Raw genomic sequence first — 248,627 nt, 5'->3', positions numbered from 1 at the left:
GTATGGTATTGTCAAAGACTATGTTCACATTCAAAGCCAAAGCAGCTATAATTTATAACTGCAAGTTGCATCTATAACTTTTTTATTGGGGCAATAATACCCTTGACTTATTTCATGGAGTAAAGAAGTCTACTAATCAAAATAATTACCAGGCTACGTTTTAATTCATTCTAAGCCATCAAATGGCATTGTTACCACTGGTCTCACATAAATAATGGCCCTACATTTAAACTGTCTTCTGGAAATCCAAATATTTAGTTTATGCTGAGGTTGCTTTCCTTCCCGTATTCCTGTCTAGTCTTCTCATCATGGTAGCCCTATTTCAGCAGTAATCTGAGATATGCATTCAGCCGAAATTCACACAGAATTATATGGTCCCAATGCATAAAGTAGTTCAGTTTTCATGGAAGCCTTCCCTATAGATCCTTCTCGAAGGACTTCTAGTAATTTTTTGTGCATACATTCATTCCCCTTTGCTTTTTACAGAATGAAGGGATTTTGCTGATTAATGAAATGTGAAGAATCTAAGAAGGTAAGTATTTAACAATGATAGTACTATTGTTTTAATTTTATCATTACTGTATGATTATCAGATCTTAATATATAAGATAAATAAGAGTATGAGCATCTGCTGATGTAATTAAAGAAAACCACAGAAATACGAATCAATGACCAATTTACACAGCATTTTAAACAGAAAAATATGGAAGAGCTAAATGTTTTTAGACATACCTTCTAATGTAGATTCTCATCTAGAATTATATCTTTCAGTGTCCCAGGGATTTTTCCAGTGTACTTGTTTGGGGGTAAAGCAAACCAAATTAGATAACTTCCCACATTTGCTTCCCTAAACAAGCAGTTACTAAATCTTCCAGATATTTATGGGTATAATACTACAAATATTATTAAGGTTAATAAAAATATCCGTAGTGATATGAAGCTTAAGGATGGGGTGATATTTACCTTGTAGGAAGGATTATTTCTTTTAAAAATCCAGAAAAAGCATGGAAGAGCTTTAAGACAAAGTTTGGTATGTAAGCCTAAAAGCTGACATATTAAAAGTCTTCCAACTCTGATTTGGGAGGGTGGACAACTGGACAAGTCTCAATAACCCTTTAAGGTTCTTGTTCTTACACCTGATGCAAACTTCAGAGGCAAAATTTTACACAGACCACAGGAACTGCCACAAACTGAAATATTATAGTAGTATAAGCTGCTAAGCACAACCAACATTGGAAACACTGCATAGTTTAACCCAAAACTATTAGTCATATTGCACATCAAATCTTTTCATAGGCAATCCCTAATTAAAAAATAAAAATATGGTGAGTTCCTAGCTAAAATAAAACAAAGCAAAAATATGAGGGGTAGTAGTATCAGCTCAGCTAGCTACCCCAAAGCATTCAATTTTATTCAAAAATGTCCTTGAATTGTGCCTGTTCCTTCTCATGTACTCTGTAATCCTTGCCAATGAAATTAGTGTCCATTGATTTCCTAATTCCCTGACAAAAGTGTCAAAATGGAAGAGATAAATGAAAACACTGTTGACCTCTGTTCTGTACATTTTCTGCACCTGTCTACATATGAGATAGCTTTATTTAATGTTTTTGAAAGTCAGAAGTACCAATCCACAAGAACTAAACTGGACAGGTCACACAATCTCTTGAGGTTTACTGGGTGACCTGCCCTGACATTTAATTTTATATTTAAAAAAATGAATTAGAAGTCAGCATGCTACAAAACGAACCAGTAGCTTCTAGCATTATCTTTGTCTACAAACATTCAAACAGGTATTTATTTCTTAGATAATAAGAATGGAAGTCTGTTTGGAAGTCTGTCCACCTCCACAGAAAAAAATACAAATGTAAACCAGGATAATGGACAAAGTTAGAGAAAATGATAGGGACAATTTCAACTCCTTGTATATGAGTGTTTTGTGACTGGCTGTGTCTACAGTGGCACCTGAAGGTGCTCATAACAGGTTCTTGAACCTCCAAAAACCCACTCATCCCCCTCTCCTCAAAAAGCATGCCTGTGGGCTAAAGCACATGATGTAAACAACCATGATTAAAAATAACCTGTGTTTGGTCAATACTGAATGGAAGAGATTAGGATCAGGGACTTTAGATATATACCGCCTGCAAGAAACTATCTGTCTGTCTGTCCACACACACACACTGCACTATCTTGAAGGTGTAACCCTAAAAACTCAGTTATACGTATGAATGTTTGGGATCTCAGATTGAAAACACTGATACTTGTCTATGAATTCTTGATTAAGCCTTTGAGGAACTCAATACATCAGGAATATATGGATTGACGTGATATATTTGCCTTTCTAAACTACAGGTAATCTTTACAGCAATCATAAACACAATCAAGGCAATGCACGTTCCAGTTTGCAACTCACCTAGAGTCTTTGCTTAAAAGACAGGATCTGATCAACGTGCGTGGTCTGTGCAAAGCTTCGAAGCAGTCTTTTGCTCTGACCTTGCATTTGTGTGTCAATCCAACCTCCTAAAAAGGAAGAAAAGTAGCAGTGTGGCTTCACTTTGCCTCCTTCTGATTCCTCTTCTGGCAGTTCCAATAGTAGGAAGTGGCTCCTTAACAAGCACTCCAGATCAACATCTTCCAGCTAGAGAAACTTGAGAAGTCTTCAAGGCAATGCAAAGTACTTTGACAAGGCAAACTGTATTGCTTCTCCCTCTCAAGAAGGTGAATGACATCACCTGCACAGTTCAAAGTGTATAATTCAACACAAATTGTATCCGATTTATACACTACTCCTAATATATCTATACTTGTTCCATTATATTTTCAGGAACAAAGGAGAGGCTAATGTGCAAGCCAATACTCTGACTCCAAGTAGATTTCGTAGCAAACAGGGTTACACAATTTAACCTTGCATACAGCCGCTCTTATTTTTCAAGAAGATACAGGTTCCTTGCAGTACTCAGAAGAGAAGCTCCTGGTTGCATATTGGACAGTAAAGAGATGCAAAATGTTCTGGTTATGAACCATTCGGTGCGCAGAGCAGCTAATTTTGGGCGACACATACAAAAGCTGAAAGATGTGCCTTTTGGATGTTTTGATCTGTGTATGGAATGAAACGGGAATGTTTTGTTCTGGATATGGACCAAAATGTAGTTGTTTTAGGCAGAAGCGTTTGAGAGAGGAGGTAAGAGCAGGGGAAGCTAAAGGTGATGGGATTCCTTGATGGATTCCTTCCCTTTTAGTGGCTGAGGGTGATGATGGGGGGAAAACAGGGGGAAGGTGCTATAAAGATTGGGGGCAGGCAAGACAGTGGTATGTCTTCAGCTGTGAGCTGCTGAGACCATCCCTTCAAGGATCAAGTACACAGGCCAGTAAGTTGGTAGGGGTTGAAGAGAGAGAAGGAGGCCAAGGTGCGGGAAGGTGCTTCCCAGTGGAGCATGACATACTGGGAGTCGCTGAGACTAGGTGCAGAGAAACAGGTGCACAAGCCATGCAGAGAAAGAGAAGAAGGGAGGTGTCCCGCACTAGCCTTGCCCCATTTACCCTGTAAAATCATTCCAGGATGCTCCTAGGTTTTGCTTTGGCAGAAACTATCCAAACCATTCCAGGTTTGGCTTCTGTCCAACTGTGGATGATCTGAAACAGTTGAGCAAAACTTCCAGAATATGATGGTTCTTTTGTGTTTCAAGGAAAACATATTTTCCATTTCATGCACACCCCTATGAGGCAGCTTTGTCTGTTATTGGTGAGAGCCTACAGTTGTACAGACACTTATCTATACTTTGCTGAATGGGGAGTTACGTACAGAGAAGTCCAGTACCATTAAAACCTTCTAAGGCATCAAGGAAATAGATGTCCCCCACTCCTACCCTCAGTTCCAAGGTATCATTCCTATACTTTGAACTATATAGCTACGGAGATGTAAATCAAACCTCTCTCCTTAGTTTTTTCAACAAATTTCTTTCATCATGAGAAGAGCTATTTTATAAGGACTTGATAGAATGAAATTCCAATTGCCTTTTGCACTGCCTTCATTTTTACTTAGGGCACTTTAAAACATCATATATTTCCCCTCTTATATCCGCAAAAGGAATTGGTTGAAGAACTATGAACCATCCTTCCATATAAGCTTCCTGATTTTATTTTAATTAAAACAGTTCTGCATTAATGAGGCAACCCATTAAAATGACTTTGGATTTCAATTGCAGGTCATATTAATTATTAAAAATGTTTTAAAGTGTTCTCTTAAACTAGTTTAAATGACTTTATCATTTTTTAGCATTATTAGTTTGTAGTGCCGTGTTTAAAACTTCCTGTAATAAAAGGATGAAAAATGATACTGTAACACATTTCCTCCTTGAAAATTGATTCCTTTTTTCTTTTCTGGTGTCTATGTAATTATAAAAGAGGAAAAAGGATTAAATACACAAAAAGAAAGGAAAGCTTTTTTTAAGGTAGAAGATGAACATTACTCTGTTCGCAATTGCATCCTGTGTTATCAGTATACCGTATGTACTTTGTGGTTGGTGGGTTAACTGTATTTTAGCTTGCAAGGAAGTCTCCAGAGATCCTGGGTTGCATAGAAGTAGCATGAGCATGCTTGGGCTAAAACCAAACTTAGGTTGAGATTGTAGCGTACTGTCCAAACTGTGCCCTAATTGACTAGTATTGTCTTTTCCATTAGTGGGGAATACCGCATATATCGCTGGCATGACTAAGGCTGATAACCTAGTCTACTGTCAGGCCTAGCCCAAGGAACTCCAAGATACAATGCAAAATCAGTTCAGCTATGTTTATTAGCTACAACCTCTAGCAAGAATCTTCCCAGACTGAAACCCCAGGTCCCAAATCAGTCAGCCACAACAGTGTGAATTCCTCAGGGAGGTGCCAGTCTCATCTTCTTGTAGTTCCCACGCTCCTGCGGCGAGCTAAGAAAATGCTTATCTCCCTGACCCTGGCCTTCATAATTCCATTCCATCACATCTACACCTTCCCTATCTTATTAAAAAGCATTATGTGAAAGTCCTAAATGACCAATGACATGATAGGCATCAGAGGTCAATATCAATGTGCCCATCTGGTGACAACCAAAGCATATGGAAGATTGCAGCTGTTAGACCTCTGTGGCAACAAACAGGACTGGAAATGAATAACCAAGGAAACAAGTCTTTCTGAACTATGATTAGTAAAAGTTACTTAAAAAAGGGTTAAGATGACAGCACAGGAATTCTGACCAATACTGTTGCTTTCAGACAAATATCAAAATCTGTATGTGTCATTCAGAGCATGAATTAATGAATGAAATTATAGTAAAGACAGAAAAAGTTGTGTTTCTGTAAAACTAAGAAAAAGGGGAAAGATGTATTAGAGCTGAATGAAGATCTTATGAAGTAGAGGAATCCATACAGGGAACTGAATGTTTAGGTTTAATTTTTAATGAAAGGGTTGAAATCTATGATGAAAAGTATTAATTGATTTCATTTAGCTGTTGTTGATGCATACGGCAGCCACTCTCTCTCAGCCCAACCCACCTCACAGGATTGTTGTGGGGAAAATAGGTGGTGGGAGCATTATGTAGGCCATTTTAAGTTATACAAAAATAAAAGTGGGGCATCACCATCATGATATAGGAATCCATGCAAGTTGGTTACAGTTACACATAATGCTCCAGTGCATGGTGATCATGCAAGAACCAGAAATAAAGTTGGGAAAAATTTTTGGAACACCCTGAATATGATTTGGGGGGAAAAGTATTTTAGGTGACATGGATGGATGGGAAGAATGAGACAGGTACAGAAAAAAGTGACTGGGCTGTTTGAAATCCCCCAAATTAATGAGAATGGTTACTGTTTGGTGAGTATCTGCTTAGAAAAAGATGTGGTTTTTCTGAATGCATGGCTTAAGACTTGGTGTATTCATATTTGCAATGGCTAAAGAATGAATATAATGTAAAACATAGCCTAAAAGCATGATTCCTTGATTGTTTATGATGAAATATCGGGAGATTATTGAAGGTGCGAGATTTCTCCCAAGTCTATTCCACTTTCTTGGCCCCAGATGGGAATCAACAGGCATATAAGGTTACACAAAGAATTTCTGATTTATAATAGAAAAGATAGCCTCTCAGACTATGAACTCAGTCCTATGCAGAGGTGTGTGATAAAGAGGTATGTACTGGGTGGAGACTCAGTATGGCAGACTTATTGGCCTCACTCTCTGAGAGCAGACACTTTGAATAACTTTTCAAGCCTGAGCTCTGTCACATTTACCTTGCTTTGAACTCTGGATTTCACCTCATCATGTCTCTTTTCTTGGCCCTTAAATTTGTCGCTTGTTAATTGGGATCCCTGTTCTCAACCTAAGCCAAGCCTTTGCATTACGTTTGCCATCTTTAGGACTCTTTTCTTCTAAAAGTTCTGCCTTAGCTTGCATATCACTGGACTGTGGCAGGCATCCAACTCCCTATCATGTTGGCTGGTAGCCAGTAGTGCTGGCCCAGAAAACTAGCTCTTTATTCAGCAGAAATCTCACAGACACAACAGGTCTACATTAGTTCCTTTATGGTATACCAGGATAAAACCGTATACATACAGAAAATCTGCCTAACACAGTACACAGGAGTCAAAGCCTATATATAAGTTAATGCTTCTGTGTTTAAATTCTAGGCCTCTTCCTCCTGCTTCTACAGCTATTTAGCTGTATTTGCTGGCCTTGAGAGGTCCTTGATCTATATTGGCATAGTGTTCTGCTGGTTAATGCTTCACCAGCATCATTTCTTACAACAGGGGTTCTCAAACTGTGGGTCAGATACAAAGACAGCAATCCCACTAGTCCAGCTTGGTATATAGGTGTTGAAGAAGCCTTTGGGGGGACATGCTGCCAGTCTGACCCAAAATTGGAGAGAGAGAGAAAAGAGAAAAAGACTATGCAAAACAGAGTGGCTGGAGAGAGGGTATATAGAGCAGTTGTTGGTTCCTGGTCAGAGAGGGAGAAGAAAGGTCCACGGGTGGCTTCCCTGGAGGAAGGGAAGTGAAGTCCTAGAGTGACATACAAGACCCAAGATGGGAAGGAGGGACTTGGCAGTTGTTGGCAAAGCCCCGGTCTCTGCAGAAGGACTGGGCAGAAGACCCTGAGAGAGGTTCTTCCCCCAAATGGAGAATCAGAGGAAGTTAAGCCACGCTGAGCACACTGCAATAAATCCAGCTCATTCCTTTCTGTTCACTCTGTCTTGATAAGCCCAGAAAAGGGGGAGGGAGAAAATGATGGTGTGAAAGGGGAAGAAAGCAAAGCAGTTAGTAGGAGAGCTAGAGTGGAATAGTCTCTGGGAGACTTAGGTAGAAACCTAACACTGGGATTGTGTTGTATATACAGTATCTGTTGTAAATAGCTTTACTGTATAGAGTAAAAGTATAAAAGCTTCCACTGTCTTGTTTCACTGTGTTAATTGCCACCCTTTCAAACCATAATATACCTCCAGTTCTAAAAGAACCCAGTCACACTGTGACAGGGCAGCACCTTCCTTCTATTCTCTTATTCAGGGACCTTCCCAAGTTACTGGTGATACTTTCAAAATGAAATGGAAGTTCTATTCTTTCTTAGGTTCACATATAAAAGTCTAAATACGTTTCTGAGAAAGAAATTATTTACTCATTAGCATTCATTTACATGAAAGAATAGAAACTTCTAATTATGATAAGCTTTAAAAACCCAATTTTCACCTACTGGGAATTGGTTCATGACCTTATGTTTTGGACGATGGACACCTTGTACTGGCAGTATCAGTACTGTAAAAGGATAAGATCCTATTATCTGAGAAATTGAAGATTCACACTCAGTTCAAGGTAAGAATTTCATTCTGGAAGTCTCGGCTAATGGAAGGGATAAAGAATCTTGTAGTACTTAAGTAACAAATTCATTATGATATAACATTTCATCTGATCGGCAAGCATCCATTAATTTTATTCTGTGGCTAAGATGTTCTGGCTCTCCTTTGTTTAAAGGTGAAAAGGCAGTCTAGGAGTTGCATCTAAACTTGAAATAAACAAAACATGCAGCTTTCAGTTTTGGATACTGCCTGATTTTTACATTACAGTACACTAAACCTATAATGTGGTGCAGTTGCTTTTGTTTTCGCATAGTGTATGAAATCATGCCCAACCATTGTTCTACAGTTAACACAGGAAGAGGCACTCTGTAGCCTTCTAGATGTTGGCTAACTAATCTCAGTAATCCTAGGAAGCTTGCTAATGGCGAAGGTTGCTGGGAGTTTTAATTCAGCAATACTGACAGTGTTATTAGTTGCCTTCTCTTGGTCTAGTATTTTGTGTAAACCCAGCCAATTGTGGTTTATTTAGTAGGCAAACATTGGCTGAGTGTAACAGTCAAACTCAGCCACTGTTTCTGCACATTAAAGGTGATGATCAAAGTATGTATCTTTTCAATAAATAATCAAGAGCACAAATAACATATTTTCAATAAAAAGCTGAAAAGCAGAAAGTGCACATCTTCCATTAAAACCATCTGTAATTCATCTTGTCCTGATTGAGCAAACTCTTCTTTCTCATTTTTACATCCTTCGGTAGAATCTAGGAAAGTAACCCAGGAAAACCTCAAAGACAAAAGTCACATTTATCCAGCCACAAGTAGAAGACATTTGCTTTTCCTATAACCTTTCAGCCCTATTAAAAGATCACTGGCATGCATAACAGAAAGTACTCTTATAGCTCCAGTCTAGACATGATCTTATCTAAAAGCCTCTTAGGTCATTATATATTCAGAGGCATTATCCAAATTTTTGTTGGCTCTTCAGATATATTAGTCTGATTATTTTATTACAGCATCTCATTGATCACAGAACAAAAATGCAAGAATTATCTAATGGGTTCAAGCTGTAGTGATGTAACCAAGTGTTCCATCTGTGATCAGTGTAAAGCAAACTAGTCATATTTGCTGGGGACACAAAACATTCATTCAGACTAATACCAGGATCTTAATTTAGGAATGTTTATCCTGCATACATACATATATCCATTGTGTTCCACCTTTTCAGGCTAAAAACATGATGCAAAATGCAGAGAAAAAGTAAGAATAAGCAACAGAAAGTTAAAGCAGGAGATAAAGAAAATGTAATAAATCAAGTATACATGAACAACATTCATTACATTCCTCTACAGTATAACCATGAAAGAATCATAAAATGTAAGAGTTGAAACAGATCTTGGAGATCACCTAGTTCACTTCCCTGCCCAGTGTAGGAAGCCACAACTACAGCATCCCAACAGATGGCCATCCAGCCTTTGTTTAAATATTTCTAGCAACTGAGAGACACCAGAGGTGTTGGAAAGAAATTAGGTAGTAGCTCCTTGCCTAACAACAGTAATTGGGACCAGAATTTCTGTTGCTAAGCAACATGGTTGTAAAGTGCAACATCACGTGACTGCGCTGCATAGCGATGGCAGTTCTGGCAGTCCCTGGTTACCATTGTTAAGCAAATCACTGCAGGTCATCAAGCAAAGACCTCACATGACCATGACTTCCAACTTCCTGCCGGCTTTCCCATTGGCTTTGCTTGCGGAAAGCCAGCAGGGAAGGTTGCAAATCGCAAACATGTGACCGTGGGACTCTGCAATAATTGGAAATGAGGGCCAGTTGCTGAGCACCCAGATCGTGATCATGTGACTGCGAGGATGCTGTGATGGTCAGAATTTTGAGGACCAGTCATAAGTTCCACTCATTTAAGTACCATCATAAGTTCAGTCGCCGAACAAGTAGTTGTTAACCAAGGACCACCTTGGTAAAAGGGGGTTGAAAGTCTCTGAAAATTGGACAGAAGAGAGAATGGTGCACAGGCATGTGGGGAAAAGATGGCAAAAAAAAAAAAAAAAGACTTTGAAAGTGGGCCAGATCCAGCCAGGGCAGTGGAGGAAAAAAAAAAAATCTGAAACATTTTCCCTGTTCATCTTACAGGAAAGGTACTTGTGCAGTGGGCTGTACTGCTGCTGACTCCTCTACACAGATACCTTTCTTCTTGATCACATGATTTAAAGTGATTATTAAGGGTTTGGAAAGACTTCCTGAAGCCATGCTCTCTTTGCTTTCCTTCTCTTGTTAATAAAGGAAAATATGCCATAGAAACTGCAGATTCTTAAAAATCTTTAACTTCTTTAAATTCATAATCTTAAATTCTTCAGATTCTTGAATTGTTTAAAAATCAACAATTTGAGGGTCAACTTTGTATATTAATTTCTATTCAGGAGTAAAAATAAACTTCCATAGTCTATGTTATTTTCTACTGGAAATGCAGAAGAATCCTCTGTGCAGAGAGGGAAAAGCAAAGTGTAGACCATCAGACTGCAGGTACATTGATGCTGAACCATGCGCAGTACTTTGGTACCCTGCATATACAGCTAAACTAGAGATTCTGCAAGTACACACACGTGTCTGACAAAGCCTCCCTCAAGTGAAACTCAACTTCTAGCTTTCTTGGAAGAAGCCCCATAGTTGTTTGCCACTCCCTTCTTAAGTACACACACAGACATATACCCTCTTCCTTGGAGAGAGCTGAGGGAAAGAAGGGCAGAACAGCTCATCTTCAAGAAACTAAGGTGTTTCTAAATTCAAGAAGCATCTAACAATAAGGAAAAATAGATGCTCAATAAGATACATCAAAGAGCTTTAAAGGGCAGATCTTAGGCCATAAATTACGTTTTCACATGGTACATAAGTTTGTATTAATGCACACACTTGAAATTCCTATCACTCCAAGTTGGATCTTACTTGGGCAAATTACAAGTACAAAGAGGACACGCATACACAAGAAGCAACATATAAGCATGTGTTTAGAAGACATACAAATTTATAAGATTAACATATAATTTTAAAATGTGGGTTTGGACAGGAAAAGGTGAGTGGTCTGCAGCCAGGAGTGACAGAAAAATCAGCAGTTTCCTTGAGCTTTTAAAGGAATAAAGAACAGACACCCCTCCTTTCCTCTGCTGATGTAATCTATGTGAAAACGAATAACCCCCTTTTTTCCTCTGAGAAAATGACAGACTTGAAATACAGTGTGAGAATGAGGGATTCTGATGGAGCTACAAACTGAAAGCATACAAAAGTGTTAAGCACCTCTGGCAGTCTGAAAGAGGACACAAAAGAGCTTCTTTTTAGGTGCACTGTGTTAATCATTTCTGCTTTTGCCTACCTATTACATTGTAAATGAACCAAAACATGAAGTGACTTGCTTCCAGTGATCTTGCCAATATCAATAGCGTTACAGAACTGGACATTTCAGTGTGAGGTACGCATCACAACCCTTTGTTGAGAAACAGACATTCCAATTCACTGTTAATACAACACCACTGGGCAACCCTTTGCAATCACAGCTTTATGTGCAAACTGGGATTCTTGACTCCTAACAGGCCAAAGTCATAAACCATACTTTGCTCTTGGCTTATGGTTATCACTGATGGGATTCCCCAACTGACTAGATTAGAGCCTTAGAATATGTCTATCGATGAAGCCAGACTCTTTCTGCACTGGAGAGGACCGGCAGCAGTAGAGAAGACTGTTTCCTATGACATAAAAGCCGCCGTTCATTCCTGGCTTGGCAACTTTCACAATATTTCAGAAGGTTCAGCTCCTGCAGGATGTAAGAGACCATTTCTGTATTACAGCATTCTTTATGGAAGGAGAGATAGGTACAGAACTCCATATGCAGTCCAGCGCGTCACCTTCAACAGGATGGCTGAAGCAGTAGGTAGGATTAAAAGCTGTCTGTCATCCTATCACATGAACTCTCAGACAAGTCACCCATCACATCGAGATGAATCCAGTGAGGGCAGGGGCCCCTCCCCTCTTCTCATTGTACTTCTCCATCTACTTTACTACAATGGGACAGAGAACCATTTGACAATGCCATCATTTAACAGTATGGTTCTATTAAAAAAAAAGAAGCTGCCGTTCTCAAAAAGCTAGAAGACTTTTCCAATCTTTCCAGGGCAAAGGTTGCTGTTTGGCTAAGAAATGGATTGGAGCATTCTAATGCACTCACTCACTTCCAAGGACTTTCGAAGACTGTAATGAAACATATTCGGCTTTATTGATTAAAACAGTTTAACTGAAATTCCCCAATCTCTCTTTTTATTTCATGGATAGCAAAAAAAAAAAAATCACTTCCTATTATTATTCTTTAGTCCCCAAAATGAACTGTTTTAGAATCATCACAAGCAAACATTTTCTTACAAATGTTGTCCTACCCTACATCATCAAGCAGTTCTGATCTCTTAGTCGTGTCCTTGTATAGCAAATTTCAATGACACAAAGAGCCAACTTATAGACTGGTACACAGTACACTATTTTAAAACAATTTATTATGGTTTAAATGTTTTGAATATGCTGAACAGTCTGAAAAATTGGATGTCACCAATATGTGGTCAAAAGGATTTGTTATCTTAACTGCAGCAAGATTATTGTATGCCAAAGATGGAAAGAATTGACACTGGAGGAATGGATGGTGAAGATGATGGAACTTGCTGAGATGGCTAAATTGACTTCTTTGTTCAGAGAAAAGATAATATTTATGTTTACTGCTGACTGCTGACTGGAAACCCCTTATAGACTTTTTGCATGAAACAGAAAAAAATGAATTTATGATTTATGGTTTTGATGATTAGACAGAATAGATTATATAAAAAAGTTATGCTGTGACTATTCAGTAAGAGGTAAATGTATAAATGTACTTATGACTACTATAAAGAAGCTCAGAAGCTACTTCTTTGTATCTTTTTTCTTTTTCTATTTTTCTTTTCCTTTTCCTTTCTTGCACTTTTAGCTTTCTCTGTTTTGTTTCTTTTCCTTTTCCTTTTCTTGCTTTATATTGGTTTGTATTAGTTTTTATCTTTTTTAAAAAAAAGATCTGGCTTTTTTGATTTTGAAGTCATCAGGTTTTGTGAATTTTAAATGAACTTCACATGTACTTGGCCTTTAGAAATCTAAGCTACAATTAACACTTGTGTTGTCTATAAGGAAAACATAACAGAAATTAAAACATTAAAGATCTAGGAAAATATAGGTAAATAAATATGTATTTACAATGCAGCTTCTCAGTATTTTTAATAACTGATTATATTGATTTAACTTGTAAAGTAAAACATTTATTTAGGTAAAAGAGCTGGGATTAAAAAAAAAAAAACTCAGAGCAAATCCGCAGCATTGTGGTGCTACCCAATGCTTCTATTCTCTTGTGATCTCCTCAATGACTGGCTTCACACTTTGCACTAAGCCACAGTGTGGTTTGCATATCTGGGACTTAGGGTGTTGTATAAACCTAGTCATTGCAGTTTGTCACCATGATGTATATGATTTTGCATGTTAGGTGAACCAAAGGAATTATACTTCAAATAAAACACAGTGAAACAAGCCATAGTTTAGCACTGCAGTATTCAAACTGTGTTCCAGAGAATCCAGGGATTCAACATGACAGTACCCATTTATGTTGTACAAAATGTATTATTGCAACATTAATAAATATTTGAACAAAATGTTACAAAGGGTTCTGCACTGATTTTTCACATTGAGAAGGGTTCCTCAGGTATCTCAAGTTTGAAGTCCACTGGTTAAGCATAATCTTGGCATTCAGCAATTACATATTTTATATGGTAAACTATGGGAACAGGAACTTGACCAACTTTCTCCTATTGTTTCTGCTCACTCCCCCTCCCCCAGATCTAGCAGTGAGGGTATACTCTGGGTCTCTTCTAACAAAAATGACATCTTGTTGGAACCTGGAGCCATGCCCTCTCAGTGGCAGCATGTACCCTATGGAACATCATCCCCAAGAGATTTGGATGGCCTCAACTCTATTAGCCTTTCATAGGGTACAGGTAGTCCTCAACTTATGACCACAATTGGGACTGGAATATCCATCGCTAAGCAATGTGGTTGTTAAGTGAGTCATGCCTGATTTCACAATCTTTTTGTAATGGTCATTAAGCAAATCACCGCAGTCATTAAGTGAATCATAAAGTCGTTAAATGAATCTGGCTTCCCCCATTGACTTTGCTCGTTGGAAGTCCCCTGGAAAGGTCACAAATGGAGATCAGATGACCCCAGGACGCTGCAACCATCGTAAATACATGCTGGTTGCCAGGCGCCCAAATTTTGATCATATGACTATCGGGACACTGAGATGGTCGTGTGAGGACCAGTTGTAAGTCGCTTTTCTCAGTGTTGTCATAACTTTGAATGGTCATTAAATGAATGGTCGTAAGCTGAGGATTACCTGTACTGAAGACCTGGCTGTTTCCCCAGGCATTTGGGTCAGGAGGTTAGATTATCTCTGCTGTTGTACATACTTTTTTGGGGTGAATTGGGTTATTGTTTATCCTTGGGTGCCAGGGATTGTATGTTGTGGTTTTTTTGTGTTTTTTAATTCTTGTATACCACCCAGAGTCATTTGTGTGAGATCAGTAGTTGTATAAATCAAATCAAATCAGTTAATCAGGCTCATACATCTCCACAACACTGTATACATTGAAGGTGCAGTTGCATTTGCTTGTTTTTATTTATTTAAAAGTTTCCTATACTGCCTCCCATGTAATATATTTCTAGGCATGGTAGAGAAATAATAATACAAATAAGATATATATAATGAAACATACAGTAGAGTACTGGTCATAATTAACTAGACAGCACAATGAGCTTATGAATGCTTAGCTGAATAAAAATGTTTTTGGAATGAATCTAAACTGCAGCAAGGTTAGTACATCCTTTATTTTGAAGGAGAGAATGCTCAAACAGGAAAACAATAACCACCTCATCTGATAGAGGAAGTTCCTCAGAGTTAAGCTCATCTATTGGCAATTTCATAGACAGGCCCAGGCACTTTTCTTGGCAACGGTATAGAAGTGTTATGACTTTGCTTTCTTCTGAAATGTGCACTGGGGATCTCACATGCAAAATCCACATATTTACAGGTATATATGGCCTCTTATTCCTCAATATAGGGACAGAAATCCAAGTATACAATTTCACTACTATTTTCACTAAGATCAGGATGAACTAATAACATGATATCACAGGATCTCACTTCTGGATATGCATCACTGAAAAGTTTCATAAAGATGAAATATTTCTTTCAAATTAATAGCAATAGAAAGAAACACTAGTAATTTCCCAGGGCTTTCTAAAAGCAATCCCCAAGGCCAAACCCATTCTTCAGAAAAGAAAATGATAAAAAAAAAAAAAAAGCCATAATGCAAAGCAGTAACACCTCAAGAAAACAAAGATATATGTATTATTATTTTTTTAAAAGCCAAGGATGTCTACATAAAGCAAAGCTATTACAGATATTAAAATATAACTAGTGCACCTGTAGCAATTGAGGAAGGAGCACACCGTAGCTTCTTTCAAGGCTGCATGCATCCCCTGTTCCCGCACAGAGGCATTGCCAACTTCTGAGATCCAGCCAGTCATGCTACCCCCATCCTCCAGGAGAAGCATGGGTCCAAATCACATGTGGCAAAGGACAAATTATAGAGCACTCTATCCACTTCATCAGAGTAGCAGAGTGATACAGCTAGATTTTGTTTCAGTGTAGAAATATGGGTTCACTTCTATACAACTCTACTTGGGAATAAGTTTTTGAATTAATTCAGGTGTACTTCCTAATCAGTTTGCACTGGATTGAACTGGATCAACAATTCATTTGACTATTCAACTAAATTTAAAAATAGTACTTTAATTCCCATTTGGAAGTATTTAAATATTATTGAAGAGAAAGTCAGACCAGTTAGGATTTAAATCAAATACCATCATGAAGCAGGAGGGCAACAGATTGGAAATAATGATAATGATGACAGATAACAGCAAAATTTATTTATTGTTGGCCAAATTCCCTGTTCTGATATTTCTATGAAGTCACCATGGAAAACCCAGCACTGGGCAAGGGACTGAAAAAGATCAATTTATATTCCAGTAATAAAAAAGAGCAGAGTTAAAGAATACTCAAATAACTGAACAGTTGAAGTTACCTCATATGCTTGTAAGATAATTCTCAAGATTGTGCAATCCAGATTTCAACAATACATAGACAGCTACCAGATGAACAAACTGGATTTAGGAAAAGCAGAGGCACCCTATTTGACTTTTATCCCACCTTTTTGGCCAATTAGGTAGGTCTACCTACCTAATGTTCCTTCGTCCTATTTTCACCCACAACTGCCTTCTGAGGTGGGTTGGGCTAAGAGAGAACAACTGGCCTAAAGCCAGCTTTCATGCCTGGCAGGGACTAGAACTCACAGTCTCATGATTTCTAGTGCAGCACCTTAGCTACTATACCAGTCTGGCTCTCACTGCTAGCATCCAATAGAAAATGGAAAAGGGAATTCCAAAAAGATAGGTTTTTGCTTCATTGATTTTCCAAAGTGTTTTAACTATGTAGGGCACAACAAATTGTCAACAGTTGTTATAAACCAGGCCACCTCATTTGCTGATTCGAGAATTTGGACAATGGCCAGGAACCAACAGAAGACAGAACAATTAAATGGTTCAAAACTGGGAAAGGAATGTGTTGAGATTGTATGGGTAACCTATGTATCATGAGAAAAGTTGGACTAAAAAAATAGAAATTGGAATTAAAATTGCTGGGAGAAGCATCAATAATCTCATATATGCAGATGATATCACTTTGATAGCTAGAAGTTAGATTTAAGGAATCTCTTGTTGGAAGTGAAACATGAGAACACAAAAGCCAGTAAAAACAATATTAAATTTCTTTGCACTGTATCCTGTTTCAGGTCTCAAACTCACACACACATAGTTGCTAGGTGAGGAAAGCAATTTACTCAAGACTGAGCAGATAACAACAGACAAGGGAAGAAATGTAAATCAACAAAGTTTCTCAGAAGTAAGCTTGCCTGGGTGGTTTCACTTTCAACAGGAGCATGCAGAATAGTAGTCAAAATCCAGTCCAAAGTTCAGAGAGCCAAGTCAGGTTTGTCAGCCAGTCCAAGGTCAGAGTTTCAGGAGCAGGATTCACAAGAATGACACACCAGAGCAGGAAATCAGACAGTTGTTCCCAACAGAGAAACATGGGTCAAGGCTGCCTCTTAAATCAGGCTGCTGCCAGCTGTCTTTAATTAAGACAATTACACCTTTGCTTGGCAAGAAGCCTCATTGAGTGTCTTTGCTCTGCTCTCCTCTTGAAGACCTTATGTCATCATCTGACTACTCCAGCTATTCTGATGGTGCCTGTGTTTGATCAGCCTCAGGTGATTCCTGGCTTGGTGTCTCCTGAGGCTAACATTCCACTGGTTCAGCTGGAGCAGTTTTGTCAGAGTCTGAATCATGGGCCATGACACATTGCGCGCACACACCCCCTTATAGTCCTAGAAAACCAGTTTGGTCTAGTGCATTGGTTCTCAACAGGGGCGGTACCGCCCCCCGGGGGACGGTGGGAAGATGCTGAGGGGCGGTGAACTTGTTTTGGGCAGTAGGGGGGCGGTGGGCATGTTTTGGGCGGTAGAGGGGCGATGAGCATGTTTTGGCATTCGAACTTAATTTTAAAACTCCCAAAAAAATTTATTAAATCGATTATCCGGTTTACACCATTTGTACCAGCAATAAAACAAACTTACACGACGGCTGCCCTCACGCACTTCTAAGAATGGTGAGATGAATTTGTATTCTAGGTAGGCTGACCTTGATGAACTCGACACTACGATTCTTCTCCGATCCCAACCAGCACAGCACATGCGTCAGCTGTTTTCCCGCGCGATTAATCGCAGCGCGTGCGTCAGCTGTCTTCCCGCGTGATTAATCGCAGTGTGTGCGTTGAGCGTCCTTTCAATAAAATTTTTGCCTTTTATAATTCAGTAACTCCCTCATCTCCCCATACCCTAAATTACAGGATTTTCCCAAAGGGTGGCGTTGAAAAATTTTCCGTTCCTTAGGGGGGCGGCAGCTTCAAAAAGGTTGAGAATCACTGGCCTAGTGGTTAAGGCACGAGGCTAGAAACTGGGAGACCGTGAGTTGATTTACATTTCTTCCCTTGTCTGTTGTTATCTGCTCAGCCTTGAGTAAAGTCCTGCATTGGGTACAAAGCCAGCTGGGTGACCTTGGGCCAGTCATTCTCTCTCAGCCCTAGAAAGGAGGCAATGGCAAACCACTTCCGAAAAACCTTGCCAAGAAATCTGCAGGGACTTATCCAGGCAGTCATCAAGAGTCAACACTGACTTGAAAGCACCAAAAAAAAAAAAAAAAAGTCTTGGTTCTATATGAGTGTTTCAAATTATGTCATTTGTCTTTCAAATCCTCCTTTCTTAAGGCCATTTTTTATTCTTCCAGCAATCTGTAAATACATCAGTCAAGGTAAATTTTAGCCTTCACCAAATAATTCTTGCTGTGTTTTTAATCTTTCTAGAATCTGGATACACTATATCTGCATACTTAATTACACTTTTCTTACAATAATTGTGTCCAGAATAAAAGGCATTTGAAGGTGAGGCTAAAGGTGAGATGACTGGGCTTATGTTTTTTGTGGAATTCTGTTTTTATCAAGTTCTGTCTTATAATATGCACTTTTAAGTTTTTGTCTTCTTTTGTATTCTTATACCCTAAATATCAGTGAAATCCATTAGCTAAGCCGGGAACTTCTTATATTGACATTATGCTATTTGAGGATTTCATCCATTTGATTATCCATGACAAACAGCTTGCGCAATAATATAATTTAAAAATTTAAAATTTGGGAGAACAAGTCCACCTCTATTTTTTTAATCTTGTAAAAATTTTTATTTTACTCTAGATTTTCTTTCCAAATACATTTGTTAACTATTCTTTGATAATATTGTATTTTTTTTTCTGGGACTGAAATTGGCACTATTTGAAATAAAACATTTATCTTAGGTAATATATACATATAACAGTTGCAGTCAATTCTAACTAAGAGAGTTTTAAATTTTTTCACCTTTCAAAATATTTTTTTAAATTTTTCTCCATAATTTGGTGTAATTATTTTGAAATTATTTTGAAATTTAACTTTGTTATTGCCTGTCAAATACAGTTCCAAGTGTTTCACTGGTTTTTTTCTTGATTGGCAACCCAAAATATTGTAATGTTGTTTTTTCTTATTTTTCTCCTTTTTTAATCTTTTCTTTCCCCCTTTTACATGATTATGTCCATTTATTTTTGGAACAATGACAAATACTGGTGATATCAATATTAATATTTAGAGTTTTATAGAGATTTTTAATTATTTCTTCAGATGATATAATGAACATACTTCTATACGTTCAATTAATGAAATAATGAATTTTAAATTTTATTATACTTGTAAATCCTGTTTATTGATTTTTTTCTTCATTCACCATGTCTTTTCACACTTTTTTTCCTTTTATGTAGTTATTTATTCTATCCTTTAAACATTTTAAACAAATAAATTATTAACTTAAAAAGAGGACACAGAAACCCATTAGTGCTCAACAGTTAACCCCCCTCCCAGACTTCCTGTTTGGGATGTCACAGGGAGTGCACGTCTCTCGTGTCTCTCCCAATTAAAAGACTTTCAAACTTCTGTACTACTGGACTGTATGGATAAGGACTTTCATCATTCAGTAAATAAAACCTTCCATTACATATTATTTTGTTTGTAACAAGTTATTGGGATGGCAACTAGACCTAAGCGTTCAACAGCTGGCTCAATTTCAACTACTCCAGTATGTGCCGAGCCAGGAAAGATGGCGGAGGAGGATTCTTCTGCTACTTTACTAAAAGAGATCCTGGCTCAGGTACAACTCTTGAAGTCAATCCAACAAGATCTGGCAGAGCTTAAATGTGATTTAAAATGGATGCAAGAAAAAAATAGCTCACTATGAGGATCGTTTAAATGCCCATGAGACTATAACACAAGCCAGTCATAATAATAGACTCTATCACCTCCTTGATCTATTTTACTTGTCTTACCCCCTCCCAGACCATGTTTAGATTTTACAGGGAAAGCTAATTCTAGAAACTGAACTGTCAGAAGAAACAAGAAATTGGAAGTGGTATCTGACCACTACAGAGATAAATGCAAGCAGAGATATATCTGCATAGATAGGATGGAGTTTTGCCAAATGACAAAAGATCATTCCATATATGGAAAAGTGGGGTAGAGAATGAATAGCAGGAATGGATTTGAAGTGGACTGTTAGTCATCTACATTAAAAAGAGGTAGACACATTCAAAGGGGAGGAGGAAGACAACTGGCATTCCAGGAAAGATCAACTCTGTTGGTTCCTGTTTTCCCTAGCACCCTTCCTCCACCTGACCCTACCTTGGAAAGATCTGTGAAAAACAGTGACTGATGAGAATATAATCAGAATACAGAAATGTCCCAGCACAAGAGTGAGAGACAGATATGGCAGTGGAAAGTGTGTGCATCCACCCCAGCTGGGCACAACATTGTACCATATGACTGTGAAAGCTGGATTATAAGAAAGGACAACAGCTGGAAACAAGACATTTGATACCTTTGAACTGTCATGCTGGAGAAAATTGTTTAGAGCATCTTAGACCACAAGAATAACACATCATTCAGTACTAGATGAAGTAAAACCACATGCTCACTGCAAGGACTAACAATGAAGTTAAAACCTACGTATTTTTGGACATATAATGATAAAGCAAGAGTCATAGGAGAAGACCTTGATGCTTACAAAATTTGAAAATGAGGCTGATAGAAGATATAATGGCTTGACACTCTTAGTAATGACATAAGCTTACAATAACTCAAAGAAGCAGTCACATGACAGACAATCCTAATGAAATGATATAAGGTCATTAAGAATCAGAGTGACTTAATAACATGAAGTTACCAAAAGCTGAGCTTCACTCAAAGGAGATTTACCCTTTACCTTATTTTAATGGTTATTCTGCTACTTTAGTAGTGCCTTACAGCCTCAATCTGAAGAATGTGAGATTAATTCACAATTTTTTTTAGGATAACAATGGAGAGACTATTCCTGAATTTCTACTACTATTAACATTGTTCACCACAGGTCAGGAAGGATGAAAATGTTAGGAACTGTAGTTCAGCAAGTTTTGGACAATCAGTTTATTTGTGTTTATTTCCAAAACCACCATTTGAAATTTAAGGCAGTTTCAGAACTGATCTTGAATGGCCCACCAACGAGAAGACAGTTGAAGAAATTCTGCAAAATTCATCCAGGCTAATTCTATGTTTGAGAGAGCTCTGGACAAAGTGCTCTTTGTGGGCTTCCTTCTCTATCAGTGGGGGATCATTGCAGTTTCCTGAAATGCGATGAAAAAATACTAGACATGTTTATAGTTTTTCCTTCCCCACAAGGAGACCTATGACATGAAGATGGCACTGAAATGACACTGGGACTGTTGCAACTGACCAATGATGCCAAGTCTGAGTGGCCTTGGGGTTCATTCTTCACCTAAGTTAAATATCTACTTGAACTTCAGACACAGCTGTAATTTTTTTTCTTAATACTGATTGCAAGGCTTTGCAAAAATTACTATTGGCCTCTTGCAAGGTCCAAAAAAATACAATTCACAAAACAGATGCAGCCATCTACTTCGTAATCAAAAACAAGAAAGAAAGTCAGAGGCAACTTTCTGTGTTACTGTTGCCCAAGAATGTGAGGTCTATTCCATTCTTTTTGCTTCAGATTTTGTAACATTTTACCAGGTATCTGCGCAAAAAAAAAAAATCATTTTTTTCCTTTGCTTTTGTTAGTTTGTGTTACCTATCACTAGTATTTTTCAGTATTAGAACTTTAATCTGTGAATATCCAAGTCCTGCCTTGTGGAAAACTAATTACTGAACCACTGAGAGCTTCATAATGTCCTGCATTAAAGTCCTGAGCATCATACATAATGCATAGGAAGCCTTCTCTGCACTCTGATTACAGCACACTGTCATTAAGTGAGCAAATTAAAGATGTGAATAATTCACTGGCTGGGCTTATTGTCAGTGCTGCATTGTGAAATTAGAATTTCTAATAAGTACTGCAATTTTTAACCCAATTAACACAGAGAACATCTTGAGCCTGATTAGTGCAATAAAATTTATTACCTTATTCGTTGGCTTCAAAACAGCTAGGCTAAATACTGTTTTTAATTATCCAGCATTTGCAGCTTCTATTCTAAAGTCATAGTTAAAAAACACTGATTTTAACACAATTTCTAATATTTGAACTACAATCAAAACATACCTTCTGTAATATATCCAAATGCACATTATCTATAGCGTATCCAACCATTTCAGAAAAGGGTGTTTTGGTATAAACAAGGCTTGGCATCCAATTTTTGCACTAAACATGATGTCACAAAAACTGCTAACTTGACTGCTTCATTTTGTTTGAAAAGCAGAGAAGAATCCCTGACAAAGTATTGTTTACAAACCAGGCATTTATAATGCAAATTAAGTTCTGGGATTCATGAAGGAGATCTAAGGCATCCTTGATGCCTCTTCCTCTTAGCTCTAAGGCTGAAAAGAACCCCATTTTCAAAACCCAACAAGAACACTGAAACAGCCTGCTTACCTCTGATTTCTGCCTTCTACGAAGATCCCCCCCTTTCTTTCCTAGTAAATCCAACTCCACACACCGCATGTTGCTCCTTGGCAGACGCACTGGATCTGCTGTCTTGAACAGAACACATCAGCGGATTGCAGCTTTTCTGTCAATATATTCTTCCTGCTGGTGATTTTTTTTTAATGTCAAAGAGCAACAAAAGTTCAACACATCCATTCCACCACTGGCCGTTGCTAATCCACTATGGATTCCGTTGTCCAGATCCATCATCCAGAGGAACTTTAAAAGCAGAGCTGGAGAAGGGGGTAAAAGGAACCAGCAGCTACACAGTTAGGATCTTTAACAGGGCAATTCCTTCCCCACTCCCCCATTATGCTTCACCTGGAATCTTTGCTTGGAAGATGTTTTAGCTTCGTCATGCAGAAAAGAGAGAGAGAGAGAGAAGAAAGGTGGAATAAAAATCAGACAGACACGGGGGGGGGGGAGAGAAAGGAGCTGTCAGTGCAGAAAAATCTGCATATGGTAATCAGAGTTACCCTGAGTACAGATTTATTTAACCATGGCAACTTAAAAAATGAAAAAGAAGAAATGGTGAAGAGAGACAGTTTACCTTATACTCTTAGAGCAAAAGCATCTATACTTAACTGTTAAAAAAGATTTTCTGAGTGAAAAACTTATTTCTACTTTCTGTTGTGGCAAGAGGAAAGTTAACTTCATTATTAAGATAAAAGTTTTCTTCAGTGTTCCTTATAATCAGTACACACAGTAGACAGAATTAGTATTTTGAAAACTTTCTAAATAGAAGGAATCATTATCAAATAATCACACTCTGCTCACTGGAAACTGGAAACTTTTCCATTTTAATTCACAGCACTATCTTAAATGAAAGGTAAGGAAGGAGTGCAAGTGGCAAAAGTCTGCTACTTCTCACGTTAGATAAAGTGGGGGTATTGTTTTCTTCTAGCTATTTTTGAACAGCTTCTTAAAACTTTTATCATTTTCCTCCCACTGAAAGCAGTGGAAAATAAATAATCAAGAGAATATAAAGAATCCAGGGAATTCATTGGTATAGCAGTGGGACTTTAGATTTTCAACAACTTTGGGAAGCACATCATTCTACTCTTCATTTCTGGAAGTTGTGCTCTAGAACATCTAGGCCACTCCAGCATCAACACTTCCATCAAATTCAGCAGCGCTCGGGAAGTTTTATTGTGCTGGCTGGCTTTGCACATTGTACTAAAAGCATGATTTAGTACCTAAACATGGTCTTATTAAATAAAATCAGTTGGCTTGCACAATATAGTATGCTAGAGGTCTTCCAACTTTTTAGGCTGTGGAACCCATTATTTAAAAAAAAAAAAATCCCTAGAACTCCTAATGAAGAGGCAAAGCTCTAGTGATAGCAAATTGGCTAACTTTGAGTGAACTTTTTTTTAGTCTTAGTCTGTCAAAGAGCCCCATAAAGTTCTCAGGGCACAATTTGAAAAGCCATGTACTATGCTATGAACCATGTCAGTGTTCACAAACCACAATAAACTAAAATCTAATAAACCCCATTATGGCTTAGCAAAGTACATACACACAATCTCTTACTCCTTTCAACTTTCCAGAGATGTTATCTGGCCAGGATAATTGCAGCTTGAAAGCTCACATAATTTTTTACCAGTTTTTCATGAGAGCTAGCTGCTTCCATCTATTGATGAGCTTATACTGACAAACTGCTCACTTGGAAAAAAAAAAAGTTACTCATCTAGATGAAATATGAGGTTGTATACTCACAAGATTGGCAGAACAATCTCTATGCATGTACTTGCTCAAAAGACAACTGCATGGAAGTTCCTACCAGTTAAGTGTGCATGATATCACTTAAGAGCTGAGGAACCTCTGGCTCTCCAGATTTTGATGAATGACTACTCCCAGCCTCAACAGGGATTGTATTGTGTTGGCTAAGGCTGCTGCAGGTTATAGTTTGGCAACATCCGGAGCGCTACCTGTTCCTCACCCCTGGACACAATGCCCATCTATAACATGTCATTTTAAAAAGTGGCCACAACAGCTACTTGCTGGTTTCACACAATACTCTAAAACATTGTTTGGTTTCATTTTAGAACCAAGCTAAATATTTGGAGGACTTGCAGGCCATCATGGGCTTTTGGGTGTTGCTCCAGGGTGGCCCTTAAGTAGGTGGGACTAGGATAAAACCTAACTTTTATATTTTTTTCAATAAGACATTGTTTTAATCACATTTGGTATGGTAAAAAGGAAGTAGACAAAACTGAGACAAAGGTTTCAGGAAAAATAGGGTTGGGCATAAGGAAAGAAAACATAAAGTAGGGAAAGGCAAAAGGTTCAGGGCACATATTTGGAGAGCAGAAAGCATGTTGGGGGTACTCTCACAAATTGCTGCCGTGGAAGGAGGGTTTCCCTATTCACAAAACAGCTGCAATTAACCCAGTTTGAATGTTTTTAATAGACTATTGTGCAGGGCTTACAGGCAGTATTTCCCTCATACTGAGTCACAAACAAGCCAAACAAATTTTAGCCTATGCTTTAATGTCGGGTGCAGATCTGGAAAACTGGATAGAATAAACACTGATCAAGTTAACTTTGCACATTGTACAAACAGACCCACTGAAACACAACAGCTGAAGCATGGAGACAGAGCAGCAGGTGCTATATGGAACTAAGTGGTGGGAAAAGATTTAGTTGCTGTGTTCTGCAGGACAGGCTGCTTTTTAAAGAAATGAGCAAGAGACAATAAATTACATGACAGCACTATAAAGACTAGGGGCTTCATGTATCATGCCAAGCATCAAGTTCTAACAATGGTTTGCTGCATAAACCACAACTGTCTGCATTCAGATATTACACCAAGCTATAAACTGCAGTGAACACTTTGAAGCCCCAGGCCCCCAAATATATCATCCCAAAAGCCCTTTCAAACCTGTCACTGAATTTTAATTTATTTAAGGGATATGCCTATTAAATAATCATCTGGATTGTATATTATTACATTTAATTACATTCAACCAAATCAGAATTAAATTTTTGTGCTGGCTTGTTTTAAAATTCATACACAATATCAGATTCACATAAACTAGGCCACAGATTGCTTCAAACTTACTTGAATAAATCCAACTTGCTATATTCACCCATAAGCCATGGTTAACAGAACCATGATTTACTTAGCTAACTAAACTGAATGGGTTTGCACAACCTAACTATTTAACTCTGCTGGCTGGCTTCACACCATCCACAGACTAGTTTATGTCTCAATCACATTTTAGCCTAGCATATTGTACAAACACAGGCATTCAGCACAGAAAGCTACAAATCATGGTACAGAAATCCTATTCATACAAAAACCAAGCTGAAAGCAAACACACCTCATTATCTGCTGTCATGCTATGTGAACTCAGTCATCGTGTCTGGAATTAAATTACATCATCTCCATCAGTGAATGCATAGACTTACGTTGTACAACTGCATGGTGTATCCCAAAGCCAGCTATGCAACTTATGTCACAATTTTCTACCGGAGAACATGAACCTACATCGGGGTCAGCCCAGCATGCATACTCTGAAGCACCAATCCTACCTATGGTTTCCTCCTTGAGGAAACAGTGTAAAGTTGGATAAACCTAGTCCCGTGTTCGTATAACAGAAACAGGGGGAACTGAATTAACCCAACTGCACATTCGTACATCCCGCTAACTAAGCAAATTGGCTGGGATCGCACCAAACACTAGCCGACCGCAATTCTATCTAGCGTGAAACCGAGGAGTGCCTTCTTGACGGAAACCACAGGCAACTCCCGGAATTTATTGTTCAGAGGAGGGGAGGTGCATCTCAAGAAGCTGCTGAGTTTCAAAAGTACAGTATGGAGTAAACGCCAGCAGTTTAGGCAGCTGTCCATCTACAACCGCCTCCACTCGGAACTCCCACAGGCGGAAGACACCCCGAAGAAAGAAAAGGGCAGAGCTTCCTCTGTCCAGTTAGAACGAGCTACGTCATAATCCCTCTTCCTCTGAGCACGCGCAGTAGCGTGGTGCTGGTTCTGCGCGGGAGTTACGGAGCGGCAGCGGATACGCTGCAGTAGTTTATTCCGCGGAAGAAAGAGTGGTTGTGTGAAAGGGTATGCGATATGGAGCACGCGCCCCTGTCAAATTAGCTTGTGAGAAGGTTAGTGCGCACGCTTCGTCCCGGATGCTTTTGTTTTGCGTATCCGCCTTCTAAAGCGAGTTTCGGGTTTTGTTCTCTGCAGCGGTGTGGCGAGTACTGCAGCCCCGCTTCTTGTTTGTCGCTTTATTGAGCGGGCAAATGTTTGCCCTTCAGTTGTCTTGGACTACAAATTCTGTGACTCCCTATTCACATGAGGAAATGGTGACTAGTAATGACGGGAGTGGGAATCCTGTGCATCAGTATGCATTGGGTTGGGCAAAAGCGTAATAAATTATCTCCACCTTTTAGGAAGTCTGGCCTTTTGGCTGTTTCCTTTTTTTAAAAAAGACCTCAGATTAACAACCATCTTTGGCTATTAGTGGTTAAGGTGTAACGAAATACGTTTCCTGGGAATCACTGTATTGAGTGAGGTGTATTCCTTTATAGGTGTATGTGGAATAAAATCATAGCTCAAAATGTAGGGTCTCTTATTTGAAACTCAGATTAAGTCTCCTCTCTGAACATAAACAAGGAGAAGCAGTTACCCTGTTCTGGACTTTATTTACTACATTTCCTTGCAACAACTATGCTGACTGGGAATTTAGAGGGCATTACATTAATATTGAAAGTAACTCAGAAAATTATATTAAAGTGTCTTAAATGCATTTTCATTTTTACTTAACCATCCATTTTCTTATATAAGTAATAAAGTGCCTTATAAGTATCCACTATTAGCAGGGTTGAATTGTGAAGTAATTCTTTTTCGATCTACCCTATTTGAGACACATGCTAATTTGAGGGGATAGTTTTAATAAAATATCTAGAGCTAATTTTTTGTTATTGTTTTTGACATTGAGCAAGAAAAAATTGCAAAGATATGAATATACTTTTCTGATCAAATAATCATTTTGTTCTGTGTTACACATTCTAGAATAAATCAGTGTGACCTGTCAAATGTAACTGTTAGTAAATATAGTAGTAGTCAGGCTGTTAGGCTCTGGACTGTCAGCTGAGCTGAACCCTCTGTCAATGGAGGGAAGCAGCTATATCTGTGAATTCCTACTTGTTATATGGCCCCAAACAGCTTTTCAGTATCATACAGTCATGGGGTACAACATGCCTGGAAAGATTCCAGAATGAGAATTAGTTATATCAGCGTGAAGCCTGTGTAGATATTTTTATTGTGATTACAATTAATTGGAGAAGGAAATATAAACAGACATTTGGGACAAAAGCAAAGGTAACCCTCTGTCCCTTCTCCCTTGCACACTCGCATTTCATTCACACTGATGGTGGAAAATCAGTGCAAGATGGGAATTGGTGGAAAAATTGTCTTTTAATTCCATTTGCAACTTCATCCCTGTCAATCAAGGGACATACAAGAAAGAATAAAAAGTAGGTTGTAAATTTTTAAAAATTCATAAGAAATTAAAAGGTAATAATCCCAAGAATAAAGGGAAATGTAACACCAAGCTTAAAGTTGTAATGAACAAACTTGAGAAGAATGAAAGGGTCTCTCGACTGAGGAAGCCTACTTTTTTTGTAGGCGCTACCATAATCTCTGTTAGTGGGGACATTCCAGAAGGTCCTTCCCAGAATGTCAATTCTACCTCAGTAACATAATGTAAATGAATACCGAATTATGGCACTATGAAGGACAAATCTTGCATCTCTTGGACTCACTGATCTGGTAAATACATAACATTAAGTGTTGGTTTGTTGAATCATAGTTGATTTAAGGTAAAATTGGCTGGGCTCGTGCATCTACAATGATTAGATTTATACATTATGACAGAAAAGCAGGATATAAACTGAATAAATAATTGAATAAATAATCACATCCCAAGGAAAAATGAACCTGCACTATGGCATAACAGAGTATGTAAACTCTGTGAATTGATGCTCTACAGGTTAATTAAAAAGGAAATAAATGCTTCCAGTCTCATGACTATGTAAAAAGAAAAGAAGGAAGCACATAAGACCTTAGCATCTATCTTATAATTATTATAACTACAGTTTATTTGGACTTCTCCAACTTAATGCCATCAAGATTTGTTGGACTGTAACTTCTTTATCCAGCCAACTTGATAATTGGTCGTGAAGAAGATTTTTAGTCCAATACATCTGGGAAACAACTGGAAAATATTAAACTACATCTAGTTTAATGCTATGTTTGAGATGACACAATGAATTTAGTTGATAGTTTTAGGATTCGTACATACTCAGATGCTGAGCTGATTTGAAAACTTATTGGGCCTTGACACATTTCTGAGTCCTTGTGGAAAATCTATCACATTCTGCTTTAATAGGTAAGATTTAGTTCTGATAATTCAGAAAAACAAACGTGGAAAAATATATGCTGTGTATTTGTATTTTTCCAGGGAGAAGTGTGAATGAACAATGGATTATGATTCTAGCACTCACTCCATGCCTTCATCATTTACAGACAGCTTAGAGGCCACCATGGAAATAGAGGGACATTACCCCAGAGTTCTTGCTTTCTCCTGTGTCTCTGACCTTAGAAGTGAAGGAAAAAGCTTTTCTCCTGATTCTTATTTAGCAGGTGGTTCTCTTAAGAGGTATGTAAAACTTAAAATGCTGCTCTTGGGACTTTTATTTTGAACATACTATTAGACAAGCTGGATTTTACTAAGAATGTTCCACTACCATAATTACTTGGAATAGTATTAAAATCCCTGGTGTGTGAGTATGTTCAGAACTGAGAATTTGGAATGTTTAATTAGCTTCTTCTAACAGCTGCTGTGTGCCACTATGATCCCATTAGTGTTTTCGGCTTTTGTTTGAATAGATCTTGGGGATAATTCTTATATTACTGTTATGGTATGAATATCTCTAAAAGATTTCTTCTGCTTAGGTTGGGCTATATGATGTATTAGTAGCGTATTTATAATGTTGATTCTGTGGCTAGCACTAGTGATTCAAAGAATTATAAAATATAGGCCATGAATCATTTGTTACTGTGGGTGATCTATGTGTTGGTGCATATATATATATGCAATATATATATATATATATATTGCTATTGGAATCTAATCATAAGGAGGACAAAGTTCTGTAGCAACTATACTGTGAATATGGAAATGTAGAATATAGATATCATGCCCTAGAGGAGACTTCCCCAGCCTGGTTCCTTTACATCAGTGATTTTTAAGCAGGCCTGTGGTGGTCCATGAGGCGGTCTACAGCCTCCCCATGTTCACTGCCAATCAGCTGGCTGGCGCTCACTCACTACTTTAGCTCTTGCTTCTTCACATTAACTGCCAATCAGCTCCTTCAATGTCATATACCCCTCCAAGGTAATGTCATACAACTTATGTCTCAATTAAGAGATCCCTCTTTGTAGGGCTAACAAAATGGTGGCACTTGATCAGATATTTTTCATACCACTATCTGGAACCCATGAGACAATATTGCTAACAGGGAAAAGGAGGAGAGTGCAGTATTACCCCCACTCCCAACTCATCTGTTCTCTTCAAAGTGGTAGGCCAGTTGCTGTTTGTGCTTTTCTGGATTACAGGAGTATTTTTGTTTATATTTGCTGTCACTTACGTTGGGTCGTTGTGACTGATTTATGAAATTGGATCACTAGATGAAAGCCAATTTATTGAAGTGTAGAAGTGATAATACAATAGCAAGAAATGAGAAGAAAATAACCAACATGAACATGTCTTAAATACAGTTATCAACTGTGTGGTCACATGTGCTATGATCTCCCATAAGCAACCCAGAAAGAATAGAATATATGATACTATCTAAAAATGAGATTTCTTTGAGCTGGAGATCCACTTTCCCAGACCCCTATGCGTTTTATGTTAAGAAACTTTGTTAGTGCTACAAAGCTAAATGTTATTATAAGGCACAGGGCACCTGAAGTAATTCAAGTAGCAAATAAATAGTTACATTTGGATTAGATTTTTGATACTGTACACAATTTAGTTTTAAAAGACCTTCTAAAATGGAGTGGATGGGAACACATACACCAATGGAAGTATAACAGTTATCTTGTTCACCAGTGAATAAGACTATGATATATTAATAAAATACAGACTGAATGCATGCGTGACAACCTTCCAGTTGGGTGGATGCTGGGATCAGTTGGAAGTTGCAGCCCCCAGTTTATCTGGAGGGTACCCAATTGAAGAATGCCTATCGATATTGCTCAAGGATCTATAAGCAATGTTAACTTTGTTTTTTAGGATTTTGCTGGGGCTGGATCCCTTTCCAACTGATTATGAAGAGGACATTGTGGAATTATTTGATTTTCAATGGGTTACTGAAATTGCTTTAGTTGAATCTTGTACACTTCTCTTTGGATTATTTAGGTATGATTTTTACCATTATCATCCCTAGAACATATTGTGGTTATTATATTGCTCCATGTTTCTCAAAACATACACCCTTCTATTTTGGGCCATTTACTCTGAGGACTTTCACTCACTATATTATTGCAATGTATTGTTACTGAACTTTAATGGGAGTTCAGAAGCTGTTTATAAAGTAAACTCTTAGTAAAGATTGAAGAGTCCATCCTCCTCTGAAGAGTCACTTTACCTAGGCTGGCAAGCTTGTTGGCATGGGTGACTGGCAAAGATGGACTCTTTGGAATGATATTTTTAAAAAGAAAGACTAAGTATATCACTATTATACACATAATGCACTATGATATAAAGAAACAGTCCACATAAAATCTGAATAGCATGTGTGCTGTGGGACTATCTCAGAGCCTTGATGCACTGAATAAATCTTAGCTCATCTTCTCAGCTTTCTGGGTGGGGTGGGGTGGGGTGGGTAAGTAAATAAATAAATAAATAAATAAATAAATGGCACAAGTATAGGATAGAGGAGACCTAAATTAGAAATACTACATCTGAAAAGGAGTCCTTGTTGACCACAAGTTAAGCCTAGTCAGCAGTGTGATCAGCTGCTGAAAAGGCAAATGCTATCTTGGGGTGTATCAGCAGGAGTCCAGAGTCCAGATAATAGGAAATAATTGTTCTGCTCCACTCTGCCCTGGTCCAGTTTTGGACTTCATGCCTCAAAAAGTAGTGACAAGTTGGAGCAAGTTCAGATGAGGGCTACTAAGATGAAGGAAACCAAACCCTGTGAGAAATAGTTAAAAGATCTGGTATCTTCAGCCTACAAAAAAGATGACTAAAGAGAGAGGTGATAGCAGTCTTCAGGTATCTGAAGGACTGTCACACAGAAGAGGGAATGGACTTACTTTATGTTGGCCCAGAGGCAGGAGTAGAACTAGTGGATTAAAAGTAAAGGAAGGAGGTACAGCCTAGACATCAGGAAGAACTTACTGACTGTATGAGTGATCAGCCAGTGGAAGAGGCTGCCACGTGACATGCTGAGTTTTCCTTCACTAAAGGTTTTCAGATGTAATCTGGATGGGCATCTGTCAGAAATGCTCGAGGGGATCCTGCGTTGAGGAAGAGGTTAGACTAGATGACCCATCTGGTAACTTTCAATGTTATGATTTTTATGCTTCTCTGTGGTGAGGCTCTTGTGAAACACACTGCTGCTGGAGTTCAAACAGATCTTCTTATTACAGTCTGCAAGGAAGCATCAGAGCTTTTAGAATTTTTGTGCTTTATATATCTTATGAGTATGATTTTATAATATTTTGGTAAATCACCTTGAGCCTTTGTATCTACCCACTGGATTGTGTTTATTCTTACAAACACATACACACACATACATATACACATAAATAGAGGACAGCACTTGGCCAACCCTGTCTGGGCTCAGAAGCTGTTTAGTACAGATAGTCCTTGGTTGACAGCAGTAATTGGGACTGGAATTTCTGTTCTTAAGCGATGCGATTGTACAGTGGGACATTGCATGTCCATATCGCTTAGCGGCAAGTCCCCATGCTATTGTTAAGTGAGGTTCGTGGATCATGAACCAAGGGCCTCCTTGCAACTTGCTGCTGGCTTCCAACAACCAAAGTCAGTGGGGAAGGCGGCAGAAAGTTGCAAGTCCCAGGTAGCTTGCAAGCAGGCTGGCAGGCAGATAAATGGCTGCTGCCACGTGGGAAGAGTGCACAGGGGTGTGTGGGTAGCCAGCGAGGTGTGAGTGCGGTAGGGTTGGGGTGGCTGCCACAGGGTGAAGGTGCATGAGGGGCAGGCATGGTACGAGCATGGCGGGACTTAGGCTGGCTACTGCAGGGTGTGGAAAGGTATGAGGGTACATGAGGAATGGGTACATTGTGGTGCAAGCATAGCAGGGCTTTGGGCGGCTGCTGCAAGGTGGGGGAGAGTGTGCAAGGGGCTGGTGTGCAATGCAGGGTGTGGAAAGGTATGAGGGTACACGAGGAATGGGTACACTGTGCTGCAAGCATGGCAGGGCTTTGGGCGGCTGCTGCAAGGTGGGGGAGAGTGCAAGGGGCTGGTGTGCAATGCAGGGTGTGGAAAGGTATGAAGGTACACGAGGAATGGTGCAAGCATGGCAGGGTTGGGGTGACTGCTGCCAGGTGTAGGAGACTTACCATTGATTTGCTTGTGGGAAGCTGGCAGGAAAGATCACAAATGGCTATCACATTACTGGAGCACTGCAACCATCATAAGTGCTAGCCAGTTGCCAAGTGCCCAGATCACAATCATGTGACCGTGGGAGTGCTGGGACAACTAGAACTTTGAGGACCAGTCGTAAGTACCACTCATTCAGCACCATCGTAACTTTGAATGGTCGCTGAACGAGTGGTCATTAACCAAGAACTACCTGTATTTGAATGGAAGAGCTCCTGGGAATTCCAGGGTTATAAGCTAAACTGAGAAATGGGGGGGGGGGGGGATGGGGACAAATTCTGCAAGTTCTGAAAGAAGGCAGGGGCAAATCACTCCCATTTTATGCCAATAAAACTTCATGGACATGTCCATGAAATTGTCAAGAGCTGAACTTGATTTGAAGGAGACTACCATAATTACACACACATGCATCCACATGTACACATAAACAAATACTCTGTTATTTTCATGTTGCGTAGTTTGTTTCATTGATATTTTTCTGCTTAAGGTGGTAGTTGGGTGAAATTGAGCTCTTAGCCTATGTTGCAGCATGCTCACAAAAAGTTTCTTAACCCTTTTAGTGAATATGCCATTTCCTTCTGTAATAAATCATTTTGATAGTCCTTAGAGATTCTGCCTGTCAAAGCCAAAACCTCAACTACTTGCTCTGATATTTCTGAGAAATCATTATCATTCCATAAAGTTGTTCTTTGGGGGAAAATAGGATTAAATTCTATCATTCAGTGAGTTAAAAAGGCTTTAGAGGAAAGTGCAAAATTGTAGCTTCCATGGCATTGCTTCAGACAGTTAATGCAGAGAGTAGTGATTTGCAGAGGAAAAGAGACAGTGGGTTGGTTGCACTTAACTCTTCCTCCATTTATTGAATCTGCTTTTCGACACTTTCCTCCACCACTAATTTTTGCAGGTTCTCTATAGCCATACTCTAGAAATAAGACTCTTTGGAAGGGGAGGGAAGGAAAAAGATCACTGAAACTTATTTTATAGGCTAATTTGTGATCACCATAGTGCCTGTCTAAGGAGTCTCTCCTCTTACTGACACATCTTTGTTTTTATCCCATCCTTGCATTTAGATTATGTTGGTAAATATGAGTTTTGGAACATGGATCTGTAGGTTACATATGCTAAAGTTTACAGTGGCTTATTTCCCACAATATTAGTACTAGGCCATAAACTATAATATATAAGTAGCAGTTGCAGAGATCACTCCACTAGCTAATCTGAAACCTAACCAAACCAACAGCTATATTTTTAGCAGTGTTATAATTACACTGTAATTGTAGTTAGGGTGGCTATACTACATTGGTGCTTAAAAGTTTGTGAACCCTTTTGAATTTTCAATATTTCTGCATAAATATAACCTAAAACATGATCCGTTCTCCACACAAGTCATAAAACTAGATAAAGAGAATCCAAATAAACAAATGAGTCAAAAACATTATATTTGTTTATTTATTTTTCAAATTTGTATGCCGCCCATCTCCCCCAATGGATGACTCTGGGCGGCTCACAATAATAATAAAAAAAACACAGGACTCTCCAGACATAGACATAATCTATAAATAGTTAAAAACATATATAAAAATGGCCTAGAAACCTCCTATAATTTGGCCCTAAAAAACCGGTAAGATGCTGGGGGGGGGACAACCCCTCACCCCACCAGCCATCTCCATAGGTGTGGGCCCCCCTCTGGCCCCCAAGCCTTCTGGCAGAGCCAGGATTTGATCTCTTTCCTGAAGGCCATGAGGGAGGGGGCACACCACACCTCAGGGGGCAAGATGTTCCATAGGGCGGGCGCTACAGCAGAAAAGGCTCTCTGCCTAGACCCCACCAATCGAAATTCCTTGACGGGTGGGGTCTGCAATCTGCCCCTTCTGCTGGACCAAGTGGGGTGGGATGAGATGAGATGATGTTATTTATTTATTGAGGAAAATGATCCAAAGCTATATATTTGTGTGTGGCAAAAGGATGTGAGCAACTTACCAGAGCAACTTGTGACCTTCCCTGCTGGCTTCCCCATTGACTTTGCTTGTGGGGAGCCAGCAGGGAAGGTTGCAAATGGCAATCACGTGACCACTGGATGCTGCAACCATTGTATGAACAAGCCGGTTGCCAAGCGCCCAAATTGCGATCTTGTGACCGCAGGGGCACTGCAACAGACAGAACTTTGAGGACTGGTAGTAAGTACCACCCATTCACCACCATTGCAACTTTGAACAGTTACTGAACGAGTGGTCAGTAAGCAAGGACTACCTGTAGTTCCTTAGATGTTCTCTGAGACCTCCCAGAGTTTTACACACCTTGCTCTTGGTGTGATCTTGGTTGATCAACCACTCCTGGGAAAGGTAACAGTGGTGTTGAATTGCTTCCATTTGTACATGATCTGTCTGACAGTGGACTGGTGGAGTCCAACTCTTTGGAAATAGTTTTGTAAACTTTTCCAGCCTCCTGAGCATCAACAACTGTTTTTTGGAGGTCCTCATAAATCTCCTTTGTTTGAATCGGGAGCACACTTCCACATACCTGTTTTGTGAAAATCAGACTTCGATAGTGAATACCCAGAATTCTTTTCTTTAAATAAGGCAGGACCTCCCACACTAACCACTGATTATTATCCTGTTGATTGAAACACCTGACTCTAATTTCCCCTTCAAATGAACTGATAATCCTAGAGGTTCACATACTTTTGACACACAAATATATAGCTTTGGATCATTTTCCTCAGTATGAACAGGTATAACTTTTTGACTCATTTGTTAAACTGGGTTCTTTTTATCTAGTTTTAGGACTTGCATGGAGAATAGATCACATTTTAGGTCATATTTATGCAGAAATATTGAAAGTTCAAAAGAGTTCACAAACTTTTAAGTACCACTGTAAATCACTCACCACATCAGTGAGTGAAATGAAGTAATGAGGTTTACTGTACATCGAATTCCTCCAGTTTTTAAAATATTTTATCTTCTCTTTAGGCAGTAATATGGTCTGTACTTCATATAATACTTAAATACAGGATTCATTTCATAAATTTATTTGCCCAGAAATAGAATGTAATCTTTTTGTTTAGTTGGTAGTTGATCATATCTGTATAGCTAGTACCTAATAATTATTAGGTAAGATTATGCTTCAAAATGGATTGACATTTAAAAATTCTATCAAATGCATATTTATTTATTAAATTTCTATACCTTTCAGAGATAAACAGTAATCTAACATTATAAAACATCTGTGTTCTGGACCAGCAATTACAAGTGCAGGAGATCAGGCCTAGATCAGAGTTCTTTATGGCAGTTATAAATCTCTCCATGGTGTAGAAATTGAAGAGCTCAAGAAAACAAACAGGCTTACTTCAGAGCTGAAGTTCCATACAGACAAATCCAAGATCCAGGAATAAGAACTGATTGTACCAGTCCAAAGGTCAGTCAGAGAATCAGAGGAAACACACATTCAGGTCAGATCCAAGGTTGAAAAGTTTCTTTCCAGCAGAGGTCTGACTCCCAGGCCCTTATTTTATACATCAACTTAGGCATGCCTGACCTCTTGAGTCATGCCTCTTTCTGTGAAAAGCCTTATTGAACATCTTAGTTTGACTTGCTTGCTCTTCCTGTACGTGGAAGAGCTGAGAATCTTTTCCTGTTTAGGTGCTAGGTCAGGTGGCTCACACTGCTGATGTGCTTTTATAACAAGTGGCTGATTACCTGACTGCCCCAGACCTGCAAGCTCATCCTCCAACAGGTCCTGCTTTTTCTATGTCCCATCTATAGATATTTGAGAGCCCACTGGCTCCTGAATTGCAAGATCAGAACCTGTCAAACCCTCCTCCTCTGTCTCATCATAACAGAACCAAACCATTCCCAGATGCCATTTGGGGAATTATGTTAGCACATGCCAGACTCATCTAGGAAGAATGTTCCTTCCCATAATAGACACAACCAATCCCACCTCTTGGGCACCAAACAGGTGAGACAAGGAGAGCAATCAGTTATATTCCCAGTCTGTTCCCATGGCACTGAAAAAATCCCCATCAAAACTTACCCCTTGTCAGGCAAACATATACTGTACCTGGAGGAGGTAAGCAACTTGGAGGGAGATAAAGCTAAAGAACAGAGGGCACTGGTACAGGGGACATTGAATGAAGGACCCTAGTCTGTCCTACCCAGAAGCCCCTCTGGAGACCTGATGTCAAGGACCTGCTTCCTCAGGGCAGTGCTTCCCCTTCCAGACTCCAGCAGCTGCCAAACATAGTGCAAGACTTCAGCAGTATCACCAGCACAACCAGGGATGACAATGTACAATTGGGTATCATCATCAAATTAGTGATACTGCACCACAGTGATGGATGACTCCCTCCTCCCATCCAGCCAGTGGCTTCCTGTAGATATTTCAAGGGTATGGGGAGAGGGCTGAACCCTCAGTATTCCACAAGGCAGCAGCTATCAGATTGATATCTTCTCCTCCATAATTGCAGACTGGAATCATTTGCTGAAGGATGGAACCACTGTAAAACAATGACCCCTGCAAGTGATCTAGAAGGATACCAAGGTCAATGGTACTGAAAATTGCTGAGAGGTTGAATATGACTAGAAGGCCCACACTTCCTTCATCTAGGTCCTGATAGAGGTCACCTACTAGTATGTCCAATCCCCAGGTCTAAACCAGAAAACAAGAACACCTTTAGTAGTTTTCTGCGTCAAGTGGGTTATTTCTACAAGTTGGGGGTAACTTGTAGACCCCAAGTTGTCTATCCTTTTTACAGAAATGTGCTATCCTTGATACTTTTCAGTGCAACATTCAAAATGAAGTTGATTCTTTCAATCTTTATCCACCTTGAATTTCAATAAATGGCTATTTTTTTTTCATGTTTGCTTCTATAAAGACAGTTATGGTTTGAATACAATATTTGTGTATGTACATTTGTTTCCAATAACATATTTTTGCTTTAATTCTGACAGGCAATTTATATACAAATTAGAAAACCTTGTTCAGTCAAGTTCATCTGACTTTGGTAAATTTTAAAATATTTTTAATTTATATGTGCCTTACAGTAGTTTGTACAATAAAATTATCTGTGTGTGTGTGTGTGTGTGTGTGTGTGTGTATGCATGTATTTATTTATATACACACAAACAGATATTTGGAACCTATCGAAGCTTGCCCTATATGTACACATCTATATGGACACACATATTTAATATGCTAGATGATCACTTGCCCAGTAAATGTGCCTGAACTTCTTGGACCATTATAATAAAAAGCGGGCAAATTCCATCCTATACAAGAAAGTAATCAGATACAGAGAATCCCTGGGTTAAGAATGCCTGGGTTACAGATGACCCATAATTAAGGACAGAACTTATTGTAGCAACGTTTGAGTTAAATACACAATGGTTCAAGTTAATTAGACAATACTACTTATACAGTATTATACAATAATACTGTTCCAGCTTACATAGAAATTCAACTTAAGGACAGACCTTGGGAATGGAACTAGGGGACTACCTGTACATATGTGTTTTCCACTGTCTGCCCTTATAAATTTAAGAGACACATTTTGGCCCAGGAATTTTGAATTGTTTTAAGGAATTATTTATTTTTCTGGGTATATTTTTAGTTATGCTGTTTTAGCTTATTATTTGCTCTACATGTGTGTATGGCATAATGCCTTAATGATTCTTCTGGGACAGAAAGGCAGGAGGGAAAGCAAATGAAATATTATCATCCTGATGTTCTGTGATATACAGTGCTTAAGAAATTTCACATCCCTATTTTTCTAAAAAGCAAATCTTAAAAACAGTTGTTGTTGTTCAGTCATTAAGTCGTGTCCAACTCTTCATGACCCCATGAACCATATTGCGCCAGGCCTTCCTGTCCTTCACTGCCTCCCTGAGTTTGCTCAGTTTCATGCTCATTGCTTCAGTGATGCTATCTAACCGTCTCATCCTCTGCCGTCCTCTTCTCCTTTTGCCTTCAATCTTTCCCAGCATCAGGGTCTTTTCCAAAGAGTCCTCTCTTTGCATTAGGTGACCAAAGTATCTGAGCTTGAGCTTCATTATCAATCCTTCCAACGAGAAATCAGGGTTTGACCTCCTAGCAGTCCAAGGGACTCTTAAGAGTCTTCTCCAGCACCACAGTTCAAAGGCATCAATTCTTCGGTGCTCAGCCTTCTTTATGGTCCAGCTCTCACAGCCGTACATTACTCCTGGAAAAACCATAGCTTTGACTCTGCGGATCTTTGTCAGCAAGGTGATATTTCTGCTTTTTAATATGCTATCTAGGTTTGCCATAGTTTTCCTCCCAAGGAGCAAGCGTCTTTTAATTTCATGGCTGCAGTCTCCGTCTGCGGTGATCTTGGAGCCCAAATAAATGAAGTCTGTTACTGCTTCCATTTCTACCCCTTCTATTTGCCTGGATAAAAACAGTGCAGTAATCCAAATAATCTAATAGAAAAATTGGCAGCTGGTTTGGTACTTCATGTTTTCAGTATCAGGCAATGCGAATAAAATGTTAGTAATTTAAATATAATTATACTTTTTGCTTGATAGATAAGGATGTTGCCAGTTTCTTAAAATGTATAGTGTATTCTGAGTGGGCAGCCATCAAGCAGAAGTTCCATAAATGCCTTTAAAGTTACATACAACATTGATAGATTCTGGAATGAATATGAGGTTAAGAAGCTGTAATATTCCAGATGTTGCTGAACTAAAATTCCCATTAGTCTCCCACTAACATGGCCAATAGTGAAAGATAAAGGAAGATGGGCAATGGGCTCCCCAATCCTGACATGGAAATATGTTTTGAAACAGCTCCATCAGTTTATATTGAAGATGTTCTCAGTTACCATGTCCTGTACACATACAGAAATTACCTTGATGAAATATTAATGATGTAGCCCTTAACATATGCTTTATAGTACACCATCTTGAAAGACTGATAATTCAACAACCAACAGAAAAATCTACTTTGTGGATATATGTGTGTTACAAAGCAGCTCTTCCTTTCCCTGCCATCTGGTTGGACAGTAATACTCTCATGCATGCCAACTTTCCCCTGGCCCACTGGTGAGGAATTCTGGGCACAGAGTGACTGATCTGCAGCATAGTCCAACACAGCTGGAAACTGCCAGGTTGGGGAAGGCTGCTAAAGGCTAAGTTCTTTAATTTTTCATAATTAGCACTAAAACAAATAAGAAATAAATGCCCTTTTTGTTTTGTTTCCCAAAGCCTGGGAGGAGAAACCTGGCCCCAGTCTCTTCTTTTCTCTGACTGTTGCCTGCTTTGATCCAGTGTGTGTGAATGTGAAAGTGAATCAATGTGCAAAGGAGCTGACTTCTCTCTGCAGGCCTCTCTTTTTCAGCTGCTGGTTTATAAAGCTTCTCCAGGAGCCACACAATGTATAATGTAGGCTCTGACTGCCTTGCCTCGGGAAGGAGGACTACCTGGGTTCAGGGTCCCTGCTTGGCCAAGTGGGGAATGTTGGGGAAAGGAGAAGTGGTCTCAGGCAAGAACAGGGGAGGCCAACTTGAACTCTTTGCACAGAGTGTAAAGGGAGCCTAGGGGTGAGAGGCGAAAGGTGCCAGCGGCAGGAGCCAGAGCTAGGGACTATTGCCTTGACTGACCTTTTCTCCTCCCCTCCATGTGCCTATTTTTTCCCTTCTCGCTCTGTTTTCCATTCTCCCTATATCTGCCAAAGTGGTTCACCCATTGTGCTTTACTCCAGCAAGTACCCCCAGCACTTAAGGGAGGGATTCCTTCCCCCCGCCCCTTGTGCTCTTGTTTAGGTAAAGCTGGATCCTGGTGGACCACAGCCCAGACTTTTTTTTTTTGCTTGGAAAAGCCAACAACCAGTATGTCTAGGCAGAGTGGGAAGACATTCACTTTTTAAGAAGTTCAGGACAAGTTTTTAGCTTTGGGGCATGGGCCCCTCAAAATATGCAGTTTTGCTCATAATATTCCAGGAGGTCCCAATCCACAGTTTAAACCCCTGGTTTAGGTATTGGCTTATTCTTATTAAACTGGTATGGATAACTCAGGTCTGGGGTGGGGTGGGGGTTCCCCTTAATACACTTAATTATGAGAATATTGTACTGTTTACCTTTAATGTGAAGGTTGAATAAAGTTGTGTAGTGCATCAACTCCTTAAGAGCACATCCTTAATTTCTGCCTTGTTTCAGGTCAGGCTGCAAACCTTCACTTAGAAGCCCATAAGATGAGACAAAAATGTGTTGAGTTCCTGCAATATGTGAAAGTTTTCATCTTCAGGTGAGATGTCAAGCATTGTTGTTATTGTTGTTCAGTCGTTAAGTCGTGTCCGACTCTTCGTGACCCCATGAACCATATTGCGCCAGGCCTTCCTGTCCTTCACTGCCTCCCTGAGTTTGCTCAGTTTCATACTCATTGCTTCAGTGATGCTATCTAACCATCTCATCCTCTGCCATCCTCTTCTCCTTTTGCCTTCAATCTTTCCCAGCATCAGGGTCTTTTCCAAAGAGTCCTCTCTTCGCATTAGGTGACCAAAGTATTTGAGCTTGAGCTTCATTATCAATCCTTCCATGAGCAATCAGGGTTGATTTCCTTTAAGATTGACTGGTTTGACCTCCTAGCAGTCCAGGGGACTCTTAAGAGTCTACTCTTCAAAGGCATCAATTCTTTGGCGCTCGGCCTTCTTTATGGTCCAGCTCTCACAGCCATACATTACTCCTGGAAAAACCATAGCTTTGACTGTGCGGATCTTTGTCGGCAAGGTGATGTCTCTGCTTTTTAATATGCTATCTAGGTTTGCCATAGCTTTCCTCCCAAGCGTCTTTTAATTTCATGGCTGCAGTCTCCGTCTGTGGTGATCTTGGAGCCCAAATAAATAAAGTCTGTTACTGCTTCCATTTCTACCCCTTCTATTTGCCAGGAATTGATGGGTCCAGATGCCATGATCTTAGTTTTTTTAATGTTGAGTTTCAAGCCAGCTTTTGCACTCTCCTCTTTCACCCTCATCAAGAGGCTCTTTAGTTCTTCACTTTCTGCCATTAGGGTGGTAACATCTGCATATCAAGCGTAAGTCCTGTTTAATCTGTTTTATATATTTTATGTTGTGTGATACTATATATTTATGAATTTCTTCAGGTATCTGGAGCCACATGAAACAGAAGATGAGTTGTTCCATCCATATGAGAAACAAGAAGCACAACTCCCTTCCTTGCTTGTTGAAGAACTCTATTCTTTGACACTGCATATTGGCCACCTATATGATCTCCCTACTTGCATTTTAGAAGGAATTATTCCGCCTAAAGCAAAGGTTGTCTGTTGACTTTTTTTTTCATATATATATGAACACATATACATTCACACACACACACACACATGCAATATTATCAGACATGAGTAACATGCAGTAATACACACCAATTGTTTGTAAGTTCTGGGGCATTGGTGAGAAGCAACAATAGGATATGGCATAAAGTCAGTACTGCCACCAAGTGATCTAAGAGGTGATATAACTAGGCTGTTCCCTTTTCATAGATATGGGATATTTCTAGCATGCAGGCTGACCCCCAGGAGGTTCCTTATCTAGCCTGTTGACTTTCATACACAGGTCCTAGCCCTTTCTTCTCCTTTAAATCTGAATTTGGAGAAGATTTTATCTCTAGTACGCACGTGTGTGAGATACATTAGGATGCCTGCCTTCTAGAATACATGTGTCTTTAGGAATTTGGGGTGGGGGGCAGTGCCTCTGCTCACTATTTTCATTCAGTTCCCAAAGTCCCAGCCCAAGGCCAGTTTGACTGTCAGACCAAAATTTGTTTTCTTCCTCTCCATTATTTTAGGAAAATTTTTAAGAAGTTTCTCTGTGGCTGGTAAGATGGAAGATCCTACTTCCCTAGGACAGGATACATGACCTGTATAAAAGTACTATCAGTTGTTTGTATCCCCATACTTACCATGAACTCAGAAGAGTTGAGTTGCCTATTACTGGTTCCAAAAGGAAGTTGTTTTTGTAGCATATTAAATAATTCCCACAGCATATATGGGAGATGCACTGTATTTTAGTTTATATGTATGCTGAGGTAAAAATGAAAAATATTCTTGGAGGTAAAAATAATCAGGGAAAATTATAATGCATATTCAGGTAGTTCTCATTTAGTGACTGCCTCGTTTAGTGACCACAGTTACAACGGTGATGAAAAAATAACTTTACGACCAGTCCTTGCATTTATGACCTTCACAGGTCTATAAAGTAAAGGAAAACTGAAGTAAGATCATAAGCACAGTCGCGGTTTCACTTTGTGACTGTTTCACTTAAATACCAAGTTGCCGGTTCCAATTGGGGTCGCTAAACGAGGACTACCTGAAATGGTACTATAATTTTTAAATCATTGGTTATGTATTTGCAGTAGTAGTAGCATGGCCTTACAGTTTTTGTTACTAAAGAATTGTATTTTTTCTGTTGAGTTATGATATGTACAAACCTTTTAAAAATGACAATATTTGGCAACGTTTAATAGTAATACATCTTACCTGCTACACTAATTACCAATCTATTTCCAGCACATGGAAGGCCAGTTCATTTTAAATCTTTATATGTCACAGTTTATTCTGCATATATAAATTTTAAAATATAATTTACAGTATTCTTCTTGGACATCTTTAATATAGTTATTTCCTCCATCATGGCATTTGCTGCATCTCTACATAGACATTCACTGGTCAGTGTTGGAAATCCTCCATCTTCTTGGTGAAAAGATGCAAAGTAGGTCTCCTTTTGCATTATTTGTATGTTGGGATTTGGAAGGATAAATAAAATGCATGCAGATAATTGCTAAAACAATAGTTTGGAGGGCAATTAAGCTTCTATACTTTTCAGAAACAAGTGTTTTTAATACTATGAAACAACATGTGCAGATTCTCAATTTGCTATTGCCAAGGGTTGTATCGATAGTGTATACCTAGTAATGAAACAGCTCTAGGTACTTTGCAAACCTGCCTGGGTTGGAGCATGTGGGCGGAGACTAATCAAAATGCTACAGTGTAAGGAACTTTTTGTCAGTCTGGAATAGCTGTTAGTTCAGACTTACAGGTATTCCTCAAGTTACGAGGGCAGTTAGGACCAGATTTTCCATTGCTAAGTGATGTGGTCATAAAGCGTGACATCACGTGACTACATTGCTTAGTGATGTCACGCTTGGTGCATTGCTTAGCAATCCCGGCAGTCCCAGTTGCCGTCATAAACTGAATCCTACCTGTCGTTAGCCAAGGACTCATCCTAATCCAAGCCCCTCCCAGCTTGGTTCCTCCCAGCTCTGAGCCTTGTTAAGGTAAGGGACTACCTCCTCTTCAACTCCCCCTACCCACCTAAGTTGTCCTCATCTCTGCCCTTTTCTACGCTTTGCACTCTGCCGCCACCCTGTACTTGCTGGCCCTGCTGCCCCTGCCAGCCTTGCCACCCTGTGTTCCCTGGCCCTGCCGCCCCTGCGGGCTTTGCTGCCCCCAGCTGATCTTCACCATCTTCTTCTTGCCTCTGCTGATGAGGCACGCCTGGCATGGCCCTTTGCAAGGCAGCTGCTGGCCATGCCAGGCTTTCTTCCCGAACCCATGCTCGCCCCTTATCCAAATGTGTGCGGCCTTCTTGCGAGGTTTTGGAAGACAGGTGCATGAAAGAAGGCCCTAGCTGCACCAGCACAAAAGAAGGACCCTTGTAACCGGGTTCTTCTTTCACATTGGAGCAGCTAGGTCCTTCTTTCACACTCCTGCCTTCTAAAACCTCACAAGAAGGCCACACACAATTTGAACAAGTCCACGCTCAGGGCAGTGGACTAGTGGCCGGTATGGCTGGCAGGGCCAATGGAGTGCAGTGTGGCCAAAAGGACAGAGATGTGGGGGGAGATAGGCAGATGAGGGGAGTTGAAGCACCCATGTGGTTATAATCGTGGTCGGGCTGCCAGGCGCCCAAATTTTGATCATGTGACTGCTGGAGTGCTGCAGTGGCTGTAACTTTGGGGAAGAGGCATAATACCATTCATTCAGCCCCACCATAACTTCGAAGAGTCACTGAACGAATGGTCGTACCTCGAGGATTACCTGTACTAATTATCAGTGACAATAAATTAGGCTTATTTTTAACAAGGTCTGACTCTAACTCAGAGGTTGCAGTATTTGCTTGTGGGTTTTGCTTGCTGCCTCCTTTTATGACAGAGTGGACAAACACAAGAAAAATGAAACAATCTACAAAAAGAGGGGGGAAAGCTGTGGGTTACATTAGTTTTTATTAGTATCAGGCATGCTTCATCCCTTACTCATTCTCCAAATTGGCTTTGTTATATCAGTCCTCCTATTTTTAAATCAAAGTTCCCTGCTATCTATGGAATGTGAGCAACTGTGGTTTGTAGCTGGTGGATCTGCTAAGATTCTGAAACCAGGACTTCATGGTTCTGGTTTTAGCAAGTTAACATTAAATTAAAAGTTTAAAATTTCAGATATAATGAGAGACACTAATTTAAATATACTAGGATTAAAACAGATTGTTTGATCGGTCTACTTATTTTTGCTTGCTAAATTGAGGTTTAAGATGCTTACATTTATTTATTTGCAATTTCAATTTTTATAGCTTCCCGCTTGGCCACAACTCTGTTAAGACCCAAGTTACACTATGGTTGTTAAGACTATTTAGTAACAAATGAATTTAAGATACTTGGAGGTACATTAAAAAATATTTCCAAGCAATTCACCAAAGAAATAAAAAAAAAGTGTAATATAGAAAAACATTGTTTCCTGTTGCTTTTTGCTTAGATAGGGTGAGGGTCCAAACATGTTTCTAAATTATGGAAGCCAAGTTAAACAGAAGATTGGATTACTGTCTTATGTGGAATCTACTGATTGGAGAAGATCAGTCTTCCCCATCCTGGTGCCCACCAGAATATGTTAGACTTAAATTTCTGTTATCCAAAATTAGCAAAATGGCAGTGGATTATGGAGACTGAAGTCCAGTATCATGTTGAAGTCCAGACAGTATCCTGAAGGAATCTTCTTAGGGAATCCTAAAATAGGTTATTTTTGACTTCATTTCTTTTATCTATAATCCTTCCAGTCCTCAAATTATAAACAGTTTTAATGAGATTGATTCATCTATATCTATCCAGCACCATTTTTTAAAATCAATATATAACTCAATTGATTTATATATTTTTACAGCAAAACTTCACTTGTAAATTAATTAAAAGATCAATACATCTATCCATTATTATTTGTCCTATTGATTTCGTTGGAATTTCTAACTTAACAAATGCATTTTGATTTCATTGTATTTTGAGAGGGTGAAAGGTCCTTACACAAACTGCATATTCAACAGTCTGTTAATATTATAGCACAATTCTAAATTTAACTTATCTTTATCTTTATTAATGAAGTTATAAAAATGTTTTGAAGGTACACAATGTAATATGCACTCACATTTGATTATGCTGTTTTAAATTATTCATGCCTATTCTCTTACTAGAATATCCAGAAAAATACAATGTTTAGAATTGCTTAAGTTCTAAATATGTTGTAGTGTCAAAAATGGCTATTCTGAGAGGTTCTGGTGACTATGGCCAATGAAGCATAAGGATATTCTCAGATTTTTAAAAAATAATTCTTTGATTGACAACTCCATTTTAAAGTGATCAGTGGTAACCAGACATCATTCAGCACTCATGTAGAGTACTGTCAATCTTAGCTGCTGAATGATAGATGAATGCCACTGTTATTCCTTATCTCCCTATACCTCCCTCGTACTTCCATAATTTATTTAATAATTGATAAAAAGTAAGAATTAAGTTCTAATAAGGCAGTCCTACTCATGTTTACTCAATATATGTTCAGTATATTCAGATGACTTTACCACTAAATATTTGTGCTTGGAGTTGCAACATGCAGGGAGAAAACAGGGAGAATAGTATTTTAGAAGAGGGTGATATTTTGAATCAGGCAAACACTGAAGGTCACATATTGCATTAGGAAAAGTTTGTTCAGATTCACTGTGGGATCTAACTTAACATATTGTTAAAGCAGAAAACAGATGTTTTCAACATTATGTCTGTCTGTATTATGTTTCACAATGCTTAAGCCTAGATTGCGTCCCTTGTACATTATTTAACAATAAGAGCTTGGGGTCTGCAATAAAAGTTAATGTGGGATGCTTTTTTCTGAGGACCTGTTCATTCAGCCATGCCTTCTTCCCAAATACTGCTTTCATTCTCCCTTCTAAATTTTAGAATTTCCTTTCAGTAGTCAGAGAGAAAAGTGGACAAGGAGTATCCTAGGAACCAGAGCAATGCTGGGGAAAGTGGTGCAGAGCTCAGACCATCTTCAGTTATGATACTCATATCTCCCAAGCTCCCTACCCATGAAATATAGTACCATTTTCCCTCTCTTCAGTCCTAGCTGAACATTATATCCATGCCTGTTCCTTTTCCTATTCCTGGTCAATCTCCAAATGTAAAGACTCGACAAATTCTTGTAGAGGCCATTTGGGGCATGCAATGATGGTGGGGGAAAGTAGAGTAAGGGGAACTCCTGTTTTGTGATAGTAATTTGGGACCAAAGTTAATCATGCTTAGAGGAAACTAATGAAGCTAATGAAATCAGCATTAATTTAGTCATGACCAATTTAGTCTATAAAGCTTCCTGTATAGATGAATATGATATGTAATTGTATGATTTTTTTTACCTATATGGGGAAAAAGTGGTTTGCAACTAAATGTTTTGCATGCCCCTTCAAGAAACCCCATCCTTTAAGTCAGGATATAAGATTGTATTACTGAACCAGCACTGAAAATATTCATCCTGCTGCAAAAATACAATCCTATCAAATGATTACAAATTTGAGATAAGAGTTTGTCATTATGTTAAATTTTGAAAATGGATGACATTAGGTTTGGTTTGCAGTTGTTTGCTTTTACAGTGAAAACATATATTTCTGTTTCTGAATTCATAAAATCAGTTTTCTCATTGTATTTGTGTTTCCTAGGGCAAACCATATATGCACACAGGTTTACAAATTTAACTGGAGAAAATCTAACCAATATCAGTTTGTTTGAAGATCACTGTGGAAACCTGTTACGTGATCTGATAAGTTTGTCACTTAAGAGATATCCAAAGGTATTACAATTTTATTTAATGTTATGGTAATATTGCCTAAATTTTTGAGACAGTGGAAGTGTCTCTGTTAACATATATTAGATGATATTTTCCAGATGAATTCATCTTATCATTGAGTCCTTTTGATTAGATCCCACTTCTGTTAATTCAGCTCTGTGGGGTAGTTAAATGAAAAGACAGTTTGAGAAGTACTTTTGTCCAGAAATGAAACCTGCGAAAAGTGAGAGGTGTCTTTGGCAAGCAGAAATCTCCAGATTTTCCTGTTTTCCTAAGGCCCTAACGCCCTAGAGAGATCAACAGTCTTTAGAAGTGGACTGGGACAGGAAGAAAGAGAGCTGATTACAAGAGTCATTACATCCATTTATCTCCTAGTTTTAGTTGTATGTGTGTAAATATGTGTGTGTGCATGTGTGCACACACACACATATATTCAAGTACATTATTTTTAGTAGTCTACTTTTTCACAAAAAAAATGAAAAGGTTTGTCTGGTACATCTTTCTTATACATTGCTTCCTTTACCTTCCCAAGTTTCCAAGTGCAAAATAAATTATTCAGCTAATTAATTCTAAATTATCAAATAGGTTAGTCTTGAATTGGATAAAGGGCAAATCTACGTGACATGTAAAAAGTAAGTATTTATTTGCTAAACATAATGCAAAATAGAGTGAAACTTTGTTAAATCTTAAAATGGGAGTGGTATTCAGTTGCTATATGTGACTACATTACCACCTGCTGGTATATCAAGGTATAACTCATTTGATTAAAGATGGCAGACTAACAATTCATGAAATACCACATTGCTTCTGAAGAATGTAATGATTTTATTCCATCATGTATGGCATTTAACTCATGCATACAGAGGTTCTATCATCAAAATTAGTGTTGGGTAATTTGGATTTATTTATTTATTTAGTAGTAACATGGTTTGTGTCATAGTTTCAGAAGGAGAGAGTATACAAAGCCAGTGCTGTAGAAATGTTTTCCTAAGATACCAAATATACAGAGTCTGTGACTAATTTTGTCATACTGATACTGTGGGGGTAGAAAACGAAAAGAAGTTCGTTGTTGTATGTTCTTTTTATTTATCTTACTTTTTATTTATCTTACCCTAAGATCCATGTGGGTTTTCTGCATGATAGAGTATAAAATACAAGTAATGTGTGGTTATCACTAAGGTTTTAACTATAACTTTACCCCACCCTGAATTTTAGTCATTAATATCTGACAGGACAACCTTAAGTATCTACTTAAGAACAAGTTCTGCTGAATTCAGCAAACTGGCTTCTGAGGAAACGTAGAGAGGATTGTGTTATTAATCTGTAAAGCATAGGATCAAGTATAAAAAGTCAGTGTGCTAGTTTTGAAAGCATTTTTTCCAAAATGTTATATGGATGTTAAACAGATTTCCTTATAAATTGTTTAATAACGGTTAACGTGGAACTTAAAATATCAAATATAATCCTACCTGTTATTTAAATATGATTTTTGAATAGGTGGTTCTTCCAAAAATTGCTTTCAAGAGTCATGAGAGTCTCTAGAATGGAAAGTGAAGCAGGAACTCACCAAAATTACCTTCTCTAATTCTTATTAGTAGGACAGTTTCAATAATTTCTCACCAATAAAGGAGTGATCAATGTGTATGAATTTTATTGAGGTGAACACTCCTTAAAACATTTTCTCAATATTAGACACATAAATAATGCCCTGTGGTTTTGACAGATCTAGATAAGTCTCTTTCTTTCTCTAGACATGCACACACAAACTCACACCTATCCATTCTCCTCCTTAAAGGGAGTCACTTCTGAAAAATGACAGTAGAAAAAGAAATCATAACACTACAAGGATAATGCACAATCTTTAAATTAGGATTTCCAGGACGTGCATACAAAGACTTAGCAGCTTCCTTTTTCAAAAAAGAAAGAAATTTTATACTACTTGCTGGATGATTTAATCTTTTCATATTTGAAGTTAAGCATTTCATTGATATTTTTCAACTATTTCCTCCATCTCTGAAGTTTGTGCATATATTAATATTTTCTGCCTTCTCTGAGTTAAAATGTTATTTGTTGCAGGTTAGGCTCTCTGAAGCTCTTATTACTCACCACTATGGTTGTATCTGTATAAAAGAGCTGTGGGTTCTGCTTATTCATCTGCTTGACCACAGAAATAAAGGATCTCTTACAGAGGTAGGAATTGTTACATTCCCAGCATGAATACATTTCATGAAACAGATTGCATTTGAAACCTGCAGAAATTCATAGTTTGACAAATATATCAAACTATTTTATCTACCCCATAGACAAACTTATATCAAAGGTGTTGCTTTTTTTTCTTATAAACTTTAAAGAAGTTTGTGTTAGTTGACCAGCACATAACATAATCTTCAGCATGGTATTTCTGGATATTATCAGAACAGGAGCAAGGCAACTGTCCATTGAGACTTAGTTGTGGAATCCATTAGGAATGTAGTAGTTTAAACAGTTGATAGCACAATAAGCTATCCTTTCCAACTCTAGGAATTTACAGTTAAAACTTCTGGTATTAGGCCTGGGGAGGTCAGTCATGAATTAATACTACATGTCCACACAATAGTAATTTCCCCAATCTATTCTTAGCCTCTATCTTCTTCTGATGTATTTTGTTGGCTCCACTAATCTAGACTGATTTACATCTGTAGCATATAGAACTTGTGCATTGCTAACAGTAAATATATTTGGAATTGGTTATTGATTATATTAAGTCGGGTAGCAAGGTGTTGTATTGTTCTATTGTTTTACTGTCATTTATTGTATTTTATTTATGTCTGGTGGGCTCATGACTTTATTACAATAAAGAACAAAAGTTGAAATTGGGTATATTAATCTAGAATTCTACTAGAATTGAATTAAAAAAAAAAAAACCTGAGCAATTGACCTGAGTATAAGTAATCACAAAACCCAATCTTGGAGAATCCTAAAACCTGTCTATTCTTCTACTATATAATTTCAAATCATCATCCTAGTTTGTCATTCCCTTGATTATATTGAAAATATTCCCTGTTCCTTATATAATCTAAAGGTAGGCCATAAACTATATAGATAATACATTGAAGTTTTTATCAGCTTACTTCAGTTAGATTTCCAAATTAAATGTGCAGTATTCAGCCAAGGAGACAGAAGTGCTGATTGTATATGATAGATATTCCCAAACCAATTTAGGGGAGGGGAAAAAAAGTAAGTTACCTAAGTTTAGGAATAAGCAATCTGATTCCTTGTGATATTGTGGACCTTTATTCCCATCACCCCCAATTAGCATGATCAGTGGCAAACAATTTTGGGGATATTAGTCTAAAATAGCTGGAAAGCACCAGGCTGCCTATCCCTTAGCTGCATAATTCAGGTTTTAAATATAGAGGTTTGCTCACAAATTGTTGATTGGGGTGAGGCTGAACTTGATTTGATTCTTATTTATTTATTTATTCAGGCTTTTTGCCTGTTATAATCAAGAGGCTTGATTTTACTCTTTTACTTTATTACAGTCCTATGTCAAATGCCCCTTTCTCCACAGATTGTCCCCAAAATGGTATCCACTTGTATTAGTGGCATCTTTTTGGAATGCAGGTTGCATTCATGGGAACTCTTAAGTTATATTAGGACTACAGTGAAGGTCAAAGGATTAATATACCCTTGCCCAATTCAGAACCTGAGTTCTTATTTCATCAAGAGAAATGTGCAATCAAAACTAGAATTACACAGAAAAAACTATTATTTAGTTTGGCTATCAGTGGATTCTTACCTGTTCTGGTAATATTTCTCTCTATATGAGTGTTCATTTGTATACATATTAACTCACAAACATAACTACATATGAATGAAAGTGCATCCAAAGTTATATTTAAAAAGTTACCTGGAAAAAGACTCAGAAGTGTTCTCTGTTTCCACCTCAGAATCTGTCCTGTGCAATCTGCTATCTGGTAAAGTGAAAAAGTAATAGGAAAAGTTCTTCAGAAGCTAAGTAGCTGGCTGAAATCTGCAGGTTTCCATTTAAAAAGTGTTGGTTTTCTTTGCAGACTTTTTGGAACTGGCTAAATAAAATTCTAAAAAAAGTATTCGAAAAAAACAGTGGTACTGATGCAGTATCTGTCTTTGAATCAATTCCATGCAAGGATCCATTGAGTTTTAGTTGGTGGATTATAACCCACTTGGCATCACTTTATCACATTGACCGGAATGGATATATAGATGAAAAGGTAGGTTTGTCTTTTTTCCACAAAGAATACTTGTAAGGAGTTTTTAACATTTTATTAATCTCCTACAGGGTTTTAATACCTGTGAACAAAATGTCTGGAAGTTGTTAGCCTCAGTATGGCTGTGGTTAATGCATCACTTTAAGCCATAGTTTGCTTTTAACATAGTTTGTTAAATAAACTGCATTTATTCTTCAGCCATAAATTAATGGCTCAAGTCATAAACCATGGTTTATAAACCATAATGGCTAAGTCATGCATTTTCTAAGCTATAATATGGTTATGCTATGTAAACCTGCTCATTCTAGTTTGTAAATCATGGTTTATGGCTTAGTGGAATGTGTAAATGTAGCTGTGGTTCTCACATTTTTTATCCATCGTTAAGCAGGTTTGCACAGTATGCTGAGCCATGAATCAAATGTGGCTTAATGTTGACATAAACCAGACAATAAGGGAGAAATGGGTGATACAGTAGCTTACATATGATGAAATGAAATTACAGACTTGTAGTTGACATCAATTCTCAACGTTTAGCTTTAATTAATTACTAATTATGAAATATAGGACCTCCTGTCATCAGGTAAAAAGAGCGAGTGTGTAAACTTCTTAAATGTGAGATGCAGGAGTCTTAATCTTTTCCTATCTCTGAGTTATACAAATGCCTGCTATATTTATCTTTAAAAAGTGAAATGAGAGGCACCATTTTAGTAACCAGACAGTGTAAAGATCAAAGATTACTGTTTTTAACTGTTAGATTCCTATTGTAAATATCATATTTACTCTTTAAGCTCACTGAGAAGTGTATCAGTGCGAGAAAGAAAGTTAATTGTATGCTTGTTGATTTAGAAGGAATGTATTATAAAGTGAATAGTCTTGAACTATGGAGTGTTTTGCCTGATTATGGAGCTGAAGGTTGTTGGCTGAATATGCTAAGAGTTGTAGATAATGGAAGTAAAGGATGTTACAGAACTAATAGAAGGCTTAGCAAATGCTTTAGCATTAAGCAGGGAGAAAGAGAAGGATGTGCAATGTCCCCTTGCTTATTCAATGTATTTGTGGAGAAATTTGCAGAGAATGCTTGTGGTGAAGTTGGAGTGTGTGTGATGGGAAGGTGAATATATGTTTACCTTTGTATATAAATACCATACTGTTGGCAGAGAAGCCAAGTGGTACGCTGTGCGTGTTAGACTGTATGATGCAGCAAGGAGAATGGATCTGAAAATTAACATATCAAAGCCCAAGATTGTGGTGTTTGACAGAGAGAGGAGAGTGAACATTTACAAGTCATATACAAGTAGTGAAAAACTAGAGCAAGTAGATGAACTCATATATCTTGAAAGGAAGTTTCTTAAAGATGAGAAAAATTGAGAATTTTTAAGATGGACCAGTGCTAATGGTACATGGTCTGTAACAAGAAATGATTACCAAAAGAAGCAAAATGGATCTGTTTAACAGGATGCTTCTGCCCTCTTTGTTATATGGAAGTGAGAGGTATGTCAGGAGAAATATAAAAGTAAGTTGCATGCAGAAGGACTTAAGTGGTAAAATAAGAGATAAGGTCAAGAATGTATGAGTGCTGAATAAGTGTGATTTGAATGCAAAACTCATTGGTAGATCAGTACAGTTGATGAGATCTTGAAAAAGGATACCAGTGTATGAGGCAAAGTATGGATGTGATGGAAGAAAGAATGGTTTAATGGATAAAAATGTATGAAGAAATATAGTGAATTGAATGGGTGTAAACTAATTTTAGCTGTGTTAACTTGAAAAAAAACCCTCAACCATTTAATTTCTTGGGTTTATTATTTCTTTTCTGTGCTCTGCATGACATTGCTTACCCCAAAAGGGAACAGCATGATGATTATAGAGGGCTTGACTTTGTCCTATTGACTTGTAGTTTTTATGGGTAATATATTCTAGTTGTGAAATTTTACATCTGTTATCATTCCTTAAGCATTGTTTTCATTATATTCTGATTTTCAGTGGTCTGAGAAACTGATCAAACTATACTACAATTTGCTTGGCCTGGTTTAGAATGGTGTGTAATCCCAGCCAGTTGTGGTTTGTTTAATGAGCTACATTTAACAAAAGCATCATTTTTTCTGTATGAACCCAGTCTATGAAACCCTAATGTCTAGTAAATTACTGCTATAAATTTACACTGACCTTGAGCACCATAATGAAATCAATTTTCAGAAGTTATTAATACAAAATGGAAACCAGAATTACTAAATCAGCCTTACCAGGAATATGTATGCTATGTTTTGTGGTCTGGTTGCTTCTGCTTGACTTCTGCAAGCAGTAAAGACTGAAGTAACCACTAATTTATCAGAAGTGAAAAGCTCAGCATTATGTCCAAACCCAACTCCTAGCTTATTTCTTTTCAGAAAGCTATTTTTGTTGTTAGTTTCCAAACCTTGAATCGTTCCAAGCAGGCTAGGACTCTGATTCAGCTCTAAGTAGGGTTATGCACAGGATCACAGGCTTCTGTGAAAACAAGGAAAGCTTTGCCCCTTTCATCCCCAAGTGTCATATCATAAGCCATGTACAAAAGGGGTGGACCTCATAGGGCAATGTTGATTTGGTTATGTCCCTCCTCCCCCCATAGATGTCCCTGGATCATATTCTAAGCTTTCTATTGCTGACAAGTCTGTAGCTTTCTGCTCACCCTTTCAGGAAGAGCTAAGATGTTATCAGGCAAGCACAATCCAAAAGGCTTGCTTTGGACCAATAATCTTGAAGTTTCAACAACTCTAACTTAACCTTTTGTGTGACTGGGACAATATTAGTAAATCAGAGCCATACATTTTTCTTCTTTGTTGATAAGAATTTCATATTTCTTGGAGATTATCACTTAGGCAAGCATTTTTGAGCTTTGGTAATTTCTTTTCACTGAAAGGTCTGATTGACTTGATCTATTTGTTTCCCTCTTAATAAATGACAATGGAAACACATGGGATTAATTGAAATTAAACCAAACTTCTTACTAATGCTAAATATTTTGAAGTGTACACATAGCTATATTGTTTTGTCATGACCAGTCTTAAGATATATATTTTGGTTAAATAGAAAATATCTATGTTTAACTATAGATTAAAATGATCAGTACAGAAAAAACATATACTACCTAGCCTAAATTGCCTTACCTTTAGTTAACTGAATTGGTGGTAGATCTGCAATTTGAAATCTGTGTCCTATTTTAAAATAACTACTTTATATCTACTGATTGTCTATTTTGGAAACCTATAGTTCTGCTGTGAAGAGTCAAACTGTTAAAAAGGGCACAGATACTTTGACACCATAACAGACTGGATTTCATATGGTTTCAATTTAAAATGACATTTAAATATATTTGGCTTATATAAATATACATATATTAAAAAAAACTTAGGAGAGATCTGTGTAGCATCAAAAGTATATCACCTGGTTTGCACACTGCAGTATGTCATTATATAATTTATTTGGTTGGCTTAGTGTAAGATATAAACATGTTTGTTGTCATTTATTTAGTAAATCTTGATATATGAATCAATTTTGGTGTAGTAATTTAGTGGTAATAATTTGTGTTGAATTAAAATTGGAAAGTGTCAGATTTCTCTAAGAAAATATCTAACTTTTTAAAAATTTGTAAAACACATATCGATCTTAAGTGTCTTTGCTTAACACCCAAAGAATCTGCATTATCGTATTCTTAAAGGCTATATTCATAAATTTAAAAAACCAAATAGAATTAGAAATATTACAATATTTGAACATCGCAGGGGTCAATTTTAATGCTGCTCAGGGCTTTCAAATATAGTTAGAATGACTTCAAGCTAAATATTCTTACTTTTGAATAGTTTAAAATGACTACTTTCTAAGATAAGCGAAGACTGCTTTCCAGCTGAGCAGCTTAGCAACTCAACAAGTGAACCAGAAGAAACTAGTTCTTTTTTGCATAGAGTTAAAAAGAAATGTTGCCTATATACTTAAAGTTGCAACTCAAGTTGTATTTTTAAGTAATATGACAAATGAATGCAAAATCATATTTCATGCTATTAGTTCAGAACTACATGTGTGTTTGTTTAGCAAATAGTATCAGAAATGTTTTCCTTAGGCAGAAATGCTAGATATACTAAGGGAATGAATATTTTGCAATTCTTTATGAAAACCTGTATTTCAAAGGCTTTTTGTTAAAGATAGAAAATGGTTGTCAGTTCTCATTGTTGGGGATTTTTAGTTCAATTCTTGAAGACCTTTTGAACTGTGTTCCTAAACTTGATTTATGTAAACAGAAGTATTTATTTCTTTACTCTTCATTGGCATTGACCAAATTAGAGGGGGCATAATCATTTCTAGATCCTCTTGTACATTTCATTAACATGACTTGTGATTAAGGATTGCAGGACTAATTTATATGCTGGCTATGATCTTTAGAAAGACAGCCAAATAGATGAATTGCTAGTTGTGATATTAAATCCACTGGGATTAGCTACATTCTTGATCCTTAAGATACAGTATAGACTTACATTGTTGATTGACTTACATTGTTGATTTTAGAACATGAAGGGTAAGTTTAAATTATCTATATTTATGCGTTCTGAACATCTTTTTCTTCTAGGTAAAAGGCAACATTAAATATTTTATTCTGTTATATCTAACAAAAACAAAATGAATCTGTTCTCTGTGAGGATCAAAAATGCTTTTTGTACTAATTTAACAACATCAGGGGAGGAGGAAGATTTTTATGTACTAATTTTAAAAACAGTGAAAAAGAGGAGAATATATCACAGTTTCACTTACTTGTCATACATACAGTCATGAGAAGAAACATGTTGGATTAGTCCCAGGCTTTAGTTGGTCTATCCATCTGTGCCCACAGTAGCTAACCAGATGCATATGGAAAGCCCACAAGTATTAGGATATATTTTTCAGTAACAGGTATTGCCAGTGATACAGGAGAGGCAGTATGACTAATAACATTAAACAGACCCTCATGAATTTGTCTAATCCTTTTTCAAATCATTGAATCATTGATTGGTGGTTATCACTGTATTTTGTTATAGTAAATGTTATACTTTAATTATACACGTTATGAAATAATACTTATTTCAGGGTGTCCTGAAACTTCCACCATTCAGCTTCACTGAGTGAGCTAGGTACTACTTTTATGAGAGAGAGAAATCTCCCTATTTTCTTTCTGTATGACCTGCATATCTTTATACAGCTCCATCCTCAAAAGTGAGTGCTTTTACTCACTTCTTTCTAGGCTAAAAATTTTGTAACTGCTACATAGTTTATTAAGGCTACAAGAATTCTATTCTTGGTTAGCTGAGAGAAAGACCATTGTTTTCAAAATAAGTTACTTATGGATAGGCTTCTATAGAATAATTGTTATTATTTATAAATTAACTCTTTCCAAATATTTTCCATTCAGAAACCAATAGAATCTAACTGGCCTTATGTTGAAGATCTGCTGAAACAGTCAATCAATAATCAAGTAAGCATTTTAATAATAACTTGAAAGTTTGATTATGGTTACTTCAGAAATATGGAGGCAAAGGATTGATTGCCTTTTATTCATTCAATTGCTTTCTGAAATTAATTTTGAGTATGACCAGCCTTGTTGATCTTCTGAGCTAGGATGCTACATAGTTTCTTTCTTGTTAGAAGATATACTCTTAAGTGGTTGTGTTTTGAAGATAAATTGTCAGATAAGGTGCAGGGTGGAGATAATTATCCTGGACGTGTTACTTGGCTCCTTTGACAAGATATATTCCGAATAAGAACAGGATGCTTAGAAAATGTAAGCTCTATACTGCATCTGAGGGTATCAAGTTGAGAGACGTGATAAGGGAGATAGTCTATTGCATTGAAAATTCAGCTATATCCTCATCACAGCAGGAAGGTGACTTGACTTGCTGAGCAATTTGTCTTACAGGCTTGAATCAAACTCTTACTGATAAGGTTGTAGCTTTTGAGCACTCATTTCATACCTTATCATTTTTCTTTCTGCAGAGCTGTTAATGCAATACTTTGTGGCCCAGAGGTCAGAAGTGACCTCCTTTTAAAAGTACTTTTAAGTATGCTGTATATATTAATGTTTTTTTGTGTGTGTGAATTTGTTCTTAGGTTGCATGGTATAAATTGTAAATTAATATCAACCATTACATAAATAATTTGCTCAAGTAAAGGTAGCTGGCTATATAGTCAAGCAAGTAGATTAATCTCAATTATGGGTTTCCTTTTGACTTTGACTAATCCATAAAATGGATTTAAACTTGATCCAAGATTCCATTTACTCAAACATTATGAAGCTTCCTGTTTAAGGAAGACAATGGTACTGTGTGGTTGTTTCAGCTGTCCCCTTTCCCGCTAATTGTCCAGCATCATCTCCTATGATCATTCAAAAGGTCTATCAGTCCTCTAAAACAAAGAGAAAGAGACATTCTAAAAACAAAGAGGAATTTGTGAGAATTTTAGCACCAATTCACATTCTCCTAGTACCAGCAAAATGTTTCTAACTGCAACCTTGAATTCAGCCCAATATGTCTGCACATTAATGCTTTGCTCCCCATCATAATTAATGTGATACGGTGCAGTTTTATGTATATTTACAGTAATTTCTTTAAATTCAGAGGAACTTGCTTCTGGGGCAATGAACATAGGATCACTTTATATGTATTATTAGGGTTGGATACTGATTTATAAGTAAGTAAAGCTAAAAAAAAAGAAAAATGAAAATCTAGGTGTGGTTAAGGAAGAATAACAGTTTTAACTGAACATTGGTTATGTGATGAACGAAACTGATTTTCAAACTCAAATTGCTTCAAAAATATTTTGTAATTTTTAGGTACTCCTTGGAAAAATATAATTATAGAAATGCTAAGTAAACTCCCCCCCCCAATATTTTATTGTAAAATATAGTTTCATAGTATATAGTATTTTACCTAAAATGTATTTTAAGAAACTTAGCTAGTCTTTCTTGGTTAAAATGATGATGGAGTAGGTTTAGTTAGGTTGCCGTGACTGTGATATTTTAAGAATAAAAAATGTAGCTGCTTGTTGGAGTTGGGTAGAAAGTTTTCTTGGAATTGGACTCTTTACAAGCAAGCATTTATTTTTAAATGCTGTTCTAGTTTTGGCCTATTCATGTAAACAGATAATTAGTATATGATTGAACATAAAGAAGGAAGAACAGTTTTTATTTAAGACAAGCAATCATTTGTGTCAAAAAAAGGCTGTGCTTACCATATAATACATTAAGCCAAACTTTTTTAAAAAAGGGTTTTGCTTAGCATTTTTCTTTGAACCTACTGTTATATTGTGTAATCATGATTTCTAACTTAGCATGATCAGTGAACTTAGTCAAGGTATGAAATAAAGTTCCTATATCAACATGCAATTTTGCCCTTAAAAAAATTGATTTCAGTTGGCCAGTTCCAGTACAATTGACTAAAAATTATATTTTATTTTTGTTCTTTAAAATGTAACTCTCTGACAAATGTGTAAGTGATATATGTCATAGAATGTTGGTATTTAGAGTTACAACAAAGAATCTTTACAAGTGAGCCAAATCTATCATGTGGTAGCTAGAAAGTTATTTTAAAGACTTTTTCCATTGCTTTTGATGGGACTTAGGCATTAAGAAGTATTTTTGGCCCAAAACAGTATATAAACTTTTTCTGGGTTATGCTTAGAGATAGCCTAGCCATGAATTAAACTCCAAATTATCTTTTAAGGATACCCTGATTGTAACTATATGATTGAAACACCATACACACACACACACGTGTGCGCGCATGGAGATTAGTAGTAGATAACAGTACCATTGTTTCTCAGATTGTTCTAACGGAACTCCCTTTTAAGCCAGAAATGACTGTTATAAAAGAAAATACTTAGAATCTGAACCTTTTTGATTTGACTTGTGGTCAAGGTTGTTATTAAATTAGAAACCTTGTTAAATAAAAAACTAACAGCATCTTAATATTTTGTCTGCTAGGCTGGAATTTTAGAAGAACAGTTACGAATGCATCTTCAGTGTTGCTTGATGTTAAGCCGTATCTGGGATGTAAATCTCACTATCGTCACCATACTTTGGGAACATAACAGCAAAAATCTGGTTAGTAAAGTTTCAGAAATTTAAGTTGGTATAAGCTTAAGAAAAATCTGATACTGAGAATTTTTTTAAAAAAATAACCCAATCCTTTTTGTTAAGTATAGAATTGTACATTATTAATTTTTATATTGTTTTATTTTACTCCAACAACAATACAAGTTCACAACATGTGGAATATTTTAACACAATATTGTTGCATCTTATTACTATATAGCAGTGTTTCTCAACCTTGGCCACTTTAAGGTAGGTGGACGTGCTGGCTGGGGAATTCTGGGAGTTGAAGTCCACCCATCTTAAAGTGGCCAAGGCTGAGAAACACTGCTATATAGTATATAATCATTCCAGATTCAATAAAACAAATGGTCAGTTTTGTGTATGTATTCAGGGTGTATTGCACTGTACCACAGAAATTATTTCAAATATAATATGTTTAAAAAAATTGAACATGGTATATTTTCTAATCAATAAATATATTGAGTAAATGAATACACTTCAGAAGGGAAGGGTGAATCAAAGTCCCCAAAGATATGAAATTTCTTTTTCTGCTATTGTGGGGATGAAAGGAAGAGAGCAGCAGGTCTCCAGCTAGCACTCATTAGCTGATTGTGACCTAAAGCTAGAGAGCACTTCACTTGTGCAGTTATTGGATATCTAGTTGGTTATGGTAAAATAGTTTGTGAAAGAAAGGAGAAAGCAACTGCTATATTATGAATTTTTTTTTTTTTTTTTGCAGAACAATCCCTTTACCATTCCTTGGCTTGGTCTCAAAGGTCTTGCAAATATTAGCAAGACACCCTTGTCTATGTATGAGTTGATAAAGAGCTGTTGCGGTGACATACATACACCTGACATGTATATGTCCTGCAACAGTTTCCAATTTTTTCTTCACATTTTGGCACAAATAATGAAGAAAGCAGGCAAGATCAATGGTGTTCATCCATGGAAGCAGATCAAAGGAAGGTATGGTGGCTTTAACGGTTTTCCACCTAGGATTTTTCATCAGTGTGCTTTTTTTTTTTTGTGGACTCTTTTTGTTTTATCTTAGTAAGATGTATTAATGAATTCTGAAATATTCATAAAATGAGGGATTGTAGAAGAATCAGATTTTATTTTAATATTAAAAATATTTGTAATTTATAGGAATGCATGGCTTTTCTATTTTTTTTTAAATTTTCAAACGATGTGCAATTCATACTAACAATTATATTTTGTGAAGTAGATTTTTTGAGTTAGAAGAGTGAGCCAGTAGTAAAATGATTCTTTCATATACAATAGCTTTCAGAACCCATCCAAAGTTGCATAAACAGTCTTTTCTATCCTGCTTGTTCCCCCATGTTTTTCCCCCAAAAGGATCACTTGAACAGAGGTTGTATAGCAAAAATCAATGAGAACCATTTGTGTGCTAAGAATTCTAGTCACACAAGGTATCTCTGCCTAATTTTTGGTCGTTTCTTCTTATTACCTTCCACATGCTATGTCTGCTCTTTATGTTGGCCTTCTGATGACCCAGAGGCTTTTCAGAAGTTTAAGAGCTGCAGTATGGAAAAGGGTCAGATAGAAACCACCATTTTTTTTGTTTTTTGTTTGTTTCTCATGACCTATTTAGTCTTTTTTTTTCTTTACTTTACTTTACTTCTCAGGTCCAAGTAAAAGGGTAGATCAGAGTTTTCCAAATTGCTGCTATAAAGATATGTTGTGATTATTCCTTCATCTTTAGCCACAACAGATGATGCGGAGTTTTAGTCTTACTGATCTCAACAATACTGGATTGTAGAAGACTGCCATAAACTTTACCAGTGTATAAAATTTTAGTGTACATCAGGAAAAAATTCAATTGATAGTAAAGTTCTACTAGATTTGTTCAAATCTATTTTCACTTTTCCCCCAAAGGACATCACACATATTATTTGTGCTTCATGTATTAGCAGCTTCTGTTTGATGAAAAGTAGACAGAAGTAAAACTTTTTTTCCCAAACCCCAACATTGGCTCTTTCTCATGTGACATTTATGATTTACATTAGCTCAGTCACTTGTCAGGCACATCTCTGCAGACTCCTACTCTGTGAAGTTTTTTGTTCCTTATTCTGAATGCATTGGTATAAACAAAGCTGAATGTTGAAGAAATACACATACAGTAACTCATTTTTAGCAGAAAGGCATTCAGGGGATAGTTTTCCATAAAAGAGTTCTTTGGAAGTAAGACTAACAGAGATCATTGATGCAAAGGACAAATACGAAACAAGTTTTAAGGAAAGTATTTTGGTTTTTTTTTTTTTTTTTATAATGCAGAATTTATTCCAAATTCCACCAGAAAAGAATGTGTGAACTGACGGAAGTTGGGCTTCAAAATTTCTTATACCTTTTCCTGGTGCTGGCAGTCCTAGCAGAGACCGAAGATGTTGCCAGCCGCATGATGGAACTTCTGCGTTTCCTCAGTCCCATTTCAACTAGTGTTCCTCAGAAGGCTCTGATCTGGAAAGGTTACTTTGCCTGCATCTTAACATACATTGACAAGAGCATGGACATCAGTATGCTTGCTGAGCAACTCTCAGTGGCTTTCTGTGAAAAGGCAAAGGAATTCTTAGTCGCAAGAAATGACCTCTTGCAGAAACAAAACCTTTGGATGCTGCTTTCCACGTATGTTGATGGTGTCCAAGAAGTTTTTGAAAGCAGCTTATACCTGAACCTTTCTGAAGAAAAGCTGCTGAGTGATGGTTTTAGCATGTTGTTGCCAGGTTGCCGAGGAGCTGAACTGGCAGCAGTGTTAAACTTCCTGCAAGTTGTTTTGTTCAGGCTGAGGTGAGAATTTATTTATGGCAGTTTTCTGAAGTTTCTTATTTTTTCATTGATTTTGACATAGCTTCAGGATAATGTATGTGGGTTACTATTTATGTATTTATTAAATTGTACTGAACCACCCTTTTTTCTTACAAATATCTGAGCAGTGTACAAATATGATTAAAATAATAGAATAATAGAGTGGTATCATAAGAGAAACAGCAAGAGAAAGTAGCAAATGCAGTAGAACAGGAAATATCAGGACAGACAAATACGGTTTTGAGTTAGCACCCAGCTGAAGAGCAGCGTTCACACGCATGAAACGTAAGATTGTGAAGTGGCAAACAAACATTGATTTATATAGCTAAGATGCAGTTGATATGATTAAGATTTTGTCAGCTGCAGAGACCCATTTGGACGTCATATCCAGCAAGGAGCTGAATTAAGCTTGGCAGCTTTCAGGGTTTTGAATATAGAAATAGATGAGATGTGTAAGAGCTGTTAGATATGTGCAAGTTCATTACTTGCTGATAGCAATGATAAGTGAGGATGTGCATGTATAATTAGTGATCAAATTATGAAAAAATATATAATACTTTTAACATACTCATTTTCAATATGGGTCTTACATTACAAATCATGAAATAAATGAAGTATAAGAGTATGAAATTAATAGTATCACTGTTTTTGATCATTAATTTTTCCAGCCATTATCTACTTATTTCAGGTTCTTTCCACATTTGCTATATGTGGCAAACATTTAACAAAAGACAGGAAAAAGCCTACTGAGAAGTTAAACTCTGATGTTCTCCATGAATAGCAGCAGTTGTTCTTAGTGTTTAAACTTGATCCTTCATCTCCTAAAGGGCTTCCAGGCCACGTTACATAATAATTAAAACCAGACAGACCTTCTTTACAGGAGAATAAGATAACAGAAGTAGCTTCCATTCTTCTGCTCTCCAAATGTGGCAGAAGGCGTCTCAGATGATGTAATGAGTTCCACAAGAGATGGACCTGATGTTCCTCTTCATAGGGAATTGGTTTGGGTGGTCCCACCACAGCAAGGACAGACTGCTGAGGGCCACTGTAAGGAAGATATTTCTGCTACAATCAAACTGCTTGATTTCTGAGCTTGCATGCTTTTGTGGGTCTTAATACAGCTTAGAAGTGTCAGGTGCAATTTTTTTGTAGCCTCACAGCTGCTGCTACTAACTTATATTAGTTGAGTTAGGTATTTTTTAAAAAAGAAATACAATAGAATGGAAGGAAGAAATAGTGACTAGTTAAAAAAATGGGAGGCTTGTGATTAAATACAAATGTTTTTGCTTGATTTGTATGATGATTAGCAACCTCCAGACTTTTCTTTTTCTGATAAACATGTTTTTGTCTATAATTTGCATTGGAGGCAGTTCTTCTAGCTAAAGTCACAAACTTTTTTAGGAAAGTTGGAAGTCATCTTCTGCCATCATTCTGCTGTACACCATAATGAGGCAGTTATTGATTGGTCACTGTGAGGGAAGGACTGCAGAAAATATGCATTCTGAACATTGGGAAGAAACTCACCTACATGTTTACCTTAAGTACTTTGTTACTGTCTGAATAGTTTGACTTCTGCTGTCAGTAGCTTATAAATCCAAGGACGGTTGATTTTTTTCCCCCCAGGCTGTGTTTAAACAAAGATAAAGTGTTTGACAAAGTGCAAGTGATTTATTAGGAGAGTCTTTATAAATTGGTTTAAGTTGGTATTTTAAAAACAAAAACCATCTAGAAGCTGGACCCATTCATTCTTCGTTTGTTCTAACTGTGCCATGCATATTACCTTAGAAGGTCCTTTGGTCTTGAATGGTCTGTATAAACACAGAATAGTTGTATTTAAAATAAAATAAATGAACCTCCTGATTTAAGGGAGAACAATGAACAGCAGTTATTTTAAAAATAATGCAGATATTAACTAAGGTTTGATTAATCATACTAAATGTTATTTGGGTAGATCCTGACCTGCTGCCCCGCCTGAGCTCCTTGACTCTGTGGCCAAGTTGACGGTGGAATTCCCTAGGCCACATGGCCGATTGGGGAATTCTGAGAGTTGAAGTCCCCACATCTTCAAGTTGCCAAAGTTGAGAAACACTGCCCTAGGCTGATGATTCTGGAGGACTTCAACTTGCTGTGTGTGGGCCCAGAATCAGAAGCACCTCAGGAGTCTATGGCTGCCACAGCTACCATGGACCTGATCCAGCTTGTTGGACCCAACTCACAACAGTCATCACATGGTAGATCTGGTTTTTGTCTTGGTCAGTGATCTAGCAATGTGATCTAGAGTTGAGGAATGTTAACATCAATCCCTTGTCATGATCAGATCACTCCCTCCTGGCTCTAGAGTTGAACAACTTTTTAAATATATATATATATATATATATATATATATATATAGATATATATTGTGTGAAGAACTGCATTTTACTTTGTGTGGATATATGCACATGTACATGAAGGGAACTGGATTATGGAGCAATACCTTTGGCCAGATTAATCATTTGCATTCTTGGTTGCCTTTCTGATTTGGCAAAGGGGAAAATGTCTCACTGTAGCAATCCCTTCTACTTTAAGATCCAGATGGGAATAAGATATCAACTCCTTGCATAAATGTAATATTTCTGCCAACTGTACGGAGTGTAATAGTTCTATAGCTGTCAGAATTTGCAAGTAGATAGGAAGTGAGATCATTGATTAAAGACAGAAGCAGCTCCCTGTAGGCAGTTAGTTAATAATAACTTCATATGCCACTTTTCTGCTAACCCAAGATGATGGCTCACAGGAGCATTCCTTTATTGCTGATTAAGTAGCATTATGAAAATACTGACTTCGCTGTGTTAACTAAATGCCTTGGTATTTAAAGCTTAGAATGTCAAATAGTTGTACCAATCCCCTTTAACATATCATATAGACTTTTGGTAATCACATTCTACTTGAAATGATTGTAGAAATTGCAAGCTTTTCTTCCTTTTTTCATTTTACAAAGTGATAGGTAGCCAAAATTGTGGTTTAATTATTGCCGTCCAAGTTGTAGTTAAAGTACCGTCAACCTTTCTATTATAGCCCATTTTATTTTTTAGGATTTATAATATACTTTTGAAAAGTTTTTCTTGGGCTAAAGTATGAGTAGAAAGGTCTTGTAAGTATTCAATTTTTTCTCCAAAGCAAGTATTTCAAAGCTCCTTTTTCTACACACTTAACCTTTATATTTAAAAGAAACAGAGGGGAGAGGAATGAGATAAGTTTTAGACTTTTTTTCCCCCATTACATTTGTGTAAAAGAACTCAAGATAGCATACATTGCTTCCAATTTATCCTCGCAACAAACCCATGAAATAGGCTGAGATATACTAAATGGACCTCAGTCAGTAAGTTTCATAACTCTGCAAATTTGAATGTAGGTTTTCCCAGTTCTTAATCCATGACTTTGAAATGGGTGGGTTGCATGCAATCTCTGGCACTTATTTTTGCAGCTTTTTGAGATTTCAGCTGCAGTTTTTAATGGGAAAGAAAATTAAACTGCCAAGATGTTTAATATATTCAAAAAACAGGAGGTGGGGAAATTTATTCAAGAAGAAAAGAGGCTGAAATTAAGGCTGTGCAAAGCCTTCAAAAGAGATATTTTGCAATCCACAGCTCAGCAAAGCATCTGTGTATGCACGCATAAATAGAGACAGCCAGAAGTAGCTTTTAAAGAAGCCTATGAGCCTGGCAAATGACATGGCTGCTTTAATGACTCCAGAGGAGGTGCTTTGTACATGCTGTTGTATATTGAGAAGCACCTCTTTTGAAAGCTTTACACAGCCCAGTTAAAATTTTGCCTTCTCTCCTTTGGTGATATCATTTGGAAACATAACCTGATTCTCTGTTGTCTCCAGCTGCTTATTTGTTTTTTAATATAATCCAAAAAAGCTGCCCATTCCTGCTGTATAAGATCTAAAATATTCCGATTATTGAGTCTGTGCTGTGGTCAGAATGGTATGTTGATCTGGCCTGACTTCACTCATACTCCATGATTTGATCATTTGGTTATTCTGAAGGAAGACCTATAACAAAGCACTTCGTTGTTATTCCAAAAAGTAGCATCTTTGAAGTCATACTTCTTACTGTTACATCCCAAAATTTTAATTTTAATGTAAAATATATTTGCTCTAGTTTAGCTTAGAATAAAGTGTGTTTCAGCTAAAGGAGAAAAGCTTAAATTAGATGAATTAAGTAGGCAGTAATTCATTTATTTGTCATTCATGCATATGTCAAAGAAAAGCAGCATAATTAATTATTAACTCATTAATACTAGAAAGAAATGTCCATTAATTCTTAATATTGCCTAATGATGGAAGGGCACATGGTCTGTATGCAAAGGATACTCAGATCAGTTTGCACATCTTTATGTATAAGGCTGAGACTAATCTCTTTGTTAGGGTGTATGAATTGACTCCCATCTAAATCATTAATTTAAATCAGAAAATCAAGTTGATTCGGTTAGATGTTTCAAATCGTATTGCAGCAATTGAGTTTGAAAAGTCAGTTTGACTCAGATTTGAATCAAAGTTTTGCACAGGTCTACTTTCTGAAACTCTAGTAATATATTTCCCAGATTAGGTAGATTCCAGTAAAGATAAGGCAGCTTCTTATGTTTGTGTAATTTACTAGAATAAAAGCTGTAGAACTATAATGGTTTGTGGGAATGACCTTGGGAGACAGGAGGAAGAGCTGCAGACTGAACAACCATCATGTAAAAGATGGGAGTGGGAAGTGTTTCAGAAAGGAACCTCCCTAGTTTTCTGGTTAGTAAAAGGAAAGGAGGGGAGAAATATTTTCAGTCTTGCGAGATTCTGTTAATATAACCATACAGTAAGAGTTAGTATTCATTCCTGTGCTTCTCTGGACTACCTTGAAGGACTAACAAGACATTAAACCTTTAAATATGATTACTCTTCTTTACTTGTTCTTAACCTAGTCCTGTGATGTCAGTATAGTTTCGACTCTTTCTAATCTTACTGCATACGCCCAGAGTTATTGAGAGTCAGGTGGCATACAAGTTTAATAAATTATTATTATTGCTATTACTATTATACCATTCACCTGCTTGTATGTATCTGTCTTCCTGTTTATGAAATACAATTCTGAACATTTGAAACAACCAGACCGCCCTGCCCGCCGCCATCACCCCATCTTTCCTGGTTCCTTCTGATTTGAAGTGTCTGGGCCTTGTTAATTGTTGCCACCACCTCTTTTAATATGGAACAGAAACCTATCTTCCCTAAAATGGCCTATTAAAATTCATGGTGGAAGAATAAAAAGCAACTTCTTTACCCTTCGGCCTTCTTAATTCTTTACTTGGAGTCTAGCATCAAGGCTGTAGAGGTATGACTAGAAGATTTTAAAGCAAGTTAAACTAGGTTATTAAAAAAAGAAATAAGAAAAAGGCTTATCAGGTTCCCCAGCTCAAACTCAGCAGTAGATATCTAGAAAAGACTCCTCATTGCATAGTAGAAAGAGGTATCAAAACAACTGGATTCAGTTTATACATCTTTTCAGGTCACTAAGGTCTTGGTTCCTAAATATATTTCACCAGTGGAATGGCTAAGCCCAAGTCATTCAAAAGTCCTTCAGTTGTTCAGGTGTGCTTATTTTTTTCTAGACCTAATATAAGAAAATATGGGTAATACCAAAAAGGCTCTGTGGGTGAAATCTATTTTGTGTGTGTGTGTGTGGGGGGGTAGCATAAGAGTCTTACTCGTCCATTTTCTTAAACCTTTCCATGCTTTCAGAGCAAATTTTAGATATCCGATAAGAATGGTAGGAAGGAAAAGAAAATCACCTGCTTGATCCTGGATTTTATTTTGTGAAAAAGAATATGTTGAGTAGATATCATGGCTATTAAAGCCTGTAGCATACTGAATACAGGAAAGAAAACTATAAATTCTATATAATGTTTGTACTGATAAGTTTTGGAAACATGGAGTAACTTCAGATATTTGAGTCTTGTAGATAGAAAGGGAGTTATATATTTTAAACCTTTAGATAAGATGAATCAGTGGCGAAATGTAATGATCAGGCTGCTGATCCTCTTTGGGGTTTTATGAATGAGAACTTCACACATGATAAAATTGTGGGCTTCTATTTCTTTATGTAGGCTCAAAGTCTCATTTTCTAAAATTGGTCATCATCCCCCAGCCCATTCCACCACCCAACCCTTCATTTTTTAGAGCTAGGTCATAGCTAAAGCAACAATAAAAGAGAGAGAGAATAATTTCATTAATGTTGCAGTACACCCTGTAGTTCTTCAGGCAGTTGTGGAATTTATACTATAGTTTTATTATGGGAATACATAGTTGTTGGGGGGTGGGGAGGAACAGCATCCTTATATTTTTGTCATCAAAAATGCCCTGTAGGAAGTCCTCTGAACCCATCAGGAGGTTCTCCATCTCTCTTTATATCAGATGAATATATTTTAGGAGTTCAGTATTAGTTTATGAAAAATATTTTTCTAATATATTAAATCCTTTGGAATACTCCTGTCAGAGGAAACTATACATTCTGAGATCAGATTTACTATTGTCACAATCCAAGCCTTTTACAATGTTCTTTTTTCCTATCTTAATTAACTGGCTCTAATTTAGGTAATTATTTTCTGCTGTGATCCTTAGATACAAAGGCTACTGGTTTTCATTAAGCATATCTAGCAGTAATAATACAAAATCTTTGCAAAGCTCTTCTTTCAAATGCCTTGCATAGCCTTAATATGTACACATGTACTGCCATTTGAGTGTACCCTAAAAATATTTGAGTACACTTGGTTTTGTTGCCAGTGTTCTAGAATTTTGAAGATTTTTTGCCTTCTGACATCTTTGGAAGGTTCTAAGCTTTAGTTTTATTTAGCTTTTTTCAGGATTTAGTTTTATCTTCTTTGAATAAATCTATATTGTCATTGGAATGTTCAGTTACTAAATCTCTTCTCCTAGCCCTCCGTCCTCTTAAAGATGTGTTGTACTAAAATAGCTTGCTAAAAGATTAAGAAATACTGCTATCCAATATGGTAACTCTGAAATTATATACTTTTCTCAGACTTCTACAGTTTCAGAAGTTTCTTATATTCTTTTCCTTCACTGCTATAACCATTTTATTGGCTCTTATACTTGTTCGGCAACCTACCTGTCAGCTATACATGATTTACTGTTGTGAAAGAGTAAATCCACCAAATATGCTTTAAGAAAAATAAGTACTTTCCATTTGAAAGTATACTGAGCACCTGCTGCTCATGGCTCACAGTTGTTTAGAAAAATATGTGATCCCTGAAGAACATCAATGTACATCTATTTTCTGGTTGAAGCACTCCACTTTCAAAGCTACAGTGTTTTTTCCCTTGAATGAACTTCCTTCTTCATACTTCTTTCTTTGCAGCTGTTGAGGGGGAAAAATAGCTCTTTATTGAAATGTGCAAGTTTTTTTTCTCTCATTGAACCAAGGCAATTAAAAAAAAAAAACAGTTGGTGTTGAACTCTACATCTGAATCAACTGATTCAACTGATTAACTGGGAGGATCTATGAAATATATCTATTTCATACACACCACAAATATGTATACACATAACCACAGACACACATATTTACATGCACACATTTGTGTCTGTATTCTGTATATGGGTGTTTTGTGTATATGTATCTTGTCTTTAGGATAACTTGTCAGATTTAAGGCTTATTTAAAATGAAAGAAAGCCAAAGCAATTTTCTTTATTCCATTTCAGTCTCCTAAGGCCTCCCCCCCCCCGCCCCAGTGAGCTCATAGCAACAGGGGGGTTTAGGGGAATTCAGCTTTCTGCAAATTAATGTCTCGCATCATGAAAATTCAGTACTCCCCTCCTCCCTCACCTTGAAAAGTAATACAGTGAGCGTGAGTATTATTTCTTGCCAGCGGGTGGAAGATGAATGATTTTGTCACAGTTTTACTGCTTGATGAGCAGTGTCCTGAGGGTCAGGCTTAAGTCTGTGTCACTATGCTACTCATTACTCTTGAGCTAAATAAGGGCTGATTGGATCTAAATTGCCTAGCACATGGGCCGCAGATGAGCTCAGTGAGTAGGGGATGAACTGCTATTCAGGCTGGGAGTAACCCCGGTGTGCAAATGCTGCATTAGAACACCGTGGGAGAACGGGAGGCTACTCAGTGCTGCCAGCAAAAGAAATCGAAATGTAAAAAACCCTTTGATGCTGCAATGTTAGAATTTGAGATGTAGGAAGTGACAGGTTGATGGTACTTATTAGCTTTGGCTGGATTAGAGAACAGTGTCATCTGGCTTATATAATGATAGAAGTATGAAACAAACTCTAACTAGTCTGGCTGCAGCTGCTTACAGGGTTGATGCTGCATCCTCCCCTTCACTTTAATGGTGCGAATGGGAGTGGTGTGGGCAAGCTGGTCATGATGGCAGTATTACTCACATTTTCAATATTCCAGAACTAGGGGTGGGAGAGAGAAATATGAACACACCTTTCTTCAGTAACAACAGATTGGGAAATGCGTGAAATAACCATTCACTAGTAGGATGGAGTAATGTTTTTGTTAAAATGTGGAATATATGATTGAGAGATGTGTTGAGATACTTTCCTTCATTCTTTTATTCAAAAGTTGAGCTTATTCTTTTTTGGGGGGGGGAGGTTCTTATTCCATCCCCTCAAGTATGCATTTGGTAGTTCTGAAACTACAATCTCAGAGGATTCATTGGCATGAAATTCCTCAGAATAAATATTTTGAGGACCTCAAAACTGGAATTTAGCAATCAGAAAAATGTTATTTCTCTTCTTCCCCATTATTTCATGAGTTATTTGGCAGCAGTCTTCCACATTTTAGATCCTTATCCTGAAATCTCATCTGGATTTTTTTTTCCCCAAAAAACCCTGCTTCTCATGCTGATTGGGTCCTTTAAGGAAATCTGCGCATCTGTGAAAGCAGAGTTTGTTTTTTCTATAAATCCTGTTTTTTCCTGCATTATTTTCATAGATGCAGTTGTAGCACAAAACAACCTCCCTTATGCTTTCCAGCTGGATTGAGCTTCAACTCCTGTAATTCCCAACCAGGATGGCCTTTGGGAATTGAGGTTCACCTCCTCTGGAGAGTATCAAGTTGGGTAAGCATGGGATCAGAGGCATGTGAGCAAACAAGAAAAGTTGGTAACTATATGGAAATGAATTCATAAGTGGCCCTGGAGGAAGACAGATTCTTTTTCTCCCAAACAGTTGGGAATTGGGAAAGTATGCTGTGATAAGAAAAGAAGAAATATGAAAACTAAGGAATAAGCAAGAAGTACAAATAGTTACAGGTAGTACTGTTCCTGCAACATGTGAGTCCATTTGAAGCTTAGCCTAAAGCTTTAGCTTGGAATGAGCTATTTGCCTCATAACTTTAACCTTTCTTTTGCAACACCCCAGCAGATCTGCACATGTTCTCTCTCTTTCTTCCTTTTCTAGTTACTGCTTTCCCATGCCTTATGTTTCAATTGTCTTCCCTTTCTTTTCTCTTCTCTGTACAGGTTCCTCTTTCTCTTAACCATTCTCTATCCTGGTTTCCCCCCCCCACTTTTTTGCTACTACTTCTGGAAAGAGGGAGAAAAATGTTTGTGTGTGAGGGGGGTCTATTTGTACATTTTTGTGTGTGAGAATGGCATATGCAAGAAATTGATTGGTATATGCAGATGGGCATCAATTAACTTTATAAATAGAATACTTTATAGACAATTAACTTTAGTCAGTAATTTAATTAGTATAATTTTATTTTTCCCTAAACTTTTATTTATTTATTTTTTTTGAAGTATGGCTTCTGGCATGGGTTTATTGTGCTGGTGGGTTGGATTTTTAGAATTGAGTTCAGCTAGCAACCCTAATTTAACAAGATGAGGAAAATGGGTATTGCAGAGCATTTGTGTGTACACCTGCATGTGTATAAAATATTTTTGTCTAGTCTTCCTTAGAGGGGGTGGTCATCTTGAATTTGATATCATCTTCCTTTCAGGTAAGTATGGTCATGCTTCTTGCTTCTTCTCTGCTTTACCTCCCCATCCCCCCAGGGAATAATTTTATATTTCAAGCAATAGGGAGCACATATTCAACTAACCATAGGACCCCCAGTGCAGTTCTTATGTTGTATGCATAATGAAAACTGTGGAGTCCTTGGAGTTCTCTAAGTTTGGTTGTTTTCTTGCAGACATTTCGTTATCCAGCTAGGCAACATCTTCAGGGCTAGAAGGGAGTGGGGTTTGCTCTCTGTTTATATAGAGTGGCATGCCCTGTCAGTGTTGGAGTGGGAATTGTTTTTTCCTTGGTAGTTCCTAGATTAGGCTGTTGTTTACTGCTTGATTGTTTGTCTGGTGTTAATCCCTGCTTCTGGGTGTTGATTGCTGGCAAGGAGGTGTTCTGGTCTTTTTGTTTCCTTTTTATTGTCTCTTTTGAATAGTGTGTAGATGTTGTTTATGTGCCTGTTGATGGCTGCCTTGTCTGAATACCAAGCTTCCAGGAATTCCCTCACATTTTTGGATTTAGCTAAGCCTAAGATGCTGACAGTTTCCCAGTTGAAACTATGGTTAAGTCTGTCCATGTGTTGTGAGATTAAGTTTTCATCATGTCTTCTGGCTGCTAGTTGGTGTTCAATAAAAATAAGAGAAGGAAAACAATGAGGAAAAAACAACTTCCCACCAACACTGACAGGCAAGCTATTGTATATAAACAGAGAGCAAACCCCACTCCCTTCTAGTACTGAAGATGTGATCTAGGTGGGTAATGAACATCTGCAAGAAAACAACCAAGCTCAGAGAACCCCAAAAACTCCACAGTTCAACCCTGAGCTATATATATTCTCTTCTGTTGGTATTGAAAACTTTATGAGTTAATAGAACTTTCCTTTGTATCAGTGCTTGTTTACAGTGCATGTAATATAAAATTAACCTACAGTACCTTTTTTGACATTGGATGAAGGAAGCATTGAATTCTAGAACTTGGGGCCCTAATTGTACTTGATTGTGTCAAGCAGAGTTCAAGTAATCCTTGTGTTGAATTCCAAGAATGTGCAAACATTCAGATGTTTGGATCAAAACAAGTATCCTCCGAAGTAAATCAGGTCACATTTGAAATTTATGACCATTTCATTAATGAGTCAGAGGAATACAGAAATGGAGCCAAAGTTACTGCAAAAATAAATTCTGGGATTCAGATTGATGCTGAGGGGATCAGTTATCAGTTACTAAAGCAATTTTAGTATAAAAGCATAAGGATATATTCCTTCACTTAATAAAAATATATCCTGTTTTTGACCCTTAAAAAGGCCACCAAAGCAAGTTTATAATCCAAACACAACCAGATATGTAAGTAAAAAAAAATCCAGTAAAAATACAAATAAACACTCAAAAGAGTAAAAAACACAACTGACCAGCAGGAGGAAGAAAAATCCAATAACTCCTTCCATTTTTCCTCTGTAGAGAAGAAGGGTTTTCATTGCCTGGAAGTGGAGGATAGATAAGCAAAGGCCCACATTGTTTTTCAGTATTGCTCACAAGATTGTTTAATTAACAAAACTGGATATTATTTTCTTTTGCATTAAAAGAAATCAAATCTTTGTAAATATGTTGTTTTGCTTTAAAAAAAACCTTTTGATCAGTTTTCATAAGCAAATTTTTCATATCTGTGGTTCAGGAACATGGCAGAAAAATGCGGTTGACAGAATGTTCATTGTTATCTTTTCAATTTCAAATGGGGGGTGGAAGGGGGGAAGGCTGCATTTCATTTAATTAGAGTTCATTACAAAAGAGTGCCTTTTTCCTGTTGTATTGTTGTTGCGTGCTGAACCTCTGGAATTTTTAATGATTCCAGCCACCTTTTAGAAGGTCAGAACATTGAGGCATGATTGTTACTGCTTTAGTAAAACTTTTTTTTCCTAAACAGGAGCTGTTCTGAAAAGTCCTTAGTAGCTCCATCTCCATGTAAATGAACACTGTAAATTGTGCAGTGAGAATGGGGGTGGAAAGGAATTAAAATAATTCCAATAAATGGTTTAATTTATGCCTCAGCAGTTAAGCATGCTCCTGGTTAACAGAAATACCCTTCGGCTACAGAGGATTTTGGAGGGTTGTAGGGCACTCATTTGCACATAAATAGCCATTAACTGATAAATTCCCAAAGGTCTCCTGTTGCATGCTAGTGGTTTTGACCTACTTAGCTAGCTTAAATTTGTTTTACAGAATTATTATAATTCTATCCTTGGCACTTAAACTTTGTGATTAATGCATGCCTCACAATACAATTAAACTATAATTACACAGATTTACAGTTTGCTATCATGGTGTTATTGTTATTACAAAAGAGCTGGGTTTGGCAAATATTAGAAGAATTAGGGTTCTGATACCTATCGCTTTGCAGTTATTAAGTGATTATGTTAAATGGGACTCCTTTACTTCTGAAGGAGAAGTGGGCAAGAGGTGAAACATTAACATATCAGACAGCTTTAAAGTGATAGTGCAGAAGCTATAAAGTAATTTCTGTCATATACCTAAATTGAATAGGATGTTACTATTGCTCTTCAAACCAGAGACAGAAAGAGACACTGTTGAATTTCATGGCTTTGGATCATTCTGTAAAGGAGTTTAAATTTAGACATTATGTTATCAGGAATGGTTATTTTGAGCCATATGTATTGAAGATTTTAGAATAGCAGTAGGAAGCACCTACCAACCAAGTTGAATCCCGTGGTGGGCCTATTCAAAAAAGAACCCTGTTCTGCTCACTGCTAGATCAGCTTGAAGGACAGTCTGAATTTTTCTGGCTGCATTTAGCCCAGATATACCAGAGAGATAGATAAAGATTAATGAGAAGGGCATGTTTGCTGTAACTGTCTACAATAGGTCGGTGGCAATTTGCAGCATCTGTAATACACATTGGACCTGACCTCTGTGCCCTGTAGTACATGTCTGACCTGCATGGTTGCTCTGTGACAGCACATGGAAATTGATATAGACATGGAGTAGCATTTGTCTCTTACTGTTCTGAGTATTGTGCCACTGATTTGGATTCTTCAGCATAACTATGAGTATAATTCTACAAGCAAGATTCTTCACTTTGATTTGTACAGTTTACTGCTGTGTTATGATTGAAATGATCTTGTGCTTATCTGGGATTGTCAGATTATGATCTACAGATCTCTTTTACTAAGTATGAAAGCACATATAATGGTGGCATCACCCACCCACCCATCTATCATGCAAACGATGGTAGAAGCCACAACTGTGGGAATACTGATAACCATTCAGCCACATGGGAAATGTGGGGAACTTTCAGTCCTGGCTTTAAAAAAAAAAGTCTGAGTCAAGCTTGGCAATGTGAACCCAGCTGTTTGGTTTTCTTGGCAACAGTACAGATGTGATTTCTCATTACTTTTTTTTCAACTTTCCAGTACAGCTTACAGCCTTGGGATTTTCTGGTGATCTCCTACCAATGTTCTAACTAAGTCTGACACATCTTGGCTTATTAAAAATAAGCCAAAGTCAACTAGATGCAGCCACCTGCTGTGGTGTAGAGAGTAAAGAAGATGATTTTGACAGAGAGAAAAGATCTGTTACCAGCAACAAGTAGATAAACATTGCTTAAGCCCCAACAGGAGCCAGTTTGGCATAGTGGTTAAGTCATCAGGCTAGAAGCTAGGAGACCATGAGTTCTAGTCCCACCTTGGGCACGAAGCTAGCTGGATGACTTTGGGCCAGTCACTCTCTCTTAGCCCTAGGAAGGAGGCAATGGCAAACCACTTCCAAAAACCTTGCCAAGAAAACTGCAGGGATTAGTCCACGCAGTCGCCAGGAGCCAACACTGACTCGAAGACACACACACACAAGCTGAAACAAGGAGGAAAGGTTCTCAGACAGGCACCTTCCTTATTCACATTAATATAAAAGAGGGAGGGGGGGAAGCACATTCAGACTTGTGAGATTCTGTTACTATAGCCAATCTTAATAAAAGTAGTTTTAGGCCTACATGGAGTCTGTTTCTTGGCTTGGTCTACTCCATAGGGCTGACACATAAAAGGCAGCAGAAAGCAAGAATGCAGGGGATTTGGAACATACAGATGACCAAGCAACCACATGATAGAAATATTTACAGGGCTATAATCTGGCTGCATTTCCTTTTATTACTGTTTTTATCAAAGGTGCCATTTATTCTTCTCTTTTTAGTAGAAGATCTATATTTTAATGAGGCAGACCATTGGATTATGTGGCTCAAGGTTCTCTACACTGATCAGTGGGAGATGTCCAAAAATTTTAGTTTTTCCTAGGCATACATGAAGATGTATTTTTCATACAAAACCTGTTTATGATTGAACTGTGGCAGTTTTCCCTAGCTGAAATTACTCCTGAGGAAATATGTAAGGATTATACTAGAAAGCTTGCATTAACTGTTGTGATAATATTTTAAATCACCAGTATTTTTAATTCTTTCAGAATAAAAAAATTAGTTAATTAAGTAGTTTGGATTTCTGAAATGCATAGCTGTGAAAAATATTAAGATATTGTTTGTAGAAGGAATTTCAGTTGTTTTCTGTATAAAAATGTTTTGTGAGTTACAGTACAAAATTAGGTCCATTTGCTTGGGACTATATCTTGTTGATGAGAATCAGTTTGGTGTAATGGTTAAGGACCAGGCTAGCAACTGGGAGATAATATGTTCTAGTCCCACCTTAGGCATGAAACCAGCTGGCTGACCTTGGCCCAGTCACACTCTCTCAGTCCTAGGAGGAAGGCAATGACAAACCACTTCAGAAAAATCTTGCCGAAAAAACCTGCAGGAACTAGTCCAGCAGTCACCAGGAGTCTAGACTGACTTGAAGGCACAAGATAGATAGATAGATAGATAGATAGATAGATAGATAGATAGATAGATAGATAGATAGATAGATAGATAGATAGATATCTTGTTGAGTTCCATGGGTCTTCCTTTCTTCCTGTTAATTAGTTTATACAGGTAGTCCTTGGGTTACGACAGCAATTGGGACCAGGATTGCCGTCACTAAGTGATGTCATAAAGCACGACATCACATGACCATATCACTTAGCGACAGCAATCCAGGCAATCCCAGTTGTCACTGTAACTCCAAGATGTGCAGGTCGTTAAGTGGGAAGCGGTGGGAGTCCTAGGTAAGGAGCATGGGGGTGCTACAAGGGATTGAGGGAGGCCCTGGGAGGCTCAGTGCAGGCCATGTGCAAGTTGGGGGAACAGGTGTTGCAGTGTGGTGGCCAAAGGAAGGAGGGCACAGGTGCATACAAGCGCAGGGAGGTCAAGGGAAGAAGGGCATGTTGTGTGTAAAGGAAGGCCGAGGGAAGGAGGCGGTGGGTGAGTGCAAGCACAGGAAGGCCAAGGGAAGAAGGGTGTGTTGGTGCATGTGAAGGAAGGAGAGCATGGTGTGGTGTGCAGGAAGGCTGGGTGGGGCAACTTGCAGAACTGCAAGTTGCCCCAGAGCAACTTGCAACCTTCCTTGCCGGCTTCCCCATTGACATTGCTTGTGGGAAGCCAGCTGGGAAGGTCGCAAATGGTGATCACGTGGCCGCAGGATGCTGCAATTGTCATAAGAAGTGACCTGGTTGCCAAGCAACTGAATCACAATCATGTGACCATGGGGGCACTGCGACGGCTGGAACTTCGAAGACTGGTCGTAAGTACCACTTGTTCAGCGCCGTCACACTTCGAACTGTCACTTAACATACTTCGAACTGTCACTTAACAAGCAGTTGGTAAGCGACGACTACCTGTAAATTAATGGTTAATCCTGAATGACAACCAAGAATGAAAAGCATTAACAGAAAGAGGAAATGGTCACCATGTAAGATCAAGTTTCCAGAACTACTTGGTAATAGCTGCCCTTCCATAAATAGAAAATAGCCTGCAATAATAAGAGTACTAATGAATTCTGCAATCCATTGATTTCTCTGGCTCTGTGCAAGTTATATGCAAACTTGTCACCAAGAGAGGAATTTATGATACATTTGCCACATTCAGCCAGCAGCGCTGCTGTTAATACATCTGCTTGCTTGGTGGTTTTCCTTGATCCTGTGGAGTGAAAGGACAGGAGGATCAGCTCAGGTCTAAATGAGATTACAGCTAGTTCGACAGCTTATCTGGTCTAATGCCAACCAGTGTGGCTTTGCACATCCTAAGGGGTTTACAACAGAAACTGTTTATTGAGTATCATCAGTTTACTCAACACAAGCAGGCTAATCCTTCCCAGTCTCAGCATGTTGCAGAATTGTGTGTGAGGCCAAGCCAAAAGCAAGTATAGCCAGAGGCTTGAGAGCCCATTGTCTTGTTTCATATTGATTTCCCCATCCTTTCTTTTAGATTCATTCAAAGTCAGTAAAAATAAAGCCAATAAACAACCTTATTGTGAGCAAAAGGTTAATCTGACCTAAAATCCTACAAAAGCATCCGTTAACCCTAGAAAAGATGGTAGCTTTTCTTAGCAATTCCACTTCAAGTTTTCCTTGCAATTGCTCTTACCCCAATTTCCCGGAAGATTAATATTTTTTAAAAGCTTAAAACACACAATAATGGAAAGGCTTGTGGTTTCTTGTCCAACAGCAGCTACCATTTTCAATGCTCAGCAGAGTCTGTATTAGTAGAATAGCTACTATGTTGATTGCCCTCACCTTAAAAACATAGATTATCAGTGGCAGTAGGATTAAGAATCAGATGTCTCAGCTAATTTTCCTCCTGCTCCATTTATATGTCATACTTGTTTATGTATCTGGGTTTTTTATGTTGCTTAAACTTGAAAATTAAATGACAATATAATGCAGTATTGTATAGAAATTGTGGTTCTCTCATATTTTCTGTCTGACATGCAGTTGCTATAAGCTCCCTCTGTGATTTTTGTAGAGTAATGTAACTGTTGTTATTTCCCTCATGGTCAGAGACTGGTTCTCTAAGATGAAAGGCTCCTAAGACGAGTCTCAACTTTGCAGCACAAAGCCCATTCATAAAACCAGAAGTTGAGCTGGTCTTGTTAGACAAAGAGAACCAACCATTTTTGCCTCAGCATTACTAAGGTCAGATCTGTATAGCAGGTGGAACCCATCCTGCATTCCTTCAGGTAGCCCATTTCTTTCCAGCATGGTGGGAGTGCTTTCATGTCACTAATGTTGAAACAACCCAGTTGTGCGATAGATAGATAGATAGATAGATAGATAGATAGATAGATAGATAGATAGATAGATAGATAGATAGATAGATAGATAGGAAATCTGGAGAAGGTCTTCTCCTTCACCTTCAACAGCAACATTTAGACTAGTCTTGATCAGTACAATCAAGTGTTAAAGCTTTTCTTGGATTTTACTGCTTTAATCTATGAGTAGATGTATCAAATATTTGAATGCTTCTCTCAGTAAACTCCGTGAAAAACTCTTGCATATGTAGAAAACAAACTTTAAAGAAAGCAGCTGAGTTTGACGTGCACTTTTTAATGCAAGGTCTTAGTGATTTATTTGCATTAAAAGTACATTAATCAAAATATGCAATGCTACTTTGTTACTTACAGGTTGAAATTACATAGTTTAGGATAAAAGGTCCATAACTTGAGATCCCAGGTGCACATGCAGCCCACTGCCAAATCTTTGATTTTTTTCTAGATATGCTCCAAAAATCATCACTAAATGTAATTTTTAATGCAGCAGAATAAATATTTCAGATTAACCATTGGCAAAGGAGGTTATTTATTGTACCCCTATGTATAAACATCCCATGTGTAAGTTTTACAAGTATGAGAAAGCAGAATAATATGGAGTCTGTTAATGATCTTCCTCCCTAGACACAAAGCAGGATTATAATTAAAACATAATGGATAATCTTTTTTCACAATGAAAATGTAATATTTGCCTAATGTCCTCTGCTTTAGTCTTCTAAAGAAGTATTCTTTATTTGTAAAATAATAAATGCTTTTAGAGCATTTGGTAATAAAAGTCTATTGGTGGAGATTGCTGAATTTCTTTGTTCAGTGATATGAATAGTGCAAATCAAAATGTTTTTGTCACTGTGAGACATTTCACCTACAAATTGCTTCCCCCCAAACAGAAGTTACTAAATGAATTACACTCATAATTTTACTGCTTAGCTGGTGTTGAAGCTTGTTAAACTTATGTTCAGCAGTAGAACTTACAAAACATTTTCCTGTTAATGTAACCAAGCAGAATTCAGATGATCTCATAAACCATTAGTTTGAGGAGGGGAGATGTTTTAAGGGAGCCTCAGAGAAGTTGTCCCTGAATGATAGAAAATTAGCTCTTCCTTTATTGCTGATGATTGAGAACAGTTTGTGTGGGGAATGGTAGATGTCTCCTAAAACATTGCTTAGTTAAAGAGATGAACGAACATTAGATTGTTGGTTTCCTACATGAGACAACACTGTTCCAAGGTGAGGCAGAAAAGTAAGAAAAATACAGTAATTGCAATATTAGGGGCATAGGAAGAAGATATGCATAATGATAGGTGAGTGCGGAAAGGAAAAGAATGGAAGACATGAGGGATAGTTGACCACCTATACAAAAAGCCTAGTCTTCATCCCAGACATGCATAATACATACTCAAGCATGCAGAGAACATGGAGGCCAACCCAGAGACAATAGGGGCCCTTTTTCCCCCCATACTTCCATCTCCAGACAAATAGACTTCTCCTTTCTATGAACATAGTTACAGCTAGTCCATAGATCAAAACTGGATCTAGTAGAATTTAAAAATAAACCCAATTTTAAAATACTCAACACTTTCCACAGCCACCACAGTATTACAAAAGGGTCTAAGTCATAGATACATGAGCCCTTGCTGTATTTAAAGTATACTTCCTAACAAAACCATAATCCAATCCTAGGTCACTGCTGTGTCTACAGATACTGTGATTTGATGAAAAATTTGTATAAATATCATGCAAATTATTTCTTATATATTAAAACCAACACTTTGGCATTTGTAAGCAAGCACACCCTACGTCATCTAGTTTGTTGTGATGCAGAACACTTATTCTTTATTCTACGTAAGTTCATAAATTGAGGATCTAAATTCTGGAAAGCTGTTTCGAACTTAAGACTTTTGTTTTTATGATTTCAGTTGATGATACCTGATTTCCAAAGATTATATCTATTTTTCAAAGTATTACTGTGAGATTTGAACCTTCAGCTATATTGTAAGTCAAAGGAGATTTCATGTATAAAATCTGTGGAGTCCTTGGTGTTCTCTGAGCTTGGTTGTTTGCTTGCAGACATTTCATTACCCAACTAGGTAACATCAGTGCTAGTGAGTGTGACTCAACAATTCAGGCCTGAGCTACGTATATTCTCTTCTACTGGAATGTATAAAATCTGTTTATTTTATAAGAGAAGCTACATTAGCTTCAAATATCTAGAATGCAACAAAAAGGAAATTAATAAATTCCAGTCGTATTGGTGGCAAAGAATTTCTCCTGTTTATGTGATTTAAAAAACCAGAAAGCTCTGAGGGTACAGTTACCTTTCTTACCATTGAGCTTATGTTCTGTAGATAATTTGGGTTATTGGGATACCTTGGAGGGGGAATCCAGAAAATGTGGAGGGTTTCAAAAGTAATGATAGTGTGGAAATATATTATTTTTATATAATTTTTAAAAATTTATGTTAGTGTAACATTTCAGATTCTACAAATATTATCCCATTTAAAATGTATTTCCAGAGTGAATTATATGTTGTTTAAACCTGTAATGTGCCTTTCATTTATCTCTACTGAGTATGGGTCCTCCAGCTATATGGTGAATGTGTTGTGATGAGCTGATAAGATTTCTTACGTGGTATTTTAAGTTTTTATATGCCAAGAGTTTGTAAGAGGTAATGCAGTTGGTTGGCATGACATGTGGTATCACGATAATGCCTCTTTAATTTTCTGATCTCTGTTAGCTGAAGAGCAGTATACAAATGTAAATAGCAGCAATAATAATAAAGTTTCATCTTTTTCATTATGAAAAACAGATGAATGACAAAAATAACCATTTATCTGTTTGTGAATAATATCCAAAGGGTTGCATGCATGCTTGATGCGTGCACTAATGTGTGTGTATATTTGGGTGTTTTAAGGAGCACCCCCCTTGAGACTTCTCATCAGAGAAAAGGTAAAATCTTATTTGCGTTGAATTTGATTCCTGATGATACCACAGATGCAGTTATTTAGCAACACTATGGAGATGATTTGTTCATGCCCTCTTTTGACTTCCCATTCAAGCCTATAGTCTTGGGGATTCCTTCCATTCAGGTACTACCTAGATCTGATTGTGCAGTATGGCTTGGCTCTGCCACTGAAGATGTTTTTGCAGCTTCTCATACCCCTTGAAAAACCACTCCTGAAGATTGGCCAATAATTCAAAAAAGCATTCTGTGTAATGCTGTTATTGCAAAAAATGCTTGTGCAAATATTTATACACATGCAGCTTCCTAGTGTTTAATTCTTTGCAAATTTTCCCATAGGGAAATGCATTTTTAAAAATATTTCTAATATATGTAATTTCTGCCTATTTTGCAATCCATATTACAACATTCTGAAAAGTATAGCATAAAATTCAACATATAGGTTCATTCTGAGTTTTCTTATATATTTGCTAGGGTCTAAATAGATTACTTTTTTCCTACAAATTCTCTTAAACTGAATTTTCCATCCATCTTTAGCTGTAGGGGTGATTTTCAATTAGGAAAGAAAGGAAAGATCCTAAACAGCTATATAGGCACAAGAGAGAGAGAAAAACAACCCAGAAAACAGATGTTATATTGGTTGTCTATATTTATTCTCTTATATGTTTCAGATGGTTTCTTTATCAAGGAGGAGTCCATAATGTAAAACTCCAACTATAAGTCTTGTTTCCTCGACTGATGCAGACATGCAATACAACATCTGTTTCTGTGTTTTTCCTTGTGATTTTCATCACGTTTTTCTTCCTTGCAGCTGCAATTTATAATTTTATTACTAAGTCTTCTGTTTCAGGCAGATTAATGCAGTTGCTACAGATGGGCAGGGCAAGAAACATATACACTGAACAATCCAAGGTGAGAGAGGAGAATAAAGATAGAATGGAGTTTCCACAGACTCTTTGCCTCAGTACTTTCAGATTATTATGGATTGTGTAGACCTAAATGTTGCTAGATAACTCTGAGCAAATTTAGCATAATAATAGTGGAAAGAAAATAAGTTCTTGAGTAGCTGGGATGAAGTTCACAAATATGCAAGTCCTTTTCTGCTTTCAATCTGGTTGTCAGCTACTAGCAAGTTTGGAGACATTTGCCTGTCCTTGTCGTTTGCCACTGACTTATACCTTGTCTCTGATTTTACACTGCTGTTTATAGAATTTAATAAAGCAAATGTAATAATGCTGCTAGTACCTTAATCTACAATCTCAATTTAGCTGACCATGAGATTAATAGGAGCAGGAATGATAGTGCATTCTACAGATTGTTTTTAATAAGCATGTTATTTAGTTGATCGTCCAAGAGCACCAATGCCTCAATTTCTAGTCTGCCACACAAATTTATTAATGCTTTCTGCTCCTCCTCCAACTGATTCCCTGCAGAAACATCTCTATTGAACCTTTAAAAAGTCACAACTTCCAAATTAGATTAAGTAGTAGGAATTGTATTAGCAGAATCAAAGAAAATTGAATGTGTTATTGAATTCATGCCACATTGTCTCTGTAAAAGACTGACATTAGGTATAGTAGTAACTTTAGTCCTTCGTTTACTATGAGCATTGCTGCCAAATCAATTGCCACACACTTGAAAAGGGTTAATCTTTGTTTGTTTTTTCATTTGTCTCTACTGAAGCTGCAAAAAGAAAACTTCAATGATAAATGCTTTTGAGGAAAAAAAATATTCATAGATTTCTGTGTCTGACCCAGTTTCTGTACATTGTGCATAGAAAATTAACAAATCATGAAACATTTGGCACTGGAGTGTAAGCATACTTACTTGTCATTTGATAAATACGCACATTCATTTTAGAACTGCCTGTTTCCCATTTGGGCCTAACAGATTAAGAGGTGCATAATTAATGGATGACATTAATAATTAACATTAACTTTATGGTGCTTAATAGGCCATCATTTATCCATCAAATAGCTTGTATGCTTAAATGTCCTTCCATCAAATTTTGAATTACAAAAGGTGATTTCTAAATTCTTAGTTTGTGTGTTGCACAGTATCCATCCCAATGCATCTAAAAAATTCAATTACCCTTCCTCCCAGGACAATAGACTTTATTGTCATATTTTATTTCTTCCTAGAACAGCACACAAACAGTTAAACCAGGAACTTCTGTTAGGGAATCCAGGCCCCAATGCACAGCCTTCATCAGTGGCGAAAGAGCACCACCTTGCTGCTGCCAAAGCTCTCTGGAGAAATTTCTTTCCATATTTGAAGGGCCAGAGGATGATGAAGACTCCCCCTCCTCAGCTTGCAGATACAGCTGCAGGTTTGTACTCCAACTTGTTCTCATCTTCCCTGTGGCCATGATACATTCTTCCTGTTTTTGAAGAAGCTGCTATTAAATATAGTAGACTTTACCTGCAAACGGTAGGATTCTTATAGGCACATTCAACCTTTTGATGCACGCATATACCTAGAGGGGAAGAGAGGTTCATACATTCATCTTAGTAGAGTGCTCACTTTATTTATATGGTACCTCTAGATCCATAAAATGAGTGGCACTTTTTGTTAGATATTCATTATATTTGAAATGTGTACTGTAATCTTAAATAATGTTAATGGTTGATGCTTCATCATATTCAGTACAATGCATATTTTCTGTGCTTAAATGAGTTTGTTCAGAGTGCTTCTGCTGCTACAAATTTACTTCCCCTGGAGTTTCTCTAGGATTATAATAATCTTCACTGTTCTGTAAATATATCAAGTAAGATTTCAAATACATTGTGTGACTTTAAAAAAAAATAGCACCCTGTATTCTGGAGTCTTATAATGTAAGAATGCCACTCAAAATTCTAGCAGATGGAACGACATCTTGCAACTAAACTATAAAAGTGGTGATCCTTGACTTCACTGGAGCTGTGCCCATCTGATCCGGTCCCTTTGTATTTTAATACAGTACTGTTTCTTCCATGAAATTCCTGTATACTAACTCTGTATATTTTAACTCAATACAAGAAGGCTTGCATTTAGTTATAATAGCTCACTGAATCCATTTCAATATTATTTGGAAAAGACAGATTTGAATTTAAATGTATTTTCCTCAATATGAATTAAGAACTGAACATATGCGCTCTGAAAATTCTAGTCGATAATGGAAATGAAGAAAAACCTTGAACTTCAGCAGCTTTGCAATAGTTAATATATAATAGTGAGGGAATAAAATGCAGGAGCAAGGAAATATCTTCCCACTTTCTAGATGTATAATAGCATACAGATGCAACACCAAAGCAGTGGCCCTGGTACCCTCTTTAAAATGTCAATTCTAGTTTTCCTTGCATATTTGTTAAAAAAAAGTAAAAAAAAATAGAAACTATATAATTGATTATCAATAACATTGACAGTACAGCAATGTTTGCATTAAAATGCTAAAGAACAGTGAAGTATAAGCTGCTTATAAATCAATGCATATTCAGTGAATAAATAAATAATATAGCACAGTTAAGTTTTTAACTCATTTTGGCTGAGGAATAACTGCCAATATAATCTTCCTGTCTCCCCAAATACCCACAAAGATAAAAATAAACTCTGTTCATAAATAGAGAGGATTGACCTATGCAAGAGGGGAGAGGCTGACTGATGAAGCCTGGTTTCACAACAAATAGCATGATCCATGTCATTTTATGATTCCTGTTTCCAGTTTCTTTCCTTTTTAACTATAGAATTCCCTGGAAGTAGGAAACAGCTGGTGGAGACAGATTCTAAGAGACAAACAGCTAGCAGGAAAAGCTGAAGCATGCGTCTCGAAGCTCTGCTCAGGATTTCAAATTCCTTATTTTTACTGGGGAGAGGGAAGGAATCTTACCATTAAAAAAATTCACCGTTAGGTAGGCTTGCTCTACTTCTCTGTTTTCCTAACTCATACCCACTTTGTTTTTAAAATCAGGTTTGACTTTGTTGGCTTTGGATTTGCCCGGTGCATGCACATCAGATCTTCAGCCTCAGCCAATTATATCTATGATGCAGTTGTTTGGATGGGATGATATAGTTTCCCCTCAGCTGGTCTCAAGGTATCTAACTCATCTGATACAAAATAGGTGAGTCAGACAACTTCTTGGCTAAATGAAAGTAAATATTTGCATGACTCTGGTTTAGTTCTTCCATTGCAGTAACATTTAGATTTTTATTACACATTGCTGTGAAAGCGAGATTGGAAATCTATTTTCATTAAAAAAAATTATTAAAACCCTGCAAATTTTGGATGAGGCAACATTGTTTTTTTTAATTCTTTAAAGTGTCTTAGACTAATCTAGGAATAGGGCATAGGTATTAATTTTTTTGAACACCAAGGGCATATGACTAACTTCCCTTAGTTTGCTCTTTAATATGGACAGGTTATTCTTCAGAGACCATCTCCAAAGCTCCTTTCGTGTAGTATATCAAGATTCTCTGTTCTTTGAAGGTGTTTTTTCAATCACAGGAACATTTTAAGTCCCTGCATTGTATTTACACAATAGCTGTTTCCCATTTATCCATTTCTTTAAAATAGTTTAATGTCAAATGGAACCTCACTGCTTTTGACATTGAGCAAACTATTTGTGAAAAATACATAAGAAGTAAGTCTTCTGGCATGGTTGTTTAATTAGAGGCAGTTTGTCTGATGCCACAAATTCTGCACAACTGTAGAATCACAGCTGTAGAATCTTGCAGAACTGTAGAATCACAATGCATCTCTGAGGGATTTCATAATACATTTTTAAATTGTATAAATTAGGAATAAGCCAGATGTACATTAGCCAGACACATGTTAAAATATGTTGCTTGGACATTGGTGCTTAAGCTGTATGATCTATGCAATCTTCCTATTTTTAATGTGTGTAAACAACAATGTGGGAGAGGGCACGAGAATGCCCATGTAAACATGCTCAAGTTGTAATGTCAATGGTTTTTGCCTTTCTCCTCAGTGACAGTGACAGCAATCATACTTTACAATTTAATAGGAAAATTGTAGCTCACTGGCAAAGTGCAAGCTTTGGGTACAAAATCTTGATGTTTAATCCTAGACATCTGCAGATAGAACTGAGAAAGTCTCCTGGTCCAGAACCTTGTCCCAGTGGACAATCTTCACTGGGATAGAATGGTATATGTAATCAAGCTTTTTCTCCCATAACTGTTCATATCTTTACAGTCAGGATTCTCACCTAGGCTTGTAGGCTGCTTCAGTTGTAACCACCGCTAAGCAGCAAACACTCTACCTCCGTAACAAAGAACGAAACAATATAAGAAATAACATTAGCAAAGAGTATACTGATGCACTGTGAAAACATCCTCCAAAATAAAATAAACACCTCCATATTTCACTCCCTGGAGGCTTCCTGAAACCACCAGGTCTCAATGGTTTTTCTGAATTCAGTAAAGGTTGAGGTCATTCTAGTGGCAAAGGAGAAGACCTGATTCTGAGCTCCCTGATTATTATATTATCTTAAAGACTCAAAGAAAACCCTCTCTCCTTGAGTAGGTGGTCCCAAAGATAACCAGACCCTAAGTAATATAGGGTTTAAAGGTGAAAAACAGCACCTGGAATCACACCCAGAGAATACAGAATCTCTCCAATTACTCCAATTTACTGAGTTTTAGATCTTTTCAGTTATATAAATAATATTGCCTATATTATCCTTCCAATACACTAAATAATCCAATTTCAAAAGCCATTTTGTCAAGCCTTTGGCAAGTCTGCCTTAATTCTTCTTAGATAGTCTGCTAGGAAACAAATGTGTATTGGGGAAAGGAATTTCAGAAAAAGAGGTGGGTCAGAGGATAGAGAAATGCACTGAAGAGAGGGAATGGATGTATGTTAGAGATTAAGGACACTAAATTGCATTTCCAAACAGAGGTTATCATTTTTCTCCTCTCTTAATAGCTCAGGAGGAACAACTCCAATAAATTATAATATTAATTTTTCTGAAAACATTTATGTTGCATTGAATTTTCATTGATTTCCCTAACTCCCTTGCATATATACAAGTTGCATGGAATTTTCCAGCTGTTCTGCTGACTGTACATAAAAGCACTATTGGAGAACTGGGAATAACTGACATCCTAGATCTTGCTACAGTTGCATTGGGCAAACCAGCTTAGGGGTCAGTTCTGCCCAGTTTAGGGAAAAGGCGTGGTATTCTGTGCCATAGCATGTACAGGACATTTCTTAGAGGCAGGAGTTGCAGGAATTATATACAGATAAAAAAAGGAAATGATATAAATCAAGGAGAAAGAATGGCTTTTCTATCTACCTAATTTGTTTTTCTTTATTGGCTTTCTTTTCTCTGCAGCGCACTGACTGAAGCTCTTACTGGCATAGGTCATTCATCTTACCAATCCTTGTTTGTTCAGTCTTGGTTTCGATGCATTTTACAAATGTTTATCAGTCAGCCTCCTGAGACTTTGATCAGAACAGATGCTGACCAAACAACCCGTATGTACATTGGTTTATATATGATCAGCAGCAATGAGGAACTCAGCCTTTTCAATTATGTGCAGAATGTTAGTTACCCACCCCAACCTTTTTTTGCCTAGTTATTCTTCCAGTTTATGTTTAACTACTGGGGTAATTGATCAGTTGCTTAGTTTTTAATTTAATTTAAGATTGTTCATTTAAAAACAAAAACAAAACATCCCAAACTTTATGAATAATGTAGAGTAATCAATTGGAAATCATAGCCTAAATTTGATAAATTATTTCAAAACATTTTTAACCCATGTGAGAGGATATTTTGCTGTTATAGCAATTGAAAGTGTATATTTCTAGATATTAATGCTAGTGATTCTTTTCATTATATTTGCAAGAAAAGGGCAAGATACCCCTGAAAACATCCTTCTGGGGTAGAAGGCAACAGTTAAATTAGTGGCCCTTTTATGTATTTATATTTTGACCTTTGATGATTTCATCTGGATTGGAGTTAACCTTATTAAACTTGGTTGACTTGAATAGCAGATAAAAAGTTGCAGAAACATAGTCTGGGCTTGAGTTTGCCTGCTGTAATGTTTACTGAAGTATACAGATGTTTGCAATTGGGAATAACAAAGAGAGAAGTTGATAACCTTCAGAAAGCAAAGGATTAGAGGGAAAATACTAACAGCCATGGCATCTTATAATTTCTAAGAAATGTCTATGCTTTTGAAAACCGTATGCTTTGTTACAGTTTTCCAAATCTGAAGTGTGGTATAGTGGTTAAGGTATTGGTCTAGGATCAGTGTGATTCAGATTCAAATTTACCCTCAGTCATTGAAGCTCATTAAGTGACTTGGCCATATATGCTCTCAACTCAACTTATAGGGTTTCAACTCTTATAGGGTTTTTGTTGTGCAGAAAAATGGAGAAGGAAGTGCTATGTATGCTGCCTTGAGCTCCTTGAGGAAACACAGGATATAAATCCAACAGACAAATGCTGGTGTTAGAGTACAGTTCATATCTTCCCTTGGTGGAAGTTGTAGTTCACCATACCTGAGGGACTATCTAGGGATGGGTGCTTGATGGAAAAAAACTCAATGCTAAGTCACTTCAATTTCTTCCATGTTCTGTTGATAAATAGATAAGGCTTATATGGAGCAACTGACTGAACTCACAAGATTGATATTCAAACTACCAGAAGTAGTAACTCTCTTCTCAAAGGCTCGCATTGATGAGTCAGTCTACAAACAAGATCCTAAGGATGCTATTTTCCAGTTCATTGAGGTATGGTGTTTAAATAGCAATTTTGGAGGAATAGGATTAGGAAACAACCTATCCTATCTCAGTAGGGTAGATGTATCCCAATATTAGTCAAGAATTACTCTCCTTTTTTTTCCCTATACTTTCTTAGGCTATTGGAAAAAATTACAGTGGTCTTCAGCATCTGCCTGAAAAATCAGTCATGGTGACAAAAGCGCTCGTATATCTTGGTGATATATTAAAATATGTAAAACCCTACTTAATAAAGAAAGGGCCTGCAGAAGGACTACATCTCACCTACAAGATAATAGGTAATTATCATGCTTAGTGCTCCCCTTGTTAACTATATAAAGCAAATTCATTAGTAAGAATGCTTCCAGGCAACTTTTCCAGCAATGCAGAAGCCAGGTTGCCCTTTGGTTCCCTTGCAAGCTTCTGTCAATAAAACCAGCCAGGAGACATAGTGCAAATGGGGCTACATTCATTAGGAGGTTGTTGGGATGGGCATTTGTTGAAATTCTCAGAAACTCCTGCTGCAACATACTGAGGCAATTTGAGAATAAAATTGCCTGTTTTCATGTTAACTTCAGTGCCTCTTTTGATACAATATCTGCTCCCCGTTGTGGGGAGATGGGCGGGGACAAGTCTATTAAATAAAATAAAAAATAAATAAAATAAGTGTCCATTGTCTGGTCCGGTTGCATGGGATCACTTTCAATTTTTTGAGGTTTGAAACACAGACATTATGCTTGTAACTGCCAAATCTGCCTCATGTCTTCTGATCCCCTATACCTTTTGTTTTTTTAATTCTAGCTGTGTGTGTATGTATGTGCATGTACGTGCATGCATTCAAGGGAGTCTAGTTGGATTGGTCCAAGGAGTGGTGAATGGATCTCTTTGTGATTCAGCTGTGCCTGCAGTCTTTAGGGGGGCAGTAGTAGATTAACTACTGAAAAAGCTCTCTCTGCATCCAGCATTTTATCCAGCTAACATTCAGCTGATTATGAGCCATTACGTTGGTATGGATAAAGTGGCTAAGGAGAAGCTATTTTCCCCTTCCCAAAATACTAGAACCAAAGGTCATCAATGCAATTGAATCTTAGAAGAATTAGAACAGACAAAAGGATTTTTCTTTTTTACACAATGCATAATCAGACTTTGGAATTTGCTACCACATGTGGAGCTGGCTACTAGCTTGGCTGGCTTCAAAAAGGGGTTCATGGAAGTCACGGGGATCAATGGCTATTAGCCTTGATAGCAGTATGACTGCCACTGAAGGCCATCTTCAGGGGAGTGGACTTCCTTGTGCAGTTGGTTGGCCACTATGAGAATAGACTGCTGGACTAGATGGGCCAGGGGTCCAATCCAGCAGAGCACTGCTTATTTTCTTAAGTTGCTGTGGAATCTTAGCAACAGCATAAATAGACTTTCTCTGGGAAGATCTGCCCCAGCCTGACCCTTCAGGTCTCCCAGTGTTGCATTCATCCCTGTTGTGATTGAGTCCATCCATCTTGCTGCTGGCTGTCCTCTTCTTCTCTTTCGTTCCACTTTTCCTAGTATTATTGTCTTCTGAAGAGAACTGAGTCTTCACATACTGTCCAAAATACGATAATTTCAGCCTGGTCACTTGTGCCTTGATTGATTTCTGGATTTCTTCTATGATCCTTTTTTTTTTTTTACTATCCATGGTCTTCTCCATCACTAAAGTTCAAAAATGTCAATGCCCTTTCTATCCTGCTTCTTCAAAGCCCAAATTTTACTTCCTTAAAGTATAGGAAAAGGTCTGAGGCCTTGGACAAGATCGCTCCCATGCCACATCTCCTGACCCATCGAGCCCAATACTTCCCGTGGTTTATGGAGGAGTTGAGGGTCTTGAAAAGGATTAAGAGATATCTAGAATGCCACTGGAAGAAAACAAGGATCAAACCCAATCAAACACAGGCTAGAGCTGCTATTAAGACCTACCTTGTGGCGATAACAGCAGCGAAACACCAATATTTCTTAGCTTTTATTGCATCCGCAGCATGCCCCCCATTGGCCCTGTTAAAGATCACCCGATCCCTTTTGGGAAAGGAGGGCCCAGTTGCCCACCTACAGGGCCATCCAGAAGAGTTTTCTGGGCATCTGGGGAATAAAATCGCTTGGATTCATTCCCAGTTGGATACCCAGGGGACAGACTTACCCTGTTATTTGGGAACAGTTTGATCCTGTTGAACCTGAGGAAGTGAACAGGGTCCTCTGGACTGTCAATGCCACCACTTGTCTACTAGATCCATGCCCCTCCTGGCTGGTTAAGGCTGCTCAGGAGGTGACGTGTGGGTGGGTCCAGGTGATGGTGAATTCATCCTTGAGGGAGGGTGTGTTTCCAGATGTCTTTAAAGAGGCCCTGGTGCATCCCCTCCTCAAGAAACCATCTCTGGATCCCTTCTCTTCCTTTTTAGGGAAGGTGGTTGAGAAGGTGGTGGTGTTGCAGCTGCAGAGGACCCTGGATGAAGCAGATTATCTGGATCCTTTTCAGTTAAGTTTCAGGCTTGGATATGAGACAGAAACAGCATCGGTGGCACTCATGGATGATCTCTGGTAGGAGCAGGATGGGGGTAATGCATCCATCCTTGTTCTTCTTGATCTCTCAGCAGCTTTAGATACCATCAACCATGTTATCCTTTTGGGTCGACTTGGGGAGTTGGGAGTGGATGGCACAATTTACACTGGTTCACCTCCTTCCTCCAAGGTGGTCCCAATCGGTGTTGATTGGGAGCAAGAGGTCCAGCCCTCGGTCCCTCCATTATAGGGTGCCACTGGGTTCAGTACTCTCTCCACTCCTTTTTAACATCTACATGAAACCACTAGATGAGATCATCCATCACCATGGGATGAGGTATCATCAATATGCAGATGATACCCAATTATACATCTCCATCCCAGGTGACTTGAGTGATGCTGTGACCACCCTTTCCTGGTGCCTGGAGGCTGTGTGAGTCTGGATGGGGTGCAACAGGCTTTAGCTGAACCCTGGTAAGATGGAGTGGCTGTGGATTGGAGGTCCCTCTATATCCGGGGGTGTACCATCTTTGGTTCTGAATAGGGTTGGACTACCCTAGATAAGACCGGTGCATAATCTGGGGGTCCTTCTGGACTCACAGCTCATGCCCGAAGAACAGGTAGTAATCATAGCCAGGAGGGCCTTTGCTCAACTTTGTGTTGTGCACCTGTTACACCCTTCCTGGATCAGAAGGCCCTCCAGTCAGTCACTCACACCCTGGTCATTTCTTGTTTACACTATTGCAATGTGCTGAAATGGGGCTACCCTTGAAGAGTATTTGGAAGCTACAGCTGGTTCAAAATGCGACCGCACAAGCAATCTTGAGTGCCCCAAGGGTGGCACATGTAACACCTTTGCTGCAGGAGCTGCATTGGGTGCCAGTTTGCTTCTGAGTCCAATTCAAGTTGTTGGTTATCACCTTTAAAGCCCTACATGGCATGTGTCCAGGTTACCTGAGGGACTGTCGCACCCCCATCACATCGACCCGTCCCACCTGGTCAGGCAAAGAGGGTATGTTGCAGACCCCATCAGAGAGAAATGTTGACTGGCGGGGCCCAGGAGAAGACCCTTCTCTGCCATTGCCCCTGCCCTATGGAATATTCTCCCCCCAGAGATGATGTGGGCCCCCACCCTCCTGGCTTTCTGGAAAGAACTGAAACCTGGCTCGGCCTCTGTTGACTTGTGTGGGGCAAGGAGAGATATAACCAACCCTGGGGGTGACTGGTGCCTTGAAGATGCTCCCCAATTCTAGTAATTTTTAGTTCTCCGTCAATATTTTGGAAGATATTTATTATTTGTAGGGATATTGTTATATTGAATTTTAATTAATATTTATTCTTTTACTGTAATTCACCCAGAGTTGCTTTCAGTGAGATGGGCAGTGACAAATGTAAAAAATAAATAATTTTTTAAAAAAATGATAGGGAAAGCCATTGCCTTAAGTATTCTGATCTTTGTAGATATCGACCCATAATATCTTTTCCCAGAATGAAGATAGTTTGGCCATACATATACTGGTAATTCCTTTAGGTTACTGGATGTGGGTGTTACAGTATGTTGCAGCTGTTTTTGCAACATAGTCAAGCAAAGTGAGAAATCCTCCTCCTTCCTTTTATAGCTTGTATAGTTTGTATTCATGATCAAGTCTTTTAGTGTAGCTAAGTAAACTATAATGCAGCCCCTTCTTGGAAAGTAAAAATTCTGCTTCTAGCCAGTAAGTGTGTAGTAATTCCTATGTCCTCTTTCTCTTTTAGAGTTAAGGAAAGGCATTAATTAGGCTTAGCTGGCAATTCTTCAGGTTGGCAACATGGGGTTTTTCCTCTGGAATATGGTCCCATGTTGGATTATCTCTTTCCCTTCTGGTTAATATCCTGCAACATAATGCTCTTTCCTATCCATCTTCCTTTCTTCTCCAGATCACATTCACTTAGGGAGTCTTGACCTGGGTTCCCCAGGAACAAGTTAAAAACTTCAGCAGCTCCAAAGCTGCCTAGTCCAACATAGTTCATTAGTCATCATCTCACCTTCTCTCTTCTGCCCACCTAGCCCATACTAACTTCCTGTCTCTTCCTTTTAAAAATCTGTGAGAAACTATAGAGTCTCTTATCTCTTTCCTAGCTAGTTTATCACTGTTCAAGAACATCTTGCTTGTCTGGAAAGATCACATTATGGCATGATAGGCAGCACTTAGCTGCAACATAGTGTCAATTTTTACTTTCCATGTAGGGCAGTAGTTTACTTAGGTACACTGAAAGAGTTGGTTGTGAATCCAAGTGATACTCTCTTGCTATAAAGGGAAGCAGGACGGAGGATTTCTCATTCTGCTTGGCTCTGTTGCAAAATGGTGTGCCAGTGCAGTAACAGCTGCATTGACTGCTTGTTAGCTACCAAACCATATTCAAGATAGTAACAGCTAGGGACCAGGACACTATGAAGAATGCCTTTTCCCCTGTAGGCTCTAGCAATCCCAATAATTACTGAAGGTGGTTCTGCTCTTTCCTGCAGACTATTATCTTGAGGTATTTGCAGTCTTCCTCCTTCCCTCCCTCCCTCCCTCTTTTTTTGGAATGCTCTCCTCAACTTGTGGGAGCTGCATACTATTACATCTCTTATTAAAAGTTCTTCACCCAGGCCTTCTCTGTGTAAACATTATATAGATTTAAAAAGCAGGAGAGAGAAAATATTAATCTGTTGCTTTTACATTACTTGGTTTTATGTTATTTGTTTCTTTCTTTTAATAACTAACATTCTTTTTTATGGCTGGTGTGGGTCTTCCGGGCTGTATGGCCGTGGTCTTGAAGTCTTGTTTCCTAACGTTTCGCCAGCACCTGTGACTGGCATCTTCAGAGTGCATGAGCACAGACAGGAGCAGTTCTCTCTGTGCCCAGGGTGAAGTGACCCTTCTGTGGGTATTTATAGAGATCTGGGGGTTGGGTTACTGAGTGGCTGCTTGTTTTGGAGTCAGCATCTGTGTGTATTTTCCTGGGGATTAGGCAGGGTTTTTTCTTCTACTGAATTGTTAACGAGGGGCTGCTGGGGGTGATTAGCAAGTTGATTGTGTGAACTGTTCACATGTCCTGGTGGTTGAGCTGAGTTCGTTGACCTTTTGCAGGCTGTATTTTTCAGGATTGGTAGCCAGGTTTTGTTGATTTTTAGACTCTCCTCTTTTTTATTGAAACTGTGCTGGTGTTTGTGAATCTCAATGGCTTCCCGGTATAGCCTGGTATAGTGGCTGTTGGTGTTGTCCAGTATCTCTGTGTTTTCAAATAGGATTTTGTGTCCAGTGTGCTTGAGAGCATGTTCAGCTACTGCAGATTTTTCTGGTTGCTGTAGTCTGCAGTGTCTTTCGTGTTCTTTTATCCTGGTATGGATGCTGCGTTTTGTGGTCCCGATGTATACTTGTCCGCAACTACATGGTATGCGGTATACTCCTGCAGCGGTGAGGGGATCCCTTTTGTCTTTTGCTGATTTTAGCACTTCTTGTACTTTTCTGGTGGGTCTGAAGATTGTTTGGAAATTGTGTTTTTCCATCAGTTTTCCCATGCGGTCTGTGACCGCTTTGATATAGGGCAGAAATACTTTATTGGTGAGTGGCTGTTTTTCTTCTTCAGTCGCATGTTGCTTTCTTGGTTTGATGGCTCTTTTTATTTCATTTTTGGAGTAGCCATTCGCTTGTAGGACCCAATTAAGGTGGTTAAGTTCAGAGTTTAGGAATTGGGTTTCGCAGATCCGATTGGCACGATCCATGAGGGTTTTGATAATGCCTCTTTTCTGACGTGGGTGGTGGTTGGAGTTTTTGTGTAGGTACCGGTCTGTGTGGGTGGGTTTTCTGTAGACTTTGTGTTCTAATTTGAGGTCTGGTTTGCGTATGACCAACGTGTCTAGAAATGGAATTTGGCCATCCACTTCTTTTTGCTACGACTGGGCACCCTGAAACTCAACCCCACAGACAAACTGGTCAGCTTTGACGTGGTCTCCCTGTTCACTAAGGTACCAGTGAGGGACACCCTGGCACTCATCAAACAGATCTTTCCAGAAGACATCACAGCCTTATTTCAGCACTGCCTAACAACCAGTTACTTCCTATGGGACAATGAGTACTATGAACAGATGGACGGTGTCGCCATGGGAAGCCCCCTGAGCCCAGTCGTAGCAAATTTCTACATGGAACATTTTGAAAAGCGGGCTTTAGAAACCGCACCCATTACCCCAACAGTCTGGTTCCGATTTGTGGATGACACCTTCGCAATTTGGAGTCAGGATGAAGAAGACCTACAGAAGTTCCTGAACCACCTAAACAGCATCCAGCCCAATATACAATTCACCATGGAAAAAGAAGTGGACGGCCAACTTCCATTTCTAGACACGTTGGTCATACGCAAACCAGACCTCAAATTAGGACACAAAGTCTACAGAAAACCCACCCACACAGACCGGTACCTACACAAAAACTCCAACCACCACCCACGTCAGAAAAGAGGCATTATCAAAACCCTCATGGATCGTGCCAATCGGATCTGCGAAACCCAATTCCTAAACTCTGAACTTAACCACCTTAATTGGGTCCTACAAGCGAATGGCTACTCCAAAAATGAAATAAAAAGAGCCATCAAACCAAGAAAGCAACATGCGACTGAAGAAGAAAAACAGCCACTCACCAATAAAGTATTTCTGCCCTATATCAAAGCGGTCACAGACCGCATGGGAAAACTGATGGAAAAACACAATTTCCAAACAATCTTCAGACCCACCAGAAAAGTACAAGAAGTGCTAAAATCAGCAAAAGACAAAAGGGATCCCCTCACCGCTGCAGGAGTATACCGCATACCATGTAGTTGCGGACAAGTATACATCGGGACCACAAAACGCAGCATCCATACCAGGATAAAAGAACACGAAAGACACTGCAGACTACAGCAACCAGAAAAATCTGCAGTAGCTGAACATGCTCTCAAGCACACTGGACACAAAATCCTATTTGAAAACACAGAGATACTGGACAACACCAACAGCCACTATACCAGGCTATACCGGGAAGCCATTGAGATTCACAAACACCAGCACAGTTTCAATAAAAAAGAGGAGAGTCTAAAAATCAACAAAACCTGGCTACCAATCCTGAAAAATACAGCCTGCAAAAGGTCAACGAACTCAGCTCAACCACCAGGACATGTGAACAGTTCACACAATCAACTTGCTAATCACCCCCAGCAGCCCCTCGTTAACAATTCAGTAGAAGAAAAAACCCTGCCTAATCCCCAGGAAAATACACACAGATGCTGACTCCAAAACAAGCAGCCACTCAGTAACCCAACCCCCCCCAGATCTCTATAAATACCCACAGAAGGGTCACTTCACCCTGGGCACAGAGAGAACTGCTCCTGTCTGTGCTCCTGCACTCTGAAGATGCCGGTCACAGGTGCTGGCGAAACGTTAGGAAACAAGACTTCAAGACCACGGCCATACAGCCCGGAAGACCCACACCAGCCATCGTATGCCAGCCGTGAAAGCCTTCGACAATACATTCTTTTTTATCTCTACTCTGCTTTAAGACCCTTACTTAGGAAATAGTATAAAATTTATTAAATAAAAATATTTTAACTTATACCTGTCATTCCTTCAGTTATAATTATTTGGAAGAGCAGCATGAAGAAACCCAGAAAAGAGATCTCCCTTAGAAGGAATTTCAGGATATTAAGTCTGTTGTAACACAGTCGTCCACAAAATAGCCAATCCTATTTTGGTCTTCTTGTGGTATGCAAAGTCAATTCATTGTGTTAATTTTGGTTCATTGTCTTGTGCAGACCTAAAAAAATTGGCCTAAGAAGCAAAATTGGGACAAGCATTTCATACTAATGCAGTCTGCATCTTTCTGTGAGGTGTTCTGTTGATGTATTTGAAGCAAGACTCTTCTTTTCCTGGTGATATTTGCTACTTAGGGAATGTGTCGCTGAATGTTATGTGCATGTATGCTTTGCTTCATATTTATTTGTTCTTTTATTAACCAATTATGTTACTGCTTTTTATTAAAAACAAAAAGCAAAACAATTCACATTAAAAATGATCATGCCAAATAGTAAATATGATAAAATACAAAAGTAGCATATATTAGCATTATTTGTTTGAGTATACTGTTCCCCAGCATATCTGGTTTCAGTCCAAAGTTCACAACTCTCATTTTTAGTTTACTATATAAATGGACTTTCACTATCCCCAGGATTATTAAGTGGGATATATGGAAATGTGACTGGTTGCTATAGTTACCAGTAGAAATGAAACCCAGCAGAAAATTTGTTCATGCTTCCCCTCTCTTTTTGCAATTTTGACTTTTGGTTTTCTTGGTTTTTATTTCAACAGGATGCCTTGTGAAGTCCTGGGCAGCCATACTGGCTACTTCCAAAGCACAGCCCCTCTTGTTCCGTATAATAGATTGCTTGCTTTTGCCCCATGCTGTGCTTCAGCAAGAAAAAGAACTACCTGCAGTGATGTTGGCTGCCATTCGTGAGCATCTTCCTTTTTTCCTTCAGGTGTGCTTGTTTCTCTGTATCTCTTTGTACTCTGTTCATGCATATGTGTATGAAAACACACACACAGAGGGACACACACAGACACATATGCATATGTATGTGTGGTGTATATATATATTCACACACCTATAAGTAATAATGGACACATACATATGTAGGTATACTCATGAATACTGCAAGCTTTGGGATGGTTATGTGTTGCTTAGTACTTGGTTTTAATCAACTCAGAAGTTTATGGTACTTGTTCAAATACCTGACATAGACGCATTTCTCTCCCGTATGTATTTTAAAATTGAAGACTGCACTTGTGAGGCAACTTACTGCTTGTTTATCATTCAGCGATTGCAGGTAGTCCTTGCTTAATGACCATTTGTTCGGCGACCATTCAAAGTTATGGGGGCACTGAACAAATAGTACCTTTGCTCAGTCTCCAAAGTTAAGGCCGTTGCAGTGCCCCTGCAGTCACATGACCAAAATTTGGGTGCTTGACAGCCTGCCTACACTTACAACTGCAGGGGCACTTCAACTCCACCTGTCTATCCCCCCCGCCATCTCTGCCCTTTTGGCCACCCTGCACAGCAGCACTCCTTGGCAGCGGCAGTGGCACTGGGGCTGAAGTAAGGGCCTGGGACCTTCAGCAGTCTCAGCTGGCCGCCGAGGAGTGCCGCTGTGCAGGGCAGCCAAAAGGACAGAGATGGGAGGAAAATAGGTTGGTGGGGGAATTCAAGAGAAGACAGTCCCTTACCTCACTGAGGCTCGGGGCTGGGAGGGACCAAGCTGGGGGTGGCTTGGATCAGAGTGGATCCTTGCCTAAAGACCGGTGGCATTCAGTTAACGATGGCAATGGGATCTGCTGGGATTGCCATCACTAAGCGGTGTGGTCACATGACATCGCACTTTATGACTGCATCATTTAGCACCAGAAATTCCGGTCCCAATTACCATCGTAACCCAGGGACTACCAGTATATAAAAATGCTCTTAGTTTGGAACTTTCTTAGAGGTCAAAACTATACTTTAAGAGAAAATAAGGGAATAACAACAATAATGTACTTCAGCAGGAGGCAACATCTGAAGCATTGGGAAGCTAAGCAGGGGCAGGCTTGGTAAGAACTTGGATGTGAGACTTACACTGAATATAAGGGCTGTAGGTTAGCTTGGGAAGTTGAAAAGCATTGTTTCCATCCTATTGCAAAGAAAACCACATGGACAGGTCCATGAATTCAGCAAGAGCAGAAGTTGCCACAGAGAAGACTGTACCTTTATTTAATAGCAATATAAATTAGTAACATAAGTATTAAGTAGTTGCACCAACCAGAGATTTGAAATATTGTAAATTGAGAAAAGAGAACTTTAATAAATATTTTAAGCTTTATATTTTGATATGTTGGCAATTATTGTGTGATAAAAAACAAACTGACAATTCTTCCAAGAAGGTATATTAGAGTATATTCTTTTGCTCCATTCTTTTGCTACAGATTAAGTTTATGAACAGATAGGTTTAGTTTGTAACCAATAATTAATACATAATCATTATGCAGGAACTATATGGGGAACAGATGTAACTAAAGCTTCAAACTACCAACTTGAATAGACAGAACTACCAGCTATAATTTGGAGCTACATAGGAACTGAGGGTATTTACTGCTCTAAAATTTCATTCTCTTCAATCTAGCAGGTTTCATTAACTCTGTGAAGTGTTCACACCCCTAGAGATATCCCTATTTTTAGTTTTACTAAAGAGTAATCAAGTTGGGCTCTAGGGAACAGTTGGAATTGTTGCTGGTGTACTGCTTCCCTTCTGTTGCCCAGCATCATTCCTGCCTGTGCTGTTAAACTCTACTGCTGGGCTGGTCCCCAAAGCTCTTGATCCTTGGGAATATCAAACTGCCACCTGGTGGCATAGAGTCTGGGGCAGTGCAGGAGTTTATGGCCTCAGTGGCAACCATGGATCTGACCCAAGTCATCCCTTTTCGGAGAAGGTTGTTGAGAAGTGGCCGGACTGCAGCTACAGAGGACCCTAGATGAAGTGGATTATTTAGAACCATTTCAAGTTTTAGGCTGAGATTTAGTATGGAGGTAGTCTTGGTTATGCTTGTAAATGACCTGTGACAGAGCCAGGATGGAGATGGTGCATTCATCCATGTGCTCCTTGATCTCTCAGTGGCTTTTGATACCGTTGACCATGGTATCCTTCTGGACCAGCTTCAGGGATTGGGAATGGGGGGCATTGTGTGGTATATACCTTCTGGATATTTGTGAAGGTTGGGGGTTACAGGCATCATTTTTTTACGGTTCTACTCCTAGCTGTCCTATGTGGAATGCATATCAGTAATCTGTGTGAAAAGTCCAAGGCATGGATAATTCTTTCTTTATTGGATTAATTCAGGAACAGCATAAACTGGCATAATAGATTGCTTGTGAAAACTCATTGCTTGCCAGTACATCATCTAAAGGGCCAGGGACAAGGCAGGTTCAAGGAATGATCCCAAGTTGCAACCTGATTTTCAGTATGAACCTGACCCTTACCAGGAAAAGTTAATCCTCATCCCCACCTCAGATTTTTCATAAGAACATGTACAGTTTGTCTGGATTCCACCAACTTTTGTCTTACATTCCCTTAAACCATTTTCAAAGCTCAGAGAATTATACACTACAACATTTGGAGAGGCACAGAAAAGGATACGAAAATTTAATGGGAATTAAGACTAGAATTACAAATACTGTTGTAAAGTCTTATTTCTGGGTTGGGGTGGGATGGCATTTCAGACAATGCATAGCATGAGACGCTCTGTATGTTTATTCCAAGACAAATATAATTTCTTAGGTAAGTAAGGCTAGTGTACCATAAGGAGACTATCCTGATCAGTTTATAGTTTTCAAGGAATACCCAGAAAGTAAATTCGCAAAGGTAATTAGCTTATTTGGCCCCAGCATAACATTAGTATTAGTAAATTTGTAATGGTATGTTTACGGTATAATTGCCTGGAAACTCTTGTTACTTAGTTCAGATTAACTATAAATCTCTATTTACAAGTCTGTCCTACCATATACCATTAAAAAACTTAGCTAATTAATTCTTATAGTTCATATCTGTGCTTCTATAAAGTATAATTTATGAACAGATTCTTCTATGCACACGTCTGGTAGACTGTTATCAGTGATTGATAACAAATTTGTTCTGAAATTTTTCCAAACAATTGTAGTTGACTTTTCATTCCTTCTGCAGTGGGCACTGGTGTTAATACCAATGGTTTATTTACTCTTCTCTAATCCCACAATATTATCTGCACTCTTAAACAAACTATTTTTTTTATTTCAATATCTGAACATACCAGCAACTTTTATATAGATTATTAAAATTATATTTCATTAAAGATAATATTTCACATATTTTAAGAGGTTTCTTCTACTAATACATGGTAGTTCTCACTTGGTCATTTTGCTAGTGTGAATTCAGTGTAAGAATCTTCATGAATTCTCCAGTAATAACTCCATATAGTAAGCGGCTCATGATTTACTTCTGTTCCTGTCAATCTTAGAAAACATTTTCAACAAAATCTGTTTAGACAGGAGGAAAAAATGCATAGAACAAACAAGTCATAAACAGAAAATTCTTTAGCTCTAGCTAAAACAAACTAGAATTCCACATAAAATAAGAAAAAGGATCTAAAATGAATATTCCAAAGCATTCATAGTTCTTAAAATAAGCTATACAATATTGGGGTACTTCACAAAAGGCTTCCTGTCATTGCCTTTTATTTTTAATTTGAGAAGTTTAAATATAAATTCCAAATACTAAAACTTAAACATTTAATTATTGGACAGCAGCAAGATAAGAAAAGCTTTCTTATTTTAACCATGATAGGCTATCCTCAACAACTAGTATCCCAGCAGAAGACTTTATTTTGTTTTACATTCGGTTTAGTTCTTTTATGAATTATGCATGCACAGTTTATACCAGTTATTCCTGCATGATTGAATTACATGATTGAATTCTTTGTCAAGTATGCAAAAATGTAATCCCCATTGTTCATTTAAGCTAGGCATTTTATATTATGACCAGACATTATATGTTAAAAATTGTTTGGAACATTTCTATGATTGTATGATAAACTGTATAATTTATTTGTATATTGTCCCATGGCTATTTAATTTATACATTAATTCTATTGTCCATCATTTAACCAAAATAAGATTTCATCACCCAAATATTGCAGATGGGCACATGATAGTGCTACCGTACCCAGATTATGCAGTGATCCAATCAATATCACCACAGGGTTAAAGAGGGCATATTGATCCTTATCCCTGTTGTAGGGAATACACCTCAATAAAAGTAAGATCACAGTGTTTCCAAAAAAACTTGGAAGCCTGACCTGGATCATTAATGGGTAGAAGTTCAAGCAGGTGGTATCTAGGGATGATTTTCTACTCATCTGGTAATTAAAAAATAGACTTTTATATGGAGCCAGAAGACTCAAGGAGCATTAAAGAACACAAGGGGATTTCAATTTATTCCAGCTGCTATCAGGCATTTTGTGGCTAACCCCCTGGAGAAACTTCTATATAGAGTAGAGTTTGGTTTGGGAAAAAAGACACGTCTACTTAAGATCATTCAGACCAAGTTTCTGAAGAAAGTGTTTCAAGTGCTGTGTTGTATTTCAAATGTGGTATTATGTTACAGGTGAGCCTAGGGCCTGGATGAAGATATTTAACATTTTGATTAATGCTGATTTTTTTTATGTAACAAGGCCTGGCCCCTTTAACACTAGTAGATTCTTTGTATGCATCTTGAAAAATGATAAATGTTGCAGAAAGAGCTTTCTCCCAGAGGCTGATGGAGGTGAGCTACAATTAAGCCAGAGGCACTGAAATAGACTTACCAGTATATACATGCAGGAAGATCGAGGTAGAAGGCCTCAAGTATAGTAGCTAAAACTTAGCTTCATAGTTTCCAGGTGGCATGATGTGTCAAACATCTTATTCTTCCAAGTAATACAGTGTTCTTCCTTGAAGATTTTAACATCCTCCCTTAAGCAATTCTCATGGATATTCATGAGGATTCATAAGAACACTCAGTAAGACTCTGCCCATAAGGGGCAAGTGTGATTAAAACTTTGCTCCACATTTTTCCATACTGCTCTTCTATAACGATATCTTAACACCATGATAACCCCCTTAGTACACACATTTCCAGGTGCCCTACTTGATATTTTTGTAAGCTATTTACTTGCAGACAGAGACTGCAAGATCATGTGGCAAGTAGCAAAGGTTCTTTTTGGCAGTCTGTTCATGAGGGAGCAAAAGTGTGGGAAGATAAAAATCAATGTTCTTCCCTTTTATTATTGAATATATTCTTTTGTATTTTACACTGAGGTGTAATTTTATATATTTGAATATTTTTTGTTAAAATTTTGAAGTCATGTAATGCATCCTTGAAATAATCTGAGATCATATCATTCACGGAATTTATTTGTATTGTATAAATTTCCAAAAAATAGATTATAGTACAGTATATTACAGTATAGTGAACATTTCATTAGCTCATTTACCATTTATTTAAAATATATCAAAAATATGATATAACATTATATTAAGAATAGTGAATACCAATATTCACTATTCTATCAATAGTAATATTCTATCAGTAATATAATATTAACATTTTGTTTACATTAAAAGTTTTGTTCGATAATTCTCATTAAGAGGCCTAACAATAAGATTCTTTATGCACCTATATGCAATCAAGAATAGAAAGGAACAAAGCAGAATACAGTGGTACCTCTAGTTACAAACTTAATCCGTTCCGTGACTCTGGTCGCAACTCAAGTTGGTCGCAACTCGAGGTAAATTTTCCCATAAGGTTCAATGTAAATACGGCTAATCCGCCCTCTGAATTTGGTCGCACCACAAGGCAAATTTCCCCCATAAGGTTCAATGTAAATACATACGGTGAAACAGTTCTGAAACATATGCATTTTATTTTTAAACCACAAAAACATGAAAAAAAAGTACAGTACAGCACAGTATAAAGAGGGAGAATGGGGTGGGGAGGCGGTTATTGTTTGGAGGGAGAGTCCCCCTCCAAAGGGACATCGGGGAGATCTCCTTCAGGGGTTTCCTCTCTTCTTTGCCTCTTAGCTGCAGGCTCAGTTCTGGGGAAAAACCTGTCTAAAGTCAGTTGTTTTTTCCTGCGCTGCATAACCCTCCGGAAATGAGAGAACATGTCGTTAATCATGTTCAACGCTCTGGTTGTCAAAGTTCTGTTGGGGTGGTGCTTCTCAAGGAAATCCTGGCACTCATTCCATTTCGCCATGATGGATTGTATCACTTCACTGCTCACCTCCTCCCCGTCCTCCTCTTCCTCAGTGGAATGCTCCTCGCCAAGCGCTTTCTGTTGCTCACTCTGGAGCTCAGCAAGATCTTCCGTGGTCAGCTCCTCCTTATGGTCCTCAACAAGCTCCTCTCTGTCTGCATCATCAACAACCAGACCCATGCTCTTGCCCATGGACACAATCTCCTCCACTACCTCTGCATCAGACCCTTCAAAGTCACATTCAGTGACACATTCTGGCCACAGTTTCCTCCAGGCTGAGTTTAAGGTCCGGCAGCTGACATCTTGCCAGGCTTTGTCAATGAGGCTGATGCAGTGGAGGACATTGAAATGTTTCTTCCAAAACTCTTTCAGAGTCAAGGATGTTTCCTCAGTGACATTGAAACACCTGGTGAAGAGCGCCTTTGTGTAGAGCTTCTTAAAGTTGCAGATCACTTGCTGGTCCATGGGCTGCAGAAGAGGTGTCGTGTTGGGGGGAGGAACTTGACCTTTATGAAGTCGTATTTGGCGTCCATATCATCCACCAAGGCTGGAGGGTGTGCCAGGGCATTGTCCATCAGAAGAAGGCACCTTTCAGGCAGCTGGTTGTCAGAAAGATATTTTTTAACGCGGGGTGCGAACACCTCGTGCAGCCATTCCATGAACAACTGCCTTGTGACCCACGCTCTCGCATTGGCCCTCCACATGACAGGCAGTCTGGCCTTGTTCACATTGTGTTCCCTGAACGCATGAGAGGTCTGGGAATGGTACACCAGTAGCAGCTTAATCTTCAGGTCGCCGCTTGCGTTCGCACACAGCAAAAGGGTCAATCTGTCCTTCATGGGCTTGTGCCCTGGCAGTGCCTTTTCCTCCTGCGTGATGTAGGTTCTGTTTGGCATCTTCTTCCAGAAGAGCCCTGTCTCGTCGCAGTTGAACACTTGCTGAGCGACGTATCCTTCCGTCTTCATGTAGTCCTCAAATTCTTTCTTGTAGGCTTCTGCAGCAGCCTTGTCAGAACTGGAAGCCTCACCATGTCTTGCCACACTGTGGATGCCACTTCTCTTGCAGAATTTCTCAAACCAGCCTCTGCTGGCTTTAAATTCCTCACTTGCTGTGCTGGTAGAGGGGTTTGTCCGCAGTAAATCACTGTGCAGTTTCCTGGCTTTTTCACAGATGATAGCTTCACTCACGCTATCACCTGCCAGCTGTTTCTCATTCAGCCACACTAACAACAGCTTTTCCACCTCTTCCAGCACTTGTGTCCTCTTCCTCGTTAAGATCGTTACTCCTTTTGCCACATCAGCTCCTCTGATGGCATGTTTATTCTTCAAAATAGTTGAGATGGTCGACTTTGCCATCTTGTACTCCGAGGCCAGATCAGTCACACGAATACCACGATCGTGCTTTTCTATAATGTCCTTCTTCAGTTCGATTGTCACTTTTTTCTTCAAAGCCTTATTCTTGCCAAGCCTGCTCTGCATTTTCTTTGGAGCCATGCTGACAAGCACACCAAAAACCTTCCAAATGCCACAAAACACACCACAAGCTTCACCGAACGTCTCCTTGCTACCGCGATCTCGCCCACAGGAAGCCGCGACCGCGTGGCAGCAGGGCAAATGGCCGCGGATCTGGTTCGTAGCTCGAGGTAGAGTTCGCATGTCGAGGTAAATTTTTGGGGCCGGAGCTGGTTGGATCTTGAAAAATTCGTAAGGAGGGGCGTTCGTAACTCGAGGTACCACTGTAATCAGAAGAGACGTTGAACATCTCACCCTCAGGCACAAGAGAGAGCTTCACCTGGGTCATATGACCTAAGTCAACAGGTCATTGTTATCCTCATGGCAACCCTCCTGGCTGTCTCTAGGCAATGGGGCACCAGGGGAGGTGAGGTGGAGAAAGACTCTCTTAGTCCTAGATGTGGGGCAAGGCAAATGGAAACTGCCAACCTCTGATAGCAAACATAGAGACAGTAAATATGTTCTTTATGTTGACTAACTTTTTTTTTAAAAATAAAAAATCCTACTCCTCTCATACATTTTAAGAAATAAACACCACTTGAAGTGTTTGGAAATTAATGACTCTAAGTGGGGTAGTGATGCTATAAAGAATTCACCATGGCATATACAGCAGATTTTAGTTTCAGAAGACTAATTTGATGACATGAGGATGATGGTGATGATGATGATTTGCATTCAGAATTTGACTGTGGCAAATTCTTTATTTGTTTTTCACTAGACTTTTTTTCCCCCTCCTTCTGTAGGGCTTGTCCTTTATATGTTGCCATTGCCAGTCTCAAACTCAAAGTGCCTATCTGAACCAATTACTACGGAACGTTATTCACCAGTATTTGGGGCGTTTTCTTCTTTTGTCATCTGACACTTCTCGAACTGGACAGCATCCCATCCTGCTGGCATTGCACAGTTCTGCCACCACTCCAGAAGCCATTCATCTACATAAGACTTCTGTGCAAGTCATCAGGTAGCGGCCAGAAAAGAAGAAAATTAACTGTTGGCATTTAAGTTTTTAATAGCTGAAGAGGTGGAGAAAGAGCTTTGGTACCGTTACTTTGAAAGCAATACAAGCATCACTTAATGCAATCCTTCAGTTAGACATTGAAAAAATGGTCAGAACATTTCAACAGAAAAACATCTGGATGGATTTAATCCCATCAGAACACATTGTGTTTATGTAAAATTATTTGGGTGGGAACTAAAATGGGACACATACCTGTATTATAGCTGAAAAATATACAAATATATATTTGTCATTACTTATCCTAAAGAATATTAGAGAGACTGACTCCTTTTTATTTTCTTCCAGTGAAAATTATCTACAGTTCAGAGGTAATGCCCCTCCTCCTCGCCTAGGATCAGTTTTAGCTTTCACTCTTGAAGCATTGCAAAGGACCAAGAGCATTGAAATATGTGATGTTGAGACATTGCTGCCTTCTGTGTTAAAGTGCCTTATATTGGTTAATGAACCACAAGGTAAGTTTACAAGCTTCCATTGTTGTCTGTATATGGTGCATTAGAATATCAGAAAGTATAAGAAATAGATCACAGACTTCACTGTGCAAAGATATACTGATGGTTGTGAATATAAACAAGATTCTCCAATCTGGCAATACACTTGGGAGCTTGCATACAAGCCAAGGATCTTACATCTATAGTAGATTATGTCTTGAATAAGCCACTAGCATCATTTGATCTTCAATGTAATCAGACCTAAATTGATAAAGATTCTGGCATTCATTTCTTGAACTCCAAATGTTTAATTTATAACCCTATACACAATTAACTTGAGATGGAACAGATTCTGTATTGACATACAGCAAAAAGCCTTCTAGCTATGTAAGAGATTCAGGGAAAAATAGGACAAAGACCTATTGGGTTGTTCTGTTGAATAGTGACAACTAGCTGGTGCTCAAGGAGGTAAAGGTAGTCCTCGCTTAGTGACCATTCAAAGTTATGATGGCATTGAATGAATGGTAGTTATGACTGGTCCTCAAAGTTATGGCTGTTCCAGTGCCCCTGCACTCTTGTGATCAAAATTCAGGCACTTGGCAACTGGCCTGCATTTACAACTGCAGTGTGTGCTTCAATTACCCCATCCACCTATCTCCCCCCCCCATCTTTGCCACCCTGCACTCCACCACTGCCGCCTCCCACTGCCACCTCTAGCTGACCTTCACTGTCTTTTTCCTCCTGCTGCTGGCCTGGGATCCTAAGAGAGGCCACTGGGTCTGGCTGGGGAGGAGGCAGCAGGATGGAGCAGGCAGTTCAGGCAAGGCAGGAGAAGCATGAGGTCCTCGCCTAACAGAGGCACAGTTCTTGCCTAATGACCACAACCAGGACTGCTGGAACTTCCATCACTAAGCGGCATGGTCACATGACGTTTTGCCTAGCAACCGCTTCACTTAGCGATGGAAATTCTGATCCCAATTATGGTCATTAAACAAGGACTACCTGTAGTGCTGCTTTTTTTCCCATAACAAGTTTCACATCTATGAAATCTCTTGAGCTAAGGCAAGTAAATTGAAGTGGATGACATGCAGAGCCTCCCCCTCCAAACTTTCAGTTCATGTTGTGCTTGCTGTTTTGCCTGGAATTACTTCCTATGCAGAAAAGAAAATGATCTCATTGAATGAAATTCTGTTCAAGAACAACCTTAACAGAATAGAGAAGGCCATAAAATTGGGGTGAAATCCTGGCATTGGCACTTTAGACCCTGGATTAAATTGCTGACTAACCAAGATCCTCTCTAGAAAGAAAATTGCTTGGTCTCTTTCTATGGTTGCAATGATTTAATGATTAGTTAGTCAGGTTTCTGGAATATTTATTTTTTATTAGTGCTAGCAACTCTGAGTAATTAGAGAGTAATTTTAAAGTTCAAAATGTTCCAGTTTATCATTTCAATTGTTCAGATTACTGGGTAGAACAGAGGTGAGAGATAATGGCTGATCTAAGGTTAATGTGCACATGTGAGAGAAATGAGGCTTGAACAGAACTTTCTAAACTCACACTTTGAGCATGTGCCACTTCAGGATTCTGTAGAGCAAAAATTAAGAGAAATATATCTAGAAGGAGGGCTTAAAGGATTATAAACTTGGTCTTCAACTGTTTAGTGGTCATTTATTCCATTACTTTATCAGGCACCTTCCCTTTAAACCATTTACATTGATTAGATTTGAGTTACTTAGAATCATAACACCAAAAACAGTCACTTCTCCAATCCTAACCATTTCATAAACTTCCTAGAGCTCTTTTTGATGTAGCTATTCAAAGGCTCAATGCAATTTGTCTCTTGCAGTTAAAAAACTCTGTACGGAGATACTGCAGTACTTAGTAGAAGGCTGCCAAGCAAGGTCAGGAGGCGAGCTTGCCACCCAGCTGATTTCTGTGTTTAGGTAAGTAGAATACCAGCCAACTGGCACTGAAATGATTGCAAGCATTTGACAGAAAGCATGTTCTTTTAAGCAACTAATTATCCCTAACATAATTTGATGTGGATTGTTTATATACTTCCATTATTGGCAAGATGGTTTATTGTGTGGATTGGCCAACAAATCAGGTAGTACACGAACATCCCACCCCCTGTAGATGTTTAATACTATGGGGGTGCATATCACAGTTGCAGCCATGAACACAAAGGAGTTTTAGTGTATGTTGAGGCTTCATCTTTAAGCAGAATTATATACTGCCCTGTGAAATCCTGCTGTGTTCCTCCGTCCCTACCCTGTCACTGACAAATAGTTCTTGGTCATCTGCAGATTTATTATAGTAAGTGTTTAAAGACTTCTCAGGGTGGGAGATTCGTAAGTGGTGAATAGAATTTCTATCAGCCATGGTTGAAGGAACTTAAGACCTATTTTGCTTCACAGTTAATAGCTTGAGGTCTTCACAGCTTTTCCAAACCCCAAGGGTAATGGAGGAGGATGAAATTCATGAGATCAAATTTTATGTAGCATAGGAATGAATGTTACTGTTTGCTAGTATTGAATGCTATCCTTATCCAATTTGGTCCTTTCCAGGTATTTTGGACTTTACTTAAACAAAAGTGAAACAGTCATAAAGTAGAGGGGTCTAAAATACTTTGGTTCTGAAACATTTCAAGCTCAGAAGGGGTTGTTCAGACCTCACCAGACATGTTTCAATATTGTCTGTCCATTTTGGAAGTGTTCCAAGCTTAAAACTTTCAAGATCAGAAGACTTTTGATATGGTTGGAACAGTGTTGGAATGCTTTCAACAAAGTTGGATCACCTGTTTCAAATTTAAAATTTGAAATTAAAATTGAAAGCTAGTTTGACATAGTGGTTAAGGTGTGGATTGGAAACTAAGAGACCATAGGTTCTAGACACAGAAGCCATCTGGTGACTTTGGGCCACTTACCCCTTTCTCTACCCAACTTTCACACTGTCCCCTATGTGGGAGAATGGGAGGAGAGAGTATAATGTTTGAGTTATACAAAATAAAGATGAGACCTAAAATGGATGGATGGATGGATGGATGGATGGATGGATGGATGGATGGATGGATGGATGGGATGTTTGGGGCTTAAATGTTTTAAATTCCATACGTCTTGCATGTCACTCCCATAGTGTGGTTGATTTCTCTCTATACCCTAGGATGGTCTTCTGAAGAATCCTTCCATTCATATACTGCCATCTTCAGGCAAAGCCATTACTACATCTCAGCCAGGGTTGTCCTCAGGGGATGGTCCAAAAAGTCAAAATGGATTGATTGCACCATTGTGGCCAGCATCTTGACTTTTTGGACCATCCCCTGCGGATACTCCTGATCTCAGCCATTTTAATGCTTTTCCTTCATTGTGTGATAAAAGTTGGTCTCAGATTCCTTTAAATTCACCTTCTTGCCACTGCAAGAGAACTTTTACTGAGATACTAAATTTAAAAACTTCATGGGCTTGCCACATTTGTGTCATAGTAAATTAGTTTCCTACATTTGGACACCACACTCCATTACTCCAGGACCAGATTACTGGAATGCTGCATCTTTAACAGTTTTGCTCAGCTGCATGTATGTATGCTTTTATTGCAAAAATGTGTATGCCACCTGACTTTCCAGAGTTTTTATTGCTGTATATACTTAACCTAATGATGTTAACAACTGATGGCCATGAACAAATTCCCTAAACCTGTTTCAGAAACCATTCCATATTAAAAAAAAAAAAAAAATCAGGCTGCTTCTAAAACACTGAGTACTCTGAGAAATATTTAGATTTCTAAGAAGTATTGTTCTGTCAGAAACAGGTGTATTCAATTATAACTGTTAGAGAAGAAATTAATAGCAAGTGCAAATTGCTTGTAAAGCCACACTTCCATTCTGAATGAAAGTGCAGATCTGATAAAGTTTAACTTGGATTACTGACTTTTGTACTGCTGAATAGAAGATGCATTTGTTCTTCTAAGAATCCTGTCTGTACTTCTTACATATACTTCTTTATCCAGTGTTTTCTGTTTGTACAGTGATTTTTCCTTTGTGGTTCTTGGCTGTACATCCCCACATCTGCTCCAGGAGAGATCCCCAGCTATCCAGGGCTATAGGTGGGAAACACAAACTCTTACTTCAGACTGATACACAGCAGGTTTGGAATAACAGGCACCTCCATTGGCTCTCAGTGAGTCAGAAATACAGTGGCAGGAATCTCGAAAAAAGGGATGCCGGCAAAGAGCAGGTTTTGCTTCTGAGGTTCTGTGTAGGGTTTACCTTCCCAAAGATCTCTGACTAATTTCAGAAATGAATTCAGATTAGCCCAAACTAGAAAGGTTTCATGTGGTTTGTGCTGGGAAAACTGAGTTCTGGTCCTACCTTAGGCATGGAAGCTGACAGAGTGATTTTGGGCCAGAGTGATCTTTCTGTCCGCCCTAGGAAGAAGGCCGTGGCAAAGCACTTCCAAAAAAGAAAACTGCCTAGACTTATCCATCTCGTTGCTTGGGATCAATGCTGACTCAAGGGTAAAAAAAAAAAAAAAAAGCACATACAGTCAGGTGAACAGTTAAAAATGCTTCTGCTTCTATTCATATAGAATGCACTTAAGGAATACAGAGAGCTCTAATTTAGGTTTGTTAAATAATTAAAGGTAAGCTGATAAAATGGCTATTAAAATAAGAAAAAATGTTTTGGCGAGGGAATTCCATTTTAAACTTAACACATAGCTTTAATAACAATTGGCATCAAGACCAAAAGAAGTGCTTAGCATAACTTTCGGAAAAGCTATTCCTAAGGATTAGAAGGGCATGTTTACATAATTCTGAACAGGATTTAGTCCTTTGTCATGATGGCTCCTGAGGATGTGAGTTGGATTTTTGATCATGGCCTCAGAATTGGATGACAAAGGAACTTTTCCATCCTGTTCTAAATCGTGATTAGTGCAAATTATGGTTTTGTGTATTGCTGAATTTCTGGAAATGCTTTGAAATGTGTGTGTATATATACATGCAGGCACACACGTGTGTGCACACACTCAGCTGTGTGTATTTGTTACTTTCTTTCTGCCTCCAGATCTGATCCGTTTAGATGCTCCCTGGATTGTTTTTCAAATAAAAGCAAGCATTTCTTGGCAAAGCTTGTTTTCAGAGAACAAAAAAATGTATCTTGCAATAAATGCCCCTGTTTCCTCCTTCAGGCAGTTTATTCAAGATTACACTACTGTGTATGATAATCAGGTTTACAGCATCTTGGAAACAGTGACAGTCCTGGACCAGTCTCTGGTGATCTGCCTGATTCCGGCTATGACTGAGGCCCTGAAGAATTCAGAATACAAACAAGGTCTTGGCAGAAACACCTTGCAAAGGTAAGTTTGGGGATTACTGTTGCTTTGGGGCAATGAAGAGATGTTCACTCGTTCTTTACAAAAGCCATGTTTGGACTACAATGCATATTTCTTTCAGGCTAGAGTTATCCACAGTTCTTTCTACATAGTTCTTTCATATATAGGGATTACCATTTGGATTCCCCCCCCCCACACACACACACCATTTGATTTCCTGTTTCCAGTTACCCCACACATGCAGCTGTAAATGGATGTCAGAATCATTATGATTCCTTTTGTAGTGTGAACTCCATAATACGAGTTCTGCAATAAATATGCATTGCTGCTTTGAAACTCTTGCTATAAGGAATATGCTAGCCTTAAACCAGATACTCTTAGTACTAGGCTATTGTTGGTACGTACTATATATGAAAAAAATAAGCTCTCTGAATTGAAAGAAAATAAGGCTGTGTGGTTTTAATAAAGCCATGTGATTTTAATCCCAAAACAGTTGTCATTTTATTGAATCCTAAACGACCTGTCCTCTAAACTGCTGCAGTTTTAATGTACTTGAGTTTTTGAAACTATGCTGATGCTATCTTGGGAATGTAAGTGGAAAACAAAACCACTTTAGTCTTCTATTAACTTCCCTTCCTTATTTCTTAAGTCCAGAGAAGTTGAGACTGACATAATATAAATATACAATTCCTGACGCTAGATGAGGGCTGTCTGCTGTTCTGGTATATTTTTCTTTCTGGTTGTAAAATAATAACCTTCCCCTACAAACTTTGAATGATCCTGCCCAGAAGAAAAGGTCATTCAGCAGGTTCATATTTGTATCTCTGCTTATTTAGGCCCCATTCTACTTGATGACCACATCCTATGTGGTTGGAAATGCATATTCCATCCTAGATGCCTTGATTAGGTGACCATGTTGTGTAACTAAAATTGGATTGAGAGTATAGTATATGGTGCTCAAAACAAGTAGTGCTCCCTCTCAAGCAGCCCAAGAGGACCCAAAGACACTTGGCTGAGATTGTGATTCTACATTCTGCAAGTCCTGTATTCTTATTTGGCAGATTCTTCCAGGCTTTCCAGATGTGCTGTGATGCTGATGTCTGTGTCTCAGCTTAGATTACACCCTGCAGTCTTCATATTTACACATAGCTGTCTTGAGTGCTCTTTTAAGGAGAAAAATGGGGAAGGAATATTTTAAGTAAATGAAATAAATATTTCATATGTTGGATTGCTGTCGCTTTATAAAGGCAAAAGATTTCTTCTGTGTTGGAGACGACTCTTCCCAAATGATTAAAGAATATAAATCTAGAACAAGAGACTTGTACTCTGAAAGTAATCTTGTAAAATTGTTTTAAATGGAAATTCTCCCATGGTTGATCACAATACTGAGTCTACTTCTGTAGTAGACCTTTTTCCAAGCTACTGTCGCACTACAGATCCTATAACTCTAGGTCAATATGCCTGAGAATTATAGAGGTGTAAACTAGAACATCTGTTAATGTAGTGACATTAACTGTAAGGGAGGAGGTTGATTGAAATAATACTTGAAGTTATCATGCTCTCAAGCTGTTGCTTCAATAACTAAAAAAACCTTAAGAAGTAATAATCTTGTTGTGATTTGCACTAAACAGTACAAAATCATAGAAAAAATACTATCAAGTTGCTTGGAATGGCAAAGGAATGACATGACTGATTCTTAAGCTCCATGACACTGGTTTTAATTACAATGTTATATCTTTTTGTTTCTTTGTTTTTTTCCCCTCTTAACAGAGAAGCCTATAAAAGACTCTTATCTCAGCTCACAGAGGCTGGGCGAATGGAGATACTGAAACTGGAAAAGGAGTTCTATTAGTAGTATGTTGATTCTTTTTTTTTTAATTTTCATAGTTTCATAGAATGCTGGTTCTTTATGCAGATGATAGATTTCCTGTCTACGGGTGCATAATGTTTCTGCGCATTTTTAAAATATATAAGCAGGTTTTGATTTAACATTTTAATACTTCAAGCAACATAGAAAAAGTACTCTGAATGTTTTTTGTTTCACATGAAAATCGTGAGCCATTACAATCTATCAGAACTCTTAGAAGGCTATACCAAGAACAAAATCTTGTTATATTGTTTGGGATTCTCTTTTTTTAAAAGGATACTAAAAAAAAAAGCTGGAACTGTAATCTCCAACAGTAACTTTTTTCCTGCTCCAGTAAATCAGTACCCTTTTGCTGTCACACCTTTCAGTTTGACATCTTGAATGTTTTGCACACCAACCCTTCATATGAGCAAGGCCAGGATGAGGTGAAGATGCTTGAGCACCTTATGTTAACAGAAGATCTTGTGTATGCATTGCATGGAATTGTGACAGCTGTCCTAGCATTGTCCTGTTTTAAAATGTGTAAATGCATATTGCAGAATTCAACCTCTAACCTGTTCTGTGTTATCCTTATACTGGTTTGAGCTGTGTTCCTATTCTTGAATAGCAAGAACTGATTCAGTAATAAAAACTGCTCACTAGGTCACTGTATTACTGTTATTGCTGTTTTTTAAGCTTCCTCCATCACTGTCTGGTAGTAATGTAAATATCAGATTTTACATCAGGACAAAAGAATGCAGCTGTAGATACCTTAATTCAAATCAGTGCAATTTGTATTTGATATTAGATATTTCAAGCTGTTTATCACACATTCTTCCAGTTGTGAGCCATACCAGTTCCTCCTGTAATGTCCAAAATCTATTTGCTATATGGATTCTCATTCCCATTAAATTATACAACTGCCATTACTGGCAAGTAGCCCCTTCATTTGTAGTAGTATGCTATATTGACTCATTGGGAAAACTAGTGAAACTATTGACTTTTCAGAGTTAATAACCAGAGACTCTTTTTTGAGTCCATCAATTACTGTCATGGAAACTTCCTCATAATCTCGTTCAGAGCATTTTTGTATGGTTATGGTATTCTTATGTAAAGATAGCAGATTATCTCTTTCCCAACTCTATTATTACATAAGGAAATACAGTAACTAAAAGTTTCTATTAGGCTACTTAATAATGTGGAGCCAAGATGTTCCTTTCATTTATGAAGGTGACTTACTGAACCCACATTGTAGCTTCTTGTAAGCTCCTATACCTGGGAGGAGTTTAATTCATCTCAAAAGACCTTCATTTCTAAAAGGCTTTCTTAAAAAGCCTCTTCAGGTGAGATGCTTTCAAAATCTGGGTCTTTACCATTCACTAGAAACCAGAAACAGAAATATGCCTTTTGCATTAAGTTTTTGAATGTGAAGCCTTTGATTTGTAAGAAAATAGAAGTTGCATTGTAACAGCTAGTCTAACCAAACAGTCTTTTATTTGAAATATAATTAATACTTAGCTGGGATTTTTAAAGGGTTTTATGATTCTCAGTTCATAAAAAATTACTCATGAAGGATTGCAGTTAAGCAGTCAGTTGAAAGGTTTATTAACACATCTTTTTAACGTTGTATCAGATGATCACTGGAAGTGATTATTTGCCTGTGGATGCAGGGAACAGATATGCCTGTTGCAGAGGAGCTTTATAAATCTTCATTGGCTGACTATCTTGAAAAGTAATGGAGAAAATCTGAACAATTGCGTAGTGCACATGACACGGTAAAATATATATGGCAATAATCAATGTAGGGGAATGTATAAAATGTTAAAATTTAATTGAGCACATAAAAAGTCCCAAGTGTTTTATGTTTATTTTATGATTTTGTTTTAAATAACTGCTTTTATAACAAATTCCTTTATAAAGTTTAGAGCCACAACAGTCATTCACTTATTTCTAAGGAGATGAGTTTAGTTTAGGTAGGAGTGTTTAATTCTGATTTAAATTCTATTTATTTAATGAAGGTTTAATTACTGGATTCAATGTGACCATTCAAAGGCTTATTAAATTGTAAATTATAGTCAGTCTTTTTATCATAATGTTTTGTCGTTGTTTGTGTATGGTAAGGCATACCATAGCTGTAAATCATGGCCAAGAAGGTCTGAGCACTGGTACATAGAGGACTTCTTAAACTTAATGTGCAGGTTAGAATGGAAGTCCTCTAAAGACTAAAGAAGTGAAGGAAGTGAAGGTTGCATTTTCTTTACCTTGCTTCCTTTTCAACAATGAAGTCTTTTCCCAAGAACTAGGTTATACAGAAAGACTGTCCTTGCTCTTTTTTTGTATACTTGGGTAGAATGTGAAAACATGGATCTTTGAAACAACTGTAGGAGGCTGAGGCTGGCTTTAGAGGAAGAACTTAAGATCAAGTTATTCTAGGTGCTTCTAAAATGAATCTTGGACTCAGACATATTATGCAATAAAAGCAAGTCTGCCCTTAGTCCTATTCAATTTATGCATATATAAGTCCTTTAAAATGTGCTTATCAGTAATGAAATGTGTACTTTCTAAACTTTGGAGTAGGTTCAAGACTGTATGTGGTAGGTCTCAGATTTTTCTGCAAAGGCAAATACTTGGTAGAAAGCTCCCCATTTGCACTTTCAACAGTCAGAATGCAGATTCAGGTAAAAAGCAAGTTTTAGAATTTCTGCTGTGAAAGTTTTAAGGATTCAGTGCATTAAAACTTTTCATTTCTCATTTGTATTTTATGCATTATCATTGTAGTGTCTCATTTGTATTTTATGTATTACTATTACAGCATGCATACAAATGATAGAACTTGTCTTTTTCTCTCCTTATATTTTGTACGATTTTTTTTAACGCCATGTATTTCAATGTACTTCTGATCCCCTGCAAATTGAAAGAATCTGGCCACCAATCTGATCCACTTTCATTTTAGCGGTGGAGAAGAAAACATCCAGTACGCACATAAATTGCTGAGTTTCTTAACCATCAAACGATTTACTATGATATTGCAAGAAAAGACATCATTGTTGAAAATTCATACTAATTGCCATCATTTACAATTATATGCAAGTCCATTTTGTCAAATTCTGTATTTTTTTATTGTTGGAAAGATGAAGATGTGTCTTAAATTACTTGAGAGTTTTATTTCACATAAGTGATGAGGCATTTTGCCTTATTACAAAAGCTTCTGAGACCCAGGGGGTGAAAGATGTACCTTTATCATGGAATGAAACATTAAAAAAAAAAAAGATCTAAATGGTATTTATGAAATTTTTCTTTCCTAGCAAGTTACTCTAGATACAACATGCCCATCTAAATGGAACAGTTCAGCAAGAAAACAGATGTGTATGCTGTACTCATATTTTTATTAATAATTTCTTAGCTGAATATACTTGGGTGTCTAAAGAAAGATAGACATGCCAAAATTAACTGTGACAGGCATGAAAATGGTTAGGAAGCAAACAGCTTCAGGCATTCTATGTGCTCATCAGATCTCTGTACCAAGGGCATTTGACAACGTTTGATAATGAAAGTCTTACTTTCCTTGTGTGCTTTGCACTGAATCATAGGTACAATTCGACAGAATGTGAGATTGCAGATTTCAGAAAAAATGTATTACTTCTTTGTTTTGTTTTGGTAAGCTGCACTAGGAAACTATCAGCTTTCTCCCACGCCATTCTTTTTTCATAGCTAATTGATGTATATAGTTGGTTTATTGAAATTAGTTTAGATAAAAACTGTCATTAATGTTGGATTTCCTTTGGAATTCATAAAATGGATAAAGATATATGAGTCGGCCACATTTAAAGTAAAGGTTAATGGCATGTTCTCTGCTACTTTCCCACTATTTAGAGGAACTAGACAAGGATGTCCACTTTCAGCTTTGCTTTTTAATATTTGCGTGGAACCCTTGGTTTGTGCTATTAGACAACGCAGGGAGATCTATGGTGTATTACGTAATTCAGTATAATTATATAACCAATATAAATTGGTTTTATTTGCAATGATAATCTTTTATTTCTAAACCTCATGCCACTGTTCAGTATTGATGCAAATGATAGATGCCTTTAGTAAAACAGCAGGATATTCTATTAACTGGTCCAAATCAGAATTGATGCCATTAGGTGAAAATTTGGTTACCCATTTAAGGAATATCAGTTCTGTATTTGTACCAAATCTATTAAATAACTAAGTATGTACATACCAACATATCATGTTGCTAACTCAGCAACATGTAATATAAATAAAATATAGAGACAGGTTTCTTCAGATACTGATAGATGGGAGTCATTAAACCTTATCCTTTGGGGAAAGGTGAATGCTCTCAAAATGAACACTATTCCTGGATTAATTTATATTCTGAGAGGAATCCCAGTTCATATATCTGGAAAAAATTTTCAGAAAATAAATTCTTTGTTTAGAAATTTTCTATGGGGTTCTTCAATTCTGAGAATATTTTTACAGAAAATGCAATTGCCATTTAATGAGGGAGGATTCAGTTTTCCAGATCTGGAACTATATCATCATGCTTACCTATTATCAAGTATTAAATACTGGAAACCAACAATTGGTGTTAATTTTCTGGCTTGGGAAACTTTGGAATATACATATATAGCACCTTTGGTTGGATAGATAATATTAGGATCAAAATATACTAGAACTCTATTATCTCTAGAAACAACTGGGTCAGTTAGAAAGTTCGGGAATGTGATGTCCAATAAGAGATGTGACCCCTTTTCTCATGCTAAATTGACTTTATGTTTAAACCCAGGTCTACAAATTGGGGGAAAGATGGTGATATGGAAAAATTGGATGGAGGTGGGGATATTGACATTGGACCAACTGATAGATGATGACACTGATAAGTGTTTAACATATGCTGTGTTAAGAGATAAATATCAACTATCAGCTGTAGCCTAATGGTAATATTTAGAACTATAACATTTGTTAACAGTTTTGTTTGGACCAGTAGTATTTTCCACTTCGGAGACACCTGAGATATTAGAATAACTTGTTAAATCCTTTAAAACTAAAAAAAACAAAACAAAAAAACCCTATTAGTTTTTATAGATATTTTGTATCCATAAATCAATTTGATATGCAGATGCTAAGAAATGAGTGTAATAAAGAACTACAGGTTCCTATATTGCCTAGACAATGGGAAAGTGTTTTAACTTGCATACCAAGTGTGGTAATGGACCTTAAACTAAGACTTATCCAACAAAAAATAGTATTTAAGATTTATTGGACACCAGTACATTTGAATAGAAAAGGTCTAAGACAACATTTTGTTGGAGATGTAATAAGGATAATGCTTCTTTAAAACACATATTTTTACAATGTCCTATACTTACTAAATTCTGGGAAAAAGTACTGGATTACATAAATATGACTGTGCAGCAAAAGTTAAAATTTTCAGAAGATAATATTCTTTTGAATTACATACCTATTACATAGAAATTGACAACTGGACAATGTAATTCTCCATGCCCTTACTATGACCAAAAGACTGATAATGTGGCATTGGAAAGATAAAGGTATGGCCCCCTTCACTCAATGGATTGAAGACCCGATCGCACTTGCCACCTATAAGCAGATTGCCTGTAGACGTAGACTTTGGATGGACAGGTATAATGAAATAGGGGACTCATTTATACAAAATAGAGTAGGTTAAAGACCGATAGTTATATATATGTATTAGAAATAAAGATGTATTTGAATTATATTTACACTAGATATGTATATATAGAATTTCAACAGTTGTAATACTTTTTTTCCTTTTCTCACCCTATAAAGCATTCTTTGTGTGTTCTTTTTTTGAGAATGTATTTGCATTATTATCATTATCATTATCATTTTGGTTTTCCTTGTTATTTTAAAATTTTAAAAAAATCAATTAAAAAAAACTATCATTAATGTAGATTCTTCCAGGTCAGCCACATTAGTTAAGTTACACCACACTTTACTTTTGCGGGGCAGTAGCACTGCACACAGTTTTCTTTCCTGTTCCATAGCAAAAGCAGATCTTAGCAGAGGACAGATGCTTTGTTAAAGAGCCAGAAGTAAATATAGAAATACTTTCTCAAGGATTTTCAAGTCAATCTTTGACAGAAATTGTGTCATATGTAGACTTTGTTTAGAGCTGAATATTACTACTAGAATATTACTAGTACTAGTAATGCCACCAAAGATGTCACTTTATAACCCCCATTTTCAATTTGCTGTTACTTGATATGGTTTTGAAGTTTTAACCATCAATGTAATATATTTGACCAGGCCTTGACATCATTAAGAGCTGTAATTGTAAAAGACTAAGGATTATCTTAGAGGTGGATTACAGTTGCCCTGTACAGAAAAATTGATTCTAATATCTGCAAGCTGCATGGAGGCCACTTGATTCTGTATATTGTATGTATTCACCACTGATTAAACTGCTAGATTCTTGATACCAAATTTCTTAAGTGCTACAAAGCAGAAGTTGGTAACCTGCTATCCTTCAGATATTTCAGGTTCTTAGCAAGACCAATGCTCAGGTAGTCTGTAGAACTGTGGTCTAAAACATCTGGAAAGCACTGTTATCCCAACATCTGGGACATTTTCACCTTTGGTCTTGGATGGGGTTGCATTTTCCCATTCAAGGCTGTAATTTGGTGGTCCTCCTGGACTCCTAGCTACTGCTCAAAGATTAGGTGGTAGCTATGATCAGGAAGACCTTTGCACGGATCCATCTTCCTCAACCAGCTGTGGCCAGAAAGCCCTCATGCTTTGACTATTGCAACATGCTGCACATGACCCTTAAAGACCATTTGGAAGCTATAAATGCAACAATATGGGCAGCAATAGGTGTTTCACATTACCTCCACCTGTCATCACTGCTTCACTAGCTGCTAATTGGTTACCAGTCAGGTTCTGGGTGCAGTTCAAGGTTCTGGTCATCCTTCATAGCATAGGTCCTGGTTAGATGAGGAAGTGACTATCTCCAATAGTTTCTGTTCAGTACAATTGGCAAAGGGGTTGTACTCTGGGTTTCTCTGGTTAAAAACTCATCTTGCGGACTGAGGAAGTGTGCCTTTTCTCTGGTGGCACCCACTTTCTGGAACAGCACACATATGGCTCCCACCCTTCAAGCATTCCATAAGTCTCTGAAGACCTGACTCTGTTTCCATACCTGGGCTTATGGTGTCTGTGGGGCCCCCTGGCAATGTTTTGGTTGTTATTAATGTAGTTCTGAGTGTTCACACTTTCTTTCTTTACATTTTGTATTCTTTTAAATTTGTAAGCTGTTCAGAATCTTTTTGGAGTCAGGGAGCCTTGAAATCTAGAACAATAAGTAAAATAAACTTTGGTTGTTAATGTCAATAAAGATGCTTGAAAACTACATATAAGTGCAAATATTTGTGATGTTCCTTGCTTGGTTAACTGCATAAATCAACAGCACCACCATGGGCCCTACTGCTCTGTTATGTGAAAATGCATGTAAACAGAAGAAATACAGTTCATAGTCAAAAATGTTATTTTTTATTGTAGACTATGCACGTATGTCAGTGATGTTGAATGGAGGCACATTGTTTGAAATTCTTCATATATTGATTGTTTTATACCTGTTAGTGTATTCAAGCATGCAGGTTATGAATCTATAGTGGGTAACACAGTTAATTGCCAATGTGGTGTCTCTTTGTAGCTTAGAATTTCAAAATGTGAAGGAAATTGGACATGAAGTTATTAATGATAAAAAAATATTATAGTAGATACTGCATATGTTAAACAGAAAGTGAGAAGTGTAAAATGGCAGTTTCCTTTTTTTTTTTCAAGATTCAGGCATTCATAACACAGTAATACGGAAATCATAATGCCTACATAACTTAGAAAAAACATGAGTCATGAATTAATAAATAATTGTATTAATTATTTTTCAGACACTGAAACCCTCTCACAGACCTCAAGCTCATACTAACACTTGTTGGTAGTATTTTTTTTAAAAGGAAAAAAAAATTAGGATATTACAGCCACATTCTATCCTCTACTTTTCTTTTATAGTCATCATTGCTCCTTGAAGAGGAGGATGTGTGTCTCAGTGGTTTGAATGTAGAAGGATCTAGGTTCATTCCCTGGTATCTTAAAGACTCAAGTAGCGAAAGGCTTTTTTCCATCTGACATCCTGGGGAGCTGCCGTCAGTCAAAAAGCAGATACCAGTGGATTAGATGTTTCTGTGCTTCAAGATGGTGGAAGACAAATTATGCTGTCATAGAAACTGGGGAGGGGGGGTGTATGAGTATTCTACACGCCAAAAGTCTGGCCACACATAATGGTCCTGACTACTTAATAGAGAAATGTGAGGAAATAATATAGATTGTAATGTGGGCATTTCCACAAATTTACTAGGTTTGATTTAGGTTTCAAGAAGGCTTCTTAGTTTTCTGTGTTTCAATTATGCAAAACCTGTTAACTGCTAATTGTGACATCTGGTTTTCTCAAGACATGGACAGCACCTGTGGGCATCGGGGGGTTCACATACCCTTGCATTTTATCCAAATAATTGTTTTAAAAAATGAAATACTCAAAACCATACAACTGCCAAATCTTGTGAGATTCTGCATGAGAATTCTACATTTTCAGGATCAGGTTACCAAAAATTGCATAAGATTTTGCAACTCAGAAGGTTGCTGACTGCTGTTGTAAATTAAGTTGGGATTCTTTTGTAGCCAGAAAGCACTGGGGCATTTTGTTTCATTGCTTGTGAAGTAAACCCCCAGCCAGTCTTGCACTTACTGCATTTCTTGGTACACTTGTTTGGCTGTAGCTTGTCTGTCTGCCTTAGTACGCTTGTTTGCTGTAATGGTACCTCAAACAACAGAAACCCAAAATATATGTAAATGAGTGATGAAAATATTGCCTTCAGTATTTTCAGTTATGAAAACATGAAGAATTGGTTCATAAACATCTAGTAACTATACAAGATAGCATCAAAAGCTGGAAAATATAAATTCAAAATTGTCCAGCACAGATGTTCAAACTATCTCTTTGGAGAAAACTTGGAACAGGCAGCAATCAGCTTTACAGTGGTGTGCAAAATACTTCAAATGCAAGACTTCTGAAACTGAAATTCCCTGTTTTGAGTTCAATTTTTCCCCCCAAATTTGAAATAAGTTGTTTTTATCACCCTAGAAGCCACCTCTGCTCAAATCACTTCCAGTGGTGGTTGATATAGCTCATTTCGAACTTGAAGCAAATTTACATCAATTTAAATTCAACATTTTTTGCACATCCCCTACAGTTTTACTCCTTTAAAGCAATAGTCTTGCTCTGACAAGTTTGGTAGTACTTTTTTTAAAAAAAATTTAATTTTAAAATTTCAGGGTGTTATTTAGGTATTAGCGTTTACAAGTGAAAATGGTAAAATTAAAATCTTTTTTCTCCAACATGTTAACAAATTATGGTTTCCAAATACCACTTAGGAGACAACAATGCGAGGTAACGTACTGGGTCCAAGTAGCAAGTCATGTTCTCACTCCTCCCTGCTTTATGAGACTTCCTTTAGGTTATAGTGCCACATGTCTGCCTTTTCTACAGATGAAACAATATCTACATGACTGTCCCGTTTTTTAGCCCCTCTCTGATTGTGAGGCAAGTATGAGAAATAGCCAGTAGAAGGTTACAAGCACCTTTGCAAGTAAGAGTTGTTGACCCAACAGTATATATTTTCAGTGTTTCTAATTCCAAAGACAAGCACCCCAAAAAAAGCCGCCTTCAAGACTTCAGCAGCCCAAGCTCTTGTTAGCCCACATTTTGAAAAGTAGAATTCTTTGAATTTTCTTCATATATTTTTTTGCAAGGCAGCAAAAATGACAGAAACAGGAGCAAGGGATTAGATAAAAGTGCAAAAAAAAAAAAGTTTTCAGGATACTTGGAGAAAGATTCGTAATAGGCAAACATGGTCAAAGCCACTTGAAGACCAGAGATTGGTGTAATTCTGGTGCCTTTTGTTGCTTTTTGGCTTCTGCACTTAATACAAGGTTGGATTCCACAACCATTCAATTTCGTTGATGTAAAGATAAACTCAGGATGAATGAGGAAGCTTGTAGCCAGGTTCCTTTTCTCACACGCTGCCCATCTTGTGATGAGGTACTTGCAAAGGTTGCAGGTTTGGGCATGTGGCATAAGGAGCTGGAAGAAAACAGGCTGCAATTCCGTTTGAAGCAAAAGGCAGGGTAGGCCCATAGAAAACTTCTTCTTTTCCTTCCTTACTAACATCCAGCACCTGTGAGAGGAAAAACGAAAGAGATTAAGTCCGTGCTATTTTATTAGAAGCAAACTTCAACAGCTCATATAAGAAATACCAATAGCGAGGTCAAATTTTATGCATTCGGGTTTTGTTTTTTGTTGTGGTGCCTTTGAGTCAGTGTTGACTCCTGGCAACTGCCTGGACAAGCCCCTGCAGTTTTCTTGGTAAGTTTTTTTGGAAATGGTTTGCCCTGGCCTCCTTCCTAGGGCTGAGAGAAAGTGACTGGCCCAAGGTCACCCAGCTGGCTTGGTGCCTAGGTGGGACTAGAACTCACAGTCTCCTAGTCTCTAGCCTGGTGCCTTCACCACTACACCAAACTAAGTAATTATACTATACAATTAAAACGAATATTGGACACTATCTAAAGAACCAATATTGAATGTAAAAAAAGCACCTAAAGCAAAGTCACATTCTAACAATTCAAACATGCACTGAAGCAAAAACCCAAGCTGTAATATTCCTGCCATTTCTCTTAGCAGGAATTCACCAAGAAGCTGCTGCCTAAGCACACTTAATAGAAAACTCTACAAAGCCACATCATTGTACAGCCCACTTAATTAAACATTTCCATAAACATAATGCGTGATAGCTAACTTTGGAGTCCAATAGTTTACTTAAATGTTTTGCTTTCTTACATCACTCTTCAGAACAATTTGGAAAGAGATCAAGAGGACATCTAAAAGTTACCTGGATACATGCTGAGGGTTCATTTGTCCAAATCGAGTAGCCACCAACTAAATATATTCTACCATTGTGCACAGCCACTCCAGATTCATTCTGGCCTGATGTGGAAAAATAAATAAACCATGAATTTCTGTTAACTTATTGAAAGTCAGAATGCCCTTCCTGCACAATGCCACACGCTGTTGCTGTGCCGGTACGTTTCCAAGTCAGTCAGTTAATTTTAACTTACATGCATAAGAGGATTATAGATTTCTCTACAAATGCTATATATATTTGTCCCAACAGTTAATTTTTTTAAAATTTCTTGTGACTGGAATGTTGCATGTTACTGCACCTGTAATGCACATAAAGTGCAAGGCACTGTACTGATTGTGAAGACAGAGCTCACTTTTAGAGGAGGAGGAGGAACAAAGTTCCAAGCCAAGTTCAACTGGTGGCTTCACGGACACAGACTGTAAATTTCATAGGAGCAATCTGGAAACGCTTTGCCATTGCCACCTTATTGGATGTCTTCAGCTTCACAGTCTAGCCAACAGCCCTGATATCTCCTGCTGATCTTTCGTCCAAACAGTAGCCAGGTCTAGCCTTGCTTAACTTTTTGACATCAGCCAAAGATGTGGGGTTTTTTGGTTTGTTTTCTTTTTAATATACTTCTCCAGTTAAAAATAGGAATTCTCTTGCAGCTTTGACACATTCTGTGAAGAACACTTGCCTGTCAACATGCTAAAACTACACCGCGTCCACTGATCGGCATCTATGCTGTAGGAGTCTATGTGGCGGACAAGAATTCTGTCATTGTTGTAATCGAGATCATTGCCACCTAAAACATATAGTTTCCTTTGAACAGCAGCCATGGAATGGTAGACTCTCCTCTGTAGCATGGGGCTACGACTAAGCCATTTATTCTACAAAAGCAGACAAAAGAAAACTTTAATTTCTACACACAATTAACATTTTAGGATTTGATTTCTCATTCACCAGGGCTGAAACACACTTGCAACACCTGCTATCCAAATGCATACTCCATAGAACTGCATCTTTTTTTAAAAGAAAAGAAAAAATACCTTTTTGTTTGTAGCATAATCACTGAAAAATGCAAATTTAATGAAATTCCGTCCTAGGCAAAAAGACCAATTTTCTATTATTTCATAACATATTTTACCATTTTGATGAGTAGCAATATTTAAAGCCAGTGTGGAAACTATTTTGAGCTGTTTGAAAAACTCTGAATGGCGAGTGTCAAAGAGTAGAAGTCAGAAAACAATTGTTCTATGTAGCCCCCCCACCACCCCCAATGTATAGCTATCCATTATACTGTGTAGTATTTGATTGGGAGAAATTAATATTTGCATTTACAGTCCATTCCCTTGACACAGGACTATAGACACCATCTGCTTTGCAAAGCCTGCCTGCATCCCCTGATTATATCTTAGCTTCCTCCACAGCAGTGACTGCCAGGTAAGCCGCCAAGCACTGCAAAGGCAAAGAAGCAGGGGGGCCTGGTGGGGTCATTCCTAATAAGTCAGTGTGTGAATACTAATCAGCAGTGGAGAAGCAGAGGTCACCCCAGCCTGCCTGTTGGCAGGTAGCGATGTGCTCAGTGGCAGATGGTAGACATTATCAGCACTCCACAAAGGCCTTGCGCAGAAACAGGCACAAGCACCCAATGATAGAGTTATTGAGATTCTGTGCAAGACGCACGCAGATGTGAGGGGCTTCCAGTGCCCACCATGCAATATGCCAGCAGAATTTTTAAAAAGTACGTATGTGTGTAAAACCATGAAGCATCCCTCACTGTAAGAATGCTAGCCCAGGCTCGCTGCCTTTTCATTGTTCGTGCAGCGTGTGGGGCTGGGTTTGGGAGCAGTCCAAGTGTGGTACCCCATGGGAGAGCAGGGCTTTAGAACCTCAAGGGCAGGCCAAAAAAAAAAAAAAAAAGACAACACATGAAAAAGGGGACCATTTGACATTTGAAGGTTTAAACAGAGATAGCCTTTATTCAAAGCAGGGGCAACATTTGCCACGTGAGCAACCCTTTGCATACAAAGTAAGCATTCTGACTCTACCCATCCAACTGAGGCAACCGGGCTCAGTTCTGCAGGTAGAAATGCTTACTCTAGTATGACAGAGCAGAGCACGGCTTCTGCAATTCTTTCCAACACCTTCACCACTGGTCTCTCTAGGAAGGGTCTGTATTTTCTTCTAAGTACCAAAGTAACACACTGCATCCGTGTATGTCTGCTCTTCCCATGTGTCGCATTTGTGTGTGTTCTTAAGTGGATTGGGAAGCAAGGGGTGGGCTGTGTAGTCCTTGCTCTGGGTCACATGACCAAGAGAGAATGGAGGAGTCACCAACACACCAGTGTGCTGCCAAACCACCTTTTCTACTGGAGAAACCTTTTAGTATCTTTTTTTTTAATTACCTGCAGCCCAGTCAGATCTGAGTATTTTTTGTTATTGGTTTGTCCCACCACACCACATTTCGTCCCATTTTGTTCAGTTTTTAGAGAATAATCCTGATGACAGATAGTATACTAAGCTTCTTTACATAACTTCGTAGAATAAAAATGGAATCGTGCAGCTCAATGGGGTGCCAGAACTCAAGTCACTTTTAGGTATTCACAAATAACAGTCTACCAAACAGTGATAGGAATCAAGAAGGCTCCACATTTGGTGTTCTAGAATTATTATTACAGAGCAGATGTCTGCTGCTTATTTTATTTTCCACCTCTCCTTTCAATATTTGGGAGGCATTTACCTCATCATGTTGTTTTTACCCACCCATTCCAATCATGTGGAACAGAAACATGGAAGCGCACATTGCAAAGATAGGTCAATATAAATCTTTTGTCAATATATACAAAAAAAAAAATCCTGCCTGCCTATCTACCTCCTCTACTTTTCTAACTTGCCTTTCTTCCAGGGTAACATTTCTCAGCTGAGAAACATTGATCAGCCAGGCAAACCCAAATAGCTTGCAACTGACTTGGGAATATGAACCTAGATCTAAAAGGAGAGGAGGAGACTGACCTACACAACTGCCTTTACCCTACAAGGGTCAGAGTAATCTGGAAATCTTTTTACACCAGTTTCAGAAATATAACTGAACAATTAAGAAACTGACTGCTATCACTGAAATTAAAAATATATATATTTCAAAGCACAAGTTTAAGTGAACTTACCTCTTGATCGTAGCTGCTGTGCAGGGAATTAGTTTATCTTCTAAAAAATGTTTTGGCTGCTTATTATTGGGTATCTTTGAATTACAGTATGTACACATAAAATAGTGTGTCAGCTGCAATCATTAATTTGACCAGTTTCATCCTTAATTATTCACTGATTTATCTATTGCTTCTCTTCAAACAGATAGTTGTATCAATAAAGAACTTTAGCTAAGATTCAATCTCAGGAATTCCACATATAAAATCCAAAGAAGCTGAGAAGGGCAAAGCCTATAAAGGATGCTAATCTCAGCAGAAACCCTTATATTTACAACTATCAATTTAGAAAAATAAAACTCAAGAACATGATCCTTTCAGCAAACAAAGGTAGACAGCACCTGGCTACAGAGGGATTCTGCACAGTTAAATAACCTATCTTCCCCATCACCTTAAAGCACATGGAATATGGGGACAGTGCGTGGGATGGAAAAGCTGTATGTCTTTTTGCATTCAGGCTCTCACATACATTCACACAAACTATGGTGCAGAAATTATTAGAGAAGCAGAGGTTGACTAACACATTGTATATAAACTTACTTGGGTTGGATCATACACCATTAGCCTGTTCTGATACTGCGCCGTGTTTGTTACTCCTCCTGTAACAAACGTTTATAGTGTTACACAAATATTAAACCCAGTTGGGAAGGCTTCCTGGCAAATTATTTACTATCAGTAAACATGCTATTGTAGAAAAGAATATTGCTGAGTTCAGCAGTATTTCCAGCCTAATTATTCTTCTAGTTATAGGTTAATAATATACCAATCCTAATTTGATTGGATCAAATCACTGCCTGGTAAACAAGTCACACATTTTAAAACCAAAATATATGGTTACCCAATGCATTTTGTGTGGTGGGGAAGGGATGTCTGTGTTGCATATGCTAAGGAAGGACCTCTTGTACAAGCCAACTCATAAAAACTTTCAAGACTTTTTTCCTAATGCATAATGGTACAGAAATCTTCAGGATTAAAAGATTTATTACATGTACCATATACACTTGTGGATAAGCCAAGAATTTTAGGTGCCAAAATGCAGCAAAAAAACTGGGTTTGGCTTATCCACGAGTATATATGCTAGGTTTTCCCTCAGATTTTTTAAAATACCTATATATCCTCTATATATTCACAGATAAGCCTATCCATGGATAAGCCAACCCTTGAATTTCTAACCAAAATACCATGAAAAATGCGCCTCCCACAGATAAGCCAGAAAATTAAAACATATGAAAATTTCATGGATCAGCTTATCCATGGGTGACACATTTTTCATGGTATTTTGGTTAAAAATGCAAGGGTTGGCTTATACATGGATGGGCTTATCCACGAGTATATACGGTAATATTAACATATATCAACTATAAACTGATCGGTAAATCCCTATCAACAGCTTCTTTTCCACTACTGACTGTTCTCTGATGCCGCAGAATGTTAATGAGTACATTGTTAAAAGAAAAGATTCCATTCCAGACTGTTGACAAGCTAGGTTATTTTAAGAGAGCCACAGCTTTTTATGTATTATCTCCCACATCAGTCACAAATATGTATTACTATATCTGAAAACTAGTTCAATTTGGAGTTAGAAACATACCACATTTCAAACAATGGGATGCACCGGAACATGGTTAAAGTCTATGTCAAAACTCCAAGCAAGAAAATGGAAAGAGGGGGAAAAAAACTCATTAAGGCGAAGTCAACCAAGATCAGTGAAAGGCTTTGGACTTTTAATAATGGAACATGTTTAATAATGAAACAGAGATGATTCTTAGTAAACCTGAGGATGTGGGGAGGAGATTAAACTGGGTAGAACTGTTGTGCAAGTTGGGGCATTCCTGTCTGCTGTTCCAGCAGGAGCCATGAGCTCAAGAGAACTCCCAGATGGCACACTAGCTCCTTCAGGAAAGTGCCATCCCATCTAGAGCAACAGATGGAACATCTTGGTACCAGCAAGTCCACCTTGCTGGAATTCAGCTACAATCAATTTCACCTCATCCAGTCTCTCACAGACTTCAAATACTGGTCAAGACTTATACTGTATTGCCTATTTGGCTTTGGTTAGAGATCTAAAGCTAATACCATCAGCGTATTAATGATACCTGACCCCAAACTGACAGATGATCTCTCCTGGCAGTTTCATGTAAATGTTAAACAAAATGGGGGGGGGGGGGGGAGAGAGAACTAAGCTTTGGAGCATCCCACACAGAAGTGCCCAAGGATTCAAGTTTTCTTCATCCAACAATACTGTTTGGAATCACCTACTTAGGAAAGAATGCAACAGCTTCAAAACAGTGCAGGAGCACACCATCTCCTTCCAAATCTCACTGCAGGAGTGACCAATGCAGTTTCCATTTCATTGCTAGGCCTGAAACCTTCTGTAGTTGAAACTAAGCATCATCTGAATAAATTTACCAAGAAACTGTAGATCTAAAATGGCTAGATCAAGGAATCGATATCTAAAAAGTGGACACAGTACTGCCTATTTAAAAACATGTGGTAGGAATCCCTCCACCAAAAATCCCTCTACCACCTCCTGAACACATCAAATCATGCCCTTTCTGGTGGCACAAATCATCCATAAAGGGCAAGGATCTAATTTGTAAGTGGCTGAGCTCATCCCATAGATGATCCTGTTGATTTTCCTCAAGTATTAAGGGCTCAAAAGAATCTCACAAGACCTCTGTCACCTCATAATATTTGGCCAATGCAGAATCCAGTACAGAATGAATATGAGCAATTTTGTCCTCAAAGTCCTTACAAATTGCTTACAAAGGCCAGAAAGAGGATCTTCTGATGTCCCAAACACAAAAGGGAGCAAATAATCTCTCAGACTTTTTTTCAGAATTCTGTCAAACATTTTCTCAGGCAAGTTTAACAAACCAATACCTCTATAATTTATATATTTCACTCGTTACCTTTCCCCTTGTATGAGAGAGCAGTAACAGTTGTCATTCTATCATCAGTCATGAGTACAGTTTAAAAAGTTGCATAGCCAATCAGAAAATAAACCATATATGCATTTTAACATTTCTCCCTCAACGCCTGCAGTCTTACTGTTTTTTCAACATTCTCAAAGCATATGTGACTTCCTTATCATCAATCATTTTTTCCCTTGGACACTAACATTTATAGCATTATTTCACTTTCATTCCTTTACAAATCTCTAAAATCCTCTTCTGGCATTCCCTCAGTTCAATTTCATCTCAAATAATGTTATTATTTTTATTTTTAATTTAATTCACTCTGCTAGAGGCTCACTGTTTAGTCCTTTTCATCCAGTTCCAAAACATGTTTTTAAATTATTTCCATCAAAGCTGCTTTGTATACTCCCTGCCTCTTTTAATCTTTGCAGCTTTTTGTTGTTGTTGTTGTTGTTGTTCATCTTTTTCTTTTGTCCTCACTTTTGTAGCAAACATTCTCTTATAGGTATTATCCACAGTTTACTTCACTTCATCATTCCACTAAGCATCCTTTCTCATGCTTCTCATTAGCATAACTACAGATACTTCTATGGCATTCGGTAACATAATTCTCTTCACTCTGTTCAAAGCCACTTCCACATCTTCTTCTCTTACAACCATTTTTCATTCATTCTACTGAGAGATTAATCTATTTTCTAATACTTTCTCAGACAAGTCTTATACTTTGTGAGTTGTACTTTCATTGTAATTTGTTTCATTTCTCATCACCCCCTATCCATTACTGATTCTGTGTCTTACATTATGAAGAATTAATCAGTTATGCTTTTAAGATTGATATTCATTGTTTAGTTTGAACTACATATTAAAAATAAATCTTCTAAGCAAATATTCCCCAGTAACCATTCTGATTCACCTTCACCTTGGGTCTCTGAATGGCCCCATCTTGTTTTCTCTACTCTCATCTCATTAGCACCCATCAATTCATCTCACCTAATGGAATATCTTTTTCCCCAAGATCACATTCATTCAAAATGCTGTGCATTTTTTCTCAAAATTTACTCTATTTTTCATTAACATCATTCACCGAAGTATAACATGAGGCTACAATACTACCAGCCTATGAATGTCTAATTTCAAATATACAATAATCTAAACAAACCAATTCAGTTTCTGTCTGGCATACATTTATCCCTTTCATCCACAATTAAATCTACAGCTGCACTTCTATACTTGTATTTCATCAACTCTGCTCCATAACATTAGACCAATTTCATTCAGCTTTACTACATCTCTCCCATTTCTCTTAGTTTCACAAACATACAACATACCTTTTTTTTAAAAAAATCATTCATTAATTTGTGCTCTTTACTATTTACTCCTATATTCAAAGTTGCTACCTTCCGTTTGCCATTGGGGTCACCAAATGGGCCACAGAAACTCACCTTGACTGTCCATCAAGACTTTGGTCAACTGAGGCTTTCACATAACATTTTTGGTAAAAAAGAAGGAACAAATAGACTAGGTTAGTAGCCCAAGTCATACTAGCATCATATTCAATATTCCTTGACTATAGTAAAGACAGTATCACTTAATTCTGGCACATTTTGGCCACTGTGCCACAAACATAATCAAAACATAGTTTTACTTCAAGTATGATCAAGCTGTACTATGTAAGGGCATTTAGAGAGTATCTTGCAAACCAATATATTGTTGCCTTTATTTCACCAACTTCATACACGCATACAGTCATACATGTACTGTACTGGCATTCAGGATATATCAGGACTATAACCTGATAAATTCTTAGTCAGCATGGCCATTAGCCACACAGGTTGGGAATTCTAGGAATTTGTGTCCCAGCATATGCAGGGCATACTGTATATACAGGTAATCCTCACTTAATGACCACAATTGGGACTGGAATTTAGGTTGCTAAGTGATGTGGTTGTTAAGCAAATCATCACATGACTGGACCTGATTTTACCACCTTTTTTGTGGCAGTTGTTAAGCGAATCACGTGCTCCCCATTGATTTTGCTTGCCAGAAGCCAGCTGGAAAGGTTGCAAATGGCAATCATGTGACCCCAGGATGCTGCAATCGTCTTAAGTGCGAACTGGTTGCCAAGCATCCGGATTGCAATCACATGAGCACAGGGGCACTTCTATAATCGTAACTTCAAGCACCAGTCATAAGTCACTTTTTTGCACCACTGTAACTTTGAACGATTGCTAAATGAACAGTCGTTAAGCGAGGACTGCCTATATATTCAATATAAAGATGGTTAAAAGATTAGCAAGCACACTGAGGTTATAGGCAGGACAGAAATTACTGCTGTTGGTTGAAACAGAGATACTGGGGGAGAAAGTAGGCACAGGGTCAGAAAAGCTGGAAGACAAGTAATGCCATAGAACATGAGCAAGGAGTACAAAGTATTTTAAACTAAGATTAAAAATTGGGCTCTACATTTTTTTTAAACAAGCTCTTCCAAGAATGAAAATTATGCAAATCCCAGTTGTGCTTTTGCAAGAAACATAATTGTTGGACTGGGTGCAGTTAAGATATTTGCTTGAGAGTATATGGTGTACATTTATTTATAATTGGAACACTCTTCTTCTGCAGGTTTAGTTTTTCATATATACATGCCTGCCTAAAACTGATACTTATTTAGCATCCTTTTTTAAAAAATCTAGCAAAATGAGATGCTATGGATTTGCATACAGATTTGACTACAGAAAATAGGAGTGAAATGAATAGCACTCTCTATACGTTTTAATCCCCCGCCCATTAGATCAAATACCCTTGCCTGCAGCAGAATCCCTGGCTTTGAAAGTCATCAAGCTGATTTGTCTGCTCGCAGGCTAGGCTGCCACATGCTGCTACATTGCCCCCTGCAATCACTGCATTTGCAGAGAGACATTCCATGCCTTCCCTGCCAACAAGTATATTTAATAGATTGGTAGTCTTGCTCTCTGCTGCTTCTGCTCCTTCCGTCTCCCTCCACCCTCTCCCTAGGAGGATAATATGCATCTTAACAGCTTTCTATAGATTTGTCCGACATTAATGTTACAATTTCCTATCAGCATCCATTTTCAACACTTAAGTTTATCCTAAGTGCTATAGCAAAAGTTTATTTTTAAAAAAATGTCCCATTTTTTAAAAATGGAAAATTCAATTTCTCCCATTCATATTTAACAAGCCCATAATGACCTTTTGGGTGGCCACTTGCAGAATATTACAGGCAACAGAGAATAAAAATAAAATCTTTCCAGAAGGAAAGAAGGAAAGAAAATGATAACAATATCAGTAGTAAACAGAAAATGTATAAATTGAATCAGAAAAAGAGGTATCTTCCCATTGTTAGATGGGACAATAAAAAAGCAATTGGTTTAATTTCTCCATGCAACTTTCTGGAAGGAAGGAAGGGAATGATAATGCTGTGAGATTGTATCAGGATGTATTTAAAAATAAACTCTAAAATAATAATCACGTGACCTGCAAATAGTTTATTAAGTCTCCAAACACCATAACAGAAAAATGTATCAGAATATAATTGTAAACTGAATCTTCTACAGCAAGGTATGCAACTTTCTTGTAACTAAGGGTGGCATTATTATTATTATTACCTCCAAACTCGGTAGGGGATGTGGCAAATAATGCCATGACATCACCAGAATGAACAATTTCAAATTAAAGGCCCTTTCGGAAGGGCTGAAGTTTTGTACAGGCTTTGTGAAATAGGTGCCTTAAGCCATTTTAGCCCTTACATTTGTCCATAAATAGGAGATCCAGTGGTTAAGGTGTTGGACTAGAAGTGGAAAGACCTGGATTGTCCTTAGCCTTTGAGTCAGTCAGTCTCTTTAAGGTCAATCTACCTTGGTGGTCGTGGGAACAAAATGGAGATCTCTGTGTAAGCTGCCTTGAGTACTTAGAAGAAAATGGGATATAAACCTAATAATCAGCATGAATTGTGGAAGAGGGTAAGGTCATGGAATTAAATGGATGCCTTACCTCATGGTTTGATGCCCATTTCACACCTTCAAGCCTCCCAAGAAGTCAAAAAGCTTTGGTTCCACCTAACCTAAAGTGGCTCTGAGGATTACAAAAAGATGTTGGGGAACCCTGGTTTATACATCTATGTTCCAGAATATTAGCTATGGTCTAATTTTGTACCATCTCCAAAAATGATAAGCATTGCTCCTACCACTTCATCCAAATCATTAAGAAAAAAAGTTGAAGAGCACCATGTAGTACATCTGACACTTTCCTGACATTTGATGAGAAAATACTGATGAGCTCTCATTGAGTTCAGTTTTCAAGTCAGCAATAGATTCACCAAACAGGCATGCCATCCAGCCCATACTTAACTACCTTGTTTTGCTGAAATTAAGTTACAGTATATATTATATGCTTCACATGCCTATAATCTCCCATAAGGAAGCTACCCAATCAAAAAATGAACTAAAACTTGTTCTTAATAAATACATACTGACTTCAGTTAAGTACTACATTGAAAAACAATCTCTAAACATCTAGAAAACAATTACTCTGGAACCTTCCTAATTGATATCAAACTGCTCTGTAGCTCTCCAGATTCTCCTTTTTTCCGCTTTATGAAGTTCAAAGGTGGCTAGAGATTCAGTCAAACTATCAACAAGTTCCTTTAGCATCCAAGAATTTAATCTTCTTGGGAGACTGGCTATGTCTTCTCTTTCAATTTCAGAAAATTGTTTTTAATGGTAAAGAAAAAGATATAAACATATTATGAATAATTAAATACAAGGTGCATATGGGGCCCAAACTGCATATTATTTGAAACCCCCATAATCCCTTTCAGATGGTAAGGGATCCCATTTTCCCTTTTCTTTGTGAGTATTGGCAAAGTAGGAGATTCCATGTGGGAATAAGGAGGTCAGTCTTGCCCTAGAAATGAGCAATCATCTGAAGCAGAAGTGGATAGCTGCAAAGTACTATGTGTCAGTCCTATTTCTCCAGATTTCACTGAAAAAATTCTCTATGGCTCAAATGAGGTACATGATACCTTAGAACCTGCTTGGCAAACTGCTCTCTAGATGTGTCACAGTCCATAATTTTCTGCTTGCAGCCAGGATAGTGGGAAAGGATCAGGAAGTTTCAATGCTGACGCACTGTTTTTATTCTTCGCTATTCAAAAAGGGAGATAATAATATTTTGTATTGGATTTATTTATTAGCTTTATATTTCACCTGTTATTCAAGAGCTCACAATGGCATCTATAGCTGTCCCTCCTCCTCCTATATTCCCTAGGACACAATCCTTGAGGTAGGGTGGGATAAAAAAGAGTGACTGGCTCACATTCATCCAGTGAGTTTTCATGGCTAAAGCTGTGTGTCTCCCTGATTCTAGTCCCATTATATCTTAACCACTATACCAAGTAGCTTTTTAATTAAGCTGTATTAAAAAAAATTTAAAAACTAAAGAGATAAAGGTTTCTCTTCTACTTTAAGTGACCCCCAGTGAAAATAATGGAGAAAATAGTCTTATAGCACTGCCAAAACCACAGATGGTGTATTATTGAAAATAATCTCCCACAGAATGGTACAAAGGAAGAGTAACATTATACAGCAGACCATGTGATGGTTTTCCGGTTTGCTCTTGTCCAGAAGTACTGGACTAGGAGGTAACATTAAAAAACAAACAAACAAAGCCAAATACCTGTACACAGCACTGACCATGCATAGAAAACTTAAAACCAGACAATAATCACAAATTTTAAGATCTTGGAAGCATTTAACGAGTGATACACATTAAAACAAAACATAGAAATCTTTTGTGTTCTATAGTTCTCTGATGAGCAATAGATATATTTAACTATATTATATATGTGACTTAGAAAAAAAAAGCATGGGTATGTACTTCTGCTCATATCCCCAATTAGGGAAACACTGATGCTCCAAGCCAATAAAAAAAATGAGAATAACTACACATTAGCAGGGCATGGAAAGTCACACTGTTTAAAGCATACTGCTGAATGCTTATTGCAGGGAAGCAATAGCTGGAGGAAATAAAGACCACTTGTGGGCTTTCTGAAGCGTCTGGTTACCCAACATGCTTTATGACAGTTAAGCAGATTCCCACAAGCAGAAAGCAGCAGCACTTCCTCTCGCTGTTGCCTCCAACAACTGGAGGAGTAAAATATTACGTAAATGTGGGAAATAAAAGCTAAAGAAAATATGATCAGAAAGGCCTGGCCTGTATAGCTTTATAACTGTGTACTGGAGGCCATTTGTGTGCCAGGAGAATCGACATATCAATTAAGAACTTAGACTACATAGGCTTACCAGTCTTCTAGATATACCACCAAGAAATTATAGACAATTATAGATATAGGCCTCTGGTTATTGCTGTTTAGAAGAGGCCTTTGCTGTTGATATAGAATGGCATAAAGTGACTATCAGTGCTTAGGAAATTCTTCAGTTCAATTATCTCAGAATGAGCTAGCTTGACATACAGTACTTGAATATGAGCCAATTTAGCCCTCTCAAGCTCCCCCTACAAAGAATACTCTTGCTTATTGGCTTACTTTTATTATTTCATTTAATCACACCTACTCTGGTCTTGTCTGCAACCTTATTTTTTCCTTAGGTTAGTGGTAGACCCTGTAGTCTTTTTTAAAGTTTGACCAACATTAAGTGTTTCCCTCTCTATTAGTGGTCCTAGACCATATTGCATTCATCAAAACAGAAATGACTGAATATTTTTTTTAAAGGTCTGGGTGGATTTCATGGCCATTTTACTTAAATACTTCACATTTTAAGCATATTGTATGGATCTCTTTGTCAGCAATCTAGGTCAAAATTTGCAGTCACCAGGCACATAACTACTGAAAGCAATGCTCACACGCTCCTGTTGTCATACTACCCTATATAAAATAATATAGTAAAATATAATAAAATACACTATATAAAAGAAAGGGACATGTTCTGTGTTTTATGTGTGATACTCTGATGAGGAACAATCTATAAATTTAATCATCACCACCACTACACAGAAAAGCTTCAATATTCTTTGAGGCTAAGAGAACATGGTTGTTCTTCATTCTTCAAATGTCCATAAGAATTCTCATTTAAATCATTCTGATCAACTAGTTTTTATGAATTACAAGGGTATCCTGTTAGTTGGTCTCTATTAAATACTTTAAAAATGTGCAATTACAGCCATTTTCAAATACTCTGAAAATAGGACACTCATCCCTAGGTTCAATATTTTTCTTCCCCATATTAGTTTAATTCATTTTCATTATCTTATTCTCATTTTTCCATTTTTTTAAAAAAAATTGGTTTCTCCCATGGCAGTAAATTCAATCGTTCTTTTGAGTTATTTACAGTCTGGTGGCATACAAGTTTAATAAATTATTATTGTTATTTGCAAATAAGCCATGATGGCCCACTCTGTGCCTGTATATTTGTGGCAGACCACTATATTCTGCTTAAGTTTCATGTCTTAAAAATGCTACTTCATCTAAGGTAAGTGTACTAAATCCAACAATTGTGTGAAAAAGAATCAGAGTGCATTTATTGGCATCAAGAGATAAGGATACATACATCTTCCTCTTAATGGACCAATACAAATATGTTTAAAATAAATTGCTGGGGACATTTCTATTTAAATTGTAATTGCTTTGTTCAGCAGGCACTGCACCTTCATTATCCCTGTCCACAATTCTCTGGTCGTACAACTCCTCTCCTTTGTGCTGAATACCTACTGCTGAACATCTATGGCTCAGACATATAATACCACTTCCCCCCACCCCTCTTTTGGCCCTGATTTGCTTTCCTAAACCTCAATCTCCAGCAAACAAAAGGAAACCTTTCCCAGACATGTGGTCCCAAACTGATGCCACTAATAGACATGTTTTGTCATGTTTTTAGTCTTCAAAGTTGTGGGTGAAACATTTTCTACCTGATATCCAAAGAAGACCATCCACAACACATCCTGCATGACAGGACAGGGACCTGTCAAAGGACTGAACAAAAGTCCACTTGTTCTTCTTAGGGCAGTATCGTTCAACAGTTGGCAAAACTTGACGCAGCTCATTTCTGCCTCCCACAGCATAGAGAAACTCATCCACAGCCCCAAGTACAAAATGCTCCCGGCAATTCTTCATTGGAGCTATTTCTGCCCAGGAATTATTGCGGGGGTCATATCTACAAGTAGTCCGTACTGCACATGTGCGGCCAGTGGCTTGTTCAACTTCACCGCCTGCCACAAAAAGGAAATCTCCCATTACAGCCACACAATGGTGGCTTCTTCCTACTGGCATGGGAGCCAGCTCACTCCAGTTTGCAATCCCTGCTATGTGAACATTCTCCTGGTCCACAGGATTGAAGTATCGGAGCTCTTTAACTCTGCAGATTTCCCGTTTTTTTCCACCAATGATGTAAAGAGTGTCTGACTGGAAGCGGGGTTTCGTCCTTCTGGTCTGCCAAATTGGTTGTGCATAAATACTTTGATGATAGACCAAAGCCTCATTGATAAGTGCTGTTGCAGTTTCACTAGTTTGGACAAGGGGGTGTGAGAGGGCAACCGTATGCAGCGTATCCACATCCATAAGCCCAAACCGAACATACTGTAGAAGTTCATCCATGTACTGATATCGGCAGTTGTGTTCTAGCCATTTCACAGCTAGCTAAAAGGGAGGAAAAACATTTTAAAAATGAACTTATCTACATTATTCACAATTCGGTGTGAGAAATACATATTTGAATTATTCAACTTATCAACAAAAAATTATACTCCCAAATTTAATCTGCTGCATATATAAAAACATCCCTTCATCTCCCCTAAAATAATGATGACTGTGTGTAGAATTAATATATGATAACAGGGCTGTCTTGTCTTAGCAAACATTCAAATAATGGGTGCCCTGCATAAACAAGAAAGGACAATGCATGACAACGTTAGAGTTTTTCCATAATGACTAACTTACATTACATGTCCCCAAATTCCTAACTTAGGTGCCCCCTGTTGACATTCACTGAGCATTATGGGGGTTATAATCCCAACATTTGGATGCCACCAGATTGGAGAAGGCTGCTCTGGCAGTTGCATCCATTATTCATGCTCACTGGGTATTTTGAGGATTGTAGTTCCAACTTATTTGGAGAGCACAAAATGGGGAAAGCTGTAGGAAAGCAAGATTTAAAAAGTGCCAAGAGCCACATCTCTATTGGCCATACTATATATAAAACCATGCCATTCTTGAAGATTTTACATTACCTTACTTTTAGGGGGGAGTAATTGTTAATGCATGTAACATTCTAACTCCTAAATGACAGGTAACCAAAGGGAATACCACTGAAGTATACCGTAAAAAGCATTTAAAAAAATTAAAATGAACACAATTTGCAATGATGAACTAGATGCAGTAAATTATTTGAATGCTAGCAATCATAGGTAGTAGAATGAAGCACATTCAGGACTTGTTTTCTAACATATACATGCAGCACTTTGCTGGACATGTGAAAGTGCCATATAGCTGTAATAATTTTGGCTCTATAAGAACAATGTATTAGATCCAAATGGAATTATTTGAACTTGGGTCATACTGAAATCAGTGGGATAAACTCCATTGTGATTTGTTCCGCTGATTCCAATGGGAATGAAGGACTGTACCAGGGAATTTGGATCCAAGTACAGTATTATCAACAGAGCTGAAGCTCTATACAGAGTAACCAGTACTTCAAAAACCAAGTGGTGGCACTTGGAACCAGCTGAAGCCTCCAAACCATTTTATAGAGCAGCATCATTAATAGGAAAGAGTCTCTCAGTTTCCTATTTTCTATGCCTGAAGCTCTGGTGGAGACCTAGCTGATGAGGACAAAAGAACATGCTTTAACAGAGGTTTTTTTCCCCATATAGCAAACTCCTAATTTATTTATTGTTGTTTGCTTGATCCCGCCCCCGCACCCGAGTGCATATATTTGTTAATAATAATTGTTACTAGCCTCTCTGAATGGGACGTAGGTATCAGATGGGCAGAATCTCTCACTCCCCCTCCCACCCCACCCCACCCCACCCCCATTCTCACCCCTACAGGGAAAAAACCCAGTGACTCATGTGGCCGCAGGAGCAATCATGTGAAAACTTTCCATTCCTTTTTTTAATGCTGTCTCTGTTTTTGTTCTACAGATACAAGTCTACCACCTCACAAACAGCCCTGGCAACATTCTGTGAAACATATTACTATTTAAAGCAAAATAACTTCCACAATAATTTTTGACATTCTTATTCTACAACATAAAACAAAAAACAAAATAAGACTGTGCCAGACATAGATGATAAACCACCATGAAAAGGGGGGGGAATTAAGAGGAGGAGGAGGGAAGGAGGGTTCCTCTAGATCTGCTGTGCCTTTAAGCACAATCTATGGAGGCGAAGAAGGGAAGCAAGGAAATAAAAATAAAAAAAAAAAAAATTAAGAGAGCAGAGAAAGCCAGTGAAGGTCAGGGAGTGAAAGAACTTCCTCAGGGCACAGAATAAATTAAATCCCAAAGAAAAAAAAGTGATTTCCAGAGTGCAAGGCACAAACTCAAAATGACAATGATTGGCAGCCAAACTATATCCATGCAATATCGAAGGCTGCACGTTCTCATTTACCTCAGTGTAGCCAGCAAGCGCCCATTAAACATCCGTCTGATGCCCAAATTAACCTTCTTGGCAAACTGAAAGAGGCACAAACTATCATAATCAACCTTTCATTATCACAGCAGCCTCTAGTTAAAGGGTCAGAATAATTGTGCCATCAGAGCCCTGATTGTTTTCAATCAACAGACGGCTGGAGTGACAGCTCCGTGATGGAGTAGTTTGATGAAACCGCACCAGGCCTAATCAGAGCAGATGAAAGGAAGGCATGATTGGTGCAAATGAACAGTCGTGCCTCTCTTTTTCATTTACAATCTGAAATTACTCTTAAATTTACAGGTTTTCCCCCTCCCTTCCCTCCTCCTCGAGTACCTCAGAAAGAATATTTGACTTATTATGAGTTCTGACAGTGCAGAGTTATAAAAACACAGGTAGGATTCTGCCTCCTCCCCTTCCTCCAAGTGCAGCTTTAAGTGTGCGTTCAGCATAATTTCAGCAAAACCCAGTCACAAGACAACGAAAGACTTCCACTGACCTCTCCTTTCGGTTATGTTTGATTAGCTGGGCAGTATATTTCAGCCAATGTTTTTCACAATGTCAGGAAAGTTTGGAAAACGGGAGGGGAGCAATAGCAACCATAAGGAATGTACAAAGAGCTCTGCAAAACATTTTCTTCGACAATATATGTATTGCCATTCTCAGCCTTAAAGTGATACATTTATGTTTTCTTGTCTTGGGGAAAAAAAATCAAAGCGAAGAACATTTCTGAAATCCATACTCAAATACCTACACACACACACACACACACTTTTATTGGGGCTGCTGATTTCAGAACTATATTCTTACTTTATCTATTATGAATTAAAGCCAACAGATTAAGTGATAGTCTTAATTATGAGAAAACAGGATCAGAATATTCCAGGCATGGCTAACCCACCCCAGACTGTAGCTCCTCAACTCTCTCAGATAGCTTTACATAATTCTACCATATTGTTTCCTGAGATCCTAGTAACTATTAAAATAAAAGCGCCAAAGGCAACCTCAGTGTATCACTGAACAAAGTAGGTGTTTTAAGTGGAAAACTGCAAGACACCTTTATGTTCTTGAGCTGCATCACATACATCTAGCCAATCGTATATCCTCACAGTACATCAGCATTCAGGGCACTGCAGCAAAACAAGAGGCTTAGCAGAGGAGATTAATTTGTATCTGAAGAAAGGCAAAGCAGAGAGAGAAGGCTGAAGCTAATTCAAAGAGCTTCATATTTCATAAATTTACTTCCAGTTTATACCTACCCAGCAAACTGAATCTATTTCTGTGTCCTTTTATATGCACCCACCCTTGATTGTAGCTACAGCAATATTAGCATGCCCCCAGGCTTATTAACTACTGGCAGATATGTAAATGTAACAATGTTAAGTGGGCATGATCCAGTCTAATTTAAATATGCTTGAGTCCCATTAGTTTCCATGGGAAGCCATTGAGTGTGCAATTCACTCTTTCCCACTGAAATCAATGGGACTTAAAAATGCTTAGCTTTGATTGGATTGTGTCTAGTGGAGATTATTGTGTAGCATGTAAAAAAGCATTCCCATGTTCAAAGATGCTTAATATATCACTGACTTACAGCAGAAACAGCAGCAGGGATAAGCAGCTGCATATGGCTGAAGAGCAGAAGATCATCCTTCAGCAGTACTACTGGCCTGTTTTGTTTGTATTTTGTTTCTATCATTATTATTGTATTTCATGTACAAACTTTTTACAATTCTTGCAGTGATCACCAGCTATAGTGCTATGTGAAAAGCTACCCAATACAATGAAGCTTTAATACCATGAAACATTTTGTTTCAAGTCCGACTTGTGTTCTATATTTAAAAATGTTCTGTGTGCCTGTTCATGTTCTTCACCTCCCCAAGCTAAGAGTGAAGGGAAAGAAACCAATGCTGTTTGGAGAACCAGGAACTTTTTACTTTACTTTTATATCCCTTGGGTGCTTCTTATTCTTTCCGATCCAACAGAATGATGGAAAGAAATAATGTAAGGGGGCTCAGAACTGTGCCTGTCTGCCAGTCTGTCCATCTCACCATCAGGAGGGTACTTTTCAAACAAACACAAAGAGAACAGAAGGAGACAATATTTGTTGTGGTTGGAGAAATCAGCAAAAGACTGAGTTCAAAAATAGTAGATCAGTCCATTTAAAATCTACCGGGTATGCCTATTCCTCAGACAGGCTTATCTCACAAGCTTGTTGTGAGGCTAAAAAAATGGAATAGGCTCAACTTTTGCAGAAAGGAAAGGAGACAGAATACTACAAATAGGAATGATTTTCCTTCTCTAATCAGTTTCAAAAAGAACATAATCAAAGAGCTGACAGAAAATAATAGGGCACTTTATGAGCTGCCCAGTCAAGGACTAAAGCTCAGCATCATAGGAGATTATGCAGCTACAATTATTGGCTGTAATTTTCTAATCAGTAAGTTGCAATAGCCAATTTGGGATCTGTTTTCCTTAAAATTTCAGCACATTAAATGCTTACCACAACATTTTAGTAAAATGTTCCTTTTGGTAGAAATATGTTCATGTGTTCTAAGGCTCTTACAATAGACTGCATTACAGTCTAAGTCCAAGATAAAATGTTTGAATAAGACTCCACAAAGTTAAAAGCTTAACATCCTATCACCGGGCTACTCTTAAAGCTGTTGCCAGAGTATCTGAAATTCATTTATTCATTCAGATGGCACTATTCTATAGGTGAGACCTAGAGCATGCACATCCTGTCAGATCCTATCAGATGGACAGAAGTAATTTGAGACAAGTGATCCCACAAATAACCAGCACCTTGTATTGACCTTGGAAGGTCACTGGCAACCAGTACAGCATGCAAAGCAGTGGGGAACTATGGGCACATTAACTATTCAAACTGCTGCATTCTAGACCAGTGTATTGTGAGTGGTCTTAAGGGCAGCTCCATGTTGAGCACATTGCAGTAATCCAGGTGAGAGGTGACTAAAGGATGAGTGACACTGAGTAGGGCAACAATGGATGCAACTGGCACACCAGATGGATTTGTACATTAGATCCAGGTGCCACAGCTGCCACCTGTTCTTCAAGAAGTGTAGGGGACTCCCAAATTGTGCACTAGGTTTGTCTAGAGCAGCACAATCCCATTCAGAACCAAAGATGAAAATTCCCTGGATCCAGGTGCCCCCCAAACCTACAGCTACTTGGTTTTGCTAGGAATAAGCTTGAACCAATTGCCCCATCCAGATCCCCACAGCCTCCAGAAACAGTGCAGGGAAAAAAAATTGCAATGTGAGATGGGCCAAATCTTGAAAAACAGTCAGACCAATCAAGAGTTTAATTAAGCTGTTGTCCTTTTGAAGCACTTAAATTAAAAAAAATCTACCTCAAATTCTAAAACATATTCCTTCTAAAATCAGTCTACTTTTTGAATTTTTTGATGAATTTTTATTTACATGTATGTAGATTCAGAACGCCAGACCAAAGTGTAAAACCACACTTTCTTTTTTTCAGAAAGCCAAAGAAAGCATGTTTTTAGCTATATTCAGCCTTGCAATATAGAGGAAACACACCAGCACAGGGACATCTCTGGATCCTGACCACAAATCTACATTGGCCATTCAAATATGGTCATTACCTAAATGAAACAAAACAGTGCATTTCAGCAATGCTCGATTGCTCAGTGAAACAGTCAATAAAATAAAAAAATAAAAAGGAGGGGAGATCTTTAAACTATCACATAGTTATATGGGTGTATATGTATAAAAATAAATATATGAAGAATCTGGAAAGAATATCCTATCATGACAAGTTAAGTGGGAAAACACTGCTGAAATAATTTTAAAAAATCATTATAAAAGATATAAAACAGTTTCATCTATGAAGAAGATTAAAGAGGATTGCATATAAGCATGCTCCTAAATTCATGGGAGACAAAGCATTAAGTACTAACAGTTTCAAGAGGTATAAAGAAGTGGTACCTTGAGAAATTAGATGTAACTAAATCCTAATGAAATCAAAGAGTTTTAAAAATATCTTGATTTATGTTGAAGCTAAGCTACTCTATTTTTTTTTCCTTCAGTGCTGTAGAAAGAGAACAGGGTGACCTCTGGAAAAGATGTTCAAATGTAGTTGTTATACTAAATACTATTAACTACTAGTTGTATGTGTAAGATCATAAGATTATTATCTAAAATCAGCAGAAGAACATAATACATTATGTCAGAATCAACCAGAATCAAAGCACAGAGGAGGAATGTAAACAGATTAACGGTTCCTGGTGTTAACCAGTCAAAAGACACTGAACAATGTTTTTCTGTTTTAATGGTTTTTGTACATCTAAAAATAAAAGTATAAGCAGAGAATGGAGGCCTGTCAGAGAGTTACAAAAGAAAGACAAATTCTGAAAATAAGGATTGCACACTACGACATATCTGGATCTATTCTAAATTCAAAACAACCAAACATAATGTTAACATGTGAATCTAATTCAAATCTTGTTCCTTTAAGTTTCTGAACTCATCACACCTTGTACTATGACAATACTGTATCTTCCCTGGAGTACAGACCTTCAAATTAGCTGTTTAAATCAAAAGGCAAAATGTTTTATGTCAACACAATACATATACAGTCATGTGAAAAAGAAAGTACACCCTCTTTGAGTTCTATCGTTTTATGTATCAGGACATAATAAAAATCATCTGGTCCTCAGCAGTTCTCAAAAGTAGGTAAATACAACCTCAGATGAACAACAACCCATGACATATTACACCATGTCATCATTTATTTTACAAAAAGAAAGCCAAAATGGAGAAGCCATGTGTGAAAAACTAAGCACACCTTATGATTCAATAGCTTGTAGAACCATCTTTAGCAGCAATAACTTGAAGTAATCGTTTTCTGCATGACTTTATCAGTCTGTCATATCGTTGTGGAGGAATTTTGGCCCACTCTTCTTTACAGCATTGCTTCAGTTCACTGAGGTTTGCAGGCATTGGTTTATGCTGTGAGGAACTCTTGAGGTTCCGCCACAGCATTTCAATCGGTTTGAAGTCTGGACTTCGACTGGGCCATTGCAACACGATTCTTTTCTTTTTCAGCCATTCTGTTGTAGATTTCCTGCTGTGCTTGGGATCATTGTCCTGTTGCGTGACCCAATGTCGGCCAAGCTTTAGCTGTTGGACAGATGGCCTCACATTTGACTCTAGAATACTTTGGTATACAGAGTTCATGGTCGACTCAATGACTGCAAGGTGCCCAGGTCCTGTGGCTGCAAAACAAGCCCAAATCATCACCCCTCCATCACCGAGCTTGACGGTTGGTATGAGATGTTTGTGCTGATATGCTGTGTTTGGTTTTCACCAAACGTGGCACTGTGCATTATGGCCAAACATCTCCACTTTGGTCTCATCTGTCCAAAGGACAGTGTTCCAGAAGTCTTGTGATTTGTTCAGATGCAACTTTGTAAACCTAAGCCGTACTGCCATGTTCTTTTTAGTGAGAAGAGGCTTTCTCCTGGCAATCCTTCCAAACAAACCATACTTGTTCAGTCTTTTTCTAATTGTACTGTCATGAACTTTAACATCTATCATGCTGAGGCCTGCAGAGTCTGAGATGTAACTCTTGGATTTTTTGCAATTTCTCTGAGCATTGCATGGTCTGACCTTGGGGTGAATTTGCTGGGACATCCACTCCTGGGAAGATTGGTAACTGTCTTGAATGTTTTCCAGTTGTGAATAATCTTCCTCACTGTAGAATGAGGGACTTTGAATTGTTTGGAAATGGCCTTATAACCCTTCCCAGATTGATGGGCAGCAACAATTGCTTCTCTAAGATCATTGCTGATGTCTTTACTCTTTGGCATTATGTTAACACACACCTCAATGCTTGAGACTAGCAAACTCCTAAAACTTCAGCTGTTATAGAGGTGTTATACACTTGCTGATGATCAATTGATCAAGGGTGTTTGATTAGCAACACCTGGCTGCTACTGAGCCTCTTCATACCTATGGAAGCAGCAAAAGTGTACTTAGTTTTTCACACATGGCTTCTTCATTTTGGTTTTCTTTTTGTAAAATAAATGATGACATGGTATAATATGTCATGTGTTGTTGTTCATCTGAGGTTGTATTTACCTACTTTTGAGAACTACTAAGGATCAGATTATTTTTATTATGTCCTGATATGTAAAACCACAGAACTCAAAGAGGGTGTACTTTCTTTTTCACACGACTGTTTATTCAATAAAGCAAGGAATAAACTATCTAGGATCCTCCAGGTATTTTGGACTATAACTCCTATAATCCTGAAACACCCACACAGAACGGCTTCATGTTTTGCACTGCTGTCTTCCCACAAATTACTGTACTGCACTGCTTCAGTCATTCAGTCTTGTTTGCTTGTTGTGCTATTACCTCCTCCTATTAGCATTTCACTCTCTTCCTAACTGGTGATGGTATATTTTCTATTCATTTTGAAGGAAGACTGTAATATCAACAAGTCAAGAACTGTGAAGAGTACAGCATACTCCAACAAGGCATATTTCCAACAGAGAAATGGGGGTGGATGGGGAAGAACCATCTTGCGCCCAGAGCAGGCTTATCTCATCTAGGATAGTCTCTAGAGTATGGCTGTTGAATTGTGAGAATTGTTCTCTCCTTTTTAAAACCACATCATACAAGCCTCAGAGCATGAAACCATAAGAGGAACTATTTTTGCCACCTCAACTTCTGTGAATATAGTATAAAGCCATACTTCTCAGTTGAACAAAATATATATTTAAAAAAAGGCAGGATAAAAAACCTAATAACAATATTCTATTCTAGAATTACCCAGAATTCCCAAACATCTAGAGTACAGAGTTGATACTCATCAGTCCTTGTCTGTCCTGAGGCTTTTGCAGCAAACAATCCTTGTTACAGCTCCCATAAGTGTTGCAATGTTGCAATTTCTCTTAAGGTTGTTGTTTTCCTCCTAAGTTACCTTATTTCCTGAACAAGACTTTGAAAATTAATGTAGAATAAAGAGCTAACATGTGATTTTCTACATCTTGTTCTCTAACTAAATGTGATGTTAAATATTAACTTAGTGAGTCCTAACATATCTTCATAAAAAGTCACTGGGTCATAGCCTACAAGGTGATACTAGTCCCACTGTTGTCCTGTGATAGTTTTGAAAACAAGGCATTTGTGTTTTCATCAGAAACAAAACCAGTACCATATAAGAATTCTAGTATGCTAATGCAGACATCATAACGTTTTCTTACGTTCAAATTCTACCCATAGTATGTTTTAAAAATACATTATTTCAACATTTACCAAGTTTTTAAACCTTAGCACTTATTTATTGGCTATCACAGATAGGGGACATTCCCTGGCAAACAAGGAACTATGAAACTATCTTCACAAGGATCATGTGCCCACAACTCCATGTTAGTCACAAACACATCTGTCTATAGCCAGGCCTCACCGATATCCAAGATAAATATTTTTCTTCTAACTTGTTCAGCCTGTATACTGAATATGAGTAATCATTTCAGTGACACAGTGTAGGAATTATTTATGCCTAGGCAATATTGCTATCCACTCCAAGCACCCTGCCCTTGGGAAAAGGAAAGCGCAGAGACACCATTAAATTTGTGGTCGATGCTTATTGGAAGCTCAACTAGTGGATGATGCCTTGCGGGGGAATACTAAATCAGAGTTCTTCCTGTTCATGCATGTGCATACACAACATGGCTGCAGCTGGCTTTTACCAACATCTCACCGATTTAACACATGGAAGTAACCCCGAGAGTGGCATTCTTCACCAGCTTTTCTACTGCTTTTCTACCAATGCCCCCACCCAAACTTGGGGCCAATAGCCTCCTCCCTCTCCAGTGCCTCTTACCCTGTTGTTGTCCTTTAAGACACAGGATGGGGATTTGTCAAAGTCAATGAGCACTTTATTAAAGGGAGAGTGCTCAGTAATGAACAATTCAGCAATTTAATGAGATTCTGTAGCTCTGGCTCCAGCCTGTATATCAAGTTTCACTTCTCTAAAGCACCCTGACACTAATCCTCTGGCATACCCAATCTTCACCCTGGGCTGAATATTAGATTCTTCCATGGTATATTGCATTACCAGTATAACCTTAGCAAAAATGATGAACTTAACTACACTTGAGGCAACAGAGCAGCCCTGATTTGATTTTCATGTATTGGGTTGACTGTGAGGGAATTACTTATTTACTAAGATAAAGCAAAAACAGTTACTTATTGCCCATTCAAAGCTTAAATTGGCAAATATTTATGTGTGTCTTAATTCATTCTAGAGGTCCAAGAATGAGATTCTGGTTTCATTCATTTTGCCCATAGCAGTCAAATAGCTTAAAGATTCTAGGTAATGGCATTAGTAACCATTAGAGGAGCAATTATGATAACACCTAGAATGGCCAGTGCAGGGTTTCCTGTCACTCAGAAAGCAGCACTTTTGCCATAGCTGAAGGAACTATTCGTAACAGCAAGTGTGACAGCAGCAGAACAGCACAAAAGCAAAATAGCTGTGTTAACCATGCAGCATGTGGGGAAAAAAACAGTCCAGGTTCTCATAATGCTTCATCAACTGGGGAATGGGTAACCCCCAAATAAGCCTTTCTTTGCATTTTAGTACAAGAACCAAGGCATATTTTCTGACAATTCCATGCTTGCATTTCCCTCATTGGAACATGGTAAACTCATTTTTTTTCCTGGAGGTGTGAATTTTGTGCTCATGCTCTAAGGAGCAGAAGAAGGAGACATTTTGCACTGTTGAATAGCTTCAAAACTATGACATTAAACCCCAAGCCTCTGCTGCAAGCAGATCTCCAGCCAGAGTCCACTATTCATAAGAAGTCCCTCCTTCTGCTTAAGATGCTTCCAGGGCACTGTGTAGAGATACTGATAGGAATGTACTACATAACAGCACTGTATAACACTACAGATGCAAAGGTAAAACAGTGCCTCAGAGTGCATGGGTCACTTATGCATAGCACCTGCCTGCAACTTCTTAAAGAAGCTGCTCCTTTCCCCCAGGACCATGCCACTGGCCTCCCCAACTTTAGCACAATCCCAGGAAAACAATGTGTTTAGTTTGAAGAACTGCAGAGAGGTGTTATGTGCATATTCCCCTACACTCCAAAGCATCTTTTTTACTTTGAATTTGGAGCCCCGCAAAGCCCTATTACTTAAACACAACAAAGATTTCTTATTAAGAAATCCAATTTAGTCAGACAGAGCCTATTTATATTTTAGCCCAGTTCAGAAATTTGGACACTCCAGACAATCTCCACTGACAGAAAGTGTGACAGCTATGGGGTTTAAGGGATCATGTCAACGTGCCAATTTATCAGCCAATTCTTCTGATATCAACTTCATCTAATTAATTATTAGGGATGTATATCTTGTCCTTCAAGGAAACTGCTACTGATAGTTATACCCACACTAATATTACTAAATGTAAGAGAAATGAACTGAATATATATTTTTGATTTTGACAAAGCATATTTCAGCTCATCCCTGCATATTTTTCTAGCTGTAAAGAAGATTGCATTGAATACCAAGAGCCTCTTATCTTAAGAAAGTAAAGATACAAGCTATTTAGCAAAAGAGGAGAATACACTCTCCCAACCAATTAGCTGTATTTGTTAACCCCTGCTCTATGTTACAGTCCTTTCTTGGCATATGGTGGCCTTCAGTATGTTGGGCCATTATCAAACCCCTCTGCTTTCCCATTTTCTGAAACAGTACAGCTCTACCTGCATTCTCGTCAAAGGGGTGAAGCAGACTTCAGAATGCCCCTTAGGGCTTCCTCAGTGCACAGTAATATTTTTATTCTATTGTTTCTTGTCATTTACTGTAATAATTTTATTTTCTGAAATGCGTATGGATATTTAGTATATGTTCTTTGTATTGAACGTTTATGTGTTTCACTATTCTTTTACCTATTTTATCCTGGAAACAGACCCTGGGTTTTACCTTTATTTTATTTTCTTTGATATGGTTGTAAGACTAATCAATCAATAAACTAGTTCACTAGTTATGGATATACAGTACTGGTCTTTCAGCAATTTAACCACTGTTTGTACATTACCTGCCAGATTTGTTCTTCACTGAGTGATGTGAGTTGATCACTCTTCAAAACCTCTTGGATGAGACAATATGGCAGCGCCAGGACTTCGTCAGGGTGGTTATTTAGTAGTTCTGAGAGATGTTTCACTAAAAAGTCAACCACCGCTTTCTCCAGCAGATTTAGATTGAAGAGATCAGCAAGTTTATAGAGGTCCAAGTAATTAAAGCTATTTAACTCCTGGTCAAATAAAATAAAAACACACCTTGTTTAGATGGAATGAGAATTTAAACAAAAGCTTAATGAATTATAGCTGGAGATAATTTCAGATTGAACTACCTTTCTATTAAAAGTTGCCCTTCCACAAATAAACATATTTTAATATACTAAGCTTAGAATAAATTACTACTGCAAGTTTACATCATCACTATCTATATATCATAACATAGCCATAGACAGAGATTTGAAATAATTTGTTTTTACAGATTAAATGTTGGCAATATAATATTTGGGATAATCGTATAACAAGGGATGGATATGCATTTCCAAACTTTTCAAGTCAACATTGCTAAATGCTCTGATTTCTTCTACAAAATAAATATTCTCTTTTTTGTCCTCTATGAAAAAAGCAGCTTCTCATATTTGCTGTTCTTTGCTACTCAGCACTAAAATACTAGGAGAATATAAAAAAGAGCAACTACTAGCCTGAATTTGTTTGTTTGTTTTGGTGTTCTTTGATTAAAAGCTAAGACCAAGGCAATCAGTTCCAAAGAGGAGCTTTGGACTTATATCACACATAGCACATCACAGACTTCCAGAATTCAGGGGAGTTTTCAGAAGCAGATTATGATATGGCATATACTGTTGTTGATGACATTTTTATTATTATTCCAAATACAACAGCTAGAACAGCTCTTCCAATTCTGGTCCATGTGAACAGCTGCATTATTATGAGTTACTGTATTATTTGTCCTTTTTTCTAAGCACTTTCAATCATTATTACATATCATTTTTACAGCTGACCTGGAAGAACAATTAAGTGGAGAGATTGATTGTCCCAAATAAGCCTCATGGCTATGTGGGGAACTGAACTTGTGTCTCCTGAGCCCAACCTTATTCATGATAATATACAGGTGACATCACAGATTTATGGTAATATACAGGTAGCACTACTTCAGCCATATGCCAGTGCTTCTTCTGTATAAAGTCAGTCTAAGAATCCTTGAAAGTGGAGCTTTTGATAACTAAAGTTTTGCCCCACGTGATGGTGATGATGAAGATTGATGATGATTTAGAAAGTATCCTTGTCCACTGAACACTAAAAATGGTATTTCTGAATTCCAAACCCTGGAAGCTATCAGCCTGTTACAACAGAATTATTGTCACTGTAATACCAATCACTTGTTCAGCTTAAAATTATACACTGTGATACCCTGCTATCCAGCTGATGAAGCTGCATGACAAAAAATGTCATGCTGAGTTGGTAAGATGCATATAGCTGATCAGATAACCTACTTTTCAATCAGCAATAAGACTTTTGGAAACATAATGATATGATAACAGTATAGAAACTCTTTGAAAAAGATTAACTTTTTCTTTCTCTCTTTAGCATTCTCATACCCAATAATATATTAAATAAATTCCTTGAAACACGACAGTGTAATCTGCTTTTTCCCATTGTATTTTGACATATATATCTAATATATATTTGTGTTTGTTTAGGACACTACAAAGTAACTTATTTCGGCAATCATATGCTGAAATGAAGCTAAATTTCAGCAACAAAGATGACCAGGACACTAGAAACTAAGACCAATGAAAGGACATTGAGGGACTTGGGTATGTTTGGCCTTGAAAAAATATGAGTAAAGGGGGACACGATAGTCCTCTTCAAATATCTGAAAGGATATCACATTGAAGACAGTCAAGGCATGTTCTCTTTCATACCAGAGCACAGAATGCCACCCCATTCAGAACTAGAGATAGAAAGTCCCAAAAATGGAGGAGGGACCCCAAGATATATAATTGAATATCATCAGCATAGTGATGATACCTGATCCTTTGCTGGCAGATGATCTCACCCAGCAGCTTCATGTAGATGTTAAATAGAAGCAGAGAGAGTGTAAAGCCCTGAAGAACTCCACGAAGCAGGGTCTAGGCTAGATTTCCTCCTCACCAACTCCAGGGGAAAGAGAACCACTGCAACACCATGCCTCCCACTCCCAACACTCAGAGCTGGTCCAGAAGGATACCATGATTGATGATACTGAAGGCTGCTGAGAGGTCAAGAAGGGCTAGGATGGATGCACTATCACCACCTTGGTCCTAACCCAGGTCATCTACAAGTGCAATTAATACCACCCCAGTATTGTATCTCAAACTGAATTCTGACTGAAAAGGGTCCAGATAATCTGCTTCCTCTACAGCCTTCTGGAGATGCAAACTGACCAGCTCCTTAGGATTAAAATTGTCTAATACTGTTGGATGAAGGGATGGTTTCTTGAGAAGGGGCAGACCATCAGTCTTTAAGAACTGGAGGAACCACTCCATCCCTCAAGGAAATATTTACCACCACCTGGATCCAGCTATACATCATCTCCTGGGAGACCTTAATCAACCAGGAGAGATAATGAGTCTAATACATAGGTGGCCACATTTCAGTCACAAGGACCCTGTTCACTTTTTCAAGACCACCAAGTTCTAACTCTTCCAAGTAACCACGCTAGGCCATGCCTCAGTTAGCTCCAAGAATTTGCACAGCTGGAGTCTAAATCAGACTGGAACTGAGTACAGTGGAACCTTGAGTTACGAATTTAATCCATTCCGTGACTCTGGTTGCAACTCGAATTGGTCGCAACATGAGGCAAATTTTCCCATAAGGTTCAATGTAATTACCGTTAATCCATTCCGGCGTCCGCGGACCACGCGGCAGGGCGGAAAAATGGCCGCGGACCACGCGTCAGGGGCAGGAAAATGGCCGCGGACCACGCAGCAGGGCGGAAAAATGGCCGCGGACCACGCGGCAGGGCGGAAAATGGCCATGGACCACATGGAACGGGCGGAAAATGGCCACAGACCACGTGACATGGGTGGAAAAATGGCCGCGGACCACGTGGAATGGGCAGAAAATGGCTGCGGATCTGGTTCGTAAGTCGAGGCGAGTTCGCAAGTTGAGGTAAATTTTTGGGGCCGGAGCTGGTCGTATCTCGAAAAATTCATAAGGAGGGGCATTCGTAACTAGAGGTACCACTGTAATTTCATCCAAAAAATACCTAGAATAGTCTTCAAAACAGCCCTACAGGTGTTCTTCTGGCCCTTTCTTCTCCACTGAAATGTAGAGTCCTGGGGTGGCCCAATCAAATGAGTTCTTCTCTGCAACAAAGAAGGGCTACAGAGACCTCCAAGGTTACCAAAGTAATTTGATCATGACAAGAGACTGATGGTAATATTCCCCCATCTTCAGATCATGTTGCCACTGCCCCAAAACAAAAATGAGGTTTAACATGTGACCACTGCTGTGAGCCAGGCTCACAATAACCTGGGTCAGGCTCATGGTTACCATGAACTCTCGAGCCACCTCCAATCCCATGCCTAACGAAGGGATATTCAAGTCCCCAGAACCATCAGCCTCCCAAAATCCACCACAAACTCAGACACTGCATTGAGGAGCTTGGATAGGGAAGCCGCTGCACAGCAGGGAAACTAGTACAGTAGCAGCAATCCCATCTGATCCCTAGAAGCCAACCTCATCAGCAGAGTCTCACAACTGGTTATTTATGGGATTTCAAAGGCAGATCATCGCAGGTGCTGCCCTTGAAAGCCAAATGGGAACACTTCTGAGTGGAACCTCCCCCCCCACACACACACATATACACACACCAGATCAAGTCTCTCATACATTATTAGATAATTTATTGCAGGCAAACTTGGCATTCAGTAGCAGCAACCAAAAGCCTGGGACTCTGAGATCCAATGATGGGCACTGCAGCTGGTTGGAACATGGAAATGGTATAACACGCTGAGACCTTCTTCCTCGAAAGTGGGCCATCCTTATATCCCACCGTATCTCCCCCTGCCTATCACCACATTACTGCCTGTCTCTTCCCTCCAACATATTAGCTCTCCCAATCCCTATCCCCCTTCCCCTTAAACAAAGGGCTCCAACTCATGCCACAAACATCCCACTAGTTGACTAACCAGGTTTTTGGGATGCTTTTGCCCCAGCATCCCTAGTTCTGAACACCCAATCTATCCCACTCCTTGCTAGCTCCTGAACGTAGCTAGAGCACTAAACTACACTCAGAAAACCCTAACTGCTGGGAGAACTAGGGAGAACTATCATCTCTCAGTAGTGGGGAACAAACAACTACACCCCAGCAACCACCATTCCTCAACACACTCCACCAATGCTCACTTTCAATATGGATCACAGGTTCTATTCCTATCTTCAATTAAGTTTCTTTGAGACAGAAAAATGGAAAACCTTGATGCTCCTGCAAAACAGAACAGGTAACAAATGTTCCAGTCCTTCTGAGTTCTGCTGTAGCTTGTAAGAGATAAGATAGCTACTGCCAGTGTGGTGGGCCTCACAGCAGCACAAAACACAAATAAATCCTCTAGCCAGTACATCGGCCCACTCACGCTCCCACTGTTACTCAAAATTGTCACTGGGTGCCCTCACCCTCCAAAACTGCAGTTGCCATCACCACAAGTAGAAATGGAAAAGCCACTCCACCCAAACTTGCCACTACCACCCGAAGAACACAGCCAGTCCCATTGCTGTTGCCAGCACACTACTGACAAATGTTCATCAGTATACTGCAGCATACTTCGCTCACAGTTGATTTCCATATATGCCATGAACTACTGCCATGCTAACTTCTCTGAAGACCCTCTGATTCTCACTCAGAACCTCCTCACATTCACAAACCAATTCCAATTTGCTTTTTATCACAACTCCTAAGTTACAAGAACTCAGATTCTGACTGAAAATAATAATAATAATACAGTGGAACCTCGGTTTATGAACTTAATTCGTTCCGTGACTCTGGTCGCACCCCGAATTGGTCGCAACCCGAAGCAAATTTCCCCATAAGGTTCAATGTAATTACCGTTAATCTGTTCTGGCGTGGAGGACAGGAGGCAGCTATTGCTTGGAGGGAGAGTCCCCCTCCCTACGACCACGTGTCAGGGGCGGAAAATGGCCGCGGACCATGTGTCAGGGGCGGAAAAATGGCCACGGACCACGTGTCAGGGGCGGAAAAATGGCCACGGACCACGTGTCAGAGGCGGAAAAATGGCCGCGGACCACGTGTCAGAGGCGGAAAAATGGCCGCGGATGTGTCAGGGGCGGAAAAATGGCCGCGGACCACGTGCCAGGGGCGGAAAAATGGCCGTGGACCACGTGTCAGGGGTGGAAAATGGCCGTGGACCACGTGTCAGGGGCGGAAAAATGGCCACGGACCGTGTCATGGGAGGGAAAATGGCTGCGTATCCTGTTCGTACCCCGAGGGGGAGTTCGCAAACCGAGGTAAATTTTTGCGGCCGGAGCTGGTCGTAACCCGAAAAGTTCATTAACAGAGGCGTTCGTAACCCGAGGTACCACTGTAATAATAATTATAATTAAAAAAAAAAAACTTCTGAGTAGTAAAAGCAATTTGACAGTGGAACCAATTACCCAGAAAGATGATGAGCTCACTTGTATTGGATATGTTCAAGTGGAGGCTAGAAAGACATCTGTTTAGATCACTTTAATCTGGATCTTGGTATTGATAAGGGTTACATTCAATGGCTTGAATGGCTCCTTCCAACTCTATGAATTTGTTTGTTTGTGATAGTTCTTTTAAACAGCTTTGCTATTTGTTCTGTATGTTGCAATGAATGCCCAAAGTCTGATAGATATTATTATTCACAAATGAAAGTTCGGACTGTTAACCAAAATGGTTCTTATCCTTGCCCATGTTGTCCATTTCCTGGGGACCAAGGACATTCACACAAGAAGTGCAATCTCCTACAAATGTTAAATAATTGTACAATTACATTATTTAAGTGGCATGGGTTGCAATCAGGGAAAACTAGTAACAATTAGGGGTATTTGGATCAGCCAAGATCCAGTTTGAATTTGAAATCTGAAGGTCTGATTTGATTCAGATTGATTCAAGATTCAAGTTTCTATTTGATAAAAGAATGTTAAGTTGTATTGGGGAAGCATCAAAATGCCTGGAGATACTTCTTTCTCAGGCATAATTGGATGAAAATAGCAGGGATGGTAAACCTTTCAGAGGAAATTAATCCCTCCACACTTTCAGCTGGATACGTTCACAGGTACTACCGCAATACATTTTTTGGAATATTCCCCCTGCACCTCTTATAAGACAGAAATAACAAGGATGACAAAAAGACAGCACACCAGTCTCCAAATTGTCGCATTACTATCAAACAGCCCATCACACAGTCCACCCCTAAGCTTTGTTCACATTCACAACAATGTCTGAGATTCTACAAAGTCAAAATGTCATCAAATCCCCATCATTCCTGATTTTTTTTCTGAAAAGATTAAAAGGTACTTGATGTGATGTCTTGAATTGATTCAAACTGTTGATTCAAAAGGGTGATTTGATAAAACATTTTTTTTAATCAAATTTGAAACTTTGCCCAGATCTAATGATCATATATTCCAAAAACTCAGTCTGCAATCCAGTCATAGCTGTTTCTTGCAACTGCACAATTTACTGTATCCATTCAGGTAACTTGTTTTAGAGATTCCCAGGCACATTCCATTGTTCCTTTAATCTTCTACACTGAACCACCTCAACATTCTGCTGTGTCCTCTTTCTCCAACTAAATAAACAACCAGCATTCCCATCCCTATTACATTATACTGCCCTTCTGTACTTTTAGGTAGGACTGTGATGCTACAGAAAGCTTCAGGAGGCAGCAGTTTCCCCCATCTGATTCTCAAATCTTGCACCAGCCTCCCAGCTCACTCTTAAGTCTGATAAGTAAACAGGCCCACTGGTAATCATCAGTCACAGTCACTACTGAAAACAAGGCACTTTTCAACACTCACGCTAGCAGGCAGCATACAAATACTAGTATTAAACAAATAAACAAACAAACCTGTGCTATGCTTACCTAGCTCATAATCAAAACAGAGCATGCAACTAAAAGGAAGTATTTCAATACTGAAATTGCTCCCCTTATATTTTCATGACACAATCCAACTATATCTACTGTACATAACAAATTCCAAACAGGGATGTTAGACTCCCTGCTTAAATCATGTTCCATTTTTTCATTTACTTATTATAGAAATTAACATTTATTGTGTGAAGATTACATAGTAATTAAAACTGACAATGAGTATACTATAATTATTACATTATATTATTATTGATTAGACTTTGCATACTGTCAACTACCAGAATGTCTCAGCGGTTTACAGTAAAACAATAAAATCATTAATGAAAATAACAGATATACTTTTCAATGCTATTATAACAACTTTTTGGAAATATTATTGAATTCATTGAGCCTTACTTCTGAGTAAACATGCATAAGAACAGCTTACTGAGAGATTTAACAATGAAGATACATTGAGAAATAATTTCATCGTATTAGACTGGCAATATGAATTAACTACCAAGATGTTTTTCAGAGTGCTTCCCCTGCTTCATAATGCTATATGTGTTTCATACATTTATATGACCTACAGGTCCAAGTAGGTGTCCCCCTTACAATGTATATACTGTATACATACATATGGCAAAAGTGATGTAGAACACCACATAGGATAACAACAAATCAACTTTCTTTTTTGGCATTATTTCATATTTCATACTTGTTTTTCCTTTATTTGTTTAAAAAAAATCATTGCATATGCCACAGAAAAAGATGTACATCAATAACAGGCTGATAAATGAAAGTTAATCACAACCAAGCACACAACTGAACTGAATACAATATACCTCTGTTCCTGTGTGCTGTGCTATAAAAAGGAAAGAAAAACACAAGGAGAACTATGGGGAGAGACTGTACTTCTTTATGACCTTATTTGAAAGATAAACTCCTTGGGGAAATACAATTTATTCAGATTATCAAGACCCTGCTGTGCAAATCTACAATCTGGGAGCACACTACAGAGATCAAAAAATATTTACTTTATTCTGTTGGGTATAAAAGCTTCTAATGAATGCATAATTAAGACAGAAAAACTGTATACAGCTTTAGAATTCCATTGCTGAGCCAAGCCATTAATATCCAAGGCATCGTACCCAGTTGTTACTCCACCTGGTTTATTTTTGGATTAGAGAACAGTTGTAAGTCAAGGTATTACTGTGCCATTTCCAATACACGTCTATACACATGTAATTCAGTGGACAATTTACTAAAATTATGTGGAAATCATACATAAAAATACCTATAAAGGTTTTTCTTTCTCTGTCCCAAATACATATACACATACTTGAAGACAGAGAGGAATATAGCATTTTTAGATTTACTAAATGCAAAACGTAATAAAAAGAAATTTAAGAAACCTACTGTATACTGAATTCACAAAAACCATTTAAGATTGTCTTTTTTTTTTTTTTTTTTTAGATTTCACAGAAATGCTTCAGAGAATCAGTCAGTCCTCGTGAAAATAGGAATTGCAACATTATAGCTATATCAACTCTTCAAAGTCTTAAATGCCATTTTACCTCTATGAATAGGAATGCTTTACAGGGCGCAATCCAGTACAAAGCTCTGTGCAGAACCCACAGACACGAAAAGGACTTAGGCCAAATGTTAAGTGTTTTCTGGCATCTTCCTTTTACTGCTACTGGTATTTGGGAAAATGTCCTAGAAGATTTAAGTCTTAGAGACAATGGCGAATATAATGGTATTATTATCCCATAGGTGCAGTTAAGGGTTCAGATGCATTCCTTGGGTTCCCATATTCCCTCTCCCAATTTCTCTTCTTCACTTTGCCTTTGCTTCTCTTTTCTGTATTAGGCCTGCTGTCACTTCAGTGCTAACCATACTTTGTTTTAACTTAGGCATGCCTAAGTGCTTCTAACCTTAGTCCCCCTTGTTTCCCTCAATGCCTGAAGAGTGCTAGAAAAAGGAAGTTTTATCTCTTAACCAGAGTTAAGAAACTGAAAAATCTTAGACTCACTGGTTCATTTCCATCCTGCTTAAAGTATGTTTCTTCATGCCTAGATATACACCAACCACAAACAATTGACTTGCAACTAATTATTGACCCATACAGATCCCGCCTACTCCAATTTTCTGAACACTTCTTCAATGGGAGAATTGAGGAGAAGGAAGTGTGTTTGTGTCCTATGGACAGAGCTTAAAAGTTAGTTCCTTACGCTCAACCTTGACTCAAAGCTGTCCTTTCTCCTCATCAACTTAACTTTTGCTTAAGTATTTCCAAAAGAGCCAATTAAGTCCAAAGAGGGTTTTGTTTGGTTTTTTAAAATGGAGGCAACTCTTCAGATTTTTATTCTCTATTCATTCTATAAATGTCGTTATAGAATACGACATTGCCCCACCTAATAAGTTACTCTCTTTCACTAAAAACAAAACAGATTACTGTCTCTATTTTTGATTGCTGAAAAGAGTAATCAATCAAAACTCAGCAAAGATCTGGCAGACTTCCGAAGATGAACTTAATCTTTTTCTATCTTAACCTCTCTCCATAGCTTTTGAATGGGAAACAGGATTTTAAAAATGAAGGCTACTCATTCTTCAGAGGCGTCTCTTAACATGGATAAAAACCAATTTAAAAAAGAATTTGTTCATGTGGGTGGATAGGCCTAGGGAAGCTGATACAAATTTTCCTCCATTTCTTTTGAAGAGCTTAAAGAGTGACATGTATCTGGTATTCATATTCCTCTTCTCTTGCATTATAGCAGCAAGTCTCCTCTTTCAGGTCACGTCTCCCACATAAAAGTGCTAAACTAATGCCGTTTAATGACAAATTAATGTCCATGAATAAAAAATACACCTCTAATAGCATAGAGTAATTTGCCATTACAATATCATCATTGGACATGCCCCTGGTTTAATACGATGTATTTAATTCATAACTTAATGAGTGATATATAAAAAGAGAGAGATGAACCCTGCAATTACATTTATGTGAGTCTGTCACCTTATTTGTAAAACCTTAGAGTCATTTACATTCAAATTAGAACAAATGAGTGATTTCACAAAGTGCAATGATAAATGACCATTGCTGCACAAGACAGGGCTGTATTTCCTGTGAAACCGTTAACAGTTCCCCATTATTTGTTAAAAATTACAATGCATATTGCCCAGTGTTGTGTGAATAATGACTTTTTTACTGATTAGGTCACAAGACTAATATGGAGCAAAATAAATAATTTCTTTTCATTTTTCCCCTTTCCAATGCCTTAATTTACTCAGACTAATGGACTCATACTGCCATCTACTGTTCACCGGTAATAACTATGGGAATGTCTCTAAAAAGGACATTTCTCAAGTATTTATAATCCCTTTTGAATCTCTTTATAATCTGATGCTTGCCTTCAAACAAGCAACTTCTCTTAGTTGAAACATGATGACAATTATAGAATACTTCTTCTTAATTACATATATTGGCTAGTTCTCCTTGTCAAAGAAACATAAATTAAGGCACAGATTGCAGAAAATATGCTCTGTTCAATATCATTCAGTACAGATCTCATTATACCAGAAACAAGGAGTGTTCAAATGCACGTTAACTTGATGCATCAAATTGCCATCACAGATCTAATATCCATAAGTAAGTTGCATATCCAATAACTCCCCTCTCCTGTTTGACTTTTTTTTTTTAAAAAAGGAAGAGAATTGCTCACCCTGTGAAATCTGTTGGTTAAAGTAACTGCCTCAAGGCAAAGCCTACCTTTTTTTTTTTTTTTATCCGCACTCAGTCATTACCGACTCTACAGTGACTGCTTGGATGAGTCCTTGCAGTTTTCAAGGCAAGGTGTTTTCGGAAGTGGTTTGCCAGTGCCTCCTTCCGAGAGCAGAGCCCAGCTGGCGAGCGCAGGAGGTGGGGTTTCCGTTGCTTCGCACCTTTTTCGGGGGTGCGCGGCTTCCACGCTACTGGCAACTGCTCCCGACTCCTTTTGCAAGGCGCCGCCAGCATTTTTCCTCCCACCAGAGTGAGAGTACCCATTTATCTACTCACGTAAGTTTTCGATCTGTTGGGTTGACAGGAGCTCACTCTGCTGCGCGAAAGCTAGGCTCGAACCGCTGAAGTGTCGACCATTTCTGGCCAGCAACTTTCAGCGTCATTAAGCCACTGCGCCACCACGTCCCCAAAAGCCTACCTACCTACAGTCATAAATCAGGGCTTTTTATTTGGTGGAAATTCACATTATACTGTTAGAGGTTTCTTGTTGGTTGGCTAGTTTTAATTAAATTACTTTATTAAATTGAATTCAAACAGACTTATTTCTTCTTGTAAGCAACTCTGAGAACTCTGTCACAGAGAGCAATACTGAGAGTAAACAGAAAGATGAACCATATGATCCAAATTTTGTACAAAAGGCTGGCCACTCTGAGAAAGCCATTGGAATGGTTCGGCTTTGACTACATCCTGGGTGTCAGGACACTGCATGTACTATTTAGACAGTGAGATGCAGAAAACAGTACTGTTGTTTGCAAGATAGTCTCAACATTAGAGAGCCTAGCCTGCATAGAAGAGAGGGAGCTTGACTGGGGTTAACCAGGGCTTTGGTGAACCTTGTGACATATCACTCCACAGTGAAATGGGCAGTGACAAATCTGAAAAATGAATGAATGAATGAATGAATGAATGAATGAATGAATGAATGGATAAAATATGCCAAAACTAACCAGTAGATTCACTTTTAGCAGTGATTGCTACACTGCCATAGTTATAACTAAGGCTGGTAACTTTACATCTTCTTGGTCTTACTAAAAAGCATTATGTGAAAGCTACAACGGACCAAAGCCATCACGGGCAGACCACTGGAAGACCTGAAGACCAGTTTGGGGACAGATCATCCTGGAGAAAATCTACCTATGTAGTCACTGAAAATTGATACTGATTTGATTGTACATGTTTATCATCATCATGGGCAGTGAAGGCAATTAGCTATGGGCCCATCCACTAATGACTACGGCATATGGAAGATTGTGACTTGCATGTAAAAGAAAAAAAGAGTACAAATTAATGAATAAAAAGAGAACAGACAAGCAATATAGGCATGTCGTACTTTTGTGAAATTAAAAGGCAAATAATGCCATAGATATGAATGGACGTAGTTTGATTTGTGAAGTAGAATTGATAAATACATGGGAAGTAAGGTATAGATTAAATTATGAATTAAAAGGCTATGTATATATGCCAGAAAGTATGTATTGGTATTATCCAGACTATTGTTGATGAAAGTAGGAAATCTTAACATTGGTGATAGCTACTTGTTGTATTCCAGTGAATGGTGAAAATGGAAGAAAAGGGAATGAGTTTGGAGAAAAAATGTGCAATATCCTGAATAAATACGAGCTGAATACAAAAAAAAGTACCTGGGCCATTTGGAGACTAAGAATGAATGAGAATGAGGACAGATGAGTATCTGCTGAGAAAATGATATATTTCAGACACATAGTTTAAGAATACCTCTATTTTAGGCATACGTATGGAAAAGGAATAAACCAAAAAGCATGATTGATTTGTTATGATGAAAACTTAGAAATTAGTGAATGATAAAAGGTTAATGAGAAGTTCTGAATGTGGGACAGATCATTTGATAGCTTCAAGAACGAATCTTGGGGCAAAAAATAGACATGAAAGAAAAGGCAACTTTGAAAACAAACTACAGTTTAAAAATGCAGGAAGAATTAGTATGAATCCTGCATAGAAAAAATATTGCAAGACATATTAATATCCCAACAGGATTAATGGAAAGTGGATGTTATATAGTGCGCATGGAAAAAGAAAAGATAATTGTGAAGAATGCTGTCAAGGAGAGCAAGGAATGGTTAAGATTAATAGAAGCAGAGAACATGCAGAGTGATTTTGATGGAAATAATAAATTGTTTGGAACTGGGTGAAGAAGACAAAACAAGGCGCTTCCAGTAGAGTGTATGTAATTAAAAATAAAAGGGATTAAATTATTTGGGATAAAACTGAAAAGAACTAATGTTAGAAAGATGTTGAAGAGTGGAATTGAAATGAATGTTATGTATGTATGTTAGTGACCAAGAAGAAATGGATGAAAAAGTCACACATTTTTAATTTTTTTTAAGTAATAGATTTGATTTAGGCACCACCCAACTTTAGACCAACTCTAGAACGCTCACAGTATAAGAATAAGATAAAAAATGTACACTCTACATAGAAAACAGTAAGCAAGATGGCAAATCTTGCCAACAACACAAAAATTTATATCACACACCCAACAACAGCCACCTTAGCCCAAAATCAGGTCTTTTAAGATCCTCCAGAATTCCATCAGGGTGGGAGCCACATGGATCTCAGGGGGAACCTCATTCCAAAGTGGCAGGCAACATCAGAAAGAAGGTACCCTTCCTGCGTACCAACAGATGATACTGTTTGATCAAAAGAACCTGGAGCACACCAACTAGCTAGGCAGACACCACAGGAGATAAGTGGTCCTCAAATAACAAGGCCCTATGTCATGTAGGGCTTTATAGTCACAACCAGCACCTTCAATCACACCCAGAAACAAACTGGCAACAAGTACAGCTCATGAAGTAGGGGTGTCACATGGACATATTGAGGCATACCATCACTGCCTGTACTGCTGTATTCTGGACCAGTTGAAGCTTCTGGATGGCCTTCAAGGGACGCCCCACATATAGTGCATTTCAGTAATCAAGCTGTGAATGATAAGGGCACGAGTGACAGTCTGGAGGGCCCCACAATGTAGGAAAGGGTACAACTGATGCACCAGATGAAATAGTGCAAAGACCTTCCTGACCACAGCTGCCACCTGCTCATTGAGCAGGAGTTGTGAGTCCAGATTGTGCACCATTCTTGCAGCCTCGTCCAACGTTAGAGAAGGAATGTGCCCAGATCTAGGTGATCCTAACATCCATAGCCACTTCATCTTGGTAGGATTGAGTTGGATATGGTACCTCCCATCCAGACCTGCAGAGCTTCTAGGCACTGGAAGAAGACTTCAATGTTCTCACTTGGCCAGCCTGGGATCAAAAGATATGAATGACCTCACCCAGCAGTTTCATGTAAATGTTGAATAAAAGGGGAGAGAGTATTGAGCCCTGTGACACCAACTGGAACTGGCCTGAGTTAGGAAGAGAACCACAGTAAAACAGTGCCTCCTTTTCCCAACCCTCAGAGCCAGTACAGAAGAATACTATGGTTGAGAGTACTCAAAGACACCAAGAGATCAAGGAGCACAAGGATGGATGGACCACCTCAATCCTGGTCTGCCACAGGTCATCTACAATTTGACCAAGCCTGTCTCTATACTGAATCTTGGCCTGAAAACTGACTGAAATGGGTCCAGATCAGTGTTTCTCAACTTTGGCAACTTTAAGATGTGTGGACTTCAACTCCCAGAATTCCCCACCCAGCCCAGCTGGGGAATTCTGGGAGTTGAAGTCCACATATCTTAAAGTTGCCAAGGTTGAGAAACACTGGACTAGATAATCTGTTTCCTCCAGCATTCTCACCAGTCTGACCACCTTCTCAAGGGAGGATTGGAGTCAGGACAATAGTTGTCTAAAATAGTTAGGTCCAAGAACAGTCTCTTGAGGAGATACACTTCAGCTTCCTTTAAGGCTGGAGGCATTACCCCCCTCCTTTAAGGAGGCAGACACCACAGCATAGAACCAACCACAAATCACCTCCCTGGCTATTTTCATGATCCAGTCAGTGCAATCAGGCAGAGAGGGCACACTCCAGCTCCCATCGCTTAAGCAGTATCATCTTGTGGACACCAGGAAGCATATCTTGTCTGTTACAGAGCCTGCCCTCTGGAATGATATTCCCCCCACAGATCTGGATGACTCCTACCCTGATGATGTTCAGGAAGCTATTAAAGACCTGGTTATTTTCCCTGGTTCTGGAGCAGAGTGAAGATTGAGCCCCTGTTGTTGTGGGGTTTTTTTGGCTTTAGGTTATTTCTGGGAGCATCCATGATTCTTCTTTTTCTGTGTACACTTTTTTTTTTAATCTTTAATGTAAGCTACCCAGAGTCAGAAGTTCTTGGAAGCTGTTCAGTTGGGTTTTCAAAGGGATGTATTCCTGGTTCCACAATGCATCCCAAACTCAGTCCTTTCAGCTGAGACTGGAATAGCATTCATTGAAACTCAAGCACAAATAGCATGTATTAGCTATTCGCTTACATTAATTTTAATTTTATAAGAAGAGCTTTTACACTGGTCTACTGTAAGAGCTCTGCTGTCTGCTCTTTCACAGGACAGATCTTGCACATTCCTAAAGAATAGCATCTCTGCCCTTCTGGTAAAGGGAAAATCAAAACTATAGATCATGCAGTGTTGCACTGCCTCTTTTATAGAGAAATTCAGGATATGTGTATGTATGTATGTGTGCATATGTATATGCGTGTGTGTGTGTCCCATCACAACTCAATATTTAGGCAGAATTGACAATGACTCTCTCAGTCTCCTACCAGGTGATCAGAGGTAGCAATCTCAGGTAATACAGCCAGCTTCTATACACTGGCTATGTTGGAATGTAAACAACTGCTTCAAATATCTTAAGTGCAAGTATTATTTTATGTTAACATAATTTTTATATGTGTTCTGATATATTATTTTAGTCATGTTTCAATTTTGATGTGCCTATTTTATTATTTTAAGTTACTCTGATCTTAAACCATAACAAACTAAATTAAACAAGCTTATTTTTGATCACACACCAGTAGGATTATCATTGGTTTTGAAAAGTAGAATCCCAATCAGTGGTGTGTGTGTGTGTGTGTATGTGTGTGTATGTGTATGTGTATGTGTATGTGTGTGTGTGTGTGTGTATATAAATAAAAATAAATAAATAAATAAAGTGGGTTTCCCCCCCCTTTTTTCCTCAAATAAATAGAGAAGGCAGATTGGGATAAGCATACATTTATGGCAAGATTAGCCTATACCTCCTGGAGGAAAAAGATGTGTGCATTGCAGCATAGAATATTAGAACTGGAATTAAAAGAAGCACTGAAAGTGTATTCTACAAATCAAACTCGGAATGCATATTATGTTTTAGTTTCCTTAAGTTATAGCCAGATCAATTATATGCATTGAAATGGAATATTTCATAAAACCAATGAAACAAACGTATTGGAACAGGGAGTTATCAGTCTCTCACCTAAAACATCTGAAAAAAGGTAAGATAATGTCTATTAAAGGGATTCAATTGGATAATTCACAGAAATTATAATGAAACTAATTTTCAGTTTTTAAGTTTTATAAAGTTTTATATTTCTGCAAATGGAGTTATAGGCAACAAGCAGATGATGCTTTTTTTAAATGCAATAAATCTTCCACAAATCTCGACTGTATAGTCAGAGAATTTAGTTGCATCTACAACATTACAGAAAATCTATGATACTATTGACATAACAGCATCTACAAAGGCCCCTGGGCCAGATGGAGAATCTACGGAGTGGTATAAGAAAGGAGTCTCCATACTTTTGGAGATATATTAGGGGTTTTGTTTTGTTTTGTTTTGTTTTGTTTTGTTTTGTTTTGTTTTGTTTTGGAGAGGCGAAGGCCCTGTCATCTTCTTATTATGAAGCTTATATAACTGAAATTTTGAAAGCTGATAAAGACCCTATCCACTGTACATTATTGCTTGGTGTCTTTGTTAAATGTTGCTGTTAAGATTTTAACAGATGCATTGCAAGAAGTTTATTTATCTACAATAAATGATCCTGTATAATCTGGTTTTATAAATGACATCATGCCCCAGATAAAATTAAATTGATGATTTACATGCTAGTTTTGTATGTTAGAAAACATGAATCAGCACTTTTAGCTTTGTTGGATACAGAAAAAGATATAATTTGATATACTGCAAATTATGGTTTTAGTTCAAGTAATGCAGAAGTTTAGACTTCCTACATAAATTATTTCATAGATAATAGTTTATTATTCTAGTCCCTCCGCTCTAGTAATTACTAATGGGATTATCTCACTGTTACTTAAATTGCAAAGTGGCACATATCAAGGATTCTTTTATCTTCCTTAATTTCATGTTAAAAACCTGGATGTAGATAAAAAAATAAGCTTTGTCTATCATCCAGAATTTATTGAATACATGGAGATCATTATCTCTAGGAAAATACAATGTTTAGTGGACAAGAATATTTCTTTATGTATTATCCAGATAAAGAGGATATTAAGACGTGGTTGAAACTACCTCTGTAGAAAATAATTAATGTCATGTAAATGAATTTTGCATCAAGATTTATATGCCATTTTAGTTGGTTCCAGTTAAATATTTTAAACAGATTAACAATTTAATTTTAAAGAAGAAACAAATATCTAAGATTTCTCTATTAAAGTTACTACTTTCATATGATGATGATGATGATGGTTTCAATTTCCTCATTTTAAGAATATCACTGGGCATATTTGTTAACCTTAATTATATAATGGAGTGAAAGTGATATTAATTATCCACCAATGTGGGTTTAAAAACTGTTATTTTTAGTAGGTATGTAGGCTGAAAAACAAAATTATATTTAACAGAAACAAATGCAAAGATCTTCATTTAGGAAACAGAAATTAAATGCACAGATACACCATAGGGGATACCTGGCTTGGCAATTGTACTTGTGAAAAAGATCTTGGAAAAGTAATTGATTATTAGCTGATCATAGGTTAACAAGGTATTGCGGATATAAAATACACAAATGCAATTTTCAGCCGAATTTTAAAAAGTATAGTTTCCAAATCCTGCTTTATTTTTCAGTGGTCAGACTTCACGTTAAGTATTTTGTCCAGCTGTGACCACCAATCTTTATTTTATTTATTTATTTATTTTTCAACTGTATATATGCTGCCCATCTCACTATACAAGTGACTCTAGATGGTGTTACACATAAAAACTATAAAATCCTAGAAAAAATATATAAGAAATACAAAAGGTTAAAATTAAACTAAAAAGTTAAAACTACAGTGCAAACTAAAAAGGTAAAGAGAGCATCCTGAGGCTATCAGCCACACACCCAGTGCTGTGAACCCCCATTGGGTCCCCATGCAAGTTGGCAGAGCCAGGTCTTAACACTTTTTCAGAAGGCCAACAGAGTGGGGACCAATCTCACCTCAGGGGGCAAGATATTCCAGAGGGCAGAAGCCACAGCAGAAAAGGCTCTGTTCCTGGACTCCACCAGTCAAAACTCTCTAGGCACCGGGGTACGTAACATACCCTTCCTGCTGGACCAGGTGGGACAGGTTGATGTAATGGGGACAAGATGGTTCCTCAGGTAACCTGGGCTCATGCCATGAAGGGCTTTAAAGGTCATAACCAACACCTTGAATTGGACCTGGAAGCAGACCGGCACCCAATGCAGCTTGTACAGCAGAAGTGTTACATGTGCAGTCCTAGAGGCGCTCATAACTGCCCGTGCTGCCACATTCTGCACCAGCTGTAGCTTCCAAATACTTTTCAAGGATAGCTCCACATAGAGTGCTTTAAGAAGGATTTAGGCAAACTAGAACAATGTGGATGATTAGAAGACTTGAAAATAAATCTTATGGAGAGAAATTAAAAGATCTAAGAACATTTAGCCTTGAGAACAGAACTGGTGGTTGAATGAATTATGATAACCCTTCTTTAAATGCCTAAAAGGATATCACAAAGAACAATATGTTCTGTGTCGACTAAGAAGTCAAGACATAGAACAATATATTTAAGTTTTATGAAACCTATTCCAGTTGAATATTAAGGAAAAAAATCAAAACATTAAGAGCAGTTCAATAGTGGAAAAAATTCCCAGAGAGGCTATTCTTCCATTTATTGTGAATCATTTAATTTGGATCCCTGCATGGAGCAGGAAATTGTACTAAAAATACTAATAATGAAATTCTTAAAAAATGGATTAGATAAGGCTGAATGCATAACCACCATTGTAACTTAATAAAATTAATTTAATTATGAATGCTTTTCATCTCAAGTTGTAGGGCTAATGAAAGTCAGTATTTATTGTAGGCAATACTTTTATTAAGAATAACCAAATTGTTAGATTTCATGTTGTTCTTTCAGCCTACTTCTTTAACCTATCAAGATAGGTTTGAATTTTACCACTGTCTTCTAGGGTATTAGCTATTTCACCCAATTTTGCGCCATGTTCAGATCTGGTAAGTATTTCCTCCAGCCACCCATATAAGTAATTAAAAAAAAAAAAAAGGCTGAAGACCACAGGCCCAGCACTGAACCTTGTGGAACCTTATCTGAAGTTTCACTTAGTCTCATAAGGAAGCTTGGATGAGCAGTTTTTGAGTACCATTCTCAAGGCAGCTAAGTCTTAATTGTCATACTACCCAGCCCATACTCAATCAGGTTGCCAATCACAACTCTGTCAAATCTTTACTGAGGTAAAGATATATTGTGTCTACAGCATACTCATAATCTATTAAAGAAAGTTAGTCTGGCAAGGCTTGTTTTTGACAAATCCTGGTAATTACCACACTGGTCTATAAGTACTTTGAAAACCATCCCTTTATAACATTTGACCTCAGCCTGGAAAAATAAAGAAAAACATCCATTCTATTATTCTTACCTGAATAAGATAGTGTGAACATAAACTAAGCATCTCTAGCAGCTGGAGATGGCTTCCTGCAGCAAGCACATCCTGAATCACTCCTGGCTCCAGAAGAACCTTTAAGTAAATATTAGAACAAAACAAAATCAAACCTTTAAGATTTATGCCTGTAAAAGTGTTCTGGAAAACATGAAAAGTGACATTTCTTTTTGTTTAAATATAATTTTTATTAAGAATTTTGATTACAATAGTAAAAACTAATACAAACTAAACTTAGAGAAAAAGAAGAGAAAAAAATAAAAAGTGCAGGAAAAGAGAAAAAGAAAGAAAGAAGAAAAAGAAAAGAGCATAATAAAGAAAAAGAAAAGAAATATATAAAGAAATGACTTCCAACCTTCATCACAAATATAAACAAATTTAGTAACTCTTCACCCTTTATAAGGTTACAAATAAATCTCCTTTCACCCCATATCCCATCCCTTATTTATAAGCAAATTCATAAAACATCAACTTTTCAATCCTGGTGTCAGCAAAAAGTCCATAAAGGTTGCAAGAACATTGCAAACAAACAAAAAAAGTCTTATTTTAACCTTGATCAAATAAACCAACTTTCTATTCCTTCCTTTTATTTCTAACAGTCTTAATCTTTAATTCAATCAAACATTGTCATAGGATTTGATTTCTCTTCAATTCTTTATCCCATTGCACAGATTTCTTCAAGACTTTAACAAGCCTGTTTTGTAGATCCAATAAGAAAACATTTTCCAGGTCATTCTCTCGGTTTATCATTATTTCCCTTTTAATTTTTAAAACTTCAACCAGTTTCTTCTGTACATCCAGGAAAGTGTCCTTTTCCAAATCATTCTCTTGGCCTGTCATCTGTAGTTCCACATTCTGTACTTTGTCTTGTCAGATAAAATTTGTTCCACATCTGTCATTCCTTCATTAACATATTTTGGATATAGTCTATCCATAGAAGCAGGTATCATTACTGACAGTGTTGATATTGTAGTTATTAATTTCTGGCTCCATTCTTCAAAGATTTCCTTTAATGCTTCCGATATAACATTTTGTGTCATTTTGTAAGTCCCAGTATTAACTGACATCAAGAACAGGCATGTATTTTTTTTCCCCTTCTTTTGGAATCTTTAGCTCCCTCTAGTGTTCAGTTTCTAAAAACATAAAGTAACTTACCTTTGTTATACCTTACAATAGCCAGGATAGCCAATACAACTCTGTTTCCCATGAGAACCTATTTTTTATAATTAATTCCAAAACCTTATAGTAAAAGTCAATACTTCAAATTTACCTGGACTCTTAATCCATTTATAACTTTCTTAGATCAAAATCTTATTGAGCTTTTCACTGTTAATTTCAAATTCTTTAAGTTCTTAAGCTTGTAATTAATTTTTCTTTTATTCAGAGTTGAAGATAAAACTCACCCAATGACCTTTCAAACTTGTCGTTCCAAAGATCTGTAATAGCTTTAAGATAGTTAATAGGCAATTTCTTAGTGTCCTGTAAAAGGCTCTACCACAGTTGCAAGCAAGATGGCTAATCCCTTTGTCTCCCAGCACTCAAACCTGTGTTAAACTGCTGTCCTGTGGTCTCCTTGTGAGGAGCAGCCATCTAGATAGAACACATGTGGGCAATCTCCTGTCCTCTCCCTATCTGGAGAGGTTCCAAGGAATTGATCTACTCACTGGTTCCTTGGTCTTTTCTGTGGTCATCTTCAGTTTGTCATACCGCCCCTGGAAGTCCACAAATTGGCATTTCTTGATATTTTTTTTTACAAAGCTGCAGATGCACAATTTCAAATGTCCCAAATGCATTTGAAGGCTTTTACAAACAAGATGCTTAGCTAAAGTTACAAAGTACTGGTTATAAGACTGTTTCTCTTTCCAACAAAAGGGAAAGGGAAGCACAATATCCACACGTATTTCTAGAGTCACAAACATGGTTGTTTAAGCTGAGACACTCATAGGAACACAGATATCTGCATTAAACCAAAACAGACCATATAATTCAGCATTACGCTAGCTGGAACTATCTGTCAATGTTTAGACAGATCAATAAGGCCAAAGGAATACTGTAATATAAGGAAGTGCAAATTCAAGGCAGCAAAGGCAGTAAAACTATAATTAGAAAAACCCTTCTTCAAACAGAAATACACTAATTATAAGATGGAAGCGGAAACATACTTAGGAAAATATAGCAAAGCATCCTATATTGAAGTTATGTAAAATATAAATTTATGAACTGTATCAAAAATGTAGCAGTAGATATTTGGTGAGATCATTCTACTCCATTTAACTCTAAGTGGTCCCAAATCCAGCTAAAAGTGATCTTCACTTAAAGGCCATAGGGTTAGACTAAGAGACATTGCTACCCCAAAGCAGAGAGGAAATGTCATCAATACCAGCACCAAATTAAGATGTACACAGCCTAGAGAAACTATGTTGATAGCCAAGGCAGAAAATTCTAAGGGGGAAAAAAAAAACCCTGCAAGCATTTCTGGCCAAAAAAAGATCACATCTATCTGCTCTTTTATGATATCCAAATGCAGCCTCATTTTGCCTAACGATAGGGCTAGACCCCAAAAGAATATGCAATATTACTGCAGTATCCTCTCAGCTTGGTTTTAATTTGATATTATTATCTTGAAAAAAGCAAGAAAGACTAAGCATGACAACAAAAGCTCAAGATTTGATAAGTTCTGGGTATTAATGGCGGTCACTATAATACGGAGATGTGATATTTCCATACATATTCATGATCTGATCTCTCAGTTCTATGTGCAAAAACACAGATAGTGCTATAGCTTCCCACAACCATGAGTCCACATGAAATTTGGAATATTTAAAGAAAATAAATAAAAATAAAAAGCTTTTTAAAATTTAAATACATTCTTTTTAATTATAAAGAAAATACCATCTAATTATGGCACTGGACTGCTCGGTGAGACAATCACACCTAGCAGACAGACCCTGTTTTAGGTCAGGAGCTATATATATACACAAACAACAGCTTTTAAAAGCAGGGGATTTTTTTTAAAAAAATCCATGAACATCTAAGGAATAAATTCAAGTGTGGCTTATAGAGATCTGAAGAAAAGAAAACAGCTTCATGTTACACATTTTGGTGCAGAGCAAGTATTATATGGTGTGTGAATCTCTTTGGGAAAGCATTCAAGTGGGAGACACAATTTAAAAAGTTGTTTTCATAAACCTGTCACAATCTATCTAACTTAAGAAATTGTCTGTAATAATAATTTCAGTGCATAGCTACATGTCTTTAGGAAAGATAGCCATTTGGTGCATGGATCAAGAAACAGGCTTTAAAAAGTAACTGTAAGTCCTCTGGATTGTGCTAAAAAGCACAGCAGTGTTAGGCAAAATATGCTAGTAAACAAGGTTTCTGAGACTTATCGAGACAGTTCCATGCAATACAGTAATCCAGAGTTTATTAGGTATGGCTAATTCATTGTCTCAGTTAAGAGCAATTGTAGCCACTGCACCAGCTTTAACTAGTGAAAAATTCTACATGCCATAAAGATCCTTGGACCTTCAGGGACAAAGTTATGGCAATCAGAATTCCCAAATAAGTTTAAGGTGAACATCAGGACAAGAAAAGATTTCTGTCTGAAACCCTTTAGTGTGACTGCCATTTAAGCTAGACAGATTCACTTGGGTATATACTGTAGTACCTTTCTACATTACCAACTACCTCCTAAAAACTACTAGCTGCATACTTCTGAAACAAAGTTGGAAAACCAGATTGACAAAAAGGGATTAAATAAAGGTTAACTGAACAAAATCACAGAATGATGGCTGAAATACTACAAATGCAATAGTAGTATTGCATTTGTAGTAATATATTAGCTAGTTAGTACTAAATATGAACACTGCATTTCAGTACAATTCTTCTTCAACAGAGTGATCTTCCTATAAAGACTGATTTTCCTATGACGTTGTCTAAATCTTTTATGAATTCTCATGAATCCTGCCTTTGATGAAGAGGAAGGATTAAGCTTCGCCAGGTACATTCCAATTCCCATTTTTAATACTAAATCCCTGCAACACCCAATGTTTTCACTAGAGGTCTCATGATATCCACTTTCTCCAGAAAAGAAATGTTTTACTTTTATATTACCTAAAATATGTAAGCAAGTAAGTAAAAGAATGATACAGGGATCAAACCGTGAAGTATATCTTAAAGTGAGTAAGCTTAATTAAATATTTCACATGCAGCACAATGCAGTACAGGATGCTAGATACCTATTGGTAAGACACAGGAGGATCAGCTTGTCATGAATAGTCAAGTGTGCACTGCATCTTAAAAATAAATTTTGAATTGAAACCACATATATTTTAGTAGGAACAAATTCCAGAGAGTATAAACAAAAAGTATCACAATCTATTAGGATATAAATTGACAAGAGTAAGAACCAGTTTGGCACAACCTTGGAAAAGTGAAACCTTGCCAACTACGTAGGAATGGAAGACCCAAATCAGAATACGCTGCGATTGTGAAACAGACTGTATATATTCATAACATAAGTTTAACTAAATGCAAGCAGGAATGGCTCCTTTTCATTTCAAAGGCAGTTTAGACATTTGGAATACTGTATGGTTTTTAAGAAAAAAAGTCAACAGATCAATGAAAAAATATCAGACAAAACAATTTAAAGAAATACAAGCAACAATCTCAAATATTTCAAGAAAAGGACAAATATTAAGCAGTGATTTAAAAAATCTTAAAGGAGGGATTACTGTTGTTTCAGTATTTGAAGTCTTCCGTATCTACACTATTTTTGGCTATCAGCTTAAAGTGACTGTTAGTTTCATATTTTTAAAAAATGTGCACTGGATCACATCACAGTTGTGCATAACCTACATGGCATGCTTCCTTCAAGAAGCTCAGAGCATATATATGGTTCAGTTTATCCTTCCATAAATTCTGTGACATAAGTGCCACTGAGAAAAAGTGATGAGTGAAGTTTATTGGATGAATTTCACGGCTATGTAAGAATTTGAACTGGATCACCTGTTATATCTCTTTGCTGAACCCTTCTTCACCTTGCACGTTTTGTACAGCAGGTGTTGTTTGTCACACAAAACACCAAAGAACTCTCTGGCATGCCACATTAGTTTCATGACAGATTTAGACAGATCCAAGATCTGGCCACTTACAATCCTAGAGTCCTAATTTCAGAAGTCCTTTAAACAAAAAATTAGTTCAGACTAATAGTAAGAATTACTTTAGCCTTCCCTGCAGCCAGCTGCTTGCAGGACAGGGGAGAGAGTGTTAGGTAGAGAAAAGAAGAAAGTCAGAGAGAATGGGTATCATTGTATACTTTTGTCTGCTTTAGCCCTGTCCCCATGGCTGTTCCAAATGGATTGGAACACTAGCTTTGACAAGAAAAAAAATTCCACTTTTGCTTCAAATGATTCATGGTAAAACTATACTCCAACATTTTCCAATTTAAGACCCATTCTACAATCTGTAATACAAGGGCTTGGTGAAGGTTATGAAATATAGTCAAGTCAGTTTATTTAAACTGTCTGCAGACCATAACAAAATAAGGTATCATTTTAAAATTCAAAATTATATGACTTCCTTAATCACAACCTTCAATGTCCCTGTTATGAATTAGCATCAATTTGCTTTCTTATCCTAATAGCACCAGTTAGGAACTGTACCACTGCTAAAGTCACTTTAGGAATTTGATCACAGAGAAAATATTTAACATAAAATTGATCTGAATGTCCAGGAAAAGGTGATAAAATAGGATTAATCAGATTATTTTGCAAGCTAAAATAAAAGCTCCTATACAGAAGTATATGTTCCACTGACTCGATATCCTTGTTATTTCAAGAACACACTCTTTTGGAGGGGCTAATTTTATCATCTCCATAACATCTGGGAGAGGAAGACATTTAGCCCGGCCAAAAATCCATCTACATTTGAAAATGGAAAGACTATTAATGTAAGATTTGATAATGAAGCTCAAGCTCGGATACTTTGGTCACCTAATGCGAAGAGAGGACTCTTTGGAAAAGACCCTGATGCTGGGAAAGATTGAAGGCAAAAGGAGAAGAGGACAGCAGAGGATGAGATGGTTAGATAGCATCACTGAAGCAATGAGCATGAAACTGAGCAAACTCAGGGAGGCAGTGAAGGATAGGAAGGCCTGGCGCAATATGGTTCATGGGGTCACGAAGAGTCGGACACGACTTAACGACTGAACAACAACAACAACTAATGTAAGATAAGATAAAATGCTTTCTCATATCTTATTCCAAAATAATTAAGACTTTTAAAAAGTATGTAAGTAATACAGAGATAGATAAATTACTTCTATATTTAAAAAAAAAGAAAAAGAAAAGATTATATGATTAGTTTTACTTCTTGCTCCAGACTAATGTGCTTCTTCATGGCCTGACAGTTAATAAGCACTATCACAACAGTCTATAGCCACTTATCATTATCCTACCGTGTTTTGCCTGCACCTTTAGGGAATGTTCCTACTCATGCATTTTGAGCAGTATGAACTTGGAGCTCAAAAATGATGTTCTCTTTGTGAAAAAATAGTATATAGGTTTTACTCATCATGCAGACTCAAGATTATGTAAAAAGAAACTGTATAACATTTCTGAGATTACATTACCCTTCCCTTGTAGACTGACTGACTTATCTTGAGCTGTTTAATGATCTGTGTATCCTTCAAATGTGACACTACTGTACCTTCTGTATCATGCTACTGTCTCTATGGTGCAGATCTGTAGAAAAATGGGTGCAATGAAGATTATGAAACAGAAAAGAGGACTGACTGGCCTTCAATCCTTTGCAACTGTACAATCACAAATAATCACTGTTTAATGTTAATATCAAAGATGATACCTTTAATTCAAATGATTAAAAAAAATCAAATGATGGCTATTTACCCAAGAAAAGCTGGAAACAAGCTGATGAGTCCAAGGAATGCTCTTAATGGGTTTATTCTTTTATGCAAGCTTGTACCTTGATGCTTGAAGGTCTGACTTCACAGAAGGTGGGGAAGCTATTTAATGCCACAGCTATTGGATTCAACTGGACTGTCATCCAGAGATTAACATATAAAAAGGGGAAGGGAACTGAACTCTGATTTGTTACTCCAATTTCAGTAAAAACATGAAATACTTAGGCATTCTGTTCAGGACATTTTTTCCCTCTGATCTGGAGCAGGACAGTAAATGAGACAATGAATCCAATGAATGGAATCAGAAGATTGGAAAGTAAGCAGAATGATTTGCCAAAACTTTCTGAAAAGTGCCGAACTGTCTTCATGATCACTGACAGGTTCTAGGAAAAGTAAAAGCACATATAGGCATTGTCTAATATGGGAACTCAGTCCTCTCCACTGCTGTTAATAAGAAATCTACTCTGATTGGAAGGTTTAGTTTCAGCACCACTCTAGTAAAATTCTCAGGTATCCAGATGAATAAACAGTACCAACTATAAGTATCAATATCATGAATTATTTCCTACTTTGGAGAAGCAGGCTGAACAGGGACCTTTATTTTGATTTATGCCAGGAAATTTCTGCTAGCCCTTATAAAGCAATTCCTTAGCAAGTCTCATCAAATTTAGAGAAATTTACTTCTGGTTAAATCTGATGAAAACTGGCATGCATAAAGAATTATTAATCAACAGGACTGAACTATGTTCATCAAGCAAAACTAAACTAATATTGGAAGAGAATAAGCCTCTTTCTCTTCCCCCAAAGAGCTAGGAATCCCAGGTTTGTTGCTGTGAACAAAGCATTATTATTTTAATCTCAGTTGGTGTTATTGTGACACAACAGAGATTACTCCTGGGTATAATAGGCACAGAAAATTGAAAGAAAATATCCAATTCTCTTGATAATGCTGTATTAATGGACCTAAACTTACTGCATCTAAGGCATCTTCCACACACATACACCAATGTGCTTTCTTCCTGTCTTGGAGACAGGAAGAAAGTATGTTGCCACTGAACTGGCAATGGCCTTTTTACCATGTCTTTGCAGTGAGGTAAATAAACCAATGGCATAGCCAAGGAGATTTACAGGAGCAGGGAAGAAGGACGAGAAAAAAAAAAGAGCCCAGAAATCTGCCCCTACTCTCTTATGTGCAGACAAATAAAGCCAAGACAATGAAGTTCTACCAGACTTTTACAATCACTCATTTGTTTCATCCAGATTTTCTTTTAAGGAAGCGGTAAATTGATCTGATCAATTTGTCTATCTTGGCTAGCTCTCCACTATTCCTGCTTCTCCTTAAAACTCTTCAGGGTGCTTTACTTTCTAGTACAGCTTTGTACATGACAAGCATTATGAGCAATCGCATAAATGATCTAGCTGCTTGCGAACTGATAACATTTTCTGCAATGGGAATATCAAACTTATGGAAGGTCATGTCTATTGAGAGGACATGTCCTTCACAAATGATAAGCATTTTGGCACCAGGGCAAAAATAGTATATGGCTGAGCCCAAAGACTTCTCAGAGAAATATGGAGAAGATTAATGCACAAAACTACTCATTTGCTAACAACTGTTTTGAATTATACCTGCATAATACCTTGAGGGTTTCACCATTAGTACTTCAATAGCTTTGAGTTATCAAACAGGCACAGAAATATCTCACTGCTTTTAACTGTGACTTCTATCATTTGAAAGTATGTCTCTCAGGAAAACATTGCAGGAAAAGCAAACAAACAAAACTGTTAGACTTTTCTCATATATTAGGATGGTCACAGGCTGCAAAATCCATTTTAGAATCCAATTTGGAAATGTGTTGCTTTAACTGATTCTTAGTTCAGAAATCCAAAGTGTGATGTCCTGACATTTGAATATATTCCATCTAGAGTTATTGTAGTCTTTCTCCCAGATGTCTCTTTATCTCATGGTTACAATTAACGTCTCTGTAAATTTTTGAGTCTATGAAGATAAAGTCTGTTACAACTTCAACTTCTTCTCTGTCTATTTTCATTGAGCTGACATTGCCTATTGACATACTATTAGAGGTTTCGGGGGGAGGAGTTACTATTCAGCAGCAGACCTACTTTTACACTCTCTTCTTTTGCCTTTATCAAGAGATTCATTAAGTCTTCTTTACTTCCACCCATCAAAGTGGCATACCAGTTCATCTGAGGTTGTCGATGTTTCTCCCAGCAGTATTAATTCCAATTTCTATTCTTTTTAATCCAGCAGTCTTCATTATATATTCTGCTTTTAAATAAATAAAGGGGAAATATACAACCCTGGGGTATTCCTTTCTTTTCAACCATTTAGCTGGTCCACATTCCATTCCAACTATCATCATACAAATTATTCAATAAGCAGATGGGATGGCCTGGTATACCCATGTTTTTAAGGACTATCCACAGATTGTTGTGATCAACAGGTCAAAAGCCTTGATGTAATGCAACAAAAACAGATCTCTTACAGGAATTACCTTGCCTTTTCTATTTTCTATCCATTAACCTCTGAATCCAGCTTATATATCTGGCAGTTCATATTCCACGTATTGTTGAAGTCTGGATTGTAGAACTTAGAGCATTATCTTATGGGTGTGTGAGATAAGTGCAATTGTTTGGTAATTTGAGCATTCTCTAGCAGTGCCCTTTTTTGGTATTTGAATATTTATTTATTTTATAATATGTATAGCCTGCTATAATCAAAGCAGCTTGTGGGTCGGGTACAACAAAAAATATAAATTGATCTTTTCAGCCCCTTGCCCACTTTTGTGTTTTTCATATCAGCTTATAACCCACAAGTAGCACTTTAACTGCATCTTGTAACATTTTTAACAGTTCCACCACTATTTCATCACCTCCTACAGCTTTGTTCTTAGCAATATTTTCTAGGGCCCATTTAATCTCACTTTAGAATGTCTGACTAGTTAAATAGCCAAGCCTTCATGTAAATAATAGATTTGGGGATATCTTTTGAACAGTTCTTCCATAACTTCACACCATTTTCTTTATATCTTCTATTACTGGTAGAACTTTGCTTTCATCCTTTATTGTGCTCATCCCTACATAACCGTTTTTCTTTATTTCTGTAATTTTCTTTAAAAAAGATCTTATCCTCCATATTGCTTTGTGTTCCCTAAGTATCTAAATTATAGTTTATATATTTATACAATTATAATCTATATAACTCATAAATAATATTTTTTCTACTTAGAACCAATAGGCTTAATATCCAGTGCCAACATTCCTTGTAGATTTTAGCTTACTAGTTTCATTGGGAAAGGGATTTGAATCCACAGTGATTCTATACAAAACAACTGGTTTCCCACTTTTAAAGGGAGCAGAAAACTAGAAGTTCACCTTCAGTCAAGAAATCAATGATCAGCTGTTTGGCAGGAACAGCATGCCAACCATGAAATGCATTTTTGTGGCTGAGGGCCACACATGGTCACAGGCTTCACCCTCTCTACTCCAGAAGTAAAGGAAGGTTTTTAAATCACCAACTGATATTCATTGGAATAATTAAAATCACATTAAAACAAGATTGGAGAAGGGAGAAGCAAGCAAGAGAAAGATTGAGATGGATTTGGTTGGGAGCTATAGAGGTAAAAAATCCAGATTTTTCCCCCAGTATGTATCCTTATGGGCAAGGCAGTTGGGCAGTGGATCAGAATTTTCCAATTCCCATTCTAAGACACACATATCCTTCCTGCACATGTGACCTAGAACAAAGCTATTATTAAGGGGTCTGAAGGAATTCCATAAGCCATGCTCTACATTGTTTCCCTATCGCAACTGAGCTCTTCAATATTATGAGTGAAGGTATTTAACAAGAAGGTTCATATAAATTTTATAGGCTGATTAAGGACTGTAGTACTATACCTGTCCAGTGTATGCGAAGTCCAGAGCTTGCTTTAAGCCTATTCCTGTGATGCCATGTAAATTCACTTCATCTGCACAACTTTCAACCATACAAAGACTGAACATCGCCTAGGGGAAGAAATAAAATATTTGCCTACATTAAAACCATTATGCATGAAGTCCCTGTTAAGTATCAGAAATGGTGATTCTTCTTTTGCTATTTCTTAATAACGACTCTTGTTAAACATGGACTGGCTCCCAAATAGCACATAGGGGATTTCTATTCATGCTGGAAAAAGCAGGCAAGGAGGTCATCTCTGTACTTTTTCTTTTCTCCTACACAGTAAACCTCTGTGCCTTTTGGAAAGTTGCTTTGGAGGGCTGGAAAAAAACACAGGACATTGTAGAGGAAAGGAAAACAATAATCAAAAGCTTAGAGCAGAATTTGTGGTGCCTTTTATGAAACAAAGAAGCAGTTCTCTTCAATCTGGATCTAGTCCAATGAAGTTATTAATCAACATGCTATACATTCAAGGGACACAAATTTTTGGAGTTACATTTTGTTTTATTACATTGATATCCCTCCTTTTTTATAGGAGCTTAAAACAATGTACATGGTCTTCCTACATTTTAATCCGTCATTAATCCCATAAAGAAGGTTAGGCTGAAAGATGGTGACTTTCAATCAGACCACTCAATCTGATGAACCTGAGTGCCCCCAGTCCTAATCTGACATTGAAACCACCACTCCACATGGAGGATGCAAAGACAATCTTTGAAGAGGCCATCCAGTAATGCTTCTCAAGTGAAAACAACAACTTATTCACCCAGCTTCAGATGAAAATGTATGGGAAGCAATAGAGCAATATTTTGCACAAAATAAATACATTTAATTTAAATCAACAAGAAGACTGTAATCCAGGCAAGGCTTCCTCTGTTTTTCATACTCACCTCTCTTTATACAATAGGAAGAGAACTGATCAAGGCTACCTGACAAGTTTAATGCCAGGATTGTCTTAAGGTATATCTAGAATGCTTATAATTCTTGAAATTAGTATATACAAATGCTTACTCATACACTGTCACCTTAAGTAAGAATTGCAAAAGGGCCAACTCGGTCCTGCAAATGACCAATGTTATCACATGCAATCCTACTTAGATCTATGCACTTATGCACATACACTGCTCATTCACAGTACAGTAGTAACAACTAATTAAAATTATGCATCTCAAGTTGGAATTAACATTTCCATTATTTTTATTTAAAGTATAATAGAGTAGATGGAACTATAAAACTGGCTGTCCCTGCACTTTTAATTAATTCATTAATTCTCAATTATGTCTCATCACAAAATGCTATGTAACAGAAACTAAAGGGAGAAGATTTGCTAAATACAAGGAAACACAATTTAATGATTTCATATCCCTGAGTATTATATCTATTCAGTCAATTCATTTTAGCCTTTGCCTATTACTGACAACACCATTATTAATTACTACCTAACAGTTTTCTGAATCATCTAAACAAAGAAAACACGATGTCCTGAATTAACTATACTATAGCTAACATGAAGATCAACGTACTTTTCAGCACTAATATGTGCTGCAGGGAAAGGAACAATTACTTTTTGATTTTATGTTTTTGCCAGCCCTCCCAAGTAAACCAGACAGGAAACACAACTAGATTAGCTAATTCTATTTTATTTTAATGCTATATTAACAGAATTTTGCAAATCTGAAAGTACATATCTCCCGCCCTCCCTATTTACTGCCTGAGTAGTTAGGGTGGGTCCTTCCTAAGTTCCTTTCGCTGACTGTTACTCTGTTGCAGACTCCTTTCTTTTTGACCTGATCGCTCCCTAGGTGGCATTTCTTCCCCCCGTCTTCCAAGGCCAGCCTCACATTCTGTCACATCACCCTCCCCTTCAGACTCATCCCCGCTTTCTGAGTTCCCAGGGGAAACAGGCTGTGGACTGTGAGAATGAAATGCAGCTGTGTTGCTCTCCTCTTCTCCCAGTACCTCCCTGAGATCACACAAGACTTCCCGTAAACCATCTGCTCCAGTCGAGGTGGCAGTCACTTCTCCCTTGGGAATCTGTTGGCCTCTCATTCTCCAGTCCTGCATGCCTGATGTGGAAGGAGCTGATTTATTTCTCCCTACTCAGTCTCTTGCTATTCCTGAGCCCCCCTTCACCCCATAGAAAAACTCTTCCTACTCGTCCAGGACCTGACTCCTGCAAGGCCATAGTTGCCAAGGGCAGGGTTTCCTGGGGTACTATTTGTGAAAGCGGGGCACCAATTGTGGTGCACGCACGTCCATTGCTGCCTCCCATCATCTTTCTGACTCTGGGTAGCCTTTCCAGTGCATCAAGCACTTCCCTCTGCGTCTAGAGCCTAACACCGCTTCCACCTTGTACTCTTCCTCCCTGTTTACTAGAATGAGAGGGGGGTGCTGTCTATGAACACACAGTGCAGGGGAGAGCTTCCTTTAAGGACTGATGGAACACAGGATAAGCCTTCACTGATGCCAGCAACTGCAAATGAAAAGCCACTGGGTTAATTTGCTTAATTACTGGGAAAGGGCCAATAAATTTTGATTCCAGTTTCTTGGAAGGTTTCGCAGAAGCTAGAAATTTTGTAGAAGCCCATACCAAATCCCCTTCTGCAATTTTAGCTTCCTCTTGCCTATGTGCATCTACTGCTTTTTTGTACATGGCCTTGGCTAGTTCAAGCTGTTCCTTTAAGAGGCTTTGGACTGCTTTGTGAAGTCCTTGGGGTTCTCTGAGCTTGGTTCTTTTCTTGCAAACGTTTCATTACCTGGCTAGGTAACATCTTCAGTGCTAGAATGAAATGGGGTTTGCTCTCTGTTTATACACTGTGGCACGCCCTGCCAGTGTTGATGGGGGTGGGGGTTTTGTTTTGTTCCTCTGGCAGTTCCTTGATTGGGGTATTGTGTACTGCTTGATTGTGTGCCTGGTGGTAACCTGTGCTTATCTGGGTGATGATTGCTGGTGAGGAAATGTTCTGGTCTCTCATTTTCTTTTCTACTGTCTCTTTTGAATAGTGTGTAGATGCTGTTTATCTCTATGCGTCTGTTGATTGCTGCCTTGTCTGAATACCAAGCTTCCAAGAATTCCCTCGCATTTTTGGATTTAGCTTAGTCTAAAATGCTGAGAGTTTCCCAGTTAAAACTATGGTTAAGTCTGTCCATGTGTTGTGAGATTAAGGAGTTTTCATCAAGTCTTCTAACTACTGGTTGGTGTTCATGGATGCACTCTGCCAGCCTTCTGCCTGTCTGTCTCACATAGTGTTTGTTACAGTCTTTACACTGTATGTTGTAGATGACTCGTTTTTTCTTCTTGGGCTACTGGGTCTTTTGGTTTGCTTAAGATATTTTGGAGGGCTTTAGTTGGTTTGTGTGCTACAGAGATGCCATGTGGTTGTAATAGTCTGTTGATGGTTTCTGAGATGTTTCTGATGTATGGCAGTGTGATCTGTTTCATAGCTTGTGTTGGTTGTGTTGTAGTAGGTTGAGTGGTCAGGCACTTTTTGATAAAGTTGCGTAGATATCCATTTTGTTGGAAGATGTTGTATAGGTGGTCTGTTTCCTTTTTCTGCTGTTCTGGGTTGCTGCAGTGCGTTTGCACTCATTTGAATAATGTTCTTACACAGCTCCTTTTGTGGGAGGTTGAGTTGTTACTTTGGTAATGGAGTACTTGATTAGTGTGGGTAGTCTTCTGATAGACTTGGGTTTCTAATTTACTGTTGTTTCCTCTGCTGATGAGGATATCCAGGAAGGGTAGCGTGTTGTTGTTTTCTTCCTCTCTGGTGAATTTTATTCCTTTGAAGATGTTGTTGATGGTTTCATGTGTCTTCTCTAGTTGTTCCTTTTTTATTATAACAAAGATGTCATCTACATACTGGATGCATACTTTAGGTTGTATGTGTGGAAGTGCTATAGCTTCTAGGCGTTGCATTACAATCTCTGCTATGAGTCCTGACAGTGGTGATCTCATGGGTGTGCCTCTGATTTGTTGGTAGATTTGTCCATCAAACTGAAAACAGATAGTGAGGCAGAGGTTGATGAGGTCCCTGATTCTGGGTATTTCGATCTGGGTGTATTTTGTTAGGTTGGGTGTGTTGTGTAGTACTGCTGCTATGGATTCTTTCGCTAGTTCTGGGTTTATGGATGTATAAACAGTTCAACCCTGAGCTACACATATTCGCCTCTATTGGTTTGGGCTACTTGCCTCGTGCAGGAAATATGTGGCACGAGGGACAATGCTTTCTTGCCTGGGTGTTGGTAAGACCTGTGGTGGAATCCATAAGTTGCCTGGAATGGTGACATACCGATCGATGAGCGTGCTGCATTGTGGAAGCAAATTCAGCAAGAGATATGAGATCAGTCCAGTTGTATTGCTGTTAGGAAACAAAGCATCTTAAATACTGCTGAAATAGTTGGTTAACTTTCTCAGCTTCTCCGTCTGCCTCCGGACGGTGTGAGGAAGACAAATAAATTTTAATATTTAATAACTGCAAGAGGGCCCTCCAAAATACGGAAGTGAATTGACTTCCTGAGTCTGTCACGACATGATTGACCAATCCTCTATATCTAAAGATGTGGCCTAAAAAGAGTTGAGCTGTTTCCTGGACCATTGGGAGGGTGTTGCAAGGATTAAAATGGGCCAATTTGGTAAATAAATCCACTACTACCAGTATGGTAGTATATTTCCATACTGGAGGAAGATCAGTGATGAAATCTAGAAAAACAGTGTCCCATGGCTGACAAGGAGTTTCCAGCAGTTACAACAGCCCAACTGGCTTACCAGGGACTGAGTTTGCTCTATGACAGACATAGCAAGAGGAAACATAATCCTTAATGTTTGAGTGGATGCATGGCCAGCAAAACTCTCTGAAGGCTCTTTGATGGGTTTTAAATACCCACAAGTGCCCAGTTGTTATGGCACAGCTGTAGTATTTCCTCCCTTAGAGGAAGAGGAACATACAAACATCCACTGTGGAACAGATGCCCTCCCTCCACTGTGAAAGGTGAAACGGAACTCTGCTGGGCTCCCTGGAGGTCATCCATCCAGGCCCTGGCATATGCATCCTGCTGCTGGTATGTCCTAATCTGATCAAAGAGATCAACAGTTTGTTTTCCTGCTCCCAGCCTCTTGTGTTTGTCTGATTTACGGTGCAACTCAAAGTTGCCTGGCTGCAGTATTGTTGCTGGGATGCGGGTGTGTGTGTGTGTGTGACTGGGGAACCTCATACTCCCCAGGGCGTCTGGAAGCTTGTTCTTGAAACCTGAAATATACAAGTTGTAAAAGTCAATGTGGGAGAAAAATTGCCAAGGGGTGAGAGATTGGGTGTTTTGCATAATCTGTAAATGTTTATGATCTATACATACTTGTATCAGGTATGTCTAGCAGGTGTCTCCACTGTTGAAAGACATTTCTTACCACCAGTAACTCTTTTTTGAAAATGTAATAGTTCCTTGGTAGGAGCACTCTGGAGTAAAAGGCACATGGTAGTAAATCTGCCTCCCCCCTTCCTTCTCTCCCTGGAACAGGACTGCTCCTATCGCCACATCTGAGGGGTCTGTCTGCACCACAAAGAGACGGGAAGGATCGGGGTGGCTGACGAGAGGTTGAGATGCAAAGTCCTGCTTTAATTCTTGAAACGCTGCTTGTTCTTAGGTTGACCAGGAGAACTGCTGACCATTTTTTCAGAGCTGGGATAATGGCCTTGCAACCTCAGCAAATTTAGGGATGAATTTCCTGGAGAAGTTAGCAAAGCCCAGGAAGCACTGCACATCTTTTGCATTATGGGGGGCAGGATGCCTGATAAAATAGCCTGCACCTTTGCTGGATCCATCCGTATGCCTTCTGTGGAGATTCTGTAACCCAAATAGTCCACTTGGTGCAGATCAAATGCGCATTTTTCTAGTTTAGCAAAGATCTTGTTGTGTAATTTTTGCAATACATTTCTGACATAATTTACAGGCAAAGAGGAACCTCAGAATAAACTAATATGTCATCTAAGTAAACTACTACATATTTATCTAAAATGTCTGCAAATATTTGGTTCATGAAAAACAGCTCCACAGTTAACCAGTCTGAAAGGTATCATTGTGTATTCAAACTTTCCATACCTTGTATCAAAGGCTGTTAAATGCTCATGCCCTTATTTCATTCTGATTAGGTTGTAAGCACTTCTCATGTCTAGTTTGCTAAAGATGTGTGCCTGGCGCAATATGGTTCATGGGGTCACGAAGAGTCGGACACGACTTAACGACTGAACAACAACAACAAAAAAGTGGGAGTAGATAATGGTCTCTAATAGTCACACTGTTCAGGTCTTTGTAATCATTAATGGTATGTATATGGGCTCCCTACTTTCCCTTCAGAGTGGCTGCTGCTTCTCCATCTTGTTTTTTGGGTACAAAAACATGGGTGCCAATGCTGGTGAACTGGAAGGGGGAATAAATCCTTTTTTGATGTTAACATCCAGATATACATTGACAATAGCTAACTCACAGGTAGACATGGGATACTGTCTCTTTGCAGGGATTTGGGTCCCTGGCTTCAAAATTATGGTGCAATCACATGCCCAGTGTGGGGATAACACGGATGCCTCTTCCTCTCTGAACACATTTGTGTAGTTGCATATTTTTCTAGCAGCACTGATCCTCCCTTGTTCTGCAATGGACTAGGAAGGGTAAGCTTTCGATGCTTGTAAGCAATGTTGCTGGCATTTAGGGGAGGGAAATGAGAGTGTCCCTTGCTTCCAACTTATAACTGGGACAGGCAGCTGAAGCCATTCTATGCCCAAGGTATGGGCACTTGCAAGGAGGCAGTTACACCAAGTGTTATGAACTCTGTGTAATCTTTGATTGTCAATTGCAAAGGAACTGTGCACTGCAGAATTGGTCCTGGCTTTAGTGGCTGACCGTCGATAGTCTGATACCAGCTGAGGCACCTCCTGGAAGATAGGTGTTGGCAGCAGAAATTACTACTCTTTTGTTTTAAAAATCTTACTGAGCCCTAGCACTCTAGACTTGGATATCTAGGAAATGAAGACAGTTACCTGGAGCTTTGCTCTGTAGTGGCATATTCATTCTGTGACAAGTATAAAAAGACTTTTAAGAAATTAAAAAAGCAATATTGCAGTAACTGCTTTGAAGGGCCCCTGAGCTACAGGCCTCTGCTGGTCAGGCCAGGCCTAGGTACACAACTGCACATTTCCTTCCTACCTAAGCAGTATTGTTTTTCCTGGCTAGGCAATGTCTGCACACAGCCTTAATCTACACCCACAGGGCTCTTTCATGCACATAAACTGTTCCAGCTTGTGAAAAAGCCATAGGGAAACTACTCCCACACCACTGCTTGTAAGTGAAAGATCAGCACTGAAGGATAGGCTGTGTTTTGGCAAACACTGATAATGCTGATGGATATCAGAAAAGCAACATATGCTAGCTCTGGCACCACAATGACTAGTCATTTGAATGCTCTGGCATCCCACAACTTCTTTGCAAGATCATAGGTTCACTACTTCCCAGTCCAACTTAACATTCTATACTTTTCCAAGAGATAGCATTACTTGTACCTCACTTTTCAACCCCACGCTCAATAAAATACAGCAAAACACAACATAGCAGCATCACACTAAAACTGACTGCAACAAAGATAGTCCTTGGGTCACTGCCATTCATTTAGCGACTGTTTGAAGTTACGATGGGGTTGAAAAAATGGACTTATGACTCACTGGTCCTTGCACTTACAACCATCGCAGCATCCCTGCGGACATGTGATCAAAATTCGGGCATATGGCAACTAGCCCGCATTTACCACCATCACAGCATCCCATGGTCACATTCTCCTGCCCTGAGTGAAATGACTCTCCTTCAACTCCTGCCACCTGCCTATCTCTCACCCCATCTCTGCCCTTTTAGCCACCCTGCATGCACAGCATGACCATGATGACAATGCCACTGCATTCCGCCACCCCTGGCCGCCACCCCCAGCTGAACTTTGCTATATTCTTTGCCTCTCCTCCCCTCTGCTGGATTCACCAACACCAGCCAGCTTTAAGACCCACAGCGTGGGGGCTCTGTTGGCACTGGGCTCAGAGGCAGTGGCGAGGGGTGGGAAGGCAGTGGCAACAGAATAGAGCAGCATCTTCATCTCATCCATGCTGGGCAGGGTGGCTAAAAGGGCAAAGATGAGCCCAGCACCAACAGATTCCCCACACCATGGGGCTTGAGGCCAGCTGGCATTGGCGAGCCCAGCGGAGGGGAGGGGAGGCGAAGAAGATGACAAAGGTCAGCTGGGGACAGTGGCTGGGGGCAGCAGAATACAGCGGCATCATCATCTTGGCCATGCTGTACAGGGCAGCCAAAAGGGCAGAGATGGGAAGGAGATAGGCGGTCAGGGGGAGTTGAAGCAGAGGTAGTTTGTGCAGGGCAGGAGAAGCGAGCTGGCCTCTTCTGGCTCAGTGATCCCCTGAAAACATCCCTTGCTTTGGAAGAACCAAGGCTTGGGGCTGGGAGAGACCAAGCCGGGAATGGCTTGGATTGGGGTGGGAGCTTTCAAGAGATGGGAGACGTGATTGCCATTTGCAACCTTCCCAGCCAACTTCTAATAAGTAAAGTCAATGGGGGAGTTGGCAGGAGGTTGCAAGCTGTGGTCATGTGAGATCCTCGCCTAACAACCACAACTGGGACTGCCAGAACTGCCATCGCTAAGCAGCATGGTCACACGATGTTTCGCTTAACTGCTTCACTTAGCGGTGGAAATTCTGATTAGGTCCCAATTAGGTGTCATAACCCGAGGACTACCTGTAAATTCATGCAGTAGATGTTATAACTAATAACACCATTCTGGAAATATCCAGCTAAATAAAATTATCTTTATAGTGCATTGAAAAGCAAGTAATGATGGTGACAGGTGCACTAAGCTTAGGCAGTCATTCCAATTACTGGGCCCTCTCATTGAGGAAGTCCTTTCCAATGTACTCTGGCAGCTGCATTTTGATCAAACTGAAGCTTGCAAACAGTCTGCAAAATGTAGAGAGAACATACAGTATAACCACAGTCTAGGCTGAGAATTAAAAGAGAATGAATGACTGAGGTCAAGCCAGGTCTATCCACAAAAGGATTTAGCTGGAAGAAGACTACTCCTGCTACCTAGCCATGCAGTAAATTATCCAGATCTGGGGATATCTCCTAGTACAACCCTGCTATTTCAAAGAGACTGCAAATCCTAATAGGCTGCAATCTTGTCAATTTCCTCTATGTCTTTCATCTTATCCAAAATCACTTCAGCTGACCACAAACAGGGAAATTCTTTTCTGGCTCATGAATGCATCAAAATGATTATTACTTATTTAATTCATATGCCATACTTAGATATATATAAAATTCAGATTCTCAGATGCATCAAAAAAAGCAAACTTGAAACTCAATGAAGTAACTAATATACAAATAGAATAAAAGAAAATCCTGAAAAAAAACTACCACTGATCTAGTGTGATCAGCTTACACAATAACTTGAGAGTGATCTTCAAGAGTTGAACTGCATTTACTTATGAGTGCAAAAAAATCTAGTTCAGCTATACTTATTTTACATACAGGAAGAGTTTTATGCCTGCCTTCCCTTCCAAGAACTAGATGCACCACACAGAATCTATATATGTACATATACACACTTACAGAAATATATGTGCATGACAAATACTTGAAAAATAAAATTTTCACCCTGAAATTTTTGGGTGGATCATGACTACTGTCCAAATTTTTTTTAAAAAAGGAATGTACTTTTATTATAATAATGCAGAGGTATACAATGACATAAAAATATAACTGTACTGCGCACACTACACAAACATATTATGTTAACTTACTCTGAAATAATCACTGCATGCTGCTAGCACAGCCTTGTGAGCATGGAATTTCTGCTCTTCAGCAATCAGGGTTATATCACAGAGTATTCCATCATTTCTTTGTTGGTTCAGAGCTGCTAGGACAGCATCATTATGAGAACTGGACTGGCAAAGTCTCTGACCCGTCAGCATATCTTGAATACTGCAAAAGGGGAAGCAGTAATTATGTCCAGGAGAGTCAAAATACAGCCTATGAAGTATACCTATATGCTTTGAATTATCTGATGTTTAATTACCACATCTGTAATATACTTCTGTATGTATCTGTACAATATTTCTTTCAAGGAAAAAAGTGCCTGAGAATTCAATTCTCCTATAAAGTAAGTTTGCACAGGAATTCATTATTATTATTTCTGACAATTAAAAATAAGTGTTTTTAACTTTTCCCCACTTGTTCACAGAATCAACAGATTTGCAACATTATAATCTGGCAGAGATATTACCATAATTCATTAGGTCAAAATAAATCTCATTCTTCCATACCAAATAATGCTGTTCTAAACATCCACGATGGGCCCATACATAAATTATCATTCCACACACTCAAGTCACTGAACTATAATTCTTGTGTTGCAGCAATTTATAAGTCTCAGGAAATGTACAATCAACAGCATGTTTCTGAGTAATTTTCTCCAATTTCCCTGAATATGAGTAATTAAATTGTCATTGCCACTAGAAATGGTAATATATACCAATCCCTTCAACAATGTTTAACTTTATATAATGCACTTTTTGAGAGGGCAAAGTGGCAGAAAGTACTGATATCTCTTACTAAATATAGCACCAGTTTCTTCAGATAATTTGTTATGTATCACTACCAGTTCCTGTCAGCACCTTTGCTGAAAAAAATAAACACAAGCTAGAAAAAACTTCTTAACAAATCACAAAGAATACTGAGCTACAGAATAAAGTGACAGTAATACTAGAAGTGCATTTTGCATTTCTCTGGGCTTGCCATTTCTACTCTGATGCTCTTCGGACATGTTAGGTCTGCATCTATATTTCCCAGAATTCCCAAGCACTGTAGCCCTTAGGAATACTGGCTGGGATTCTGTAGCAGGAAAGCCATGTTAGTCTATGGAAGCAAAAAATCAGGAAGGGTTTGGTGACATCTTTCCAACTAAAAAAAATTCATTAAAAGGCATGAGCTTTTGTGAACTGCAGCTCTGATAAAATGAGATAAAGCTCACAAAAACGTACACCTTTAAATAAAAAGTGTTAGTGTTAATTCAGCTGGGTGCCTGGGCTTGAAGTCACAACACATCTGAAGGAAGAAAATCAGGGAAGACCACTCTAAACCAAAACTAATTTTGGAATGTGTTTTTAAATGAAGCTGCTCTTTTGCCTTCTGACCTATGTTAACACATGCACCCAATGCAATTAATCATCTTATAGGCTTAAGCAAAACAGTAATAATAATTTATTAAATCTATATGCTTAAAATTTCCTGAAAGTTTAAATCTAAGCCGATTTCTATGCTAAATCATTTGTTCTTAGGGTTTTGCACAAAGTATTTAGACCTAAGGAGGGGCAGGATTCAAAGTTCACATCTCTGTCTTTTACAAAGCATAATTAGAATCACATATGTAATAAGTAAACCACACAAATAGCCCAATTAGCCAGGAAAAATTATTTCCTGCAGTGTTATGATTTATTTCCATTGCTATAAAAATATTGTTTTAAGTGAATCAAATTTGGAGGAGGGAAAAATCTTATTGCTCTTTCTACTTTAGCTTATACATGTTTTTAAAAAGTTAATTTTGAGGACTGATCTATGAGGATCAACACAATGCTGTTCTCTTCATTTTTCTTTCTCTCTCCAGGATCTACAAGATCCTATTTTTGGCTGGAATGCACAACATGTAAATGAGCTGACAAAACCATGGAAAGAGCAAACATGCTTTGCGTCAAGGTTTTCTATGGGGAACGTTATCATGAAAATTCAAGGGAGCCTATCACATTACAAAAACAAATCTTTGTCTATAGGATAATTTTGATGGAGTATGTATGCGTGGAGGTGGTAGTATTATTATCCTCTAGGTTAACATTCAGTAGCATGAACACATACATACAAAATGAAAATGGGCTGAGGCGGATACTGTGAACTATACCTGAGGCACACTTCAGATGGCATTCTTCAGCTTTACCGGTTGAAATCCCTTGTTTCTTAATAACTTACAGAAAATGCACTACACATTCCAACTGGAAAGAAAGAAAGAAAACTAGGGTTAGAATTAAAATGACTTTCTGTTTCCTTCCTAGGGAATATTGCAACCACTACAAAAAAATAATTAAGCTAAAATTTTATGGCCTATAGTTAATGCCAATATCCATACCCGACAGGAGATATTACCTGGCAATATTCGGTATCGAGTTACAGGTATGCTTTTTGAAACTACAAATTGAATATAAAAATTGGATGTAGAAAGTAGTCTTATTTTCCAGTTGTCATACAGGGGTCCAGTAGCATGCTAAAAAGAATATGTTTTTGCAAGACTGAGCCCTGGAATCTATGAGCTGTTTTCTTCTCTTTAATTAAAATCTAAAAATCAAAATCAATTCAGCATAGTATAAATATTTTGAGCCATATCTTGAATGCATCTTTTCTGCTGAAATTGCCACAAACTACTTCAGACAATACATCCTTGATTTCTTCTAGTTGCTATAAAACATCTGGGGCATAAAAAGTTATGATGCTTATACTACAACATTCAACTTCAGGAGTGCTTCATTAAGAATATCCTACACAACAACAGATAAAAAAAATGCAGAAAACAAAGAAGTTCAGCATTGCTGCTTTCCTTCCCACACCAAAAAAACAGACTCTGGATTTTTGTCAACTCGACCCCCATTCCAGTTCATCTCGAATCTCCTGTCCCTTCAGCATGAACAGTTCAAGCAGCAGTGAAAACATAATTAAAGAGGTTTTTCATTGATTGATGCTTCTATCCTATCTGCCAAGACAACAAGAATGGGAAACAGAACCAGAGCAGGATGATGCGAGTTTACCACTAATTGTTCCCCCATGACTCTTACTAATCAAAGTACATCTGCACATGTTATTTTGAAGGTTCACTTCATGTGAAGGTAATACAACCTTATTTTGCACATTCCAGAACACAGATCTTTCCACATCAGTGTATTATGAAAACATCAACTCTGGAAATTACATGCCCAGATTCAAGGCAGAATTTCAGAGTTATTTATTACACAGTAAACCCTTCAAAATCCACCCTCTGTCTAAACTAGTTGCATCCCCTTTCCTCATGATGAACACAATGTATATCACATCCTATTTTGCTAGCTCTATGAGTAATTATAGGCATGCAGGAAACCTTGGTACAAAACCTTGATACAAACACACATATGGTCCGGAACAAAATCACATTGTTATAAATGCAAAAGGTACATTACAAGATAAAGAATTGCCTTCAATTTTTCTAGTACAACTCTTCATCAGAGCAAATTTACATATTTTATTAATTTTCATTTTTAATGTTAATCTTTGAGCTCTCATATAGATGTGGCCCAATATTTTTGGTGGGTTTGCAAGGCCTCAAAGAAAGTATTTCATGTTAATAGCTTAATATGTAAGAATGTTTTAGATTTTCCAAGGAAATCACAATATTTGTAAAGGACATAAGGCTCAAACTCTATAGAAATCAAACAATCTGGGGATAAGCAGACATCAGCTAACAGCACCTGACTGAACTTGTCTGGGCTTAGAAGCTAAGCAGGGTCATACCTGGTAACTGCCAGGTTACACCAGGCCAGTATAGGCTAATTGAGAAGTCTAAAAACATTCCTAAAGGAGGTAATGGTACACACAGTCTAAACCAAGAAGACTATGTGAATGCTTACATGAAGTATTCACCAGCTGGACTGAAAGAAACTTTATCTTAAAGCTCAGGTCATTATATGATAAAGAGGCTCAGCAGCTAATGTAGCTGTCTTCAAAAACAATTAATCTGAAGTAAATGCTACTTTTATTGAAATTTATTTTAGATATATCTGAGGGATGATGTACAAATTCAGTACAAGATGATAAATAATTTCAGAAGGCAAATTATATTATTGATTTCATAGGGCAGTATTCAAAATGTGTATCCACCTTCAAGAGTGCAATTTATGCTACTCCATTTATCTGTAATTTCTTACTACATGTGTAGATCCCTCCCTGATTGGAGTTGGCAAAGAAGACAGCAATGCTGCTATTAAAGACTCGCTGCAAAAAAGGACATCATCCACTTTCCATGTAATCCCTGGCTTCTCCAGATAGGGCTAGAAAAATTCCTGCTAGAAACTCTGGAAAATCTCTTCAAATCAGCAAAGACAGCATTAAGCTAAATGGATCAGTGGAGTAACTTGGTAGAGTAGAAAGAAGCTTGTATGACTTTGACTTTTTTTCTCCACAGAATGAGTTGCCTGGAAATATGGCTAATCTGTCCATTTATACAATAATCTTCTGGTCATCATGATCCATCAGTTTAGTTTTTATTAGTCAGAATACTCTAATAAAATATGCTGTAAAACAGAGACCATCCATCTCTCTGAAAAACAGCTTTTTGCCCTACATGCTGGCTTTTTAAAAACCTGGACATTCTCAGAGGTAATATTTTCAGGGTTATACTCTCCTGTTTACCATCGGTAGCATCAGTAGAACCAGCAATTATTGTCTAATAAATGCAGATATTGCTGAGTAGGAAATTTGATTCCAGCTGCTTTGATCTTTTGCACAGCAGTGAGCAACAATGACTTGGAAAGGGGATGCTGACTTGAAAAGCACATTCCACTCCAGGAAGAACATTATGACCAGATTAAAGCTACAATTCTATAAAATTACAGCAGAACCCATGAAGCAATACATAACAATTCCAGAGTTTCAAAACCATTTAAAGATACAGTGAAGTAGATGTGTTAAGATTATGAAAATATTTCTATTATTTGAGAGAGAGAGAGAGAGAGAGAGAGAGAAGCAAAGCAAAGCAAAGCAAAGCAAAAGCAAGCATAATGCTAAAATCATTGGTTGTATTATCCTTCCCTTGAATTATGCTGTTCATTAAAGTTGTTGTTGTTGTTTAGTCGTTAAGTCGTGTCCGACTCTTCGTGACCCCATGAACCATATTGCGCCAGGCCTTCCTGTCCTTCACTGCCTCCCTGAGTTTGCTCAGTTTCATGCTCATCATTAAAGTAATACAGGTTAAAATAATAGAAAAAAATAAAGAATGGAGGGTGGAAAAAAACAAATATGACTACAATAATTGGACTTTATTTTAAAGTGTACTGATCATAGTGGCTAGATTCATACGTCACCACTCATAATGCTTATGGCTTAATGTTATCTGAATCCAGCTATTTTGGTCTATATACAGAGTTTATGGTTTACTGTTACATGTACCAGCTAAGAATTTATCTACATTTATTCTATATGAAGCAGACCAAAATGGAAAATGTTTCAGAGGTAATAAGGATATTAACTGTGCTTGCAAATGTTAGGAATTATTATAAAACGTAAAGCAATTCCAGTAATTTTCAGAAATACAAAAATATCTACAACAGATCACAATCCTGAATGGACTACAAATGTGGAAACAGAGTAAGGTAGCAAGATCATTCTTGCACTCTTTTGTTTTTAAGGCTAAATAAGATTTCAAGCACTGCAGAAACATGTTTTCCTACATTTCTAACTTTCAAACAACAGTAAAAAAATGGCCCTAGGAGAGAGCATTGGGGGGATGCTAGATTTTGGTATCTACCTTTGTTGATCAGTGTTACTGTATTACAATGTATCCTGCTTATTATTGTTACAGTATGTTGTTTTTAATCCTCTGTTTTTTCTATGTACAATGCTCTTAGCAGTTGGAAGTAAGGCAGCATAGAAATCTTATTAATAAAACTAATATTAATCAATACCACAGAGTATCAGACATAATCAGTCAAAAACATATACTGCTAGATTAGATTGAGACACTGAGTCACCACTATGAGCCTCTTCCTGATACTAGGGTCATGACATTAGGAAAAATTAGGAATAGATTGGAAAAATCATGCCAACTCAGAGTACAAATAATATAACCTTGCAATTTATTCTTGTTTAGACAGCTTTAATTCCCATTCTTGCCAAAATTAAATATATACCCTCCATAAAAACTACTGTAATGGGACTGAAACTTAGAAGAGACTAGACAACTCGTGACCCATTGGGTCATCATTTCAGAGATATTTCTTTACCTAAACAGACAAACAGAATGACCAAGGGCAAAAAAGCAGTGTGTGTGAGAGCAACTTGCAACTTGCTCTGGCTTTCCCATTGACTTTGCTTGTGAGAAGCTGGCAGGGAGTGTCTGAAATCTATCTATCATCCTTCCTTCCTTCCCTCCCTCTTTACTTCCTCCCCCTTCCCTCCTTCCTTCCCTTCCTCCCTCCGTCTCTCCCTCCCTCCTCCCTCCTTCCTTCCCTCCCCCTTCCTTCCTTTCTTTCTTCCTTCCAACTTACAATATAGGCTTTCGCCATTTGCCCTCCCCTCACGACCCTCAGAAGAGCTCCAGTGAAGCCTCCTCCTCCTCCTCCTCCTCAACTGACCAGCGGAACTGCCTGCCACTTTGCTGGGGGGAGGTGGGAGCCGTGGACCATGAGGAAAACTGCATCCCCACTCCCCATTCTGGCGTGTCCCCAAGGGCCCCCTCCCTTGAGAAAGAGGGCTCACCCGTTGAGCACCGGTGCCTCCCAGCCAGCCCTACCTGACCAGCAGGCATCCAGCTCACTCCCTTGTCCTTCTCTCAACGCCCACAGCCATTAAGAGATATCAAATTTCGGCCTCGTTTCCAAAGCAGCCAATCACCACTTGCCCATCAGGCCTTGCCACCAACTGATTGGGCACAGGGAATAGAGGGAGGCAGGAAAGAGGTTGGGGATAAGCCCATGATAATCATGTGACCTGGGCTGACCATGGTGGTGCAGCAGCACAGCAGTGCTGAAGCAGCCACAAATTTCCCAAATTTCAATCCCATGGGAATAATGGGTCTCTGATTTTGGATGCCTTCTCTAGGTTAGCCCATTTGAGTTACCTTGGTTCAAAAACTGTTGCCCTATGATGTATTGTTTCGCCCAGTTGAAGGTTACAGACAGAGTTTTAATAGTATATAGATAGTATCCAAACTGATACTATTAGACTACTAATAATACTATTAGACTACTACTACATAGCATACAGTGGGGCAAAAAAGTATTTAGTCAGCCACCAATTGTGCAAGTTCTCCCACTTAAAAAGATGAGAGAGGCCTGTAATTTTCATCATAGGTATACCTCAACTATGAGAGACAAAATGAGAAAAAAAATCCAGAAAATCACATTGTCTGATTTTTAAAGAATTTATTTGCAAATCATGGTGGAAAATAAGTATTTGGTCACCTACAAACAAGCAAGATATCTGGCTCTCACAGACCTGTAACTACTTCTTTAAGAGGCTCCTCTGTCCTCCACTCATTACCTGTAGTAATGGCACCTGTTTGACCTTGTTATCACTATAAAAGACACCTGTCCACAACCTCAAACAGTCACACTCCAAACTTCACTATGGCCAAGACCAAAGAGCTGTCGAAGGACACCAGAAACAAAATTGTAGACCTGCACCAGGCTGGGAAGACTGAATCTGCAATAGGCAAGCAGGTTGGTGTGAAGAAATCAACTGTGGGAGCAATAATTAGAAAATGGAAGACATACAAGACCACTGATAATCTTCCTCGATCTGGGGTTCCATGCAAGATCTCACCCTGTGGGGTCAAAATGATCACAAGAATGGTGAGCAAAAATCCCAGAACCACACGGGGGGACCTAGTGAATGACCTGCAGAGAGCTGGGACCAAAGTAACAAAGGCTACCATCAGTAACACACTACACCGCCAGGGACTCAAATCCTGCAGTGCCAGATGTGTCCTCCTGCTTAAGCCAGTACATGTCCGGGCCCGTCTGAAGTTTGCTTGAGAGCATTTGGATGATCCAGAAGAGGATTGGGAGAATGTCATATGGTCAGATGAAACCAAAGTAGAACATTTTGGTCTCAACTCAACTTGTTGTGTTTGGAGGAGAGAGAATGCTGAGTTGCATCCAAAGAACACCATACCTACTGTGAAGCATGGGGATGGAAACATCATGCTTTGGGGCTGTTTTTCTGCAAAGGGACCAGGACGACTGATCCGTGTAAAGGAAAGAATGAATGGGGCCATGTATCGTGAGATTTTGAGTGAACACCTCCTTCCATCAGCAAGGGCATTGAAGATGAAACGTGGCTGGGTCTTTCAGCATGACAATGATCCCAAAAACACCGCCCGGGCAACAAAGGAGTGGCTTCGTAAGAAGCATTTCAAGGTCCTGGAGTGGCCTAGACAGTCTCCAGATCTCAACCCCACGGAAAACCTTTGGAGGGAGTTGAAAGTCCGTGTTGCCCAGCGACAGCCCAAAACATCACTGCTCTAGAGGAGATGTGCATGGAGGAATGGGCCAAAATACCAGCAACAGTGTGTGAAAACCTTGTGAAGACTTACGGAAAACATTTGACCTCTATCATTGCCAACAAAGGATATATAACAAAGTATTGAGATGAACTTTTGATATTGACCAAATACTTATTTTCCACCATGATTTGCAAATAAATTCTTTAAAAATCAGACAATGTGATTTTCTGGATTTTTCCCCCCATTTTGTCTCATAGTTGGGGTATACCTATGATGAAAATTACAGGCCTCTCTCATCTTTTTAAGTGGGAGAACTTGCACAATTGGTGGCTGACTAAATACTTTTTTGCCCCACTGTATAAACTGATACTATTAGACTACTAATACTATTAGACTACAATATGAAACTCTTTTATACCAAGTCATTCTAGCTTTCTTGGCCTGGGAGGGGGAAATAAAAGTATGGCCCTCTCCAACCTTAGAGTCCTCCTTTAGGATTCTCACTATCTTGACAGAAACCACCTCAAACCTTTTTCAAAATACTGTGGCCCATGAAAAAAAACAACTGTTTTGCTTTTTAAAGCAGAATACCAAAAAAAACTGCAAAAAAGTTGAGGCTGTACTTCAGTACACAGAATAACTAAACACAGTACAACAGAAATTTGAGCCAGGATTTTGGTCTGGCTTTGGCACTGAAACAACCTCAGATGGTTCACTAACAGGTGAAAGCAGAACCTCAACAGCTTTAGATGCCAACCATGGAATTCTTAGCAGGCACAATACCACAGTGGGGCTAGAACACAGATTTTCAGCGACACTAATCCTTGCAGGAGGACTATTCCCAGATGATTATTATACATATCTCCCCAGAAATTTCTCATCACACAGGATGTAGAATGAAAATGTGCACTGCACTTGCTGGCTCATATTTGAACAAGGAGGCTAAAAAATTTAACAGTATTACAAAGGGAGTGGCAAAATGATGCCTTTATTATCCAGTCTCCTCCCTACTATATCCAGTCAGCTTGTTTTCAATTCTGAATCCACCAGACCAAAATGAATGAATATTATGGGCAAGAGACTGTCCCATGGAGTAAACCTAAGTGACCCATTCATCTATCTACTTCTACATATCTAGGGAAGTCACTTTGAGATAATTTCATCCTAGAATTTTGCTAACACAAAGTGGCTAAGAAAGGTTTTGCTATTAACTTCATTTCTAAATCCTGAGTATTTCTTACTTACCAATAACTGTTTGTCGATGTTAAATAACCTAAGAACAGCCCTCCTGGATAAGGCTACGGTCAAACATTCTATACACCACAGTACCTAATAAGAACTTGAGAAAGTACTGTAGCTCTCTTCTAGTCTTTCTCCTTGTTCATCCCCTTCTCTATATTGTCAAGGTATCATTCACATTAGAGGCCGATGTCTCTCAAGAAAGAGGAAAAAACAGTATGGAAAAATCACCTATTTCATTTACCTTGAAATGAAGAACTTCACTGGCCATGTATGGATCCCATTAATTCTATATGGGTAAATAAGCAGGCTGACAGAGGAGTGGTTTGATTATATCCCTCCCCAACCACCTATATGGTTTCCCTATTATCTGTGGGAGACTGGAAGCATATTCCTCCATGACCAGCATGGAAACAAAACAAAGACAGCTAACAAATAGGCCAGTTTATTTTACTAGCCTAGCAACAGGTGAATAGTCTGCCTTTCCAAACTAATACTAGACAGTAAACAATTTTCTGGGTTTATTTACAAGGCTGCTTTACCTAGAAATTACAATATAAAGTGACAAAGAACTGGCACCTTAAGTCCTCTCTCTCATTGATAAGCCTAAACTGCATAAACAGTAGACATGAATGAATACCATAATATAAATATGCATAACTTCTGTTGGCTTAAGGACTTTGCCAAGACTTTGTGAAGCCTGTTGAGGACCAAACTGTGAAAGTGAAGGGTCTAAGGCCTGGTTTCTGGGGAGAGGTGTTTGGAATTTTAAGAATGTATGCTTAAATATCTGCAAGGCTACAGGCACCCATTTTGATCCATAGCCCATATTCTCCAAACCCCCCAGAATAAAACAAGTGGCAGAAATCTTGGGCCTATACTCCTGGGGGACAGACTCTGGGGACACCAAAGGGATGATGACAGGAAAAGTTTTGCTATCTTGCCATAACCATTGCAGTTCCATAACCTTTATTCCTGTTCACTTTTTCTGTTTCTTTCAAAAAAAAAAAAATCACATCTATTCCATAATTTTGGAGTTTTATGAATCCATATGATTCTAACTATCAATATATCCTGCCACCTAGATTCTGCTACTTGCTATTAATGAAAACTAAATATGGTTTATGGAAAGAAGAAAGCAACAGGGCACAAGCAAACAGCATAATACTAGCTGGGCTCATACCTCATGCTAAGCTATGGCTTGCTTAACCATGTTTGTTGATTAACCGTGCAGTTGGCTGGCTTTATACACTGCACCAATCCCAAAACAATTCATCACATCACTTAGTATGATATATGAACCCTATTTCTCATAGCAATGTTTACTTAGAACTATATTACTTGCTTAAGCAACAGAAGATGCAAATATAATCTCTGTCTCACTAACCTTTTGGCATTCTTTCAGAGTGTCAACTAGCAGGTGAATACTTACAAACCAGATGTTGTTTACTTGGATTTTCAAAGAGCCTCTGACAAAATACAGTCATGGGACAAAAGGAGAGGGATTCTGGATTAATAAACACTTAAAGAAATAAAGACAAAAGCAGGAAAAAATGGATAGTTACTACAATGGATGGTGGTATCTCCCAATATATTAAGACTAGTGTCTTTTAACTTATTTACAAACAACTGAGCAGGGAGAAGGTTTAGTTTAACAACACTACTAACTTGGAATATTTAAAACAAAAGTATGATTTTTTTATAAAACTATCTACTAAAGAGCCACAACAGTTCAGTGAAAATTAGAACTCAGTGGTGAACAGCTTAATAAAAAAGTAAAAGTAATGTGGGCCACCATGAAAAATGTAAAAATCCATATTTGGATTATTAGGAAAGCAATTAAAAATAATACTTCCAGTGTCACTGCTGGCTTCTTACAGATATATATGTTAACCTAAAATGCAATATAGAGTTCTGATCACAACTCAGAAAAGGAATGATAGAAAAGGGCCAACATTATCAAAGGGTGGAGCACATCCTTGAAGAAAAGTTATATCATTTAGGCCTTAACAGAGAGGAGGGACAAGAGGCATTAAAATCAGGCATTTTGTGAAGAAATCAGATGAACAGAACTTTACCAGAATCCATAGCAATCTCCTCAAATGGGGATAAATAAAAGCAAGAACTCCTTTATATACTGCATGCTTAAGCCATGGAATTTACTATTCCAGGTGACAGACCCAAGGCTGGATAGCTTTAAAAGATTATTAGGCTTATTCATAGAGAATAAGTTATTAATAGCTAGTAATCATGATAGCTATGCATTTTCTCCAATACAAAGTACAACAGGGATCTCGGGATAAATGCTGATGAAAGGAGTGCAAAGGAGTTTTTATTTATCCCCCTTGCAATTTTTCTAATTGATATTGGCTTATTATGGAAGCAGGATGCTGAATCAGGTAGAACTTTAGCTGGATGCAAAACTGCTTTCCTATGTCTACTTATTTATATATTTACTTCAAGTATTTATACTCAGAGTTTCAGCCTGAAAAGTTCTCAGAACAACTTACATGAATAACAACAATTGGATCCAAATAAAAAACTGCTTACAATTGCATAAATTATTGCTACATTTTCTAGCAGACCTTCTGCACCCTTCAAAAACAAAAGTTTAAACATTATCTTCCCCACTCACCAACTTTTTGTAGAAAGCTTTCATAACCCCATAGCAGGTGAGGCAAAAGCAGCAGCAGCAAATCTCTTTTCTGTGGTCAGCAACCCAAGACCTTAAACCCAGTTCTATATTATCAAAAAAAATGTTATCTCCCAACCTCCTGCTCCAAAGCTCATTATAAATAAATACCGCCTGAAGCAAGAGAAGTCACAACATGTATTGCCAATACATATTGGCCATTTCTCAAAGGCTTTAATTGCATATGCTAACCAAACCAAGCTTTACTGAGTTAACCCTCTTGCTTCAGTTTGCAACACACTAAGCCACAAATTAGCCAACTGCACTTTTGCCTAATGTATGTGAATCCATCCAAAATGGCCTTTCAGTGAATGTTCCATCATCCAAGTACATCACAGATCAGTATAAGGGGAGAGGCAGGAGAAGCTAACAGGAAATGTACAACAATGAAGTTAAAAAAGACAGAGCAAATGAAAAAGAAAAAAGGAAAAATAACCCACAACCCACGCAGATTTTCAGAACATGATCCAAAAGCCCAGAATATATAGATATGATCTGTGTTTGGATAAAAAGGAGGCAGCCTTAGAACCCTGTTCGACTGGCCCCAGAATAGCACAAGGGGCAAAAGGGGCCAAATAGTTTTTAAGAATATGATATACTTTACGGATGGTTTCCCAGTGATTCCTTTCTATTTACAGTAAAATCAAGCCTACAATAGGAAAAGCTCTATCTGCATTTCCAGATGACGAGGACGAGAAAGGCATCTTGAACAAGGGCACCTCCTTTCCCCTCACCTGGCCTGAGGCTGCAAGCCACACCTTAGATCCTCCTCAAAAGCAGCAGACCCTTGCTTCAGCGAAACAAGTCCTTGCAACCCCAGCTTGTACCCCCTTCCCCTGAGAGTCTTTTCCCCGAAGAGCAACTTTTTTTGCCTTCCTTTCGACCAGGAAGGTCAGGAGGAGATCGCTGAGATGACGGAAATCATCAGGGACAAATTTAACACTTGCGCGGGGAAAGGGGCAGCCTGCAAACGCATCTCTCCTCCTTCTCCACTCAGGCAAATCGTTCCTGTCCAAGGGGCCACTTCTCCAGCCACCAAAAGGAAAGGAAGTGCCATCTGGTATTCAACGAAGAAAGCAGCATTCATGCGAACTCAGAGACGCAGAGGGCCCCTATCCCTGACATACTTCCCTAGACCACCCCCTCGCCCCAACAGTCCTCCCAAGAAATGCTGCAATGCCAAACGGGTGGGGGGAGATCTGAAGTCAGTTGTGAAACGAACTGAAGGGCTGAAGCTGGACGACGCATCCTACAGGCGCCGTTGGAGGTTGCCCTGGCAACCGAGGCAAAACCCTCCGTTATTGGCTGAGGGGCAAGCCCCCCCCCCGCCCGCCCGCTTAATGATCCAGGGAACTAAGTAGACTTTTCCTTTATGCGGCGGCGGGGCAATTACGGTGGTCGGGGGCTGCGGCAGCCGCTCGGCCGACAGGCCTTCTTTGTGGAGCTCCGTCCTGCCTCCTCTCCCCTCCCCTTCCCGCTCTATGGGAAAGCAACTCCTCGTTTCCAAAGAGGCTAAGGACGAGCTTTTCCCGAGGAAAGTCCATTCGCAATCGCCGGTGCCTTTGGCGGAGCCGGCGAGAGTCCGTCCTCGTCGCCCTCCCTCACCTCTCCAGAAGGGAGCAGCAAGTCCGCTTGACAGCTCCGCGTCCCGTTGCAGTTGGCTCGTCCGGCCTTCCTTTCGATCTCCGGGGCCGAACGGACCGAGGAAAGCAGAGGGAGGAGAAGCTGCTTCCGTGGGAAAGCGGCGCTGAATGCACGCTGCGGGCTGACCGGTGGCGGCGGCGGCGGCGGCTGCTGCAGGGGCAGGAGGAGGGAGTAGATCCGCTCTCGCTTTCTTTCTCTTTTTTCCTTCCCCGTTTCTTTTTCTCCCTCCCTCCGCCGCTGCCGCTGCCGCCTCCTCCTCCTCCTAGTTGTGTTGCTCCCCTTTTCTCCAGTGCGCAGGAGCGGCGGCAGCGCATTGTTAGCAACCGCGAAGCCGGCGGACGTCGAGTAATTCACCTGCAGGAGGAGGAGTCTTGAGGCCGCTTGGAGCGCGAGAGAAACGGCGGATCAGACAGAAGTTGCCTGCGCTGCTCGTCCGCTGGCGGGCTGTATTAAAGCCCCGCCGCAGGCGGATCCAAAGGCCGGCTATTGGTGCTCGGTCCGCGGATCTTTCCGGGAACCACGACTGGCCCAAGACATTTTGGCAGCCGAAGGTGGAGAGAAGCATAGTATTTCGTCCCCTCCCCCGCCCCCCAGCTTCCCTGTGGTGAAATCTACTTAGCTGACAGCAAATTCTCCTTTGGCGCTGGACCATAATGGGGTTCTGTTTATTCTTGGATATATACCCTACTTTTCCTCCAGGAGACTCAGTAGGTAACAACACCTGCTGCCTGATCTTGTTGGGACTTGGAAGCTGCCGATGAGAAATCCCAGGTCTGTAACTGGCTAGACTGAGGCGCTGTGTGCGTGTGTGTTTGTAGTGAAAGGATTTATAGGAATTTAACAATAACCAGAGATTTGGGGGCGGGGGGGTGGAGGAGAAGTCAATAGCAAAGCCTTTTCGTATTGTTGGAAGGAAACTACATCAGCATGCCCATATGATCACCAAGAATCAAGTTTGACTCAGAAGTGACTTTTTTCCATTCTTTTTTTTTTTTATTCCATACTTGGCATTCCTTTCTCCAGTCTTCATAACCACTCTGTGATGTAGACTGAGCTGAGAATGACTGCCCTAAAATCACCCATTGACTTTCTCTGGCCCACGGGGAATTTCCCAGTGCGGTTTGAGCATAATGCCTGGGCCCAGCTATTGTGGTTTATAGGAGAAGATTTACGAATTAGATGAGCTCAACTCATTTAATCAACCAGGGATGTCTGCAAGGGAGGGTGTATGTGAAACCAAGCTAGTGTCCATGACACTGTTGTTGCATCCACCATCTTAACTTTTTCACTCACACCCCCACGCGCTCCCGTAATCAGAGTAAAACAAAGTATTGCCCAGTGCATTGTACAAAGCCAGTAACATCAGAGCAGTGTGTAACCATTAGGTAGAGGAAAGTGCTTTGTGGACCCAGAGCTGTTGGTGGCAAGAATAGTCTTCCCTGTCCTCCCTAAGTTAGCCTACTGTAGATGCAGTTGAGATTCTGCTTTTGCCAGTCCTAAAGAAAGATTGCAATAGTGAAGAGTGTTTTTCTTCTTACAGATGTTTCACTAGCAGGTTGGAAATACTTTATTTGCCAAGCCAGGTGGCTTTTGTAGAAGGAATAAGTAAGGACATCTTCTTTTTTCTCAAACAAGAAATTATCTTGATTCAGAACACTGTCCTCTTAAACCTCAGTGCTTCTTGATCATGTCTGTGTCCAAGAGGATAGTGAACAGGCCAGCAGTGGTGCCTAATAAGCATTGCATCAAGATGGTTATGCATTTGTGCTGATGATGCTTGCTGGAGTGAGTTACCTGGGCTGGCTGCCTCCCTCTGCTCAATTCATGAGGCCTTTCGCGTGGCGCTAGCTGTGACAAACCAGAGAAACAAACCAGAAAACTCAAGCCAGCAGCAAGTAACATGGCCACCATTGGGATGACAGTTCAAAATGACAAGAGTGAGGCAAAACCAGTACAGAATAGTAGTTAAGGTGGTGGCCTAGACCCAGAGAGATCCAGGTTCAAATCCACCCTCATCTGCTGTAGCTCATCGAGTAATTTTGTTCCCATCTCTTTCTCTCAGCCCACCCAACTTACCTCACAGATTGTTGTGAGGAAAAATAACGTAAAGAAGCTGTAAGTATGCCACCTTCAACTTCTGAAGGAAAAGGAGGATATGCAAACGAACCACCTGCTAGCCCTCAGCATCTATCGTTTGGATACTTCCAGAACGTTTCATTGGCTGTTTTGGGGTTTTGGTTTTGACAGTCTTCCTGATAGAGATTCAAATTCAGCCCCTTGTTACAGAGTGTGCTTCTGAGCATATGCAGAGTGCTAAAAAGAATACCAAGTAATTAAGTAGAAGCAGGTCCCATTCAAAATAAAAATGCTCATAATATCCGCCTTGGATGCAGAGTATTGGCTTAATTCAGTTATCAATGAATGCTAACAGACTTTCATCATATTTGAAGACAAAGAGATTTGTTAAGGAATATATATGATAGAAAAGGCCCACAGGAAATTCCAGAATCTCTTAAACATTGAGACTCATTTTACTAACAATAGGCCAGTGGAGAGACAGACATGGGGACTGTGTGTAAAGAACCTTATTTGCTGTAGCGGTTAAAAGGCTCATGAGTGTGAAGAGATAATGCAATCTCCAATGCTTCCAAAAGTTAATCCTCTGAACTGGAAGCAGTTTGTGTTGTAGTCATGGTGTTTTGACAGTACAACCCACCAAGAACCGCTTCCAGGTCAGATAATTTCTTCAAAGTTGCAAGATTGGCATGGAGTAAGAACCAAGGTTCCTGGAACTCTCCATTCTCAGAACAATCAGATTTGCACAACCTGAATATATTGATGGCTTACTGGATTTGCACAAATTGTTTTACTAGCTTTATGATCTGTGCTGTATTTTTATTGTCATGAGCTGCAAGGAAGCATAGAAGAAGTTTGTACCTCATCCTATCTTTTTCTCCCTATTTTTCTCTAGGTTTCAAGCTCATTTTTTTTCCAGTACAACTAGTTTTATCACTGTTTGGATATGTGATAATGATTCCTTTTAGTTTATCTTTACAATATTTTAGCTACCTACAAAACGTTGTTGTTCCTTACAAACATTTAAAAATAATAAGCCATAATAGAAAACAGACTGCTTCTATTGCTGCTTTATGAATAATTTCAAACAGCAGCAAATTGGCAGCAGTCCTGCTGAAACAAACCCTCCCCCCTTCTAAAATATGGAACTTTTGAAAAGGAAATAGTAAATAACCTGGTAGATTTCAACAGGGATCATAGTCCACAGTTCTATAATACTGTATGTTCATTTATTAGCTTGATGTGATCAGGTCATGTCTGAGGATTCTATTCTAATACTTTATTTTCAGATATTGAAAATAAAATCATTGGTGGCAAATTTATATACAAGAGATTACCTAGCCTCAAGCCACTGCAGTGTTCAATATCTGGACCCATATGTTGGCCATCAACCACATGCTGATGTTTCTTCAGGCCAAACCTTCAGAAGATCTCTTTCAACAGTTCTATAGATTTACACAAATTGTTTAATCAGATCACAGTGCTTTCGTAAATCATACTGATTTGGTTATGGTGGGTTTCTGTTTGTGTTTGATGGTTTTATGTTATACATACACATTTGGTTAATTTGTTCTTTAGCATATTGTACAAACCCAGAAAATGGGTTAATTCAATAACCTAGTCTATGAATCCAGCCACAGAAGAATCATTAAGTGATAACTACCACCCTACTTCCCCCCCCCCAAAAAAAAGAGAGCAGGCAAGAGTACAAATAACTATCCAGAGTTTTAGTTGGGGTGGTATATAAAGGTTGCAAATAAATAAATTACTACTGCACACAGAAACACACTCCATAGATCATAATCTATGCATAATCCTCTTTCTAAATGCATTGGGCTATATCTCCCAAAACTTTGAGCAGCACACAACACAAGATAGCGGGTTTTAGGGACACCAATCATTTTTACAGTTCAAGGGAGGCTACTGTTTCCTATCCTGCTTTTTCTCCCCTTTCACTTTTTGTACTACAGCAAACAAAAAGCAAAGGCAAATCAAAGTAAGCATCACAGACAAGTTTTGGGGGTCCCACCTACCTACACATATTTCTACCCATTTTACACACAGACAGATGCTAGTGTGCTGCTGGGAGGCAGAAATACAAATAGTGATATCGTTCCCAGAGAAGTCAGATTTCCATAGGATCTCTCAATGACATTGTTTTTATCTCTGGAGAGGTCGAAGCTAATTTTGCCCACAGATAGTTCCATATTTTGCTTAAAGGCTAATCAGAGATTACGTTGACCTTTAAAACCACAGGAACTGAAACATTAAAACTTAAAGGTATGTCTCTTCTCTTTTATGAAATTTTGTACTGTTTTAATCTATGCTATATACAAGGGCTGATCTTTCAATTCCATTTTTAAAGGCAAGATACAGACAAATGCTACCAGAAGAACTAACCCCTTAACTCTAGATACTTTAAATTCAGTATCCCCTTAAATCCAGAATACTCTTCCTTTAAAAACTACAGTATGTCCTGTCCTTTTGTTCTTGGCCCTCTCGTGTATTGTTAAACTTCTTTTATTTCCAAAGACATTTTTAAAAAATAATTTAGAATATTGGTGCATGTTTTATGTAGTTATGTTTTAAAATTAGTTTTATTATAAGTTTTATATTGTATATATATTTCCCTTAACTGCTTTGCATAGTTACGTTTAAGGAATAATAAACATTTCTAAAACGTTTAAATAATGTTTTCATTTTAGGATTATGTTAAGAACACAGTTGGAGTCATATGTTTGTGAGTTGCAATGTCACCTGCGTTGTTCACACAATACTTATTAATACAACTTAGTTAATCTCAAATATGCCTGCAACTATGCTTCCTTTAAAACTTACTTAGTAAAATATTATTTTTACGTATTCACAGAACTATAGTTTGGTTTAACCTTAGTTTATCCAATAAGCCACAATGGCTGGCTTTACTTTTTTATTAAGCCATAAATCACAGTGGCTGAATTCATACAACTTGTTAATTCAGTACTTCCTAACATTGATGTCTTCTAAATGTGTAGCCTTCAACTCCCAGAATTCCCCAGCCAACATGGCCACTGCTAAGAATGCCAAGAGTTGAAGTTCACTTCCAGATATGTGTAGTGCTAAGACTGGAAATATTATGTTAAAGCCCAACAAATCAAGGTATGGCACAGTGAAGTATGTATCCAGTCACTGGCTGACAATGACTAGTTCTTATCTGTCAATAATCTAAGAATCCTAGAGGCCTGGCTAGCACTAATGAAAGTTATTTTTCAGTGCTAATTCAAGAAGTACCTATTCACCTTATAGCTACTGCCTCCTGCCAGACTGCCCCCTTCTCCACCCCTCAGGTTAGGATGATCCCACCAGAAGGCTGTTAAGATCATGCATTTCCAAGGAGCATTTGAAGCAAAGAGTGCCACTTAATTGGCAGAAACCTTTGGGAGAGGATGGATAATGGTATAATGCTAATTTTGCTGTTCTTTTAATTGTTTTATTACTTTTATGGATGTAAACACCTAGAGTCTTCACAAGCATACAAAATATGGCGAGTCCATAAATACAGTACCTTCAGCCAAGCTTCTGAGTCTGTCTTACCCTAGTTAAACTTTTATGTGGTTCTCACTGTTTTACTGATTGTATAAAATTAATGGCATGATATTGTTTGATATTGTGCAGGTTATAAAAATTAGATTCCCCAGGGCTATAATCTGCCTGTATCTGACATAAATAATGAAGACAGGAGAGCACTGGAAATGTGCATTCAAGGAGAAATAGATTTTGTATACTGAGTTTGTGCTTCAGGTAGGCTGTAAAAAACAAAATGTTAGGAAATATATTTAAATGCATTTTGCCTGTGTTTTATAGTCTGATTCACTCCTTTTGAGGCCTGATTGCTAAAGGACATTCTCCTACAGTGTGTCATAAAGTTGTTTTCAGGAATATGTTGAATCTTCATGGCAAAGCACTCATCCCATATAAAATAATATCCAACATTCTTCTGTGTCAGAAGAATTTTGGTAGCAGTCAACAAAGATCTCTTTCAAGATGTTCCAGATCTTGATATTACTGATATTTTGTTTTTGGAGTGGGGCACTCCACTTTTTTGCAAACACCATGAAGTGTGGCCATCCTTAAGAGGGGACTACTTCAGATATTGAATGGATACTTTAGAAAGAACTGATGCCTCCAAGGATTTCTCCAGGGTATTGTTGGGTGCTAGGTTAATGTGGGTTGATATAAATTAGACCTCCATTGAGAGATAGGGAGGAAAATTATGAAAGGAATCTGCTGTTGAAGCCTGCTGAGTTGTCTGATCAACTAACGTCTTTTTAAAATCTCTAGTTAAAGCTTAAATTGCTTAACCCCATCAATTAAAATGTTATTCCGTCAGTCTTGATATGCTGTATAAGTAATTACTATTTGTCCAGCTGTCCTTATTTCTAGGAGAATATGAGAACATCTTACAGATGCTTGATAAGGCATTAAGAAAATAATACTTCCTAAGATTTTTTTTTAATAGTTAAGCCTTAAGTAATAGCTTCGGAGGCCATTTATAATCACCTTTACTAACTGATCTTCTTACAGAATGTTTTCTCAACCAGCATCGAAGAGGGGAAAAAAAGGTATCAACTGCTTTAAGGCCTGACACAGTTGACACCCAGCTGTAAAAAGAATGCATTTATCGATTGGTGCTGTGTCTTTATTTTTTTATTATTATTATTAAAAAATATTTACTTTTTTTTTTTATAAGTAAAGACTGACACCTAGAACTAAAAGGACAGCTGGCTTTCCATCATGCTCACAGGCACAGACTTCCTACTTACATCTCCGAAGAGCTTTACAAAATTGTTCCATTTCATTGATAAAATAATTGGTAGAGAACAGATAAAACACAAGCATAATAGATTCAGCATTTCTAATTTTCTTTGGAGAATTTGGAATAAGCTTATATAGCAATTTTTTTTTCAGATTAATGTCACCAATTTAAAAAATTATATCCCAAATAATCTGATAAGAACAAAACATTTGAATCTCATTAATACAAGACCTTCAGGGGTTCACTGTTAAATAATAGCTGTATTCCTTAATAATTCACTGCTAATGCTATTGCTTCTGATCAGCAATATTTAATATGTATTATTTAATATGTAGCTTGATGCCTTAAATCAATGAATATAAATCATTGCTTGGAAAGAGTGCTGTTTCAGGAAAGGCTTACCTTTTCCTCTTTTGCTTCTTGATTTAAGTAATTGCCACATTACTAACAGTCAGTAATTCATGTTAATACTTCTCTCCTTTAATAGCTGGTTAGCAGCAGCCACTCCACTAGATAGTAATAGAGGAAGAGATGGGAACACAGGACCTGCTTCATCAGCTCTGCATAGGTCCATTCTATGGAACTTGACTTCTTCCTGAACTTGGGTCAAATTGATTTTGACTCTTAATAATGATATGGACGTATCCATGCAGTATTCTTGGCAACAATAGGAAAGGCTTTGTTTTTTCTACAGTTCTGGGATTTCCTGGTGCTCTCCCCTGTCCCCAATGCTAACCAGGTACAAGCTTAGATAATCTTATTTAAATCTGCTTCATTGGCCATTTTCAGTACATAAAAATTATTTCTCTTAATGTACAACACAACTGTAAATAAGGTACAAAAGTCCTCTATTTTGACAATGTTGTGGTTGAGAGAATATGCTTAGTGTTATAGAATCCTTTCTTCTCCAGGTACTGTTATTACTTCCCTGCCTTTCTCATTGATTTCAAATGTAACCCCCCACAAACCCTTATATTTTGCATTCATCTCTGCTTGGAGTTATCAGCTTGTACTCCTCCATATCTAGCAGCCCTGCTTCCATTTCCTTTCCAATTCTTTTTTTTCATCTCAGCTGATTCATAAGTTAATCATACACACCTCTTAAAGCTTTTCCCATTTGTCTTTTTTATGAATGTTTGTGCTTTCAGTACTATAACGGACAAATTGTCTGGAAAACTTATCTGTTATTCCTAATTGTCCATTAAATTGGAGAGTACATCACCTATAGCAGCATTATACAAATGACATCCTTTGGTCATTTGCATAATGGTTTCATTATACAAAGGATATAAATGTCATAAATATAAGAGGAACTTCATCCATTGCATCCAGATCTGTTAAATCAATTTTTTACACTATCACATTTTTTCAGGAACTCTTATTTTGGCTTGTTCACACTTTAAAATTTCAAGCTATGGCATGCTGCCCACCTATTGCTTGAATTCATTAAAATTTGCCTTCCTGCAATCTATGATATATGACTGACTTCTCTCAGCTTTTCTTCCTTCAGTTGATTTGATCTCCAATATGACATGGTCACATTCCCCAAAAGTGCCAAACTTCTTTAATCCATCAACCCAATTCCTCTCTGTTAGTTTGGGATAAGTCCAGGATAACTAACTCAGTTTCTTCTAACTTCTGAAATATGAAATTATTAATAAGAGTTTGAGAATGTATTGGACCTCCTCCTAGCTGAGTTAATTTTCTACAAGATACAGAGGTAATTGACATCTTCCATTACCATTATACCTTGCCCTTTTGAGAACTCTTGAATTGATTTAGAAAGGAATTATTCATACCTCTGCTTTGCTAAGTGACTTGTGTAATATATAGCTATCACATATATGACTATTTACCTGTAATAGTCTAATCACATGCATCAACATTGATGATACACCTTACACTACAAAATGAGATTGTTTTGGTTTGGGTTTAGTGTGGTAGTAAATCAGCCTGTTAAAGTGCTGGTGGTTTTACCAGAAGATTGGTGAGGAGGAATTGGGTAATAAGGTGCACCACTTTCTCTTAGGTGCATGATACATAGAACTTTATGTTCCTATGTAATGGTTGAGTATGTAATACAGTATTAAGCAAGCATTTATTTTAGTCACTAAAGGGTTATACTTGGGTATGCTTTCTTTTGCCTGTTCTTGTGATACACTGGCTAGAGTAGGATGATCTTTTTCATCATCAATCAAAAAATCATAGGGAACAGATACTACTTAACTTTGACATGGTCTCAACTCTGCCTGGTATGAACAAACACTTCTTAACTTTGACATGGCCTCATCACCACCTGGTATAAACAGATACTCGTTGAGCTTGAGAGACTCTTGGTAGGGCTAGACAAAGCCTTCCAAGCACAAGATAAGATAGACTTGTCCTTGGCAAACTCCAGTGAGATGAACATTGGTGGTTCAGAGCCTGTATAAAACAACCCCATGGGATGGAATTTCGATGCAGACCTAACTGGGAGGATGCTGCATATTTGCTGGCTTTGAAGGGGTCTGTCTTCTCTTTGGGGTTCTCTGACTGACAGAAGGGGTGTAAGGTCTTTCTTTGTCTTATTGCATTCTTGAATATTCTTTGAGAGCTGTCTTGTGTTATATTCTTCAGTATTCTTGGATATTCCTTGATTGCTGTCTTATGATATTATGCTATTTTCTTATAGTGCCTTGGAATAAAGTCCTAAGTACTCATACTGTAGTGTGTGGTCATTACTTCCAAATTGAAAAGAAACTGTGACCTAACCTTGCCAGGCTGGGGATAGAGCAATATACCTGTAGTTATTAACTGGAGATGCTCTTTTAATACTGCATACATCACTGCTTTGTAATGCATCCAAAAGCTCATTTACATATCACATTTAGCATTAATGACTTTAGTTTGGATTTGGTTTAGCACAGTGCACAAATGCAGCCAGTGAAATGTATTCATAGGTCATAACATGGCTTTGGGTCAACCATGTTTAAAATACCTAGCAAAGAAACATTAGTCAATCTCTTTTATTGGTAACATATAAGATTTGTAATGTTGGTCAGTCTTGTTTTTGTTTTGTTTTTTTCAAACCCAACATATAAAAGTAATGACCAAATTAGGGATGGAGGCACCATATGTCTGGCAAGAGAAGGCTGGATCTCTTTCTCCCCCCCTCCCCAGTTTGTCCCCAGTTCATATTCTGCTTATAAGTTTCCTGGATGGATTGTTTTGGCCACTATGTAACAAATGTTGGACTGATCCCAAGGCTCTTCTTACATACTGATTATGCATTTGTAAATCAGCCCTTAATATTAAATTGAAATACAATATATAGCAAGCATTTCCTGAGATTGTTAAGTATTTTGTGTAGACTTCATGGCTACTTTTTCCTGTGATGCCTAATGTAGTTGAGTAATGCAGTGTGAACACCTTAGCCCATTATATATTCCAAAGATGGATCAGTTATCCAATTAACATCCAGCCTTCTTATAGCTTCTTTGGAATCTGCTTTTAATTATTAGTTAGATCACACATTATACTAAGACATATTGTAATTTGCTTGGCTTTGACTTATTACTGTGTATAAACTCAACCATCCAGCTGAAATTGCATCCTGCCTATCCCCTTTTTCAGTTCAAGAATTGCCACAGTTTCATTCTCAGTCAGATCTCTACATTTGTGCTAAGGATCATCACCTTGAGGTTTATCTCATATCATTAAAAGAGAAATACTACAAATAAGGGACACCAGATAGCATGGGATGACATTTATTTTATGCAGTAATTGCCACATCACTTAAGATTTGGATTAGCAACTATTAACTATAGCTATTAACACTATGATAGCATGTACGCTACTGGATAGGGTCCAATGAATACTCAACATATGCATATGGTAATTTTGATAAATTGCAAAATTAAAGTCACTTTATGACTTTATGTTATGGTGGTTACTTGCTCTTAAGTGGAAAACCTGATTATTTGTAAACCACAAATGTATGTTTGCGCTTGAAGTTTATTCTGTTGCACATGTATAAAGTGTGCATTTCATTTTTCAGTTTTGTATTAAGTTGAGCATGTTGCTATATGAACTCATCAGAAGAGTTTTCCAAAAGAAAATCCTTCACTGTTCTATTGATATACTGTATGCTGTTGAATTTTTATGGTTCATTGGATGAACTACAGCTTTATCATATGAAAAGTGAATAGAAAATTGCACAATTTTGATTATGTTCAAATTCCAGCAAATTTTATCTACCTGTGAAATATAATCCTTAAGGAATCATACTGTGAGTGTTCTTATGCGTTTTGAGAACTCAGTGTCTTTACAGAAATCAAATTATTTTCTCAAGGCAATTTATATTGTTCTGCAGCAGATCATTACTTCAGGTGACTTAGTTTTGCTTTATCATCTAATTCAGAGATGGGCAATCTTTTCCTGGCCAGACATGATACCATTACTCGTGTAATAAATATATAGGGGGCAATTACATAAATTGAATTTAATTTAATTACAGTTCACAGGTTGTAAATCTCTGATGTCTCCTCAGAGGAAAAAGATGGTTCAGGTGATGCAACTGTGCTCTCTGCACCAGTAGAGCTAGTCCTAGCATAGGTTCTTAACCAAAATAGTCCGCACTATTGTAGAATCCTCTGCTCAGGGTTCTAATCTAAGACTCAACAGTGCAAACTTCTATGTCATGTGAATGTTGGTGGCAATACTAAGTTAAATACCAGACAATAGAGAAATGCCAAGGTGCATTCCTGCAAAGAACCGCATTTGGGAAATGAAAGTATCCTATTCATTTCTGTAAAATATTTGCATAGCACTTCCAATTTTAAAAATATCTCAGGATAGCTTTAATAAAAATCAGTAATTAAAACAATTTACAACAAATAATACATACATGAAAGTATATCAGATCTGCAGAATAACAAATAAAATAACAAAATAATAACAAAAAGTCACCAAGCATTATTATTAAAAGGCCTAGGAGAAGAAAATGTCTTTCTGTCATGTTAAAGAGATAATGAAAACACTGCCAGGCATACCTTGAGAGATTATTCTAATGGCGGTGAATTACAGCTGAAAAAGCCGCCTCCCTCCCAGCAAGTTTCCACCATGCCTCCGTATTAGAGGGCACCTGAGCAGGTCATTTGAAGATCATTTTAGGTATAGGTAGGAACATACAGGAAGAGGCATTCCTTCAGAAATTCTGGTCCCAGGTCGTGAAAGGCTTTAAAAGTACTGCAATAACCTAAGTGAGAGGTTAACAGGGCCTGGACTACCATTGGGATACTATATCCAATTATGACCATAATTGGTTGGTACTGGTCTGAACTAGGGAAAGGTGCTTGGTTCCTCAGAGGTCATATGTCTCAAATGTCAAAGATGGTTCTAAGAACACCCTTAAGCTACAAACCTGATCCTTTAGAGAAATACAACCCAACCCAGAACAAGTAGAACCCCATTCCTCTGAGCAGATAAATTATCCACTAATCTGCTGTCTTGTCTGGATTGTGTTTTAGTTTACCTCAGCCAGACACTGATTCACAATTTCATTGCCTCACCTGGATTCACCTAGAGCAGCATACTGCAGATATTTAACTGCATGAATGATCTCATTCAGTGGTTTCGTGTATATATTAGAGCATGGGGGATAAAATAGAACCCCACTCCATAAATACCATGAGATCAAGCAGAAATCTCTGAGCTTCATATTCTAGAGATGGCCATTCAGGTATGAGTGAACCACTTAATTTTTTTCCACCCACAGGTAGCGGGAACAACCTCTCCAGGAGGATACTATGGCATATGGTATCCAAATTTGCAGAGCGGTCCAGAACCAGCAGGGGTATACGTCCTTATCTCTCTCGTAGGAAATATCAATAGGGTGACCAAAGCAGTTTTGGTGCCAAAACTAGACCCAAAACTCATTTCAAAGGGATCTAGAAAACCTGTTTTATACAAGCCAGGAGGGCCATGGATCTAAGGAGCAAGTGGCTGAGCTCACAGTCCTAAGGACCCTGCCCACTTCCTCAGGTCCAACAGGTTCAAACCGTTCCCAGATCACCAGGCAAGACTCCATCTTAGGCATCTCTTCCAAACCTGCAGCAAGGCCAGTGTCCAACTGCGAGCAAATCCAAGCAATTTTGTCCAACAAATGCTGAGCAAATTCCTCTGCACATCCCTGCAAAAGGTTCCCCAGCCCCCCTTTACCCAAGAGGGCTTGTGTCACCTGAAACAGGGCTGTGGGGCAGCAATCTGCAGATGCAATAAGGGTGGAGAAGTACTGGTGTTTCACCACCCTTACCACCACAAGGTAGGCCTTAATAGTGGTTCTAACCTATCTTCAGCTGAGTTTGTCCTTAGCTGAGTGCCAGTGGCACTCTAGACATCTCTCATTTGATTTCATGGGGCAAGCAGCCTCAGGCAAATTCCAAGATGAATTCTATAACTCTACATTTATTTAAAAAACAAAAAAGATTTTTTTTTCTCTTTGAAGAACAATCCTTGCAAAAAACCTCCATTGGCAAGAGAAAAGAATGTAGGAGAAAAAGAAATAAGGATTTGTACTTGGCAGGACCAGCGGTTAAATGCTTGAGGCTATGTACTAATATAACAACTTACCACATAGAATAAATGTTATCAAAAAGTCATTTTGCTTTCCAGACATGCAATAAGCAAAGCGACTTTTTCAACAAGGAAACCCAGATCAAAATTACGCATTATCCATGGCTCATATTTATCAGCAGATAAACAGCAAATGTTCCATCATAGATCGGAATCCTAGTTTTCATGTCCTATTGATTACTACTTAATATGGCCACACACAAAAGAGAACAGAGTTCTTCTGTATTCAATGAGTGAACAGTGCCAACTGCTGTAGAGCTGAGCCATCTTCTATGCAATAATTAAAGGCATAAAAGCTGCATCTTCTTTTCCATTTGGCCACTCTTTTTCTATAAATATGCATAAAGTCCATCTTCACAACTTCATTATAATTTGGATGGCTAATGCCACTACAGGTAGTCCTCACTTAATGACCGTTTGTTTAATGATGATTCGCAGTTACAACAGCCTCATAAAAAATGCTTTATGATCTGTACTTGCACTTATGACTGTCACAAACTATCGCACCACTCCATGTGGTCACGTGATCGCAATTTGCAACCTTTTTTATAATGATTGTTAAGTGAATTGCTGCAGTTGTTAAGCGAACCACGTGGTTGTTAAGCAAATTCTGGCAAGAAATGTCCATTAGGGAAGCTGGATTTGCTTAATGACCACATAATTTGCTTAGCAACCATCGTAAAAATGGACCTAAAATCAGGTCCAGTCATGTGACTTGCTTAATGACCACTCCGCTTAACGACTAATTTTCTGGTCCCTGTTGTGGTTGTTAAGCGAGGACTATGTGTATAGGTGATCCTCACTTAACGACCACTCATTCAGCGACCATTCAAACTTACAATGGTGTTGAATGAGTGGTACTTATGACTGATCCTGGTACTTACAACAGTCGCAGTGTCCCCGCGGTCACGTGATTCTGATCCAGACATTCGGCAACTAGCTAATTTCTGACAAGCAAAGTCAATGGGGAAGCCAGCAGGAGGTCACAAATGATGACCATGTGATGTTGCACTTAACAATGGTGCAGGATTCGCTTGACAATGGCAACCAGAAGTGCCAGAACTGCCATCGCTAAGGGGCACAGTAATATGACATCATGCTTTACAACCACGTTGCTTAGCAACAAAAATTCCAGTCCCAATTACCATTGTTAAATGAGGACTACTGTATCTGTACCTCTAAACTTAAAAGTGCTTAGCTTTGGCTCAATTGTTCTCTTTAAAAACTTACCATTTTATAAGTAAAAACAAAGGAAACTTAAAGCAAAAATGTTAATAGTTTATGAGGCCTGCAAACTTTCCCCACAAACTATTTGCTGGAGGAAGAACCTTCCAATACGAGAACTCCACTATATTAAACACCACCTCCCTGGACTGTACAACCAGCTTTGATTCAAAGGGCAAATATCTGGAGCCAGGAATTCAAGCCGAACCACGCTATATTTTGGTAAACTAGATCACTGTGTAATTTAGTTCAAGATTAAATTTTCTCTCATTTGTTGCATTTATTAATTAGCCCTGAAAGATGCCTGAAATGGTACTGAATGAAAATATTTCAAGATAAGAAGCTAATAATCAGATTTTACTACATCCAACATGTTTTCATGCTGCTCTGTAAACTAATCCTAAAACAGCACAGTGCTTTTGTCCTTTCTCTCCTTCATGAGAGAGAGAGAGAGAGAGACTGGAAAGCAACAGCCAGAAGTGAAAGGAGGCCTGACACTATCAGCCCCATCAGATGTTTCCTTCTATCTGCTGTCACCTGGCAATTTTTGCATCTTTTTCGCAGGTAAGTTTTCTATTCCAGACATCATCAAGATCATTATATTACATTCAGAAACAATATGTATGTCTGTGTTTTTTCCTCTCCTTTTTTCAAATCCCATTTTGTTAGGCAACAGCATCTAACCAGCCTTGTTTTATCTCAAAAAGGCTAGACAGGAATGGACCTGATCATTTATTTATTTATTTACTATAATTTTTATTAAAGAAATTTTTAGGAGAATAAAAACAATACAAATTTTGGGGAAAAAAGTAAATAAAGTAAATAAAAGTATTAGGTAAGTGGGGAAAAAAAGATGCAAAGAAAAAGAAGAGTTATAAAGAAGTGGCTACCAATCTTCTTAATAGCAGTTACAAGTTCATTTATATTTTACCCTCTCTCTTTACAGTTACCACATAATTTCCTTCTTTCCATAGTCTAGCCTTTCTAATCATCAAATTCATAAATCACAAGTTCCTTTTTTTTTTCAGCAAAAAGTCCATCAGGGGTTTCCAGCCACTAATAAATGTGGTTATTGTCCTTTCTCTAATCAGACAAGACAATTTTGCCATCTCTGCTAATTCTGTCATCTTCACAGGGATGGACCTGATTAGTATTTGGATAGGAGACCACCAGGAAATCCTGGGACTGTGGATTAGACTGGATACATTTTTAAAGAAATCTAAGAAGGTAACTTCATCATACTGTTGCCAAGACAACTACATGGACTACTTAACCTAGTACTGTAATTTTCAGATTAACTTGACTAAAAGGAGACTTGACTTCTACAAATCTGTACGTTTGCAGGCAAGGACTTTCCTATTGTTGATTTTTGAAAATCTCTCTGGAAGTCCTTTTTTGCTGAACAGAGGGTAAAAAGGATTAGTAACTAAATTATCCTGTGGGTGACAGCTGGACAAAAAAATACCTGTCTTATAAAAATGTTTAATATTATGTACCTCTAATCAGTAGTTTAAAATCACAACATTCAGTGGGACTTACTGGGAATAGGATTGTTATAGAAAATAATGTAAATAGCACTTGTGTAGAGATTAAGTTTGTAACATGGTGGCCTCCAAATGTTTTATACTACAACTCCCATATTCCCTGAGCTTCAGCCAAAACTGCAGATTGTGTGAGTTGTAGTCCAAAGCATCCAGAAAGATTATGTGGCTGATTTGATAATGCAAGCTTCCCTAATCTGGTATCCTTCAGTTCTGTTGGGCTGCAACCCGCATAATCGTCAGCTGGCAAAATCATTTGGAGGACACCAAATTAGGGAAAGTTAAAAAGCAGGGTGTTTATAGTATTCTCTATAGTAGTTTACATAATTTAATCCTATACAACCCTGCACTCTTACTGAGCCCAATCAAGTTACTCCCAGATAAGCAGCCTTGGATTTAAGTTTACCAGATGTCCAGTGAAAGGAAGATGTGTCCTCATGTCCTCCATCTAGCAATCATGGCCTTAAAATCAAATATTGTCCAGCTTTTTGAGTCTCATGATTTTTTTAAAGTTTTGGACTGTTTTTACAACAGTAGTCATTCAAACTTTTGTGTATTGTGAAATTGTCTGCTTCTTCTTTTCCCTCATCTGTTGACAGACTCAACAGCCTAGATTTACATTATTTATTTCCTGATTTCAGAAATCGGCTTCGATCCAACCCCTTCAAATCTTCAATCACTGTACTGTAGTCTGTAGATGACATGACTCATCATAGGTTCCCATGGTGAAATTTGAAAAATGCGTCATTGTCGATTCTATATTATCACTAGCATACGTTCTTGGAAATAAAAATTTGTTCGAAAAATATTGCGATTGAAAAACCAATCTTTCTAAAAAAAAGTAATTTCATATACGTGTAGGCCCAAATACTTTTTCTTTCTTTCTTTTCTTTTTGCAATTTTTCACTGTAACTTTTGTCACAGACGCCAAGACAGTTAAACAGTGTGTCCTCCTTTCCCCCTATTTGTCCTCCTTTCCAATTGTCCGTGTCCTCCTTTGCCTCTTCAGATGTCTGGTAACCCTACTTGGATTGCACAGTTTCGAGCTCACACCTTCCGGAGTCACACGGGAAAAATCACACAAGCATCATCAACTTGTGTCGATGGGCGAACGTCGGCTTCTGACTTCCGAAAATGTGGATTCGACTTTCTCTTTTCGAACAACCCGACCTCCGCTCCGCTACGCGGCGCCCTCAGCCGCGGTCTCCTGCACCGATGGCCGGCTTTCTGCGCAAACTCGACCCAGACGCCAGGCTGACACCTTCCCCGGCGCGTTCGGAAGTGGGATCGCGAGCCGGTGCGATGGGGGCCAGGGTGACCCGCGTGTTTAGCAAGTTTAACGTGGAGAATCGAGCGCACCGGGAAATCAGCAAAAAGAAACCCGTGCCTGCCCCGCGCCACCCCTCGGCAGCCCCTGCCACGCCGGCTTGTGAGTTCACCGGGGGCAAACGCGGTGCGAGTAGCGCTGAGTAATCAGTCCTGCGTCGTTTCCCTGATTTTTACTGCAGAGGGGCTGGTTTAAAGGAAGATTAGGGATGGGAGGGACGGAGGGAGCGAAGCGCTGTCTCAGCCGGGAAGATCCTCGGGCAGCCCCACGGCGGGGGCCGATTGCTGCGCTGCGTCTGAAAGAGCAAAGCCCTTTGCATCTAAGGGAACGTGGCCTTGGGAGTAAATCTTGCAGAGGATGGGAATGTTCATCGTCCGACTTTGTCCCTTAAATGACCAGCCTGCCAGATTCCTGTCTGGGGGTTGCACAAGCAAAAGCAACCGCGGCTTGGAGGGCAAGGGCGCTGGTGACATTGAAGCGTCCCTTCTGTCGCTCCAAACTTTTGGAAACAGCGCGCGCGCTAGCCCTGGGTCCCGCCCTTTGTTTCGCTTTTAGTGAGCAGCCGCATGCGCGTCTGCAGTCATGAGCAGGCTGGGAGCGGTAGTCGAGGATGCAGTAAAGGGTCAGAGACGCCGAGACAGAGCGTGGATACGAAGATCCTCCGGCTCCCTCAGTACATAGATAAAAATGCCAGTGATTGAACAACGTCTCCCTTGTTCTGGCTGCCTTTCTTTAAATCAAAATAGTCCTGTTGTAATTAACAAAATACACAAAGAAGGAATTTATAGCTCCTGTAACGAATGAGGTGGTGTTCTTTCCACCTCCAGATAGAACAGTCGCCACACATCACACTAAATCATGCTTGTGGTTTATTAAATCATGTGGTTTATTAAATAAGCCACAATTAGTTAGGTTTATGCAACATGCCAACACAAAAACAGAGGATTGATCTGCCCAGCCAGTACAAATATGAGTGACTAGCCATTTCTCAGGGCAGGAACACATGACATCATCCTCTACCCATCCCCAGCCCCCTGGAAAACAACTTCTACCTGTCTTTTCCTGCTATACTGTAAAAGTAGTGTTTTCTGATTTGTGTTGGCTCAGGTGGTGCTGTCCAGTTTACCCGTTGCACTTAATTTCATTGTACGCAAATGCTTCCATTCCAGTTGGCTACTGTGCGCTGCGGCAGAAGTCCCTCCTTCTCCTCCTCTTTGATCATTGGTCATTGCCATGATGGACATTTTATCTTGGGTAGCCGGGCCTGTCCCCTCCTGAAGAGACCTTGATGGTGAACCTCTGGATTTTTTTTCCTTCTTTATTTCCGTCGTAGATCAGTGAAACTGGACTTTTTCTTCCTCCATGTTCACTGTGAAACAGGGTCATGGTGGTTCCTTCCTTCCCTCCCCAGGTGAAACTGTCAAAAGTTCCATTGTTTTCCCTTCCAGCCCAGGTGACAGGAGAATGGTAAAAGTGTGGTGGTCTATTCGTGTCCCCAAAGATCCTCCCAAGGAAAGGAAAGTGATTGGTGCCTTTTTTCCTGGCATGGGTGGGAGGTGTAAAGAAGCAGGTGACTCTACCAGTCAAGGTCTGTGATAACAGTCTGGACAGAATTTTATTTTATTTTAACCAAAGCAGAAGAATGGGCTGAAATCTGGAAGGTGGTTTCCCACACCAGCTTCATTTCCAGCCAGTTTACACACAGGAGTCAAGCAGCTTAAGACTAGGGCATTGAGTGACCCCGGCCAGGAAAGCTCCTTAGAATATGTTCATTTCAATAGGCACCAGCTTGCTATAGCCAAAGCATATGCTCTTCAGCTGAAATCCATTAAAAGCAGTGAAGAATAAGACTAGTGTACAAGGATCCAGATTCTAATTTTCATTCAGCCACAACATTCACAAACTAAATCACAATCTACCAATAGAAGAGAATATGTGTACCTCAGGGTTGAACTGTGGAGTCTCTAGAGTTCTCTGAGCTTGGCTGTTTTCTTGCAAACGTTTCATTACCCGGCTAGGTACTGAAGCACTGAAGATGTTACCTAGCTGGGTAATGAAATGTTTGCAAGAAAACAGCCAAGCTCAGAGAACTCCAGGGATTCAACAAATCACAATCTCTTAGCCAAATATGCCTAAAAAGGTAGTACTTAAAACAAAATGGAAAAGCAGTAAGATGGGTAGAATAAGAATACAGAATACTGAATGTTAAGGGTGGGTGGGATTTTTTTCCTAAGCTGGCTGGCCTGTTTAACTTCCTAAAAAATCTTTACTCCTTCTTTTTCATGTCTCCATAACGCTGTACCGCGACAGTCCTCCTCAGCACATTCTGACCCAACTTTGGGGAATAATTGTTTTGAAGTTCTGAGACTAAGTGCTATTTCAAATGCAGTTCAACAGCCTGAATGTGTGTCTGTGTTTGTATATGCGCATACAAGCTTTTTGTTTATGATTTCATTTAGAACTGTACTATTTTGTTTTAAAAATGGAAAATACATTATAGGTTGTACATTTATTTCCCTTAGGGTCTGCCAGTCTCCAAGAAGAAATAAAGAAAAAAGATGAAAAGCTTCTTACTTTCTTAAAGGAAGTCTATGTTGATTCCAATGATCCAGTCTTGCAAGTGAGTTAGGGGGTCTTGAAATACACACATGATAATTCAGCTTTACATATCAAACTGGGGGCAAGAGAAGCATCAGGATTTTTCATGATATAGTCTAAGCAGCCTTTGCTTTCTTATGTTGATTTGTTACCCTTATCAGTACAGGCCAATGCATGATAATATATTTCTTTCAGTTTATGAATGCAATTAATCTCTTATACATTTCCCATTCTCAGTGGTGCATTTATCTGATAAATGCAAGGATCTATCTATGTAAACCTCTTTCACAGATTTCCCAAATGTCTTTTTTACTTTCCCTGCTCAAAATCCTGTTTTGCCTTTAATTTTGATCATGTACTGCAAATGCATCAGAATTCCTGGTAATTTGAAGCTCACTTAAAGACGGTTGCTCAAAAGTAAGCGCTTCTGAACAACTTACTTGTATTTGGGGTCCTGACAGTTAAGGTGCTTATAGAAGTCCAAATATCTGGAAGATTATTCAGAAATAATGTTAGCTGTGTTTAATAGGGCTTACTCTCTTAATTTCTAGGATAATTGATGTTGGCTTTAATGTAAGAGAGATAAATGGGCCTGGGGGAGGACTCTCATGCATTTGGCTAATGAGCCGGGTCCAGGGCCTGTAGACAGGTTATTCTCAGAGGCCAGAAGTTAGAAGGAAATGCTGAAAAATGCCCTGCTTGGGGTCTGCGTGCTTTGTCTTTGCCTGTACTGTGCCTCTGGCAGCTTGTTCTACTGCTATTCTTTCTGTTCCAGATCTTGACTTGCCTCCTTGTCTCTGTTGATCTCTTTCTCCCCCTCCCCTCCAGTCTCTGTAGAGTGCAGAGGTAGTTGTCTTCAGCCTGAATTTTAATGTTTCATGAGGTTATGTGAAAAAAGACCATGGCTGTGTTTGCTAATGCCGGGCTGGACTGCTGGGCTCCACTATCCTTTTGCAATTTTGTAAGAGAAATCCTACATCAATCTGTGAAGAGATTTCTGGGGAGCTTGGTGGCAACTTTGAGAAATGAAAGAATATCTCATTCTTAAAGGGTACCCCTCACTCCCCAGCATTGCTTATTCTAAAGTTAAATGACTGTTGGTGGTATCAAAAAGTAAAAACCCAGGAAGGGAAACAAATGGCGGCATAGCAAAGAATAAGCTGTGCAGATGGATGAGCCAGTTGTTCAATATAAAAAACGCATAGCTGGTCTTAAAACCCTCAAGCAAGAACAGGCTGTTTCTCAGTGTATCATTTTGTAAAATTCTTTGTGTTTTGATGCTGTAAAATAGGCCCCAGCTCAGCCAGATTTCAAAAGTCCTCTGCGAGGGATCATTTCAGAACCATCTGTCTTTCTTCTGGCAGCCCACTAGGTGGAGATGAAGAGAGAGAGAAAAATCGTTCTTTCTTTGCCCATTACCAGCCTGCAACTCTGACCAATGTCATCCTACAGGGGCTATGGGGCTTGGAAGTGCTTCCTTATTCCTCCCTGCTCTTGTATTTTTTACCCAACGGTCAATTGCTTGGCCTCAGTTACCAAAACGAAGGCTCTGTGGCTAATCCTAAGTACTCCATTTATGTGTGGGTTTTTTTTTTTAATTCTTAAAAAACAGTGATGCATATAAAAGAAACTTTCCTCTTGATTAGGTGGTATGACGGTCATTTATTTTTCAGAGAAAAATGCACCTCTGAGGTTATTTCTTTTATTCTGTTGTTAATGGGTAAGGCCTCTTGTCCTTTAGGTTACCTGAAGAACAAATCTTTATTGGGAATATTTTCATGAATAATCAGTTATAAATAGAACTAAGATTAAGGATATCTTGGCAGGCTGGAACTTTTGCCCAAAATTTATGGAATAAAATGCAGAAGTAAACACGCTTACATTTAGATACCGTGAAAATAAGTAGGGTTGCTCTAATTGGCAGTTGGATACTGCATCTAGAGACTTCTGGTTAGACAATATGAGAAACCAAATGCTAGACTGAGAGAGCCTGGGCCTAAGCCAGCAGGGCTGTTTTTACGTTCTTGATTGATTGATTGATTCCATTGATTTTTTTTTTTTTTCTTAAGCGCTCCAGGTAGCTTAGCATCTAGGTCCCCCCTCATTTTAGCCTCACAACCTCGCAAGGTTGGTTAAGCTGAGAGAGAATGTCTGGCTCAGAATCACCTGGTGGGTTCTCTAGCTGGGGGCAGATTTGAATCTTAGTCCAAGCTCAACACCTGTAATGGGAAGAAGGAATAACCTTGAGGGACAGGAGGAAGAGCCACTACCAAGACAACAGTCAGATAAAAGAAACCTGAGTCCAGAACAGAACTGTAACCTGAGTAAGCATCTCAGATAAGACCCTCCCTAGTTCTCATGAGGATAGAGGGAGGGAGGGGGGAAGCGCATTCAGAGGGAAAGGGGTTTTTAAAACCATTGGAAAAAAATAAAGATTAAGAAGCCACCATATAGCAAAACCAGACTACTATTCTATTTAGCTTGATTTTTGTCCTTAACTAGTGGCAGCCAGATTTAGGGTTTCAGGATTTTTTTTTTTTTTAATTCTACCTTGCTGTTGCTAGAAATGAATCTGGGATGTTGTATATAAAAAAATTAGTGTTCTAATGTAATATTTTTTCAAATAAACCTGAGACATTTCAAAACCTTAAAATAGCCAGAATAACCAGTATTATAACCAGGCACTTCTAACTATTAAATGGGGAACCAGCTAGGCCAATAAGAGAACAAAGAGTACAGGTAGTCTTTGCTTGGCAACCACTCATTCAGCAACCTTTCAAAGTTACGACGGTGCTGAACAAGGGGGACTTACAACTGGTCCTTGAAATTGCAACTGTTGCAGCATCCTCACAATCGTGATTGTGATTTGGGTGCTTGGCAACTGGCTCACAATTATGACTCTTGCAACGTCTTCCAGTCACGTGATTACCATTTGTGACCTACCCTGCCAGCTTCCTGAAAGCAAAGTCAATGGGGAAGACAGCTGGAGGTTGCAAATCACTCCTGCTCCTGCTGCTCTTTTTCCCGAAGAGCCCCCGGACAGCATGGAGATCTTGTACTCCATAGCGCCTGCCTGCCCATACTCCATAGCACCCACCTGCCTGCAGCACCTGCCCGCCAGCCTGCTTGCATAAGCACTTCTTGATTCCTGCCTCTTCCCACATGGCGGTCACGTGAAGTCCTCGCTTAATGACTTGCACAGTCCTTGCTTAATGATGGCAACAGGGTTGCCGTTGCTAAGCATTCCAGTCACATGACGATGCGCTTTATGACTGCATTGCTTAGTAACAGAAATTCTGGTCCCAATTGCCATTGTAATCTGAGGACTACCTGTAGTTCTTAACTTTGTTATAGGTGGTTAAATGAAAAATATATTATTTAATATAGAAGTAGAATATTGACTAACGTCATTTTAACTGATTTTTTGTGACCATTGTTTTTCTCCATCTTCTAGAGAAAAAAGAAAGAAAGAAACCTACATAAGCAGGAAGATTGCAGGCCGGTAATAGATGGACATTTCAATTACCTGGACATTCAGACTGTTCCCAAAGGCAAAATCTTGATAGAGGAAGCCTTGACTCTTCTCAGCAACCATCAACGCTCTCCAGAGATATGGACTGCGGAGAAAATAGCAAAGGAATATTCTTTAGAACTGAAAGATGTGACTAATCTTTTAACATTCTTCATCCCATTTGTTATGGAATTCCTTCCTCACAAAGAGAAGAAAGCCCTGGACTCCAAATAAAAATTTCAGACAAAACTCAAGAGACTTTGTCAGTTTTCAACCATAACTACATACCTAATTCTCCCTCCCCCCCCAACCAAGCGTACCCAGTTTCAGTAGTTTCTGCGTTTTCTTTGGCACGTCTATATTTGCAAACCAATCTGAGCATGGAGCTATGAAGTGGCGGGTGAAGGGAGGTGCGCCCTCAGCAAATCGTGTAGATATCTTAAATATTGTAAAAATGTTGGCTGCCTCGTGGATGATGTGTTCCAAAGCATGTGTATGTTACTCAGAATCAGACAATAAATGTGCATGATCTTTATACCTGATATTTTTCGGTTGGAGCTCTGCAGAAGCTCTTGCCCTAGTAGCATTCTATAAATAGTTTTCAAAACAGATTTGTATCTTCCTTCTGAGAAATTGCTAGTGCATATCTGTAGTTCCTGTCTTGGTTGACCAAGGAGTAAGCATACAAATGGGGAAGATTGAATTTAGGGAAGACATTCTTTTAATTTTGAGATTATTACCAGTGATAGAGCATTTGAGCCAAATGCCATTTTTCCTCTGTTTCAGTAACTGTTTCGATCCTAATTCTGGTTATCCTTCCCTTTGAGTTCTTCTACTATTTTGTTCAGCTTTTAATTATTGGCATCATGCCCATGAAATCTGTCTTAGTGGCTAAGATTGTTTCAGCCTCTCAGTGAATGCCTGTATTAGATAACTAGTGAAGATTCTGGATTTTATGACTATGTGAAAATAACTATTGATTCAGACACGGCTTTTCTCCTTTCAATTCTAATACTTTTGTCCTAACTGCTTGCTTTGGCCATTGTTTACAATTGGATGAATCTTCCTGGTGAACCTTGAAGAGAAGGAAAAGTGAGGGGACAGAATTGGTTGTTTGGGCCACCTATTGTATGCTATCCCCAATTCTCAGCTTTGCTTGGGCAAAGAGAACAGCTAAAAGTAAATCCCTACAGATATGGAGGATGTATTTCTCTATAGGAAGATAGTGGGCTCTGAATCCAAACCTTCCCTGGACCTATGCACATAAAGTGCCTTGTGCCCCTACTAGCAAGAGATGAAAGGGTTGGTGTAAGTCTTCTCAGCCCTTAAGGGAGGGTTTGGAAAGTGCCACCTCTCTGTCTTGACTTCTGTGGCCCTGGGGATGTTTTCTCAGAGGTTACTATTTGCAGACAAAGGTACCCTGTATCATAACGCTGACTCTAAAATGACTAGTGAACTTCTCTAAGAGGTTGTCTTGAGGGGGGAGGGAGGAGGAGGAAGTGTTCATCAGGTCCAGAGGAAGACAAGCCTTTTGTGCCTTTTACAATTTGTCTGGAAGGATCTGAAAAAATACAGCAAGATTGGTTAAAATGTTCTGAGAAGAGAGACCCAAACGCTCCAGATCTAAATAGGTATACTTTCAACTAAAGCAGATTAAAACATTATTTATGGATTCCAATATGTAAATATACATAGTTTCCGCTCATAGAACGTGATTTTTTTAATTAGCTTCTCTGATGTTACATGGAAGTTGATCACAAATACGTACACTTTAAAACTGGTACATAAAGCCCTAATTTCCAAAGGGGAATCTATATTAATTATTGTGTTATCCTGTTGCAGCCAAAGCCACAAAGTACTGAGTGGCTTCTTCAATTTCATTATTGCATGCACGAGTATTGATTAGAATCTACTTCAGATGAGTAGTGTTATCCTGAATTGGTAAGCAATGTGGAATGAAGAAGAGTGAGGTTAGAAAAAAATCATACACAAAAACCAGCAAAATAGTTTTGTTGAGGTCTAAACATATGTAAAATACAGCCACAGTGATAAATCACAAACATTTACAGTAACAAAGCTCTACCTGATAATAAGTTAATTTCAACTTAGAATGGGCCCACTGTCTTAGTTCAGTCTATATATACACAGTACAACTGAACGTCTTAAGGTATAATTTAATCATTTCACACTAAGCTAAGCAGGATCATACTTGGCCAGTACTGAGACAGGAGACACCAGCAATATCAGGGCTGTAGGTTAGACTAGTTGGGGGGGGGGGGGGAACAGCTAAATAGGTGACTTTATAAGCTTTTTAAAGAAAAGTGGGATATAAATACAGTACATGCATACAATTCATAGAAACGTCGTTGGATCCTATATTGTTCTGGTGATGGCTTTCTGTACTCTTCAGTGGGAATTAGACTAGGAGAGCTAGAAGAAGAAAGGTCAGGGTTAGGGTAGGAAAATCAGTTGGAAACATGCTGATCTTCCAGATGGTGTTGATAAATAACCAGGCTGTGCCAAGCAGTTGAAAGAAACATTTTGCAAGGCATGTTAGCACACATGAAGCCCTGTGTCTTGCAAGGCTCACGTGGCTGCTTCAGAAGCTGTTCCCAGCTGTCTCCACATTCACTGCAGGGAGTATTTACCCTGGGACTGCCTTCCTGGCAAAGCACTGTCAAAACAGCCACACTAGCCTTGCAAGGGATATGGCTGATTTAAGCTCTCCGAGTTCAGAATCTCTTGTTTCAGTTTCAGAATTGTGCAATCTGAGGCCCTGTGTCCGTGTGCCAAATCTTCTCTGTGCCTCCTGGAGTTCCTACAGCCTCATTTACTAAAAATCAAGGATGTGGTTTCCTGCCATTTTGAGCCAGGTTTTTTACAAAAATGTAGTGTTTGCCCTAAAATAGGTTTAACAGATAACTTTAAAAAACAAATCCAAAACACCATCCAAAAAGCCAAGAAAAAGCAGAAAGTCTGAATATGATATGGTCCCACCACTTCGTAGCCCTCAGCTCCACAATAAACGTTCCCTATGGTCCCCATCCACTATTTTGTGGCTTATATTGGTGTTTTAATAAGACAGTTTAACTGAAGAGTTGGTAAGAGCTCTTAGAGACAAAACTGTCTCTTTCATTTGGCAGTGTGTGGGTGTCTTCTGATACTTCTACGGGGGGGTGGGGGGGGCAGAGTGTTGGCCCAGGAATCCTTCCTATATTATTAAAGATCCCAGATGATCCCATACCTGTGATTCAGATGTTACTTTCAGGGTATAGGGGGAAAAAAGCACAAACTGTATCAACTCTTGTATTACAAAAGTTATGTCACATATCACGATTTTAGATATTTTTTAGAAAGCATAATCTCAATCAGCTAACTGTATTTTGGTTGAGGAAGGAGAGTCACTTGCTGAGAAGGGCGGCCATATAAGCTGAATGAATGAATGAATGACCTGTACCTTGGATTTTCTGTCTCATATCAAATTATTTGCAGTGACGCATTTATGGCTAGCTATCCTTTGTAACATTCTTTGTTTCCAAGATGCAAATTGTTTGTGTGCATTAGGGCTCTTGGAAATGGAAAGCGTTCAGAACCTATAGACAGAGCTTTAAAAGTAGAGTTCCCTAAGAGTCCAGAAGTGAAGGTGAAATTCTCAAAACTAAATAATGTGAGAACAAGCCTCCTCTGGCGGAGAAGAGAGAGAGAATCCAGAAGCTCCAATGCCTCACAAATTGGGTTAGCAATAACTGGACATCTTCCCTGTGAATAGCTTCTATAATTGGAAATGTGAAGAAAAAATGGCAGCAACATGCAGTTCCAAAGAGCAGCCACCCCAGAAATGATAACAATAGTGGCAGTGGCTTTTTTTTAGGCTTGGACTGAAAACTAAGTTCCCTCCCCAGGAGTAGGTTTAGTGGAATGCAATGGGGATCACGTCCGTATGTTGTGCTGTAAGTATCTGAAATGAAAGTGCCAAGACTGTAAAACAACCTGATTAAAAGGACACATTCGTCTTTCATCTTCCTGACAGTAATGCGATCTATTATACTTTTAAAAAAGAGTTATAGCCATAGGCAAGAGAAGTGAGAGTATGATTTGCACCTGTAAGGAAGCCTATTTCTGGAACACATGTTCAGTCATCTATTTGAATCCTGAATCAATGGAGTGAATATCAATTTAATGCAACTTAATTTCCTTACTGCATGGTGTCTATAGCAAGCATTTGTGTGCCTCTTTGCTGTCTGTTGGATTTGAAAGTGAAGACTTTGTGCCACATACAGGATATATGGAACACAAACATTCAAATTCAAATTATGAAGAGGCAATGGACTCAGGATGCATTTGCATATTCCTACAAAATTAATCATGAGGGCAGGCAATCTGGTACCCCCCAGATTGTTCAGAACTAAAGCTTTCATAATTTTTATTGGTCATGAAGCTTGGGGCTGAGGAGAGTAAAAATCCAAGACATTTGGAGCTCACCAGTTTGTCTGTCCCCAGGTTACTAGGCAATTGATGTTCACGCAGGACAGAAAAACGGCAAAACCTTGCAGCAGTGATGGAAGCCAGAAACCAGTAGCTATTACTTCCATGCTTTCATAAATGGCTTCCATAGTGAGAAAAGCCCATCAGAAAAGCCCAGTTTATCATAAGACACATTGCTTCTCCGCACCACCTTTTTCTGAGCCACAAAGAATTAGGTTTCAGACACTCACCTTTTTTATTTTCTAAGGGTTAGGAATTCCTTTCAAAGACTGTGCCACTGTATGTGAGCTGCAAGAGTCATTTTCAGAATAAAAATTGGACTGGTAGATGGCACGTTGCTTCATAGCATGCGATTCTCATCTATTTTTAAGTTAAAATCTAAGATGAAAACCACAATCAGATGGTTAGCATAGCACATACAAAAGACAGTGTCTGTGAGGGCACCATATTGTGAGCCAAGGCCTAATACATTATGGATTTGGTTCAACAGCTGCCTCAAATTTTGAAGGATGAGGGAGCTAAAAATCTCAGAAAGCTTGAATTGCCCACTTATATACAGGATGACATTATACTAGAAAACTAGTATCTACTAAGAGTATTTGCATTTCAAAATCTGGATTAAAACTATCGAAATGGTTTGGATTGTTCTATCCAGAGGGATAGGCAAAGACACTAAAACCCTGATTGAGAATTCCTTCTTAGCCTTGCCTTTGGCTTCTGAGGCTTTTCCTAGATGCAGTGAGGTCCATGGGATGGGGGTGGGGGGGCAGAATGATGAAGGCCAGAGAGCGGTGTCCTGACCCCAGGCCCACTGTGATGAGAAGCCGCCCAAGAAATGCCACCAACTGAAAAGGATCCAATGATCATTTATTATTTCCAAAGCTAGCAGCTACAGTAAGTCGTTGGTCTCCTGCACTCAGAAGAGAAAGAGCCACAGGGTTTCAAAGTTCTTATATGCAGTAAGACTGTAAGAAAAGGTAGGCTGTGTATGTGCATATGCTTAATGGATATAAAAAGCAAAGGGCCTGATAATTATACAATTGATAAGGGGAAGAGATGATAATAAAATGAGACAGGAGATCACTCGTGAAGGGAGAAGTGGCAATGGTTTCCTTTGCTATGGAGAGGACTAACTTGTTTAATCAATATTCTAACAAGCCAGTCCTTCAGAATTATGCAGATGGGGGAGGTAATAAGGGTAGGATTTCTCTCTCTCTCTCTCTCTCTCCTCTTTCTTCTTTCTTCTTTCTTTTTTATTTTACATAGCATCCATGAGAATGTTACATTTCCTTGATGCCCATTAATTCTATAGGAATTTGGGGGTCATTGCTTTCTGTCGAAGGAAGTAATGTTTAACAATCCTTTTTACAGACCATTGACTTTAATAAAGGGTGCATCTTTCAAAGGAAGTATCAGAGCATACTACACAGCCTAGTAAAGCATTATGTATACATTTATATAACTAATAGCATTTGCATATCCCAAAATGACAATCTTCCCTATGTCTCCCCCTTTATGCACAAGTTGTGCACATGATGTCACCTACATGTATAAAAGAGACAGAGCTTGCACTGTGACCCTGAAGTGCTGCTTTCCTCATTCAGGTGAAGCAGCAAGCTCCTGAGGATGGTGGTGCCCATGTTCTTCTAAAATGTTAGTATCTTTAAGGACTGGAAACTTGTTTTTGGGGGGGGAACCACCCAATTTAAGATGCAAAATTACAGTGCAAAAGCATCTAAGCAGCACAATATCCCAATAAAGATGTCTTCGTTTCGATGCTAATAAGTAAGGACTAACAAAGCTGTAAGAGAATATAATTTATTGCTCAGTTTTGCATGTCTTGATCTGACATTAATATGACTAATCAGTGCAGGCTTTCCTTAGACAGAGAAAATTACACTTACAGATGCTGACATAGATGAGTTGTTGCTATTGCTTGTGTAAAGATTCATGCAAATATACCCCCACAAGGTGGTTTTACAACTAAGTTTCATTCAACTGTATTTTACACTATAGATGCATTTTAGCAGCAGGAAGAATTATATCAGTTTATGCTATAAAAGGAAAAGAAGAAAAATTAAAATAAATAGATACATTCTTCTTAATAAATAAAAAATGCTAAATCTACGTGGTGAGTTATATAGTATTATATAATTCATGCTCTACACATATCCTAGATAACAGAGCACTTGTTAGTTATACACAGAAGGGAACACTTGAACTCCCTGCTTTGAAAGCCAGAGATTATGCCCCCCCCCTCCGCACCCTATGAAAATACTATTTTTCTTACCTTTACTATAAACCATTATTTCCATGGAGACGGTAAGTCCGCAACAATACGCTATGCTCCAAAGTAAACAGAATGGTCTTTATCTTCTTCTGCAGGTCTACAAGGGTGTACCATCTGCTAGCTCTTTTAATGCTATTTTATTGATGTTTTATGGGTTGTGGACAAAAGGGAAAGATTGATTTATTGTGCAGTTGAAGCACGGATGAAAATAATGAACATAAGTAACAAGTCAATTGAAAGATAATAAATAAGAACAAAACATGTGACAATGCCCATAACAGAGAAAATAATGCTGCTTGCTTAAAAGTGAACATTGTAAATTTCATCTCTTGAGATTCAGAGGCAGTCTGGCAAGTAAGTGGATATCTGTTATATGCTAAAAAGTTAGCTCATAACCTCCCCTGATAAAAATAAGAGACATTGTGAGAAGCTACATACACATATATAGCAAAGGAATGAATATAAATCTAAATGCATGATTGATTTCAATGTTTATTATGAAAGCTTAAGAAAATTAGTAAAGAATAAAAGGACGACATGAGGTGCTGAATGTGGGACAGGACATTATTTGGTCCAGTCAAAAGTGGATCATTGAGAAAAAATACAGAAGGAAGAAAAAGAAAGAACTAAAAGAAATGAGAAGTAAAGCAACTGTAGGAAAAGGAAATACAGTCCCATATGAAAAAAAAATTAGAAGATGGATTGATCTCCCAACAAAATGGATGGAAACTGGATGGAAAGAAAGAGGATGTGAAAACTGTTGAAAAGAATTACATTACTGAGTGCCATAGAAAAATGAGGAGATATGCAAACAGGGCATATGAGAAAATGATGCTAGCTGAAATAATGAAGTGAAAAGGGCCGAGTATGAGGAAAATGCATATGAGAGAGTGATTGCTATAAAAATAAGGATGAGATAGATATTATGAGGGCCTTGACAGACATTATAATGTGAATATAAAGAAAAAGCTACTTGGAAAGAATGAAATCAAACAGAGGAATGAACAATTAAAATTAAAAGGCAGTAAGTATGCAGAGCAATTATGATGAAAGAAAAATACTGTCTTCAACTTGGGTGAAAAGAGATCAAGAAGGAGCCTCCAGTGGAGTGAATGGAACTGAAAATAAAAGTGATGAAACTGAAGTGAAGGAATGCTGGGAAGAAGTATTTTAATGATTTATATAGAAATGATCATGATATGTCAAAGACTGAAATGGAAATGATTGCAGTAAATGTTAGTGTCTAAGAAAAAAATGATGAAATGGAAGTAATAAAATGTGAGAATGTTGAAATATGATATGGCTGCATGTGTAGACAGTATTACTGGAGAAATGTTAAAACATGCATGGGCTTTGCCTACAGAGTAGTTGTGCCACTTGCTTAACATGTATGGGGAGACCGCATTGCTGCCTAATTATTGGAAGAATGCTGTTCCTGTTCCACTAAACAAAGGGAAAAGTATCAACGGTAAGTACAAAAACTTAGAAAGATTCGTTGATTAAATTGCCTGTGAAGTTGTTTGTCAGAATTCTGATTGAAAGGCTATAAGAGGTGATAACAAACAACTTGGAAAGTGCTGATTCATGCCAGGCAAGGGATAAGGCAACCAGAGTTTGGCTTTCAGTAGATTGCTTATGAATGTGAAAGAGAAAGTTTGCTGTACTCTTGTTGGTTTAGAGCAGTGGTTCTCAACCGTTGCAACTTAAAGATGTATGGACTTCAACTCCCAGAATTCTGCAGCCAGCATGCTGGGAGTGGCTTGAATTATGGAAAGCTTTGCATAAATATGGTGTTGCAAGTTGGTTGCTGAATGCGATATGAGTAGTATATTATGGAAATAAAGCACGCTTGAAAATAAACGAAGTGCTTAGAAGTGGTTCAGTAATAAGCAAGGAATAAGACAAGGATGTATGATATTGGTTGTTTAATACATCTATGGAATATGTGAGGAATGCTTATGATGATGTTAGAGATGAGCCTTTGGGGGTTGTGAAAGTGTATGTCCTTTAGGCACAGAATATATGTGTACTTTTGGGTGCTGTGCTCTTAGCTAAGAACCCAAATGATTTGCAGTAAATGTGAGATAGATTGTATAATGCAACCAAATGCATGAATCTGAAAATGTTTACATCAAAGTTTGAGGCCATTATCCTTGATAGAGAAAAAGGAGTAAATGACTGCAAGATATACATTGATGGGAAAATTGATGCAGAAATTTTAAGACATGAAAATGTTGGTACAAAGGTTTTGAGATTTTTGTTTTTCCAGATTTCAACTTCTTCCTCTATTTCAGTCATGCTGATGTATGTCTAGAATGTGGTTAACACGCCCCCAGTTGGTGGATTCCCTTTCTTCATCACCCCTCCCCATGTCTTTTCAGAACTGATTAAAACAAAAAACAAAAACAAAATGATAACAGTTTTACAGAGAGCCAGTTTGGTGTAGCAGTTAAGGCACCAGGCCACTTAACCTTGGGCCAGTCACTCTCTCTCAGCCCTAGGAAGCAGGCAATGGCAAAATACTTCCAAATCTTGCCAAGAAAACTGCAGGGGCTAGTCCAGGCAGTTGCCAGGTGTCAACACTGACTTGAAGGCACACAAACCCCCAAAACAAAACAGTTTTACAGTTCTTTCTGTCACTTGGGCTAGATGGGAAACGTGGCAGAATTCCTACCAATTTCACAGCTAAAATTTAAGAAAAGAAAGAAACTAACATTTTATCATCCTTTTGACAAACATGTTAAAAAACAACAAACAACTGCCAGCATTTCACTGTTCCATCCCTGAACCTGAAAAAACAACCCTCCCCCCAACTTTCATGGCCAGACGCCCAAATCAAAATAGCTATTAAAAGGAGAGAGCAGAAACTGATGTGGTGGGTGTACCCATGAGAGCACACACCAGCTGATTGGCATGGAGTCATCTGAGTAAGCCAGAATGAAGCACAGCAGGTGGACCAGATGGACAGGAGAATGAGAAAACACTACTTTTGATTCAAAGAATGAAAACTCAGGTGGAGGTCACCTTCTCAGCAGCCTAGGAGCAGGCTGAAGACTATGTAATCATCCCTTCCTCCTAAAATTGTAGGGGCCCTGTCCCCACAAACAACAAGCACAGATCAGCCCATAGAGACTTGGATAGCATTATAAACAAAGCTACAGGTAGTCCTCACTTAATGACCACAATAGGGACTAGAAAATTGGTTGTTAAGCGGGGTGGTCATTAAGTGAGTCTCCATGTGACTGAACCCAATTTTACAACCATTTTTATGATGGTCATTAAGCAAATCACTGCAGTTGTTAAGTAAATCACACGGTTGTTAAGCAAATCACATGGTCATTAAGCAAATCCAGCTTCCCCAATGGATGCTTTTTGCTGGAATTCACTTAATGACCACATGATTCACTTAACAACCACATGATTCACTTAACAGCCATTGGAAAAAAGGTCGCAAATCATGATCACGTGACTGCGGGGGGTGGTGTGACTGTTTATGATGGTCATAAGTGTGAGTATAGGTTGTAAATCATTTTTTCTGAGGCCGTTGTAACATCGAACCATCGTTAAACAGTCATTAAGCAAGGACTACCTGCATCTTCCAAGACCTAGTTTAACCTTCACCTAAATCCCACAACACTTTTGTAAAACAAAGAAAATTACAAAATAAAAGAAAGCATGCTTTTCCTGTTCTGTTAGTTTACTGAAATTAAAGCACAATTAGTACTAAAAGGAATAAGCTGGTTTTTTTGAGGTAAGAAGTCTTGGTAAAAATTAAGGTAAAGCAGTGCTGGTCCAAAACATTTTCTTCATCAGATTCGTAGAGCGGCTAGATTGATGGCAGATGTAAACTGGGTGAAAGGAGGGGTGGGGAGGGAGAAGAAGAAAGATTGGTTATGCAGATGCAGATTACCTGAGAGACAGATTACCAATATTTTATCAGTTAATTGTAATGTGTTAAATGCCCATTGTGTTTGTAGTCCATTTGAGATCGCCTGAAACCTTTTGATGTATGTGAGTTCAGTCTACATCAGTCTAAACATTCAGTGTTAAAGTGTTAAGAATGTTAAAAATTGTTTGTCGTAAAAGGGACACCAGACTCCTCCTGATTTTTTGTCACCATAGACTAACATGGCTCACCTCCTACAAAGACATTTTCTGTATCTGAATCAGAATTCAGAAACTTGCTGGCAGTCCCATATTTTTCTGGAATTGGTGCTTTAGAGCAAAACTGTACTTTCAGTGGAAGGATTTCAAACATCATACAGTTCCCTCAAAGAGACTGTATGTTGAGCAAGCTGAAAAACAGTAGTTTGGAGAAGTATTTAGCTGAATCACTATTTCTCCTTTGATATCAAACTCTAATTGTCTAAATCCCTCTAATGAGAATGCTACAATTTTACTCTTAGTCACTCCTTTGTTCATTTCTTGGCATGTTTCCCTAAAGGGCTCAGTAATTGCCCATCAAAATGGTGCTGACAGAGTACTTGTTTTGGGGGCTAATGTTTCTGCAGATTTTTTAAAATAGCTGCTATGAACTTGCATACATTTCCATCTTAATGGTTCCAATAGAAAAGCTTGTTAATTATTACCTTCTAAAGGCTTTGAGCTGCTGTGCCTTTGAATGCTTATGATCATTTAATGAATTCTCTTTCTGCTTTTTGGCAATCTATGGGCATTTCTATTTTCTTAAGTTTGAATTGACCCAGGCTGTTTTGATCCCTATAATGTATTTCAGTGGATCTACCTTTGTGGTAGCCATGCCTGTTGTTTTAATGAAAAGCTTTTTGGCACACTGATGCAGTAATACCTCTCTTCCAAATTTCCTTTTCAAAAGCAGAATTAATCAACACCGAACAAATGATTCATTCTTATGAATTCTCATCAACTGAGAAATTCATGAAAAACTGCAGTGAGGCACTGTTCCCTTGAATCTTTTTTCTAGTCAGTCATCCAGAGATACTAAAAAAATACAGGTTTAGTTTCTAATTTGGTTTCTACAATCAACCGCTTTTGAATTCTTTTGTTTAAATAAATAAAATAGAATAAAGGAATTTAAGACTGCAGTCCTACACACACTTAGCTAGAATGAGTAAATCCTACTGAATTCAGGGGGCCTGATTCTAATATGTAGGACTGCATTGTGCACCTGTCTTGTAGAGGGAGATGTGTAGAGTTTTAGATACAATCTACTTTTCAATTGCTGGTACTGTATCAGCAGAGCCATTTGTTTGTACATTTGTCTGTAAGTACATTTGGAAGAAGCACAGCAAGTCCAGTTTGATCTACTGGTTAAGGCCCCAGGCTAGAAAGCAGGAGACTGTGTGTTCTAGTCCTGCCTTAGGCATGAAAGCCGGCTGGGTGACTTTGGACCAGTCCCTCTCTCTCAGCCCAATTCACCTCACAGGGTTGTTGTTGTGGGGAATATAGGAGGAGGAAGGAGTATTAGGTATGTTCACTGCCTTGAGTTATTTATAAAAATAATAAAGGCAGGATAAAAGAAATCTAAAAAGAAAGTTGCAGCACCTTGCCAATCTTGGCTGATTTCAGAAAAGCTAAAGCTTGTTAGGACCTGGATGAAATACCACCAGGAACTAGAGTGGGAAGTTGAAAAACTGTCCCAGAAGAATGAAAGGGCAATCAGTTCCATAATTTTGCCAACAAAGCAGCTTGGATGTATTAATGTAATCACCTGGAGCCAAGCTCAGTTTGAGGAAAAATTTACCTTATATTTGAGATCCAGTGTGGCATTGTGATTAAAGTGATGGACTAGGACTAGAGACACACAAGTTCAAATCCACCCTCATCCACAGGAACTCATTAGGTAAGTTGGGGCTACTTCCTCTCTCTGTCAACCCAATAACCTCACTGAGTTGTTGTGTAGTATAAAATGAAGAATAAAACGCCACCTTGAAAAAATAAAGGGAGAATCCTTGTGTCCCACCTTGAGCTCCTGGAGAAAAGGAAACTTAAAAAAAAACAAAAACCTTCTAACAAAGAAATAAAATAATTCAAAAATCCAATTCTCTTACAAAATTTTATAATATTACAGATGGCTGTTAAAATTACAGTGACCAGCCAAGTCATGCAGAATGATTAGAAGAATTTGCTAAAGCTTCCTAGGAGGCATAGAAATTAAGATCAATAAAGGATAGTGTACATTTTTGTTAAAAAAAAATTAAAATAGCCATGGGATAAAACAAAGAAACAAGCCAAACATTAATAGTAGAGAACTGCAACATGGCAACAATCTAAAAAGCCCTCACAGTCTTTAAAAAATACTTTAGAGCTACAAGCATTTTTTTTAAATTGCCTGATACGTATTGGAAACCATCCTGGAAATCAAAGAGGGAGAAGCATTTCTATGATCCATAATATCCCAGTAAGTTTTCCTTTGAATAGAGAAATAGATTTCAGCTTTGTAATAAGCTACTGATTTGAACCTGATAAATCCATTATGGGGTGATGGCTCTCTAGAGATGTTAACAGAGATTGGGGTCTATAAGCTTTTCCCCAGTGCTGAGTTAGTCTTATCCACCCATTTCTGGGCTAGTAGAAAACTATAGTGACATGAAATCTGTTGCCTCCGTTGCTGATCCCTATCTTGCCTAAGGTGTATAACAACAGAACAAATATTGAAAGCCTGATGGATTTTCCCTTTGCCCCCTATTATACCAAACAGAATCCAAGCAGGGTTAGCCTGAGTTTCTTACTCATACCCTTTTCTTTCCCAGAACCATGTTGTCTTTTACTTAATTTTTCCTGCATTCCTTCGTCAAAATTATCTCTGTACTCTTCTACAGGGGTTCTGTTCCAATTACTCATGCAATGTGTGATAAGCAAAGCAATTAGTTGATCCCTCTTGTTTGGTGCCCTCCCTCTTCAATAGGTCACCAAAACATGAGAAAAAAATATCTGCCAGTCATGACTGAAGCAGGAATGGGGTGGGTCTGGCCTTGGACCATTAGCTCTAGGCCCTTTCCAATACTTCACTTCACACCCCCTTCTGTCACAACCTGAGATGAATAAAAGGGGGAAAATATCAAAGTCATGAAGGGAGCTGAGTCCAGGCAACACTTCTTTGCTTCCTTTCCCTTTTTTATACAGGCCACAAATGAGGAGCTCAAGATTGCTTGATGCACTGTTTCAGTGGCAGTGGTGATGTGGGTGGGGGTGATCAGGTCATTTCAGTGTCTTGCTATTTCAGCATGTTAGATATTTCACTGTTGCACCAGTTCACTGTTTCAACATTTCAAGTCCTGGTAATTAGTTTTCTTTCCATTTGTCATTTTGTGTGTCCAGCTGTGCAGAAGACAACAGCAAAATGAGGCAGATGAAGCTGATCATGGATGAGAGTAGGGAGGTGTGGCCATATTAGCCTCTCTGTGATCCTACCCAGTACTGATAACTTTAGCTCTGATATAATGAGTGAAGAAGAACATATTTTACAAACCTTGCACTTGTCACTGAATGCATTTTATTTCAAAGGCAAAACAGTACTTTAACATTCAAATCACATTTTTATTATGGTTATAGACCAACGTAAGGAGGGTGGGGTACAGTCAGTTAAAAAGCATAGAAGATACATCAGAGTCTAAAAATAAACATTATGAAAAGCTAGAAGGTATAAAAATATATTAAAACAGAAAGTATACGTAAAAAACAAGAGTCTAAAAGAATCTAAAAGTTGGGGTAGGACCATTAGATGGGTGCAGGAGAGCATAAAGGTTAACTGTGGAAGACCATATCTGTCAAATTACAGAGCACTCTAGTATGGTGAACTAGATGCTCATTAAGTCTAGTTTATGGCACAATAAAATAAAATCCAATGAATTTTAAGCGCTGCTGTGCAGAACCTGGCAACTTTGTATGTTGTAGCAGGGTTGGTATCTGAAAGCAGCAGGAAGGTGTAGAATTGTCCTGTGCAACCTGGGTATTTATGCAGTAATGGTGAGATGAGGCTAGTATGAGTGTCTCTGTAATACAGGCACTGGAGAAGCACATGTTCTGTTGTTTCTGTGTGTCCAGAGTCATGGGGGCATTGTCTGTCTGGGTGAGAAATCTTCCTGTATTGGCCTTCAAGAACAGCTGAGGGGAGGGCATGACATCATTCCAGAGTAAGGGCCCTCAGGTGTTTAGGTATTTCGAGTGTAGGTAAGTATGCCATAGGGGAGGCAGAGTACCTGTTGGATTCACTGGCAATAAAGGTTGGGGTCCTGGCTAGATCCAATTGGTGCTCTCTGTCTGCTACATGCTGTTTAATGAGTGTTTTGGCCTGATCATACCCCATGCTGAGTAGAAGACCTGGAGAGAAGCTCAAGGATAAGATTTTAGTTGCCACTAAAATCATCACTCATAGTTAATGGGACAAGGCCAAGGAGAAAAAAGGATAGTCTGAGCCAATAATTGAGAATTGTCACCCCACATTCTAGCCTCCACTTTCATGATGCCTTTCTCTAGTTGCAAGGGAGGTGTTAGAGACACATTTTGGGATCTGAAGGGCTAATCTTAAAAATTTGGATTGTACAAGTTCTAATGGTGTAAAATTGGAGAAGGGGACCAGCTGGCACCATAAAGAAGTTGTGCTATTGGCTTGGCTTCGAATAATTTGAGTGCTGCAGGTATACAGTGGCTGTCTTAAGGAATTTAAGGATGGCAGATAAGCTCCTCTGTGCATTTTCAGCAACGTCATCCCCATGGGCTTTCCTACTGCTGGCAGAATGAAGGACTACCCTCAGGTATTTGAAACAGGAGACCTGCTCAATCTTGTGGCTATCTATGCTCAAGGAGTGGCTCTTGGGCTTTTTGGCAAATGCCATGATTTTAGTTTTCTGATAACTGAGTTCTAGCTGATCTTCCTTGCAATACTG

At 38.4% G+C, this 248,627-nt stretch overlaps 3 protein-coding genes across 6 annotated transcripts; 2 read left to right on the top strand and 1 right to left on the bottom strand.

Moving 5' to 3' along the window:
• Nucleotides 1-26,589: 26,589 nt before the first annotated feature.
• MMS22L (MMS22 like, DNA repair protein) lies at nucleotides 26,590-124,205 on the top strand. Its single transcript, XM_088138656.1, has 25 exons — nucleotides 26,590-26,716; nucleotides 29,077-29,274; nucleotides 30,913-31,038; nucleotides 38,199-38,251; nucleotides 41,417-41,504; nucleotides 42,360-42,531; nucleotides 43,890-43,983; nucleotides 48,238-48,368; nucleotides 50,442-50,555; nucleotides 52,418-52,597; nucleotides 58,011-58,073; nucleotides 60,576-60,695; nucleotides 61,426-61,652; nucleotides 62,982-63,491; nucleotides 85,812-85,999; nucleotides 87,617-87,767; nucleotides 90,000-90,142; nucleotides 91,260-91,402; nucleotides 91,530-91,689; nucleotides 100,278-100,447; nucleotides 109,020-109,237; nucleotides 109,580-109,746; nucleotides 111,569-111,665; nucleotides 114,906-115,073; nucleotides 116,820-124,205. The coding sequence occupies exons 2-25, from the start codon at nucleotides 29,096-29,098 to the stop codon at nucleotides 116,899-116,901; spliced, it is 3,744 nt and encodes a 1,247-aa protein (XP_087994782.1). The 5' UTR covers nucleotides 26,590-26,716; nucleotides 29,077-29,095; the 3' UTR covers nucleotides 116,902-124,205.
• Nucleotides 124,206-124,440: 235 nt separating this feature from the next.
• KLHL32 (kelch like family member 32) lies at nucleotides 124,441-209,627 on the bottom strand. Of its 4 annotated transcripts, XM_088138666.1 has the most exons (11): nucleotides 209,263-209,627; nucleotides 197,385-197,475; nucleotides 195,235-195,415; nucleotides 185,353-185,460; nucleotides 174,492-174,590; nucleotides 154,768-154,983; nucleotides 141,958-142,684; nucleotides 131,642-131,700; nucleotides 128,596-128,788; nucleotides 127,887-127,981; nucleotides 124,442-127,175 (listed from the first exon to the last, which is right to left on the bottom strand). In XM_088138666.1, exons 2-11 carry the CDS (start codon nucleotides 197,405-197,407, stop codon nucleotides 127,014-127,016), a joined length of 1,863 nt encoding a protein of 620 aa, XP_087994792.1. In that variant the 5' UTR covers nucleotides 197,408-197,475; nucleotides 209,263-209,627; the 3' UTR covers nucleotides 124,442-127,013. The 4 variants fall into 4 exon arrangements, with proteins under 4 accessions (XP_087994799.1, XP_087994792.1, XP_087994806.1 ...); XM_088138673.1 differs by lacking the exon at nucleotides 154,768-154,983 and having other exon boundaries at nucleotides 124,441-127,175; XM_088138680.1 differs by lacking the exons at nucleotides 141,958-142,684; nucleotides 154,768-154,983; nucleotides 195,235-195,415; nucleotides 197,385-197,475; nucleotides 209,263-209,627 and having other exon boundaries at nucleotides 124,454-127,175.
• A 15,516-nt stretch (nucleotides 209,628-225,143) lies between these two features.
• NDUFAF4 (NADH:ubiquinone oxidoreductase complex assembly factor 4) lies at nucleotides 225,144-233,520 on the top strand. Its single transcript, XM_007434925.4, has 4 exons — nucleotides 225,144-225,235; nucleotides 226,559-226,978; nucleotides 229,399-229,496; nucleotides 232,929-233,520. Exons 2-4 carry the CDS (start codon nucleotides 226,684-226,686, stop codon nucleotides 233,217-233,219), a joined length of 684 nt encoding a protein of 227 aa, XP_007434987.2. The 5' UTR covers nucleotides 225,144-225,235; nucleotides 226,559-226,683; the 3' UTR covers nucleotides 233,220-233,520.
• Nucleotides 233,521-248,627: the final 15,107 nt, after the last annotated feature.

The sequence above is a fragment of the Python bivittatus genome, unplaced genomic scaffold (assembly GCF_059951505.1).
Source record: "Python bivittatus isolate LINGU-HERP-01145 unplaced genomic scaffold, Pbiv_v1 ctg000020_np1212, whole genome shotgun sequence".
Lineage (NCBI taxonomy): Eukaryota > Metazoa > Chordata > Lepidosauria > Squamata > Pythonidae > Python > Python bivittatus.
Note: the sequence above shows the minus strand (reverse complement) of the source record. Positions and strands in the feature narration are given on the sequence as shown.

Coding starts and splice junctions, on each gene's coding strand:
- MMS22L (XM_088138656.1), top strand. CDS start 29,096: ATGGATTATGATTCTAGCACTCACTCCATGCCTTCATCATTTACAGAC. Junction 31,039..38,198: donor CTTCTCTTTGGATTATTTAG/GTATGATTTTTA, acceptor TAATTCTGACAG/GCAATTTATATACAAATTAG. Junction 61,653..62,981: donor TGGAAGCAGATCAAAGGAAG/GTATGGTGGCTT, acceptor TTTATAATGCAG/AATTTATTCCAAATTCCACC.
- KLHL32 (XM_088138666.1), bottom strand. CDS start 197,407: ATGCCATCTGAAGTGTGCCTCAG. Junction 174,591..185,352: donor ACTTCGCATACACTGGACAG/GTATAGTACTAC, acceptor ATTTACTTAAAG/GTTCTTCTGGAGCCAGGAGT. Junction 131,701..141,957: donor TGGTCTTCTTTGGATATCAG/GTAGAAAATGTT, acceptor CGTTTGTTACAG/GAGGAGTAACAAACACGGCG.
- NDUFAF4 (XM_007434925.4), top strand. CDS start 226,684: ATGTGGATTCGACTTTCTCTTTTCGAACAACCCGACCTCCGCTCCGCT. Junction 226,979..229,398: donor AGCCCCTGCCACGCCGGCTT/GTGAGTTCACCG, acceptor TATTTCCCTTAG/GGTCTGCCAGTCTCCAAGAA. Junction 229,497..232,928: donor CCAATGATCCAGTCTTGCAA/GTGAGTTAGGGG, acceptor TCCATCTTCTAG/AGAAAAAAGAAAGAAAGAAA.